This window comes from Syngnathus leptorhynchus, chromosome 19 (assembly GCF_054491065.1).
Source record: "Syngnathus leptorhynchus isolate UIUO chromosome 19, UIUO_Slep, whole genome shotgun sequence".
Lineage (NCBI taxonomy): Eukaryota > Metazoa > Chordata > Actinopteri > Syngnathiformes > Syngnathidae > Syngnathus > Syngnathus leptorhynchus.
Window position 1 is genome coordinate 4,986,405 of NC_141213.1, and position 243,115 is coordinate 5,229,519.

The following is a 243,115-nucleotide window of genomic DNA, read 5'->3' on the forward strand; positions in this document are numbered from 1 at the left end:
TCTAATGCTAAGGGGACCAAACTACGACTGGATCTAATTTTCATTCAATGAGCCTTCATCGTCACCCAAACCGCCACTTGTCAGTTGGAGTGCAGATCCCTGTAAGTGGCGGAAGCAGGACAAATCATTTTCCACGTTGCTTTAATGATCACTTGGCCCATACCCCACCCAAGAAAGCATCTTGCACAACAGCGCAAAAAAACGGAGTGAAAACAAAACAGAGCTGAACAGAAACTTCTCAAATCACACATGTGCATGACTTTGAAGGCCTTAAGCCTCATTCCTGAATATTGGCAGTGCAAAGTGAAAACATATTTTGCATTGCATTTGTTGCATATTACAATGGGTTGAATTCCAAAGCCCTCATTCCTGCATGCATGAAAGTACTTGTCAGACCGGCATGGCAGTAGTGGGTGTGGACTGAACCGGCTCACATAGAGTGGACGGGGCTGTTGGCAGCGACACACTGCTGCTCAGAAAGTAGAGAGGCAAGGTAGGGGAAAAAGTGAATTCCATTCGAACAACATATACGTTTTACGGTCGGGATTACGAAGGAGGAGGAGGACCGAGCGGTGGACTTTCGGCCCCCGGTAGACACTCGGAGCCAAAGAAGAATATGGAGGCCAATGGTGCTGCAGGGAAACACAGTGAGTTGGATGACACACAGATTTACAGCTCAGTTCTTTTTCATGTACTCCAATAGAAAACCCTTCAGGAGGGTTATTAAATATATTATGATTTATTATTGTATATGATTATTATATATAATACTTTTTGGTATTGGTACTATATATAATATTGAAATATTATATTACATAACAACCCAAAGAATAAACCACCAAATACAAAATGATGCCAAAAGTCACGAGTAAAAATTAAATGAGAGATCATTGAAGACATTGGGCGCACAATTTGATTGATCATTCATTGCACGAAACTATGTATTATATTTTGAATATTTTCAACCTCTTCAATCTAGTTTTCGTCATCGGATGTGAATCGTCTGCTCTTAGGTCACTACCGTCATATGACACTTTTGTTTATCATCTTGTACGGAGTTGACACAAGTCTTCCCCAATCATGCTGGCGCGTGTGTAGAGTATATGAACAAAGATGGACAGCGATTATGGGAAGCTTTAAATATATGTGCATGTTTTAATATTGCACAAATAGCGGTAATAAGACACGAACTCGGACCCGCCCAGTGACGGAGCGCTGAAGCGCTCGCTCTTTGCCGCTTTTCTCCCCCGCTATCCGAGAATCGGTTCCTAAATCTCGGCAGTTCTGAAATCTTTTCTTGCACGATGTCTTGCTGCGAACATAAAGCTATAAGGAGTCCGTCGGAGGAGCTGGCTCACCAGCAGCGCGTGAAAAAAGTGGCCCAAGAGAATGGAAAACGGATCGGTGAGTAAGACCCACCTCTGGACCACCACGCTGGGCGGTGGTTGAGTTTTGACCCAGGGATCTTCAAAGGCGTCCTCACCTTTTGCCTGGAGCTATGCATTCCATCTTTGAGCGCACAGAAGACCTCTTTACTGGAGCTTGAAGGCTTCAGAGTGGAATAAATGCAGAAGCAAAAGTCAAGATTTTTAAATGAAGCTTCAGAAGCGAAAAATATGTGATTCATCATCTGGTATTGCCAACAAATCAATTGCTGTTTTTAAATCATTCAATCGTTGTTTAAAAATGGTTGAGTTAAAAAATAATCAGGGGGAAAAAAGGGTTTTAAAAGACTTTATAATGTAAATTATTTGGTATCTTATTTGGGAATAATCAATTCTAAATCTATTCGGTAGTGACAGAAAAAAAAAGAAAAAAAATCCCATGATTCTTATAAGTTATGAATCACACAAATAAGAGGCATGCAGCTCTTTCTTTTGTGGTTAACACAATAATGATGCTTGATTTCCTCCAACATGCACGTTGCAGCTGGGCAAAGTGAGCATATTTGTGATGTCTTAAAGCCCTCTGTCTTTGGAAATGTCAGCAATGCCTGCCTACTACCCTGACGCCTTTTTTCCAAGGAACAGCATTGCCGTCCTGACATGCCCTCGATGAGACAATACTTGCAGCTTCTACCCAAAACCGAACCGTGTTAGATGAAACTCATCTACCCTTCTTAAACTGGATTTACTTGGCAGGTCCAAGTGGTCAATACGAATTGAACACCTCTCTGATGACCAATGACTCAAATGCAACAGTTTTGTCCTGCTGCTCGGTTGTCGATAAGTCACGAGTCATTTTCGGCAGATGCCTCCCACTGCTCATCTCAAATTCCACATTAAAAGCTCATTTTGATGAAAGCAGAACTAAACTGAGGCTTTATTTCTTTTTTTTAAATCCAAGGAATGATTCACTTCTGCATATTACCCGGGTCACGTTGTCGTTGCACAGTGGGAAAGGCAAAAAAATAGCAATAGTGAAACTTAAGTGGAACAAGAGCGGGTTGACTTCCAAGTTGTTGTAATATTAAAAAATAAACACAGAAGAAATTATCTTAGGACGATTTTGAAAAATGATTGGGATAAGAGTGATATCGACACCAGTTATAATTTCATGGGCTTTGAAATATCGGATATAATAGATCTTTTTTTTTCTCCAGGTTTGGAGGGCGACCCAGATCTAAACTTTCTGCTAGTTGGCGGCATGCTGACCAAGATTCGGTCCCGCTCCTGGCAGAAATCCCGCTTCTACCGACTTCAGGAGGACTGCAAGACGGTGTGGCATGAGTCCAACAAGCCCTTCAGACGCAAGCATACGTGTGAGTATTGCTGTCGTTCTACCACTTCAAGCTATTTTTCATAAAGAGGGGAATTCGAACTTTACTAGTGAAAACATGTGTTGTGCTTGTTTTCAATGTGGTTGTGTCTCTCATGGCACAGAGGAAATATTTTCCTGCTGACTTTCCCTCGCATATTTCCCGCCTCCAAATGGAGATTTTCCATCCAAATTGCACAAACGCTCCCCTTCAAGCTTCTCAAGGGTGTGAGCACCGCCCAAGTTTTTGGGTCGGTGACAGCGCCCTCACCAATCACCACCACCACCACCTTGCCATTGTTGCCCCCCCCCCCCTCCCCTCTTGAAGTCTGACCTTTCCCATTGCCTCCGCATGGATTCTCCATAGAACAAAGACTTTCATTAAACCACATACGTCAACTTCAAGTCCTGTATTGTCATTTTTTTTTTTTGTGGATTTCACTGAAACAAAGCAAATAAAAGCTAATTGAACATTTCTAGTGGTTGACATGAGTTGAGACGTTTCATTTGAATCCCATTATGAGACCCCTGCTTTAGACACAAAAAAAAATCTGGAACAAAATGTCTTTTATCCCCGCTAATGTCCACTCTTGTTGTCTACATTTGAGCAGTTCAAATGAGGCCATCAGATTGGGCAAGTAATCCAATCTCCCACTGGAATGTGCAAGAATTTTAATGCTTGGCTTGACCACAATTTGATGCCTCGAGGGGCTGCTGTATAAGATTATCCGTTGGGGCATATTTTTTCTTTCATGTTTACAGAATTCACATGAGTGAATGTAATCACAGTTATTACATAAACTCTTGTGGAATATGCTCATTAGGAAAAATGCAAATCAACATGGTCAGGCCATTTTCTGTCACTCAAGGGCCACATTGCATTTAAAAAAATGGGCAAAAAAATAAAAATGTTAAAAAGTAAAATAATAATTTTTCACTTTATTTTTAATAATTCATTTGGCTATAAATAATTATTTACCATCAATAAATGCAATTGAAAAATAAATTAAAATTATTTACTCTTTCGTGTATACTGTGCATGCTACCACCGTCAATATATTCAGCTTTTTCCACATAAACTCGGGGAACAAGAATATGCCTTTTCTTTTTAAAAGTGCCAACAATGAGAACACACACTGCTTCCTGTTGATAGACTAGACAACCAGTTTCTGGCACACCGCAGTGGACTCGCTGCAGACCCTGTTCGGTTTCAGGAAGGAAGTCAACTCCACAGTTCAGTTAGACATGAGGCTTATCTTTATTTCTAGCCTTGGCAGCTTAGCATGCATCATATTGAATATTGACGTTTCTTTAAGGTAGCTTCAATACCTGCAGCCGCTTATGTTTAGATGTTAGCCGTGTGGTCATTATGAAAGCATATTTTAGATTTTTTTTCCATAAGTTTTCAGTTTTGTTTTGCAAGCAGCAAATCTTGAATAAATGTATGTTCCGGCATCAACAGTTTACGTATTTGCAGCTAAGAATACTATTTTTCATGTTTGAAAAAAATGTCTTTCTCCACACAGTCTCAGTCGATGACATCACTTCTGTACGCAACGGCCGCCAATCCGAGGGGCTGAACAAGCACATCGACCCCAGTGAGGATGAACGCTGCTTTTCCATCGTCTTCAAGGGCCGCAAGAAAGTCCTGGATCTGATGGCTACCGATAAAGAAGAGGCCAGTCATTGGGTGAAAAGCTTCGAGAAGGTCATGAACAACATGCGCAACCTCAGCCGGCAACAGAAGACCGAGCAGTATCCTTGACAAAAAAACCCTAAGGTGTTAAAGTTTGAGATTCCAAGTTGAAATGAAATCCTTGCATCCCATCGCTAGCTGGATCATCGACTGCATGCGCAAGGCGGACAAGAACGAGGACAACAAAATGAACCTGAAAGAGCTGAAGCGCTTCTTGCGACACGTCAACATTGAAGTGGACGACACGTACGCCGAAGCACTTTTTAAGGTGGTACCACTTCAGAATTTGAAGTCAGGCAGAGAGCACCTTTGCAAATTCACATTATCTTGTAGAAATGTGACGAGTCCAACTCGGGCTACCTGGAAGACTTCGAGATCAAGAGGTTTTACGAACTGCTGACCCAGCGCGAGGAGGTAGACGTCATCTACGAGCACTACGCTCAAACAGATGGTCGGATGAGCGCTCGGGACCTGCTCAACTTCCTACTGAACGAGCAGAGGGAGAACGCGAGCGCGTCGGATGCTCTGCGAGTGATCGAAAAATACGAGGTGGATGAAACGGGTAGGTTCGCATCGGGAAAATTCCAGTCAAACATTTTCCTTATTTCCGTTATCCCTTCAGCCAAACAGAATAATCTCATGACCAAAGACGGCTTCCAGATGTTCCTCCAACACGGAGACAGCGACATCTTCAACCCGGCCTACAAGAACGTCTACCAGGACATGACGCAGCCTCTCAACCATTACTACATATCTTCCTCGCATAACACGTATCTCACCCATGATCAGCTCAAAGGACCCAGCAGCACTGAAGCCTACATTAGGTACAAAAAAAACAACATATGGACAAAATATATATTGATGTACTGAGCGATTATTTACTAAAGTACTTTTGTTATTTCAGAGCTCTGATGAAGAGTTGCCGCTGTGTGGAACTGGACATTTGGGACGGCCCCAACGGCGAGCCCGTCATCTACCACGGATACACGCTCACCTCTAAAATCCTCTTCAGGGACGTAATCAAAGTCATCAAAGACTATGCCTTTAAGGTACCAGCCTTCCCTTCATACACAAATGATATTTACAGTGCCTTGCGAGCATGCTAACGTAGCTTTCGGTTCTCCACCCAGACGTCGGACTATCCCGTCATTCTGTCCTTGGAGAACCATTGCAGTGTTGACCAGCAGAAACTCATGGCCCACTACATCGTCTCCATCCTGGGAGACGCCTTGGTCAGCAAGCCCCTCGGAAAGGTTATCCCCACCACCTTCCCCTCACCAGAGGTTAGCAGAAGTGGTCTTTTGGCCTTTTGAAACACTTTATTCGAATAAATAATCTTACCAGGACTTTTTATTTAGCCCTAATTTGTTTCATGTATCCTACTTTGTTTTTATAGGCTACATTTTGACCATTTGCCTTCCACAGGAGCTCAAGGGCAAGTTCTTGATCAAGGGAAAGTGCCTAAACAAATTGGACGCCATGTTCAACAACAACAACACAATCTCAGAGGGCACGGTGTCCGAGGAGGATGAGGCGGCGGAGCAAGAGAACGGACAAAAAGCACCTCAAAAGGTTTGTCAAGTCGTTGTAAGTCATCACAGAAAATGTATGCTGTCAGAAAAAAAAATATTTTAAGAGGAAAAAGTGAGAATTTCACAAAGATTTTTTTTAGATGTTTCAAAATTGGTGATTTTCTGAGAAACACTTTGTAATATTAGAAGGGCGGGGGGAACATTTGGATTATATATGTGTAAAAATATGCCATTTTATTTCATGATGATTTAATTTTTGACACATTTTGTATGGTCACAACTTTTCCCTCAGAAATCAAAGCTCAAACTGGCCAAGGAGCTGTCAGATGTGGTCGTCTACTGCAAGAGCGTCCATTTCAATGGTTTTGAACATGCCAGGGACAAGTTGGACTTTAACGAAATGTCCTCCTTCAAGGAAAGCAAAGCCTTCAATTTAGCTGAGAACTTGCGTAAGTTCACAGTCAACTGAAATGCATATCGAGAAAACGTCCATCCAAAAGTCCAAAGATGTGCCGCTTATCAGAAATGATGATAAGGCAGTTTACTAAAGCTAATCTGTGCCAATTGTGCTTTTGTAAGATTCGTAGAAAGATTTTCTAGAATTTACTGAAAGGCAAAAAAAATCATCATTTTAAAAGTTATTGTACAAAAAATATTTCTTCAAAAGTTTTATGAGTAATCATTTGTTAAAGTGGGTATGCAAACCACTGAAATGTGTACTTTCATAATGTGTGGCCTTTTCGACCTCTTACCATTCCTGTTATGTGTGTTTGTGTTTGTGCCAAACACACAAAACAGGAATGGTAACGAAACAAAATGTCCTTTCAGCCACTGCCTTCATACACCACAACATTGACAAGCTGAGTCGGACCTATCCGGGTGGCTCCAGAACTGACTCATCCAACTACAACCCGGTGCCCCTGTGGAATGCTGGTTGCCAAATCGGTGCGTCTTGCCCCTTCTCACATCCACCCCATTGTGACAAAAGTAACATCACCTTTGTCTCGGCAGTGGCGCTCAACTTCCAGACACCCAGCAAGGAGATGCAGATCAATCAGGGTCGCTTCCTGCCCAACGGCATGTGCGGCTACATCCTCAAGCCGGAATTCCAAAGAGACCCCTCCTCTCAGTTCGACCCTACCGAGGTTTCCTACGGACCCTGGCTGAAGAAGAAAACCCTGCATGTCATGGTGAGCCAGCCTGTAAACACACAAAAATCATAGTTTTTTTTTTTGCATAAAAATCTGCACCTTTTTTGTAATATTAAAAAAGTAACAATGTATTTCATATTTGGAGGATAAGATTTAATATGACTTTTTTTTGCATCATATTAAAAAAGTAACACAATATTTTTAATATTAGGTGGCGATAGTTTTTTTCAATGAAAGTTTCATTTTCCATGGTAACGGTTGTAATATGGGATACCTTGCAGGTGATCTCGGCCCAGCAGTTACCCAAACTCAACGTGGACAAACAGAAATCCATCGTGGACCCCCTGGTGAGGCTAGAGATCTACGGTGTTTTTGCTGACAACGCCATCAAGGAGACGCACTACATTGAAAATAATGGTGAGCTGATATACACACACAAAAACACACAAAAGCGTCCCCTATGTTCCATGCTACGTTCATTTCATTGTGTAGGATTTAATCCCGTGTGGAACCAGCGCTTCCAGTTCGACATCCACGTCCCCGAGCTGGCCATCTTGCGAGTGGTTGTGGAGGACTACGACGCTACGTCGGCTAACGACTTCATTGGCCAGTACTGCCTGCCTCTTACCTGCGTGCAGAATGGTAACGAGCATATATTCTTTATATGTTATTTTATTTGCATAGAAAATGTTTTTTCTTTGATTTGGACTAAAAAAAATGACCAAAAATATAGTATTTGACAAAAGTAAGTATAACCTTCACGTTTTTGAAAATGTTTCATCTTTTCATGTAACAAAATGACATTTTGCTTGCAATGTAATTTAGACATGGTACAGTTAATTCACGATAAATCTTGCTTCGGCTTATTTATTATTTGTTTTCCCCCCAGGTTATAGGCACGTTCCGCTTCTTAACAAGAATGGCGACCTGATCTCGTCGGCCGGCCTCTTTGTGCACATCATGTTCCTGGATGCCAATTAACGCAGGGGAAAATGACATTTTCTGCTCCTACCAGTTATTGTATTTTTTTTTTTCTTTTTTAATGAAACAATGTCTGCATAATAACTAAGCCAATAAGCCAAAGTGAACGAGTATGGAGAGTATTTGAATGTATTCGTCCCACTGGTGGTAATAAGCTCAGGTTGGAAGGAAGAATATTGAAGATGATAGTATTTAATTTATGTCGATGGTATTTTCTGACAAGCAACACTAAGGCTTTTTATGGAATTTCGTATGTTTTTGTCAAAACAGATGATCTAACTGTCCATTTGGAAACTGCATGAACAAACATATTGTGAGTTGTTTTTTGTCATCTAACACACAAAGCCGAATTTTTTAGGGCTATTATGTTGAATTATTATTATTGTTACCGTTATTAAAACCTGAATTGCAAATTATCCCACTGATAATCCAACAACTGCATATGTCTCTATTCTTTTACACTACTTGTCGAATAAAACCATCAGCAAGATGTTGTCCTTTTACATGAATGAAACAACTGTGTGAATGTGGGATGGAAAAAAAGAAAAGAAATGCAAAATAGTTGAATGATAAAGTTTATAAATTCAGTCAAGTATTGATAATTTTTAAAAGTGTGGGAGGTTTACTGTAAAAACATTTTGATGAAGCAATTTTAAATAAAATAAAAAAAAAAGAAATTACATATGACTGAAAGGACCCAACTTTGCCTTCTGCAAAATGATAAAAACTCCTAATAAAGGTCATTTTCAGCATCAGAGAAACACGTTTAGTTGCGTTAAAAAAGCCCCGCCTTCTTTTTCAGCTCCTTCTGCCGCCACTCTGCCAGGCGCTGGAATTCTAAGCGGCCCATGCCGAGCAGTTGCTCAAAATCGGCGTCAGACAGGAAGTTCTGAGATCGAGAACATTAGATTAGAACCCACTTGCACTGCCATCTAGTCCGCAACCGATATTTGACCTCTGACCTCTTTGTAGCAGGGGTCCACGCCCGGAGGGAGCTCCGACGCCGACTTATTGATGAGGAGCTCGGGGGCCACGTCCTTCCCGGGGCCTGTAGGGAATGGGCGGGATGAAGTCGGGCTGGTGATTACGGGGGATGAATCCCCAAAATGGCTCTTGTAGATTGGAGGACTCATGGGGCCTCCAGGTGCCTGGTAATTGCCTCCGCCTGAATTTAAAGTGGTGTTGTTTAGGTCCTGCGTGGTATGAGAAAGCCAAGAGAATGAATGGAGCACTTCATTTTTAGCTCACGTGACACATTACCGCCACTTACATAATTGAGCTCTAACAACGATGCGTTGCTATTCAGCTCTTTCTTTATCTCCTCATAGGACTTCCCCACCTGTTGACAAATGTGAAGAAAGAGAAAATAGGTCAACACAAAAGTACCAAATCATTTTTTTTAAGATGATTGACTCCATGATCTTCTTTACTCACGCTCCACCTATGGGGGTCCCACGCATTAAACCAGCCGGTGAATGTGGGGGGCTCAAAGCCCTGTTTGACACAGACCACAGGCGTGTCCTTGTCACGGCCCGCCGGGTGGGTACGTAGGTACTCGTGGGCAGAGTTCCATGTCTCCTTGGCCTCGTACTCATTAGCGGAGTTCCCCACCCACAAGAAAATCTGAGGAGATTCATATTTTTCAAATAATGCATCAAAGCCAAGTCTGAAGAGCTACACTGCTGGAAGAGCATAAGGGGACGTTTTGACACAGAAAAGAAAAATGGCCAGTTACCTCTTCCCAGGTGTCCAGAAGCATGACATCCCCCTCATCCAGGTCACATTGTGCAAAGTCATCCACCTCGGTCATCCGAAACTGACCCGTCTGATTTGAGCACTCAAACAAACGAGGGCTGTGAAGAGGCTCCTCCCTCTGGAGACTGAAGAAAAAAAAAATACATGTATATGATTGAAAAAACAAAATGCAAAATCTATGTTTACCTCTTGTCACTGGCGTAAGGTGCCTTCCCTCCAAGGGCTACCCAGAATTCAGCAGGCTCCTGACCCTCCATCACCACCTGTTTGTCCTGTTTGGAGACCACGTCAGAAATGGCTCTGGCCATCATCCTCTCATCCCCGCTGCAACCCTGGAGACAGAAAGAGCCAAGTATACATTCAAATTCTTTCCTGTGAATGAGAAGAACCAAATGGCTGTCACACTAACTGACCTTTCCGGACCACAAGTAGCACGAGTGGTCACTCTTGAGCAGGAAAACGTCATTGGTGTTGAGGGATGACGCCCTGGCCAGAACTTCAGTAGCCTTGGTGTTCAACTCATTGGTCCCTCGAACCTGGAAGAGCCTGGCTCCGCTCGCAGGGTTGACCACGCCGGGTCGACCGGTACCACCCTACATGACAGCGTTTATTTATTTCCAGCACACAACGGCATTTATTTACTCAACTGCAGTTGGAGTTAATTGCTTTTACATTTTCTTTTTTTTCTTTTTTATTTACTGAAAATAATGAAGCGGTCTGGAAGATGAATGAATGGACAGTATAAAAACATATCTGTATGTAAAATAATTTATAGATACCTAGAAAAAAACAAAAACAAACACTAGTTCCATAGCAATAAGGCCCACCTCAAAGATGATAAGTTTGCCTTTGAAAATGGCCATGAAATGACGGGGCTCCTTTCCCATGACCACCCGAACCTGCACGGGGGCTCCATTGTACGTTTGATCCACTCGCACGGCCTGATAGGCACAAGCCGTCACCTCGTCTTTGGTGGCGTATCGCCCCTGGCGGGTCAGAAAGAATTTCATTAAAATCAACATAAGCAAGAATGTGTTTATAAAAAAAAAAAAAAAGAAAAAAAAACCCAAACCTGCCACATGTAGAGAATGTGCTGCTCCCGGTTTGATATGCGATACGTGTAGAGCACCAGGTAGCAGTCTCCGCCGTAAAACTGTCCATATGTCCTCGGATTGACTTCGGCCAGTTCCAAATCTTCAATGCGCCACACCTGACAATTGATATTCAAAATAATTGGATGTTACTTCATTAGTTATAATAACAACACTCCACCTTGACATCTCCAGAGCCGTCGTCCACCATCCGCTGCTTTGCTGCCACCTCGGGATGCGCGTGGAGCTCCATCACGTCAAACTTCACCTGGTCAACCTTTGCTGGGGGAGACATTGAATGGGGTAAGCATCTATTTTGGTGGTATAACCCCCCCCAAAAAAATACTTGACCAACACTAAAATGCAGTAGTGTAGTAGGCATAAGTGTTCATACCTATCTTGCCCACATTGTGCGTGGTGCCCAAGCCTTGTGTTTGATTCTTGTCCATCCACTCCTTGAACAGGTGCTTGAACATGGCTGACTCGCCGCCCTCGCTCATGACCTCCACACTGGTGCTTGCAGGGTAATTCTTGGCCTTGATATAACCCTGATATATCCAGAATGGAATAGATGCTTTATGATTATTATTTTTTTGATTGATTAACATTTGGATGGACATTTGACTCACCACTGCCCGGTTCAGAGCACCACGCTTCTCCTCTTTGGAGGCGTGTTTTCCTTTCCAGACCATCACACTGGAGCCCGCATTGTCTAATATGTAGCAATCCTGACCGAGAGATAGAAGCAAATAAAAAGATCAGCAATCAGATTCGCAGATTCATAGATGCTGCACGAGGAGCGTTTACAGAAGACTGCAGGAGGTTTTGGGTGAGAGGCTGCGTGGCCACTTCTTGAACCACCAGATTCCCGCTGACGTCGTAAACACTGAGGAGACACACACGCACAAATTGATTCATTCAATCCATGGTGCCAAAACGTGAATTACAATTTGTGAAGACTTTTGCCACCTCTGATCAATAGTTTGTATGAGCAGCATGTTCTTACTGGTAGAGCCTGACGTTGGCGTTGACCGGCCGGCGCGAGTCGTCGTCGGGGATGGCGGCCTTGAGCGTAGCGGTCCTTGGACCCAATACAGCCGTCATGTTTTTCATCAGCTCGGGAGAGTCGCGCTCATCTCCGCCCTCCACCACGCCGATCGCAGCCCGACCGCCTCGTTCCCGGTCCCGGATATCCTGAGCCAGCAAGGTGGCCTGGGAGGAAAAAAAAAAAAAAAAACATGTTAGTATAAAATGGACAAAGTTATCGGCAACAAATATTCTGGACAATTAATTGCAAAAAATATTCAATCACAGCCTTTAAAAAATATATATATATATTTAATCCATATTCAATTAATTTGGTATTTTTTTAATAATATTTGAGTAAATACCTTGAGCTTCTCTCCCCTGTTGCTCTTTTCTCCATTCCACTGTATTATGAGATTGCCCATGTCCAGAAGAAAGATATCCCCTGTGTTAAAGCTGCTCCACGCCACATCCACCTGTACACATGCACACACTCATACTATACATTTCTATCAAATATTAATATTAAAAGTATTTGCTTTTTGTGTCAAACTAAACTTGAATCTGATATTAAACTTTGATAACCTCGGTGGCTGTGATGTTCTTCCGCCCTTTGACGTGCAGCAAACGCAGGACATTGTAGGCGTTGGTATCCACGTGGTCAAAACCGGAGGCCACGCCCCCCTTTTGGTATCTGCGAGAGAACAAGAGCATCAAGCGAAGTTCAAGTCCCATAAAACTAAACACACATGAGGCACTGTGCAACATTGAGCCACTTATGCTTGGGTCACAAAAAGTGACGTGTTGAGTTCAAATCATATACACGCATATTTCTTTTAACTGTGAGGTTTCAAACAGAAATATATTTCAAATACACATTGCAATACTCACATAATGCCGTTTTTGAAGTAGCCCCTGAAACGTGGCGACTCATGGCCCTGCACCTCCCTGTGCTGCACGGGCGCACCCCCCAGGTGCTCATCCAGCTGGGTGACAAAGACAGCCGCCGCTCCCTGCTCGTCCTGCGACGAGGTGTTCCCGATCCAATAGTGAATGTCGGCCGAGCCCAAGTTCTGACTCATCTGTGGGACCAAACACGGGATTGATTGATCAATTGTGACTTTTGGTGTGCTGAGATTTAAATGTCACCAAGATGTATTGACATTTTCTTCTGCTGTGTTCTTTGGGATTTGTTCAAGATTTTTTGTTTTTGTTTGTTTGTTTATGAGGGTGATGAACAGAAATATAGAGGTGTGGCAATTCAAGAATACTCACGTGCAAAACAATGTAACAATCGCCCTCGAAAAAGTTGCCGAAGCTTTGGGCCGACAGCGGCACCATCTGCAGCTTCTGTTGGACATTGAAAAAGAAGAATAAAATGGAATGTTGAACCATTGTAGAGTCCACAAAAAAAAAAAAAAAAGAAGGCTGATGTTTGCTTTATTGGATGACTCACGTTAATGGTCCATATCTGCAGGCCTGCTTTTCTGTGGACACTCCTAAACGCATCTTTATTGGCATCATTCATCATAACGTGTACTGTGGACTGAAGCACACACACAGGAACGACTATTTGAAATCAGTTAGTATCCAATATGCTGGATTTATGCAAGATGCCATATGTTCCCATATGAGCAAAACACAAGAGTTTAAATATGAAATTTGAACGATGGAAATTGGTCATATTTACTTTGCTTGAAACATCAACATTGTCATTATGGCCTAGCGTGGACAGATGGCGGAGATGAAAACTAGCGATAGCATCCTGACAGACAGATGCCCTCGTGATTGTCACCGATGACCGCTCGGCCCGCTCGTGATGCCAACGTCGATAAGCAAACGAGCTCAATGCAAAGTCGGAATGCAAATACGGCAACAAGAAAACAGCCAGCGCCTTAATGCATCATGAAAGTAGGAGTGAGATGAGCTGGTGTCAAACATCCATTCATTAGGATCATAGTGTAACATTGTCTTATCTTATCATAAAGACAAAAAAAAAATTATAGTAATGGCGTCGAGTAAAATTAAATGATAAGAAGCAAAGCTGACAGGATTATTGCATTATTACTATACCGGTATGTACTTTTCCATTTTTTCCCCAGTATTAAAATTAACATATAACTTGAAAATAAAAAATTAAACTGAGATGTCATTGCAAAAGTGCACACACCTCCTTACAGGTTATAGCTCACATTAATGGCAGAAGTTTTGAAAAGATATCGCTTGGTGTCAAATCTGGCATGTTAAAGGGTGTGTAGACTTTTTATAGTCCTCGTATCTATAATATTGTTCACACACATATACTTTGAACTTGCTAAGTAGCAGACACACCCTTCCTCGGATATGCCTGTTTGATATAAATGATTGATTATAGGACTTCATTTCAATGTACACTCATTATATACATGTATTTTTCAATAAGTACTTTTTCATTTCCTAGAATAAAAATGTATGTATATAGTATATCTGCAAATGTATTGTTTGTCTATGTTTAAAAAAATAGGCCTAATATTTAATTAGGAATAAAAAAATGATCATATATTTACAATATTGATAATATTTTTTGAATGTATTTGCTTTACTTCCTGTTCAAAGTATAAAGTACATACTGCACATACTGTATACAGCGCTCCACTTGACGTTCCCTGCGGAATATAATAAGTTCATAATAGTCATGTAAACAACGTAGCACAGCTGTTCATTAAGTGATGTTTACCTTGACCTTTAATGCATACAAAAGAAGAGCAGCTGAGAGTATAAAGTGATCTCATCTAAAAAAAAAAAGAAATCCATAATCGTGCAACAAGAAGGACTGGTTTCGTTTCAATTAACCCACACAAACCTGTCCATCTTTGCCGATAGAATCATAAATCAACAAAAATGTAATCACGATATGAATGTAAATTCAATATTGTGACTTTAAAAAAAAAAAAAAACATACTGTATATTGTTTGCATAACCTACCTTGTCTTGGGAGCAGTGCAGGTTGGAAAAAACAATCAGTGGGTGAACCTCGGGTGCTGTGTGTGAGCCAATATGTGTGTATGTGTGTGTGAGTGTGCGTGCTTGCGTGCGCATGTATTTCCTTCCACGCCCTCTCTCTGAACACACCTGCAATTTCCTGTGCTGTCATTCTTGCACGGTAAGGTGTTGCAAATGCATAATTGTATTTTGTATGAAATTGTATGACAAAACCTTTTTTCCTAATTTGCTGTTTTTAACCTCTCATATTTTTGGTCAACACTTTTTTCAAAAAGTTTAGCAAAAAAAAAATTGCTACAACATCAAATGATTAGGATTTTCAAAGCTCTTTGCCAGGAGGTATCAAATTGAATTCGGAGTGATCAGTAAAGTGACAACAACAAATTCAAGACATCAGTTTGCTTTTCACATGAGACTTTTCAACTCGACCAACTCACATGACATCAACGGCTGTTTGTTTTGTGCATATCTCATAGTTTTTAACAATGAATCCAAAAAAAAAAGTGTTACATACCTTCGTAGTTGATTTGTCCTTGCTGGATGCCGTCCTCGTCATCATCATTGTCACAACCACTTCATGTCTGAGGCACAAAAGAAAAGCCTGTACAAAAAGACTTGCGGACTCACAAAAAGAAAACACACACAATCGGCTCACTAGAGCCAAAGCTAAAAGTTCACCTGGCATATCACATGAGGAGCCTAAGCTCCTTTAAGTTGCACATTAACCACTTGACATCCCTTTTTCCAGTTTATTCAACGGCGGTCGGCATCTTCAATGTCACCTGAAACAAACTGGTTTGGGTTCCTCAAATTCCTACATTGTGGTGTTCAAGTTCTAGCTGCAAATTACCAGCCAGCTAACGGGTACAAAATATTGCTGGAATAAAGTCACAATTATGTAAAAGTTCAACTGAAATATTTGGCAGAAATAAAATTGTAATTTAAGATGAATAAAATTGTAATATGATGAGCATTGTTAGTGTCATAATTAGTTTTCAAAAGTCTTCTGCAGCAACACACGAGGACACAAAGTGAGTGTGTGCAAACTTGCAGCTTTAATCATGTTGTACAGTACCATTTCCATTTTTTCCCCCATTATATTAATAAGCACCCGATCCCTTTGCTGAATCCCCCAACAAATAGAACTTCACATTATCTAGGCTAATTCATATATTTTTCTCAACACTGAATCATCATGTGACTCAAAAGAGTAATGCGTCATTCATTTAATCCAACAAAATCACATTTTCTTGTTAAATAGTGTGGCAATAATTCAGATTAACGCTTAGCTTAGCTGTTGGGTTGTTTTTTTTGTTTTTTTGTTTTTTTTAGGGTGCGGGACTGGGAGAGGGCTTATTGGAGTAACAAAGTGCACCCCCTACCCAACATGAGGAAACCAGCACAGTAATGAAGGCACTTCATTCTGAAAGAGAAAACAAAGTAACATCTTGCAGGAGAGAAAAAAACCAAACAAAAAAAAGTCACCCACTCTGGAACGAAACATTGTTTTTTTTTCTGGTAACTAAAATATGACTTTGATAGAAAAAGTACTTGTTTTAAGTATGTCTTCTTCTTATAAACATGGAGTATGTACATCAAGTCTCTTGAGGGGGTTTGGTTTGGGGGGGGCACCCTGCTACCTCTCCCTCAGGCTCTGTAAGAGGCTGTAAACGTCGTCCTCCTTGCTGAGGCCTTCGAAGATGGGCAGCAGCTCCAAGAGCTCCCTGTCGGCCATGTCGTCGAACCACGACTGCACCGGCACCTGAGGGACCACCCAAAAAAATAAAGTTAGTTGACTGAGCCGACCAAATCTTGATCAACTTTTGTTACTCACGGCGTTCTCAGGATGGAAGATGTAGGAGGCAGGCGAGTTGTCGACAATGATGACTTTGCCGAGCTCTCGGCCCAGCCGGCTGAGGTCTTTGACGTAGTTTCCTCTGTGGAACACACAGGATTCCCTGAAGAGACGAGCGCGGAACACTCCCCAGCGGTCCAGGAGGTCTGCCACGGGGTCCGCGTACTGCAAAGCGTGACATGGCGCAGTCAGACCACACGACATTATGGGCCATTTTCAAGCCATTTGGCACAATATGAAATAATCACACCCGCTCGCTTACTGTAGGGATTTCAAACTGGACGACTGACTGTTGTATACATTTGTCCACTAGACGGCGGTATTTCCCCCCCATTCAAATCATACAGTATTTTTTTACATCTTACTAATATTGATTGAATAGCATGTATATAAAAAGAAATTTCAGCATTGACTCCATCTCAGGGAATGCAAATTATTTAATCATCTTACATTTTATGGAATTTCTAAAAGTGTCAATTTGACCTGTGATAAAACACTAGGGCTCAAATCCCACCAAAATATCATCACGATCATAAATATTAATGTGATATTTGAAAATCCACTGCAGGATTGAGCAACTTTGGAGGGGAAATTAGAAAATTTGAAAAAAATATATGAAAATATAACATTTTTATAGCCGCTTTCGTGTTCTTTAGTGAGGCTATTTCAAGGACTTGTTGTGTTGACCTTAGCTAAACTGGCGGTGAAAAGGACACATTCAAACAGCTCCCCCATCCTTTGCAGGAACTCGTCCACGTGAGGCCTTTTCAGCACATACACCTGAAACGCAATATTAGTTTACACCAGAAATGAGAAAATCCACAGCTTTCATAATATTCCATATCTCCGCTGCCTTGGTCCTCCGCAGGTGTCCGGGGAATAGCTGCTGCTCCCGAGTGCAAGTAATCAAGAAGAGGCCGAGTTTGACGCAAAAAGCCTATCCTGGATTACTTGAACCAGGTCGCAGCTACATGTCAATGGCTGCTCCATAAGCAATAATAATAATAAATAAATACATACATACATACATACATAATAAATCAATACTACAAATAGTATAAAATTATGTAAGATATTAATTGAATAAATTTCAAATAGTAAGAAAAAATAAGTACCAAATGAAATAAGTTTAAATCAAAAAATTAATTACTATAAAAAAAACGCGACTTATAGTCCGAAAATTACAGTATTACAATGATAATAAATTGGAAATAATTATGTGAATGGCCAAAAATACAGAAAATGTATGATTCTTTAAAAGTAAGTGTCATTAAAAATAGATAGCACTTTGAATATATGACTTTGCTGTCATTTCTCCATACGTGGACTTCTACCTTGTGTATTGATGCAAAAAAACAACAACTAAATGTTTGCCCAAACTCGTATTTGTGGTGCATGTGAGCGCATACCTGATGAACAGTTCCATCAATCTCCACCGGAACGATGAAGTCTGCATTGCTAATAGGCTGCGAGGCAAACACAAGAAGACGCAGCGTTATCCAATCAATCACATAATGAGTGTCGGGGGCACACAGAGGTGAAAAACACCAGAGAGACTGCTGCAGAAGTGGAGGAGACGCAGCGCGGGAACGTAGGGAGAAGATAAAAAGAAGGGGAAGAAAATTGTCCAAAATAAAAAGGAACTGTAACAAAAAACTGAAAAAAAACCAATAAAACAACAAACAAATAAATAACACTTAATATTAACAATAATAATAATGGCAAAAATAAAAAAAACTGTAAAATTAACGACCCAATAAATAAAAAAAGTTCAAATAATTCATTAAGATCTATAACTATTTTTTCAAAATTACTCAAATGATTGGTGAGCATTTACATAAATGATAAAACCGCATGCCTTCATAATTTATTCATAATCTAATTTATATTATCACTCACATTAAATTTGAAGCACATCCAGTGTTGTACGCAGCTGCATTCTTAATACATAACACCAACCAAGTACTGTATAACGCTCTATATACATTATGTAACATGTCTATTTCTGTCCGCCGTACCACACATGTGGCTTTTGTCCAGCTTTCTAATTTGCATGCCGTCAAATGGCTCCAACCTACGAACCTTCCCAACGAGACCGTTCTACAGAAAGTTTCACTTTGATTTATAACATGGCCTGAAAGCATTTCTTGTTGATTTATGAAGCACAAGCATTTATTTGAGCACAGTTGAGTAAACAAGAAGCTGCAGCGTGAATCACTTGTTTCGTTTCGTTTTGTTTGGATGATTTTTGACATATCCGTACAGCAAAACAGCCTGCTGGACGTTCCCATGTGTGTTTGCGTGCGACCTCGTGCTGCTCGCATGTGACTCTTGAGTAATGGGTGGACCCGATGCACTGTGTGGACATATTTCTTTGTCGTCCGCCATTGAGACGCTGCGCAGCGGAGCATACGAATCAAATTATGAAAACGAGTTTCGTGTATTTGCCTTTTGCAACAACAATTATTTAAAAAAAAAAAAAAAAAAAGGGATCTATTACAAGTAGTTGTACGGCACCGTTCGTACCTTGAAGGAGCTGTGAACGAGCGTCTCGTCCAGGTCGATCACCACGCAGTTCCTGCCATAGTCTGCTATACTGACCTCGGGCAAGAGGAACTTGGCTGGAGGCTGCCGAGACAACACACACACACTTTTGAATGAATTCTGCACGCCCTTTCATCCGAGGAAATGATGCTTACACGCCGACAAACCACACAGAGAAATAAGTTAATTCAAAGGCAAATAGAAAAGAAAATCTGATCAGTAATTCATGAATACAATGATTTAAAGTCAAAAGATGTACTACACAGTCAAAAACAGTCAGATTTGTATTGAGGTCATTTTTCTGCCACTTTACATTTGTTGGATGTTAGTGGTGAGAACCGAACATTTTTCTTTTCTCTAGTGACATCATATGTTCCGACCAAATATTGTATGAAGCCGTATATTTATCGGACTCGAGCATTTGACAGAATCACAGTGTCTACTTCAAGTGACCTCATATTGACTCTTTGACTGTGCTGCCTTCGGGGACCGTGCCGGAAAGAAGAAGGGGGGGGGGGGGAGAAAAAAAAAAAAAAAAGGGGGAGCACTCGGGTTTGTTGCCAAAAAGGTCGCAGACTGACAGACAAGCGTGATGCGACAGATGGTACAGCCACAGGGGGCACGCGTGCACACGCGAGCGAGAGCACGCACGTTTTGCAATTCATGAATCTCTGAAGTCTTTTTTTTTTTCGGAGAGAATCACTTGCAGTTTCATAATAATGGCATTGGATTCCATGCCTTAAATGTGATTGTCGCACGCAGGTCGAAAAGAATTAAAGCGTTATCAAATTCCACGGGTCTTTTTAATGCAGCGTAGTGGCAATTGATTGTACTGTATGAGATAGATGATTTCATTTCATCAAGTGTTCAAAGGAGATCCATTTGTTGTTGCAATGCGAAACCATCCAGGAGTTGGGCTCAAGGGAAAATCAATATATATTATCATATAAAAACTATAATGCCACTGAGTTAGAGACCGAACCTCCACGAAGGCCAAACCATTGTGTCGAACAGTGGATTAGTACGTTTGAAAATTGTTATTCTTGCAAGCTGCTCCTACTTACTGCTGTGAAATTGGAATGTCCCTATTGCCAGATGAATCATCATTCTATTCTATTATTTCCTCATACCACGCCTATCTATAAAGTTTAATGGCAACCAATCAAAGAAAGATTGTCTGGTCTCCTTTCAGTAGATTGATCAAAATGGATGGGTGTGAACATGCAGCTTGAAGCAAGATGGGATAGAAAAACAATAATAATAATGATAATAATAATAAGAATAGGATAGTACATACACTGGGGATGGGGTCAGCCTGGACCTGGTCACACTGGAGGAGGTAAAGAAGGGAGGAAGGAGAGGAGAGGAGAGCAGTGAGCAAAGAAAAAACAAAAACGCTGCAAGAACATCAATATTGTAATCAACAAATGCACAGAAAGGGAGAGCGAGAGAGAGTGGGGTGCTTGTCAATAAAAAAGAGCCAGAGCTCCTGCAAATGACAAATAAAGCTGGACTAGACTCCGACAAACATGCGGGAGGGGGCACAAACTCCACAGCAAGGTTCGAAGCCCGCGCATTCCTCGCCTGGACGCGAGACATGTTTCGTGTAAACACCAAGAGGGATGGTCGGGTTATTTTTCACTGCGTTTGGAGCTTTTTAGGGGGCTTTTTGTACTCTTCGCCAGCTGCCCTCAACTTCACACGTCCATGCTACACTGGTCAAAATGAGAGTCAAGGAGGGGGTCGAGCAAGGAGGGTCCAATCTGTTACAAATAAAAATAAAAAAATAAAAAAGATATTGTGGAACAATCAAAGTCAAACATAATCTGGTCGCTTGAGTGAAGTGGGGGAAAAAATAAATAAATAATAAAGTACTCTCTATTGGACAGCGTCGAATGCTACATGCCCAGTGAGCGAGCTTGTTCCTGCTCGCCGAGGATAGTAAACAACTTTTAGGTTCAGCGAGTTTGAAGCAGCTGGAAACATTTGCGGCGGCAAGACTTGAAAAAGAAAAAGAAAAAAGAAAAAAAACATCAACAAGCTCCTGGCAACAGTAAGCGTAGAGCATGTAGAGAGACAAATGGTTCTCACCTTGGGAGGAGCGCCGTTCTCCTCGGGAGGCGGCGGCAGGGCATGCGTCTTGTTGTTGACGGCCGGCGCTTCCACCTGGTAGTCATTGTAGTTGCGAAAGCAGCAGAAGAAGGGGCTGAAAATGCTCCGACTGCGGTGCTTCTTGAGGCTGCTGTTGGACTGGGACACTGGAAGAGTAATAGGGTTGGGGTGATAGAGGTGAGGCGTGAAAAACAACATCCATCCATGCCACTTGACAACGAGAGCTGGGATCAAAACTAGGCCAATAGGACACACACACACAACAACAACAACAAAAACAAGAGTGTAAATCATTCGAGTGGCCAAGTCAATCTTCAGACTTGAACCCTATAGAGCACCTCACTTTACGTTGTTCCTTGGCATCAACAGTGCCTAAGCGATACATTTGCCTAAATGAAGATTCGCTTTAGTTCTGTGGCAAAAACAATGCCAAATGATGGTGCCAAAGGACGACTTTTGTCTTAACGAAGCTCCTCAATTTACAAGTCCTTATGCACCGAAAAGCCACACGATGGAATTAAGCTTCCTCGTGATTTACATGCTCATCAAACCATGTGACACATGCGGTCCAGCCATGCATGCTCAAGCCGCCTTCGGATTGACGCCTCAACCATCCCCGGCTCGCTCTGACTGCCTCCGACAGGACGTGGGCAGTCCGTTGTCTTTGTTCTCGGCATCTTTGAAGTCTACTGCTCAATTCGGATCCTTCCCACGAAGAGACTAAATATAGAGCGGGCTACGTTATCGGAATCACCGAAGCATAAAATTAACATAACCCATGTTAATGATGCCTCAATCACAGTGTCAGTCAACATTTTAACTAAGTATTGCCCGCTAAAAATCTAGGTGTGTTAAATAATATTATTAATATTTGTAACATTACGCCCAAAAATTGGTTAATTTTATTCAGTGTTCAATATAAAAGAGTATTAAAATCAAAGATATTCAATAGTATTTGACTAAAAGTTAGTTAGCTGTAATTTATTATAAATAATAGAAAAATCAATACACACCTGATTTCTCATTCCACACTTAATCTTCAAATCACTGCATTTTTTTTTCATCATACCAGCTATGGGCACTGCTATGTTTTGGTTTTGTAGTCTTTATTTTGTTTAAAAAGAAAAACACAATCCTATCCAAAATATATCAACCAAGAAAGCAATTGCGCTGTGATTGGCCACTTTCCAGGGGTGTAGTTTAGCACGCCAAGACATTTGAATTCAGCTTCCCCCTCAGAAGGCCTCAAGTTATTCTTCCATCTACATTTTTGCAACTTGTATATTTCCCGCCAGGAAAAGTTGGTGAAGGAGGGTTCCAAGAAAGGGCTTTGGGTGGTTAGTTCCACCCTCTCATCGTTTAAACATCCCTTCCTTTGCGCACAAACAACATAACTGAGCAAAACATTCCGACAAAAACATTATCTGCATAAATATCAATCTCAATACCTCATTGGAAGAGGTGCACAATACAGTATTGCCCCTGTGAAGACACTTGATCCAACATAACACACACACACACTCCTTCCAAGCGCCCTGTTACCTAATGTCGACGACAGTGGGGGGGAAGCTCCACAGCGACCAATGGCAGCCCCCGGCCAATGGGCGCCACGTGATCGGAGTAAACCTCCGACAAGACCGAGGGGGGGGGGGGAAAGCAGGAAATTCTCAGCATTCCTGACAGGAAGAGATAATCACCCCTGTGACCCAAAGCCTGGAATGACGCCAGGCTTCCAAGAGGGAGAGGAGAATATGATCCAGGGTTATGTCTGGCTCAGACGGCCTTGTTTACAGTCGCTTTAAAAAGCACAAGACGTGACTTGTTTATGTTTGGAACAGTAAATCCAGTTAATTATAGAGTAGATCAAATTTTACGTCTTTCTATTTCTCTGTCATGTATTGCGAACAACAATATAAGTATAATATATTTTCTCTGTCTATATATTTTGCCCTACAATCTTCAGTTATTCCCCCAATTGATCAAAACAATTTTTCCGCTTGGCAGTCGTGGTTGAGCGATCATGCAGGTAAAGAGGTCAGTTGCCTGGCCCGTAATTGTGAGAGCCGTCACTTTAATAATTCAAATGGAAAAACAGGGTCGCTTTAAAATGCCACGGCTGTGTGCATGGTATACTGATCAAATAATAGACTTACCAAGATAGAATACAAGCGGAGCCGCTGGGATTCCAATGCTATATTTGCTGCAAAACAGCCACATGGCCTCAGGCAGTTGGCAGTATCATCATTTTAATCCTGTACTTTAGATTTTCAGACCTGGACATACACCAGTGTGGGGAATCCCTGATTTTTTCTTTTATTTAATTTTATATTTAGACATTGATAGCTTTTTTGTGCCTTTTTTTTTTTTAAAGGAAGCGGGAAATTGGTGAGGTTTTCTACAAATGTTTTGTAATTGGCATAAAGACACTAATGTGAGGGGTGATGAAATTTGAAATGATAAAAGTCACCCAAAAAAACTATGATAAGCAAACATCTTAGTTCAGACAAATAAAACAATGAAGTCGTAAAACGAGACAGAAAAAAAGAAGTCTCTTGCACTGTGTGAAGTGATTCATTTTTTGCACGGATCTCCGACTAAAATCTTGAAATCATCCGCACACAAGCTGAGTTGTAACACCCGAGCTCCCGATGCTAATTGCATAACCAGATTGGCTTCATGAGCAGTATTTACACCGAAGAGCATCTGTGCATCATCACAATACGCTAACACACACAAACACACACACGATACACACTTGGGTCAAGTCAAGTGATGCCAGATGAGCTGAGGACGCAGTTCAAGCAGTGCATGAAGTAGCAGACCTTGAAGTACTTGTACCTCAAAGCATCTTTCCCCATTGACAAGAATGGAAATGCAATTAATCTGTTCCATCTTTCCAAAACAAACATTTGTAGTGAATTTTAACACACACAACAACTCACTTGATAATACAGAACACAACACAATAAAATACAATAAATTTGAATTTTTGCCACACTTTTTGCTCTAATTTACTGGGCATTGTGGTGAGACATATATGATATATTTATGTGTGTTTTCTGTTGCAGGTTTGCGACAGCAGGGGAGGGGGCTGACAGCTGCAAGTGTGTTTGTGTGTGTGTGGTGGGATTAAAACACTGAGCGCTCAGCGAAGAAATAATGAGCGCGATGAGACTGTGCCGCTACAGTTACGCAACCAGACTGTGAAGTTCCTCCCCACCCACGGAGCTGACATCCACTTTGGTGTTTTCCTAACCGACGGCAAGATGGATGGCTGTGCGGTGTGTGTGAGGTTAACTTATTTTTACACAAGCTAGATGAATCGATTAATTATTGATGCATCATGATTATTTCAATTATAGTTTTATGTGCAACATTGTGTTACATCTTCAAATGAAAGGTGAGATGATCTTGTTGAATCAGGTAGTACAATCTCTTCAAAGATCCGAGAAGGATATTTTGAAATGGTTTGTTTCGCAACATCAAACTTACCCATCTGACACACTCCGGAGAGCAAATACATAAAAAGAGATCAAGGAAACCACCTTGGAACCCTCGCCTCCCTCCTTCTGCACAACTTCCAGGAAAATACATACTTCTCTTCATTCAGGCAGAGTCTCCTTTGAAGCAAAATTCCATTAATATTTAAAATACAAAGAAGACTGTTCTTATTGAGAAAAAAAAAGTTGTTTTAAGTGTAACTCATACCAAATCAACATCAGAACAACTATTGTTTTAAAGACTTAAAGGGAACATTTTATTCCTTGGATAAAACCACTTGGATCTGTGTCCATCAAGTGTGACATCAAACAAGGAAATCTTTTGTTCTCTTATTCGTCAATATGTCTGTGAATGAGCCGCTCTGCACTTTAACCTCTTAGTTATATAAGAGTAGGGCTGAACAAATAATCAAAACATAATGTGAGGCAGCAATATCGAGAATAAAAAAACAAAAAACACCAACTCTGCTTTATTTAGTGTGCTCAGAAGAAACCGATCACAATCAAGTTAAGTTAAGCACACGTTTGCTACTATTTAAAGTGCATCTGGTTAATGCAATTTGATGGACTCATTTCAGCGGGACAAAAGTATACCATCGTCAAAGAAACTGCAACTGAAAAACATTGCATTGTAGAACTCGATTTCATGTAAAAAGACATAAATAGAAACAATCCCCAGCGGCGGAGAGCGATCCCGCACATTCGCTTAACAAGCTCATCAGTCACGGAGCTTACAAGACACACACGATTGGCTTCTTCACAATCAGCTAGTTGGTACGATACTGGGAAAAATGTTTGGGTTTTTTTTTTTTTTTTTTTTTAGCACGCTTCCCGTTGGGATTCTGATCATCTTCTTCTCTGGAATAGACTCATAAATCTGGACTAAGGGGCGCCGCCATTCCGCTCGCTGCATCGGGATATTGACGTTAGTGTGGGCGGTTTGGGATTGACACGCAGCCGCCTTCCATACTAAATACTAACCTCTCTAACGTTCTCATTTTTTAGCCTCCTTTCAGTGGGGCCTAGAAGAAATTCCTCGCTACCGTGACATCTCATTATTTACACCTGGCATTTTTAGGGGTAACCTACACATAAAAAAAGAGAATTTCATGAATAACAGCTTGCTTCCCATCAGACCCGACCCACCCTGTGCATTGAACACAGCCTCTTAAAGGCTGAAGGTTCATTCGTAGCCTTGAGATGCCCTCTGAGATGACTTTGCATCGAGTGGAGGGGGGAAGCTCCACTGCTGGGTGGAAAGCACACATAATGAAAAACACTTGACTATTTGGATCTCCAAGCAAAAAAAAAAAAAAAAAAAGGCACCCAAACAACAACAAAGTATCCAATTTCAGGTTGCGAAGTGAAACTGAAAATTGAAATCTCTCAAATCGGCTTTTTAGTTGTACTAGGTTTTCTCCTCGTGACAAATTCCTTAAAATGAAGACTTGTGCTCTTCATGACCTGATTATCAAGGTATGTCATCTATATGTCCGCCGATAGGTTTGAGAAGCTAAAAGACTAATCTGATTGGAGTAATTGGCTGATCCACTCAGAACTATCACAGCAAAAGCCTCTCGACGAAGCCTTTTGAAGCGAGGGTCCGCTTATTACAGGCCGTTGCATCATTCCGAGCAAGACGCCAAAGAAAAAGTTGGGAAGAGAATTAAACATCTGCTCGGGGGCTGTGATATAGTGGATATAAAAACTCTACTCAATGCTTTTGAAATGCTTGCGATTAAAAACGGACACAAAGATGAACAGCACATTAGTGCAAAACCTTCAGGCTTCTGCTAGAAAGCGGAAAAATGTCAAGAAAAGCTGACTAGAACAGCCACCTCGAGAAAAAAAATCTTATCAATTGAGTAGATAGAATAGAATATGTTCTGAAAGGATTATATAAGACTCATTAAGATCACAAACAGCTGTCAATCAAACAGGAGTGTGTCGACTTTTAATATCCACCACATCTCATTCTGTGCTTGTGTCTATCACCAAAGGTAACCTCGGCTTGGCTTTGGGATGTTATATTCTATAGAGTGTAACTAAGCACATTATCATTCCCAGGCTTGCTTCAATTCACGTCATCCATAATGCATGAAGATACAATCTCCACCTGACCAAACGTCGAATAAAATTCGCCTCTAATGACTTACTACAAACGTCTCGAGTCAGAATGAAACTGATAGGACTCTGGAAATAGTCTATTGTGAAATATTCAGTATGTGTATGAGTGTGATTCACATCGTGTGTATGTCATCTTAGATCGTGAACTTAATTTGAGGACGGGATGAAGATAATATGCTCTTTCTACAACAGGATTTTGCGTTCTAATACTTAAAGCACTATATTATTCTAAATAAGTTTTGAATCCATTAGAAAAAGGTTTTTTTAATCACCAAATGAGGACATTTTTAAGTGACACCCAGATGTATACTTTTTTTTTTCATATGCAAGATGTAAAAAAACATCATCCAAACATTTATCTTGGATCGCAAACCAGTACTAAAATTCAATGGGTTCTTCCTCTACCCCTTAAATAAATATTTCTTGCACACATACTAACAATGACAGGCTTAGGGGGGGTAAAGGTCATGTTGATGCAGATGGTAAAATTCTGTATTAAGTTTATTTAATGATGCCAAGTGAGAATTCGCTGAGTCATGAGATAGATTCACGTGGAGCTCAGCGGAGGGTGACTGCTGTACGTTGACCTTTCCTCCCACACAGGATGGGGTATGAAATGTGGCCTGGATCCAGAAGACCCCCATTGGATGCTCATTGGGACAAAAGAACTCACCATACAATTTCCTTGCGATAATTGGTTAGCAATAACGATGAATTTATATATGATAAACACAATTGCTCTGAGAAAAAAAGTCATGTCAATTGCAGAAGAACTCACTATTGACATCATTTCAATATTTTGACACTGCAATAAAGAAAAATACACGACACGATATACCAATTAGATCTATCTAATGTAACTAGAGAGGGAAACAAAAAAAAAAAGTGTTAAAATCAAGAGATATCAACCCTGGCTTTGCATTTACGCCAAAACAAAACGCATCCGCCGTGAAACGTCTGGTTTAGCGCTCAGTCAGACTGATCTGCTCAGATTAGCGACAAAGTAAATGAAAACTGAAAATCTCCCCCCAAAAAAACTCACTGGAGGATTTGCCACTGACACATGGTGAACATCAGTGCAAAAATAGCAAATCGTCCTTTCCCTTCAATCATCTGCAGGTTGGGCCTCAAAATGGGTCCATTAAGTTTGTTATTCAGTCATCCTTCATTTAATAGTAATAAATAAAATGATGTATTTTGTACTAAAATTTGTGCGTTGACCTGTACTAGACCATTGTTGTTGGTCTCGTAGTCATAAATTCTACCTTGCAGTTGTCAAATTCTGGATTCAAAGTTGGTTGCAAGCTTTTTGTGTAAAATTTGCCTCTCCTCTAAATGTTTATGAATAGTCTACCTTCCGGCTACATTCCAAAAACATGACATCTCATCAAGACTCTAAATTGCACATAAGTGTGAATGGGCTGTTGAGTCCAAAGTCAGCTTGGACAAAGCTTCAGAAGTACATGATAAGTTTAAAAAAACAAAACAAAAACATTAAACATTGTTTTTCCACTGCTGTACTATAAACAGCGCAAAGAAACGCTATTAATAATTTTGCATGCTGCACACAAGAATAGTAATAATCCAATAAAAACTAGAATAAGCACAAAGGAAGAACTATTTCAGGGTTCTAAGCAACATTTGCATATTTACTCGTTTTACTCGAGGTAAACCCAGCAATGTTTTGTCAATAAGCGACATAAACAACGACAGAAAGGACCCGCCCCCTGTTGCAAAGGAAGCAGCTATGTGCAATCACACACGAAAACATGTCAAAATCGTTTCCATCAAGAACATTTTCATTAAATAGTAACAAGACATTTAATGCCAACAACGGAGGTGAAGCATCCGAGTATTTGTTATTGCAGTATTCGGTGTCCTCTGCACCCTGCAATTTTTTTTAATTTTTTTTTTTTTACACACGGTGAACGGAGAAAAAAAAATAACCATGGAAGCGTGCCTTAATAAACCAAGAAATGCACATCTCTTACCTTTGTCTTGACTCGCGCAAATGCTTTCCTCCTCTTTGGGATTTGCAACCTGTGTTATAATGGACGTGTTGTCCATGGAAAAAGCGAGATGTGGTGCGCCTTCGTAGGGCTGCACCGTGTTATTCCTCGGCGAACATGACTGTCAAAGCCAGTCGACTACACTTCCCAGGAGACTTTGCAAACCGGCCGCTGCATCATGAACCCGTTCATGCGTGTGGGGGCCACCGCAACATTGGAGCAGGATGGAGGTGGGGAGGGGGGGCTATATTTGAAGAAAAAATAACTCCGTCCCTGTGCGCTTCCCCCGTGCTTCTTCCGCGCACTGTATTTGTGTTACCGCATCCACAGCTAAGCGGCGCTATACGTGCTCCTGACACTGTAAAGACACGCCTCCGAGGGACCCCCTTCCCTCCCCATACTATGACAGGGATGGGCAACCTGCGGCTCGTGGACCATCCGATGCATAATTTCAGGATACCTCTTTATGTAAAACCTCAAAGGAATTGGTAGAAAAACTCCCCCCAAAATAATAAATGAATAAATTAACTCAGTAAATAAAAAAACGAAAATATCTATATTACTAATATATCACTGCACATGAGGCATTAAATGCATCTTAAAGTGTCCATCCTCCTATATAGATGAACAAACATTATTCATGCAGGTTCATTTGTGGAGGAGAATAAGTCCAAAGTGCTTCCCTGGTTCTTTGCCAGCAGGGACAACGTCCAAGTTCACCTTCCCTGTCTGTCACTTTAATGCCGCACAGGCCCACCCAGCCCTAACTGACCTCACCTGAACTTTTAATGGAGGATTCATGTGTAACATGGTGCAACTTTTAAATATGACAGGGCAATTGACTCCAGGACAATGAAGGTTCCATCTATCCATCATGTTGAAAGTATAGGAACTACTTGTCTGCTAGCTAATAACATTCCAACACACATAAGGCACTCAGTGACTTCTTTCACTTTTGTTGGATGAATTTATTTCATGATGTCTTCTACCTTTATAAGATAAGATTGAATGCTTCACTTCTGAGTCATTCCTTTAACAGCCAGTTGGACTCTCCTCTTTATGAGCTAACTGAGTGGCCCTGCCTGGAGCCACATACATTGATAAATTATTAAAATACACGGTTGTCATATTTGCTTTGATAAACCACAGATGATCAGGCTTGTTATCTTCAAGCACATGTGGCGTGCTTGCAGACGCCTTGAATGTTTAGCTGAGTACAAAACTTCTCCAGCAGCCTTCTAACAAAAGTAAATGTAAAAACACAATGATATAAAAGATTAGCTGGGTAATAAAAATATCCACGCACGCACGCACGCACGCACGCACGCACGCACGCACGCACGCACGCACGCACGCACGCACGCACTTTTCCCCCGATTTATAACAATTTTCTTCAAAATGCATTTGCTTTTTTAAACAAACAGTTTTTTCGTTTTTTAGTTAAGTCAACCACGCATTCTGATTCACAAATTGATCAGAATTACGTTGTAAATCAATTACCTCCAGTCGCTGCACCTTAAACATGTAGTTTTAGTGACATCTAGTGGATAGTACTCGAACAACACCCAAGTAATTCCGACGCAGCAACTAGCCAAATAAAGACAATGTTTTCAAAAACGTAAATTGTCTAGAGTCACGAGTGCCAATTTCAGCCCTTTTTCCCCCAATTCTATTAAAGCAAGTTAATTTGTGACGAATCTGCAGATGCGTGATTTAGCTAGATATTTCCTTTAAACTGAGACGAAAGTGCGAGCAATGTACGCAAAGAACGTTTACTTCACAGCAGAACGATTTCATCATTCTTGTCTTCTCGCATTACTGGTTGTCCATGCTGGTTCTTCTCCGCAGGGCTGCTGCATCGGCGCTGCTGAGGACCACCCCCGACATTCCCTCCCTCTGCTCGGTGCTACAGGTCCGGTGTGTTTGGTTTGATCGGCTCCAAAACCGGCCCTTTTCCACGTCAGCGCCCCTTTTAACTAAGAACAAGAAGAAGAGCCTGTGGGAGCAGCGGCTGGAAGGACGAACAACAATGGACTGCGACATGGAGCAAATCCTTGCCCCCTTGAGGCTTGCAGTCAAGGAACAGGTAACATATTCGCTTATGCGTAGTGTAAAATATTTTCATGGCGACGCTGCGTTTAGTTTCAGACCAGTATAGTTCATCCCAGGCAATGAATGGGGCTTTGCCAACTAGCTCGATGCTAACACTCACAAGCAGTCATGTCTGCGCCCATTTGCCACGTTTCAATCGCAGCCATAGCTGAGGTTTTTTAAACTGGGTGTGGCCCAAGGAATGGGGAAGTTAATGCATTTTTTAAATTATTTCAAAATAGTGTTTCCGTGAAGTAGGCTTTTTTTTTTTTTTGCATAAACATTTTGCTGCATCAAAACATGTCACAGTGTCTTTTTTGATTCAAGTCTGTCAAGTCAATTTGGATTTCATTAAAGGTCAACTAATGAGTTTTATTTATATGTATAAGTGAGGATGAAGATAGCCCATTCAGAGCTTTAAAAGCAAATGATATTTTTACCTGCATCTTAAAGACAGGAGTCAGGGCTGCAACTTGATTGACAGCTATAGCAACTTTAAAAGGAGAAACTTGTCATTGTCATCACATTTCGCATTTAATTGGTTGAACATTTTCGATCTGTGTGCGCCCCACTTAAAAGAGGCCACCTGTCTGTTTTTACAGGGAGATCTGGTGCGGCAAATGAAGCAGGATGGCGCTCCTGATGTGGACGTTACCAAAGCGGTGGCTGAACTCAAAGCAAGAAAACGGAATTTAGAGGCCAAGGTACGACAAATTGAACACTCTCTGCAATCTTGAAGAGGATTAATAGCTTAAACTTGTGACCGCAGGAGCTGGCGTTGCAACCCAAAGATGACATTGTGGACAGAACAAAGATGGAGGACACTCTGAAGAGGCGTTTCTTCTACGACCAGGCCTTCGCCATCTATGGCGGTAAGCTAAAGCTTGCATGTTGTTGTTTTTTTTAAACTGCATTGACCACGTGGTGATTCTCAGGTGTGAGCGGCCTGTACGACTTTGGGCCGGTGGGCTGCGCCTTGAAGAACAACATCCTGCAGGCGTGGAGGCAGCACTTCATTCAAGAGGAGCAGATCCTGGAGATCGACTGCACCATGCTCACCCCCGAGCCTGTCCTTAAGTGAGCCAAAATGACACGCTTGTGTTTTTTGGCCGCCTGGTGGTTCCTAGAGTCAGCTATGAAATGCTTGACTTCGGGTTATTTTTGACAAGCGCACATTGACTCTGCGATTTCATGCATGGGAGCTGACATTATCGCAGACTTCCATAGCCCGGTTGCAGATACAATCTTTCAAAGTGACTGTGTATAACATATCGTAGCACCTGGAGAGGCATTGAGCATTTTTGTTTGTGTCAACAGGACATCAGGACACGTCGACAAGTTTGCTGACTACATGGTGAAAGATGTCAAGAATGGAGAGTGCTTCAGGGCGGATCATCTCCTCAAAGGTAATCCTAACAGTTGGACTTTGATTTATGATATATAGTGAAAAAAAACATTCTTCAGATCTAAATGGTCATTTATAAATGTGTGCTTAGCATGTTAGCATTCAATGATTGTTTTCTTCTGTAGCTCACCTCCAGAAGATGATGGCTGACAAGAAATGTACTGCTGAGAAGAAGGCCGAGATGGAGGATGTCATCACGCAGGTCCGACCGGAACCTTACCGAAAGGGATCTACTTTGGATGACACGATTAACGTTATATTCCACAGATGGACAACTACACCCAGCAAGAACTGACCGACCTTTTCGTCAAGTACAACGTCAAGTCCCCCACCACAGGAAATGACCTCACAGCTCCCATCTCCTTCAACCTCATGTTCCAGACCTCCATCGGACCAGGAGGGAACATGCCAGGGTACAAAAAAAAAAGAAAACAACAACGATCAGCGTTAATGCCGACTAATGGTTGTCTTGATTTGTAGCTATCTGAGGCCTGAAACCGCTCAGGGAATCTTCCTCAATTTCAAGCGACTGTTGGAGTTCAACCAGGGTAAGCTCCCTTTCGCTGCCGCTCAGATTGGAAACGCCTTCAGGAATGAAATCTCGCCTCGCTCCGGACTCATTCGCGTCAGGTGAGGGGGGTACAGCAAAAAATTGTTCCTCCGGTACACGTATTCATGTGAACAAGTCATCATTGTACCTTCAGAGAGTTCACCATGGCCGAGATCGAGCACTTTGTGGACCCCAGTGAGAAAGTCCACCCCAAGTTCTCAAACGTAGCCGACCTGGATATCCTGTTGTACTCCTCCAAGGCTCAAACCAGCGGCCAGTCTGCACACATCATGAGACTCGGCGATGCTGTGGAGCAGGTAGGATAGATTGACGTGTTTACAATTGGATGGCACTTATCTCCCTCTTTCTTGTCTTGAAGGGTGTGATCAATAACTCCGTCCTGGGGTATTTCATCGGTAGGATCTACCTCTATCTCACTAAAGTCGGAATAGCCAAAGATAAGCTTCGCTTCCGCCAGCACATGGACAACGAGATGGCCCACTACGCGTGCGACTGCTGGGATGCCGAAACCAAAACCTCCTACGTGCGTTTCTGTGCAACGTTTTTAACTTGGTCTTACAGAATTCCGCTAAATGTGACCTTTTGTCCCTCGCAGGGTTGGATCGAGATCGTGGGGTGCGCCGACCGCTCCTGCTTTGACCTGAAGTGTCACGCCCAAGCCACTAAGGTGCCCCTGGTGGCTGAAAAGCCACTTAAAGAACCCATATCCTTCAAAAACACCTTTGCGAGTGTTTTACCGGGCCACGCACTTTCGAAAAACGCGTCCTTAATGTCGGCCGCACAAAGTTGTAAACGTCGTACAGTTCGAGCCAAACAAAGGAGTCATCGGCAAGGCGTACAAGAAGGACGCCAAGATCGTTATGGACCACCTGGCCACGTGCGAGGAATGCTCCATTGCCGAAAAGGAGCAGCTCCTCAACGAGAACGGGTAAGTGGCGAAAGCTCAAGAAAAACTCGTCGAGTTTTGAACGCCGAGAGTCTGTTTTGAATCCCGCAGAGAGTTCACCGTCGAGGTGGGGGGAAAGACGTTCCAACTGACCAAAGACATGGTGGCTGTCAAGCGATTTCAGAAGACGCTACATGGTGAGAGCTGAGGTCAAGCGCCACTTGTGGGAGTGGCCGCGCTTAATTTTTTGGGTTCCCCCCCCCCCCCTGCAGTGGAAGAAGTAGTTCCCAACGTCATTGAGCCATCGTTTGGTATCGGCAGGATCATGTACACCATCTTTGAGCACACCTTCCACGTCCGGGCGGGCGACGAGCAAAGGACGGTAAGTGGAATGAATGACGTACAAATAATTTAACTTCTTGCATGTGCACATTTGAACTCGTACAACCTCTTGTGTCCCCAGTTCTTCAGCTTCCCAGCAACCGTTGCTCCATACAAGTGCTCTGTTTTGCCACTCAGTCAAAACCAAGAATTTGTGCCTTTTGTTAAAGAACTCTGTAAGTATTGCTTTTAAAAGTGTGGGTTTGACCTATTTTGTGTCTTTCAATTTAGTTTCCAATCGACTTAAAAATGTAACTTGCCTTAAGCTGCATCTCTTCTCTCCTTTCAGCCGAGGCCATGACCAGAAACGGCGTGTCCCATAAGGTGGATGACTCTGCGGGGTCCATCGGGAGGCGCTACGCCCGGACAGACGAAATTGGCGTGGCGTTTGGCATCACCATCGACTTTGACACCGTCAACAAGACGCCACACACCGCCACCTTGAGGGACAGAGACTCAATGAGGCAGATCCGAGCCGAGGTACAGTACAATCCCCATATGTAGTTATGCACTTTTTAAAAACTATATGACAATTGTTTTTTTTAGGTGAGCGAGCTTCCCGTGATCATACGGGATTTGGCTAACGGTACTCTGACCTGGGCAGAAGTGGAGATCAAGTATCCCATCTTTGAAGGACAGGAGACCAGCAAGAGGGACGCGATGGAGGAATGAAGTCCTTCTTTCTCACTTCCGCCGACAGGGAATAAAATATATGACACAGACTTTTGTTGCATTCGCATCACCAGAAGAACATCACGATGAGCAAGTCCACAAGGAGGAGCTGCATTTCAACCATGTATGACAACCACTCTTGTGTTTTCAAAAGGGAGAAAGTGGCATCAGCTTGCGTCTTTGACAGAAGGAAAGACTGCTGTTGTTCTGCTTTTCAGGCTGACCGGATTGAGATATTTAAATCTCTTAATAAAAAACAGCCAGCACTTACTGGACATCTGCATACCATTTTGCAACGTTTTCTCATTTGCGATCTATAAGGCAGACATAAGATACAAGATTAAAATATACATATAAACTCTTTTGTGCAAGGGGTAATGCAAGATAAATGTTGTGGTGCTGCAGTGATAAATGAGCAGCGCCTAAAACGGGTGGATAAATGACAGATTTGTATGCAGTAGATTGAATTGTAATGGCTGCAAAAAAAAAGCAATACAAAAGCAGTATTGGAGGGGAATTTGAGACATGTATAAAAATTAAGCAAGGAAAACTATACCAGATGTAATCTAGTCCCATTTGTGCAACAGTCATATTTTGCATAATTTGAAAAAAATAGCAGGGGTGGGACCTTCAGTAGGTCACTCGGGCACATTCCTCCAAAAAACTGGCTTGCTAGAGTTTGGATGATGCAACTCTAAGCCTTGGTTTCAGACATCACTCGCAGTTTGAGAAGCAGAGGCAAGCACTACAGGCTCCTCCTTGGTGGGCTGAGCCAGGCCGGGCTGGAGAGGCATAAGGGAGCGCGGAGGAAAAAAACAACCAGCACAGCTGGCTGCGGGTAGCGGGGAGACAAATACTCACAAGAGGCTTTTTCTGCACGCTATTACGTGGCAACATGGAAGAAACTTTGGCACCTTTGCGGGAGGCTGTGCGCGAGCAGGTGAATTCTTTTGGACGGATGGAAACCAACTTGCGCTTTTCTGATTCTGAGCTAAGGGGCGTGGATATTATCACTTTTCATTTCATGTTGATTTTTTTTTTTATGAACAAAATCTAAAATAAAGGCCAGTGAATAGGCTTTACAGTAGTTTGCATGGATGTATTTTACATGAGGTTATTTAAAATAAAAAAAGTTCAATTTCCTCTTTCAAACCCACAACTTTCCACCTATGTGTGGTAAAGGTGACTCTCAAAAGAATACAACTTAATTATTAATTGTATATTGTTAAAACACCTCAGCGTTGTTTTTGAATAAAAAAAAAAAATTCTGTCTCCTTTTACTGAAATATAGTCATAATAATAATAATAACATTCTGGGTTCTTTTCAGGGCAATTTGGTGGCCCAGCTTAAGGAACAAGGAGCCCCCGAGCTGGAGGTGAACCAAGCTGTCACAGAGCTGAAAGCCCGGAAGAGAACTTTGGAAATGAAGGTACAATGTCTACTTCTTTGTTCCATTGTATTTGGCTTTCACTTTTGCTTAGCAAAGGGGCTGGCTGCCTTGTCACAGTAAGAATGAAACTCCACTCACCTTATCTCACCACTCCCAGGAGCTTTCTCTACAACCCAAAGATGACGTTGTTGACAGGGTAAAGATGGACGACACCTTAAAGAGGAGATTTTTCTACGATCAGTCTTTTGCCATATATGGAGGTAGGATAAAGCGATATTAGCGTAAAAGCTTGTAAGAGGGAAGTAAAAAAAAAAATTGTTCAGGTGTGGCCGGCCTGTACGACTTTGGGCCGGTGGGCTGTGCCTTGAAGAACAACATCCTGCAGGTTTGGAGGCAGCACTTCATCCAGGAGGAGCAGATCCTGGAGATCGACTGCACCATGCTTACCCCCAAACCTGTCCTCAAGTGAGCCCACTCCCCCTTTAAAAAAAACAACTGAATATTAATAAATTAATGTTCTCAATCAGGACGTCGGGCCACGTGGATAAGTTTGCTGATTACATGGTGAAGGACTCCAGGACGGGAGAATGCTTTCGTGCTGATCATCTCCTTAAAGGTGATCACGGCATTTTTTTTTTTTTTTTAATCCACATTTTTGCAAAGGAGCACCTGACGTGTTTTTACTTGCTTTACCGGGTCACACATCTGTAGGGTAGGAGGGGCTGGAATTTACGTTTGTAAGCTGTATCTCGTCTTTCTGGTGCGCTAGGATTGTTTTCAAGATGCCTGTTAGCGAGAGTACTCATGTTCTATTCAAGCAGGTTTGACCTAGAACATTTATCATTTGTAGAACTTGATCAAAAACTGTCTCTGGTATGCACAGCCCATTTAAAGAAAGTCATGTCCAACGAGACGTGTACCCCTGAGAAACTGGCGGAGATGGAGGACGTGATCACCCAGGTGGGTTCGTGCGTGGGATGCCGAGATGATGTCATATCCTGTCACGTGCCAATCATGTCCTGTTCTTAACGATGTGCGCTAGATGGACAACTACACACAGCAGGAGTTGGGCAATCTGTTTGTCAAGTACAACGTCAAGTCACCTTCCACAGGCAATGACCTCACCTCTCCTATCTCCTTCAACCTCATGTTCCAGACCTCCATCGGGCCAGGAGGCAACACTCCCGGGTACTACTGCTGCTCCAAACAGATTTAATCATGCTTAAAAAAAAAAAAAAGGAAGTTGTTTGCTATAGATTAATCTGCATTTTTTTTTTGTCTTGGCAGCTATCTGAGGCCAGAAACAGCTCAGGGGATGTTCCTCAACTTCAAGCGACTGCTGGAGTTCAACCAGGGAAAGCTTCCCTTTGGTGCCGCTCAGATCGGAAACTCCTTCAGAAACGAGATCTCGCCTCGCTCCGGACTCATCCGCGTCAGGTTAGAAAACCGAGTGCACTCCATTTGCCTCACTTGTTTCATTTCATGGTTGGATTAAATTGAGTAAAAATGTACCTTTACAATGTAGAGAATTCACCATGGCTGAGATCGAGCACTTTGTAGACCCCAACGAGAAGGTCCACCCCAAATTCTCAAACGTAGCCGACCTGGATATCCTGTTGTACTCCTCCAAGGCTCAAACCAGCGGCCAGTCGGCACAGGTCATGAGGCTCGGAGATGCTGTGGAGCAGGTAGGAAAAGTATAAATGTTAAAAAATAACTATTTTGATATTCATCTTTTGTTGGTGAGTCCAGGAGTTCTCTATATTAGGTTTTGGTTATGCCAACTTTTTTATTCAGCATCATTTTTCATCATTCAGGGCATCATCAACAACTCTGTGCTGGGCTACTTCATTGGCAGGATTTATTTGTACCTTCTCAAAGTAGGTCTTAGCAAAGACAAAGTGCGCTTCCGTCAGCACATGGAGAACGAGATGGCTCACTATGCCTGCGACTGCTGGGACGCCGAGTCCAAAACTTCCTACGTAAGTCGATATTCTTCCCTCTCTGGTTTCAACCGTGATGGCTGATTTTTTTTGTTTTTCATCTTTCTTCAGGGTTGGATCGAGATCGTCGGGTGCGCCGATCGCTCGTGCTATGACCTGTCGTGTCACTCGCGAGCCACCAAGGTGCCCCTCGTGGCGGAGAAGCCTCTCAAAGAACCCATATCCTGACTGCTCATCCAAATGAATCAAGTTTTGACCCAATTGAGACAAAATAAGGTGCTAGTGATGAAAGTAGAACGACATGACCGCTGTGGGAAGTTCTTGCAGTTGTTATTCCTTAATGAGTCAACACAAGGTGGTCAACGTAGTGAAGTTCGAGCCCAACAGAGGCGCCATCGGAGCAGCGTACAAAAAAGACGCCAAGCTGATCTTTGAGTATCTGGACGCGTGCGACGAATGCTTTATTGATGACCAGGAGAAGCATCTCAACCAAAGCGGGTAATTGGTCGTTTTTTAGTAGAAATAAGCTGTGAAAATGGAGTTGCACAAGTGTGCACACCCTAGCGGAATGTTCATAATTAACCTTCCCCTTGATTCTTTTTTTCAGTTATCTTCAACCTGGCATTTAAACAAGGGTGTGTATACTTATTCTAACCTCTGTTTTATACGCGTCATCTGTCTTATGCAGAGAGTTCAGCCTGTCAACAGAGGGCAAAACGTTCAAGCTTTCCAAAGACATGGTCGCCATCAAGAGATTCCAGAAAACATTACATGGTAAATGAATAAAAATGACAAGTATGGTTTCACATTGCATCGCTACACTCCCAATCCAATTCAAACAATTGCTCGCAGTTGAGGAGATCGTCCCCAACGTCATCGAGCCGTCCTTCGGCATCGGCAGAATCATGTACTCCATCTTTGAGCATTGCTTCCATACGCGGCAAGGAGACGAACAGAGGACGGTAAGGACCACAAGCTTTTTCTGTTGTTCCTCGTTCCAATTGTCCAGACTGATTGATGGTTTTAATTCAATATCATTGATTTGTTTTGTAGTATTTCAGTTTCCCTGCCCCTGTGTCCCCGTACAAATGCTGCATCCTTCCTCTGAGCCAAAACCAGGAATTTACACCTTTTGTCCAACAACTATGTAAGTTCACTGCATTCACACTCAATGAAATATTCAATTAAAAAAGACATTCTTACATATTAAAAGGTTAATGTGCACATTACTGACACCTAGTGGTAGTAAAGGTACCATTTAAATATACTCACCTCACTCAATCGTTTGATTTTTGTTCCTCATCAGCTGAGGCGTTGACCCGGAAAGGGGTGTCTCACAAGGTGGACGATTCGTCCGGATCCATCGGGAGACGCTACGCTCGCTCCGATGAGATCGGCGTTGCGTTCGGCGTCACCGTAGACTTCGACACCGTCAACAAGACGCCACACACCGCCACCCTGAGGGACCGTGACTCCATGAGACAAATCCGCGTCGAGGTACATCAATGTGACTTAAAATAGATGTATGACATTTCAAAGTGTCTCATACACACCTTGAATTTGTCGATTTTCACTCTTCGTAGCTCGTTTCATTGTATGATGCCGTTGTATTAATAATGAACCCAATGGCGGTGCAGGTGGACGCTTTGCCGGGGATGATTTGGTCGCTGGCCAACGGCGTGTCCACTTGGCCTCAGCTGGAGGTCAAGTACCCTCTCTTTGAAGGACAGGAGACCAGCAAGAAGGAGTAACCAGCATTATTCAGGGAAAATCCTTATTGAGGAGCCATAACATATTTTTTAAAGGACTAGAAGACAAATATAAGGATGTGTACTGTAGACTTATTGTCCCTTGTGGCACATTACTCATTCTACAAGACTTGACAATTCCCAAATGGAAATGCAACAATAGCACTTGCTGTTGCCAAGAACTGACACAAAACAATCTTTTTTTTACACCTCCCATTCAGCTTTGTTCTAATAAATGACTCGAGGTTCTTTTACCCACTGTGTCCTGTATTGGAGTTGTGTATCTATTTTCACTGTATTGTGTTGTTGTTGTGTGGCACCCATGTGCAGAATGCTGAGCATGGACATGGCTCAACATTGCAACAGGCTTACTGTCCCAAAACAGCTGTGGCCATTAGGAACATGGAAAATAGCATAGCCTCCATTTTATTTCATTGTTTATTTGTGTGTGTATGTGTGTGTGAAAAAAAAACCATTCACATTTAAATATATACATATATTATTCACATCTATAGTTCTCAGTATTGTGAGTATATTACAAATTACAGTTCAGTTGTATTTAACTTTTTTGAAAATGCATTAGCAATAAGGACGGTTTTATTTGAAACATTTGTTCAGATACAATTATTAATTGACCTATGTTCCGACCGTGCATTATTTGGCAGCCAAAATTGTCCCCCAGGGGCAATTAGGCCCACCTACCCCTCGAGTCCCGCCCCTCTTTGTCAGCAAAAGTAGAAATACAGCAAGTCACCTTTTCAACTGCTGGCAGCTCCCCTCTCAGGGAGTCCGCGGGACCCCCCCAAAATTCTGGTCACGTTTCAGCTCATTTGAATATTTTTGAATAATTGGGACGTTTTGTTGAAGCAACTTCTGCTGAGTTCAAGGTCAGTACGACAACAGGTGTTTATGGAGGACAAAGTACAGTGCATGAGCGTGTTGCTATTTAGAGGCATGCATGTGACTCAAACACTATTTTGTTCTCTTCGAAGAGATTTTTGAAAGACTTTAATTGTCTTAAAAGTCAAGCATCTCAATGGAGAGCTTTTAGTTAGTATGCTTTAAAAAGAAGCCAGCAGCTGTATTTTGTTGATGTCTAATGGGTGCAAATATTCCCTTGATTGGCATCTCAAATAAAAACCAAATCATTTGAGTTATTTTTTTGAATGCAACAACTGAGCCAGAAAGGAAAAGACTAAATGGCGAGGGTGAGGTTACAAAATAAATGTCAAGTCATAAGGCACAGCAGCTGCACTCAAGTGCAGAAGCAGTACAGCTTTATTTTTCAACTAAAATGATTTGGCAAATAAACAAACACAAATAAATTTCTGTCTGCAGTAAATGTGCTTGAGTGTCTCTTCTAATTGATTCTAAATTGTCATAAACAAATTGTTAGTCCTCAAAAACTCAGTGGTCTGACAAATTAATATGAAATCAAACAAAACCACTAAAAGTATGAAATTGCCAACTTTGGTTCAACAAAATCATAAAAAAATAATAATAATAATGGTAGTTTTCCAAAATATACACATAGGGACAATTAAGGTGTGTCCGCTAATGAGCATCTCAGGTGTCTTCCAACTTGAAATCAATCAGTCGACCTATTTAAAAGGTTGACACAGGGTCACTGTGCTGTTTTGGTGACACTCAACATTGACCCAAGGAAGTGAACGTGATTAGAAAGAAAACTATAGATATAAACGAAATTAGAACAAAATAAATGACGACATTACAAAGATAAGTCCATAAGTCCATGTCACTATGGACAAAGGTTTTGGGACACCACACTTTCCATATGATGCATCAGGAATTGTTGCATAAGAAGGGCGTGTCTCAATACTTTTGGGAACAAGAAGTGGTTCTTACCATTAACATCTAAGGTTTGGCCTCACTTAAACGTACAGGTAAAACCAGTTTTGGATCTTTATGTGTTTAGGAACAGTTTGACGGAGCTTCCGTGTGTATGTTTGAGTGTGTGTCGCCATGGCGATCAAAGCAGCACTTCCCAAATATGAGCTGTACTTCTACAACACCATTTTGGCTTTGGCCCTAATTTGGTCTACCTGCTGGGTCTTTGATGCATCTGCATGTGAGTACAACAACACACAATGTCCATTTTTTCGCACAATATGAATATTTGTTTTGATATTTCATGAATTTATTTTATTTTAGCAAACACAAACAGAAAAACATTTCGGTCCAGCGTGAAACCGGGATGGCACTACTTTGGCCGCAAAATGGTAAGCCGTGACTTTAAAGTCCCTCATGAAACATAATCCATACATTTGGTTTTCCGTGGCTTTACAGGACACGGCGGATTCCGAATGGGCCATGTGGATTTGGACCTTCCGGGCTCACATAGTCTTTGCGCTGGCTGGACATGTACTGTTCGCCAAGCTTTGCTCCATGCTGGCCCCTCAGGTGCTTCCTCCAAAGATGGCAAACAGTGTTTAGCATTGGATGACACTCTTATTGTTGTTCTACAGTACAGGTCCCTGGTGTACATGGGGTACGGGATTCTGGCGGTGTGGACCAGTATGGGTTGGACCTATGTCACCCTCATCCTGTCCCACTGCATTCTGCTCTACAGCATCTCACTGGTTAAGATACGCTGGCTGTGCTTCGTCACGGGCTTTTGTACGCTAGCCACGTTTAAGTGTCAGCCCTTCCTATCCTGGCAGGTATGTTCCGGAGTTCATCTGAGGTCACAAGGAAACAGTACAAGCCTTGGAACTTGCCCAAAAAGGCTGCTTTAAACTAAAATGGTCAAGTTTCTGTTCGATTTTGTGTTGGGGGTGTTAAATACATTTCGATATCCACCAATGATATTCCAGGCAGGCTTCGTGACGGGCGACTTCGACCTACGCCACATTCTCTTCTACGGTGGCTGCGGCCTCACAATCATGCGCTGCATCAGTTTCGCCCTGGAGAACTGCGAGCGCAAGGACGGTAACTACAGCATCCTAGAACTGCTCAAGTACAACTTCTACCTGCCTTTCTTCTACTTTGGGCCCATCATGACCTTTGACAAGTTCTACGTGCAGGTTGGTTTCTAACGCGAGTCTATTTAGACTCAACCTTGTTGATGTATCACACCTTCTCATAAAACACAAGCACGGCTATTTATGACTTCGCATGGCTCACCAACTACATACATGCACAAAATAGTGTTTACGCTCACGGGCCACAACATTAGGCACACCTCCCCAAGTAAATGGAAAATTAAAATCGTACAAGAATGAAGGGGGTACATTGAGGATGGTCAGAAGCTATTTTCCCAAAAAAAGACCACAAAAGTAATTTTGTGAGGATATTTACCACCCCTACAGGCCAATAAGTCAGACCTGAGCAGGAAGGAGCGGGAGATGTGGAACATCAACGTGCAGGCCGTGACCCACCTGGCCATCATCCTGGTCGTGGACGTCCTCTTCCACTTCCTGTACGTTCTCACCATCCCGAACGACTTGAAGCTGCTAAGGCATCTCTCCGACTGGGCCCTGGGTCGGTCACTACTGAAAACAAAGAAATAATACAAAGAATAAGAATCCAATATTGAATGAGATTCGGACTGTTTTTTGCAGTTGGCGTGGCCTACTTAAACCTGCTCTACGATTGGGTGAAAGCCGCCATCATGTTTGGGGTCATCAACACTGTGTCCAGGCTGGACCACCTGGACCCACCCAAGCCACCCAAATGTATCACCAACCTTTACGTCTTTGCTGAAACGTAAGTTGCAGGACTTATTCTCCTTCATACCAAATGCTTATCATTGATCACTTTTCATTTGCTTTCTCAGACATTTTGATCGAGGGATCAACGATTGGTTGTGCAAGTGAGTAGTTCCACGACGGCCCCCACGGGAATTACCAAACGCTTTACAGAATGGATGGTTCTGATCCTGTTGTTTTCCTATCAAAAGGTACGTATACGATTATCTGGGCGGTAAGCACGACGACGTGTTGGCGGAGCTGCTGGCCACGTTGTGCACCTACGCCGTCACCGTCCTGTGGCTGGGACCGTGCAAGGTGGTCTTGGTCTGGGCCTTCTTCAACTGCTTTGGCCTAAACTGCGAGCTGTGGGCTGCCAAGTTCTTCTCCATGGAGCCCTTTGCATCTTTCGAGGTTCGGACGTCTATTTTAAAGGGACGAATCATTACAGTTTGGACTCGAGTTGACTTGGGTCAATGTATTGTCTTGAGGAAGACTTTGTGACTTGACTTGGGACTTATAGATAGAAAATGTTTCTTTGCTTACTTTCAAGAATGCAATGTCAGAAGCAATGTCCCGTCGGATCCGAGCCGTCGTCTGTGTCTTCAACTTTTGGAGTATCGTGCTGTACAACACCCTGATTCTCAACAGTTTGGACTTTGCCACATTGGTTGCCAAGCGTCTGCTGCTCAAAGGTGAGTTCTTCAGATGGATTTACAATTTATTGTTCAATTAAGATGTTGTCACGTGTCACTAATGCGGTAACTCACCCCATCTTATGTCTGGCCAGGTTTTCCAATAACCACCATGGTCGTCATGTTTGTGACCTACTGCCTGATTCAAGTCATTAAGGAGCGGGAGAGGAGACAAGCCCTCATCGACGACCCCGATCCGCTTCCTCCCGCGACGCTGGACGGAGCGGCGACCGCCCTTCCGGCTGACCCTGCAACTCCCGCACCAGATGCTGCTCAACCTGTCGCTGATCCCAGCAAGCAAAAAGCAGAGTAGATGATTGATGCATACAGTCATGTATACAGTCTTGAGTTTCGTCATGTCTTGAAAGACTTGAGTGAAATTTTCTGAAATGTCATGAAAACAAATTAAACACAAGGTAAAAGTTTTTTGTTTCAGTAATATAGTCATATTATGAAATAAAATTTGTCTCATCGGAAAATAAAGTTGTACTTGGGAGGAAAAATGATATCACAAGATTAAGAGTTATTTAACATAAACTAGATTTTTTTTTTCATTGTCATGCCATGTCATGGAACTACCAAATAGATTTGGATGACTCAAGGGGAGGCCAGTCTACTTCGTAGAGTCTATTTCAAGGCAATGAAGCCATGTGTCAGCTGGCTGAGATCGGGGAGTGAGGCGGGATATAACTTAGGGGGGCGCTTGGGTGAGTTTTAGGGGGGGTGAGTGCATGTCATGTTCCAGAATGAATCTCATTGCTGGCTATAAATACACTGCCAGTTGGAGCTTGGTTGAATGGTACGGACAGCTGAGCGAGTAGAAGGCCTTTCAGTTGGCGAGCGACTCTTTCCCAGCAAGGAATAACCCGTTGGATTCAAAGACTTCTAAGGATCTTCAGGCTCGCCATCCCCCCGGCCAGGAACGATGGCTCTACCGGTGAACCCTATGGACGAGCCCCGGGTGTACCAGCAGACACTTCTACAGGATGGCCTATACGACTTACTGGAGAATGACAAGCTGGTGGACTGCATTCTGAAAATCAAGGACAAGGAGTTCCCATGCCACCGCTTGGTCCTGTGTGCCTGCAGTTCGTACTTCCGTGCTCTCTTTCTGTCTGACATAGATGAGAGCAAAAAACGCGAGGTGGTTCTGGAGGATGTTGAGCCGGGGGTCATGGGGCTGATCCTCAAGTACTTGTACACCTCCAGGATCAATGTGACCGAGCAGAATGTTCAGGACATCTTCGCCGTAGCCAACCTGTATCAGATCCCGTCAATTTTCACGGTCTGCGTTTCGTTCCTTCAGAAGCGTCTGAGTCTCAGCAACTGCCTGGCAGTCTTTAGACTCGGCTTAATGCTGGACTGCCCCAGGTTGGCAGTCTCGGCGCGGAACTTTGCCTGCGAGCGCTTCCGGCTCATCTCCAGAGATGAGGACTTCCTCCAGCTGCAGCCCAGTGAGCTGGCCGCCATTTTGGCCAATGACAACCTGGACGTGGACTCCGAGGAAGTCGTGTTTGAGGCTTTGATGAACTGGGTGGCCCGAGACTTGGGGGAACGGGAGAAGGATCTGCCCGGATTGCTAGACTGCGTTCGTTTGCGTCTGCTAGGTGAGGATTACTTGAAGGACAAAGTGGAGAAGAACAAACTCATCTTGAAAAATCCAGAGTTGCAAAAGAAGCTTCAATTAGTCAGAGATGCTCAGGCGGGGAAAATGCCTGAAATGAAATCCATTACCAAGAAGAAGAAGGAAGATGGAGCAGGAAATGAGGAGGATGAGGAACAAGGGGAGAATCTTCTTCCGAGTATCCTGAATGACAACATGCGCTTCGGGATGTTTGTTCGTGAACTGATCCTGATGGTCGGCGACTCTGGGTCGGTGGCCTACGACCCGATGGGGAACGACTGCTTCATGGCGTCAGTCTCCACCCAGGTTCCCAAGAACCACGTCAGCCTGGTGACCAAGGAGAACCAGATTTTTGTGGCTGGTGGGTTGTTCATTGACGAGCAGAACAAGGAGGATCCGCTCTGCTCTTACTTCTTACAGGTGAGATCACACATTTATGACCTTTATGTACGCAAAATATATGACCAATCTCATTTGATTAAAAACTCAGTATGACCCGGTCAACACCGACTGGTTGGGCATGCCGCCGCTCCCGTCCCCCCGTTTCCTGTTCGGATTCGGGGAGGCCGAAAACTCCATCTTCGTCATGGGAGGGAAGGAAGTGAAGGACCAGGAGCGCACATTGGACTCGGTTATGGTCTACGACAGGCAGTGAGCGCTTCATCCTCAGGAAATTGGAGACTCTGATTTGACCCAAGAGAATTCATTTGGTCGTTTGTTTGTAGATCTTTCAAATGGGGCGAGTCTGACCCAATTCCATATGGGGTGTACGGACATGCGACTGTTTCGTCCAACGATAAGGTTTATGTGATTGGAGGAAAAGGGGACGACAAGTGAGTATTTTTCCTCAGAAAAATAACTTTGTCCCTGAAAAACAAGTATTAAAAAATAGATTCTTTTGAAAAAGGAACTGCTTGAGCAAGATGTACGTATACGATGCGAGGAGGTTTGAATGGAAGGAGCTGGCTCCCATGAAGGTGGCACGCTCGTTATTTGGGGCAACCGTTCACCAGAACAAAATCCACGTGGCGGCCGGAGTTACAGATACGGGTCTGACCGATTCTGTGGAGGTTTACGACATCGCCACCAACAAGTGAGTTCCTCATTTACAAAAACAAAGGTCCGAAGGTACGAAAAGCTTCTTGTGACCATTTCACAGATGGTCCGACTTTGAGCCCTTCCCCCAAGAACGTAGTTCCCTGAATTTGGTTTCTCTGGGAGGTTCACTCTTTGCTGTGGGAGGTTTCGCAATGATGCCGTTGGAAGACAGCGAGGACATTATTCCTAAAGAAATGAACGACATTTGGAGGTGGGTTCTACTTCACTTGAATGTGCAAATAAGTATTACCATAGTGAAAATGTAATCACATTAGGTTGTTTTGTTAATTTTGACTAAAAGCACATTTAACCACGTTAGCCTGAAACATTTTAATCCAATCAGTTTTTCCTCTTATTCAGGTATAACGAGACAGGGAGCAAGTGGACTGGGATCCTGAGAGAGATTCAATACGCCACAGGCGCCACTATTTTGGGGGTCCGACTCAACACACTGCGGCTCACCAAGATGTAATATAAAAAAGAAATAAAAATGCCAAAGGCATCTAATGATCTCGCATATTCTACAAATGGCCTAATCAAAGTATCATCACCGAAATGGAAAAATGTAATTGTCTGAAATGTTTTGCATACAGTGTCCATTTATCATTGTACAGTTTTTAGTTTTTCCCTTACTCAAACCTGGAGCTCACGTTGTCCCCCGCAAGATGTTTTTATTATGTTTTTTTTATTATGTTTTAACCTGCAATCATATTTGTTTTTTTGCATATCTGCTTCAAATAAAGTATTAACCAGTCAATCACAGCTTTATCTTGCATAAATACATATATGTATTTTAGTCAAATTAAACTGCACGGTGGAAAAGCTTTTGAATTGATGAATGTCAATCGAATAAATTTTTAGTATTTGAACAGGGGTGTGTAGACCTTTTCTTCAGAGGCTCCTTCAAAAACAACAAATCACACGGTTCAATTTTCAATCATATCTTGATACACTTTAATGTTGAAATGGTGTGACGCCGCCTGGCTTTTGTTTTAGAAACAGTACACACACGCGGGAGTCAATAATACCATAAACGTACAGAATATACAGTCTATTGTTATTAGCACCTCTAGACACTGTTCTCCTCTTTTAGTCGTTTTTTATATTGGGTTTCTGTACACCACTTGACTATGACATACTCTAGTGTAGTGTGTACAGCAGAGGTGGGGAGCCATTAAGTCCATATTCAATGTATAGCGGAGAAAAAAAATGAATTAACCTTTAGAGGTTTTTGATACAGGTGGATTTTTTTGTTGTTGTCATATTTGCATTGTGGGCTGTAGGGTCCCCACCCCTTGCGCTACAAGATAGAAAGTCAGCAAATAACAGTGCACATGGTGGTCGAGGGATATACTCATTGTGTGCTTAAAGGAGACGTAACATGAAAAAAAGTGACGGCCAATACATCGAGTGGAACATTGCATTTCGAATTTAGTTTTGCAGGGACGGAACTCCATCATAAAGATAGCACCCCTGTACAGTCATTCATTGGCTTGCTGATTAAATGCTGGCTTCACAAATGAAAGTACAATCCACTTTTTTTTTTTTGAAGGCTTGTTTTCTGGACATTTATTTATTTATTTATTTATTTTTTAGGAAAAAGTAACTGCTGGCTTGGTTGCAATGACCTTGGTCCTCTTTAGCCTTTGGGCATTTGACAATGGAAAATTAGAGACCTTAATAAAAATTGTATGGGAAAAATAAAATAAAATCATAATATGTCTCCTTTAAGCTTTGCGAAAGTTAACATGAATATTAAGATCATTTAAAGTGCTCAGTAAGCCCTCGTGTGCAAAATAAGCAAGGGCTGGTAGAAAATCTCCTTTGAGACAGCCTTCATTTAAGAACAAGGGCAAGTCCCTCTTAAACCTTTTGGCTGAAGAAGAATGGCGCTTCATCGAAAGACATAAAAGCATACCTGTCAGGAATCCAGTTTGAGTCCTCCACAAGGCTGTGCAAAAAAAGTTCCTTCTCCTTTTTTACTGCCACTTAGCGTGATAACATCATATTAACATCTGACACCTAAAAAAAATAGATATGGTCGTATATACTGTACTGTAGATGATGTCAGGACAGGTTACACTTGCTTTAAAAGCAGCCGTATATACATTAAAGTCTCTATGTCATGGAATACAATCAAGACATTTTACGATGATGAAGCTAAATTTGGTATATTGAAAAAAAAACCCCCAGAAAATTCAAAACAAAAGAAAAAAACTTTCTGTTTAATCTTCATTTACCGTATTTCCTTTTGTATGGCCACACAAAGTACCAAGTGTTTATTAAGGGGTTAGGTGATGATTAGGGAATGGGCCTTTGAATTTTTTTATTTAAAAAAACTACTTTTAATGCATAACAATGCACAACATTTTTTTTATGCTTGATTATAATGTAAAATATTCTTAAAAATATTATTATGATTACAAAAATCTATTCAATTTTGTTTTTACCAAGTACTGTATGTTAAAAAAGGGATTCCACAGAGAAATAATCTTCGCTGGGGCTAAAAAGGGCAATTAACTGAGATGATGCATCAATTTGAGTGAAGGCCACAATTAAAGGAAATATGGTATGACAGCATAAAACATGTTAATACTTGAGTCAATATTAGTCATTTAGACACTTTCTGGTCTTCAGTTTAAAAAAAAAAAAAAAAAAAAAAAAAGATCATTTTGTTTATATTATCTAGGGAGGAATATAAACATTTTGAACCATGTCCAAATCAAACAAAATTCACCAAATTGGACAATAAAGTGCTTGCTATTATCATTCATTCATCTCTAAATTTCATACATCATACATATAACACCAAGAGGGGTCGGACCTTGTTTTATGTCACTTAAAAAAAAAAACTAACCTAAAAATAAAGTGAGTTATATTGCTAATGTATTTTAAGAGATGATACGACATCATGATATCAATATTTTGTCCTACATATGCAGGTATAATTAGGACGGATTCAGTAGCTGTCAACTTTGATTTGGAGGAATGATATCACAGTGGACCCTTGAGTACAAAAGCAGCAAATCATGAAAGAAAGAAAAAAAAATCAAATAGTGTATTGTTCCTATTAGATCATTTGTAATTAATCAATACAAAATTATATGGAAAAAAAAATACAAAAGCGACAAAATTAAGGACAGGAATAATAATAATAATGTCAATGCTTGATGAACAGGATTAAAATATGGACCTGCCCGTATATGGGTCTACTTTGCCCGCCCTGTTTTCATCCATCGACAAAATCGAGTCATCGCAAGTATTCTTCCTTTACCACGCTAAATTGCGCGCTTACACGCACGGACAGTTGTAAGAATGGAAAAAGTTAGAAGAGTACAATTCAGTTACATTGTTAAATGTAAAGTGTGAGGCAGATTACAAACACTATGATGTGATGTAAGCAAAGAAGCTTTCATTTGGTTCATGTGTGTAGACACGCGCACACAATTCTCCCAAAACATTTGGAGATATTGAACTTTCTGTGGCAAATGTGTAAAAAAAATAAAAAATAAAATCAAATAAAAAAACATTTGCAAATTTACTGTCCACTGTGTGCATTTTAATTCATACTGAAATTTCACACAGAAGTCCAATATCCCAAACTTTATGTCGGCTTTTGATTCTTATTCCTGCGTTGCATCAGAAAACCACTTGCTGCCGCTACATGTGGGCGGAGTTGGAAAAATCCAACTTTTCTTGCGAGAGATGCTACAATCGCTGCGTTTTGTGCAAGGCTCCGGGAAGAGAAGCGTCGCTGGTCCCCAAATCAAACCAGCTCTCCAAATGTCGTTGTAAAAAAACAACTTGGACTACTTACTTAGTTTTGCCAAGTGGCAGTGTTACTGAAGCAAAAAAAAATAAAAAATTAAAAAGTGACCTTTCAATACTTCAGACGTTCGAGTTCATCCTACCGCCAGAGAAGAGGGCAGATGGTGGAAGAGGGGGTAGTTGCGTGGGAGGAGATAGCGCCCCCTTGGGATGAACCAAGGGAGGCTGCCCGGCGCCGCTCGCCGTCTGCTCCGGGCCGGAGGAGCCGTCAAGCGGCTGACTGACTCGGAAGCACTTCTCCCGGTGCGCCTTGAGCATGTTGGAAAAGCGAAAACGTTGGCCGCATACCTCGCACGGGTAAGGCTTCTCGCCCGTGTGCGTGCGACGGTGGCGCTTCATATTGGGCCGGCTGGTGAAGCTCTTCCCGCAAATCTCGCAGATGTACGGCTTCTCTCCTATTGACGTTGAGACATTTAAAAAAAGTCAAATGAGATCGGAGGGATTTATGCGGCTTCACCGGACTCACCGGTGTGGGTTTTCATGTGTTCATCAAAGTACTGCTTCATGTTAAAGTCCTTCCCACACCACTGGCACATGAACTGCTTATGTCCGATGTGGATGCTCATGTGCGAGCGCAGCTGGTATTTATACTGGAAGCGGTCGCTGCAGTTCTGCAGTGAAAACAAAGCCCGCATTATTATTATTTGAAAGAAATATATCAAGAGAAAATACTTGGTTGCCAAACAAAGTGTATGGTAAAGGAGCTCAAACCTCACACTTGAAGGGCTTCTCTCCAGAATGCTGCAACGAGTGCACCTTCAGGGACATGCTGCGCTTGAACGACTTCCCGCATGTCTCGCAGGTGAACGGCATGTCCTTCGTATGAGCTACGCACAAATAAATACAAATATTTCCCACGCAATACAACTATGGAATATTTGTCGAATTAATACTACCACTGAGTATGACTTTGCGTGTGCGTGGCTTGACCACTCACCGACCATGTGCTTGCGGACGTGCGCCATGGTGTAGAATTTCTTGTCGCAGATCTCGCAAGAGAACTTCTTCTCGGCGTAGCCGTGGACCACCTTGTTATGCTCGTGCAACGACCACAATTTCTTGAAGGCCTTTCCGCAAGCCGCGCACTACCCAGAATAGAGGGAGAGCTTTAAGAGTTGGATTCAAATTTTGGATCCCAGGTTTCAAATACTACCTGGATACTCTTCTCGCAGTCGGTCTGTTGATGCAGCAGCATCTCGTTTTCTAGCAGGAATCTCTTGCCGCAGCTGACGCAGGCGTGTGCGCGGCTGTGCGTGGCGCTGGTGTGTTTCTCCAAGTACCAGCGGTTGTTGAAGACACGTGGACATTTCTTACAGGAGAACTGCTGCCTCTCCTCCAGTTTGGCCTTGGGGCCGGCGCTTTCCGTGTCATGCCGGTGAGCCAGTGTCACTGCCACGGCCAGCTCCCTGCGGGAACCACCTGACTCAGCTTCCACGGCTGGTACGTCAAGGACGTTCTCCTGTTCATCCTCATCTTCTTCAGTAGTCTGCCCCAACTTGTCTGTTTCTTTCTTCAGGTCATCCTCAGAGTTCCTCCCATTGCAATCGCAGAACACTTTGACCTCGTTGTCGCCTTCAGTGCCCTTGGAAACATTGAGTGTCTGGTTGTTGAGATTGACTTCCACGATGATTTGATCTTTGTTGAAGCTTGCGTGAGGATCCGATATCTCGGAGTCCTCGTCGCCACCGCGCTCTTGTTTGACGTCCCGATAAAGCTGCCCGAACGCGGTACCGTATTCGTCCTGGTCGTCCATGTCGGCGCTCCGCAGCGACCGGCTGCCGATGAGCTGGCGGCAGGAGGCGGCGATGTCGCTCATCTGCAGCAAGGTGGCGGCGTTGAGCACGTCGCCGACCGTCCGGCTGCTCACCAAAAGCTTGGACGTGTAGATGAAGTTGAGAACTTGCTGCAGGCCCTGAGACGTCAGCGCGTCCAGCGATAGGTCCACGCGCCGTAGTTGCTTGCTTCGGGCGAATAGCGAGTGGAAGAAGGGGCTGTAGGCGGCCAGAACGCCCTTGTGGGCCGGGAAGGTGCTGTGGTGGCGCACCAGCACGATGTCCACGTCGCACAGGTCGGGCTGGAAGAGGCGCTGCTCGTTCAGCCGGTCCATCAAGCAGGTGAAGTGAAGTGCCACATCCTCCACCAGAGAAAACTCAGCAGAGGGAAAATCGGTGGTCTTCTCCACTATGAGCTGGAGAAGGGCACTTATTAGTGAAGAAGTTGAAGAAATTGAGGGAAGAGCAACTTCCAAAAAAAATAATTGTCTATGAAGCTAAGATGAATTTCCTATTTAGGCAAAGTAGGTGTTGGAGATACACAACATGGAATTCTTGTTTAGTTTTACAGTAAACTGAAATTGGGAGTGGAGATAAACAGTTTGATGCCAAGCATTTGCTTGTTATGAAGTTTGCTGGCATCATCTCGTGCTAGTCGCTCATATTTTTGCTCGTAAACTAATACAAAAACAGATACAGTGTACGGAGAGGAAAAAAAAAAAAAATCTTAAATCGGGCTACTCAGTCTCTTCACTTGACCTTCGAGACAATCTTAGGCGTGTTCCTTTCATAAATCGTCGATGGGATAGTCGCTAATTGTTCCCGCAGAGCATGTTTTGTCTCGTGAATAATTTGGGTTTCCTCTGGGACGCCGTGGTCGTGACGAGCAATGGAGACATCTAATGGAGCCAAGGGGGCCGTGGTGAATACTAATCAGCCACTCCTCGCAGACATTTGGTTTTTCCTGTGTGTGTTTTTAATAAACATCCTCATATACTGTATCCTTTGCTCACGTCCCATCGGATGGAAACCTTAGCCGCCCACCTTGCAAGGATTTGCACAAAGCGCTGACTGTTGCACCTTCTGATTGTGCAGCGTCGACATACAGAGCTGTAAACAGACACGACTTGGGGGAAAAAATAGATCGGCATGACCGTTCATCATGAGGGTCATCACCCACCTACTACCGAGACCAAATGGAAAAAACTCGAGTTCAACTTTAAGTCATCATTTTACAAGGCAAAAATTGAAACAAGAATTTAAACTCAAAATATCACAAGACTGAAATACGATGAAAGAAGTTATTTAGGAGGGAAATGTCAAGGGATGTGGTAAAGCCACGTTTAATTTTGCTTGTACATGACTGTGACAATGCGGCTTAAATTCTCTCTTCAAGATCAATGGAAATATTTTTTTTGTCATTGTTCAGCCGGGAACACACATTTGCATTTAAGGGGACTAACCTTGAAAAAGTGGTCTCTTTGAAAAATTCAATTAGAGGGGTGTTAGATTTATTCATAGTTTGAAGCTGCTAAATTGGAAAGTCGGGAGTAGAGCTGAGATGGGGTTATCTCTCATAACGCTCGCTCCCTCGCTGGCTCTCTACAGACATTGCTCAAGGGCACAGCGCCGGCCGGGGCCTTCATCAGATCAAATGAAAGTTACACCACGAGCCATAATCATTATTATCGTCGTCATCTTCACCCCGGACTGAAATGCAATGAAACCGCATCTGTCTACGTGTCGTAAAATAGTTACTTTTAAAATCATATCATCGGTAACTTACTTTTTAAAGTTGAGTCATCAATAAAGTAAAAAGGTTCAAGGTTACCGTGGCAACATTTAGATGTGTATTTTGTTCAGAAAGCAATTTTTCAAGCATACTTGAAACAATCAAAAGATGAATCAACTCAAGAGCTGCCACTAATGGCTAAAATGTCAGCACTTAAACACTCGTGAAACAGGAAAAAGACAAGTGGGAGACACTAACGAGTCACCGTGTCCTCTCTCTGCCCCAATTAAATTTACTACTGTGTGAAAAAGCCTGCATCTCCTCAGAGTGTCAAGCATGTGTAAATCTTTCACAAGTTGCACAATGCACGTTACTCGGCCGCAACTACCACTCTGCATACCTCGCATCACGGGAGATTTAAAAGCGAGGCGTTGACTCCCGTACAATGAAAAGAATGTCTGATGAGACCAGAGAGAGACCCAACAAGGTAACAGAAATCAAAAAACTTAAACCAACAAGATGCAATTCAATTACAAATACAAGTTGAGTGATTTGAAAAGTAAAAAGAGATCAAATGAATTTGAACTGGTCATCTTAAGGAAATACTGTCATCAAATGTCTTTTTGTACTTGGAGAGTAAAAATGGGTCGAGGACCCCCACTATGAAGGACAGGTCAGACAACAGGAAGTGACTGACAATGCAAAGGAAGAGGAGCTCGCACTGGTGTCACTTCTCATCTCGCTCACAACGGCTAGTAGGACCCAAACGTACCGTCACCCAATGATTCGTGATACGCTGGAGAATGCAGCTCAAACAATCTTTAAGAAATCTAAAACCACTATGGAAACTGCAGTTGGGCATAAGTTACCCAATCATTCAAAAAGGAGCTGACCTTGAAGCGTTGGGCAGGAGCCGGCAAGCTCAAAGGCATCCCTAAAAGATGAAAACAGATGACGAGGATGGAACCAAATGTGGCCGAGCTGGGCTTTTAACAAGGCCCGCAGTGCTCTTTACGGCTGCATCATAAAAACATGCTAATAAAAGTCAATGTTGCCTACTCGCCGCCAAGGTCACGACGGTCGGACGCACGACAACGTCGGGATTTCAAAGCGATGGTCGTGACAAGGCGCTTTATTAGACAATAAGGTCGTAATGGACAAGAAAAATCGGAGAAAGTGGAATAACTCATAATTTATAATTTATAATTCAGTAGGGATTTGGAGAAAAAAAAACTATTGACTTGATAATTTTGCATATTTTTAGATTGTTTGGGGGTTAGATCGATTTATTTTGATTTATTTTTTTTACTGTAAATAGTCCAATTAAGAACCATAATAAGAAAAGTTATTATGAAGATAATTTGTCAAGTTCTGTTCAGAGTTTAATATCTCAACTGGTGCCACGCTTATCGAAGTTTGATCCAAGGACAATAAGATTATCTTCTTTATGATTCATCTATTTCTCGAAAAACAAAACATTGTTGTTCAGATCAATTATACAAAAAGGGGAGGATACAAGATAGATGAGATTCCAGGTGAAATTGGCAGCAGAAGCACAAAGCAAACGATGGCTGGCTTTCATTTTATTCCCCGCTGCCTCTTGGTTTATTTTCTCACCGCAACGTTAAAATTAATAAAGACAATATGATCTCATCTAATCCCACACATCTCATCACCTGATCCAGCAGTTTTGGGAGCATCCAAATCCCTTCCCTGACACACCTGCCTGGCTTCAAGCAGCAGATGTGAATACCTTTCCATCTAAATGTAAATTCCCACACAGGTGAAGAGACAATCTACAAGTGATAAGCGTTTAGCCGAGCATGAAATTGGGATGCACAAACGCAAAGATTTGATCTTAGATTGCCCCTGGACCACATTTGGGGAAAGGTTTTCAGAACGAAGAGTCTGAGTGTGTTTGTTGCCCGGTCAGAATTCACACCGCCATGAGTGCCAGGACGTTTGCGTCTGGGCCAACGAGCTGAGAAAGGAAGCGCTGACTCAGGAAGGCCGGCCAAGGGAGAGGGCAATGGCGCTGGCATCTCGTACACACCGAGATACACTCTACTATGCCTCGGACCAAATCAAAAACTTTTGCGGAAAGCGCTAATTGATTGCTAACAGAACCATTTCTACACGGAACATATTATTCCCCAATTGTCCATATTCTGATCATTACAACAAAAATACTTCTAACAATATTATGCAATATCAGTTGTTTAAATAGAATTTTTCTTTTAATTGCAACTGGTTGTCATATTTTCTTTTTTTTTAGGTTAGTGCAGCTGTACCTAATAAAGTGACATGGGATGTGTGCTTTAACAAAAAAAAAAAAAAAAAAAAAAAAAAAAAGCTCTGTGATGCTGAGTGGCAAGCAGGTGCAGACATGGCCAGAGGCCATCAGCAGGGAGGATTCTGTGATAACTTCATTATACCTTTCATAGCTGGATACAAAGAGACGAGAGGCTAACACTAGACTGCAAAGAGCTTCTTATCATCGGAATCTCTGCTGTGTGTGTGTGTGTGTGTGTGTGTGTGTGTGTGTGTGTGTGTGTGTGTGGGGCTGTTGATGAGAAGGTCAGAGAGGACAAAAGACTAGAAGAGGTAGAGAGAGAGAGAGAGAGAGAGAGAGAGAGAGAGAGAGAGAGAGAGAGAGAGAGAGAGAGAGAGAGAGAGAGAGAGAGAGAGAGAGAGAGAGAGAGAGAGAGAGAAAGAGAGCGACAGAGCGAGAGAGGAGAGCATCAGCTTTCTATAGCTGCAACCAATCGATGGAGAGAAATAAAAAATAATGAAGGACTGTTTGGGAATGCGCTTATTCTCTTCCCTGCTCAAGTGTTTGATGAGAATTTTGCTGACCAATCAAGTCGGACCAATTAAGCTACCGTTACATTTAGGAAAGGGAGAGGTAGGAAATTGGAATGACTTTGCCCCACTGTTTACAATTGGCCACCAGTTTTAGACGGGATCACACTAGCATTGAGAAACATTTGAGAAACATGCAAAGACTGCAGAATTTTGTGATCTCCAAGACTCTGACGTCTTGATTTGGTCGTGATGCAATACGTTCATTGAATTACTGTCATTTGGGGACATGAACAAATATAGCTGGGTGTCATCTGGATAAATTCGATAGCTAACATTGGTGTTCTTAAACATTTAATTTATACAGAAAGGGGTCCAAGGAGTGACCCTTGAGGGATCCCAAAGGTCATGGCCATTTGATGAAATTCCAAAATTTTACAGCAAACTTAATTTGTTCACATCAGCCATGGCGTCCCAGTGGCTCAGACTCTGCTATTTGCCACAATGTCTACTGTTCTTAATCTCTGGGGCATAAATTAGCAGCACGGTTTCCACGACGAATGGACTCCCGACTGCCGAGCAGAATTTGTTGCTGGGCTTTGGAATGGCTGCACTTTTCACGAGACAGACAATTCCCCTCGCTTGGCACCAGGAGATAACGAAAGACTACACGAGTCAAAGGCGCTCAGGAATGCCTGTGAATAAGCAGTTACATAAAAACTTAAGAGGATGGAGACAAGAGGTGACAATGCGAAGTGAAACAAAACAACCCCAGCGATCCCCACAATTTCGAACATTCAAACCATTGAGCTATACGTGATAGAGTTGTCAGACTTTGGTAAAGTTAGTCACGGTCAATCTGAGACATTCATAAAGAGAAGAATGACTAGAATAATATGAATGTCATTTTTGGAAATTGACAGAATACCACACAATTATTTTTTGCTAACCTCAGCCTTGTTGCTCAATCATTCTCAAAGTGGTATCTTAGCTCATAAAGCAAACACAATGCAGAAAAACATCAAAATTAGAACACACCAGGGCTCACCCCAAGTGACCTGACCCAGATATTAACCCAAGCCTCCAGATGTGAATGCACTGGCTAGGATTACTGTACTCCAGCAGATCCACCACATGCTTTCCTAATGAGGCATCCCCAAATGACCCCGGACCAAAGAAAGTCATGCACTGTTGAGGAACTGGACTTGCACTTTCAGTGTGGCACAAACACTTTTTTTTTTTTTTTGTGTGCAAAATGCAGCCATTGCGTTCCTCTAACTTGTTCCACAAACTTCCACGCCCAAAAAAACAAAATAACTCCTATTTTCATGAGCAAATTGAAAAGAAACAGAATGTGACGCTGTTATGTGTGAGTGGAGAAAGCCTACCATTTTGATCCTGCAGCGCCCAGAGGCTCCAAGGAGTCCCCCAATAACTCCTCTTGCGCCAGTTTCCACTCCTCCATGAACCCAGCCTGCAAAAAGCGTCGATCTGTCACATTTTGGAGCGGTTATTTTTTTTTGTATGTGCAGCCCGTGGACCTCCTCCGTGCTCCCCTGTAGCAAGCGAGCAGACAGAGCAAAAAAAAAAATAATACAGAGGCTGCTTCTCTTTTTTTTTGTAGGAGGAATTGTTTTTTTGATTGGAGCTTGGGGATCATATGGGAGCTTTTTCTTTTTTTGGGCTTTTAAAGGGACACGGCGCCGTTTTAAATGCGTTGGACGTGGTGAGATGCGGCGGCGCGCCTTTACGCGTACACGCGACATGATTTGCTTTTCTTTGGGGAGGGGACATATTTACGAGAAATAACATAATTGTCCTAAGGCGCAAAAAGCCAAAGGTGCGAGGAAGTTATGACGTCACGCAGTTTATTTAATTTAACCCATTAAAAAAAGTCTTATATTCGCTCCGGGGAATAATTAAATGCACAAATTTCCCCATTCAATATACAATTGGCCAATATTGTTAAATGTATTAAAATATTTCGTACCTTTTCTGCAATATTTACACCAACTGAGGTGCAATATAGTTAATTTTCTGCCATGATAGTTTTTGAAACTGTATTGCATTACCTACCTTCAACCACTAGAGACCAGCATTGGACAGTTTAGAAACTCAGGAGCGATATTGTTATTTATTGAACATCACCACTGATCATAACCCCCTAAAATATGATCCATACTTTCAACACAGTTACAAAACTCATCACACAGTCATCCGAACAACAACATTGATTAAAACTGCCAACCAACCCGAACGCATGAAAGCTGGAACTTTAAAGTAAAAACGTCACTAACAAACACATTTCTGATCAAAATTTTTCCCTTTAAGTATGATTACCATACAAATTGTCTTCTTCATTAGTTTTATGTACATTACATTCTTTTTGATCTATTGAATTAATTTCCAAGCATTGTAGCACAGTCATGGAGCTCTGTGCAAACTGGCGTGATCCCTCTCGGAGTAACTGGCCTGTAACAGAAAGTGGTGGGTCGTTGACAATGATTGGTCTCAGCTATAACGGCTGCTCCGACTGCGACTTCGTCGCCCGGACCAACTGCGACTGGATGATCGTGAGGATCTGTGAAAAGAAAAACAGGCATTAGCTACTCTGGTACATTATTAATCATTTGCATGAGGATAGTTTTTTTTTTTTCCTCTGGTAAAAAACAAAATAAATATGTATTTGTATATCTTTCCGAGTTGTAATTAGCTCGAGTTTCATTTCTTCGAGGAACTAATCCTTTTACCGTGATCTGCGGTCTGAACTGCGATAGCTGTCGCTTCTGCGGCGCCCTCGCCTCCGGCTCACACTTCGACTCCGGCTGGAATAGCTCTCGTAAGAGGCGGACCTTTGATGGGGGGAAGAAAAAAAAGTTCATTTTGATATCGTAAGTACAAAGGCATCTCGGTTTTACGACAGTATCATTTCTACAGCGGCGATATGTAGCATTTTAGTCACTAAACAAGACATGAAACACATTTCTAGTCCTACAATATGAATATATGAAATTGGGGGGGGGCTACCTGGATCTCCCGCGGTATTTATAGGAGCGACTTCTGGTATGACTTCTACTGTATGTTCGGCTGACATAAGGACAGAGGAAGGCAGGTTTGAGACAGACATCCAAAAATCTTAATTGACAAATCTCAGTTGATGAAATTCGGGTGTACCTGTGGCTCCTGGAGCTTCTGTATGTGCTGCTACGAGACCGGTCGCGCCCGTGTCTTCCTCGACTTCTGCTACGACTTCTGAAAGTGGAAAAACAGGCTTTGTTAAGATTCATTGTAAATCATACATTAGCACGATGTTAATTCTAACCTGGAAGAGTAGCTGGAGCTGCGTGATCGACTCCTGGACCTGCTGTAGGAGTGCGACCAGTCTCTGGTGCGGGATCGCTGACTGGAAGCCGAGCGCGACCTCCGGTTAGCTGAGCGCGATTTTCTCGGGGAATTCTCTCTGCTTACTCCAGCCGAGGGGGGGCTTTCCTCGCCGGAGCTCTCCTGGTTCCTCGGCCTTTGGTTGAGCCGCACCGTCTTGCGGACCTCGTCGAAGAGCGACCCTGGTCGGACCCTGTTCTTGCTCTTGATCTCCATTCGCACTCCATGAACATTGGCCATCTGGCTCTGCTGGGCGTGCATATTTTTGGTCATGAGCTGCGCTGTGTTCACATTCTGTAGAGAAGCCATTCCTTTCAAGGGCCTCCATTTGAAATTAATGACAGTGCTGGTCGGCTTGGCCGTATCTGTGGTGGTCAAAGAGGACTGTTCCGGGCTTTCAAGCTGAGGCAGGGCACTTTTACTTTCCTTGGCGGGCAAATTGGAGGTGGTTTTTAGGGTTTTTTCAGGGCTCACCGCTTCAACTGTGGTTTCAGCGTCATGTTCGGGAGTACAGATGTCCATATCATCCAGAGAGTTGAGTTCTTTGACACCGGATGCGTTAGCACTGTTCCTGTTCGAGGGCTGATAATGAGGCTCTGACGGTTTGGTGTTTTTATTATGATGTTCTTTTACCTTCAGCGGAACCTTGTTTTCCTCTTTATTAAGATTATTAATTGAAGATGATGAAGTTTGGTCTTTGTCTTTCTTTCCAACTGCAGCAATTGGGCTATGTTTGTCCCTCTTTGAGTCATCTTCATTGTCCTCCTCATCGAACTCTAAGGGCGGCTGCCAATGAAAAGTCTCCTTCAGCTTCTGACGTTTCTTTTTGGCTCGCTTGCTCTTGTCCTTCATGTGATGAGCTCCGCTTTTGCCCTCTCGACTCTTGTGTTTGCGCTTCCGTTTGGACTTCCTCTTGCTCTTGTGCTTCTCTGGCTTGGCAGCCTTCTCCGGGCTGGCCCGCGCCGGGCTGGAAGCATGGGCAGCTGCGGCTTCTGCAGAGTTCGAGGCCATTTTGTCGGCTTCGCGTTCTGATTCAGAACTGGCCTCGCCTTCCTCTTTCTCCGATAGCGCCAGTGCCCTGGTGGCTATGTTTTCTGGGTCACTGTCCGAATTCCAGCCAGTAAGGCCGGAGCTCTTCTTGTCAGGGTTGTGGCCAGATGGTTTGCGATCCTTTGCCAGGAAATCACTGTTGCTTTGGCTCGCTTTATCGCTATCACTGTCCCATCCAGATCTGTTATTAAAGCTATCCACTTGCAATGACGCGTTCTTCTTTGTCATTTCATCCTGGGTTCCCAAATGCTCTTTACTTCCTGTTGAGACGGCTTTATCAGGACTCGTCTCGACAGCTGCTTTCTTCTCTGACGAGACGTCTTGAGCACCTGATAGGTACTTGTCCATATTCTTGATCCTCATCAGAGATCGGTAATACTTTTTCCAATGTTTGTCAAGGGATTTCTTCTTCTTGTGCCTCAAGCGTGCAGAGTCTGATTCGCTGCTGTGACGGGATCTGGAGCCGCACTTGCTGACGCTCCGGCTTCTTGAGCGGCTGTAGGACTTGCTCCTAGAGGATCTGCTGGGCGAGCACTGTGTGACGTTCTTGTCCTTCTGTGACTCACTCGGCTCACATTTCTCCGGAACCGAGCTTGGAGCATTCTCTGAAGTAGCTTGTCCAATGGAAGAAATGTTTAACAAAGGTATTTGGACCTTGCTGTCCTGGGTATGGATGTAGGATGGCTTCCAGGGCTTCTGACCTGGCTTCCAGCGGGAGGGAGGTGGGCTATCGCTGAGTGGGATCACAGCGACATTTTCTGGAGCTGGGACAGTTGGCATTCTGGATGCAGGTGTGACTTTGCTGTCGGATAGCTTCCCAGTTTTATGGATGGTGGTGCCTGCTTTTGACTTGCTGGATTTCTGCTTTCTTGGAGATCTGGATAAACTCCTCTTTCTGCTTGGCGTGAACGACCTGGACCTGTGTCTGGATCGAGAATAGGACCGGGATCTAGAACGAGACCGGGAGCGACTTCGAGAGCGGGATGGGCTTCTGGATCGTGAATAAGAACTGGATATGGAATAAGACCTCGCCGGAGATCTGGATCGACTGGATATGCGCGATCGGGAGTAAGATCGGGACATAGACGACCGCCCTCTCGTGTGACGCTGACCTGAACAAGAACGAGATCTAGAGCGAGACGTTCTGACATTGGACCTTCTTGAAGAGGGGGACCTTTCTCCCGCTGATGCTAAAGGCTCTTGATGTCTGCTTTTGGAGCTCCTCTTCTTCCCGTGCTTACGTTTTTTAGATTTTTTCTTATGTTTGGTTCTTTTCTTTTTTTTAGGTAGCTGTGGCGGGCTGGACCTCTCTGAACTTCGGCCTGACGAACGCTCGGAGGACCTTGACCATGCGGACTCACTTCTGTTGTCCCATCTGCATAAGGATCAGCTATTTCAGTTCGGTGGGTTTCAAACATGATGTTTCATATTTCTATGATGTAACCTTACTGGTCTCCTTTGCTCCATCGTTCAACACTCGGCGGCTGATACGCTTTAGTCCGCATCATCTCCTCTTTCCAGTGGGGTGGAGTTTCACTGCTGCCTCTCTCGCCCACCGATGCAGATCGAGATTTAGACCGAGTGGGCGTGTGGTACCTCTGCGCACAAATCGACAAGGTCTAACACAAAGTAGGAACAAGATGGCTCCAAACAGTTCAAAAATTAAAACACAGACACACAATACCCCAAATTTGGCTTATTGTGCCTTTTGCTTAGAGTTTTTGCAGGGTGGAACTGATAATAACACATTAGTTCAATAGAAACTGAAGCGTTTTTATGATAATCGCATGAATCAACATACAATTGTTCCTCTGCCTCTGATCTTCCGTCCAGATTTTGAGATTGCTGGTTTCTGATCAGCTTCAAGAGTAGATTCTTGCTTCTCAACTCTGGGAAATCCAAAAATCAAACCTTTTATATCCATGCATGCCAGACATAAGCAATTTGGAGATGAGAATTGAATCCAACGGTAACTGACGTCTCCACTTTGTTCTCCTGGGCTGACATGTCCTGCCGCAGCAAGAAACGGTTCTCGGGAACAGGTGGGATCTCCTCTGGTCGGACGACGGGCTTTTCTCTCTTCCCGCCGTGCTCCTTCTCGCCTTCCATATCAGCATCTCCTATCTCTTCTTCAACGAGCTTGTCAGAGCTACAAAGGAATTGTTTGAATGCAAACTCCAAGCAAGCAAGCAAGCAGTTATTCAATTCATGTGATGGTAATGCACTTAGAAGGTATCACCTTTGTTTGGAAAATTCAAAGTCAACACTTTTCTCTTCACTGAGAAGTTTCCTCCGCTTTTTGGGGTGTTTATTCTTTCTGTGTCTCTTATGTTTACGACGTCTGGATTTTTCAGAGTCGCTCTCGGACTCCCCGAAAGAGGAGCTTGGGGATGACGAGTCAGAGGAGTTGAGTGAAGAGTCAGCAGAATGGGATGCCCTGATCCTTTTGCCTTCCAGAACTAAAAGACAAATCATGCAGATATCCTTGCATTAGTATTAAAATCAATCAATCAATCATAAAAAAAAAAAAATTCCTGATTCAGAATGTCTGACTTACCGTCATTTGCTGACTTGATGATCAGCTGTCCACAGTCCACCACCCTCACATCAGCATACGGCCGGCTTGCTGAATCGGTCTTCAGCCCCTCGATCTTCTTAATAACCTCAAAGCCGGAGATGACGAGGCCGAAGACGACGTGGACTCTTAAGTGTGCAAAAAAGGGGCAGACGTTTCATGTGTCTGTCGCTTAAAAAAAAAAGAGGTTTTGAAAAAACAACAACATACCCATCAAGATGAGGCGCCATCTTGGTTGTGCTGCTGGTGCAAAAGCCAAGCAAGACGCGTCAATCGACGGCGAGATGAGGACCGAACAAAAGAGAAAAAGGAGAACATGATTGAGAACCAAAAGGGAACGTCAACAGAGCCGGTGTTATTTTATGATGGGAAAAGATACAAAGACCATTTGCGCAAGGAGAGATTTGATTGCAAATGTACCGTGAATTTAGGCTGTTAATTTTCTTTTGTGTTTCTTTTTAACGGCAAATTCGGTTTTCAACAATTTTTCCCAGAGAACTCTGGACATTTTTTTTTTTTTTTTTTTATATTGCCTGTGGAGATTTCCCTGTAATAGGTCACCTCAAGCCATTTGTGACTACTGTTCACATCCAAAGTAAACACTCTGCAAAATGTTTAGATTTACAACTACATGGTAAAACTCAGGAGAGAGAAGAGAAGAGAGAAGCACAGCCTTGGAGACACATTACCTTGGAAGAGCAGGATGCTAGAGTTTCTGTAAATTTTACACAAAAAAAACGGCAAGAGAAGAAATGTAACACATTTGTGGGTAAAAAAAGGTTTGAATCGATGTTTCTCTGTACTATCATTTCTAAACTACACACAGAAAAGGATGGGGGTTCGATGCCCAAGCAGGTTAAGGGACAAGACAGCAAAAGTGGTACTTAAAAGCAATGATAACAATGTGATATTAAATCCGTAATCAGAATGGGTGACTTGGGGGGGGGGGGTTGATGGTCACAGAATGACGCTCACATAAAGAACTGTGAACCGTTGGTGTCTTTCCCACGATTGGCCATGGACAGCAGGAAGGCCCGGTCGTGTTTGAGAGTGAGATTCTCATCTGTGAGATAGAGAAAAACAAGAAGGGGGCGAGTGGGACGTTGTGTGAGGAGCGCAACACGGCAACGTGAGCTGATATGAATATTGAGGCAAAGACAAAAAAATTTGAAAAGAAATTGTGTCATCCGTCAAACCTTGTGATGGCCTCGCCCACGAGAAAGTAGTTTCAAGGGCTGCTGCTGCTTCGCATTATTGAGATCGATATTTACTTGCAAATGGAATCAAATTGATTCGTTATGGGGAGGAATAAGTGTTTGCGTGGTGGCAGCCTTGTAAAGGCCACTGCACCTTTTAACAACGTAACATAAAAAGAAATGTGTGCGGGCAGAGGCGGGAAGGCAAAAGCTCCCCTGTCAAACCCACTTGCGGTACAAATATGCTTTGGTGGTGCTGGTGGTGGAGGGGACAGTGTGGGCATGTGTACATGGGCTTACCTTCTCATTTTTGCAAAAGACCCCTCTACAAATAAAAGAATAACGTTGGAGAATTTTAGCCAAGGGATTCAAAAAAGAGAACGCCTACTCTCCATGCTGGGTCAAGAATATCCCCATTAAGCGTGACTATAGCCCAAATTGCACATATGCGGCGGCATTAAGGCCAGCAGAGAAATTGAAGTACACTACCGGTCAGAAGTCGACGGCCATACGCAACTAAGTAAACAAATACAGTGCAGCTCAGCCTTTGGAGAGCAGACCTCGCACCATTGCACAACAAATGCCAGTGGTATTTCTACAGGATAATGGTTCTTGCTTTTGACCGGTAGTGTACACAAAATATTCCGCCCCAGAAAAATGCACAATTCCAACTAGGGAATTCTGACATCTGAATGACCGACTATTTGCATGCAACAATTTGTTCATGCTTAAATTGCTTTGGTTTGAATTCAACATTTAAGAGTCAAAATAGATCGGGGAATTTGATCATTTTATAGCCAATTACCTTCAAAGTAGCCACCATAAATGGACTCTCCTCCTCTTCCGGTTCCTGTGAAGAAGTGACATATTCCAGATTGAAATTTGCGACGCAAGTACATCGTTGTGGATTCCAACAAATGTACATTTTATGACGTATCGTCCAGGTGAACGCAATGTGTCAAGAAAAATGAGAAAACACTTCGCATCACTTAGCTATAAGTCAATTGCTTGCTTGAGCTAAACAAGAAAGTGTCATCACCTTCAGTGAAGTCGCCACCCTGGATCATAAAATTCTTTACAACTCTGTGAAATGTGGAGCCTTTGTAGCACAGCTTTTTCCCTGTTATTTTGCCGGCTCCCTTTTCACCTGCGAGGGAAAACAAAGAAGCTCTGTCAATGAAAAGCTCACACAGAAGAACTACTTAATGAAGGGAAAGAATGAATTTGAGACAACCATCCTTCCACCCCAAAGGTATTTCATTTGAACAGAGGGCTAATTGTTTGAGATGAAGTCTTGGGTTACTCATCTTTTGCTTTAACTAAAGACAAGTTGTTTTCTTTAATTCTCATTGTCTGATGATATGGGCCATATCTTAAGATGTTTCTATGGGACGTTTGTATGAGAAAAAAGTTATCAACTCACCAGTACACAAACAGAGAAAATTTTTGCTGGTCTTGGGACAAATGTCAGAAAAGAGTTGAAAGACGATTCGTCCAACTGTGACACAAAAGAATAACAGGTAGGGAGAATATTCTGAGAAGTTTTATAGTACATTAGTCACCATCTTCATTAATTATAGCACAGTAACAACAACCGTGGGTGGAGAATAGAATTTTGTAAGAATTTTAATTGGTCACTAAAAAAAAGTGACACTGTTGGAGCCAGAGGTAATTAAAAAAAAACGTTTTTAGCCTTAGGTGAATAAACTGGTCTTGTTAGTACATTCATGCAGATGGTAGAGAGAAATTAAAGCCGGGCGTAGTGATAAAGGGCTTGCATGCCACGTTGTAAAGACGAATCCGGAAAATGATCAAACTTTGGAAGAAAAAGACTTGTCAGTGCCTTCTGTTATGAAGACATCCAGAGTCATCAAATTTCGGGACCCCTAAAATACATAAACATCAATAACATGCATTCCAAGAACGCTCTTACCAGGCTCCCGATTGAGCTCCACATCAAAGTAACACTGAGGGCGATCTTTCACCCCCATTGTGATCAAAGACCTGGTGACCTAAAACATAGAAGCACAGAAAATATAAAAACACTTCTATTCAGATTTGCCCGTGTTAGTGGATGGGGATCAGCTTGAAAAATGTGACAGATGAGAGTGAGGGAGAAGGTGGAGGCAGATGGGTGGAGGAAAGGTGATGATGCAGGGACAGAGGGCCGGATTAACACTTAATCCCAACCAATGTGCCTTTTATTGTCAAATTTCATGTAATTGGTCCACTTGCACCGCCAACGACATTGCACTCTATTAAATCACATTCTGTTTTCCTCACCACAAATTCCTTCTAATAATAGATAACAAATAAGCCTGCATTTTAGAAAGAACATACAGAGCCATGAAGGCTACATTAGAGATTATTACGACAAATCAACAAGTGATGCTCTTTAATTTAATGTCACCTGATAATCCACAATCACGATAATATGATTGTAAAATAAATGATCAACACGGTTAATTCCAGTCGGTTAGGTCAAAACGGTAACAAATCAAAATCTTGCACATGCTAACGCTATCGACAGTGCAAGGCGACTGCTAAGCGAGTCAAGGCTAACTAACCTAACGTGTGTTTTCGTGTCTACTAAAAGAGCATGGAAGGTCAAATTACACATATATAAGATCATAAATACATAGTAGCGCACAAACCTGTGTAGCACTAGCGAGTTCAATAATCAACTCAAGTCACTGCAGGAAGGAGCTTATGCTAACTCTTAGCGGATGTCTTAAGCAAAATGCCTTCTGTGTTTGGTCCCTCTCGGATTGCCGTACTGCGTAGGTCTATTTGTTGTGCTAGCTTTTGCTTGTTTAGCTAGCCTGTTAGCTGCTAATATCATGTACTAACAAGCTTATCGGAATTTCTCTTTCGACTTGTGAGAATCCAAAAATTAATATTACACACGTAACTCGCGACATTGCAGTGCTACTTTAAACAGGCGTCGTAATCAGCTAAATCAGCTACAGAATGCAAGGTGCAGAATGAAATCTTTTATTATCATGAGGTAAGGTGCAACTTTGCCCCAGTTACTTAAGTAACTTGCATACATTATATTTCGTAAAAGAAATCATTATGAATCCCAATTCATCAATGAAGTCTCAACCCAATTATGTGTTGGATAGTTTGTGAATTCTGCTTGAGTTATAATATTATTTTTACCTGTCAACTGAAGAAATTGTACTGTGCGGTGCTTATGAGTGAGCTGGGCCTCTTATTAAGTATATTGACAGTCAAAAGGAAAAAAAATAAATAAATAAATACAAATTCTTTCCCAAATTTTATTAAAATATCAAATGCATCTACTACATGTAACAATGCTCGTAGTGATATTTGGAATATTTTGAATGCATTTTTTTTTTTTTTCAAGACTTGGGGATTTGTGAAGTCAATTGTGTTTTCCTCTTAAAATGCAATGACTTTAAATATGAGCAATAGTGCAATTCCAGTCTTATTTATGATTAAGGTCATGATTATTTAAGACAACCTTCATTCTTGTCAGTGTTGTCTTTTCTTTCCCCACTTATGCAGACAGAAACGCACTGATGGATCATGTCTCTGATCCTGTTTGCCTTCGTGGTGAGGGTGAGAGATGGACTCCCTCTGTCCGCCTCCACCGACTTTGAGCACAACCGAGAGCTGCAGGAGAGGAAGCAGCAGCTCAGGACTATCAGCAAGACATTAGCTCTCCTCCCAGAAAGAGCCGCAGTCAAGGGCCAAGAGCTCAATATATAGTAAGTCCACACCAAGCTATCTCGCTGCAACAGAGAAACAGCGCTCTCTTGTGGTAATATTGGGAAACATGCGCACCTTTTTCTGGGGCTCTTGGCTCCCGTTCAGCATGGTGTCTTCAGAAGGCGTATCCTACATGAGCGTGTGCCACTGCAGCATTCCCATCGCGATGGCCTTCTGCTTCCTGGAAGACCTGCGCTGGGAATTCACAGCCTGCTACAATCACAGTGTTGTGTCACTGGCAGACAGACCCTATCCATTTTTGGAATTTGGTAAGTGTGGAAGAGAAATTGCCGTCATTTTTGATTCTTGAGACCTTCAGAGATGATCATCCTCCCCGTGTCCTCCGCAGACTGCACAATTCAGAAACTGAAGCAACAGTACAACTACAAGGGCGGCCCGGCCCTCCAGGTCACTTTAGCAGAGGTCCAGGAAGACCTGAGGCTCCACCCACCACAGGTTCTCAACCTGGAAGACGTTGAGCTTACCAATGGCTCTGCCAATGGCCACGTGGAGCAATCGGCCACTTCTAGTATGATTCCCCATCGCTGCTATACATCTTAATGCTGGGCTATTTTATGTGATATGATTTCGTATTTTTTCAGGCCAGAGTGTCAAACTGGAACCAGTGACAGCTCCGGGAATCCTTTCACTGGTCCTCAACATCATGTGTGCGTCATTGAACATCATCCGAGGCGTGCACCTTATAGAATACACATTCCAGGTACTAGCCAATTCCTGATTGCAATTTCTATAAAGGGATAAAGTACCAATATGTGAGCGCTTCTCTTCGCGCAGGACGACTACGACGGCGTGTGGAACGTCGTAGCATTCCTCGTGGCATTCCTCTGCTGCCTGCTTCAGGTAAATACACTTTAGTCACATTAATATGCCACGTCATCCCTGAAACGCCTTCCCCCCCCTCCCCACAGTGCCACCTGTACGTTTTCTACTCTCGCCTAAAAGCAGCAAAGTCCCTCAGCCTACTGAGCGCCATCGTTCTATGCAATGTCGTCTTGCGCGAGCTAAGGAACACCTGGCAGATCGCTTTCCACGTCGCCGTGGCCTCGCTATCCACCGTGCTCATCCTCCGACGTAAAGTCCAAGACAGGAACCACGACTGCGGGGTGTGACGCATCAGTCTATTTTGTATTGCACTGTTTTTTTTTTTTATATCAGGTGCCAGGGTCTATTTTTTTTGTAACCTTCCAGGGCGCGCTTTTGAGTGAGTTTATGGGCTTTGTGTCGGGGACACCTATAAATACTTACACCTAGATATCAGCCCCCCAAAGGTGGAAGGAATCCTAAGCTACAAGTATTAAGAAAATAAAAGCAGTGATTTGAAGGATTGAATCTTATTTGAATTTGTCTTAATGTTTTTTTTTTTTTTTTTTTAAATATGCTGCATATCAGAGTCCAGCTTCCATACTATAGTCTTAGTATGAACAATGTTTCTCTACATTAGGGTTTTATAATATATACTAGAAACATAGTTTTCATGCTATTGCAATCTTTGCTCAAACATTTTAAACTAAAGGCACATTTATTGGACCTCGTTTGTCTTTAACAGAGCAGTGGCAGCTATTTTTTTTTTGGGGGGGATAAAAATGCAGTCGTTTTTAGTACAAGCGTTACTTGACTGTAAATTGCAACATGTCCGTCCGCATTGTTGACAAAATAAAATATATGATGTCATCAATGTTTTAAGAATGATTGTAAAACATTTAAATGTGTTGCAGTTTTCTCCCAAATGTATTTTTTCCATTAGGAAGTAATTTACTATTAATCATAATAATTGCCAAATATATTTGTTATTTCAGGCTTTTATTTTATTTATTTGCTGTGGCTTAAGTGACATCTCATCAATAAATCAGATTGTTTCTATTTTCCTCAGTTATTACGTTTTCATTGAAAATCTCACCTCCATGTTGAAACAATAGGAAATGCTATAAACAGATTCTTTTGTTCAGACAATAAACATTTTAGATGTTACCTGCTGCCATTGGTCCACTTTTGGTGGTCTTTGGAGAAGGGAATCCCCGGTGTGCGATAGGATATACCCCCCCCCCCCCCCTTGTCTCTGCTGATGGTCCCGCTTGCTCGTTTCCTTATTTCGGGCTCTGAAGAAGACTGGAGAATCTGTTTATAGTTATACAAAGACATGATGAATCTCAACGAAATAATAGGAAAATGCTGATACATACCTTCTGGATTTTGGTCATTTTTCCTCTCACCCTCCAACAAAGGTCTGCTAGTTTAATACGAACATATCCATCCATCCATCTTGAACGCCGCTTACTTAATTTTAATTCAAAATGAATAAATCATAAATGATTAAGAAAGCTTAAAGTCAAAGGCTTGATACAAAAGGTTAATATTGTGAAACCGTTTTAATTAAAGTACATCATTACAATCTTGTCACAACAAAATACACTCACAAAACATTTAAAGCTTAAGACATTGGTTTAAAATATACATGGATACTAAAATGTTTCTAAAATCTTCACAAGTCACAATTTTGCATGGAGATTTTCCAGTTGTATTATCAGCTCTTGGGCGCTGAATCTTCTCAGGGGTTCTGCAGCCCAACATCTGCTTAGCAAAGTCTTGCAGAGCCTCCCATGCTCCGACTGGAACACAGCTTGCTCCTCAACCTTTGGTCGAAGGTTGTGAGCAACCACTGCGTAGAGGACATGCTGTCTGTCTCCCGTGTAGGGTTGCTCTCGTGTCATCAGCTGCCACATAGTGATGCCAAAGGAGAATATATCCGATTTTGCTGAGATGCCTTCACCCTTGAGTAATTCCGGTGCTGTATGCGTGTACGTGCCACCAGTGTGAATCAATGCATCTGAAGCTTGACGTTTCGTATCCATTTGAACTGAACATCCAAAGTCTGCAATCTTGCACACGCCCTCACGAGACACCAACACGTTGGCCGGTTTTATGTCCAGGTGAACGATCAGATGAGAGTGAAGGAACTGTAAACCACGCGTGATATCCAAAGAGTGAAGCAGCCACTTGTCCGACTCCAACGTCTCCTCCACACAGCCGTAAATAATCTGCTGGAGATTCCTGCTTCCGACATATTCCATTATGATCGTTCCGATGCTGCTTTCGTCTCCGAAATCGGTCGGCATGCACGTTGTGGCCGCGATGACCCGCACGATGTTAGGATGACGAAGGTGCGCGGCGTTCAGTTCCGCCCAAAAACTCTGGCGAGAAGCCAGTTTGTTTTTAGAGCATTTCTTCACTTTTTTTAAAGCTACGGTCGCTCCGAGGTATTTTGCCTTGTAGACAGAGCCGAAGCCCCCGGAGCCGATAGCCTGGACACAATGCAGCTCCTTCCAGTAGATGACAGAGGACCACAGGCGGCTGGTAACTTTGCCTTGGTGTCGCTGGACCGGGACCTGTAAAGTGGAGCCGAACGAAGCTTTGGCTAAAGGGCTGCTACAAGTCCCAATGTCCACAGAGGGGAAAATGTCTTTGGGGAGCACGCGAGTGGGGGGGACTGGAGAAGGCATGATTGAAGAGAACAAGCCCCGGGTTCACGTTGTTTTGACTCCTTCACAAAAAACGGCTTCTATCAGTCACCCTTGTCTTGCATTTTGACACCTCCTTTACAATTAAAGAATCACCGCTTTCAATTTAAGTTCATCAGAACTTCTGCGAAATGAAAAGTTCACATTACGCACTATCGGGGTATGGTGCTGATTTACTAATGGCGCATGTTTGTGACGTCATTTATAGGTCACCGTCTACATTTATAAACATTTTCTGTTTTAGTCAATTCTTTTTTCCTGATTAACTGTTCCATTTGTATTGGTGGCTTTGGGGATGGATCTAATTTATTATGTACACATTTCTGCTGTAAAATCACTAAAGTTTAAAAAAAAGTCTCTGGCTATAGACTTGTCTCTTCATAAACATACAGCTATTACGTATGGATTATGTTAGTAAGTCAACGTCACCGCCATGTTGGGTGTGACAAAACAAAAACCCACACAGAATATAAAATGTTCTTATGTTTATTCAACTTTCAATACATCGCATGGAAACACTGGAGTTGACAATGTCACCCCTTTTTAATAGCAGCAAGGTATGTAAATAAAAATCAGGTTATTATGCAAAACAATAAATAAACTGCCTCTTTGGATTATGTCAGTGTTTTAAAAAACCCAAACATCTATTTTACAAGGACTACAAACATATCTAAATATATACTTTTGATGTATACACACATACATGTACACAATTATGCAAATATAGGTGGGTTCATATGCATTACATGACTGTAGCTATATGCATACTGAGTACAGTATGTGTGTATATTTGCACATACATACCTACATATATACACATGTGTACATTGCGTATATACGCAGTACACAAATGCACGTACTTATACACCTAATTAGACATATATACTACACACAGGTTTATATACATACACGTACATATATATGAATGCATATACAGTATATATCAACATATATACTGCATCAATATACATTGTATATATGTACAGTATATAAATACATTGCCTATATGTATAAAAATATAACAGTAGTTTGTAAAATAGATTCAATAGTCAGAATTATCATATTTTACCCAATCAATTCCATCGCTTCTATGACCCTATTATACAATACAAAAAAAATACTAACATGGCTGGAATGCATTCATTGAATAGATTTCATCTCCTTTTGAATGTTGTCACATATATCGCCCCCCCCCCCAAAAAAAAACAAAACCTTCACTTTTGCAATTGCTCTCCCAATGACAAGACTTCCCAATATTAAAAAAAACAACAACAACACATTCAGAGTAAATACGCGGGGATGATTGCGAGATACAATTTGTAAAAACAAAGACTAACGCGTCACAGTAGAGTAAAACTATATGGAGATATATCGTACAACTAGTCGTGCACATGCCAGCTGCTCTGCTAAAATGACTACTTTTAAAACAAACAATACATTCTAAAACTATAAAAGAGGTCTGTAGCACCTTAAGGAGCTTTAGAAGTATGTTAGCAGCTTGATCCAATAGAAAAATATATTGCAATATTGCAGTGTTTTTTCCATACACATTCAAAATGTTTTGCTGGTACCACCGAAGCGTTCAAAGAAGTTTGGAATGAAAGGTTGAGGGTATTTTTCCACACTTGACTGCGCTAGCATGTGGTCGAAGGATTTTATCCACATGTACTTTGTTGTATTTTTATCTTTTTTTTTTCAAGTGTGCTTTTTTTCCCCACCCTCAGCAATTAAATCTTTCATCCCTGCCACTTCCAAATGCTGTTTGGTAATCTTCTCCTATAGCAGCTTTTAGGCAGAAAAAAAAAAAAAAACTATACACAACTTTTGTCACACTGCGATCCAACCTTGGCAGAAAAATAAATCTATTTAAGGTTTAATTTTCGACCCCTCAACATACACACACACACACACACACACACACACACACACACACACACACACACACACACACACACACACACACACACACACACACACACACACACACACACACACACACACACACACACACACACATACTATGTGCAAGTAAAGCAAAAATTATACTTTGAAAGAGGGAAAAAAAAACACTGTCACAATGTACCTGTAAAAGTAAAATATCTTATGCTCTATTTACATGTTATTGTTCTAAATGTGATATTTACATTCATGACAAAAGTTCTGAAGAAACTGAAGTGGAGAAAATGAATTTTGGGGGGGAAATAAGCAGCTTGGTAACATTTCTTTCAAAACCACAAAGCTTATTACTATAAGCAAACGTTTGCAAATGCTTTAAAACAAACCAAATTCAACTCGGCATTCGAAAACGTGCATCTTACCAAATCCAAGAATTGAGGAAGGAAATGGATACAAACAAAGCAACTTCAAAGTAAATCACTGAAGCATTAAAAACGAGATGCTTGTGAGGTACGGCAAATGATAACACTGTTAATTGTGAGTCAAGCATTTCATGTAGAAATGTTATATGCTGGTAGTACAAGAAGAAATCTTTTTTTTTTTTGCAGTCCAAAGAATAAAATCAAAACATTACGTACATCATTGCCATCTGCATTCACAAATTCCTTTTGTCATCTTTTAAAATATATCATATTTCACTTTTTTTTTATTTTAAATGTATCTTGAGATTTCTTCAAAAATGGCCTAAGTTACTTTGAGTAAAAAAATAGTAATGTAATGTAATGTGTGGAACGAGAGGTCTTGGTGGTTACAAAAATATATTACACATTGTGACAGTGCTAAATTTAGTATGCACAATGATGCGAAAACAAAAACCTACATTTCCAATATAAAAAAATATTTTATAATATACACATTCTGTGGGTGCTTGTTCTAACTACTTTGCAACGATTCCATGTACAATGAGTGCAAAACCTTTTAGCTTTAATTGTATTTACTATATGATGGCGTCATTCAACTATGAAGTCAATTTTTTTCCACATACTTTTTTTTTTTAATCAAAAGTACATGTTTACAAAGTGCGGGTGATATACTGGACATATTATATCCAGATGGAAGCCAGTTGCATTTACAGTTACAATTCCGAGGCCTCCATCATGATAGCTGTATGACAGATATGTAAATTTAATTGTGTCCATTTTGTTTACAAATGACAACAAAGGCAGATCTGGTGAGTGTTGAAAACACGTTTTGAAAGCAAAACTGCTTCATAATTTTAAATTCAAAGAGATCACTTTATTATGTTAATATTTTAATGTTTATTCAGTTTCTAGAGATGAATTTTTAAAAAAGATTATCCCATTAATGAGCTACTACAAATTCAGACTTTTCTTTGTCTTGTTTTAAGTGCTTTTGGTCAGCTGTGAGCATTTAAAGTTTTTATTAAGATTTTACTTCATAAGTCTTTTTGAAATTGAATTTTGAAACACCACAGAAAAGAATGCTGTTAACTGCCACATTAAAATAAAATGCATAAGTGGAATTTTGACACTGACACTGAATTGGCAAAGTATGAAAAAAAATCTATTACAAAGGAAATTCAAATGTATAACTGTAATACTAAAACCAATACTCAGTAGTTCCTATTACCTCGTCCTTAATAATATGAAATTCATTATGTTATTCTTTACTAGTACAATTATTTTCTCTCTAGTTCGGCAGACATAGGCCTCCGCATGAAAGTCACCCTTGATTTTACTTGTATGATAATAATATCAGAATTAGACACACTGGACTGATACGGATGGAAGCAGATCTCAGAAATGGATTATAGTTATCAAGTAAAATGGTCAGCAGCTGCTTTTAGTAAATGATGTGTTAAGTACTAGCAAAAGGGGTGATGATGTCAATGTGACAGTCAGGTCATTTTGAAATTAAATATAAAAGCTAGGAAGCAAGCAAGCAAGCAAGCAAGCAAAAAAAAAAAAAAAGATGCATACAGAATGCCTAATTTTTATACAACCAAAGAAAGTTAGCGAGAGATTAATAAAGACATAGCAATTACTCATGTATATATTTTTGAAAAATATCCACATCCCAAAAGGGCAAGTTCCTAGTTTCAGTGTACTGTTGTTGGTTGTGTTTGTTTTCGGTTTGAAAATTCATGCAATCAGACTGAATTTCATGCCAGAGTGGCCCCGCAAAATTTGATGGCAAAAACGTTTTGGATAATTCTCCAACTGATTGCATACAAAACCAGCAGTGTTTTTCCTCTCAGGGACACATTTTTGTAAATACATTGTAAATATTTTCCTTCGCATCTACAATCAATATTGCAGTTAAACTGCGCTCTCCCACAATATTGCAAACCTTTTTTTTTTGCAATTTCTTTGATGCTTTTACATGCTCAATCCTTTTGTGTCAGTTTTACAGTTAATTCCCTTCTGGGAGTGATGAATAAACATCTTCAAGCAAGCACACTTTGCCACCAATTTTGAGAACATTGAACGTGTCATCAAAGTGATGTCAAATGAATACGGTCTCTGAACAGTGCAGATTGTCACCTATCTTGGTCGGTCAATATGTGTGTGTGTGCGTGTGTGTGTGTGTCAAGCACAAACCTTCCGGGATCACTGAAAAGCTTGATGAAAGCGGGGCAACGTGGTGGGTGTGCTCAGGTTGCAAATAAAAGAAGCTTGGCTCTGAAGCGGACTCTGTGCAGCCTCCGGGACTTGGGAAGGCTCGGGGGGCAGGTGGAGATGTACGTTCTCTTCGTTCAGTGTATGCTGCCCCTCGCTGCCCCCTGTATGATTGTAGAGGGGCCCGTGTAGCGGTAAAAAATTGAAAAGCTGCGAGAAGTCCATCAGGGAGGACGAGGAGGATGCGAGTGAGTCGCTTGCCAAAGCAGCTGTCGCCATCGATGTGGCAATTTTGGACAAGGACCTTTCCTCACTTGATTCTTCCAGCATATCCACATGATCTCCCGTCTCAAGTTTGCAGATAGGGAGTTGCGGATCTTGCGCCGCAGAGGATGAGGAGGGAAAGCCGCTCTGTAGCTCCAATAGATAGCTCTCCAGTTCTCCCTTTAGATTCTGCTCCCGTTCCTGTGAGGAGACAGCGTATGAGGTAATGTTGGAGCCCAATGGGTATTTTAAAGAGCGCAGGTGCGCGGGGTTGGGGAGAGGCTCCGAGTCCAGGATGGGGCCGGTGTAGAAGTTGTGCTGAAGCGGCATTGTTGTCAGCGTGTCTGGGAGTTCTCCCTTAATTCCCCCTGGCACCAAGTCATAGACAACAGGCTCCAGCAAATCCGCGGGCTCGGTTTTCACCCTCAGCAGCTCCTGAGGGTGACTCTTCTTAACGTGCCGTGTCAGGTGGTCCTTCCTACCAAAGCGCTGGGCACAGTATTGACAAAGGAAATCCTTACGTCCCGTGTGGACCACCATGTGGCGCCGGACATCTTTACGGGTATAAAAGCGCCGCTCGCAATGCTCGCAGTGATGCTTTTTCTCTTTGGTCCCACCGGAAGACTTGCCGGCGTGACTTTTGAGGTGTTCCAGAAGCACTCCGGTACTAGGGAACGGCTGCAGGCACACTTGGCAGGTGAGATCTCCGTTATTGGCAGCGTGAAGGGCAACGTGGCGCTTGAAGCCCAACTTGGTGTTGTAGCTCTTACCGCACTCCTGACATGCAAATGCCTCCTTATATGGGTCATGGATGTGGAGATGATTCTTTAGGTGGTCCTTGCGGTGAAACATTTTTTCACAGTATGAACACTTGTGGGTCTTTTCTGGTGAGTGAGTTGCCATATGCCTTTGGGAAAGAGACACCATCTATGAGCTCTCGGTACTGATAACATAAATTGGCTAATTTGATTTCATTCCCGACACCAAACATCGAGTCAGCAATAATTAATCACCTCCCGGACGTACCTGTTATGACACAATGTTACAACACAAAGAGTAACTGCTGCTTTTGCGTACCTCAGCAACTTGTATTTCGAGACAAAAGCCTTGGTGCAGCCAGGCTGGGAGCAGCAGTAGGGTCTCTCACCGGTGTGAGAGTAAGAGTGCACCTTCAACTTCTCCAAACTGTTGAAAGCTTTCTGGCAGTCTTGGCAAGGGAAATTCCTTTTTTGCTTTCCCTCTGCTCTTTTGCGCCTCCCCATGGGTGGTGCAAGCTTTGCTTGCTCCACACCTTGGTCAAGGTGGCCCTGGGTTCCTGTGGCCATGGCACCTTAAGGCAGACCACTTACATGGATAGAGGTGCACTTCCCAAATTGTGCTGATGCAAGTACCTTATCCAGTTTTTCAACATCGTCCGGGGGCGCGAGCCTGAGGTAGATAGAGAATAAATGGCATCATGTCAAACTGTTGCCATCACAAAAAAAGTTGGACAGACTTAAATGTAACAAGATGACCTTATTTTTTATTTATTATTAATTATATGGTGGAAGACTACTTTGGGGGACTTTTTATATACATGTAATTCAGCATAAACAAGGATAAATCGCAGTTTATGGCGTTTTATTTTCCATGTTAACATTAACCAAGCAGACATTTGTTCAGGGAAATTATATGGTTTAGTTGAAAATTTGGGGTGTTTATTAGTTTTGGTTTTACAGCAAACAAACTAACAGTAATAAATAAACAGCTGGAAGCAAACAAACTTTTCCTCTAATTTGAAGAATTTTGCAAGTTATTGTCATCTTTTTGCTTCCTTAAAGTGATGCTATACAGCAATCTCCCATTTCTTGACATTGACAGAGGCACCAAACAGGTACTAATACTTAAAAAAGACAGTTTTGAAGTTTAAACTGTGTTTTAAGCTTGTAAATTGTAAAATTCATGTTTTTATACTGGCTCTCGTCACTGTGCTGTTAAAATGAATATGATAAAAGCAAATACTGTGCAGTACAGACCAGTGATTTTAAAAGTGCCACTAGTGATGGTACGCAAAAGAATAATTACCATCATAATTCAGTTGTATTTCACTTTGGCCTAAATCTGCATTCATTTTTTTTTTTATGAACTGGATCTATTTTTTAATATGTTCATTTTTTTTTATTTATGCACTGCTGGTAAACCTGAAAACGTTTAGCACTCCTGCTCAAATCATTTTGAATAACAAGTGCAGTATCATTGTCAAATCAACAACAAATAAGCTTTCTCAGAGCAAGCTGCAAAACATGATCACAAAAAATATTGAATGCAATGATATACGGGTGAACACGTGCTCAGCGTTGCTTGGAAATGTTGAGCCAGCTCGCATGCCAAGTTGTTTTCACTGTCATTTGCAAAAAAAAAAAAAAAAAAAAAAGGAAAGAAAACAAAAGAAGGGAACAAAATCGCTACAAGTTGACTTTTGCTGGATGCTGTCAGTGACAAACAGGGACACATGCTGCACGTACAAGTCAGCAAAGCCCTTTCTAGTTAGTTTGCCAACCTATCTACTAGCGCTACTTGAATTTCTTATCGAACAGAGTCTTATCTTGACTGGCTTTGAACCAACGTCAGTTACCCGAACTGGCTGTAAATATTGTGATTGCGGTAGAAAATGACATCAAGCCGATGAAGATGTTTGTAAAGAGCGGAGAACAGATGGTTTGCATCGATGATGATCGATTGACAAGCTCAACTGACTCCGTAGCGTGAACACTATTCACCGCAGCCACCAGGAAACACCAGAAAATAAGACTTTATTGTTTTTGTCATGAACCAATGTTTCATTATTATTATTATCCATTAACATTGATTCCGTCAGTAGGCTGCGATCAACTTTTATCAACTCCTTAACTACTGCACTCTTATTTTTATTTTTTTAATAGTCATTAGAGTTCATAGAGGTGCGCGGTAACGCTGTGTTGGACATAATTTGTTAAAAAGGTGTTTATACAGAAGCCATGCCGGGTTCTTCTCTGTGGTCACAAAGTGGGCAGAGATTAACACAAACTTTTTTTCCGAGCTCACCCGTCTCTCATAATTTGAATAACCCCGATATTTTAATTCAAGAAATGAGTAACGGTATGCTTAATTTACATGAAACTTACCCTAGTCGCTTCAACATCCCTTTTGCTGTGTTTTTCTTGACTTTCAACTATTTTCCGAATTTTTAATAATTTTTTTCTCATATTTTTGCCAGACGCGGCGGGCCTGAAATTTGTTTGCTTTCCTATCTTTCGAGCAGCCATTGTATGTGCGCTGCAATGCAACCGCACTTGGATCTAAGTCACGCCCATTTAAGGTTGCACTATGTTGAATAAGTCGCTGACACTTTCACTTTGCTCTCACTTGAAGACGTCTTTTGGCAAAACATATTTGTAACACTTCTAATATCAGACGGCAGGCCTTTCAAACGCGTTTCCATTAAAGCTAATATGTTAGGAGAATGTACACGCCTGCCAAGAAACTCATAGGGTCGTTAGGTTGCCAGTCTGTAAGGACGACATTTAGGGGATCCTATTGGCTGACACTGCTGCCAGTTTTACATTCAAGAGCTCCTATTGGTAGACTCTGCTATCAATCACCCGTTACTGTTTTGTTATTGCTGCTGCACACAGTCGCTCAGTTGGCATGAAAATAATAACACTAACTATGGATATTGGGATCTAATTTATGAAATATATGCTTTATTATAGTCACCCCTTGAAGACACATCCCCAGATTCTTCACGGGTAAGTTGAAGGCATTGCATTTCTTCCTGACATTTTGTGTTATCCAAGAACTACACGAGGAAGTAGAGGTCAAAGCTTTGCAATACGTATTCAAATAAAATCTATTTCATGCACATTCAATGACTACATTTCTGCTACTTCATTCACATTAGACACATGCATTTCCTATTTTAAACATTTTGCACTTTATAACGACGTATTGTTTGTGTGTAAATGTTATTGCGCACTGTACTTTAGCTTTCTCAATTATCTGTACTTCGTTTTATTCTGATGACTTTTTACTCCATATTTTTTAAAAATATAATGAGTCAAAAGTGCCCATTGGAATGAATGGAAATCGTGCTGGAGGTGTAACAACGTTTTTTTTTTTGTGTCTACACAGATACAAATGGCCAAAAATGCCAGAAAATTCAGGAATGAAGACATAAATCCTTGCATTGACGTAAGTCCTTATTATCCTTAGCAATATGGATCTTGTTTTGTTGTACCGTTTTGACAATGTTTGATCAATTTCTTTTGTATTTTATTTTATTTTTTCCATAGGAAGGCGATGCTTCGCAGAAGTGCTTGGATTCTTCTAACTATAATAAGGATATGTGCACCGTCTACTTCCAGAGATACAAGAACTGCAGGAAATATTGGGTATATAAGTATGCATTTACCTTTAAATTTGTGGGGTCTGAATATGCAGGAAATTACGGCACCATACATAAAATGTGGGAATAACGAGATATATACAGTGTACAGTACTGGGGGTATTGTATTTACCTTTTTTTGTCATCGCAATGTTTTTGCTCATTATTTTCTTTCTTCCTCCTCAGCACAACATAATGTTGCACAGGAGGAGTGAGGGTGTAAAGCCTGACATGCCCACTGCTACAGAAAGGCAGGAGATTCTCTCTGGCATTGGAGGGAAGCCATATTGAGGAGCCATGAAGTTTATACAGAGACACCAGAGGTTTTTCGTACCTTCTGCTGTTGCTGAAACACTGCACGCTTCGTCGATTCTGAGACGTTTTGTGAAGACAAAAACCATGAGAGCAATTTTTGAAAACAATGTCATGTCATTGTAATTAGTTTTATCGAAGCATTTTTCTTTTTGTAAAAATGAATGTACATCCAGTAAACATTCTCGATCAAAGTTGCGTGTTGTTGTGTTGTAGAATAAAAGAAAATGCTTGAAGCTTGAGGTCAAACAAATCAATACTGGGAACTGCACAAAATTCACTTACAGTACTACAAAGTATTTGTTCAGTGTCTTTATTGACCAGTAAGGACTTTGTCAGTTAGTTGTGCAAATTTCATCTGAAGCCAAATCTACTTCAAAATTGCTCACTGGGTAGGCTCTGAATAGATAGAAAATTGCTCATTAGATTCTAGTCTATTTGAATGTTTTCCCCCAATACCAATTAATAAAAAATATAGGCAGATTTATCTAGATAGTGCCAGATTGTGGCAAAGCGTGCTGGAGCTCTTCAATTCACTTCTAATTGTGTCACTGGCACCAACATACCACAAGGTAGCGCCAAAAGTGAGCTTTTCAGCAAATTGTGTATAGGCTCCTATTAACATATACAGAGATTTACTGTATATGAATTAAGACAAAAACTACCAAGGGGAAAAATAAAAAAAAATGTTTAATAATATCTATAAAATAATGTCCTCCTTATGAAGAAATTACTTTTGTTGCTTCCCTATTCTCACCTATAATTTGCAGTTTATTGACAGTTTTCAGACCACAACATAATGAGGATGCATTACAAACATTTTATTGTACACCGGTGGTTTTCTTCAATGAACTGGTCCGTAATGCCCTCCTTGACTTTACAGCTCTGTATTTATAGCCAGGCCATCTTAGTGTCTGTCCTTATTATCGCAGAGATCACAGTGTACATGCCTTTTCAGGGTGGATTAAGCCACTGTAGGAGGATCACAGAATTACCATGGCGGGACACCATTTCTTTTTTTCTCTCTGTGTTAAAGAGCCTCTATACTGCTGATGGAGAAAGAAAATGATTATTCATTTACAATTTTGAGATTTTACCAAATGGGACCAATGGAGGAACAAAGAATGCCGCAAGCTTGTAGTATGGATCGAGACCGACATTCATCCTGAACTTTAGTTGTTATGTGTCGGCATCCAGTGTGAGATACACCATGGGAGCAGTGCTAAGCTGGTTTTCTACTCACTTTGTCATTTTGGTGCTGGATACAGCCTGCACATTGATACACAGAAAAGTAAGTATACTCTGAATATTTTAGGATGGTGCTCAGATTGTGGGGTAGTATCACTCTTGTCTTTTTTCTCTTCTTCAGCCTAAACAGTCCCTTGAAGACCCCACTCAATTATCTAGAGGAATAGAAGATTGTGGCTTAGGTGAGAATGCCTTCAAACTGAGCCAGAAGACGATAGAAGGAAGTTATGAATACCATAACAAATCAAGAGAGATCCACCCAGTTTTGGATTCAGAGTTGGAGGATTCTCTCGGTGCCCTGGTGGGACTTGAAGACCTCAAGGTTCAGCCTGCACTTTCTGACACCTTTTGCTTAGTTCAGAGTAAAACCAGAAGAATAAAATCACTATCGCTTCAGCGTAACCACAGAAAGGTGTTTGCCATGTGTATAGCAAAAAACCACATGGCTGGAAGGGAAAAGTCAGGCAATTGTATACCTTTAAGGTTCAGCACCAGAGACATGCGTTCAAGGGATAACCATGGTTATCCTACAGCGGAGAATCCCAAATTACCAAAAGACCAACAGCAGTCAAGCACTAATCAAGTCAGTGAAAGAATGGAGCAGAATTGTTTGCAGATACAAAATGCAAACAAACCTGGAACCTTTAATTCAAAGGTAATTATCATGTTTGACACTTACAAAGACTGAGTGCTATATTATTGATCATGCACAATTTTTTTTCGTATTCTGACAGATTAAAACCAGAGTTACCACTGGACCCAATAAGGCATTTGGACGGTTGTCTCTCAAGGATCACTGTTTCTCACAGAGCACTCCGGTCGGTCTGGATTGTCTGGGCTGGAGAAAACACATTTCAAACTATTGTAAGTAACTGTACATAAAAGAACCCCAATAATAATAATAATAATAATAATAAAAAATAAAAAATAAATAAATAAATAAATATATATATATATATATATATATATATATATATATATATATACATATAAACATACACACACACACACACACGCACGCACGCACACACTCGTACATGCACACACACATGCGTGCGCGCCTGTCTGCACCAGCCGCCATTGGCGCTGATGTTTTTATGTCTGCACATGCAATTGCCAGCCATTGACATAATCGAGCCTCAGAAACCCCCTGTGAATACCCCGGTGATGTCATGCTATACTGTAGAATGAGAGAACGAGAGAGGGGAGCGAGTGTAGCAGAAGCGAGAGAGAGAGAGAGAGAGAGAGCGAGGGAGACAGAGAGAGAGAGAGAGGGGGCAGTGTGCAAATAGGGTGGAGAGGGACACACTAACAGGGGCGGAGAGCGGAATGAAAGCAAGGATGGCTTGCTGTAACTCATGTTATGTGCATGGGAGTAGAAATAATCAAGCCGACAGCTGAAGCTTACCTCAGCGAGTGCAAGCCTAGTCTTTCGTCTTGGAGCGGTCTCCATGGTGGCCGAATAAACGTTTTTTTTCAGCCGCTGTGCTTCTTTTTTTTTCCCATTGCTCACTACAATTCCCTCCCTTGTTGTTTGTGTCCGCATCAAAATGCGGACCCATCAAACGTCAGAAGGGAGTGCACCCCTGCCCAAGGACAGTTGTGGTAGCAGCGGCAGCTCAGGGGAGTCGCCTGGGTCCGAATGTCATGGAGCATCACTGACAAGCGGAATTATGGACAGCATGGTGGACTCTGGTCTTGGGGTTGGTGGATGTATCAGGGGATTTGAAGGTAGCCTGAGCGGCACTCTGAGGGGTGTCCTGTCTCGGTACTGGAGCTTGGAGAGTCTCCACTCCACCACAGGTAAATGCATCTTTCTCTTTCAATTGCATATCAAAATTTGAAACTTCAATTTAGGTTCATCTCGCTTACCCAACATACGCATTGGAATGTCGGAATGACTGGCATGTAGCAACAGGTTGACGTGAAGTTTGTGTCTTCTTGGTGTTCCTGTTGGGTCACACATTTGCAGTTAGGAATTTCAAAATGAATCTCATGTAGAATAGCATAGAGTAGTAGAGGTCAGAGGTCAATTTACCTGTGTACACTCATAGATTGATGTTGTCCGATGAGTCAACGTTTGTACAAACAGATAGTGAACTCGTGTTTATCGTTCCAGACTCACCTGTAATTAGAAAAAAGAATCAAGGATATATATAACATAAAAAAAAAAAAAAAATAGTCCCAATAGTTGACCTCCTTTGCCCACATTTAGATGCAGGAAAGAACAGTTGGACTTTTTCAGACATCTGTTCTGAAGGTTTTATGCTAGCATTGATTGTGATTTGATTCCTAATTATTTCCACTTTATTTCAGGCCTTATTGCAGGTAAATAAAAACAGCCCCAAAGCTGAATATTTAAGAAAAAGAAAAGAATTATAAGGAGTGTTGATGGTAAGGAGTAGGCTCATTGCAAAAACACTTTGCATTCGTCAAAGCAACTTCTGTGTGTAAAAAAAAAAAAAGACTAAGTGATGTAAGGGTAGCATGTCTAAAAGCATCAATCAGAAAAAAAGAAGAAGGCACGGGGCTCTCTAGGATATAGGTCATTGTAAAAAAGCCATTCATCCTGGATGACTTCATGCTCTACCTCGACTAAATTTACTGACAGAGAGCTCAAATTTGAAAAAATATATTTCCTTTCAGCATTGGACATTCATACCGCGAGCCAAAAGACGAAGCAATTTGTACGTTCTCTAAAATTGCATACTTCTAAGTTTGTTTTGGGGAACTCCATTGTAAAATTGCTTCTACTTTTTTAACAGTACTTTACAAACTCTCCAGCTACCCGTTTTGCTTCTGCAAAATCAAGATGAATGAATAGAACGGTCATGACAAACAAATAATACAAAAATAAATCATTGTAAGAAAATAATCGAAATAAAAAAATACTATTATGACTTATGTACTTTATACATGAAAGAATATAGAGCACCGAAATACTTTTGGAGTCAATGCACAATGATTTTTGCAATTGTTCCATGTGTACTGCAAAGAAATGTTTCCATTTCATACAGATCATTTTAGTGTGTGAGTCTAGAGTGTTTCCCGCCGGCGTTTGGACGTTTTTTCTTCCGCATCGCTTGCTTGCCTCGACTTGCACAAGTCGAGCCGTGTGTGGAAAAAAAAAAAAAGTGATTGCTCTTAAAAACCAGGAAGCATTTGAACTTGTTAGGGCAGCAGGTCATACTATGTTTTGATATTCAAATTTATTGACTTACTTAAAGCTAATGAAGATACAAGAAATGTTCATTTTTTTCATTAGTCCCACAATGTCCACACATTTTCAGGCATTTGTTGGAGATAAGGTGTGACAGCAGGAGTATTTTTAGTTCCTTTGATCAGTAAGCCAAGCACAGGCGTTTCATATTATGCCGTGATAAAACACAATAATAGCTGTGCAAAAATTAGGTCTGCTTTCTTATCTGAATTATCAAGGCCTCCATCCATATCAGAATATATATTGCACCTGTTCTCTGCAGGCCAAGAGGTTTGGACACAGCCATATTATTATTTTTTTTTTGCTTTTGTCTCATCTACCCCATTTTACTCTGCAGCATCTCTGCCTGATGGCGCCTCCCACAAATCGAGGTCTGGAGAAGAGTTAGGCAGTGAGGAAGACTTGTTATATGAAGAATTCTGCAGTTCTGCTCACTGTTTTGGACACCCGGGTGGAGGTGGGGGAGAGCAGCTGGCTGTCAATGAGGTAATTTTTTTTAAATCCTTTTAAAATTCATCATATTTCATACCATATAATCATTCAGATCAAGTACACTTGTCAATAGAATGTGAAAAGTGAAAGAACAGATGTCCAAAATTTAAATGAACATTCCTCATATTGCCTTTAAATTCAGCGAGGCGGGACTGCATGTGCCTCAAGAAATATGTGCTGTCAATGTTTGTTGTGAATTTTGTGACACCTAGGACTTTTTTGGGGTATATGACCTTGCCAAACTGAGCACACAGAAGGATAGACACTATTGGTCACTTTATCAATGTCCTGAGTGGAAATTCAAGAAGGTTCCAGAAAGAAACGCATTGAGTATCAAGCTATTTTTTTTTATTTATTTTTTATAAAACTGTATAATCTCATTTTGCTGCAGTTAGCTACACCGCAATAACATTCCCATGCAGCTCTGTAGAGGTTGATTGACATTTTTGGGTAATCAAATATATTGATTGATGACATTGATATTTTTTTCAGCAATTTGGTGGCACAGAATGGGTTCATGTAAAGATGTTGGGATTGTCTGGCACAACATAATTAAAAAAAGGTAGTTAGGATTTTCTTTTTACAATCATTCATCTCTGTGGTGTCAATTTTCTACGCCATTTTTCACATGACATCGACTTTAAATGTAAAATGCGCCCATGCACAAATGATTTCCTTTGGGATTCAGTTCATCGTTTAGCTCTCGTCTCCACTATCCTCCATTTATATGCCTCTCTGCCCAACAACCCACCCCCACTCCCACCTTTCCTCTTCAGGGGTTGCTAAGGCGCAGCCTCAGCCATTCTGGTAACCAATGTACGCTTGCGAGCGCTCTATCCTGATTGGCTGCTGGCTCTGCAAGGGTGTGCACAGCAAAAGAAAGGACGGGAAGGCGAAAAAAGGAAAAAGGGCCATCCTGGAGGGCTCAGACAGTGCTTCTCCCGCCAGACCACAGAGCATCCTTTTTTTTTTTTTTTTTTTTTCTCGACAAGGCATTAACTGGGTGGGGACAGCGTGATTTTGGATTCTTTTTGTGTCAATGGAATGGGACCAGGAAGACGACCCAAAAACAAGAAGATACACCCATGATGGACATTAAGAGGAGGTATGAGAATAAAACGTCAAAATGCAGCATCCCGTTCTGCCCGATGTCTTGATATTTTGAGGAACACAAGGAAAAGCGCTGCAAGAAGAGAGAAAAAAGGAGGGGCTGTCGATACGTAGCATTACCACAAATAGCTTCACAACACGCCAAGCCTCCACGAGCAGGCCGGGGCTCCAGTGAACGTCGTCAAAGTGGCAGGAGGAGAAGAAGAGGAGCCATCGGCCAGAACCGAGAGGGAAAGGAGAGACGTGTCGCGGACCGACGACAAAGACACACAAGAAGAGGGGCTTGAGGACCCGGTGTGGTGTGGCGGGTCGGTGCTGAGGGGAAGCAGACGGAGGAGGCGTGGAGCCCCGAAGCTGGAGGAGGCGGACACCACAGAACTGATGGCTCGGGGCAGCGGTTCTGGAAGGTGGAGCAGGCAGAAGATGGGATTTGTCAACACAGTGCTGCGCTGCAACCTCCCGCCAGAGACGCAAAAAGTGGTGGTTTTCTTCATCATGATGCTGCTCATCATCATCAACGTGGTGCTCATGTTCCTGTTGGCTTTCCAGTAGAACAAGAACCACACCTCACGCATTTCACAAAACCAAATCGAGAATGTGTCCGTGATAAAGGACGGCTGCCTTTTTGAGAAGCTCAGCTTCCGGGGAAGATGGGTGTCCAAAATGGTGAAACACGGCAGAAGAAAATGACAATTGGTTATTTTGAGGTGGGATGAACCCACACATGGTGTGTTTTGGCCGACCTTGCCTATACTGTTCATGTAACGTTCTTTTCACTGGCAAATGCTCAACATCACTGATATTTGTTTTGATCCATGCTGCTAAAAACAGAAAAAAATGTTTTGTTAACAGTCTCATAATAATCAGCTTAAAGAAACACTACGCAGAGCCGAGGAGGAATTGTATTAAAATCGGAGTACTGAGTGCACTGTTAAAACTCCCAAATTCATCTGGTTTTTTTTATTTTTATGAACCTATTCACTGTTATTTGCTGAAAAACTCACCGATTTGCTGTTTTTGTACCCATGCCAAAGCAATTACAAAGCAAAGTATTACATTGGCACCATCTTGTGGCATCGTGGTGCCAAGGAACTATGTTGTAGCAAGTTGAGGGGTTCCATTTAGACAAAAGTAGTGCTTTGCTTGCATCTTATGGCATCTTTGTGCCATTCAACTACAGTGGTGCCTTGAGATAAGAGTTTAATTCGTTCCGTGACCACCCTTGCATTACAAATTGTCTTCGCCCATTGGAATGGATGGTAACTACTACTATTAATGCTACTAAGATTAATATATAATTGTAATTAATTATATTAATTATTTTCACAAGAGAAATTGCAGCATTGTCCTGGAAAAAAAAACTACGCATAACATGCAAGGAATACTAATATGAGAACTGTGTTTTTGCGCCATCTCGTGGTTGGCATCTGAAGTGCTCTAGTATTTCAGATTTTTACTATTACTAGCTTGAGATAAAGACTGGCCAAGCAAAGAATAATTTTTCAGAAAAAACCCAATGCGCTCACATCTCAAAGCATCACTGAATTCTGAATTCATTTGAGTTTCTTTCAGAAATAAAAGTGCTTTGCTGCCATCTTGTGATCTAACATGTTCATGTTTACTCACTTTCAACCAATTTCTCTGCCTATTTCTGTCCATTTGCCTTTCTTTTATGAGACAAAGCATAACGGTAACATATAAGGTGTGCTCAAAAGGTTCCAGGACAAAGTTTTGCCCTTCAATGTGGGTCAGATGATCAACCAGCATGCATGTCAACAAATGAGATCCTACGGCGCTTGCTATATTCAGAGGCAACAGTTGCAGCGGGACAACTCATAGCTGCTTCACCATGACAAGGCGCCTGTTAATGTTTTGAGCATCTGACACTTCCTGGCTGAGAAAACATCATCATACTGGAGCAGCCGTGGATGGCCGTGAAGACAGAATAGCGCAAGACCACCCAAGAATCCTTTCAGGAGTGCATGAAAGTGTGGGAGAGAAGGTTGCAAAAAAAAAGAAATGATCTTTTGTGATATAAGTCCTGGAATTTGTTTGACACACCTCAAAAGCCAACCTCGATGTCTTATTTACCAAGCAAAACCTGCAAGAAATTTTTCTAAGACACGGCAAATAGGCACTCTTAACACGAAAGAACCGCTGCAAAGCATTTAAAATGTTTCTCGGAAATATGCTGTTGTTTACTAACTTGTCTCGGGCTCAACAACTCGATGTGCTTATTTTTCTTTCAAGATGTGAGATACATCATTGTGCTTGTGTGAATGACAAAGCGGAATCTTAAATTCATTTCAAACTTGTTTTGATGTATTTCAACAATAATAAAAGTTTGAAGCTATTTGTCTTGTCATTCTTTTTTTTTTTACCAAGTCACATTAAAAATTCAGGCTACTTTTAATTTTTAGAGTTATTTTATGATTCCAATATACCGATTTTAAATGAAACAATTCAGCTTTAATTGACGGGGTTTTATTTGCTAAATCGGTCGGACGATTAATCGATCTTGCGATGCTTCCCCGCAGCTTATCAGCGATGGCAATGTGGTGTACGCCGAGGCACTCTGGGATCACGTCACCATGGATGACCAAGAACTCGGCTTTAAAGCCGGTGATGTCATCGAAGTCGTGGACGCCACCAACAAAGAGTGGTGGTGGGGTCGTATCGTAGACAACGAGGGATGGTTCCCGGCCTGCTTTGTCCGGGTGAGCCAAAAAAAAAAAAACCCACATACATACTAAATTGTAAACTGAACATTTAGCATTCACATCCATGTTTGAATATGTTCTTCTCCCCTTCCTTTGGTAGTTGCGTGTAAACCAGGATGAGCCCACCGAGGATTTCAAAGCTCACCTATCGGTGGACGAGTCCACCGGAAGCAAAGAATGGCTTGAACTAGGAATGTTCTTGGGGCCTGGATTGCCCGGCAAAGAGCAGATGAGGGCAAATGTTATCAAAGAGATCATGAGCACAGAACGAGATTACATCAAGCACCTTAAAGACATTTGTGAGGTCAGTTCAGAAAAATCATCCTCCGAGCTAAGCTGAGTTTTACAATTTTTTATTTCCCCCTGCAGGGTTATATCAAACAGTGCCGCAAGAGGACTGACATGTTCTCAGAAGAGCAGCTTCATACCATCTTTGGCAACGTGGAAGACATCTACAAGTTCCAGAGGAAGTTCCTAAAGATGCTTGAGAAGAAGTACAACAAGGAGCAACCACACCTCAGTGAGATTGGCTGCTGCTTCCTCGAACACGTAAGCACACACGTTGAGAAATGAAATGATCTCAACTCCTCAGCCAAATCCAACTCTTCATCCTCCCATCTTGCACGCAGCAAGTACATTTTCAGATCTACTCCGAGTACTGCAACAATCATCCCAACGCCTGCATCCAGCTCTCCTTGCTTATGAAGGCGAGCAAGTACGTGTTCTTCTTTGAGGCCTGTCGACTTCTCCAGAAGATGATTGACATTTCTCTGGATGGATTCTTGCTCACGCCGGTTCAGAAGATCTGCAAGTATCCGTTGCAGCTAGCCGAGCTGCTCAAATATACCAACCCGCAGCACAGGTGACTGCAAACATGATCTGTGCCATTAAGATGCTTATATACCGCCTAGGTCAGATAGAAAACGTAGTCAAGCTCACCAAAAGACAACAACACAAACTGCTTACTCTTGTTTTCGTAATTAGGGAGTATAAAGATGTGGAGGCTGCTCTAAATGCAATGAAGAATGTAGCCAGGCTCATCAACGAGAGGAAACGACGTCTGGAGAATATTGAAAAAATCGCCCGATGGCAGAGTTCCATAGAGGGCTGGGAGGTATTTGGTTTTATTCCCCGTAGACTGAACATTCGGATAAAGTAGCATGGCACTTTTTTTTTTTTCTTTCTTTGCAGGGTGCAGATGTGTTAAGCAGGAGCTCTGATCTCATCTTCTCTGGAGAGTTGACCAAACTGTCTCTGCCACATGCCAGGAGTCAACAGAGAATGTTTTTCCTGTTTGACCATCAGCTAGTGTATTGCAAAAAGGTCAGTTGTTGAAACTAAATTTGGGGCTGTTGACCCAACAGTTAAGAACCACCATATTTTTATCATTACAGGATCTCTTGCGTCGGGACATGCTATATTATAAAGGTCGTCTGGATATGGACCACATGGAGGTGATAGATGTTGAGGATGGCAAGGAGAATCACTTTAACATCAGCGTAAAAAACACCCTGAAGCTGCGATCACTGTCTGGTGATGAAGTCCACCTCCTGTGCGCCAAGAAGCCTGAACAAAAACAAAGGTGGCTTCGAGCGCTCGCTGAAGAGAGGAGGCGGGTCCAGACCGACCGGGAAACAGGTCTGATGTTATCTTTGAAGAAAAAATATGTACATATTGCCTAACCGACTATTTTCCTTTCTTCTTTAAAAGGTTTTACGCTCACTGATGACCAGAAAAAACAGGCCATTCTAAATGCCTGCAAAAGCTGTCTATCCGGGAAACCCAAAGGTATCCATTTCAATTTTGTAATTCACTCGACTGAGAAATCGGCTTAATTAATTGAATACATGCCCTCAAATTGTCAATCTTGTTTCCTCAGTGGTGAGCAGACCCTACTACGACTTAGTTCTGAAACAGAAACACCCGTCCCTACCCACGGCCTTACCGCAACAGCACGTCTTCATTTCCGAGGAACCTAAGCGCAAAGGTTCGACTTTCTGGCACAATATCAGCAGATTGACACCATTTAAGAAATAATACGTAGACGGTATAGGAAATTATTTATTATGAAGGAAATTGGGAAAACTTTACTGATAGAAATCAAGGTGGTACTCATAAGTACTGGAACTGGAACTTCTAACTGTGCCGCTCCTTGCCGACTTGTCAACAAATCTGTTCTTTCCGCTCAATATTTCCTCGATGAAATGTGTTTTTGAGTCATGCCAATTGTTCACAGTGCCAGATTTTTCGTTAGACCTCATGAGTTGAAAACAGTTACAGGTGTACTCAGTAATAGACATGCAAATCTAATGTGACCTTCCAACTTGCAAACCATTTTCCTTTGTGCTACTAAGACAAGCTGTGCACAATAGTTTTTTTTTTTTTTTTGTGATCCGTATCCACCAGTAACCTACCAAACTACGTATCAACGATGTGGTTCTCTACGTATGTGATACATCGTTGTACACCATATTGTACATGTTGTGAAGTGACTGAACTGAAAAGTTGTACAAAGGCTGAGATTAAATTAATTAAAATTATGTTACACAATTCCTCAAGTCTGATTATTGACTCCTTCATATCTCATTTTTGAGAAGCCAATAACGCTAATTCCAAAATCCTTCTGTTTCCCCTCTATCATCACTTTCAACTGTTATGGTCTGATGTTTGAATTGCTTCATCACCAGGTAACAGAGGACTGTTGTCATGGCAACAGGAGGTCCGTTATGTTTATAGCCAGACGGTGGCAGAAGAGTTGCACAATGGCTTGATTTTTATTTTAGTGCAGAATTTACTGAACTTGAAAAGAAATTTATTTTTTAAATTTACATGAATAATGTTAATGTGAACACAGCTTACAGCTTTACTGGATCCGTCTGACTATTCATCTCATTTATTCATTTTACACAAATAATAAATGTTAATGCACGAGTGGTGGGGAAAGTAAAGTTCACTTCTCATAACTAGTGCTCAACCTTCAGGTTGCTTCTTTGTCAAAATGCAGCCCACTTTGCATCATGATGGTGAGGAATTTGCATTTGTGATGTGGCGATTTGTGCTTCCACATTTGTATTGCTGCTGTGGAATTTGAATTTCCAATGTGCTCTCTGCCACTGTGGATTGAGAATATAGTTTGGAGCGAAATCAAAAGCATCTAGAAGACAATTTATCAGAACTGCCATGGGTAATATGATCCCAGTGGGATTCCAAAAGGATTAGATTTGGTTTCACTGTTCAATCATATGAGTGGGATGGGAATAAACGTACCCGGGTGTGGGCAGGATCATAAATGTCATGCATTCTTATGCAGTACTGTAAAAATAAACAGCTTGATTGTCAACCAATCGTTGTGTTGGAATGCTGACAACGCAGTTATGCCTTGCTTTCTTATTTCTCAGCCTTGAATGATTTGTTTTGGCAAACATTTCAAAAGGACACAAGCTCTTTCACGTGAAACTCGGATCAAGTGAAACCACATGATTTTTACATTATTTTATTGTTGTCACAAATGTCTCACTTGCATGGGCAATCATGAAAATGTCCAAGCATTGCCCAGTAAAATCCTTAACAGGAAACATTAACGGAATGTGAAAACATTAGCAAGCAATTTGTGAGATGTATAGTGAACCGACATGTGAAACAACACAGGAAGTTGACACTGAGGCCAAGAAACACCAAGCTGGCTGCTTTTTGTTGAAGCTGTTGGAAAATACAATAAAAGCAACGACCACAAAAAATATATGGGATTCCATATCTTGAATACCACTGATTCAAAGTAGGGAAGAAGTTAAAGGGACATATTATTAAAATTTACAAATAATTGGGAGTTAATGTCCCCCCACCCATCAAGTGTGGACTCCAACAACCAAGTACCGTAATATCTGGACTATAAGCCGTATCCAAATATAAGATGCAACAGTTAAAATTCGGGGAAAATCCTGTTTTGTTCATAAATAAACCGCAACAAACTATAAACCGGAGATATTTTAATCTTTAATTTCCATATGTAATATGCAAAAATCATACAAAATCATAAAAATTCCATTAGATAAGCCACAATGGACTATAAGACACAGGGTTCAAAGCTTGTGAAAAAAGTAGCGGCTTATAGTCCAGAAATGATGTCTTAGTAGTTACCAGTTTTTAAAAATGTGTCTGAAATTTGGCATAACTGTATGGCTAATGTACAAAATACCCACCCAGACGTTTTCTGACGGTCTTCACAGCGAGCCAGTTGACACTTTTTAAAACACGATACAAATCCAATATCTAAACTGCACCGTTGATGCTGAGTGGCTGTTTGACTTTCTGTTGGCGTGTCTGTTTCACGTGCCACAAATGACCATACTAAAAAAAAAAAACTGTCTCATTTAAGTGCTCTCAGTTTTGATTTTCTCCTATTGATTAATTTACTGTATAGCTATAAATATATACACATATATTATATTCTTTGAGGTTTAAAAAAATACATAAATAAATAAACAACATCATGGCACATTAGAGCAAAGCCTTTGTCACAATGTTTTTGCTTATTTTAAGAATTTATGCCACCCAGCTCACTGGGTGGGCAGTCATATATAGCAAAGTGGCATAATCAGCCTATATGATAGCAACATCAAAATATGTCAATAAATATATATCACATTTAAGATAGCAACAGTGGTTTAACAAAGACTGAATTCAACAATACATTTGTCTTACATTCACACACGTTGCAAAGTTAATCGTCTGTTTGCAGAATTACTCCATGAAAAACGATTTTGTTGCACAGTAAGGGACAAAATACAGAGCCTGTTTCTTGCTGAACTGTAAAATATTCTTTTGTGAAGCAATGTTACTCCTCGTAAGTCATTTTATTCTTCTATGTAAAGTATCCCGACTCCACTTGACACAACTTGATTCCAGTCACGTGCCCAAACTACAATAAACTCGATTCAATTGTGGACTGGCTTTTATATAAATATATGAATAAATAATACGTTTATAATGAAAAACACATCAAAATAAAACTCACCATTAAGTATCTGCTCCGTATGATACGTGACAGGGACGAGCATCTTGACCTGAATTAATTGATCGTCGATAAAAAAAATAAATGTTTTTTTTTTGTCCGCGGCCCGGTGGTTGGGGACCTCGGGTATAAAGCACTTGACAAGGCCAGACATAAACAACAAATAATAAGATAAGCAGCAACTGGGTGAGACGGACAACAACCAAACAAGGACTGAAAGGAAACAAACTGATGAGAAAACATGGAGCACCTGAAGAAGGTACGAAGGGTTGGAAGGAGCTGATTGGTTAACACAAGGGCTCAGGTGAGCAAGCACAGGTGGCAAAGTAATTTCACAAGACCGACATTGACCTCATGACACCTATGTCGTCCATCTTTGCCTCAAAAACCGAAACCTTTTTTTGCACCAAAGGCTCTGGATTTTGTTCCTTCTCCACAAAGTAATGATTTCATCTTCAGATTAGATCAGATGAATGATCCAGTGGAAAACAATACAGTTGTTAAACAATATACAAATGCAAAAAAAAGTATTGCGTGCTTGCTTTGAAGTTTTTACACTCTATGGACAAAAATATTAGAACAACTGAGGCTTTATGAGCATTCATGAGCACTTGAGCATTCATACGCAAGGAACATAAACTGCCTAAACTGTCCCGATACTTTTGTCCACGTGTTTTAAGAAGAATTCTTTTATAATAGAAATTGCTCAAATGAAATTGCTATAGCTTCCTATTTTTCTGGACTCTTAGTCATCCAAGAAAATTGCACATCCTTATATTGTATGATTGTTAAAGCGCAGCGACATACATTTGAACTATTTTGCATTTTCTTAGCCCAAAGCAATATTGAAACATATCACAAAATTCAGATGAATATTGGCAACACGGCATCTTAAACACTTAGAATACACGATTTATGTCTTCATATTTCCTCGTTAGTCATTTTTAGTAAACTCGCCTGCCTCCCAGCGAAGAGCCATGGCACTCTTGCGTCTTCCTGCGACGTAGCCCTCTGGAAACTGACAAAGACAAATCATCATTTATGATGACCAACATTGACAAATCTGTTTTTACTTTTTTGCAATCTCAATAATGTTGAGGAATAAATCATCAATGTAACTTACTCTATGATCGCAGGATAAAGTTGAACGATCCATTTTGGGTGTTTTCATTGGCGATGATGGCGACGACTTGCACTTCATTGGCAGACAAGCTAAAAAAAAATGTCATTGAATTAAGCAGAAAAAAAAACCTTGATCATATATGGACAAATAGTTTACCTGAATTATCCAGTGACAATGTACCCAAATTGTTTGACAGCATCCTTTTATCACCGAACCTGCCTTTCCCGTAAAGACTTGCCCTCTCTTTCCTCAGCTCTTCCTCTCTTTGCTTCATCAATTGTATCTCTTCATCCACCAGTGACATTGTGCTTCGTGACCTGAGCTTGAAAAAGGGGTTGCTCATGAACATTTTCTCTTGGGGCTCACAGGCTTTGTTGAGTGAAAAGTCTGAAGCGCTTCGAATAATCAGATTGGACGTCTCTAAAATGATCAGATTTGAACCGCTATCCTCGGAGCACCATTCGCCGTGTCTGGGACTGGAATTGAAATCACTACTCGGATCAAGAATGATAACGTTGGTTTCATTTTTTAGCGGTTCCTTTGTGGGAGAGGACGTGATGATGAATGACGGGGTCAGCGGAGTGCTAATGGATCTTGGCATTCCTTGGGATGGGCTGCTAAAGTGAGTATTCGCAGACTTGCCCAGACAGGACAGAGCTCTCTCCTTTCGGAATTTCTCCTCTCTTTCCATCGATATACGAATCTCCCTTTCAACTGGGGTTTCAAAATCATCATTAGGAGATCTGTAACTGGAATCGTCTAAGCCGGAATCTTCTGAACACGGGCTGAATTGAGTGTGTGTATAATCTCCAAGTAAAGTCAAGTTTTCCAGATCCTGAGATTTCCTGTTAGTTCTTTCGATGTTTCGGACCGGCGTGTACATGCAACTGTGGCTGCAATGGAAATTGGGCTGTCGGGCTGAAGGTATGACAACCTTGTTTTTGGTTTGTTCTTCCATTGCCCGCCACTGCTTACGAGCCAACTGGAAGTCAACGTGCTCCGTGCTAACGTTCTCACTCGTTGTCTCTTGTATCACGCAGAAGTCTTTGGGTATCTTCCTGTTTGGATCTGACAAGTTCGGGGAGATTTGTTCCTGAGTGTTGTGATTATTACTATCATCTTTGCCATTTTCATTTTCATCTTCGGAGATTTTGGACAGACCTTGGAGACTCAGAGAGATACATTTCACATCTTGTGGGGGTGTAGGACAAGACGAGGTGTCTGGCTGTTCTAGCACTTCTACGACCTCCGGGATGTCGAGTTGGACTTCGTCATAGTGGTCGTTGTCTTGGTCTTGATCGTCAATCACTTCGACTTTCTGCACAAAGAGCTCCTGTGCGCTTAACTGAAGGCTGTCCAGATAGGAGTCGTCGTCTTCTTTATTTATAGAAGAAGAAAATATCGTTCTCCATTTTTCATCTGTGTCACTATCCGAGGAAGCGGCGGCAATTTCCACTCGTAAGCATTCATCCACTTCATCGGGGTCAAGATAACGACCGGATTCGTTTGATATATCCGACATAGCATCTTCTGGAATGTTCTGCTCGAGTAATATTTCTTCAGGAATCGGTGATTCCAAAAGGTTTTCAGGGACCTCCGTGTCCCCCTCGTCATCGACCACCAAACTGTGATAGGCATAATTACAAGGTTCATCTTCCTCATCCAGGAATTGTTGTAGATCCGTAGATTGCTCCAGGTATGCGTCTTGTTCTACCTCTAATGTTTCTTCTATTTCAAGAGGCCTCAATGGATCGAAACCTGTCTGTATTACACAGTGCTCTTTTAATTCCTCCTCTTGTTCAGTTGTTTCCTGTATCTTACAATGAGCTTCATTTTCATAAACACTTTCAGCACTGGAGAGTGTATCAGACACAGAGGAAGTGATGGACTCATTTCTTTTGAGCTCCTCATGTTCTTCCTCCAATGGTATGACTTCCTTTTCCTCTTGGACCGGTATGTCATCGCAATCAACCGTTTCTGGGCAGTCGGGCAAGACACTGGTAGTGCTGGTTAGAAGATCGGTTGAGATGTAGCTAGAAATTGATTCATTGTTGGAATCCGACGGGTCTGTATTAATACTGATTTGCTCATGATCAATACTGAAATCAGTTGCAGTGACTTCCTCACTGTTGTCCATCTCCACTTCTGGTAGCTCAGTGGTTTCCATAGTAACAACGTCAACGTTGTGATTCTCTGAATTGCTGCAACCTTCGTCTAGTTCTTGCCCATGGGATGCCTCTGTCTCGGAATTTGCTTTCTGTATAAATCAAGAAAGAGAAGACGTGAGTTGTGGGGTTCCAAAAAGAAAACCTTTCTGCACAACCTTGGAGATAATTATGATTTTGTAGACATGAATTTTTCTAGGAAGGCTTTGTGGCAAGCAAAGAAAGACTTCTGGTGTAAAAGGAGGGGGTGGCGGCGGAGGTGTTTGTTTGTGCGCCTGGGTTCATGTGTGGGGGTGTGTGATGAGGAAAGAGGGGAGATGTTGCTGCATCTTTATTTCCTTTAAGTGGGTTATCCACAGAAAGACAAAATGGATCACAAGTATGAAGGCAGCAGAATTTGATGCATTACATTTCTTGTTACGTAAGACACAAGGACTGCGTCTGCCTCCCTCCCACACATTGTCGGAGGGTCACAGCGGATGTATCCCGGAGCACTCATTATTCATTATAGATGCACTTTGCCTCACACTAACTCCTGGCTAGTGCACCCCAACATAGCAACATCCCAAGGTAATTGCAGTTGCATTGTTTTTTGATTAGAAATACGAATGACTTGACAAAATGGTCTTAGAAGATTTTTTTAAGGCAATGCTCATTAAAAAGAAAACCTGTCTGTTTTATTTTTCTAAAGTTATAAATCATAAATTAATAAAAAATGAAAAAAATAAATCAATCAATAGGAAAATATCGACCAAAACATACCATGATTAAACGTTATGTATTATTGGATTATCTGTAAACAAGCAACACAAACACAAATTCCTCCCTCCTGTTATAATCCACAGTGTTGATTTTATTTCAATGGAACTTGTTTTCACATGTAGTTTTGTAACAATGCCTCCAAACGACGTAACTCCTTTGACGAGTACACTAACAAGACAGCAGAACAAGTGTGAAAGTCTGGCATCATTTGTAATCGTCTTATTTTTTTCCCCCCTGCCATTTTCATCCAACTGGTCGATCCCGTTCACAGATGAAGGAAGCTTGGAATGAATTCAAGTGACACATTTCCATACACTCACACAACAAAACAACCTGCAAGGACACATACGTGTAACGGACTGAGTAGCCATGGTAACCATTAGAAGTGACACTCACTTCACTTCTCATCCGCCACCTCCTCCTCCACCACCCACTCGCTAACTCATCAGTGGACTGTAGCTGAGGAGTAATACTGTGGTCAGGCTGCCACCATAATTCACTGCTTTTAAATGAGAAACTGAAGAGCTGTTGTCATTTCCTTGTCAACAAAACAGCCAAACAAAACACCTACATGTTATTTTTCCAAGTCATGCAAAGTCCCTCACCGATGAATGATGCCGCAGATGGCAACAAACCAAATCACGGGGGACAGTTGCATTCTGCAAATCACACAAAATATCACCCGGAACATTTAGGAAACTCACCCCAGAGCAGACCAATGAGGAAAAGAAAGATAAAACTGATTTCTATCGCTCTACATCACCAGCCGTTTTGAAGGTTCAGCATTCTGGTTTCTGGTTAGTGAAATTGAGGAAGACCTAATGTGAAGCGCAAAAACCCCACTGAGCCACTTCTCTGAGAAGTATCTTCTACCACAGCTTGATAGAAATTGTACTTGCATAATGTGTGTGAAGTAAGCAAGCTGCACAGCTTTAAAGAGAGGACTAAGTATCAACACCGCTGAGACAACTCAATTAGAAAAACTCTGTTTCCATTTTCTGGCTTGGAGCTGTTGCTAGGATTGTTGCTGCAATTGACAAAGGGAAAATTATACTTAGGTCACATACATTTTGTTGTCCTATTTTTCAATTCTACCAAATTTTGCATAACATATGATTCTCCACTTTTAATGGTCATGGTAACATTAATTTAATATACACCCGAGTAGAAATTTTAATACAATGTGGTTTATTCCCTTATGCAGCAATAATATATTTTCTATCAGGAGCCACTTGATTAATGTGTAGCTCATACTAAAATTTATTCAAATTAAAAGAGAGCTGGAAAAATGCCCCTTCATGAAATACATGAAAAGAAAAATATAAAAATCAAATAGTGTTGGTTGAGTCAGGTAACACAATGTATTCCCCCAAATCAAGAAAAACAGCAAACTCATGAATAATCAATGTAAAAAAAAATCCTGATCTGATCATTAATTTCCTGTATTTTTTTTTCCCACCTCAAAGCGAATGCAGTCACTGCAGAAATCACTCTAAGATTCCCCTCACACATGCAGCCTGCGACAGCACACCGTCAGGTCTATCTGCAAACCTCAATGCCGGCAGTCCTGCTACATATTTCACACCGGATGGATATTCTTACAAAATCAAAACTTTTTTTTTTTCATTTGTGTGTGCGTTGATGGACCTACCTGAGACAGAGTGGCAGGCTCATGCACAAGACTGCTCTGTTTCCAAGAGCAGCATCATACTAAGAGTTCTGCCTGGCTTCTGCAGCCACTGATTGGATGGCTAGTGAAATGGGTGTAAGAAAGGCGACCAATACTCGGCTTCCATTGATGAACACAAGGAAAAGCCGATTCCATTTTGTGCTCACACATGCACACAAACGCACAACTCCTCCTCAGAGGAACCACCTGCCTCATTTGCACCACTTAAGAAACCATGATTTAATGACATTGGTGCTACAAAAGCTAATCAGCGGAAAAATTAGACTGCGGGGTATTATTGAAATTCTGAAGCATTTTACATCTATAAATATACAGTGAACTTTATAAGACGTTAGAAAATGGTTTTTGAGGCAAGCATTACCCATGATTCCTAAAAGTCAAGTGAATCATTATTTAAGTGTATTAAAAAAAAAACTGCAGAATGGTAGTCAAATATATTTTTTATTGAATAATAAATATGTACAATAAAATAAATAACAAATAACTACATGACCACAAATCTGCTAGTCAGGGCTCCATCAACAACAGCTAATAAAAAGCTGGTTATTTCTATTCCTGAAAGTAATCATACAGACATGAACCCAAAGTCCCAGCTCTTTCAGCTCTTTCAGCTTTTTGTATTGCAAGAAATTGCACTTATATAACTCTACCCTTGATACGAGAATTACAATTGAAATTCCACCTCCATCTCTCCCCCACCCTTTCATGTTTCTCATTATGCAACAAAAACACACAAAAAAAAACAACGAGAAAGCAACCAGGGACAAGGGCTTTGCAGAAGGAATAGATTTTCCGTTCAGTAGTAATACAGTTTCATGGCCCTTCAACCTGAAAGTTGAGAAATCTTTTTTTTTTTTAATTAGCAGAATGGTAAAACTGCATTTAATACTGGACTATTTGTTCGTTATTGTTATCATTTGATTGCTCACACGCTCATAAATTTTAAACTTGCTCTTTGTTTCTTGACTTGTGGATGAATGTCGGCCTGTGCAGACCTAAATGATTCCGGTTTGTCTTGTCATCTCCACTCATACATTTGTAGATTTTTGCCATTTGAGGTTGGAATACTTTGCTTTTGTATCCTTCGGGGTGGTATGAAAGAATCTCCCCGTTGTTTTTGGTTCCAATATAATTGACTTCTTCCTCATCGTCACTACATCCCACCGTCACCAATTCCGCTTGGAAATCCGTATCGTCCTCATCCAAAGCGTTTTCGTAGCCCATAAAAATCATGGTGATGGGTGTTAAGTCCAGCTCTCCTGTTTGGGTGTTGAAAACATTTGTCGAGGCAAAACTCTCCGGTTTTGTTCTGCCTGAACTCTCTAGCAAAGAATCAACTTTGCATTGATGGCCAGGCACCAAAGACCTACTTATATCTGTGCTAACAAGCTGTAAAGACGTTGGCTTCTCTTCCAACCTGACTTTGACTGTGACAACAGGTTCCTGTTTAGGACTGTTCACAGTTTCTTTGTTTTCAGGACCTTGTGCAGTTTTCGCACAAATCCGTGGACTCAAAGTTTCAGATCGGCTTTGAATGCGCTTGTTAGACACCGTCATTTGTTCTTCATTTAAGAATTGTGCAGGGGTATTTCGTTCTACTTGTTCTTGAGTAAGCTGGGTGGATGATATGGCTGGCTGTGAAGGCATTTGGCTTTTCGGTAGCACTTGTCCTTTATTCGGAGGCTTCGATCTGGTGTAAGCAACTGAATAGACGGGTTGATGATAAAGCAGATCACGAGGTATATTCTCATCTGTGGCCTGTCGTAGAAGCTCTTCTACCTGTTTGGATGTCATTTCATCATCTACGGAAAGTTTGCCTCCATCGGGGTTTAAAGCATATATAGATTTGCGTCCATCATCGTACACCTTTAAACCTCTCTCCTGGATGTTTTCGGGGCTAATGGTTGCTGTGGAGACCACTTGACTTGTTCCTGTTCTCTTATCAAGTTCCACACTGATCTCCATTGCAAATGTTGCTGAAAAGCACAAAATGAGGGTCTTAGATGTTTTGTTTGAACGACCAATACACTGGTGGCCTTGAGATACATGATTTAGAATGAATTGAAATTGTCAATCTCAAGGCACCACTCTATATATTCAAGAAATTTAGATTTTAATAGTACAGCTCACAAAGACGCCTATTTTTGAATCAATGAAATGATCCATAAGTGTGACTGTGTGGCTTAATGTGATGGACCGGACTGGCGATCACTTCAGCTTGCTAAGGTCATGACATTAATAGTTATATGAGAAATCTCTTGTGCATGTTTCATGTCTGTGACCGTATTTGATCCTTTACCACTTTTTTGACTCAGACTTTTTGCTGATGTCCTCGGGGAAAGTAATGGAATTTCTGGGGGCCGTAACGAAGAATGGTGGGTCGTATCTGAGAAAAAAATCAAATTAGCAACTGAAAAGAATAAATGATTAAAGAGAAGGCATTTATTGAATATATGGTAAAAATCAGGAATGTCAGAGGTGATTGAGTTGGTTTAGTTAATTTGTTTATTTATTTATTTATTTATTTTTGTTGCAAGTACCATTGCGTCTGGATTTATTTGAACGATTATAAAGATATTTTAAAGAATAAAACATTGACTTAGGTTTAAGGTTTACACACGCGCAGATGCAAAAATCCCCCAGCAGTCAAATGATGAAATGAATGTTCAGGCAATATTAAAACACCAGATGCAATAAATCCAAATCATGCTGTTAGTCATTTTAGACATTATGAATTACTCAAGAACAATTATCCAACAATTAGTGAGAAGCTCATTGGACATAGATGATATAAACTGTATAGATATACAATATTACATATTTTGCAATCATTTTGGGTAAATCCTCACACTCGCTATGTTATCTACAAACAAACTAATCGGAACACACAAACACACAATTAACCTCGGTGTCTTATTTACCTGTGTGGAAGTCGGCACTTAACTCCTACATTTGAAGACAGAGTACTTGAATATCAAAATAATGAGGAAAGTAAGCAGTCCCACATCACAAGAGAAACAATAGTCAATGAAAAATATTTTTTGTGCAAAGCAAGATTGAAGTTGTGTGTCAGTTATTGCACTCTGTTGGAATCCAGACATACAACAAGCAAAAAGTAAATCATGCATACATATATTAAACTATGCTCACTACACACCCACTGTGTAAGTAAATGATTTAAGTAGATCAGAAAGAGAACTAGGTCAAAAAGTGCATACAAACAAAATAGTTGTTAACGCTCTGTATTAGCCATGGCGTCCCGCAGGGGTCCATGATTGAACCACACTCTTATGCAGATGACACAACTCTCTTTATCAAGTAAATTTCAGGCGTGCCATAAAGAGATCTAGATGAGACACAAGTAATTGCTTCTGAAGTCAGGTAAAATTCTACTTATATTCCTTGGCTCGTTAGACTTTAGAGGTAAGGTAATTTGCATTTCACAAGCTAGAAGTGTCAAGGAAAGCATTTTCTCACTTGCGCAACATCAATAATTCAGATTGCTTGCAGCTATTTGATACAGAAAAAAAACAAGAGCATGATTTTGTGATATTTTGTGTCATTCATAAAGTAAAAAAACAGGCAAACTTTGTAATCCTTAAAGAGCACAACTACTCTTTTCAGCTTTAGGTGACATACATACGTCTCCCTTGAGATTTGTTTTGGGGCTAATCAATGATGGTATTTTTTTTCTCACTGTAATTTACTACTTTGGAATACAATGTTTTCTGTCACAGTGCTCCGATAATGAGTGTCCGATATGATGAATCATTTGATTATCATGGTTGTTATGATTGTTATTGCCAAAAGAAAAATGTAGTTCACAACATTTTGTTATCAGCAGCAAAACAAGCCAACAAGAAAGCAATCAATTGTTCTTCCAGCCTACCTTGATAATGTCCTCGGGTGTCCTCTCCACTTCTTTTAATCGCTTTAGAACAAATTTCTCATTGGCAGAAATGTTGAGCTCCTCTGTTTCTAAGGCCTCAATCTCTTTTTCTATCCTAATGAGCAAAACAATCATGGTTTTAGTAACATCCCACAAGACAAATATTTCATGTCAATTCTGTTTTCCTCTTTCACTGTCTCTTACCAAACTCCCTATTTTTGTCTGTAGATGCACCGAAAGCAAATTCAAAAGAGTGTGACGTGTCATTGACAAAGGTTTCTTAAAGTTCTGTTATGTAAAGAAAAGGCCATATGCAGTATTTTCTGGATTGAAAAACCAAGCTTGTCTGATCTGGGCCACATCTCACGGGGCTGGGTGGGTGGTGGTTGTGGGGTAAAGGCTCGGCGAGGAAGAAACTGCTTATTAGTCTTTTTGGTCTCGATTGAAATTTCTGGGCTTGGGGGGTAGAACAGGGAATGTTCAGGATGTTCATGCCCCCCCCCCCTGATAAGCACACATTTTGTACTCTTCATCTGGTAACAGCCACATAAAATCTGAAATAATTATTATTTTTTTTCCCCATCAGACCACATGATTCTAGTACTTAAAGTCCTGAGTCTGCTTGTCTTCAGCAATCTGTTCTTTGGCTTTCGTTTTTAGAGGCTTCCTTCTGGGAAAACAGCCATGATGTAGTGTACATGATTTTATTTTTTTTTCCCTACATATTTTTGTTTGCTGATTAAATCCCACTGCAGAGAGCAGATCTTGCTAAGCAGCAGGCTGCTTTATCACCTTTTCTTTTTTTTGTGGCATCCCAGACCTTTGCTAGCTTGCTCACTTCAGCACACATGGGGGGGATTTGGGTCGTATCTGGCTGTAAAGGTTTTTATCACAGCCTGATCATCTGTGCAATTGGCAGTGTATCTCATCAGTGTCGTAGTCTTTTTTTCCGGATCTTCTGGTGCATTCATAAAAAACAAGCACCATACTACTTCCAGATGGCAGAAAGGTAAGTGACTGTCTAAATGAACTGAACTCAAGCAATGAGAAAAATTTGTGATGTGTTTGGGAATAAAGTATATAAAGGAGCAATGCTGTTACTTTTCAATGTTGCTTTGCAGCTCATCGCTCTGTTGCTGTTCATCCTGAACCTGAAGCCTCATTGCCTCCTGCTCCTCCTCAGATTGTTGACTTAAACCATCCATCAGCCATTGCTCCCTCACAGACTTTTTCTGTTAATATAATGAAGAAACACAATTACAAATCATAGAAATAGAAGGAGAATATTCAAAATAAACCTTGTTTAAAATTTGTCACCTTTATGTATTGGAGTTTGAGTTTTTCTTCCTCGATCTCTCTTCTTTTCTTGGCAATATTTTCCTGTATCTTCCTTTTGTCCTGTTGAGGAAAGTGTAACCAAATGTTTACACCTGTTGTGTTCCCGTCAGGTCAAAGTCTTCAACCTTGAGGTGACAGTTGAAAACTGACCGCCATAAATAACCCCAAAAATGATCTGTGTGAGCTTACAACTTTCAATTTGACCTTCTAAACTGTTAATGCTATTAAAATAAGGCATGTTTGTTTCAATGATGCAAAGGATGTTGGTTGGGTTTTTGTAGCCTGAAATTAGCTCCTGGATTCAGGATCGGCGTGGCGCTACGTGCCAGGGAAAGGAGATCTCTTTAATTTCATCTCCTAGTATTTATAGACCTGTCTGACATTGACTGTGTTAAAGATACCGTTGTCTGTAACCACTGACGACTAAACCAGGAAAATCCTCTCATAGTCTTTGAGCAAGACGTAGAGTTTTACTTAACAATCCATTATTTAGGAATATTAGTATTTTTGGGATCATTTCACAATTATTGCGAAATGAATGTATTTTGATATATGTGACAATTGTCAGTATTGACAAAAACATTTGATATTAAAGTTTCGTACAAGTACAAATATAATTCTGAGGCTAAATAAATACTGTACATATATTCCCTTTCCTTCTTCTTCCCTACCAGGAAAATGTTCTGCATGTTCATGACACCACCTTTCCAAAGGTACACCTACATGTTTATTTTTAGTCCTTATTTTCTGGCTGCGTCATGAATCCTCGCATATAGTTGATACACTGCTGTGCACTTCACGAGGATAAGTACCGAGCAAAACAAATACTATATTTGTAGTCTTTACCGTAATTGCCTGAAGACGTTCCTTTAGCAGGTCTGTTTCTTCCATGATGGGCTTCAAGACAATGATTTATCTGAAAGAGAATTTTAAATTATGAGTGAATTATTTGAACAGTTTTGCTGTCATTTGGACACAAATCTGTCTATCTGTCCTTCGATCCATCCATCCATCCATCCACTCAACCGATGGACCAACACTTTTGGAGTATTTTAATGTTGTCGTTTTACTATCTACTGTTCATCAATATCTTAAGCCAAGCGGCTGAAAAATGAAAGAGAATTGTATTTGTTGTTGCACGTAAAGGTCATGCCGCCGTTTGCTTGTCCACCTGTTGGCACCACGGCAGTTTGATCCAACGGGGCTAAAAATACTAAGGCTGCTTGGCTAGCAGTGAGACGACACAGTGAGACAATGTCAGCAGCTTACAACATATTGCTCATAAAAAACATAAATCGCCTATCCAACACATTGACTTTGGAATTTGCTAATTGTTTGTTCTGTAAATGTGATGGAAACCAATTAAGTACACCGATTCATTACATGTAATCTGTGAAGAAAGTTTGAGTAAAGCTTAGGTATTTTTATCTCTGGTTGAACTGTCCCTGATCTTAGGCAGTCTCCGATACGTGTGACGTGACCCCAATACCTCCCTGTCTGCCTTTCCATTCAGACAAGGTCCTCCTTATTTGTAATCCCCGCCGTCCTTTCCTTAATCTGATCTGTGATGGATTAACTGCTCACACATTAGCTCAACAGCACAGGTCTTGACCAACATGTTTTTCCCCCCGAGTTCTCTGTAGGACAGTCAAAACATGTATATTTGATATCAGTGCATGTATGAAAGTGTAGAAAATTGATTTATTTCTCATGCATGTTGCATACATGCTACTATGGATCCCAAATGTGTGTTTATAGGCAGACATAACTTTCTCTTTTGCATTTGGGAGAATTTACAATTACAAAGGTTGATCAGGTCAAGAGACAATTAAGGTAACAATGATTTCATTGAATTTAAAAAAAAGAGCATTTTGCTTATCTACAATCAAATAATATTGCTTTACTTCCCTCATGAGACTAATGACATTTCCATCCACATTTATAGACCAATCATCCATTTTAGCCATCCATCCATTTTCTGTTCCGTACAAGCACAAAATAGTCATTCATGTGTCTGTCAAAGGATTTTGCAGCACTAAAACTAGTATTTTCTTCATTTAATTTGTATTTTGATTGAATTTTTTTTTTTTTATTCCAGATTATTGTTGCTATAGGGACACATCAGTTGCTGTCTGTATGTGAATGTGTGGGTGTATGTGTGGGTGTATGTGTGTGTCTGTGTGCACGCGTGCTTGTGTATGTTCACAGGGTGATTACAATTAGTTAGTTGGAGTTAAAACTGAGATGCCACAAACCATGATTGAAGTCAATGAAAATATTCGGGACTGAATACCCTCAGGCTTCAATTCACAGGCTCTCAAGTCATAAACATTTGCTCTATATTATCACTCTGACTGAAATGTAATTTTGGAGTTGGAAAAAATTGTGAGGTCTACTCACCTACTACTTTGTGTGTCCTTCAGCAGAAGATCACAGTTCAAGTCAATCTTACAGCGTATCCAACATCATTACAGTGTCTGCAATTGTGTAGGCTGAGAGAAGCATGCAGCTCGGAAGGCAACCCCACCTCTCTCTCTCTCGCTCTCCCTCGCTCGCTCTCTTGCTCTCTCGCTCTCTCTTTCTCCTGAAATATATACAGCACATGAGCCGCCTGAAGCTAACCAAGAAGTTAGTTATATTCAGACTTTAATATTCTGACTGGGACTTTTACTTCATTATATATATATATATATATATATATATATAAAAAAAAAAAGAAGCTTTCTGTGTGCTGTTTTAGAAGCACTGTCCCACTTTGCAGCATAACGGATGGGCTTTTGTTACCATAGCAACATGACCCACTCAAATTTGTACAAGATTACCAACCAGAGCACGGAGGAGGAACTGACTCAAACTGTACGTCTTCAGAATGACATCTGATATTTTGGAAAACATGTAGCATCTCAAGTAAATTTAGTTGATTAAATTGAGATTTGTATAATTCAATTTACTAACTGGGATATAAAGAAAAATATCAGATTAACATTTTGAACAAATTATTAAATATTTAGAAGCTGATCGAGTGTAATTGAGATAAAGCAAGTCAAATCCTTCCTAAACAAGTAAATGTTCCATTCGCTGCATTAATGTGACACAGTAAAACCTGTTAGTCACTTGTCATATGATTCAGATGAGGTGTCGTATCCTTTAAATACCACAGACTCAATTTTTGTGCCGCACTTCTCGTCTCAAGTTGTCAGTGTTATAATATGAATTATATTATGAATGATCATGCATTAAAATTTTATGTGGTGCTGCAAAGCTGGAGCTGTGTGTATATAAATGTTTCACCTAATATTTTGTATATGAGCATGATCTGGACAACTGAAAATTAAATTTGAGCCAAATAAGAAGATCCAGCACACTGACTGTTTTATTAGCAAACTTTAATCATTTAGACAATGCACAATTCATCAACTACCCTGATCAGCGTGCTCAGTTGAGTAAATTGGATTGCTTAAATACATACTTTTCTAAATTCACTACATTTGGTGTTATAAAAACAGACAATATATATTTATTATTAGAACCATTGATAGCAAACATATAAAAGTACTATTGATGAAATATTTTTCTCCTTTTTAAACTCAGCTCAGATGATGATATATATTTTTTTCATGGTGCATAGAATTCATACAGCTCATCACAGTCTCAAAAACAAACATTTATTACACAACCAGTGGCAACACAAGACAATTCATGCAGAGAGCATTAATTCACAGTTTTCCCCCATTCTTCTCTTCTTCATGACAGACATTTTATTCATATTCACCAAAACCAAAATCCAGAGAGGGGTAGTAATGGGACTCATGACACCGAAGTGCATTTTCCTTCTATTCAATAAAAAATGACAGATCAGGCAATGAAGGTGCTTTCAGACGCTGACAGCACCAATGGAAAAAGGGTTTTAGGATTGCATTTAATATTTTAGTCAATTTATGTTGGTCAGTATGATGGTACTTGGAGAGTATTTGTTTTGTTTTTTCTTTGGAGGTACACATTGCGAAAACAAGATATAACCACTAGTTTAGATCATCCATCATTTGCCATCATATATGTGATTTTTTTCAAAGGCTCTGTTATATATAATTTTGCAAGATGTTTAAAAAAAAAACAGTTCAGCTGACTTTCAGTTTCTGAAAAAAAAAATCACACCATTCTCTACATTATCATACAAACCTTAACCTGCTTTGGTTTTGTTTTTTTAATCTGTCTCACACTGCTATAGAAATATTTTGTTTGTTTTCTCACTAGCATGTCCTCTCCCAACAAACACAGACAACTCAATTGTAAATTGTAAAACAATTACAAATAAAGCTGGCTCAACCTTATGGTGCATACTACATAGTGTATATTAGTGACACAAGATTCATCTGGCTTGCATCGAGAACCAAATGTTGAGAAATTGAGAAAAACATTCATATTGATGTTAGACACAATTTGTCTTGTTTTGGAAAAAAAAACCAAAAGTAAAGCAAGACAGATTAATTTATAATTAATTCAGAGTCATATGCCTGGTGCACATCAAGACAGAGATAAAGTAAATTGAGATTGTATAAAAGTTTGCACGTCTTGCATTTTGAACACGCTCAAATCGTTATTCGTGTAGCTAAGATATGCATCCGTTTCCATCCAACGAAATTGTAGAAAATACGGTGCCAGTTAAACAGTACGAAAACCTGCTACGACCGAGGACAGTCCTTGTCAGATGGCGCTACAAAAACAGAGAGCACACATACATAACTGAATGTTATTCCCAACAAACCATGCAGATTAGATAATCAAATGATTTGCTATCTTAAAACATTTTCTATTTTCAGAAAAGATGAATAATCCTGGGGTTGGATATAATTTCACTGAACAATTTACTGGAATGTAATAAGTTTGATTTTCTTCCATTACTGTCCAGCTCAGCAACACTTTGTAAGCCACTTTTGTCCTGTACTTTGGTCAGTGCCCGAAACAATAAAACCCGTCCTTAATACGCTCCAAATCAAATACGGGTATCTAAAGGACAATAATACAGCTACACTAACACATCCACAGTAAATATAAATATTATTCAAGATTACAACTCAGAATATCATTTATTATAACGATTTGTTAGTCGGGCTGCAAGTGTACCTTTTTTTTCAATTTGTATTTCTCATTTTAGGATGGGTAAAATAAAACGGTAAAGCCAAAATAACACAACACAAAGATTTTTGAGTGATGGCATCTACAGCAGTATTGGGTAGTCATACAGAACGATATTTAGTATTGCATTTGTAAATGTAGGCTACAGAAAATAAATATACACTGTACATAATTTCTTTTTCATTTTAGGGAGGGGGGGAAGGCACCCAGAAACATTTTCCTGCGAGCTGAAAACAAACCAGTCATAAAAATTGAAATTATGCTTAGAAGTAATGGTTATTCCTGTTTTTACTCTTAATATTGTCCACAAACAATGCCCGTAAAAACCAAACGACTCTCCGATGGAAGTGTATGGCTAATACCAGAAAATATTCAAATGTTATGTGATAAGGTTAAATATATATATATATATATATATATATATATATATTATTTTTTTCCTGAAAAACAACCTCATCTACTTATACTAACGCATTGGATATAATGATATGGTCCTACAGCATAGAGTACAAGGGAGAGTAAACACTTTCAGTGCAAGTGACAGCTTATTTGACTTCAAAGCTACAGAAGGAATACTAAGCACACTTATGGTTCAAAATCAATTTTTTCTTTTGCGTGCTTATCCACAAAAAGAGCCAAAATATAAAACCGATTTTGTTATGTTATCGTTGTTTTTGTTTGCTTGATTTTACTTTGTACATAGACTTTCATTACAATGTATAATATCTTCTGGTATAGCACCCTTCATCAAAAACAACAACCTTGTCAGAACGTAAACTGCTCTCACAAACATCAACGTCATTTCTTTGCAGTATTCAAATTCTGAAAAGCATGTTTTTTTTTTTTTTTATACTGTCTTTTTTTGATTCATAAAACGTACAGAGCTGTTTAAAAAAAAATCCATCAACACCACTGGTAAATCACAGATAATAAAATAAGTGTCCTTGGTGGCTACAAAGTACACAGTGATTATTTCTGTCAACACTTAAAAGGTTGTGCTTTCGTTAATGTTTACAAAAATCTCATGCTACGTAAATAATTTTTTGGATGGTATATATATTGATTGGTAATATTGTGTAAGAATGCAATTTGCTCGTCCTGTTCATTTTCACGCTAAAAATTGAAACGGAACCATACAAAGAATGTGACATTGCTTTCGTTTTTTTTATTGGTTAGCGAAAGGAGCAAGGATGTCGATCGGAAGACTGTTGACTGGAGTTGTGAGTGCAACACAATAATAAGCAAAAATGTCCTTTGTTCATACCTTCACGAGCTACTAGGCTACAATATACACGTAAATAGCATGTGTTGCTTCAATGATGTCATGCTAAATCCATGTATGTTAAACCAAAGGCAGGTTTAAACAGTCAGCCATTGAACTGTTGACTAGCTCCAGTTAAGTCGCCATGAATGCCATATAAGCTCCAGTCTAATTATTTTTGTCATTTATCAGGTGGAGCGGCTCAATGGCGATTGTCACAACAGCACCGCACCAAGTCTCAGAGACTTGAATGAAACTTGCTGACTGTGTTTGGCAACTGCACCAAGGGAGGAAAAGAATGACTTTGATTAAACAGGAACAGAGGGTGAAAGCATCCTTCAAATCATGCTTCATGATCGATCACATATGGGCCTGAATCCATCAGTCACTCTGTGCATTATTCCTTATTAGGTATGGATGCTCCCTTGTAGAAAACATTCCGGGTGATATCCGGACTGTTTCCTCTCTCTGGAATCAGGATGACATTGTGGCCTTTTCGCCGTAGTGTGGATTCTCGACTAGAGGCGACCGAGGGTATTTCTGATGCCGTGTCTCCAGATCCGGCACCGCTAACATCTCCCGGAGTGACTCTAATCGTAGACAGGCTCTGATTATGGAGCTTCTGCTCTGGTTGGCTTGTATGAACGGTAACGGTGGGCGGGGTCACAGAGGCGGTATTCACGTGATAAGTATGCTTCCTGTCAATCGAGCCTTCTCGTACAGAGTCTGAGCTTTCGGAGTCTCTGTTCAGATCGTTGAGATCGAAGGATTGCCTCAAACTCCCGCTTCCTGTGCTCCCGTGCCCTACGACAGCTCCGTTGCCGTGATCCAGAGATCGCCACCGCCACGATCCGCTTCCATCATTGGAAGGAGCTTGGATGACCGGTTTGTTGTTTTCAGGGTGTGCTTCTATTCGGACGATCGCTCCGGTGCTGCCTGAGACACTTCCTGCGGTACTACCCAGCGAACTGGGTCCTGTGGTGCTACCCGGATCCTTGTCAGTATTAAGAGCTCTGTAGTGAGCCAAGCCCTGGGAACCCGCGACAGTGCTGCTCTCATCCAAGCTTTTGGAATGGGTCTGAAGGAGCCCTTGCTGCTTCGACATAGCGATCACTTGCATGATTCGAGGCTGGGCTTTCTTCCCTTCGTCGTTAGTCCTGCAAACGGCCGTCTTCTCAGCAGCCCTTTGCCAGTTGCCCTGAACTGTGCCATCTACAGAAGAAAGACTATCACTTCCTTCTCCTCCTGTTTTTGGGGAGGTATTGTGGTAATTTTCATGTGATTCTTCCGGAATGTGGACCAGTTGCGAAGACCCAGGTCGCGGTTGCATCAACATTCTGGTTCCTCCCGTTATACCACTGCAGTTACTTGGCAAAGTGGTACTCGCTCCTGTGGCCAGTTTGGACAAATATGCGTGAGCTTCAAAACTTGCCTCCAGACCCATTGCCGACGGTTCGGAGCTGGATCGGACCTCCATGCTGCCGTGGTGGTGAGGATGCTGAGAGGGCTGAACGGGTAAGTCTGCTGAAGGGGGGAAACAATCCGGCACTTGGAGAGTGCATTTATGGTTGTTTTTACTTTTCCACTGTGACAAAAGCTGCTTTGAACGGCTGGAATCCATGGAGGCGTGGTGAAGGGTAGCAGCGTGACGTCTGGCCGCTTCCTCGTACGCCGCTATGGCCTGCGGTGTGTGGACGCGAGGGAGAGTATGGCTAAAGGTCACCACGGTCTCTTTGCTGCGTGGGCTGTGGGACGAGAGCCCATCCGCATCTCTGCCTGAACACTTCAAGCTATCGTCACCCTTCTGTTGCGGAAGACCCCGATGTAGAAGGCCTTCGGATTGGGAGGCGGGAAGGCCGGGCTCCACCGATGCGCTGGCTTTCATTTGCAGGTGGTGAAGGACTGCCTCTTGGCTAATGTGTGGTAAGGAGCAGGTGGGGCAGTGGGGCTGGGAAGGGAGGCTACTGTTTGTCTCTTCACTAGGGAGGAAATTTCCAACTGCATACAAACCCTGGCAACACATCAAAACATTTCACGTAGGAGTACCGCACTATATTATACTAGGCATTGAGTAGCTGCTCACAACCATTTACAGCATATCAAAAGCTGGATTGGCTAAAAGTAAAAGTTTGAAAAGGATGAAGTAAAGTCTATTATTCTACGTTTTAATCTCTTTCCAGAGAACACGTGCAGCACACACTTATTAAGCTCTAAAAATTGTATTTGAAAAAATAGATAATAGGACTTTTGTCTGGCAGAACTATTTCTACAGTTCCAATGCTACCAATGTGATCATGTTATAATGCATCCCTTGATGTGGATGTCTGGAAAAAGGTTAATCAAAAAACAAAGCTAGTGGTGACCTAAGACTTTTTTTTATTTTTTATTTTTATAAATGTGCTAAAACATAGGAAGACTCACCAGATAGACAGCAATGGCTCCACCAAGCAGAAATCCCAGATAGACATCAATGGCATGGTTCTTGTACTGAATAATCCGAGTCAGACCACAAATAATAGCACAGATGATGAAGGAGAAGACCAGCAAGGGCTTGAGCAATTTGGACGAGTCTGTCAGTGTGCTGTTGAAGTACATCTGTTGACACAATCACTAATGTTCATTCTGCACTGTGATTAAGTTAAACATTCAAAGCAGCCAATGGGGGGAGAATTTTATATTTGCATGTGCACCAACTCACCGAAACATAGACAGCTGCAAAAGATGCCAGAGTAGCGTGCTGGGATGGGAATGATTTTCTGCAAAAGATACAAAGATAATTCAATGCAAATCATTTTTTAAATGATTTGAAATATTCATGATTTCAAGCTGACCTGCCCTGGTTTATTGCGACAGTATCCACCCCGGAGCAGATATCGTCCATGATGTAAGGGTTCTGCTCACAGCTGATGTTTAGAGTGGTGTAGTTGGGTTTACAAACTGTGAGGAAGTAAGGAGCTGGGTAGCCCGTCATCAGCTGGAGGATGTCCGTGATGAGGGCGGTCGCACAAAGACCAAATGCGTGAACACCTGCGGAAAATCACAAAACAAGTGTCAACCTGAAAAGTAAAAACAGAAACTAACAGCGTATGAGGAACCGTACCGATAAAACGAATTGCTCGCCGAATGAAAGAGTTGAAGTTGCAGCCAGCTGCGTTGATGTTCGCCTCTGCTCCAGATCGGCTTTTTCTTCGAGAGAGACAACAAAATAGAATGGCCTCCCCGATCATGATCTGTTAACACAAGACCACACTTTGGATATAGAAGTTCGAAAACAACAAATGGGATCATGCTTCAAGACATTATATCGAAGCAAGTAAAAATTTGACTGGTCTTATACCGTGATGGCAGGTCCTGCAAAAGCCAGGCTAAGTAGCATCAACAGGGGGATGACCTCATGATTAGGGTCGATGTAAGGTAGGCTCAGACTGCGGTCATGACAGTTAAAGCCAGACTTCACTGGCTTGAACAAATCTGTCCACTCCAGGAAGTACAAGCTGACCATAGACGACACCAGGATAGGCAGCTAGAGAAGAAACACAACAGAGGCAGAAAATTGAATGTCCAGACAAAAATGTCAAGAGGATAAATATAAGGTTACCCAAGTGCTAAGTGCTACAAATGTTCCCCATAACGCTATGCTTCAATGACAAAAGTAATTTGATTTGATAATAAGGCTAGAGGCATGGAAATTAGATTTAGATTCCATTGATTGAAGTCGCCATGTGGAATTTAATTCCATTTTATGTACAGGCTGAATTACCGCTACCTTGCGGCACTTTTCGTCGATGGCCTTTTCCATGCTCAGAATGTTCATTCACTGTTTTGATGCTAATTTGTTTGAAGAGCTCCATTCCCCAGGTCCTGGTGTGTGGGTGTATTTATGTGGACCTGAATGTTTGCTAAACCCAGCATGACTTCTTTTCTTTCAGTCTTTCTTCAGTTTGCATCTTCTGGGGTAGTTGATAAAGTTTCCCATGAACAGAAGACATCATGAAGAAATCATATCCACCGATTAATTGACAAAATAATCGACGGATTAATCGATGATTCAAATAATAGTATAATTCAAATAATATTAAAATTTCTACATCATCCTAGTTGTGTATCTAAAGCTACAATCTCATATCGATCACACATGTCTCCATAAAGTGTATCGTCACACTGCAAAAAAGTCTTTGAAATAAATGTTCATTTAAACCCATGAAATGTTTCGACTGGCAATTATGTGGATAGCAATTGACGTTGTGTATGAGAAGAGCAAACGAGCAGGCCAACGCGTTTGTGTCAGGCTTTCAGTGATTGCAAGGGGAGATCAGAGAAAAGACACTGGCATTTGAATAATAGATGTGTAAAAATGGAAATGGGGCTCCATTGGGCCTTGACTAGAAGTCAGTTTGGCAGGGACACAGGCAGGGATAGATATGTACCTCTCAAAACTTTGTTCCGTATTGATCAATTTATATTCCTTTCAAAACATGAAATGATTAAAAAAAAAAAAAAATCAATGTTTCTAATTCAATTTAAGTTCATATGTGATTACAGCAGGATGCTGAAGTTGTAGAGGACGAGCAAATATTTTTGTTTAAAGATTTAATAGAGTGATTCGAATGAATTAGAATTCAAGGGATCAAACGACAGAGTTCCGAGAGAATGATGCGAATGAGAATGAGGAAACAGTTGCTCATCTGTAAGGACTTCAACTTAGGAGACAGAGAAAGCTTTCATGGAAAGACGCTAGTTTATATACTGAGTACTTTTGATGTGCTCATGAGCAATTCCTTACGCTACAATAACTCATTAAATAAGAACATGAAAGCTTCAAATCAGTTTGAACCACTCCTATATTTACTCTTCTGTTATTGCCTAATTTAGCATGTACTGTATTGATGGTTCAACTATTATGTAACCTAAATTCAGTTTCTATCTCCCATACTAACCTCCTTAACGGACTTACATTGTTGTTTTTTTTCAGCTAGTGAATCCTAAATTTGGTTGATCTCACTTTAACAATAATTTCGAAGTCCCAGGACTCCCCCGTTGCAAATGGGTTTCCTCGAGGCTCTGTTTTCCTTTTTTTTAATCATCCTCCCACTCAGGCAAATCCTCAGAAAATGTGTTGGAGAAATTATGCTTCAGTGTTACACAAATACAATCCATAAAACGGAGCTTCTGAACACGGTTTCTATTTATATATCATATACACTTCATGTTATATATGCAAACATTATATAAATATATATGAAAGGGGGATTGAGTGAATCGTCTATGATCGCCTAAACTCTCTGTCAACTAGTGACCGACTTAAGAATTAGCTGGAGTGGGTATAATTTTATGTGCAAGTGTTATAATTCGCCAAGCAGAACTTTCAGCACTGACCTCATTTTGATAAGGCTACTGCTTCTTGCAAAACAATACAAGGCAAGGATACTTTAGCAAATGCCTACTAAATCCTCAAATCTAAGAGTTCTTATTCTAAACGTCTTTGTCAACCAAATTGAGAAGATAAGGAAAAAGCCCCCTTGTGTGAAATCTAACCAAAAGGAGTCATGCAACATCTATCGTACAGCATTAGAAGCAAATCTATAATATATGACAGCAGTTAGATTGTCGAGCCACGGGCCACTGGTGAATTAGAGCATGCATAAATTGTCAAGCTGGAGAAGAGAGGCAGTCACCACAAGCTACAGTACATGAAATCTTTTTGAACTATATCCCATTGGTTGTTTTACCATCAAATTTGAAGTGGAAGCAATTTAATTGAAGTATTCATTGTGACTTTCTGCTTTTGTCCTCCGGAGCTGGGTGTGTGAAACTTTTCATTGGGAGGTGGAGGGGGGGGGGACATTACACTTATGTTTGCACTCAAAGTGACTCATGACTGAAACCACGTGTGTATATTACATATCAATAAATAATAAAAGGAACATATTTGACTGAGCAATCATCTTTTTTAAAAGGATTTTTATAACAAATGTTTACTGTTGATATTTAAACATCACACAATGTAAATATGAAGGGGAAAAATATTTTGACTTTAAATGCATTTTGTAAGAATGATGAAAAAGTAAATTTTCATATTGGCTCATATCATTTCCAAGTGCATACAAATGATACCCTCCCCCCAGCATCCTCTACCTGGCCTTGACTTTGACACTTGTGCCCTCGACTCATGTTAAACCCACTAGTGATGGTCTGTTTCTATTTCTGACTGAAATGTCATTTCCTGCAAATGCCGATGAGTCCCTAATGAATATGTGTTAACAGTTTGCCTTTTTTTTTAATGCATCTGCAGCTGCAACATAAACTTAATCTTATATTTTACCACACAATGGATGTGTTATTTTTTTATGTTAGGTCTAGAAACAGCAGGTCATTTAATTTTGACGTTACTGTGTGTAAAATCTTGACGATTTTTATTTGACCTACATAAACCAAATGATGGCACATGCTTTTGAATGTATCCATAATCCAGCAGGCAATGAACAAATGAATTGACCCACCTCAACAAAATAGAAACAGGGGAGCAGGCTGACACTGTCCTTGGTTTGAATTCCCTTTTCTCTTGCAGACATGGCCAGACCTCCAGACATCGACACGGATCCGAGATGAGGCACGGATGGCTCTGCTTGGCGATCAGGAGCGCTCCATGCCCTTATTTCTACATGCAAGCTCTGAACGTATCTTCCATATGCTGCAAAATGCCAAATCAGTCTGCAAATCTTTCTTTCTCTTTGCTTTTTTTTCTCTTTCAGATATTTTCTTTTTTGAATGAATATGATCTAGCTAGAGGCTCAGTTCCAAGCATGTTCTACGCTGGAAAGCAAGCAGAGCACGGACGCGGTGACAGGAGGATCATCAGAACGCGCATGCGCACTGAATCCAATTTTACAGCATGTTTCACTTCGCGATGGGAAGGTTGAAAATTTAATACGTGTCTTACTAATTTACTTAATAACCTCCATTAGGGAAAAATAGTTGAGTCAGCACTCCTTTCAATTGCGTCATAATGCATGACCCAGGATCTTACATTCTCTTGTCCACATTTGAGTGCTGCACAGACAAAAAGTTCTTTCAACAAAAAAAAAAAGGTTTTCACTAATAAAGTCCTGAAAAAACATTATTGCGTGGTTTTGATTAACTTTTTAGCTACGAGTTAATAATGTTTTTGCTGTAATTGCTAAGAACATAAGATATGATGCTTTTTGCAAAACTTCTCAAAGAGATCATATGAGGGCATCACAGAACATGAGACACCTGTTGAAGGTTCCATGTGTGGGGATTATTATTTTTTGGGGGGGAAATGCCAAGTTACTTTTTGAAAAAGAGAGCTGGCTTGCCAAGTGCGGTGTGCTGTGTTTCCCCCAGATGGCACTAATGCCAAGTGGATGGAGCAAACGGGGGATTCTGACTATATACATGATTTAAAAAAAAAAAAAAAAAAAGGTTTCCAATATAACAGAATAAACATGTCAGTAACCTTATGCCAGATCATCAAGCCAGAGAATGGGTGGTCTTTCCCTCATCCTTACTTTTAATTGTATTTTGTTAGGAATTGCACATAAATAAATAAAATTGTGGAGACATATCAAACCGCGTGGAGTGCACCAAGGCTAAAAAAAGTAGTGATTTTGAAAAGTGAATCTTATTTTGAATCATCTTCATTCTTAAAGTGCCCTCGCTCAATGCTGAGCCAAAAATGAGAATCTTGTGTCATGGGATGCTTATTTGAACACAAATGATGCAGCCACAAGGCAACATTCAGCGTTCGGGTTGTTGCCACGGTGACTGTGAAGTGAAATAAAGTGCTTGCTATAGTGGAGTGTTCATGCATGTTAACAAGAAAAGGGTTACAAGTCATCACTGTTGTTAGGTTAGGGTGAAAATCTCATCTTTTGCACTCAGATGTAATTGATCACAATTTATTATGTCCGTTTTTTTCCGCAATTGTGGCCACTAGTAATAGAAATACTAGAAAGTGATTAATATATTATCCAGTGTAAATAGTACATTTATGGAATGCTTTTCTGAATGCTTATAGTTGTTCTACATTAAAAAAATAAAATAATGATTTGCCTGTTTTTCTGGGTTGGTCACGAGACAATGCAAACCTGAGGGCAGGTTGGACGCTAATTCCTGTCGACAGCAGAGGGCGCTAGAATATTAAAATGTTCTTATATGGATCAAGATGGGTGGAATAATCTGTTGATAATTGTTATTCCAGCAAAGCAATATTTCTCAGAATACAAGGCTGTCCATAGTTTGAGGTATTTGCAGCCTCTTAATACTACTAGTGTTTTTTCAATATTGGAAGAAAAACATTATTTTGAGGTCGTGGCATGAGACAATAGCACATACACAATAAATGAGTTCTTCAAAATCACCAAGTGCAGTGTTAAAAGACTTAGACTTATGTGAAATTACCTATGGCCTTGACTAACATCTCTAAATCTAATTCATCATTTCACTTCAATTTCCATTTGGACAGTGACATGAATTAACTAAATACATTACATTGAACTGAGCTTCTATGGGACATCCCAGACCTCATATTTCTATTCAAGAGCACTGCATGAAGTGCTTTGACATCAGCGAGACATGAGAATAAATATTTCACTGAGCATGCATGTACAGTAGATAAGCAGGGACTACTTAAAAAATAGAGTCCAACCCTCTTCTGCAGTGCTTTTAGTTTGTATGCACATGTGAAAGCAATTTGACAGAACAGTTCTATTTGAGTCCATTCATACTTTAGGCAGAAAAAAAAAAAATCCTAATCATGTAATTTTGTTCTGTGGGTAAAAAAATTGGATGTAATTTCAGTGGACTGAGAAATTATTGATATGCTTTTGAATATGATGTGTGTGGTTGTTAGCTTGGGTGATTTTGCATGTTGTATTCCTTGTATCTGGGTCATACTGCTGCCTTTGGCATAGTAATGGTTCAAAACACAGTGTCGGCATTTCTTCTCTCTCTCTCACAAATGCTTTAGTTCCTCACTGTTTCCTCTGAGTAAATTACGAGTCCTTATTTGTCTCTTTTGGTAATTGGATATTACATATGAGACAAACCAGGTGGAAACTGTTTTTTTTTTTTTTCCCGGATATTATTCAAGGTACTATTTAAGTATTTGTGGTTAATCAAAATAAATCTTATCTTACATCCATCAGATAGGTTTGGATGATATCGCCCTTTTGAATTCCCCCCCCCCCCGCATTGGACCAGTAACTCAAAGCATTGAAACAATAAATTGTCGCTGACCAATGGTGTCAGTGACCATATTGCTCGAGCCACTCTAGCTTCAGAGAAGAATAAATCCTACTTCAGCGTTTCCAAAGCTAAAACATAAATGTCAGCGCATAGATCCTTCTATCTTTCCTTTCTGTCTCTTTCTCTCATGTAAAGGAGGTGATCTGTGGCCAATGTGGAAAGCATCCTCCTTTGGACATGCATTAGTCACTTTCAAAATGCTTTACACGCTCATAAACACCCATTCGCTCTCCCTCCCTTCCTTCCTTTCTTCTTTTCCAACCCCCTGTCTTTTTCTCCCCCTCACACATTGGTTGTAGCTGCAGGAGAGACAGAGCAAATTAGGGTTGGGGAGCCATCACGAGAGGGAGGCTCGTCACGAAAAGCTGAGCAGCCATGAACTGCTGCCAGAATGGAGGAGGGGGATGCTGGGTTAGAAGAGCGAGGGAAATAGAATTCTTTGCAAATTAAATGTATGTCATTTTCAATTTGCATCATGTTGTACTTTCAGTTGGTGATCATGGCTGGGACTGTCATGCTGGCGTATTACTTTGAATACACTGATACGTTCAGTGTGCACGTGCAGGGATTCTTTTGCTACGATACGACCTACACTAAACCCTACCTTGGACCGGAGGATCACAGCGCCATCCCGCCCATCCTGCTGTATGCCGTAGTAGCGGTGTTGCCAACGTTACTGGTGAGTCTGCTTCATCAAAATGAAGTTAGATGGAGAAAATGGATCTTGAATGAACTGTACCTAAGTAGAAACAGCAATCCCCTTAAATTGAGTTTGAACCCCGAGAGAGAACAAAACGATCATGAACAATGTGAGTGAGTGATTAGTATGTTTACGGTGATGTCATTTTTGTTTTTGGCATCAACGCTGCATTCTCGCTTTCGTGCTCGAGTCTGTTGAAACTGCGATAGGAGTGACAGAATACTATTAACTATAGATAATAATAATAAGAATCCTTTTTTGAATAAAGCACTTCTAATATGGCAAAAAATAGTGTTACAAAACTAGTTAAAAAATAAAAAACCAAACAAATAAATAAATGAATGAAATGGGTGGAACCTCCAAGGTCAAGGATGCAAAAAAAAAAATCTCCACTGTGACTATCTTTGTGTGTCTGCTCAACATCAACCTCAAGTGTATACCGTATTATTTTCCCAATTGTTGTCTCACAATTTTGTATGATCTTTGGAAAAGCACGGAAGAAAAAAAAAAAAAAACTATAATGAAATGTAACATTATGGATTTAACCCATTTTCCTTGGGCGAGAGAGATACTCTGGTGAGCTGAACCTACTAAAACATGGGAGTTGTCGCATCTGGTGCCAAACGTGGAGCTCAGCAAAAACACCCTGAGCATAGCGTCTTGACAGCAGTTTATTTACACACTTCATAAGCAATCCAAATATGCACAGTTCAGCTCTTCTGTCAGGTCAGCAGCGTCCAATATGTCTTCTGAGCATCTCTCTTTCCAATTTGTACCGCTCCCCCGAGCAACATGGTGCTGCCAATTTAAAGAGAACTACTGATGATAAACGGGTGTAATTTACTCAGTGGCTGAAACCACTTGCCGCCACCACAAACATGAACTAGAAAGTCTTTTTTATTTTACTGCTTTAGACAGAATGTACAAATGTTATTCCAAGTAAACCCAATGCGAACTTTTTGTTGCGAGCTGCCACCATTAAAATGTGTAAATGTTGTCTTGTCTGATTTTCTTCTCCAACAGATCACAATAACAGAGACGGTGCTATTTCTGGTCCAATATACATCAAAAGAGTTTGACAATTCAGAGAAGACTGTTGCCACAGGAGACTGCTGCTATCTCAACCCGCTTGTCCGCAGGACATTTCGTTTCCTTGGTACAGTACAATATTTACGAAGTGGTATTTAGTTTTGGGTTAAATTTCATAACGGACCAATCATGCACTATGACCTTTAAAGCTGAAAGTAATTTGACCTCAAATATTTTGAATGCATGTCGAAATAACTTTTGGGCGGTGCCAGCAATTTTTTCCATTCTCCTTTTGGACTAATTAATGAACTTGAAAACTTTTGCCGATGTATAATCATTGCACCGTAGAAAAATAAGATTCAAGTCAATAATTAACACTTCACTGTGCATACATGGTCACATACTGTTATTCCTTTTTTTTTTATACAGCAGATGCATTAACTGAATATTTGATGGTGAGTCCCCAGCACAGTGTGTCTTTTGTAATAAACCTCAAATCCGCCTTAGAAAAAGCGCTTTGATGCTTTCTTCGCCACTGTTTGATCATTGGTAACAGTTAGTACATATTTTTAGTGCAATGCAAAGAAAACGCATCGCTCCTGCAGCTTTATTAAATTGAATTATGTTCATGCCCTAATAAGCAATTTTAGAGGTTAAGGATGGCTAGCTAGAAAGCAGCAGTCATCCGTAAAACACAAAGCGCCTACATCGCCACGTTTGTGGCGGGGGGTAGGGGGGTGGGGGAAGTAGGACGGAATTGGAACGATGAGCCTCTGCCGCAAGTGAGTCACACAAGGCTTGACAAAATGCATTTATTGCTTTTTAGAAATGGACCTGTCAACATCTGGAGCCTCACAATGCTGCTATGACAAAGAAAATTGCTATACGTTTAAAACAATATGCACAGACTAAGGGGAATTATTATTAGAATCACAATTTAATCAAATAATCTTTCTGTGTTTTTCTGTCCTAGGAGTTTACACCTTTGGGCTCTTCACTGTTGACATCTTTGTCAACGCAGGCCAAGTAGTGACGGGAAACCTGGCCCCTTATTTCATGACCATCTGTAAACCAAACTACACAGCGCTGGGTTGCCATCAGGCCCTCCGTTATATCAACCATCAGGAGGCCTGCACAGGAAACCAGAATGATATTCTGCATGCCCGAAAAACATTCCCTTCCAAGGAGGCTGCTCTCAGCATATATGCTGCACTCTACTTGGCTGTGAGTTCTTCATTTGATTTTCTTATACATTCAATGGAAACAATTTTCCCAATTGATTTAACCGTGAGACAATCGATCGGACAATTACACAATTCCGTTGTGTTTCTTTTGCTTGATATTATTTGGGTCGCCTTCAGTTACGTGACAAGGTGCAACAGCGGTTTGCGACCGAAAAAAAAAAAAAAACTCAGAGAACGCGATGAAGGGTGACAGCAGAAGCTTAAAAAAGAAGCAAGGAGTCAGTAAATTTTACAGGAGAAGCGTCAGCTTTTAGTTGTTTTCCTTGCTTTTTGAGTCTGTGCGTGCATCCAGTAATTGTAAGCACAGATGTCAGATATGGGTCACATTAAAGTCAATGTCATACAACAAACAATTCAGACTATGAAAACATGCTTATTGAGAAAATCCCCCAAGACCAGAAAATAGCATAACAAATAAATAATCTTGATTTGTTTTCGATCTTCCTTTCAGATGTACGTGACGTGCACAGTTCAGGTAAAAGGCACTCGTCTTGCCAAACCGGTTTTGTCCCTCGCCCTTATGTGTCTGGCCTTCCTCACGGGATTAAATCGCATCGCGGAATACCGTAACCACTGGTCAGATGTCATCGCTGGCTTCTTGATTGGCACTGCCATCGCCACGTTCTTAGTGAGTTCCAAAACAATACAATCAAATCTAACTACAAAAGTGGATGGAAAGGATTTTTTGTTTTTGTTTTTGTTCTCTGCTTAGGTGGTGTGCGTGGTTCATTTTTTCAAAGGGAAGTTGCTACTGAATGATGACACGCCGATAGATTTGCAAGCGCACACGACAATTCTGGGCATGGGCCAAGTTGAGAGTCCTCTGGAGAAGTACATCGCCTCACAGGTCAGTGCAATGTTTGTTGACAATATTCTGCAAATTGTGGTTCTTTTAATTGCAACTGATATCATCTTATATGATTTTTTTTTTTTTTTTTACGTAGACGATTCTCAAAAAATTAGGATAACGTGAGGTAAAGATAAGTGACAACTATGCACGTCTCTCCTGGGACAAGCTCTGATGTAACAAAAGAGGGCAGCAGCATATTGGAGTCGAAGAGTAACATTTTGCCTGCCAATGATACAAACAAACTGTCTGGGAGCTGATCCAGTAGTCCATTAAATTCAAATGTCTACAGCAAAAAAAAAAAATTAAAAAATCCAAATCCATCTGTGAAAATTTCAGTTGCCTGAAGATGCACAAAAAAAAAAAAAAAAATCTCTTCACAAACTCGGCTATGGCTAAGCTTGGCAGAAAACAACCAGCCTAAAAATAGCACAGCAAGGAAGCCTTGGAGCTAAACCGGCCAAACTGAAAAAAAAAAGACAGGTATGAAAGAATTTAGAAAAGAAGCTGGGCAGTATTTTTGCATTATCATGTGTTACATAATAGCTCATCACTTCTGAACGTATATGTGTTTTTCTTTTCCTTTGCCGTAGAATCACATCACATTTGCTGAGGTCACATGACATGGAGTCAGCGGTGTAGCAGATGCATAGGAAGAGCCCCACGTTTCGCAATCCAATTAGCCCCAGTGCAACTGTCTACCCCAACCTCCTCGCTGTGTCTGGTTTCTGTACATATTTTTTTGAATTCTATGAAGCTTTCATCTCAAGAAAACAAATGAACAGAAGCGGTAAGGTCTTCATCTATGCATTAATTATTCTGTTTGTCTATACCAGATCCTCACCTCCCAAATGCAGGTGGCTAAAAGAATAAAAAGTATTCTTGACAGGATAGTGTATTTTTAATGGGTCCTAATGGATCATCAATATTTGAAGCTTTTTACTTTCCTTCAATGGCAATGTCGCCAATATCAGGTTCGTTAATGGTGTCAAGAAAAACAAAATGGGCTCAGGTTGAAGTAGAAATATATAAAATTAATTAAGGCACAGGCAGCATAGCGAGAGCTACACAAATCCTTATTCTAGGAGGAGATTAGAAGTAAAATCATTCGCAAGAAAATTTGCAAAAGATAATCTAAGGCACTTTGCACTATCAGGTGGGCACTTACAATCATATTCATTTTCAACTATGACAAATAATTGACTTTTACTGTATAATGTCACAATCCAAGTAAGGTGGCCACAGTGGTGGCAAGATAAAATCTCAGGAAACTAATACCAAAAATATTGCTTTATAATAAATGAGAATAAAACTTCCAAGAAAACCCAACATGATCAAATGTGTTTCCAAAGACTTTTCTTATCATTTGGAGGAAAAAAAAATAAAAAATCTATGGTGTATGTTGCACGTGCTATCACAGTATATTCAAAAGAAAACCGAATTGTATTTGATTGATGATATATCTATAAATATTCTTTAGGTCACATGTTTACTCAATGTACTTTTAATTTTCTGACCAAGCACTGTTTTGAGTGTTCCCGTCAATATATCCTTTTGTCTCTAAATGTCGGTGTTCATGTGAGTTCAATATTTTATGGATGGTGATATTCATTGTTCATTCTGCATTACAAATAGAAATTTTAAGTCTTCTAATATTGTGCGGTTTATATTTTTCACAACCCATGGAAAGTTGTTTGATTTTTGCGTTGGTGTTGTTCCTCTTCCATGTTTTAAAATATGGCTTTCATTAATAAAAACAAATACTTCAATCAATCAAATGTATTTTTTAATCAAGTATGTTTACAATACACTGTGTTTAATGTACACAGTATCATTACTAATCAAATGATCTAAAACACAGAGATTAAATTTGATGTTAGTTTCTCAAATGAAAGAAAATAGCAGCTTTTATGAACAAATTAGTGTTAGTTGCATTGCGTCAACATCCTTGATGATGAATGAAACTAATTTTGTAAATGTACATTCGACTTCTATGGGTTCTATATGCAAATATAAACATATTAATACAGAATATTACAATCTTTGAACAAACCTAGCAAGGTGATGTTTAAGTCATGCAAAAGAACATTTCAATACGAAATGAGGGATGCGTGCTGATTTATAATGAGATATTTTTGGGTTGTTGTCAGTTTACATATGTCAGCCATTGTGGGTATAAAAGGGGACATACATACATTGAGGATTTTTTTTTCAAGGGAATATTCGAGACAAATTTGGCTTCATTAATTTAGAGTATCTTCATCTTGATGCTCAATGGGATCCCTTCTTTGAGATAAGAGGAATGATTCCCACACTGCAAGGCACTGCAAGACAAGTTTTCTTTTATCTATTTTTGTAAAGCACTTTGGGTACCAGTTGGCTATATCAATATTTTTGGGGGGATAATAGCTAACTAATGGGATTTGACACTCACCTTTTCATAGCATTCCACATTCTTCTCAGCGGTTGAGATGAAAGCAGATTTGAGGTCAGCTCTCATATTGTTCTGCCAGTTGACCCAATCGCCCTTCAATGCATTGTTAGCCGTTTCCATTCGATCTGCCAGAACCTCAACTTCTTTCTCCAGATGACCCTAAAAACATGCCAGAGCAAATATTACGCCTTTGTATCATCGGAATTACCTGTGGCCTGTTTTATAATATTCTATTAACTCAAACAAGGTACTAAATGAATTGTGATTCTAAATTAGAGTGACAGCACCCTCTCCTGGCCTTAGGGGGTCATAACATGGTCAGTTCAAAACACAAATAGGTGAAAATCCACAATAAACAATTTATACCACTCCCAATCAATTTAAAAGCATTTAAAATTATGATCTTAAAATATATTCAGTACAGGTTTCAGTAGACTCAATTAGTGGAACTCAGATTTATACCCAACCTTCCCTCTCGGCACGCTCGATGATGAAAGACAAAGACATTCTTCAGTTTACAGGGAGAAGGAAGGAAAGTGACACACTTACAACATCTTGGTCTGCTTTTTTGGATGCAAGGGCTTCGTTTTTTGTCTCAAAGTATGCCTGGATATTGTCCCGCCGTTTCATCACATTCTATTACAATTAAACATAAATCCAAATTGGGTGATTTGCAGCACTTGAATTTACGATGAACTTGTTTGGTTCCAACTCACCTTTATCACCTCGGTGCAGAGCACGTACTCATGAAAGGTCGGGACCATCACATCGGAAAGATGGTGGATCTGCTTTTCTGTTTCTTTGCTACATTGGTCCATACAGTTGGCCACAAGTTGCAGTGGGTCATGCAGGTCCTCTTCCACCTCAGCCCATTGGCTGTAGAGAGGCCCGTACTGTTTTAGCTCATCCAAATACTCTAAAGACAGACATGTTGAAATTGAACACAAAGTATTCAAAGTAATATTTCAATTGCAGTTCTGGAATACCTCGCTGCTCCTTGATGATCCTCTGAGTGACCTTGTCAACAGACGAGATCTTGTAGCCAAAGTTTTCCACGTATTCATGCATAAGTGTGAACTCCTCCGGACGGCTCTTGATGCCCCACACCGAGCTGGCCACCGATCGGACCGTGTCGCCCATTCGACTCAAGAAGCCCGGACCCTGTTTCTTGTGAGTCGACAGATCCTGCAGAAGTTTCAAAAGAAACTCAAACAGTGTGTGTGTGCAAGTCATGTTTTGAGCACGTCATACCTGGGCCGTTAGGAAGAGTTTAAAGTGCTGATTAAAAGACAGAATGGGATGCCCGGCGATTTTAGTGAGAAAGCCATGAAGTGCTTTCTTCCTTGTCTCTATGAAGTCATCATTGAAGCGTTCCACCATGCCTTTCATCACAAACTTTTCCGGAAGAGGCTAAACGGAAGAGCACACTTTTAAATGTTAGACTGTTGATTGTCTATAATATCCACATAGGATTGATTTTGACTTGATGGATTTTATTAGTTTGACATACAAAAACAATGAGGGTTGGATGGGTTTCCTCCAGTTTGCTTCGTAGCCAAACGAAATCCTGGTAGCGGCGGAGCACTTCATACTCACAAGAGTCAAACTCACTCCTCGTTGTCTGGAGAGAGAAAATTACAAATTTACACTTACAGTTCATAATGCAGCTTAAATCATTTCCAATATATATATATATATTTTTTTTTAAAGTCGATATTTCTGCCTCCTACTTTACCTTGGTCATGACTCTGTACATGATGAAGGTCTCAATAGCTGTCACATGACTCTCCGGACTGTCAACTGTTACAAACAAGTCTTTAGTGTTGTCACTCTGCTCTTCATCTTCATCGAGTTGGTACTGGTTGACCATGGAGCTGGGTGAGTTGGGCGTTGGATCCTCGTCTGTCAGTAAGATTTTCTGAAGCAAACACAACACGTATTGCCAATTCACAATAGTTTGGGAAATTGGCTTTTCAAAACGTCACTGTAATCAAAGTGGATTTGTGGAAATTCAGCAACCTAAATTTGTATGAACAGAACAATTATATTTTTCTTTCTATGCAATAGTTTTGTGGAAAAAGTTCCATCTGCCCTGTCTTTGGAATAAAAACATTTTCCCCTCCCAGACAACGCAAATGCTTCAAGCGTGAACAAATAAGTGAAAAACGAAGTCTTTGGGCGGCGTAGAGCTGCTGATTGAAGTACAAAGGTCAACTTGTTTGCTGATTCCAGACTTGTATTGTTGCCCCTTTTCAAAGCACAAGGGGAGCATTTCTGCAACCAAAATATCAAAAGTCTTCTGCAAAATCGTCACGCGATAGTGTTTTGACTGGAACCTCATCCACGTCACAAGCGTTGCAAGTTTGCAACTGTTCAAAAAGTGGGAGTCAGGAAGTTTGACTGTACCTTACTGAAAACCTCCAGATCTTCATCTTCTTCCAAATCCAACATGTCTTTTGACAAAACCACAGAGTTGGTCTGATTATTCATCTTGCAACTTTTAACATGAATGAGTGCGAGCCAAGAACTTCCTCAACTTCTATGCAAACACAAACCACGGAATAGTCATTCTTTCGAAATAAAAGCGCATATTTTCAAAATAAGTGCATGCACAGTGCAGTATCGGCTCTCTGCTTCCTCCTGGCGCGTCAAACTGGTTTCGGCTGCTTGCACAAAAAGTTGTGGCGTTCCCCTTAAATTCTTGGTTTGTCTTTCTCGTGCACGCCCCCGTCCGTCTAATTAGACCCACCCAGTCGTAGGCGCGGCAAACTGCACCTACCAAGATGCACCAAAAGATGTCGCTGTTGCACAAGTTCAGCACGACAACGTCACGGACGCAACTTTCCAAAGCGCCTTTTTCTTTTATTTCTTTATTTAATGGGAGGTAGCCTGCTTCATTTTGAATCGGAAAAATACAACATAATAGCTATTTATTGATAATATATCATCCGATGAGTCAAATGATGGAAACTTGTGGCCATTATCATGTTTGCATCCTCAGGAGAGTAACAAATTCCAAATATTTGTTGGCCTTTCAATTAGAAGCTGTTTTCTACAAATCCATTTGATTCAGTAGAGGAAAACTAAAGCACAGAATTAAATTGATCCAGACAAAGCCTGGGTATGATCAAGCCGAGGCTTATCAACTAATTTATGTCAAAATGGAAAGAAAAATATTTCAGACAAAATTCGTATAAGTATGCAAAGATTATGTTAAATGTGCACTATTGGGTCGATTCAATGTGTGTGTGTCTCCCTCCCAAGCCTTTCGGATTAGAGTCTCCTGTAATGGTTTTACAAAGGTCAGGGTTTTCACTGGTTGGGATGTAGCATCAGCCTGTATTTAAAGGTCACCATACCACACCATCATATTATCTTCTTGTCATTTTATAACAGTTTGTCTGTGTTTTTTCAAAGGTTTAGCTTCTCCGAGGCTGCATATTCTTTTGCTGTGAAAGCAAAGAGGTGGTGCCGGGACAAGGGAGAGGCTGAAGTTGTTACAGCTATGTCTGTACGTGAACAAAACAAATCAACACTTTGTAGACCTTTGGCCAGGAGGGATGAGCAACTTTAGAATTACAAAAATCGGCACACATCAGGAACCATGACCGCAGCGTCGACCCCCACAATGCAACAGCATCCTCTCTGACCAGTCAAATATTGCAAACTACTTATTACACATTACCTCACAGAGCAGACAGCACCTGCCTAAAGCAATATTCATAATAAAAATGATCAATAAAAACATGATGAGTTTCATCAAATGGAGCATCGACAAATTGAGCATTTACATTTAAACAGAAATGACAAATTGTGAATATTGTGGAGAAAAGGAACAAATAAATCATGCAGTCAATGTTTGATGTTGAATTGCGGTCGTGATAAATCCTATTGTCACGTCACACGCGCGCACACGCACGCCAAGATTCTTATTTAGGTAGCGCTGTGGATTTGCATTGCCCTTTGTGGAGCTGACATTCACCAATTGGACTTAATTAGTAGTGCTGAGCCTATCGCTGACCTTTTGTTATGCAAGCTGTCAATAAAAATCTTTCTGTTGACTTAAATGGAGGATGCTATTTGTTTAAGTAATCACAGATGCCTCATTCAGGATTGTATATTCATACTACTGTATTTCCTCATAGTAGCCATGTTGCGAGAAATTAAGAGTCAGGACATGCCTTCAGCGTAGTACCATCTTGTGCCACAACATGCCTCAGGGCACTGTGGTGTACTGGAAGCATTGCGGTTTGATTACCAGCCAGAAGAAGAGGCAGAGAAGGTCCCAAACTTAACAGGTGCCAAAAAACACTTTTAATAGTGAGTTTTGATCTGTTTAAGTCTATAAAATATAAGTGTTAGGAAAGGATAGAACTTTTCTTTTTTGACTCTCTTCCTGATTTTTTTCTTCACAAAGTTCAACTTTTCTTAGCCACCTAAAGGAAGAAAAAAACAAGTGTTCGACCTACAAAGCTGCGGCCTGTAAAACCGCCATCCAGCATCCAACAAACAATTTGAAGGCTGCCATCAGGTGGCAGTGCATAACCATGAAACAGTTCTTCTTTCCTTATTGTTTCACAAATAATCAGGAAGACATTTTTGCAAAGAAAAAAAGAAAAAAAAAAGTTCTCCCAAAGCTTGCTGCAAAAATTACATCATTACCATTTCATATGAGTTTCCCTCAGTCGATCACAATGACCCAGAAGACTGAGACTCTATACAGACACACATTTTCTCCATAATAAATGTAATTTTCAATTTTTGTTGTAAGTGAAAATGACAATTATGATATTAGGCTAACAAATTGTAGGCCTAGATCTAAGATTCACATTCTAGGCATATTCTAGGCGTATATAGTGTGTAAGTGCCGTATTTCCTTTTCGAAAAGCTAATGTGCAAGAAAAGAGCGTGAAAGCTTGTTTGATGTGTGTGCACATTCAGATCTTACAGTGCTTTGACATAAAAAAATAGAAAGAGTAACAACATCACCGTCCATTTCCAATTGATCTGCTCCTGTATATGTGATTGTAAGTGATGTTGGTGCCCACAGGGAATCATAGGTGGGATTGAGAAGCCTTTTCAGCAACCTCATTTGTTACTTATTTAGCTTTTATTTGGATTCTTAATTAGTTCTTTCTCCCTTGAGACTTCTTCACACATTGTCAGAAATATCTTATCTATTTATTGATGTGTGTGTATAATTCAGTCTCTTCTTGCTCAGCCAACAGGTTATTTTAATTCCCATCAATACCTGAATCAATTTTCAAATATGGGTACCTGCGAACAGAAGATATGGATATGCAAATATTTTGCACTTCTCCAGTTAACTTGGGTGACAATAGAAACAAACAAAAAAAAAAAAAAAAAACACCCTTACTGCATTTGTTTGCATCATCCCCCACCCATTCCCCATTCTGTGTTTTCCTCAATTCACTTGGGGATAACTATCTTCCTATTTATCTTCTTTGTCATCATGATCATCACGGCCATTATTTTCCTTTGTTTGTTATTTTAAGTATATATTTTTTTTCTCCCACTAATGCACATGTTGACTGAGGAAACAAATCACATGATTCACTAATTAATTCACCGTAAGAGCGTGTGACTATATTCCAGTGAGAAAGAATAGAATCAAAATGTACATTTATTGTGTGCGTGTGTGTGAGTGAAAGAGGGAGAGTCTATTGAACAACTGTTGGTACTGCAATCTCTCCTCATTCACCCTCTCTCTCTCTCTCTCTCTCTCTCTCTCTCCCTCTCTCTTTATAGATCTCCTGTCCGCTTTCCTTTTCTCTCATACGTCCTCGCATCGTGTCTTATCAGTCTTTCTCCTCCTCTTTTGCATCCGTCCTCCCTCCCGCCCCTTGTCCATCTCTACCTCCGTATCCCTTTCTCTCCGCTCCATCACTCTCTTATGCCTCATCACACCGCATGCTCTCCATTTCTCTCTCTCTCTTTCTCCCTCTCAACACGTCTGCCCTCATTGGCCCCGCCGGCTCCTCACTTCATTTGCCACGGCCAGAAACAACAAGCTTCCTTTCCGTGAACGGAGCCCGAGAAGAGTGGTAGGAGAAGTGCAGCGAGAGGAGGACAGCTTTTGTTTGCCATCACTCCTCGGCAGCATCAGTACCAATTCGTCCGGCGCCGCATCCTCTGTTTCCTACTGGGATCAACCTCCTCCTTCTTTTCAGGGAGCTCTTCCTACAACTGGGAGGGGGAGGGAGATCACCACCTCCCAGTTTGCCACGGACCCTCAGGAAGGCATCGGGCTGAAAGAGCGCAGGAAGGGGAGGGAATTTTAGAGGTGCGCCAGGAGAGGCAACACCCTGGGTTACAGAAAAAAAGAAGAAAAGCGGGTAAGAGGCCAACAACTGACTGCACCTGTGTTTCTCCTTTGCCGGAGAATTTCGAAAGAACATTTTACACCTTCGCCTAATTTCATCCGACTTTACGATATTAGCGCGTGTGTGTAGATTTGATAGAAATATTAAATGACTTTCAAAGACATTATTTTAGCTCAATCGTATTTTTATTTGAAGGATATTTTTTATTCCTCTGCATCATTCGTGTTTTTTTTTTTGTTTTTTTTAATGCCAAAAGGAAGAGGTGGGTGCCCCATACATTAAAACGTGAGAGAAATCGGAACGCCAATAAATCACTAACATACCCACACACACGCACACAAAAAGCTGAGACATGCCACTCCCATTGAACTTGTTTCTGTGATTTATTCCCCCCCCCCACACACACACTATTTGATAACCTGTGGTACTTCCCTTGTCTAATTATTTTGTGGAAAGGTGCAACGATTATTCCTGGTGTTTGATTTTAGCCATTAGCTGTCAGCATTTTCTGATGAATCTTTGGGTGCTTCTACTGAATAATCAATACGACTCTGATTTTGTATGCGCTTATGTGTTTGTTTGGGAGAGAAAAGAGAGAGAAGTGATTTCTCGCTTCTCTACGCTGGCGCCCTTTTTTTTTTTTTTTCTGCAGATGGTCTGGGTTGGGCCACACTAGCTGAGTATGTGTTTGTATGGCTGCGGGTGGTAAATCTTATCTCTGCAGTCTGTGGGTGGGTGGGTGGCTGGTTTGGGGGTTTCGGACTGTTTTTGGCTCGGGGTATGCATGTGTAATTTGTAATATTTAGGTGTGAGTGTGTGTATATTTGTGGCCATGATTTTCGGGTGAGGAAGAGATGGAAATTAGAAAGTGGAGGGAGACAAAGAGAAAGAGGAGAAAATACTTCTTTGGGTTTTATAGTCATTGAAAAAAAATTCCAATACATTTTTTTTTTTTTTTTTTACCTTTTTTTGATCCTCCCTTTAACACTTCTCAGCTGTTGATCTTATCTAAAGGTCCAGCATGGACATTTCTGCAAAGCTTGAATCTTGACCAATTTGATATTGAAATTATTAAAATGCAGGAGGAAAAAAAATCCATTATGTTTACAAGGAAATGATTAAATAACTCTTGATCACCTGGAACATGCTTTTAAATTGAGGTAAATTGTTTTTGAAAAAAAATGTTCATTCATTTTCTTTATGTAAATCTCTATGTAAATAATAATAATGAGAATAATCATACAAAAGGGAGTGTGAGGTCACCACATTAATAAATATTACATTTCAGAATAAAAAAACCCTCTTTTTAAAAATGTTACAAATATTATGCTTGATTTCTTACTCAGTAAAACAGCACGTTTGTCGGAATCTATTTATCTCCCATTTATTCACTGCATGTGCTGCACCCACCCTACAATGCATGTGTTAATTTCATTGCATTGGGGGGTGGGTTGCTATTGGTAATGGATCGCATGGGACCACCATCACACCAAAGCAGCTCCTGGAATGACCTCCCTAACCTCACGTCTCCCCCGCCCCCCTACATGTGAAACCCCCCCTTCACCCCTCCGTTCCCAATCCCTTCCCTGACCCACAGCCCCAGTTCTCATTATGACAGGGCCAAGCAACAGTGGCAACGACAGAAGCAGAGAAAGCCAAGCGTCACCAACGGAAGCTGATCTGGCTGTGGTTCAGGTAAGAGCCTTGCTGTGGGAATTTTAGCATCTTTATTTTTAACTTCATATTCTTGTCCATTATGCTGTCAGCTCCGGCTTTTGTTTCCAGAAATGAGACAATCAGGAAATCTAACCTATCAGCTTTTATGCTCCATTTTTTTCTTTCTGTTCTTGCGCTACACGCTGGTTTATGGGTCAATCCAAAATTGGAGGACAATTCAGGCATCAATATTTTGGGAAAATTTGCATTTTTATGTCTTCTAGACAATAAATAACAAATAAACCATCCTATAACTTTGTTTGACCAATTCAAGCATCAATGCTGGACTTTGCAGTTACAGATACTAATAAAAAAATTACATAAAAACGGAGTAAATTAAATTAAAGATTTGCATTTTCGTTGAATACTAATGCTAACGTGGCTGTTTTTGCTCAAGTATTTTAGCTCTGTTAGCTTTATAATAATGATTCAAAAGAAAAGTAAATATGATAGCAGGGTTCAATGTTTATGTTGCTAAAGAGTGCAAGTAGCTTTGCAGTCATGCTAACCAGCAAAGTCCCATTGCTACAATAAAGAATAACTTAGATATTGTCTTTGTTAAAGTTGAACATGACATTATGTCTTAAATGTAAAAAATAGACAGGCGCAATTAGTTTAATGACATTGCTGCTTTCAATCCAAATAATATTTAGGAATCACCTACAATTAAATTTGGTCATGTTTCTGTATTTGGGGAGGACAGAAAATGTCTTCCAATTCTGGAATGACCCTCATATTGAAACTGCCACCATTGTCAATTTTCTCCTTTGCAGAGGAGCCATTGATGGAACTTTGCCTCACACTGCAGTGAGGCGTCTTCAATCAATGCAACTAGCACCTTTCTCAATCTGTGTATGTGTCTGTTTGCCACGGGAGCATGAAGAAGGGCTGCTGATGGCCATGGTGGTGGGGATGATGATGCAATGGCAGTGGAACTGCTCACATGGTTTCTGGTTAGCCTCCTGTGTATATTGAAAGACTCTCTTCGGTGACGGGTATTCTTGGGTGGATAATACGGATCACGTTGTTATTGCTTAAGAATACGCGTAGTCGAGGAGAGTCCTCTCTTCGCCCAACACCTGACACCCACCAAACTCACTCACTTCACCTCACCGCACCTCACCCCAACACCCTACCCATCTTGGGAAGGATTATTAGTTTGGGTGGCTCTTCTTTGAACTTGAAATCATTGCAATTTTTTCCCGCTTTCCCTGCCTTCATGCATCTGTCTTTGTGGCGATGTCCTGTTTTCTTTTGTGTCTTACTGTTTGTCTGCTGTGCTGCTTTACGGTTGTTTGCTGAAAGAAATAGCTTGACCTAAGCATAAGGTCAAGGTGTACCACAGTAAGGAGAAGCGGTGATTTGATTTCATTTGACATGGATATGACATTCGAGTCAGCCTTTGTCTTGCCTAAAATGAACAACCACTCGGTTCCATCTATCAAATTGTTTTATAAATTTGACCCAAAACACAAGTATGCTGTTCAACAACTAACGCAATTGCCATAAATATAAAATGAGTGAAAAATAAACGCTGTTTATCTGTTCTCCAACAATGTGGGCGTGTCCAATGAAAGAAAATGGGATGCTATTCCGTCTAGCACGCCTACACATCCTGACATCTTTGAGAAGTGAATATATATCTGCTTAAAGCCTCTCTAGTCAGTGGATGGAATATATCTCACCAGAGATAGAGGCACCAGCTCTCTAACAAGCAAGGGCCTAATAATAATTAAGCAGCTCACAATTACAACAAAGTGGAATGAAGCAAACAAAGATGCTCAGACTTATATTTATATCTATATACAGTGGTGGATGGGTCCATAAATGTGTCACAGCTGTACCCAGAAATTCGGCAACATGTTTGTCACCTCCATATGAATAAAGCCCAATTAATTCCAATGGGTGTTCTGATTAGCAGGTTAACTATATGCACGTGGTGTAGCCGTGTAACAGCACAGCCTCATCCCACTCAATTCAGCGCACGTTTATTGTTGTAGCGAGGCAAGCTAAGCTGCAATTTAGTTTCCCCGTGTCACCGCCCGTTTATTCTCCTTTTTATGCAAATGCTTGCTCAAATGCCCTTTATCTCCGTGAGGTCTATGACACTTGCATTATGGTTGTTTCTGCTGAGCCACGCAAAGGAACACGCGCACACTGGCTGGCCGGAAAAACAAAAATCTACCATGACTGTTTGACAGCTCAATTTATGCATTGCAGGGCGAGCCATTATACAATTACTTCTTGCTCAAATGGTCTAGAACCAGCAGCGGGACAGTTTGCGACCTACCGACGCACCATGAATATGGATCCCCCCCCACCCCACCCTTCTTTATGTCTGATAGCACATTCTGAATCTTAACACCCATGTGAAATCCATTTAAACACATAATAGGATCAAGTTGAGTCAGACAGTCATGTCCTCATACATGTCACGTCCCATGATGATACGCTGGAGATCGTGCTGGGCGAGAAGAAATTATTTTTGCACGCCTCTTTTGTACAAGACTAAAATCTGATTTGCATTTTTCAAGCAGTCTTATTGATACGGTGCTGTAATGTAGAACCCGACCAAGTTTACGCATGAGCAATCATTTTTAACTATATTTTTTGAAATGCTATGTGAATTATTGTTTATGATTAGAAGATATTGTAAATATATAAAATAGCACAAAGTACTTTTTGAACTAAACAGTGGCTTGCTCAAATGTAGAAGAATGTCAATCATCATGAAATCATAAAATCGCTCAAGAAGATCAACACCAAAACATTAGAAAATGACGTTTCAATAAATTAGATTAGATGTGTGATTATGTCCTCGTGTTTGTGTTCATGGCTTGGTGTGTCTGCTGCTTGGCCTTTTTTGGCTAATCTCCGTTGCATCATTTACGTGTTTTACTCACATTCCTTCATCTGCTGTAAACTTGAAGTTTAATGAATCATTCAAGACTTGGAAGTCAATTTAGGGACTAACATTTTTAGAGAAAAAAAAAACATTATGTTATGTTTTTTCCCACGTTTTCACATATAAGAAAAAACAATCATATAATTCCATTTATTCAGCTCAAATAGAAATCTGCATCATAAATATTGGAGACCAAATTCTTTGTCGTTAAAGTTTATGCATACATACTCGTTTTAATTTTAGTATTACTGGTACTGAAATTATAGAAACCGCTAAAAAATGTCAGGTTTTGCTCAAGAATAAATGCTAGTTGTAACAACCTTAGTAATACATAAACACATAACATTTGATAATTATTAATCATTTCTGAGTCATATAGCTCACATTTTTCTGTATGATGAGAAACCAGCTTAATACCATAATTACCTTTAAAAATATATCAGTGAATAAAAAAAAACTAATAGACACAAGAAATACTTGCAAAATCATAGTGGGAGAAATAATTTAAAACCTCATCTTTAACGTTTTTGCTCTGTAAGCTTGTCATCAATCAATAGGAAGCTATTTGATATTTCATCTTGTACTTTTGGTATTTTCAATCATATTTAAAAGTCACTTTTACTTTGACAGCATCTGATAAATTTGCCTCAGTTGTGCTTAAATTGCCATAAAAAGTGCCTTTCTATCATTTCAAAATCCTCCAAGTCTGGAATGGAATATTGTTTGTGATGAGTCTATTTGTCCCCTTATTTAAACTCAATACAAATACAGAATATCTCCCAGTCTAATCATGTATCCTCGTAAAGGTCTTTATGAATGAGCGTTGGTGCTAATAAAATCACAAACCTTGTTGAATGGCTCATCAGTTATAGTTTGTTTTGTAGTCCTGTGCCCAGTCTCAATTAAATGTCTGTCTCTGTTTGTTTGCTGTATATAATGCCAAATGAATTGCCCAAGATGATCAATCAATTCAGCATTGTTTGCTCTTATTGATTATATCAACAGTGGTTTCCGCCGTGAATCATGTGCTTGTGCCCGCTCTGCACTAAATGGGGATGCTATTAAAGCTAAGCAGGAATGAGCACTGAATGTGCACTTCACTCATTTCGTCCTATTTTCTCATTCATATTGTACTTTGTTTTTTGAAAAACAATAAAGGTCTTGAGAGAGAGAGAAAAAGTGTATTTGAATAAGGTTGTTTATTTAAAATGTGATTTCAAATCTTTCCTAAATGACCTTTTCACTCACAATGTGCAATTAATTTTCAATGTACGAAATTAAAATTGGACTTGGCAAATTGATAGAAAAAGAGAAATTAAGAAAGGTGATATAAGGGCAGGGATATACTCCTGTAATCGTCACTAGTTCCAACATTGGAGCCTCCAGATGGCCGGCCATTCATCATGTGAAACATTTTGGAGTTAATGTCATTGTACTGCGGAGGGCAGCGTGGCTCAGGTGCTCGAGTGCCCCCCAGTTGCTCCGGCATCATGATTCTGGGAATGAAGCAACAATGTGAAATTGCTTTAGGTCAAACGGTGCTTTGGAAATTCAGCCGAGCAAGTCCTTCGATGCCTGTCATACTGCCAAAAATGGGAGGGGGGGGGGGGGGGATCATTCGTGCCAACATTGACCTGTATTTACATCTTGAGGGGAAAATGGAGATTTCTAAATGGTCAGTGTCATTTGAAGCAGACACTTTAAATATTTTTATTTATCAACAATTCTATGGTAATTATCTAATGTCCTCTCAGCTCAATTAAGAGTATTGTGGCAGCTTTTAACAATTTTACTTAAAACATTTGATGAATGCAACAGACCTTGCCAGTTCAAATAAATTGAATTCACATTTAAGTAGCATTTTTCCCAAATGAACAAATTCATTTGAATTAAATCCATATAGACCTGCTGATTTTGGATTTAAAAAAAGGAATACGTTCACATCATCAATAATTTCGTAACAAATAGTTTCATTGTAAATTTTTGTACAAACAAATTAAAATAAAAAAATTGATTTTTGGGATATTTACGACAATAACTATCAAATGTTGTTCTAACAATTAATGCCGTATATTTTTAACCAGCAAGAATAATTATCGTATATATATAGTTAAATAAGATGACCTATCGATAAAATTTAGTTTTATCATGATTTCAACATAAAAAATATCTTAAAAAATTCTAAATGACAATTAATCAAATCAAAAGCAATATGATAATGCTGCTGAAAATAAATATAATCATCCTTACTACTTTTAAAATGTCTTTTTCCTTCTGAAAATTAACAACTTAGATTTTAATGACCATTTTGATAGAATTTGTTGCTTTTATTTGTATTTGGATGAACAGCTTCTTACGTAACAAGCGACCGCCTGCCTGCTTTGGTTTTTGACATATGACAGCTAAGGCATGTAATGGCTGGAAAAGTTGTTTCCATGTAAGACGCCCTTCAATATTGCAGAGGGAAACTGCTCCCAGCAGGTGGTAAGTCTTCACACGTAATTTCCTGAATTTGTTTTGCTGTGACTGCTTTGGCTAGCAATACATTTACCCACTATGTTCAAATGAAAGTATGATTTTTTGTTTGTTTGATCACAGTAAATTCTACACCCAAAAACACCAAAACTCAATTGAAAAAAAAAAAACCCATCCAAATTCTGACAATTGTTGAACAAGTCATGAAAAGTGGACAGCCCATAGCTGAAATAATGAGACACATTTTTCACAATAAAAGCGTGCTTCCAAGTGCCCATACTCTGACCACCGTCTGCTAATTCACTTAAGTGCTTTAAGTGGCAGTAATGTGCATTTCAAACTGTAGTCCACTCAACTAAAAAGGCACTCAGCAGGCCTCCGCCAAGGCAAACATATATTCAGAGGATAGCAAAGGATTTTTGCTGAACAATAAATGCAAATGAATAAAAAAAATCATATACGTAAAATAAAAATGTCATATATATAATGACATAATATAGGGTATGTGATATTAATACAAAGGAACTTGCCAATATGCAATTGTAAATATAAAATGTCCTTCTCTCCATTAAAAGATTATTTTTGTACGCATCTCAATAAATTCAAACGATTCGATTTGCTACTGGAATCAAAACCGATTTGCAAATTCATTTTATTTTTTACTCTAGCTTTTCTTTGTCTAATTTTTTTTTACATGACAAAACACTGACATTTACACAGGCGTGATAGATAACGTGTGTGTTGTGTTGGCCGCCAAGATATAGCCCCCACCCCTCAAAACAACTCCTCACGCATCCAGCAGAGTCTTTTTGTGTGGCGAATAAATAGACTCTATTGTAGTTGTACAGAGAAGATTACAAGATGTACACTACTCGCCGCTTCAAAAGGGGCAGACTGGGAACGAACCATACTTCTATCATTAGGTTATCATTAGGAGTATTTTGGTGTCTTTATCAAACCTTTTTTGGGGGGGAACATTTGGCTTTTATAAAAATGTCTGTACCATGTTTGTACCTTGTTTCCAGTATAATCGATTTTGTGTATGTATAAGTCAATATTTTGGATATTGTGAGTCTCCTTTGTTTTGGAAATAAATTCTTTGTCAACTTATCAGACTACAGCCTATTTCTTCCTATTCAATTTATATTCAGTTCCGAAGAAACTGTCAATTTTTACATCGACTCTCGAGTCTTGCTCAAGGTGTTGGATGCAGACGACAAGAGATGACGGTGTGACGGACTCATAATGACGATGAAATTTACAGACGGTCCCAAGGTAAAATGGTAAAGTAAATTAATTGTGACGGAGTGACAATGACATCTAAAGACGCAAATGGCCTCATAGGCGGTTCTGTCAAAGTATCACACTCAAAGGACTGGACCGGTCAAAAGGTTCAACGGATGGAAGCGCACATATTTCTTCAAATAATGAATAAGCAAGTCGTAGCCCAAAAGAATCACCTTAAGAGGGTGAATTCTAATTCTTTGAGTACAATCTGAGACATTCCTGGCCAGGTTTTGTATTTTTCTCTCCCGCAAGGGAATGCACTTCATCTATGCAGTCAAATACAGGTGGAAGAGTAGTGAGAATATCAAAGTGGATTGTTTACCGTTAGTACTATGACGATGTTTCCAAACAAGTAGTTGTTGAACTTTCAAAAGCATTCCAAATTCCGATTTAGACGTAGGCCGAATAGTAACGGGAAATGATTTTGCTTGTATAATGGTATTTTATCTTCAAGGTAAGGTACACACGTTTACTTAATACATGTGTGGTTATTTATTTTTTTTTGTATTATGTATGTTTATTTTTTTACACTTTATTTAAAACAAGGGTTATCAAATCTTAGCTGCATACAAGGCCAGAGACTTTGAGGAGGGTGAAGTGTTCCATCAGGCCTCTTTGCTTTTTTTTTTACCCTTTGCACATTTCCCTGCAGAATGGCTCCAATTGCAGCTTTTGCACTTATTTATTTTTAATCAGTTTTTAAAATTGCCATTGTTTGTGTCACCAGCCTTTTCCCTCATGGAATAGCAGTAAGTATCTTAATGGATGACTTTCATTTTTACCTCAGACATTTATTAAGTCATAGCCTACGGAACACAATATGGTCACCATATTCAATATCTTCATTAAACAATTTAGTATGCATTTGTTCAATTGGTTGGTGAGCTAATCTTGTTAAACTGTCTTCTCGAGGTCTAATTTAATGGAAAATGATACAGCAATAAAAGTGAAAGATTTAGTATTTCGTTATTGAAGGCTGTATTAAAAATATCAGAGATGTTGGAAATAGTATAAAAAAATAAAAAATACAGTGGCTCTGCTGTGAAGGATTGGAAAAATGTGATACTAGTGGAGTTTTACAAATGCAGTATTAATCAAAACACCACGTTTAGGCTCGAAGTGGCATATCCAACGTGTTGTAAAGATATTCCTTGACTTCCTTTTAAACTGCAGAAACACGCTCATTTATTTATCCCTCAATGATTCTGAATATTAAAGAAGAATTAATGCAGGAGTGATCATCAAACCTTGTGTGTATCTTCATTTGTGAAGTGGTGACAATAGCGCCATGACCTTTACTAGCTGAACATTGGGCACTTAAGAATGGGGGATGGTGAGTGAGGACCTTGAATGACTCCTGGCTGCTGCTGCTCTTGGTAATAGCTTTTCAAATCTCCTAATAATAGTGATCTTTAGTGCAATTAAATCACTCATTTCCCCCTCTTATGGCCTTCAACCCCATCACATTGCATGTCTTGTTTTATTTATTCATTGCAGGGATGTCTGGAAATAAAAAAAATAAAAAAGGAATGCTGTGGAGGAAAGGGATATTTGATGTCAGCCTATACAAAAATGGCCAGTGAAAGCAAAAGGCCTATGTAAAGTTAAAAACAAAACAAAACACCATATATCTTATTCAGTACGGCAATATGAGAGTAACCCAAAGTGACATCAATCAGCATTGAGTCACAACACTGACTCATAATTTGTTTTATGTTTTGCAAACTTAATACTACGATGTTTCAATCTCATTCCGCCTCTGGCCCACACAAATCAACGGAGGGGAAAAAGCCATATTAAGCAAATTGTTTGTGAAAGATATTCACTTTCTTCTATCTTATGAATACATATTCGATAGAAGCTGGCTATATGACAAAATAATGATCAATTTCCATATCATTACCAGACAAAGGTTCTGGAAGCAGTATAGCAGAAAACATTTGCTAATGTTTGTTGATTAAATCAAGTGTGTGGCACGTTGTATTGAGGAAAAACTCATTTTGAAAGCACAGACCTGTGTACGAGTCATAAAAATCTGATGACATCCCCAAAATCTGTTAAATATCATCGGTGAGGAAGCTAACACCCTTACAAATTTGTGCACACAAGCACATTTACACCGGCAATGTGTTGAATTATGGCAATTGCCTCGGAAGAAAATGACACTCAGCAGCCACACACACTTTTATTGATGTTTAATGTTTTACTCACAAAAAGCATATTTTGAAAGTGTTGAAGTGAGATAATAATGACATCCCCTCACTTTACAATTGCAAAAATGCTTTGTAGAAATGTGCACTGTAGGAAACTATTGATCCAAAAAGTTAGAACTTTTTCTTTCTTACATTGGTATTTTTGCTGATTATATTTTGAACGCATTCATGATTTCTATTGATTATAATCCCAAAATGGGAAAATTCAATTTACACTTTATTCTGTTGCTTGAGTGTAGCAAACAGTACTGTGCCTCTTGAGCTAGGGGACAGTCGTGTGATATTCCCAGCCAGAGGTGCCAAAAGAAATCACACTCTGTACTTATCGTAAGTAGAAGTGCAGATGAGATTTTTTTATTTTTTTTTAAAGTTTCGATTCAACTCAGGATAGCTGGATAGACAGATAGATTTGCATTGTGAGAGGGCAAAGTATGTTGCTCTATAGCTTTTAATATTCTGTGCAAATTGAATGATGAAAACGAGTGATATGTGACAATACTGCATACCACAGACTCAGCCCTGTTATGAGTTTTTAATGATATCCTGCTGGCTAATGACTCTGGAGACTGTATTTTTGTTGTTGTTGTTGGACCTGACGCAGTGTTTTATACGGTGGACTACTATTCTGTTGGCTCGTTTACAGCGCCAGGTGGGTAGTAGTGGTTGTATTCCAGTAGTGTTTTCATCCTATATGGCAGACTGCCGTATGGTGTTCCACAGGGCTCAATTTCGGGGCTCCTGCTGTTTTTATTTGCTGCTCTCAGGTTGTGTCTTACGAAATGGCTTCTATTCATGGTGGAGCCACAATCCTTTTTCTGCTCATTTGTATTTTGTCCACACCTATTATAAAAGCCTGGATTTGTATGTATGACAGCACTTTAATTGCCGGAGTTAACAAGGTGAGCTCCCTCGGCCACCTTTGCACAACACAAATCATAGTCGAGCTATTCCAATCCAATCCTCTTTAAAGCCCTCCCCCACAGTGTGACAGCAAAAATCAATGCAATAACAGCTGTGCGTTCCATCCACTCTTAAGTGGTAAATGCTTAAATGATGATCTAATGCTTAGAAAATGACTTGATTATGGTGAGTTGACCTGTCTCCAAAGGTATAATGATGACAGAAAATGGAGCGATGAATCAATATGTAGATTGCTTGAAATAATAGTGATAGTATTGGTTTGAAAAAAAAACAAACAACTGTTGACTTTAGGGAAAAGAACCTTTTGGCAGGTCATTGAGCTAACTCCCACGTTTACCTGTCGGCCTGGTTGATAGAAGCACCTGTGGCTAAAGGCAAACTTTGGAACAGTTTCTATTTCCTAGACCTGGATTTGACACCTCTGGTTATTGACTCTATGTAAATGTAGCCAGTGAGAGCTTGCTGCAGTTTCTCTTGTGGTATAGGTCATGGGGATTGCAAGTGTTCCCAAAGTGTCTCAACTCATCCTTCGTGGTCATTACGCAGGGTCATTGTGTTCTGCCACAGCTTAGCCAATAAGCTTTGATAAAGTCTGTCATTCCAGGTGTCAAAGATAATAAATGGTGTCAGGGGATGATTTACTTGTGGATGTGAGTGCTGAAAAAAAACTGGGGAGTGATTCTTTGAACCAAGAAAAAAAGCTAATGCTAGAGCGATCACCCTTGTAGTTTTTGGGGGAAAAAAATGAGAATGATGGACCAAAGGAGCAGTGGGGTGACAAATGATGAACAGCTAAAAACATGCCTGAAAGAAATGATTTGCCACATTGCCCTGCAGTAGATTGGTATCACAGAGGTAGCCCCACGTTCAAGGGAAGGTATTTTATGTGAAGACAGCTTCTTAGCACTTGGCTGCTTGTTTTTGAACTTCTCCATGAGGCAGTGTTTGATCATCTGCCAATTTGTGTATTTGATTGCCATGCCGAATGGTAATGAAGTGTGCCTCTGTGTGTTTGTGTGTCCTTTACAATGTCGAGATAATCATGGCACTACTTCCTGCCAAAATGCTTGTGATCTTTACATAGACACCTGGTGACAACTAATTAAATCAAAATGTCATACGCGCCTCATGTAATGTGGAGGCTTGTGAGCGTTTGATTCAGTACGCTGGATGGACACCGACAATGAGCTTTACCCCCCCCCACCCCCACCACCACCACCTCGCGAACATGTCACGAGAGTAGTTCAGTAAAAATAGGACATTTTTTTGTTACCAGGGAAACACCAGTAATCTGAAGGAATCCTCTCCCACGAACAATCAGCTTCAAAGGTACGGCTACTTCACTCATCAGAATATTCCACAGCCTGTTTGCCCAGAACATAGTACGATAAGTAAGTCGTAAGTTTCAGGTACTAAATGATCGAAATACCCAGGAACGGAATGTCTTGATGCTTCGCACAGGGCAGTTGGACAATGTGAGGGGCATGAGGAGATTTGCCTGTGCATTCTGACACCATGTTAAACACCTCCTCTTCACCAGACAACCGACACAGTATGTCTGTTGCCTGACGTCTTTGCAAAGATAACCAACTGAAGAAGTTATTTCATCTGCAAATATATCATTCAGATGAGAGGGATATTTTTCCATTTGGTTGAATTCCTTGGCTGATTGGATCTGGACCTAAGGCAGACAATGACTGATCATACTTAAAATCTTTGGAGCAATGTGGCAGTCAGGAGGGTGAGTATGCCTGAAGATTCCAGTGGCGCATAGCTGGCTACAAATGATTAGCTAGGGGGGGTCAGTGAGCAGACTGCGACACTATTGGTCATTTGTCAAATCATTGGGGAGACGAAAGGCCAACTGACCCCGAGGACAAAAACAGGAGGTGGAATATCACGGTGTGTTATGTCAGAAAAAGATTCCCTCCGAACAGACTTCAACTCAGCACTTCAAGCCCAGCGACACCCTCAGACAAAAAGTATCTAACCCCAAGGGCAAAAACTCAAGAAGGAAACTCAGCAATGTTGTTTCTGCACTACAGTACTATCTACAACCTAGCCATACGACCCAATAAAGTATTCGTATTATCACACACTATCGAGGTGTTGGCACGTTCTTCCTCCTCCAACCTGAATGTTAAAGGTCACTCCATTGATCAAGCGTGTAATTAGACCAGGTAAGAATGAAATCCCCTGTATTATCATCTTTGAATGTGTGCTCATGCACTTTTTTGCAGATCATTCAAAGGAGGTGGGCGCGGGAGTGAGATGCATGAGAGTGAAGAAATGACTATTTTTCTCTTATTGGAATTAATAAGCTTTTTTGAAGGTAGTGAAATAGAGAATGAGACAGAGAATGCCTTATGACAATCAACTTCAACATATTTTTATTCATGATATAGTTTGAAGTCACACTAGTTTTACTCTCACTCAGAACTACATTACTAATTCACAAAAGAGGTTGGTATGTTGCTCAAGCATGAACTATTCACATTCACAATGAGCACATGACCTCATGCACGGATGGAGAATCCAGGTTTATGGAATGGATTAAACATGTGTCAAGAATCCAGAGGTGGCTGAAATGTAGGCCATAGGGGATTGGTGGAGATCATTCTCACTTTCGGGTATAACAAACATCATCCAAGCAGAGAGGAAGGCTCCCCAGAGGGTTGTTAATATGCAGTGAGAAACAACACGGCCGATAGTCTTTCTACAAACCATTTGTTAACAAACACAACTGTTTCTTTCATGCCACAATCAGGCAAAACAAAATAATATCATTGGCACCAGTTAAAAAAGAAAAATACAACACCTAGAACAATTTATGGATCAAATGACTGCAACTACAGTGAGTTTTTTTTGCAAGTACCAGAGGCTGTTTCCATGCAGCCATACGCCGTACTAAAGTTCATCCTGTTTATCTTGTGTTGTTTGCTGCTGATTATTCCTCACTCCTCCACTACTGCCAGCAGAAGAGGTTAATTGTCCTGATGCTGCTGTTTTGATGATTATGGCCCAGCCAAATCACTGGTTTCCTGGGAAGAATTAATTCAGCAGAAAGGACAGTGTCAGCTGTGGTTCATATAATCGATACAAGAGAAGCTCACTTGAAGGCCAAATAGTAATGAGACAATGAGACTGCTCGAATAGCAAATGCTCATTTTTCAAATGTTTCCTTCTGGAGGCAGCTCCAGTACACGAACGAGCCAATGGCCTGTTCTCATGATGACATCAACACTGTTGCTGGAGTAGTTGGAGTTGAAGGTAAGAACAAGTAAAGATCAGCGACAGCATTGGGAATAATAAGGAAAAGGGTGAAAAAAATCAAACCATGATTTCGGTTACAGGCAACAACACTGTATTTTGAAAATTGCCCGTTTTTTATTCAGATCAGGCTTTTAACATGTAAATGTAGCCAACTAGCAGTGTCTTATGAGAGCTGACCTTAATTAAGCCAGGGTCATCCTCACACATTCTAAAAATCTGAATTCCAAGTTACAACAAATTCACAACAACTGTTAGTGACTTGCTGCTAGAAGTGTGGCCACCCAAAGGGAAGCTCAATACATATACTGACCACTTCAATAGAACTCATGCTGTATGGGCAGACTAATGGCCCAGATGTCCTCTAATCTCTATTCAATAATGATTTATGGAACACCATGAATAGATTTGTCATAATCCTTCTGGATGATTTTGCATTTCCTTTGCTTTGTAAAACCAAACCTTGACAAATTGATTTTCTGTATTGTTCATAACTGAATTTGAAAACACGTGATGAATAGATCATTTGTCAGCCCTCAAATCGCCTTTCCATCACGCCCGTAAAACGTCTTTATCACATCTGTCTATCAAATTTTTTTTAAGGCTGTCTTTTTGGTCAGTCATTATGAGAACTTCATTGTTGGGCAATTTTGCAGCAAACAGCAGAGTGGATGGAAGCAAAACTTACCTTTGAGTTTGTTATGACAATGATATTTTTTTTGCTCTGCATAGGCAGGAGGGAGGAGAGCATATTGCAAATCATAAGACCATTGTAAGCAAAACCCTGTGAAGAAAGATGTTGCTCACTTTTTACAAGATACGCACCAACGCTTTTGGATCATTAGTGGCAGCAGTTAAAGCAAACAACTGATCCGGAAAGTTTCTTTCTCACTGTAACGGAGGACATACATATGTCAATATTATTTTTAAATCAAGTAGATACTCAAATCAAGATCTTCTAAATCTTTCTAAATTCTAGGGTGTATAACTAGGGAGTCCATTTTCAGGCCAGCTTGTATTTGTCCATTTATTTGTACCAATTCTTGATGGACTTTATTTAACACGGTGCCCTTGGGCTCTTGTTTTGACTTTATTCAATTCATTTTGATAGCAGGAGGTCAGGGAATGCAGCCAGTCTGAGTTATGACTCAGCAAACACAAAAAGGTAATGGGTATTTTTTTTTTTCCAGATTTGACATTCCTATCTTGCTTTTCCAACTGTCACCATTTAGATGAATGCTAAGAATGACACAAAAATGTATCTCATCAATATTCTGCATGATGTTCTATGTGCACACTACCATTAATATCTGGATACAAAAAAAGATGCAAAGACCAGCGGCTGGTAGACTGCACTATCAGGAGAAGTGTTAATTCGCCTACCAGCTGGTGTTTCACAAATGGGCACTAATGGCACGATGAGCCGAACAACCCGTTTGGTCTGGCTTTTGGGACACATTTAAGCAATGTTGGCAGTTTCAAAGCTCCCTGAGCTCATTGTGACAAACTCATTGCGAGAGGGATATACTGTTTGTTTCATGTTAAACCTTTGCTTTTATTTGTTCTACTCTTTGTTTTTTTTTCTTTCCCCTGCGCAATTACCATAACATTTTGTAAGAACTTCTCGCGGTCTTGAATTGAATTAAATTGTTTTGCACTTAAAATACGGATGACTTCAATATTATACTGGAGCATGAATGAATACATGGAGATATAGACAAAGGTAAATGACCTTTAATTCTCCTTTTAGTCCAAATGAATACTAGATCTAGAATGGGGAGTCTCTGCTGGGAGTGTTGCAGATGAAAGCCGAATGATTTCTCAATGAGATGGAGGCCGCCTGCATAAGTCATCCTTTGTATTTTGTCTTTGTGCCTTTTGATGATTGTCAGTCAGCTCCAAGTGGTAATTTGTGAGCATGTCCTTGACAAATGCTGCTTTTGTTTTTCATATCAACAAAGCAAAAATGTGTCCAAGTACGTTTTAGTGAGTCATTGGAAGACGGGCAAATCCTCGCTGCTTTCACTTCAAATCTCCCCTACTGGAAATGAGAGGCATAAATCACTGTGCATGCCTGGCACCAACATGCCCGCTGTGTCACATCAGCTTAAATTTTTTACAACATGGAAGGAGAGCAGCAGGCTCGTTGACACTTTCCAGCCTGGGAGACACTGTTTGTCAACCACTTATATCCATTTTTAATGAGCTCTCAGCAATGATAGAGTGTAATTTCACCTCCAGGACCCGGTGATACTATTTACCGTTAACGAGAAACACCAAAGCAACCGCCAAATTCTTCCTGTTTGGATGAGAGCTACACTTTTTATGAGATGCACAAAGAATTAGATCGATTGCGCCATTGATTGACTGACTCCTGGTACGCTACGCATTTTCCTTTCCAAAACCTGTTTGCAGATCTCCTCCCATGAGGTTGATAAGGATGCTGAATTCAAAACAGTAGCGCTCCCAGTTATCTGGACAACCTGAGGGTTTCTCCCAGATCTATCTTCATAATGCATTATTGGGTCTTTTTGTAGCAGCTTTGTGTTTTCTTTCTTCCTTCACAAATCTAATCAATGGTGTTATTTCCCTGTGTGATTGGTGTTTTTTTTTTTAGTCTCTTCTGCTTTAGGGTGTTGTGGAGTGTTATGAGCACCTTGTTATGGTGCCAAGTGTCCCTTCCTTTACACCTACACTTTGCTGGAGTTGGTACATTGACCAGTTGTTTGACGTCAGATGGAGAAATCAAAGGTTACATAGGTTTGACATCAAAGGATGAATACATATATCAATCAGTTCCTGTCAGTACCGTTAAATATGGAAAATAAGGCTCTGTGTCTCGTGTCCATCAGCAATTTTTTTTTGTCACTCGGGACCATCTGCGGTTTTGTATTCAGCTGTCACAGCAATACCAATTATAACCTTCTTCTAACCAGTCTGAAAACTAAGGTGATTAAAAGCAGCTGTTTGCTTGACGACCGCCCCACCAACCTACCCCCCCTGCCCGCCCGCCCGCCCGCCCGCCAGTGTTGGCAGTTAAGCCCTGTAAACATTACTTTCCACTAATTGACTTTGTTTATAAGGGATATTAAGTCAGAGAACGTGTAGGTGTAAGTAACCTTCACAAACTACAGATGAGAGAAGAAAGACAGATGCATGCTGCTCACTATTGTGTGAAGCATTAACACTGATGTGGAATGAGGCAATCTGTGGAAACAGTGGGGAAACTCAAGAGCCAATACACACACGCATACAAAGAACACCTACATCATTTTTGTTAAGTTACTTTTTGAGGTCTTTCCAATTTGCACGGTTTTACTCTTTTTGGGGGTTTGGACATTTTATTCTGGTGTTATTATGAAGACAATTTTTTTGTTACACCTGAAATTTGCCTTCTACTCTACTGTTCAAAATCAATTTCCCCCCCAAATGTCAAATTAAAAAACATATTTGGTGATTTAAGTGGTTGAGAAAATTCAACCGGCTACAGATTCAAATATTGAGTATCTCAAGTGGGCCTTACATAGAGCAAACAACAGTCTAAGTCATTCAAAATGAATCTTGAATTCTAACAAAGTGCCAACTTCAAAATCAATATAAATAAGTTAATGATGTGAGAGAAGTATGGCTGTGCAATTTGGGCAAAGAATAAATGTAGCTGACAAACACACACAGACAAAAAAATAAAATAATGAATAACCGGGACTAGGACAAACTGCCATGGATCAGTGGAGCAGATGAGGATAACAAACAGTCAATCAAGCTCGTGCCATGCTGTATAAAACCAATAAGTCATGGCGCCTTGGCAGGCGTGAGAAAACAGGCCTACTGAATGCTCTGCTTCTCGTTTTCTTTCCTCAACTACTTGGATGGGTGAATGTGCATTTCACACTCAATGCTCCACCGATTATCGACACCTAAATCTAAAGAGCAGTCACTAATTTACATAACCACCACCACACCAAATTTCTTCACCCGTGACCCGGAAGCCAGGCTGGGTGAAGATCCATCATTTTCAAACGATGTTCAGACTACCAAGAAGCTTTTTCTCGCCATTCTTGAGCATTTGCCACCGGTTGGATTTGCCAATGTATTGGCTGCACGCGCCATATGTAAGCTCCACAAACTAAACACCAGGTAATAAATTTCTTATTCACAACATTGGCTCATGCCATTTTTTTTTCCTTATCAAATTTGTACTGGCATCAATTCTAATTGGTACCCACAAGTAAAAACTTTTGTCTTGGCAGACTTGTTATTCCCAATGTGTTGTTGTCGTTAAAGCTTGGCACAATGTTCCATTCACACAGCCAAGTGGTAGCCTGAAGGCTAAATGTTTTGGCTATCGTATCCTGCATAAAACAAACTGTGTCTAGTCTAAATGTTTATCATGTTTCAAAGAGATGATTTTTGACTGGTTGCTAATCCAAGTTGTCAAATAAATGATATTAAAAATACCCATGCTAGACTCTAAGAGGATGGAAGAAAAGATGTCTTGAAAGAAGCTTCTGATTATGTGTCCACTAACCATTACAAGACAGTCTTAAACCACGCATGTTATTGTGTTTCTTCCTCAGAGACTGCAGCAGCTGTCATCGGAATATGTTTGGGAGATAACACCAGTGGATTTAGTGGTGGTGCAAGGACGTGAAGTGCCAATTAATTTGGATGAAAATGCTTCTCTCAGCCTAATGCAAACCACAGCGATACAAGTGTGAGAAAACAACAACAACAAAATTGTACAGATGATATTATATTGTTCGGAAGTTGGCGTGACAGTAACTCAGACCTCTCTAGTATTATTTTTAAATCTTTTTTTCTTTGTAGCGACAAAAGTGGGTTTTTTTTTTTCACCTTCTTGTTCGTAGACGTGATAACCAGTCACTGGCTGTTCCAAGCCCAGATAAAAAAAATAATAAAAAAAATAGAGTTGCATCAAGAAGGGCATCTGCCGTACAAACTGTGCCCAACAAATCATGCGAGTGACCTACTGCGGTGGCCCCTGATTGGAAAAGCCGCAGCAACAACCACCAGCGCAGATAAAACTATTTCCTTTATTTTGATTATTTAACTGGTGACAAACTCTATTCAAATGTCAGGGCAAAGCAAAAAAAAATACTGTTCAAATGCATTTCCTATCAAGCAACGGCAAGTTTTTGGTGAAGAAGGTTGTCAGCATCTGTTGTACACAACTACCAAATGACTTGCCATCTATCTCGCCATAAATCTATTATGTAACTCAATTACTTTTAAAGTCAAGTCATCCGTTAAGTGAGCAAGTTATTTTTTTCAAGCTAACTGTGGCATCACTGAATACAACACAAACGTAAGTCGCTGAGTATCGAAACAACACAAAGTGTTGCTTTGTGCAGAGACATAAAATCAATAATGAAGACAACAGAGTTCACCCTCAGGCTAAAGCCCTCGATAACATGTCCCGTTCTCGTGGGGCCATTTGGGAAAATTAATTGGCCTGCCCAGGTTGAGATCATTTACGCTGCCAATACAGGGAACAAGATTACACCTGTGTGGGCAGCAATAGTAAAGTCAGTAGTTCATTGTAACTTTATACAAACTGGATCGACCGTACATTGCAACCTGATTTCCCTCAGCACACGGCATGAAACGTGGGATTAGTCGATCCAAAGGCCATGTGGGTTATTTTGGGATGAATTTGTGAACATGTGACTTTTCAATACACCATTCCAAACACCTTTTGGTGCCTTTTGCACATATTGAGTTCCTCTAAGAAGGAGTGGCAAAATAAAGTTGATAAATTCAGGCTATACATTTGTAAGTTATCTAGACTTTTCAATTGGTATGATGTTGATCACAACCCTGTGATTGCTTTTATAATGATGTAACTGGTGCATAATGAGGAGGGAGATGCCATGCTGTGAACAACATAGTGACAAGCTTGATACTTTTCTTTCCTTGTATTTAATTGAAACAGGGTTAGGGTCTGTTAAAAACCCATGCACATAACACTGCTTGTCCAAAAAAGGGATATAAATGATGTCATTTTGGAATTAGAAATGGTTTTCCATATACCGCCAGAATAAATAGAAGTCCACTTCAAATTTCAGTTTCCCTTTTTGCAATAGTTTTGTAAATTTGTCCAATTTCATTATCTCAAAGAGTCTTCTTTGCATTTTCATTTGTCTTCAGTTTTCTAATTTTGTCCATACCATTGCGCTTGACCTCACGATCATCGCCTACTCCTCTATACGTCTTCCTACTGACTGTCAAACTTTAGCAACAACAACATCTGTGCAAACCCTAATTAACTGCTAATGCAATTAGACAATTTAAATGGCAATTAGACTAATTAGTGGTGCATTGTTTTTGTTTTTTTGCACCTGAGGACTGTAATCATTTGGTATACAAACAAGTGTTCAAATGACCTATGGTTGGTCTTCTAAATGGTGAAATTCAAAATAGTTTAAATATTTGTTCATATTAGGGTCAGTTCAAACCATAGTTCAAATGTTCCCGAGCAAAGAATTAAGATACGTAGGAGCTCTATCTAGCTGGATAATGATGACTGCATTTGTTAAACTTTCATCAGATCAGGACTGTATTTGTCACTTTAATAATAGATTGGGATTCAAACACTTCTGAATAAATGCACACACTGTTGAATTTATGCACGGAGCATTTGGTAAAGCACCACCGCAACAATAACTGGACTTCAACAATTCTCTATTCATAATCTACAAAAACAAACATTTGTATGCCTGAAGAGAGAAGAGGTGGCAGACAGACTGCTTAAAAAAAGTGCTATTGTTTTGTTTTTTTGTTGAAAATAATATGTGATGTTTTATTATGTCCAAAAGGAGTTAAATGAAAGACCACAGTGGCGAATAAACGGCGAAACACTTCTGCTCGCCGGTTGATTTATTTGATCAAATACACCCTTCGATGTTAATTCCAAGCTCATCCGTGTATGACATCTTTAGCTAACATACAAAACAGAGCTTGTAAGCTTTCTTTGTGCATTTTGATTGGCTGAAAGCAGTACAGTTCAAATCCACCACATGCGGGTTGGATTGCTGCTTTGATATTACTGCAAAAAAAATAAAAAAAATAAAGAATGGACAATCTGAGGGAAGCTAAATACAGGCTGCCAGTATCAAATGAGCCCCAAAGCTCAATAGTGACAACGTGTATGACAACACATAATAAAGACAAATAACTTTTCATTGTCATGTCCATGCAAAATGAAAACACATACACAATTATTGACACACAGGAGCAGGGAATACAGCCTGGGGCACTTCATTTAAATTCCATTCTGAACCACTTGACCACCTGGCCCAGTGGAATTCACGTTACCATATAAAGTATTTTCTTTGAAGATCAATGTTGGAATAAAAAGCAGATAGCATCTCGACCATGTGTGTGTGCTTACTGGTTATTCTGTGAGCTGTTCACTTCCATCCAATCTCCAACCACTTATCCTATTTTGCTTTTGGTTTCCTCCCTCTGCAAGTGAGCCGTTGAATGCATTTGATCCATCTGACAAAATCTTCATCCAAGCCTAATATAGACAGAGAATCACATTACATTCACATCAATGGGCAATTTGGAGTCTCTAATTAATTGACCGTGCAAATTGTAGGAAAAACCCATGAGCAAACGACATGCAAAGTACTGAGCCAGGATTCAAACCAATAAAATGTTTTGCTATCAGGCTGGTGTGCTAACCACATGCACGACCCGCAAAGTTTTTTTTTTTTTACGAGTTGTAGGCAGTTTATTTGTTGTTTTATTGTTACTTTCGCCGCTGATTGAACGCTCACCAGTCCAGGAGCAATATTTTGACTTTATTTGTGATTTATTCAATAACTAGATATTGCAACCTGCACATGATCTCACTGTTGATCCAACCAAAATAATATGACGACTTCATTAAGTTCAGCTTTGTGAAAGGGTTTGGTGATTTTTTTGGGGGAAGGGAAAAGAAAATGAGCAAAACCTGCACTTTCGACTTGTTGTGAACAAGCATTCATTTGCAGATTTATGCCATACTTTCATTTCCACTTTCAATTTTATTTTGAGTTTGTGTATCTGATGAATTTGAAACTTGATGTGAAATTACAATGTGTATAAACGGATTATGTACTTTTTGCTTAATCCTACACAAACACACGTGATGGAAAATATGACCCGTGTTGCAGAGGTAATTAACGTTATGTAAAGTTGAAACGCCAAAGTCAACATGAACCTATACAGCATATTTTCTGGAATTTTAAATAGTCTCTTCCAGTATCCAAGTGGCTTTGTTTAATTTGTCTTAATTTACAATGTAGCAATGTACAAGTAGCTTTAAATTGAACTAAAAATCCTCAATCAAATTAAGCAAGGTAAATACTTTTAATTCTTTTTTTACCATCCTCTTCATCATGCTGTTAAAAGTTTAGACAATGTTAAATTAAGGTTTTATATTCATCTTTATAATTTGCTGTGCTGCATTATTACTTTTATTGGTTCAGGATTCTTGACACCACTCGTGGAATATTATTAGAGAAAATGAGTACGGCTAGATGGAAGGACATGTTTTGTTTCATAAATAAACATGCAACTCTACAGAAATAGCAAAACATAATGTGTGGTTGTTTTTTTTTTTTTCTACATCCGTGCTTTAATGAAACTTCAGCTTGTGATAACTTTGACCTGCAGATGTTGTCAGGAAATTAACAGATTTGCTAATTAGTACTTTCATAGAGCTGAAAATAATTTCTCTTAACGCTGTACTGCATTTAACTCAAGTATGACGTCCATCAAAAAAAACTAAAATTATCCTCTAATTTTGAATAACTTTTTGTGAATCGTGTAAATAAAAAAAAATGGAGTTCACTTTGGTTCATCAGGCTGTAGGCGTGAAGATGTGTTGCGAGAAACTGAGCGAGAGTTCAGATTACAATGGGTTAGGTTAAAGTTACATTTATTCAAGTTCCGGTTGGGTGGGTATCCAAGTGATGTGTGATGAAACGTGTACCAGAAAATAGCCTCAAGAAATTGCACATATTTCAACACAAGCACTGGACACAACTTCCAATTCCATGCAAAGGAAGAAAAATGAAAATCAGCCATCCAGAGAACACATCAATATCGAATGTTTTGTTTCCGTTTTACAAACAATAACTAACTCTGCATTTGCATCCACCGTGCCTCAAGGTTACAGTCACTGTGATCGGTCGATTGATCAACCGATCAATCTCTACTTCGTCAAGATTCAACAATACTTGACTACATTCCACAAATGTGTCACTCAACTGTACATACAGTCCAATAAGCAGCCAAGGCTACATTTTGCAGAAGAAGCTGACGTTGCAAGCCGTAAAGATGGCCGCAAATGAATAGGAACATCGGACATAATTTTGTCTGCCTTATTTGGCACTAATGAGCTTTTTACTGGACAAAAGTCCATTTCGAGCGTCACTACACCACATATACGCTTCTAAAAGTGCCCTGTGTTTCCGTACAATAAAAAAAAATTAAAGCTCAGCAGCTACTGTTTACCAAGTCAGTGGTTAATTAAAGTCTGAATATATCTGAAGCCATGGTGTCATTTCATTTTGATAACTCACAAGGTCACTTTACAATTGGAGAATTGTATGAGGAGGCGACGATTTCAACGCTATTATTCCAAAGTTAGTCACCAGGGATAACACTGCATGAATACTTTGGATTCATTACCAACTCAGACAAGGAGACGTTTTCCTGAAGATGACAAGATATAATGAAGTAAGAAAGAACCGGAGAAAAATCGAATGTGTTTTAACATACTAGGCCAATAAACATGAACTCAGATGTAACCTACATTCGATGAGTTAAATTGTGAAACAAACCCCCCCCCCTAAAAATGGCTATGATTAGATATCCATACAACAAAGCACTTAACAGTGCCACCTCTTGTGATTTTAATTTTTTCTGCTCTGAATATGCGAATAGAGACACGAGAGCCAAATGATATTCCTCAAGGCTTTCTGTTCTGTTGTCAGAAATGTTTGTGTGTGAAAGAGACAAAGAGGGAGACGGACAAAAGTATGACAATCATCCATCTATCTTCTCACACCATCTCTTAGAAAGAATCTGGACACCTTTTGGAAGTAACTCATTTTAGTTACCACTTGGTCACAATCCACAGTTCTAGTAGAGGTGTTACGGGTTTTTGGATACAAAATGATTGCCCACAACTCAAACTCCAAAACAAAACTGACTTTGTTCATTTCTGTGGTTTTGCAATATAGCAAAGCTACCATATATGATTTACACACATAGTTCCAGTATTGCTCTTATACCTGTGTGTACATAGACGCTTTCTCAAATGGGAGTTTGTGTGACTGCAAGTTTGTAGGTATAAAAAGGCTTAAAGCCTTCCGACCATTAGACTTTATATTCACGATTTCCAGATGGTGTCCAGTTATCTCCATGGATACATATCATTAGTGGAAGTCGTTAGGTTCCTGTTAGCCGAGGTCTCTTGGTGGAGATAACAAGATTCTGCCTGACATGAGACCCTGAATGGTCTTATATATACGGCTGGTCATCTGAAAGCTTGCTCAAAAAACACACGTACGGGATTTACAGCATATTAAATTTAAATGTCACCTCTTTTCCAAAATTGCTTCCAGAATATAAAATAGTATATACAGATAGAGACAGTAAATGTTCCAACAGAATGAAACTTTTTTTTTTTCTTGACGTTTTCCAGCAAATGCAAGTAATAAAGCACATTGTCAATTTTTGAGAGAATTAAAGAATTTTAATAGTGCCTTATCGTCCCAAAGAAATATATGGTATAAAAATCTCAACTACAGAGAGGTTTTAATTCCCGCATAACTTGTTCATAATGTCGATTATGTAAAAACAACAGAAAATGAAAAAGTTGCGATATTGATTTGGCCAGTATCACATTTAATATTCCTCTAATGAACTTGTTTTGTTGACGGAGTGCGTTTTGGCTCATCATCTTGCTGCATGATGAAGCAACTCCCACTCACTCACAGACTAAAATATTTCGAATGCATTCTGAGTTTCTTTTGCTGTTGTCATCATTTTGTTCATTAATGAAGATTTATGAGCCTATCCCAAAAGACGCTATGCCGTGACATTACCTCCACTGAGTTTCACGGATGAGCATGCAGACAATCTTTGAGATCACAAGAAGATCCTTTCCTTCTTAAAGTTTTAGCCTTTCAATCACTTTAATAAATGTAAATCTTCATCTCATCAGTTCATTCTCCTTGGCGTCCGAGGCTCATCTTTGTACTTTTTGGCAAATTTGCACAAGCCTTGGCACAAGTTTGGGGTCACTTCGAAATGTCCTTACTTTTCAACAGCATATATACAATTTTAAAAACGAATAGAAAAAAAAAGTGTATTTCTAACTTCAGATCCAAGCATGAAATGAACTTTGTTGCCAGGGAGATTATGTTAGATTTGTGTCCAATAGACATGGTAAATTACGTGTCTTACGATGTGACGAGGAAATACAAGCTCACAAAAGAGTGAAGAGCAGTTTTATCAATTCATAGAGAATGGAATGAAAGATGAACTGAAACATTATTTGTGACAGCGAGCTCAGCAAGCTGCAGTGTCAAAAAGGGAACAAGGGCCATTTTACATTATTGAGAGCAATTTGTTCAGTGACCACTAACTCAAATGTCCCAGCCTTTTTAAATTGTACTCACCGTCTTGAACCGATGCTAGAAGACAACTAAAAAGTAGTGGGCATCTTTGCACATGGACCACAGTCTCAGTACAATAGTTTCCTCCAAACCCAGTTTGCAAACTTCAAACCTGGAGCACAGTTTTTTTTTTTTTAGACAGCAGTGGCTTCCCCTACAGATTTTAAAGCACGAGTGAGCAGATATTGGGACTTGTCATAGGTCAGTACTCCTTTGCCACATAGCAAATGTGCAATTTTATAAAACATATGATCCAGATCGTTCCAGATTCAAAGGCATAACTGGAGGTGTGGACCCATTGCATTCGTTGTGGCCCAATACTTCCAGGGACAAAGACAATAATCAGACCCGTGTCCAGTTAGGATTGCTTGGCTTCAATGATAGTCTGCTCCCTCGACCAATTTTTCTTTGTGTGTGAAAAGTAATTTGATTTTAGAATAGAACTTTGATGGAAGTGAAATGCTCAATGTTACAGATTTTAAAATAAACTCCTTGTGTGTTTCTGACATTATTTAAAATCATATGCTGATATTAAGAAGCACTATTATAACTCCCTTATATTATGAGGTAGAGAGGGGTGTGTTGCTCTGGAAAGAAGGGGGGGGGACCAAATAAGGAGAATAATCGTTAATCCTTTTGGGTCTCCCAGTGAATGTACCTGTCTGTGTAAAGTTTTTATTGTTTTAATATTGCTTGGATTACAGCAGATTTGTCCTGGTCTTGTGAAATTATAAATATTGATTTTTGCAAAGAGAGTGGGTATTATGCCCATAAAGGGAATTCTGTGTTGTTGTTTTTTTCTTTCCAATCCTGATATACATCCTGACATAAAAAGTATTTAGCTGTCATGTGGAAAATGACGATCAGTGTTGATAATAAATGATCTATTCAGCTTTCTGAAAAGACAGACTGCTTGTGTTTAGGAGACCTGGTTTTCTATATTTTGCTGCGGTGAAAAATATAAAGAAAATTCTGGCTTTTCTGACTTTATCATCAGTCTATTCTCAGTCCTAAGTAATAATCCAAACTTAATAAGAGAACTTGATTACATTAAATTGAAATTAGTTTATCTGTGCAGCACCTTGGAAGCATAAATACTACAGCTGTTGATGTTGTGTTTCTACCAGTCTCATAAAGAGGATGCCTTTGTGTCTTGTTTAAGAAGTTATAGTTTTCATCCTCATTTCTTTTACTGACTTCATTTTAATTGCGCACTGTAGAAAAAGCCCTGTTGTTTGTGAACACTTCGAAAAGATGCACTCATTAATTGTGTTGAAGTAAATCAGCTCAGGTTATCCAGACCCCCTCGTTATTTATACATTTATTTTTACTTGGCTGTGTACGTCAGGAGCTGCGATGAATCAGAAGCCCCATAATTGAAACAGTCGAATGTGAGCTCACATGTTTTGTGAAATGTTTGCCCAGTCACCAAATTGCGTATGGTGTGGCCATGTGGCACTGAGACTAATTTGGCTGGAATAATAAATTGCATTAATTGACATTTGGATTCAAAACATGAATGAGATGGCAAGTGGTGAAATAGTCATCGAAAGGAAGCTGGATCAGTTACCAAACTATGGAGAAACCACAAATATCCCCTACAATGAGGTGTGAAAATTCTAGCTGTCTCTTATGCTTACCATCGCTTGAGGACTTGCATCCTGCAAGAATTGAGGCCAAATCTTCGAGGACTCATCCCACCTTTCTTGACTGATTCCCTCTGATAGGCTTGAACACTGTACATAAAAAAAAAAAACAGGAGAAATTTCATCAACAGGTGACTAATAAAAATTGTGACTGATGACAGATTCTAGTTGTAGTCTAATTTCTTTATTCCCACCACTTTGTTTACTGGCCTCACGAATGAATCTACCAAATATATACAAAAACGTCATCATTTCTCTGTCCCCAAGAAAACAATTCCATGGAAATCTATGCTATAAAAATATGAGTTTTTAAGGAAAGCTGGTTCCCATTCTTGTGCTTAATAGAACAGACAAATCCGCTCATTCTTCCAAAGGAAAGTGAAGAAAGCGCAAGAGACAAGGCTGTTCAGTCATGCGAGGTAAACATTGCACATTAAAATGCAAGAAAGGGAAGAGGATTAACAGGGAAACATTAGACCACCAAGCCTCGCTAACACTATCACCAGTCAACCATGCCCGAAGGTGTTCACATTTGTTGGCTGGGACAAGGCTGCTAACAAGTCCTAGAACTTTTTGGAAGCAACATGGATGCCACACACTTCAGATAACAGACCTAATTGATGCAATATGGTGATGTTTGGATTGATAGGGTGGGAATTAATCGTGATCGTGCTAAATTGAATCTGTGACTGCTCACTCCTCAGAATTATCGTATCGTAAAAACAACACTTCACTCTGTTGACGATTTGAACAAAGTTGAGGGTGACTGATTTAATTTAACACTGTTGATTTGCTCGTGTACATCGATGTATCCTAATTTCAAATGATGTGCAACCACAAGCATTAACATGCCTGCGTGAGTCTGGTTATGGTTATATTTGTTTGACTGCACCTGCTTTGCACTAATCACTAAATTTCTCCATAGCCATGTGCCCAGCTCACTTAGAAATGGAAGCACTTGTGCGTGACATTCTTTCTCTGAGCACTCTGCAGTCAAATCAGAAAGGAATCGATCAGCCAAGTGTGGTTCGACATTTATAGTCAACGCTTGATGTTAAAGGAGTAACCAACCATGACTTTGGTTTACTGATCCGGGTTTCATCTTGCTTGGGAATAACATCACCGTATTGGAGATATTAAACATTTCCCTCTAACAATTTCAAAACACTTATTTTTAATTAAATGAGGAATAAAGTAGACCATTCCAATGTGGGCCTGAACTGGATTTTGAATGTGATGGTGGAGGACCCTGGTTGTAAAGTTTTGGACAAACGGGAGCCTGTCCAGCTTTTTACCGGAGGTAGCTCCCAACAGAACGCCATTAGAATAGTAAAGATTGGTTGAGATAAAGGCAGGGATCATTCTTTCTGCAAATGGATCAGGGAGCGAAAGTCAGAGTTGCATTTCAGATGAGAGAAGGTTGACTTGGTGACTGATTTGATATAGAACTGCAACGAGAATGGAGTCTATGATCTCTCCCAGGTTGCAGGCCTCAGGGGATGGTGAGATGGTGAACCCGTGGATAGAGAGAAGCCGATCTCCACCTTCCCGAGCAATGCCTTAGGGGCCGACAACCATAAGCTCTGTTTTATTGCTGTTGAGTATGAGGGGGCTGTATGTCATCCAGGTTTCTATATCATATAGGGAGTTGAGGAGAAACGGTGGGGGGGGATGGGCAAAGGGTTGAGTGCGAATGTGCAATTGTGTGCCTTGCATTGCCTTATGAAAACGTACATCCTATTTATTCAGTCTTTTCTTCCGAAATAGAAGAACACATGGAACAGGTCTACATCATACTCCCCTGCTTCCGACACGGACAAACAAACCAAATGTTTTGCAATGACCAAGTCAAAGTATGGATTTCAATTCAATCGAGATGCTGTGGCATGATTGGGCTTCTGGCAGTTAACGTCAACTCGTTTATCGACAGCTATTTCGACAGGGGACAGAATTACCTGGCAGTGTCGGCAGAAATTGCTAATCTGTTAGCCCGGAGCTCTTAATAAAGCGCACACCCTGTTGGCTGCATTGTTTGTTCTCTTCTTTTACCCTGTAGTTGATCAAATTTGTTGTGCTGTTTATTGCCGTTCAAGCGCCCCCACACCAAGCTACTAACAGTTAAACAGTAGGGCTCTGTGCCATTTCAGCGTCTTATGTTCATTTGTCTACCAAATCATTTCCCTTGGCTAACAGCTATTTTGTCTCACACAATGTACTTAAGCAAGCAAATGAAAAAAAAAAAAACAACCTTTTAAATACTTTAGGATTTTACTTCCTTCAATTGTGACCCATTGCCCCTTCAGATGATCTGTCTTTCAAAATCCACATATTCATGCAAAGAGTTGTAGCTAATCCAATATCGACTATTCACACACTAATTCAAAAGCAAGTGGAGATTTTCTACACTTCCAGAGTAACAGCGGCTGTCAGTTGTACCTGGTGGTCTTACCCTCACTGTATATTCAGGGGTCTTTCTTTCATTGTACTTGTTATCTGCCTGGCTCATTTGAAGCAGCAGTGTCAATAATTTATAGACATGGTTGATTTTTCTCAAAATAAGTAAGCCATTGTTCACTCTCGGAGTAGCCCTACCACACATCTGATGCATTCCTAATGCTATTCATGAGTTTTCTGTGACAGCAGTGTCAGTATGGGTCATACACACGGTGTTGATGCAGTCATAGTATGTGTCTTTTCCAAAGTTGGCTTGCTAACCAGGCTCTCGCTATGTCTTTGGAGCATTTCTAAAGATGCTTGCTCATCAGGAAATATCTAAAAGTGTAACGGGAGTAATACAAAAGAAGAGAAACTATTGATACAAGTTGGGTCAATGGGTTTCTTTCACTAGACTTTTGGGTAGGGTTCAATCCAAACAACAATGAAACTGTCCAGAGAGGGATTTATCATTAATTTCAGATTAATTTTGAGAGTTCCAGATGTGGGTGGTGGGGCTGTGAAAGTGAAAGCTATGTCTCCAATGAGAACAGACATGTTTTGTCACTTTCTCGAGTTCCACTGGGAGGCACCCCAAGGCGTTCCAAGACTGGCTATGAGACATCGCCCCCGGCATTGTGCCCTATGGCCCCGAGGTCTTTTCTTGCTTGGACATGCCCAAAGCACCTCATTGTCGCAGCGACTGACAATCTTGTTCTTTTTGCTACCATTCAAGAGACTTACGGTTAAAAGTGAGGGTGGGCACTTCGATTGATTGTTAGATTTTTAGCTTTGCCTTTTGGCTCAGCACTCTCGTCTAAATAAATAAATACTTTCAAATTGCTTTGGTGTCAAGTCCCCAAGGAACACCCTTGAGCGCTGACTGAATGATTTTGAGTCAAACATTCGGCTTTTTGAGACCCAAATGGGACTTGTGCAGTAACTCATTCGTGAATGCAGTTGCTGTAACGATCTGTTCATCGATCGCACGATTCATCATCTCAGGAAACAATTAATGGAAATTACAATGTGTATGTTTTCGTTGTCGGGCGGAATCCTCAAATCTCCCGAACCATGACACGTCCGGAAATAAGACATACACCATACTACGATTTCTTTCTTTTACATACACATTGAAGTATAGTGAATACAAATCGAACTTGTGGCCTGGTGGAGCATGTGTAGTGGTGGGAAAGCAATGCAATCAAATGGACCAGACAAGAAGAGCCGGCAAAGTCTGGTTGATTAGAATATATCAGTGCATTGAAGTCTTGAATGGCTGACTCTTCCATTTGCATTTTGATGCATCTGCCGGAGGGAGCCACTCAGGACTCATATTGCAGCCCATCTCCTGCAAACAACGGCAAAACACACACATGTGCCCACACTGTGCACACAACGCCCCCATATGCAAAAGCTACATGTGAAATATCGTGCAAGACATCGGGTCGCACAAAGGCCAGCTTAATGGAGATGATGAGGGTTTTATTGTTTTGGTGTAATAATATAAATGAGTTAACTACTTGTTAAATTATATTCTTGTGTTATTTATTTGGGAAACATTCGAAGTCATAAGAAAAATATTTTTGCATTATTTAGTGTGGTATTAAAGTTATAATGAATGTGAAAGGGGTGTCAAATTTTCAATGAGGTCTGAATTCTTTCAGAATCCACAACAACACCCCGAAGAGGAGAAAAAGCACAAATGTGTCACATTTGTATTCTTGCATTGTGATTATATTTAACTTGCATCACAAGAGGACATCATGGATGAATTGTTTGACAAGATGCTGTATAAATAAATATCAACAAAAAAAAAAAATTCAATATAAAAATGAAAGCTCGCCCTAGGTATGAACATGTTTTGCCTTTTAACATTGCTTGTGCAACTACAGTGTAATTGGCCTGCTGGCAAATCATTTTCTATCAATAAACAAATACCTGTTTCCAAGGATTAGCGTTGCATGCAAGTCATGATTATTTTGCTACACAAAGATTTTTTATGAGAAACAAAGGTCACGGAGACAAGAGGAAACAGAAATGCATAATCTGTATTCATTCATGTATTCATTTCCAACAAACGGGATAATGATTTTAAACAGAGTTTCATGAAAATACAATGCTTCTCGGAGTTTACAAAAAAATATCACTAATTATTTTAAGAGTATTTATGTGTTTGTCTGCAGCTGAATTCATTGTATTGTGTCTGCGATGCATGTAGCGCAACTGTACAAAAGATTTCCATGTTATTCGTAATGAGGGGACATGTAGAGACAGACTGCTATGTTTTGATAAACATCGAAACATCTAATTAATTATATTTTGGATTCTGTTCCAGAATAAATATCTATTTAACTCAGCGTGGGGGCTCTGACACTTGGAAAATGTGGTGTAGAAATACAAAACAGCTTTGCAGTTCTACAACGGAAAACAATTTGTTGTGACGATCAAAGAATCAGGGAAAAGCATTTTCTTGCCATGTGCATGAAAAGCATGATAGTGTACAGCTAATAGCTGTTTGCCACCATCAAATTGGATGTTGCTCCAGCAAATCTTTGAGTCGGATGCAGTACTGTGCAAAGGTCTAGTGTTGTTTTGATGACCTTTTCAAAAAATATTCATCACAAAATGGTAAAACAGTGACTAGTAAGACAGTAATAGGATGTGGAAATTGAGAACTTTGTGGATGTACCAATGAAGAACATGCCACATTATGTCTGAAAATGGTACAAATACAGATTTATATTATCACCGTTCAAGTCATTATGGCATAAACATCCGCCCCCCCAGAAAAATAATGACACCGCCCGCGTGTTTGTCATTTATCAGGAGCGAGTCTACTAATTGACAAACAGATGGATTAAAAAAAAAATGCAACCTGCAAGTTGAAAGCTATTTATATAAACGTTTGTTTCAACGGATGCTTCGGTTGTTTAAAGACAAACCTGAAGCTCAACAAACTGTCCGTGATGGAAAAACTTCATCCCAGATGCCGATTTCGCAACGCCGCTTGAATGTCAATTGGCGAGCCATGGCTAAGGGAATGATATGATTAAAAAAAAAAAACTGCAAAGCCTAAGCTGTCAAATGCTGATGGTGTCACGTCTGGCTGAGTGACACCTGAACCGAAATAGAAAGAAGGAAGTGAAAAGTGACTACGTGAACGGCGCACATACTGCAGAGGTGGGGTTTTTAATTTTGAGAGAATCAGGTTCTTGTTGCTCCTTGTATTCTCAGACATTATCATGAAGGCATCTATTTTTTTCCCTCAGCTTTACATCATTTGAACTGTAAGTCGGCCTTGATTGAGTATATATTACCGGGTTTTACTTATCAGTCTTCCGAGAAGCCCGTTGAATAAATGACCTAAATGGACTGTGCAGCCTCAAAACCCTTCTCACATTTGCAATTTTCAACATTTGGAGACTTGTCTGGCCTTCCTGTTTCAAAACTCATCTTGCAGCAGGATTCACGACATTATTAGATTTCTCTGGGGTAGAGTTTGATTTGGACAGTAGCTGTTAGATCATAAATATTGGCACCCACAGTAGCATATTGTAATTCTGATAGACTGCACCGAGTCTTTGATATCCGAAATATGAGGGAAGAAGTTCCAGTTATTAGCCTTTGCCAGGGAGCACTGCTACTGATTATTCACTGGATTTTTCTGGACACTCACTCCAGTGTGAACAAAAATAAACTCTTGGAATCAGACCAAACAAGGCCTTATATCTGCTTCTGAAAAATGTGTATTCAGTTATCTGCTCTTGTAGATTCTGGAACTGAGATACATTCATTGATCTGAACAGAAGCGGCAAACCGGCGTATGCTTTGAGGCAGAAGGAAGAATGAATACTCCTCACGCCTCCTATCAGATAAACATTGAGAGATGAGGATACATGAAAAGCATGCCCCCAAAAACAATCAATTTGGGGAATTCCCTGGTTAAAATTGCAAAGTCTTCACATTGACTGGTAGCTTGGGGATATTGCGGGTTGTGCTATTGTGCCGTGTTTAATATTTTAGAGTATTGGATTGACTGGATAGATTCTATCACAGAGTTCATCCCTGGCCTACTCTGGTCCAAAATCACATCCAGACCTTCACTTTATTTTGTATAACTGTTGTCTGTGGTGTGCCTTGATGAAATTGGGCAATATGCCATCTGGATTCCGTCCCCTAATTAATTGATGAGGAAGTGTAAAGAATCAGTTAAGTGTTAGGATTCATCGTTGTTTGTCCTTGTGTTGTGTTTTTTTTCTCCCCCTTTTAAAACAGAAGTTAAAAAAGGAAAGAAACAGGTTCAACACGGCCAATTCTCAAAAACATCTTTTTGTAGCAGTGAATCCCTCCACGCTGAGCTCAAACTGTGGATTGAAGCCAAATGTAAATGGGAGAGAAAGGCATGAGTAGAGAGGAAAAGAGAATGTAAAGTCTTTCAACCATACAAATTAGAGGTTTTTATCGGATCAAAGTCACCGCAGTTTACACAGCGGCATGCATGAACGGTGAGCCTCCCCATTGTGTTCTTGTCTGGGCTCACAGCAGTAATATGTTAATGCCAAATGAGTCGAAGGATAGAAGGGTGAACTAAAGGGAAAAAAATTAAGCAAGGCTAGGAGGGAGGGCCATTAGAAGAGTGATAAATAGGAATAATTCCCTTCTCTGAAATTCTGCACCGATCAAATTGAGGATCCGTTCATACGTTTTAACACGTTTGAGAGATGGCAGGAGAAGTGAGTGATGACAGAAGGTCAATCTACTACCTCGCTTAGTTTTTGGCATTGAGTCAGGTCTATCTTGGGCATGGGAGTTTGGGCGGAGAATTGGTGATGGACTGGCTCAACAGTTGAAAGAAAAAAACTGACTGAACTTACTAGATCATGGCTTCAGTGAGATGATGCGAGGGATCTCGTCCAAAATAATTCTTGTCATCTGAATATGTCATAGTTACTGCTATGCGGGGAGCTTTCTATAACTACAATGACAGTAATGCTAACAAATAATGCAAAATGACATCATCAGTGGACAGAGAGAGAGAGAGAGAGAGAGAGAGAGAGAGAGAGAGAGAGAGAGAGAGAGAGAGAGAGAGAGAGAGAGAGAGAGAGAGAGAGAGAGAGAGAGAGAGAGAGAGAGAGAGAGAGAGAGAGAGAGAGAGAGAGAGAGAGAGAGAGAGAGAGAGAGAGAGAGAGAGAGACAAATGTTGCGGTATCTACATCTGATAAGCAATTGCACCTCGGCCCCCTCCTCTCCAAAAACGACAACACTCACTGGTCTTTTATGTATTGGCCCGGCAGGTGTGAATGTCAATATGTAAGTGCGAGCATGTGTATCAGTTGCAAGAGTGAAGTTGAGTCTATTCTTGGCAGGTCAGTATGTCATGCAGCTCAGATCGGCACTGACAGCTCACCTGCGGTGCAAAGGGCAACGCTGGCCTGCAGGCAGATGGATGGGGGGGGAGAATGGGGACGGCGATGACACCAACCCAGCGTGACTTGCTCGCACACATTCACAGCAGGGGATAACAAAATCACATTACTTACTGCTTCACCGAGGTTGGAGGTGAACAACAAGTGGTGAGACTCACAGTCAAAATGTATTGCTTCTGATGGAAAAATAATGGAAGGTTAGGAAACTACGGGAGAGATTTTTTTTTCTTCATAGGGGACATTTAAGATGACGTGAAATATGATTAACTCATCGCTTTTGGTTTCCAAACATCTGATGCTTTGTGCCTTCACATAATTAAACGAGCCGCACCGTCAACGCAAATGACTTGTGACGGAGTTGTGGGCGTGAGATCGGTACGTTGCTCAAGGGCATCCCAACAGTCGTCGGGAAGCAGACATTTGTTTTCATTCATCCAATTTCAAAGCCCAAATTGCTTAAAGCGGCGGCGGTTAGGATGAGTTTTGATGACTTTTAACCACTGGAGGAAAGAATGAGAGGTGAGGACCTAAGCGTCTTTCAAGCAGAATGTGTAGTTCATTCCATCAACTCTCTCATTCACAAGGTAGTTGCCATAACAACGTGTGGAAGGAAGGCTACATTAGACGTGCACTCTGGATGAAAAATTCCATTTCCTGCGCCAAAATGCTTGAAAGCTGTTTTATGAAGAATAAAAACCAAAACACAGGAACCACCTGAGTGACACACCTGCGAACTACATTTCCGTGACAGTAAGTATGTGGGGGGACCACAATTTTACACATTTTCGAACTAGATGTATGACGAAAAAAATCAAACATGAAAAAAAATGGCATAAATGCCAATATATGTAACTTATTATCATACATTTCTCAATGCATGTACATACATAAAAGATCCACTATTCAACAACAAAGGGTTTGAAGCGAGCAAAAAATAACCACATTGTGTTTTTTTGTTCCAGCGCAAAAGTTTCTCTTCCATAAAAATTAGGGCCACGTATGATTGACACTCATTGAAATACATCAAAACCCCAAATCTCCAACCTACAGCTAAAGGTTTGTCGAGACGAAGAGGAGGGGGGGGGGCGGGCAGTGAGTTTGAGAGCGAAAGTTGGTCTCCGAGTCTCTGGAGTCCAGTAAAAGTCCATCTAATGAAACAGCCCATGGAGGTACCCCAGACAGCCTTGACAATAACTGTACATCTAAGGACTGCGCTCCTGGTTAATAAGTGGAAAGATAAGACATTCCGCAACCTCACATTCACTCAAAGCAATCCTTTTAAGCCCCTCCAACATTAGTATATTATTTAGTGTTGCACAGGGAAAGAAAATACCCATTATCATTTTTATTCTTGAAGATTATTGTAAGACAAGATCTAATGTGAGAGAATTAGGTGTAGTGCTAAGAGTAATATCAGCGATTGATCCTCGCTTTTGGCAAGAGAGCAGCTGAACTTTTGGACTTAAATTAAGATGTCGAAATATAACTGTAGCATTTAACAGCAGTGGTAACGTGCAATTGGAGGAAATGAAAAGTGAGGATTTGCCAACAGTTACAAAGACTACAAATCATGCAAAAGTCTCGAATCTGGATTTACAGCCTCTGCCCATCACATCGTCCACGTTTCATTATGCCTGGATACCCCACCCCCCCATCCCCCGACTTGCAATGCACTGACAGGGCTGTAGCAGATTGTCTGACAGGTAACAAAGTGTTGCCTTACTGTATTATTCATGAAGCCAGATGAACAAGTGGGTGATTAGCTCCCCCTGTGATACTGCTTCCCCTGATTTACAGTTTGGGGATGCAAGTGAAACAAATACAACAGAAACATAACAAACTGGCTACAAGATTATAAGACATCAAATAAAAATGATGCACTTCAGTATTAGCAATAACCAAATGGACAATGGGCATATTTTTCAGAGCGCTTTATATCCATTTTGTTTCTTCAGAGTTAAGTGACATAGCTGCAATGTTGTTAAATCAATTCAGTGGTTCGGTCTAAATACGTCGGAAGAAAAATCCATTACGATTGTACATTTCGAACGACTTTATATCCTGAAATTCTCTTTTAAACAGAACAACAGGAGGCATTGTATCAATGCATGATAGATTAAGAGTTTATCTAGAAGCACATTCATCAAATCTGAAGAAAAAAAAGAAAATTACTGGTCCTGGTGGAATCTCGAAAAAGTGTCATTTAAATGTGACGATTAATTGAACTGAAGAACTGCCAAGTTTGCAGTAGCTGGAGCTTTTAGGACAAATAGTTTTGCAGGACATTGAGCTATGACAGCTCTCTCTTAATGAGAACCTTTCTAACCCTTAATTACTCCGTGGACTCTCTCCCATGGTCTTCTCTCTCTGAGGATTTCTTTCCACAGTTTCATCACTCCACCCCCTTATGGGCTCTGTGGTTTACGATGATGGAGCTCTGTGGGTAATGTACATTTTAACGCTCTGTAATGGGATGGGATGGAGGGATGGCAAAGGGAGGAAGGGAGGGGGAGAAGGTAAAGCGAAAACAAGAAAATCTGTGGGTGGATTAGAAAGGCCCTCCTCTCTTAATGTCTCATCTTTAAATTAATGAGGAGGCTGAGCCCACCATGATAAATTTAGCTTTTCATGTTTAATTATGTTGTGATTGAGGTGGTTCCGTGAGGATAAATCACACAATTATTATGCTTCTCAGTCCCTTGCCTTTTCCCCCCCCTTCTCTCATGGAAATGCTGCTCAGCCATCATGCTGCATGTGTATAAGGGGAAATACTGTTTATTATTGGCAAAATCAAATGAAACCAAAAAAATGGTAATATTTGGAAGACAGGGAGCGAGTGGGGAAAAACAAAACAGGAAGAGAGGTAACAATATGCTGCGGCTTAATTCATTTGGCCAGGAGCAATTTAGCGGCACAGCATGTGAACAAATGTGCAAGGAAATGTGATGTCCGACAAAGCAATTTCGCCACCGAATCAGCCTGCGTGCTTTCTGCAGCTCAAAATAACATTTCAAGGAAGACAAAAGAATCCAGATATGTACAGGACAAAGACTGGACTACGGTTGCTCGCGAAGGAGTCCACTGAATTAAACGCAATCGAGTGTAAGTAAATCGAGATTTGAGAGTGAAAGTCATAGCAGTGCATGGAGTTTTAATAAGCAGCTGGTCAATAGGGGGCGCCAGGGTGCCACCCCTCCAGTGCGGTCACTGAATACGACAAAAATTCAATCATGAGAAGGAAAAACGACAATAATTTCAAATATATGTACGGTATATCTATTTTTACAAATGCTCGTCTCGTTTTACAACGCACTTCAAAGATGATTCCTGATTCCCGCCCCCCCCATACAAGTCAGCCAACGGCGCTTTTGACCATCTCCTGATACAGAGTTGTAGACTTTGGAAAAAGGTGGGCGGAACTAAATAACTCAGTCACTGAGTTAAACAAACAAAAAAACATCTTTTGAAAGGAGAACCTACCGAACAGATTCTCCGACCAGGTTCTCAAACAATATTTAATACGCTAATCTTCCGTCATATGGGAGGCACAAGACTAATCCTATAATAATACGTATGTATGAGGGTTAGCCTTGAGTGTGAAAGCTAGGAGCGACATGTGTGAGACAAGAAAATCCTGACCGGCACAGGGAGAACATGCAAAATTCACACGGGAGATCCGATCCGGCGACCTTTTGACTGCAGACCTGCTAAGCAGTAGGACACGTTATGAAAACGAATGGGCGAAATGCACTAAAAAGGATCATTCCTCATCCAGTTGCAGTCTGTCTGTTTTGATCACAGGCCAGCAGATTGTTAATGATTCATGTGAGCCCCTGTGCCGTTAAATAAATGTCCCCTGTAATCTATCACGGCTCCGACAATGAGGAAGACGGGGCCGCGTGCATTTTATCAGCCCGGTAATTGTTCATGTTGACACACATTGTCTTTAAGAGGATGGGATGGTGAGAGGCAAGCTGGCTTATTAATGGTTTGTAATAAAGACAGACATTCATCAGGCATTATATGCTACTGTCAGGAAAGTCTGGCTTCACAACGCACAACAGACATCCTATGTGCACATGTTGACAAATCTACATTTATAAACGGTGCTGGACAGGATTGCAAATCAGAACCGATTGCATTTTGCATCGGAACAAAGTTTGTTCCAAAGATCTTTTTAGAAACAGCTATTAAAAGTCCCATCTTTATTTAGCTTGTCATAGTCCGACGTAAATCAGACGACAGGTCAATCGAGGAAAAGTTAGCATACGTGAATATTCGCTAAACATACGGAAACATTTCAAGTTCACCCATCCGCACGATCAAAACCGAAATACCCAAGAACAGCTGCTATCACGGTTCAACACATCAGTTCATCGCCGATCGTCTCCATAATCAAAAACGCGACGTGTTTTACCATGAACTCTCCTTCTCAGTCGTTCCATCTGATCTTACGCAGTAATGTCAATCATATAGTGATTAGGTGAAGTGTAGCGTACCATTTATCTGGATGTGATCGACCGTGCTTGTGCATCGAGTGATCACAGTTGGGGCTTACCTCGGTGCCAGAGTGCACAAGGCTTTTTTTGTTAAATCAAATGTCAAGTTTGACTGTTTCTGCATCATTAGATATGAAGAGTAGTTCTGATTTCCTGATAAACACAGAAAGGTCAAGCGTGACCTCTTTCTTTCGTTCTCTCTCAGGCTATGTTCAACATCACACTGTGAGGACAAAATGGCAACAGCCAAAGGGCCAAAGCGATTCACTTTGCAACCAGCTCAGCGGGTACCTGTTACCCGAATGTCTCCTACAAGTCCTTCTGCTTTTAAGTTGCCATTTCAGGTTTCTACAAGGTTGTAACTCATCGACTTTTCATGGTTCAGTGATGTAGAGATGATTTTTTTTACCTTGAACTTCCCTCTGAAGCTTTACATAGAGTCATAACAACTGCAGCAGAATCGGGCTGTTAAAAATACGACGTACTTAAAACGAGTATATTCATATTCTCTCTCTCTGTTTCTCTGTCTTTTTTTTCTTCTTCTCTCTACACACGTATGATATTTCACCGCTTAGCAAACGTCATAAAGACGGGTGCAAAAGGTGGACGAAAAGATCAAGAGTGCAAAAAAAATGTGCAAATATTTACCGCCCCATTCAGTGCAAAATAGGAATGGCTAATTGGAGTGACATTTAACATGGCCAATTGTTTCTGGCAGGGTTGTGCAGCACTTGCGTTGGCTTCGCTGCTGTTTGGCAGCTCATCATTAAATATCAACATGGCATCAAGCTTTGTGCTGCAGCAATGAACCCTGGGCCAGACAAATGCTCATCATCAGCGCTTCCATAAGCGCTGGGAGTGGGTGGTGTAGCTTTGGATTCCCCCGTCTCCCAAACGAGGTATGTGGGACTAATAGACAGCAGCCGTCTATGTATATATTTTGACGCTATGGGTAACAAGAGTTATAAATACTGTAGGTTCGTGCAGTCCATGATAAAAGCTCTGACTTGTCTCATCAGGCATAACAAATACGCCATCCACCAACATATTGGCAATATTTATCCAAGATAAGAAAAGGACCTTTAAATGACATGATCTCTATCTTTCTTCCTTTTAAATTTCTCACCACACACTTGAGTTAATGACTCTGACACACAAAGGAGAGGGAGGTATAAATCCAGTTTGCTCTCCATTTAAATGAATTTCTCCACACAGGGTTAAGAGTGATCAAACATTGCAGTGCACATGAGAACGAGGCTTAACATGAGGGGCCTTGCAATTGCAGTCTGCACATTAATGCGGACTGATCTAAGACTTTCTCTGGAGTGAAATAACGAAGTTGAAAGAAAGTTAATTAGGCTTTGTGGATCTTTCTAGTTGTTAACATCAACACAAGACCGTTGTGTAAAAAAGTGGCGGATCAACATCGACGCAAAGTTGTCAAATTGTACAATGGAGTGTAATAATGCAGTTCATAATAACTTTTTCATTTATAGCTAGAAAAACTTATCAAGAGGAGCGTCTGAATTAAAAATGATACAAAATAGCATCTCAAAATGAAATTTAGAGCTTGATCATTATGTAACAAAGCAAATACGGCAAATATGTTTCAACCTGCTGTCCTCTACAGTCTGTTGATTCAGAAAAATGATTCAAAATGCAAGCTAGGAAGGACCCACATTATCTGATGGTCAGAAAAGTCTGCCGTTCTGTTTCATCCCTCTTGAACGCCGGAGGGGTTGCTTCAAGCACTGGATGAGAAGTAACAACAGGGTTACGAGGAATCCAGGTGCCATTATAGCGACCCGGCTCAATAAATACACTTGAAATAGTTCTCTTGCATGACCGCTTTGAAATATCCAACTGCATTAGCTAATTTAAAATGTACACATACAGAATATAGTGATGACTGTTACCTTTCAAAATGTTTTTTCTTTACATAAAAAGCCATTGAGTTTGATTTTGAATAAAATACTTCCACTCATGTAGAAGTAACGTTCAAACGGTGCGAGAGCTTCAAAGTAAATTCAAGGAATTTTAGCCACGCTTTAAAAACATCCGCCATCCTTTTCCCTTACACGCACACACACACCAAAGCAATTCTTTTGAAGCCAAGCCTAAGTAATCATGACGATAGATTAGCATAATATAAAAAGCGATGACATTCCGTGGCTCCTCGTCAATTCAAAAACATGGCCTCCTATAATTACAAGGTAAGAGGATTCCAAAGAATTTTTTTTTTTTTTTTCGAGTATGCGTCTGCGTGGACGCCCTTCACATAGGGGTAGGAATAAAATGTGAAATAGCAAAGTTATCTTTGTCAGAAAATGCGAAGGGCTTGTTTGATGGCCACAGCTTGCTTAAAAACCAAAAGGAACTTTTTCTGGTGAAGGATTTCATTCGTACTATATGTGCTGATCAAGTACGACTTCAATGTGTGAAGTAAATGTCCAGACATTTTTTTTTTCCTGTCTGCTTGGATCTTAAGACCGAATCTCATGACATCCTTTAAAAATGACCTCCCCGTCGCTGCTGACTCAGGCCACCTCGAGACGGTCACTCTTTAAGACCTTTCGACACTCCTGTCCTATCCTCCCCAGGGGCTCGTCTGAGCACCTCCAGCTCACCAGTGCGGCTCTTTTCCGGTTCCACTCATATCTGTCAACGTCCATTGCTCCAGATCCACATAAGCTATGATCAAATACAAGGCTCTTTACTTTGATCAACAATGCCTTGAGTAAAGTATTCAGATTATTGTCACAGATTTCGAGTTAAAACGACATGCTTCCCCAACGCCAGCAATGTTGGCTGAGGATATGTAGCAGGCCCTGTTAGTTTAAATCCTAATCAATTCCTCTCTGATGGCCTCAGAAAAGTACCAAATTGAGTTTATGCTTGGGTAATACAATCAGCCTCTGGGTGGGGAGAGGATGACTGTGCCATCAAGTCCTCTTTAATTTCATTTCACCAGGCAGATGGGTAGGCCAGCACAGTGGGGTTGGTGCTGCAGGGGGGCTCAATGCCACCAGGCATGACTGGATGAGCCAAATACCAAGGCTGTCAAAGCTTTCACAAAGGAAAGCAACGGGAGACAACACTAGGCATGAGGGCCGGTAGGAGACACCAATAAGGTGATACTGGACAGACAGACAGACTGAAGAAAGAGAAACCACAGACTTCCTTTCATCAAAGTCTGTAGGATTTAAAAATAAGAAATATCTTTTTACGATGGATGGAGACTCAGGGTGTGTCGACTTTTAAGACCCGCTTATTCAATGCATTCGGTGCTAAACATAAACAGGCTAGCAAAAAAGCCGCTGGCAAAAAGAAAAAGTTCTGCAAGACAGTCCCGAGTTGCTTTTAATAAATTAATGCCAGTTGGAAACGGAAAGTGATTCATTTTTCATTTTTCTGTCAAAGAAGTTCATGATGTCAGTACAACTGAGATTCGGGAGAGTAGAAATCAAAAGTATGTTGAATTCTGTGTTGATACAGTGAAGGCACAGTTCAGCAAAGAGAACTAGTTTTTGGCATTGGAGAGGACAAAAAACATCTTTCCACCCTGGACAAGTTTCCACTTTTTTTTTTTGCATAGAAAAAAAAAATCATGGCAATTGATCATGGTCTTTTTTTTCCTTCTCTGAACACAACAAGGACTGAAACACAGGATGCAATCTGCTCTACTGTGCAGTATTCCGCTGTCCCTGCTGTTATTTATACCATAACCCGCTGCTATTTTTTACATTGAACATTATTCTACTCTCCATAATCTTATTTATTCCTGAATCTCCTGCTATTTGCACTGAACATGTTATGACAATTCTATTATTTACTATATCACAGTTTTTTAGGATATTATTTATTTTCTTTATCAATTCATTTGATGTTATTCATATTTTGCTCGAGACAGCACTCCCATGAATATCAGTATGAGTTGATCCTTGGGAATTTGAAATGGCAAGGAGTGGCAGTGCATCATTTAGAACGGTAATTTTTCCATGCTTTGCTCCTTAAGTGAAGAAAACAAAAGACAATTACTGAGCTTAAGAAATGTCTCCATTCTGGAAATTCTATAGCACATGGAACAATATTCTATTGGGATTTCTTATTCACTCTCCCTGATGTGGATTTGCTAAAAATCAAACAACAAAACAAAAAAACGCACACACTGGCGAACTGTCGATATGATTTTACCGGTCTGCCTTGATTTTATTGGTTTTCCGCATTATAATTAGTTTGGCATTCCTGTTTTAGATGCAAAGGTATTCTTGGGTTCTACTGTATTCCATTCCACCTGTGACTTATTGGCTTCCCCCTACTCATGTATTTACTCCTCATTTCCTGCGCTAGTATGTCTTTCTGCACGTGTGTGCGTGCCTGTCGCACAGCAGAAAGCAGGCCTAGCGGCGTGCAGCTAGCCAATGGAGTGTGAGGTGATTGCATTCAATGCTGTGGAGTCAATGACCCCTAAGCTGGAGGGACACCCTGCAGAAGAAAACTCCACAAGTACCAAAGCCCTGCTGGAGGCTGCGTTAGTTTTACTCCACTTGTCTTGCCTTCCTGCCGTCATCTTCGGCATGTTTTAGAAAACGTTACGGCAATATTTAGTGGTCTTAGTGGAAATATGAAAGGTGGATAAATGGATGCAAATCACTCTGCAATAGGTATACGCAAGAGGAAACATCACATGAAATAAAACTTTAAATAAACTAAAAAGAATCCATTTAATATGGATTTAATCATGTCAGTTTTTCAAAGTTTCAAATTGTTCTTTGCATGAATCCTTTGTGGGTGTATGCTTGTCATTAAAAGTTCGAGTCGTGTCATGCTGTAGGAAACTATTTTTTTCTTTAGATTTCAGAAGAAAAACACAGACAAGTTCAAACAAAAGAAAGTATTCCATTCTGTTTTTTTTCTTCATGAGAAAAATATATATATCACGTCTTAAAACATCCCCTCACTGACATTTTCTCTTATTACAGAGGGAAAATTGGATTTTTTTTTTTTGACATTATTTTGATCATTGACTAATTAGAGTGTAGCTGCCAGCTTTTAATAGGATTGACCTTTCTTATATTTTAAGCAACGACTTGCCTGACACTCCGTTACTCGTGTTTTCATTGGATCAGCCGTACATTGACGGTCTCACGTTATTGGCTGACAGTACATGTCAAATATTCGGAATTTAAAATGAAGATAAGTTAGAATAACATTTTTAATCGCTCTTTTCCTTCTCTTTTGACAACGTATATGAAAATATAAACAATATATAAACAAATATGGACCAAATATTTTTCAACTGATTTCAACTCGAATTGGTAAAACGTTTCTTTTATATCATGTATACAAATATCTCGAAAAAAGAAATGCGTCGTATGAAAGGACGTATGTTCTAACATGTTGAAATGAAATGACACGAAGACTTGAAGCATGCTCCAGTAACAGTTCCCAAAGCCTGTGGTGGTCACATATTATATTTAGAAATGACTGGAGACGATAATGAGTAAATGTTTGGTTTTCTTCCAACATAGCAGAGGGAGTGAGCCAGAACACCCCCCCCCCCCCCCCTCCCCAACACACACACACACACACACACACACACACACACACACACACACACACACACACACACACACACACACACACACACACAGAATTCTGTTTAAGTCACCCCAATTAGCCAACAAACCCAGACGGTCTCTCTCGGGAACATGCTCCCAGCAGGAGGGCCAGATTAAATGAATCAGGCTGTGTGGCAACAGTTGTGTTGCTTTAAAATACAGCCATTTCTTCTTTTCAAAGTCTCTGATTTAAAAAAAAAAGCGACTGATACATATTCAAAGACTGTTTCCCGCACCTCTGTGACTCAATAATTGTAATCTTAACTGGAAGGTTTAGAACTTCCCATCCTACAGACCTCTCGTGTCACCATCTTATGGAGCGCACTCTTTAATGAGTTTTCTCTCGCCAAGCAAAGAAACATGTCGGTGTGCTCTTCACTCCAAGGGAGTCTTTAGACATCTAAAATAAAATGACATTCTGGGGATTCAAGAGTCGGCATTGTGTCAAATCTTCAGATCGGAACATGTAATTTTATTTTATTTCAAAGAACAGAGAAAAGTTCAGGTTGTGCCGTTTTTTTTTTTTTTTTAATGAAGTAGATTTTTCCTACTGTTTATAGAAAGAAAAAAAGGCTCAGCCTCCTCTTGTACTGTTAATTTGATTTTCTGTGGTTTAGGAGGAACGGACAAAGAGAAAAGAACAAATATAAACTAAAGGGAGGGGATATCACAAGACAAAATAAAATCACTAAATTGTCAAAAGCTTTCATAGGACTGTTATTTTTTTTTTAATTTATAAATTCTTTTATTATTCAACTTAACACAGATATTTTGAAAGCATTTGTTCTCTGACATGATTATTTTATGTTTTCACACAGTACATTCTGGAGGCCTGTCCCACTCTGCTTTTAAACGGGCTCCTTAAATTTGGAATTCAGACAAACTACTTTTGAAAAATTCAGTGGTCACTCTGACAGTGTCACACGAGACCCAGAGATGTTTCATAGTTGTTTAAAATTTGATATCTAAATTTTTACACATGCTGTTAAGTCTTGAAGTGAGGTGAATTCTTCAGGCATTTATTTCTGTGTTACCAAATAACTTTAATATACACATGTAATTAAGAACTCTCGAGATGTTGCTTAAAATATGAATTTATAGTTATTAAATGTTAATTGTAAATCCTGGACAAACGGAAATTGAAAATCAAGGCGCGTCAGGCATGCAGTGTAACCTTTCAGACAACAGACTTTCCTTTGAATAATCTCTGGCTCTAATATTCCCTTTGCTGCTTAATTAGTACACTGTATTCTTCATTTAATTCCTCACACAATCCCATGGAGAATACTAGACCACTCTGAGCTATAACAGAAGCACCCAAGCATGTGCCCAAAATAAACTTATTAACTAGTGGCAATTAGGCAAACATTTTGTATTGGAAATTATTTCCGAGGAGACCTTGTTAAGCCGACGCCATACGAGCATGGTAACAGAAGGATTTTTGGTTGACGGCTCGGATGAGGAACAAGATATTAATATTACAGAGGAGTAATTAGATCATTACTATTGATGATATTTGTACGTTTCATATACAGTTGATAGAGGATTTTATATTTCAAACCTCAAGATCAATTTGAGGTTCTCTTTATCTGGGGATGTTTTCTATGTGTGTTCTGTTTATCCAGGTCAAAATGAAATGTTTTGGCAGGTTGCTTTTATTTACTGACTGACCAAGTGTTTCCCCATGTGTGAGTTTATTCTCTGAGTGCAATTAGAGTCTCATCAAATCTAAACGGTCTGCATTCACATGGCATCTTCGTCACCTTAATTGCCTGACAGCAATGCCTCATTCTCATCCGTGCTTTCACGCAGACCTTCACTTATTACAATAGTAATTATTCATTGAAAAAAATCATCTAGCAAAGATCTCTAAAATAAGCAGTTGCAAAAAAAAAACAAGACATATCATAGCCACAAATGCCGCTAGGTGTGTTTAGTGGGCATTAAGGAGTTACTAGTTGGTTACTAGTGTTACTAGTGCAGTTCAGCTAGCTACTATTTGGCCAAGCACGCCACTGGTAGCGGAAGAAAAACTTGTAAGTGTACTACTAGTGCTTAAATTTAAATAAATGCTCAAACGGCTTTTCATAAAGGTTACTGATATCAAGTACTACTTAAAAGAAAAAAAACTTTGGTCCATGAAATCGGTATTGTCATACATTTAAGGAGTTCATTTTTTGGGTGTATTTTGGTCCGCAACCTGGAATCATACCTTGGGGGCGCAAATGAGATTAGAAAATAATCCTTTCCAGAATTTATGAACATTTCCACAAATGATGCATATGAATCCAAATAATTCACCACTGACATACATTGACGTGTTCATTAACGTAATTGGCCATTCATGTTCGATGGGAGGTCTGTCAGAAACCGGTGGGCTACTTTGGATTATGGTCTGATCCCCCTCCCCCCTTTTGTGTAGAAAGAATATCACACACAGCCTCCGGCAGTCCTTTTCTCTGCGGCATTGGCATATATTAAAGGTATACCTCAGTAAACAGTCCTGTACCATTTTTAACATTTCATATTTTCCACACTATAGCTGCTAGTCCATTTATTGAAACATTCACATTTTCTTACCGGCGTTGATTGAAAGTCATTTAAAAACTGAGGTGCAATTAGGCTTGCTGATGCAAGGTGGATTATTTCTCTTTTGTTTGCAACTAGGTGCGAGTAGCTTTCTGTTACACTTGAGCACTGCTCATACATTATTGAAAGTACAGGTCTCGCAATATATTTTGACGTTTAGTGTGAAGAAAAAAACAAAACAAAACATGTCTACATTGCCCTCAGCTCTCGCAACCCATTGTTTGTTTCAAGGCTGGAACAGCACAAAATTATGGAAGAGAAAATGGCTTATTTAGATGGTGACAAGTTGTTGTTTTGCTTCTTTATGCCACCACAATGGATTTGAAATGTAACAACTACTATCATTAAGAACTTTCAAATGAAAATATGGCATTTCATATTTGAAATACATCAGTGTCCAACTATTTTTGGACCATAACTATGATTAATAAATATAACTCCTGTTGTCAAGTGTGAGTGGACAACAAAGCTTTTACAGACCTGCTGCTTCTATGCAAATCCTTTTGTTGTCTGCTTAAATAAACGCCCCCCTACAACTAGCAAAGTCGGTTGATGGAAGAAAATATGAAAATGTGATAATATCAGCAATGTCTGTACACCAGATGGGTTTTTTTTCTGTTGCCCTCAGTGGCACCCCTCTACATCAAGGTACATATCCTGACTCAAAGAAACAGGAAATTAATCTTGTTTTATTTTCCTGATAGCTCCTTGCAGGAGAAGCAGGAGATTAGATTACCTTGGTGAACTCACCTCACTCACTGATGTAAACCCCTGCAGTCTACTGTCCCTCTGAGGCCACTGTCGCTGCCGCAGATCCTTCCTGCCAATAATCACCCCATTAAAATGAAACATTTTGCCCAGACCGTGTACTCTACATAATCGTCAATTAGCCACTGGCGTCAAGATGGCACCTCTGCTAACCTCCAAGAGTCTGATGCTTCCTCATTATTCGGCATGTGACTCACTCATGATCATAGCCCATCTCGGGGCAATAATGGTGTTTGAAACGTTGGCTTCATGTTCCTGAGGTCCCCATCATGCAAATAAATGAACTGCATGGAGCATTTCTGGCTGTTAATAGTATGAGTAACAAGATTTTTTTTTTTTTATTGCCAATTTGGTTGAGATTTTTAATGATACAGAGAGTTCTTAGAAAGGCTTGCTTGGAAAATAAGGGCATAAACATGCAAGATCCATTCATATTCCTGTTCAGGGTCAAGGCTGAGCTGAAGCCTTTTTCATCTGGCTTAAGGCAAAAGGCACACGATACTCAATTGCAGGGCATAAACAGTATGTAGAGAGATTAGAATTCACACTGTCACTACTGAGTGGGACCTGAACCCAAAGCATCTGCATTCAAGTCAAACTAGAGTGTACCACAGAGCCAGGGGGTGACTTCACAAGTAACATAAATAAAAAGATAGAAAAGCCAGAAGCATTCTGTCAGGGCCTGCCCAGGGCAAGGTAAGCATCCAAGTACTCAATAACTCAAGAAGTACAGTATTTCCACTGGCTGGGTCTTGTCAACCAAGAGCGTGCGTGCAATTCACAAGAAATTAGGGATTTGTAATTATCTTAAAAAATGGACACAAGCTTTATCCTGTCTCCCTCATCTTATATTAAGTAAAGCCAGTGATTTTCAATCAACTAGCAAAAAACACACCAGGCTACTACCTGTTTGGTTGCTTAGGAACCAGCGCCAACGATGGAAACACTGGTCACTGTAAACTCGCACACAATTCCGCCACTTTTGTAACAAAGCACGATATCATCCTTTCAAACTGATATGTGATGACATTTACATGCTCTTGATCAATAACAACAACTTTCGGATCTCATCTACCAATGCGATGAAAAATCCCAGCAGGGTTCAAGCATGGGCTGTAATGTGAGATGTGTTGAGATATTCCACACAAGACATTCGATAAGTAGCAAGCAAGACATAAGAAACGAGGGGCAAAGGTAAAGGTGGGGGGGAAAAAAAACGACATTGGTGCCTATTGACAGAGCCTGGAGGACGCCTGCCTCACTATAATTGATAGCAAAAGGGAAGAACAAATATGAGAAACACCCATGGGGGGGTGTTCACAAAGGAAGGCAATAACATGAATGTTGGCTCTTCTCAGTTCTCTACCTGAAGGCTAAACTATTGGTGTAATTGAATGAAATAAAATCTGGGGAGAGGAAAAGAAATGAAAGGGGAGAGGAACGAATACTGGTGAGGATCTTAATAGTCTCTTTTATAGCATTATCTTAGACACCTCATTTTCCCAAATAAAGCTCTTACATAAATTATTCAAGCAGGTTGCAGGAAGGGGAGTCATTTGCATATAGATACAAGTCACTTTAATATTGTAAATTACCTTTTTATACGGCAATCTAGAAGATTTGGTTTTAATATCTCTATAAATGTCATGGTGTTTGTGTAAAGGGGGCGTTGCCAGTGCGGATATCACAAAATGTTCCCAATTTCATCGCCTTGGGTTTAATTAAGAGATTATGTACGTACGCACACTTCTCCGAGGTCTCGACTTGACTTGCAGAGCACCTTTTAGCACTTTGCAGTGTTATATAAAAAGCAACCTTTGACTTGAGTTTTGTTTCTAATGTTCCAAATGAAATGACAAGAAAGACTGATTTGAAGTGAGCCACACTGATTTGTCATGTAGAAGCATCCTTTTTTGGATGTTCTTATTTCCTACAGGGAAAAGCAATCAGATTCTTGCGATGAGAAATGTTCAAGAGTAAGAGTGTGTCAACAGGTTTCAAAAAAAAAAAAATGCAAGAAATGGTCTATTTGTTAAAGTGTTCAAGTATGCCGACCCCAGACAGCTGCTCGTCCTTATCAGAAATTCTAAAGGCGGATCGTCTCGTGTTCAGATGTGTCACTATCGTGTGTCGAGGGAGTGGGAGAGGTGAAAAACACGGTGAAAATAATGTACCCGGCAAGATAATGGTTGTACACCTCAGTGATCAATGCCGGTCATAAAAAGCAAAGTGACGTACAGCGACGATAAATTTCCCCAACTCCTCAGTGAAGTAAGACACATAAAAACAGGCGACTGTGAATTTTTACAGCCTTTGCCAAATCTCTCTTTTCACCTTGGGGCCAAAAATTGCAAATAAAATAAAGATTGTAAAGTTGTATAAAGTGTGGGCTTTGGAAGATGGAAAAAAAAAAAAAAGAAGAAAATATTAACCGGCCATTTTTGTTTCATAAATGAGTTAAATTATGGTGTCATCAAGTAAAAATTCAGGCAAAAGAAATATTCTGAAGCGATAGGATTTCAATTGCAGCAGATTGTAGGGGAAATAACCATGATATTTGCCCATCGGGTTCGATAAAAAAACGATTTTAAGAAAGAGTATAAAAGCCGAATCAGCATTCAATGAAAGGACATTGAGACGGGAGAAGTCAACCGAGGTCAAAGACATGCTTGGTTTTTAATATTATTTCATTATTATCAGACATTTCCACGATAGTATCAACAGTGGTTGTACATATTGGCGTAATTAGAACGTAAACATTCGATCAGAGCTCTTGAAGAGAATGATTGAAGGTAGCTACTCAAAAGATTTTGCTTCGGAATTGCATAGCCCTTTTTGTGATTGCATGGTTGCAATTTGACATCCAGCGCAATCCATAAATTTGTCTGGAGAAGATTCATTTTCATTTCAAATAATAACCCTGATGCTTTTTGGAAATATTTCTATGAACTGTATGTCAGAAAAAATGGATGGAGGTCAGATTTGAGAAAAATGAGTTTTGGGTAAACAGCTTTTTTGAAAGAATATAAAATTATCAACCCATTTTCTGAGTTTTCAGAGATTTTGTGGTTTCACGAACGCAAGTTCAATTTGGGCCTCCAAATTGCCCAGATCTCTATATAATTGAGAATCTGTGTGGTGTGCTCAACATCCACGCTCCATGCAATTTAAAGAACTTAAGAGGATCAGCTGCTAACATCTCCCAGTCAGTCATTTGGCAGCATAAAGCTTCTCCGTTGTATGCAGGTAAAGATGGTTCAATAGAAAGAGGAAAAATGGTCAGAGAACAAAATGTGCAAAAACACACAACCAGTTGCACTTTTCCGCCAATAGAATAAAACATTGTCAGCTGGGACAAATTCAATTTTTAATGCGTACTTTCTAAGGTCCCTGGGTTATACTGATTAAAATTAATGGGCCGGAAAGTCAAACATGCCCTATGATGTGCTTTAAAATGGATGGTATTTGAGTGCATATTGCCCTTTATTTATATCAATGCGAGAAGAACAACCATCATGCTTGAAGCCATCATATTTTATGTAATTTGAGTTAACACGCCCTAAGTAAGACAGATCACTCCACAGCCAAAATACATTATAACTGTCTTCTGAAATAAAAAGGCATGCTTCAGTTTGCACTTAAATGCAGACACAACAAGGGGAATGGAAAGTGGGATGATTATATTAAAACGCATATTGGCCTGGACATTTTTTTTTTTAGCTGGTTCTTTATTTATATGATCTCAGGTCTATTTGGCTCTAGAATGCCCTTGGTAAAAAAATGACAAAGCTAAAATCACCTAAGATGGTGATAGCAAAGCAAAATATCGGACGATTCTGAAGAGTGCTAATATAAATCTCGCTCAACGGCTTCTCGGTAGTAATCAGGATGAAGATTAGGATCTTTATAAAAACACTAGTTTTGCAATTGATTTGGTCTGCAGCGCTTCCTCAACTGATTCCAAAGCCCAAGTTGAGCTCCTACCCGATCCATTCATTAACATTTATCAGAGATCTTAAATGACCCAAGACGGAGCGATCAATACGGTCAATTGAAAGTGAAATTACACACAATGTGTGACTGCATTGAATCATGTTAACATTTGATAAATGCAAGAGATCACTTTGAAAAAGGCCATTTGAGCAACCATCCGCAATAATAACACCCGAGTGTTTCCCTATCTACGACTCGTACAAATTTCCTTTGAAAAAATAATTCAGTAACAGCATAGCTGCCCTTTGAACCTGGAGGATGCAACTTCATTTCTTATAAAAGCTGTAATTTCACACCCTTGTGCTTTGCTGTGTTAGTGCCAGTAGTGTAGAAGAAGAAATTCGATGGTGCAGTGCTGTGCATCCAAATGTGTGTTCCGTGTTGTCCTTATGTACTTCGTGTAAAAAAAAAAAAAGATGGACCAGGCTTTAAATCTAATGCTAATTTCTCCGATTCTAAACCGTTTCAGTTCATAACTGGTGCTATTAATTGAAAGTGATAGTTGAAATGGAATGGAAGGCCACAATAGCTGTGATCCTGTTTTCCATCATTGTGCTGGTATCCCCAGCAGGTTGAGACACCATCTAGCACATTTGCTATTTAAACTCTAATCTCTCGCTTACTACTTGAGCTGTCACTCTATCGTGCTGAGTCCCAGTGATCTTATGTTGAGTCGGCTGACCAGAAGTATAGCGATAAGGTGGTCGATTTCTTTGGCGGTAGTAATCCATTGGTGAACACCAGCGGTGAGGGACTCTGGAGACAGATGATGGATACCAGCAGGCCGAGAGGAATGTGGTATCGTCAATTACTAAGGCAAAAAGTGGTGTCGGATGAGCGAGGTGAGAACCACGTTTTATAAGAAATTGTGGAGAGAAAAACAGGGGATGGTCGATTCCACTGACCCAATGAGGAAGCAATAACTTGACACTACTTGACTTCCAGGTGGCCACGACGGGTATAGAATTGATATGAAGCTCTGAGATGTCTGTTTAGGAGCGCTCTTCTCAAGATTTCACAGACAAGCTGCGGGCTTTGAGGTCATGGGGTGTGTAGACTTTGATATCCACTGGAAAGCTATTTTAGGGTACATACACAATTATGGTACGTTGATTCGGCTACGCATATTTAAAGCCTGGGGCTGTTATACGGCGCAGTCAAGGACTAGTGATGTGATTTCATGCATTAAAGTAGAAAACTGGCTCATTAGGCATCTTGGCATTTATCAATAAGAAATTAAATAAGGCATCAAATGAGGATGCTTCCACTTCGCACAGGTTGTTGTGGACAGAAAACTGACCATAATCCAAAGAGGGAGGTTTGTTGCTATGGTAACCACATGCATGCAGTTAATAATGTTGTAATTGTGCATAGCACGATGTTAAGAACACGCCTGCTTCATAATTGAACTGAGCTGTCATCATTTCGGCTTCTGATATGAAACACCTTCGGGCATCCCTGCATTTTAAATGGCAGCGGTGAAGCATCCTATTATGAATGTATTTTTTTGACACGGCGCCTGTAAAGTGTTGTTAAACATCGGTTTTCATTTTGAATACATTTCTGACCACAAAATTGAGCAATGACATGGCCAAATTCAATTCGTCAGTGTTAGCTTTTAAACACAAGGTCTATTCATATAAAAAATGAACCATGACATCCTAATTCTATTTTCAATTTATTCATGAATTCATTTTGAATAACATTTATCGTGTTCAGGGTCATTGGAAAGCAGGTGTCTATCCCTAGCTGACCTCGGGTGGGAGGATGGATAAAAGATGGATTAATTGACAGTCAATCACAGGGCACGAACATACAAGGGAATGGACAACCATTAGCCACTATGGCCAATTTGAAGTCATTTTTGGAGAGTGGGAGGACATCAGTGTACAGCCAGCACTTCCTTAATGACTACTGGCAGAGGTTGCAATTTTTTTTTATTTTTAATAAGTCCATCAGCTAACTAGATTGTCAATTTACAGGTTACAACGTTAAGAAAAATGATCCTAGAAATTAATGGTATCAGAAACATCCTCATCACTGCCAGCCCCGTTAAAATGAATCTTTGACTTCTCTAGCTATCAACTGCAGTTTTTCCGAAATGGAAGTTGGTTTCATTTCTACGAATGATTACTTTTAAGTGAAAAGAGAGACAGAGATGAAAGAAGGCCTATTTGAGAAATGTTTTATTTCGCATGCTACAGAAGAAATGCAGAAAAGATGACTCAAATCGGCACTCAAATTCTTGGAAAACAACTTTTCAATTGGAAAACACATTTGAATTAAGAAAGACAAATTGGGACAACAATCTGAAAGTAAGCAATAAGTTTTAGGTCATTTTTATGTTCATTTTGTATTCATTTCAGATAAGTTTTAGTTACTGTCATTTTGGGAATAATCAGGAGAAATTTAGGAATGCTTGAAACCGAGGACAGTTTTCTGCAAATGTAAACTTTTTTTTTTTTTTAATCACAGGAATACTTAAGGCACGGAAACTTTGGTCCAACTGAGTAAAAGTCTCAAGTAACCTGTTTTGTAACCATACAGTTTCAAACCAAATGTTATTCACAATGATATCATACTGCTATGGAAAAGACAGCAAATGTTTAAAAAACAGCCATAAAATATGCAAGCCACATTGTCACCAAAAGCCATTACTGAAAATACATAAGCAGGGGGAAGAGTAGGAATGCTATTCAAGTCAAAAATAAGGACAAATTTAAGGAGAAGAAAACACTACTTTGTTGGCTGGGGACTGCCGTTAAAGTAAATATCAGAAATGGAAAACTCCACAATCCAAAGTGAAAAATCTAAACAACCTGACCGGTGGCAATGCTCGAAAGAGAACCCAATCCAGTTTTCAGTATTACCATGAGTATAAAAAGCATATGGGGGGGATCCTTAATAAATGTGTAGGCTCTGGATAGCTGATATCAAATAAGGCACGTGTATATTTTTCGTCTACATTAAGAAATAAATGCTGCTCTACATCAAAGTATCATACGGAATAACAATCAACGTCAATATTTTCCAGAGAGGTATTGGAAATAGCTCCAACATTTCTACATTTTGGAGCAAATTACGTTTCCCTCAACCAAAAGTAGCTTCTGACAATTGAGTGAATGAATCGTTTTTTTTTGTTTTTTTTTTTATTTGGGGTCAAAGTGTTAAATGGTGGACTTTGAGAAGGAAACTCTTAGGTGTTGGTTACATCCCATGTTGTAGTTGTGAAGGTCAATCAAAGCTTGGACAGATTCTTCTACTGTCGACATCTGGATCAATGCCATTTTGCGATCCCTGGGAAAATATCAAACTAGTGTAAACAGAAGCCTCCTTACCCGTCACTTCTCGAAGGTGTCGGAAATGAATACGTACTGGAAAAACTTAAATGCTTTCACAACGCCTCCGGCGTTTGAGAAGAGCAGTCGTAGGTCATCCTCTGTGACATCTTGCCTGAAAATAAAGAGAAGACATGACACCAGATCCACATTTGTCCAAATTTTAAATAAACCACACATCTAAACGAAACAAATAAACAACTTATGGGCTCTATGATCATCTAAAAATGATTCTAGGTGTAGCCAGGAACATGAGAAATAGAAATGTTCCCAAAAGGATCAATGACACTTACGGGATGTTGGAGAGATGGAGAGTGGCAGATGGTGGAAAAATGTTTTGAAAGTTCTTGGATCCAGGTTTCTTGAAGCGATGAAGGGAAGAGTTGGCATAGTCCTTGGTCAGGCCCTGGTCGTCCAGGCCGTCGCGAGGCAGTGCTACCGTTTGGTGTTTGGATAGCGTCGCCCTGATAATTTTCCCATACATCTTTTGGCCATTCAAGTGGCTCATGGCTTTAAACAGGTAGAGGAAAACAATTCAAATCAAACTAGGATTTCCCCTTGAGATCCATGAAGGATCCTCCTTATCGATCCACCTCTCCACCGTAGCTCAAAATAAATGAAAAATACAAAAATCCACTGGTTGGAGAATTCAGTAATTGCATTTGGTTTTCATAAATGTCTTTTTTTTTTCCCCCCCGGTACAACAACCGGTGCTGCATCGTGTTAGTACCACAACACACAGACTTTGAATATCAAAATCTTCTCTCACATAATCAATTTATAGACAAGTTTCCAGAACAAGAATGTGACACATGGCGTCTTTGATTCAACCGGTTTTCTCCTCTCCTATGAAAATGTTTAATTGGGTGGATTGACTTGAAACTTCTCCCAGTTTCAGCTCAATGTGCTTGCTCAACAAATTTTATACAGTACCTTTTGAGGGTTATACTGATTCATTTTTAATACAATCTTGCAATTTTGAAAAAAATGATTTCAATTTTTACAACTACTCACCTAACTGAGCCTGGTTGGCATCTGACATCTGAATGAGAGCGCTGTCTTTCTTATTGTAAAGAATTTTCACCCTCTGGACATCACCGTAGACTCCTACACGAGAGCCAGGACAAGTGGAGGTGGACACAAAGCAGGTCATTAGAAAAGCAAAATAAAACCAGCAGTAGAGAAGAGGATATCTTAGATGAGAATCAAAGGAGAGAGAAGAGAGGAGCACACAGATGGAAGATTTCAGAGAGAGGTGTGCGGTAAGAATATTTAAAAAGAGAAACAACAGCCTCTTAAATACACAGGTTATTAGGTTACTGTTGGTCATATGGCAAGAAATAAAAACATGCAAAAAAAAAAATATATATATATATATATTGCTTAACCATGCATTATTTGCCATCGTGAAATTGTGATTATAAACATGAACCCAAACCAATTAACTGAAAAATTGTTTTGAGGGTACTTAACAAGCTACCTGGCGCAAATACATACTAAAAAAAAACACTTCATATTGATATTAAAAATGACTAACAATTGTAATGAGAAATATAAAGAGGATGAAAATAGGAAAAAACAAAAGAGTAGATAGCAGAAAAGAGAGGAGAGCAAGAGCCAACGATAACATACCGAAGAGGGTAAACAGACTTTGGGGCGTAACCATCTTTAGAGGGAGAGAAGAGCAACAAGCAGCGTGAGACAGGTAGAGAGGTAGAAGAGTCGGAGCGGAGCGGAGGTAGAGATGGACAGATCGATCCAGAACGAAGGTAGGTAGAAGGAATGGTGTTTTTTGTTCTCCCCCCGGAGAGTGATGGAGATGGTGGTCATGGAGGAGGAGAGAAAAGTCGTGAAGAGGTTTTGAGGGGTGAGATGGTGAAGGGAGGGAGGGGGGGGTTGATTTCAAGGGTTATACGGCCCCCCATCAACACGTGAAGCAAGTTAGAGGGGTTACATGGACAAGGGAAAAAGGATGGCGGGGGAACAGTTGGGAAAGGGAAGGTGGTGGATGCAAATTGGGGGGGGGAAATAAAAAAAAGTGAGGGAGGGACAAAAAATATAGAGGTCAGTACACTGGAATGCAGGTAGTTTGGTCAGCGATCATGGCTTGGATCGATGTTTTTAGCAATAATTGGAACATGGATTTCCATGTATAAATGTATTTCACCCTGGAAAAAGCAAAAGGGTAAAAAATACATTCATGTAAAAAAAAAAAAAAAGAATAATAATCAAGAGAGCCATGACCATGGGATAAAAACATGCAGCAATCTGTAAAGATACAATTGCACAGTGAGGGAGAACATTAGTGCAAAAACAGTAGAAGGGCCAACATGTGCTTTGCGAGCATGCAATTGAAATTGTGTGAGAGTTGATGTGAAGGCCATGTGAGCAAGACGGTGGCATTAAATTTAGCCCGTGAGGCTCAAGTAACACTGAAGCTCAGTATCATAACGTCAGCATGATACTGTTAAGAGACTTAGAATGACACAAGCATTCATACGCGGGGATGACAAGCTGATGGCCGTGAGATCGGCCCTTTTTTTTTTTTTTTTTTTTTTTTTTTAATAATTAATACGACAGAACATAAAGGGTAAGGTAAAAGACGGAAAGCCTTTCAGTGAGGGAGATAATTGAGTGCAGGTTCACTGGACCGTTTTCTTAATATGTCTGCAAAGCCTTGACATCTTATCTCTTTAATACGTTCATCGGCTAACGAACTGTCTGCACTCGGTGAGTAGTAAATAAATGTGAATGTATTGCTGCCTCTGGCAAACTCAACCCGACTCTTCTCGTTGGGAGTTTGAAAACAACTGCAACAATTACAGTTTGCCCTCACCCCACTGATTCCATTTCTCCAATATAGTCACAACAAACAATCCTTTATCCTAGGTAGCTGTCCAAGATCAAAAATAATTCATAATTGTAATATGTGAAATAGAATTCGCTGAAAGCAAATGTGGCTGGAAATGGCAACACTCATAGTTACGATTAACCGATAAACTGCATGATGAGGTGATGGGTAAAAAGGTAGCGGTGTTAATATGTGGATGGTTCCTCCAGCAGGTGTGTGTGTTACTGACCTCTTCATTCAGATTGCTGACCAAGAGAACCCCACTGGAGCCTGTCTGTCCAGCTAGCGCAACCCTTCCTGCAGCAGCAGCAGCCACCGCTGCTGCACTGAGTGGGTTCAGGGCTCCTGACAGAAAATTGGGGGAAAAAAAATAAATTCATAATCAAGATGGCACCGAGCGTATGGAGGACCAAAACTGCTCAAATGTAAAAATAAATAAAAATAAAGTTAAAATATTAAATGTATTGCATTTGTATATTTTTGTATTTATTTTCAATTCATTAAAACATGTTTTTTTTGTGCAATTTTGGTCCTTCATATAATTATTTTAAAAAAATTAAAAAATAGAATAGATGTCTCAGACATAAAAGGGAGGAATAAAGAGAAAAGTTATATCTACCTGGAATCTTACCAAGGAGGGAGTTGTCTTTGCTGAGAGCTGCAGCTACAGCAGGGTCCATGGTGGGTTGGCCATCTCCAGCTGGCAGCTCTGGTCGTGTGTAATCACGACTCTTATCATTGTTATATTTGACATTTAAGTTGACAAGCTTGGAGAAGTCAATCCGCAGTGTGCAGCAAGCATTGTAGATATTCTGACCGTCAAGTGCCTTAACAGGGCAAAGCATACAAAATGTTTGTATTTTGACAACAGGAAGCTGAAGGTCTCATTTCTTACCAGCTTAGCCTGCTGGGCATTGACAGGTTCGCTGAACTGCAGAAGGGCTTGGAACTGGTTGTTCTTAGTAAATGTGATTATCTTCATGACGGTACCAAATTTGGAAAATATCTGAGAATAAAATAACCGCACATTTTAAATGACAACAAATAGATATTGCGAGTCTGAGGAATAATCTAGAATAGGTAGGAAGCTCCTAAATACCTGTTGTAGTACATCCAATGTTACAGGGTAGAACATATTGTCGATGATGATTCGTAGAACTGGACTAGAGGCGGTGGAAAGTATTTCCTGGACATCTGAGGCAGGGGATGCACCAGACTGAACTGCCGAAACCGCCTGCAGCACCGCCTGGGTCCGCTGCAAAATGAGGTCGAACAATTCCTATGTAGCATTTGAGCCTTCCAAAATGGATCATTCGGACACCACAAACCTGATTGCCGGCATCGGTTTTGAGCTCCTTGTGATTTGAGTATTGAATAAAGACGGGGACGTTGCGGATGTGAGGACTGACGGTAGTGTAGTAGTTAACCATGGTGATGGCAGCATCTTCAGTGCCCATTTCCAAAAAAGCCTGGAAGGGACGAGTATGAAATAAAAAAAGAAAGAACAATATATATTTATTTTTTAAATCAGAAGACCAATGTGTGATTTTTACCATTTCTTTCACTCACTTGGTTCTTTCCCTTAAGGGTAAGGATATTGGTGACTTTTCCAAAAGGTAAGCCAAGAGCAATGATTTCAGTCTCCGAGGCTTCGTTGGGCAACTTCCTGATGTGAAGCACACGAGACGGTGGTGCTTCCTCCACCCTCAGCTTTTTACTGTCACTGCCACTGGAACTCCCATCTAAAAAAAAAATAAAGAAATAAATAAATACAAATATAAAATTCTGTGGGTCGATCTATTCTAATAGTCTGATCTAACGCACATCATTCGCTGGTGTGACGGAACAAAATGGGGGAAAAACTCACCACTCATACTGCTCATGCCTTTGTTGGGACTGTTGTACATACTCAGCTCATCTGATCCTCTCTGCAAAAAATGTTTTTAGCACAGATTGATTAAAGATGTGTAGGTGGAGGAGACTCAAAAGAGGAGGAGGCTGCAAACTACACCATAGCTTTGAACGCCTACATGTTTCTATTAAAAAAAAAAGAACTTTTCTCCTTTGTCCAAAAACTTCTTTTGATTCTTCTTTGTGCTTTCTGCTGCAGTGACCAAGCGCACACTAATAAAACAAATATGTCTGACTTGCATAGGAAACAAATCTCTCCCAATAAATTGACTTTTATCCTCAACTGCTGATATCCTTTCCACTTTGTTGTATTTTGCCTTCAATATGTGGATTAGATTCAAGGACTTTTTATTATCACCAGAATGTTTTTTTGTTTTTTTCTGAGCAAGTACAGAAGTTGGCTGTCTAAAAAGAAACACTTTTAGTCATCTTCAAGGACTTTAATGCACTCATTGGATTGCAATCATGACGACTTAAGAAAGATAAAAAGAAAAGCAGAAATGAAGTTGGAAAGCAAGATAGAGGTCCCAAGGCAAAAACCACAGCTGACAAAAAAAAAAAATTCTCTCTTCTCACACTTGCCAAGGATCATTGTGAAAATCCGCAAGACATTTGGAGAAATATTCTTTTTGAAAGGTGTAAGACAAAAATAAAATATTAATAACTGGGCATTTGATAAAAAGAACATCTGGCCGTTCTGGTGATAGAGTGATAGTTTGGGGTTTCTATACTCAATCATGTGTGATTCAAAACCCAAACCAGCTAAACCGTCAGAAAATATGACGAGATTTATTTGTTCCGTCTGTGCCCACTCTTGACGAATGTGCCCGACTTGCACGTCACATCACGGCGCCAGAATGATCCCTTTGTTATTGATGTGAGTGATGTGCGAATTGATTTGTGTGTGATAAGCCCGAGACAAACTCTGCACCACTGCTGTTTTTTGTTTTGTTTTTTTATATGCTGCCAAACATTGGCTGGCAAAGGTTTATGAATTGCTTGTATTTTGTTTTAATAAAAATTAATGAAAGTAGATGCGTATCCTGTAAATGAGAAAATGTTCTCAATTGGCTTACCTGGTAAAACATTGAATTAAAAAATAAATAAATTGTATCTCGCAAAAGGTGTCACAGGGGTTAGATATTTTGAAGAAGAAAAAAATGCAAAAGATTAAAATGCAAACTTACCTTCACTCCAACTGCAACATCGCTGATACTGAAAGATAAATAATTGCGTATTAGGTCAAAAGAATGTGAAAAGTGTTGTTTATTCAGTGTATTGTGGAATGCAAAGATATAAAATAGTACATAAATATAAATTAGAATTAAAAAAAATGTCAAGGGTGTACTTAAGTGGGTGACATGTGGAATAATAGTTTGTGCAACTGCTGTCACATCTTGTGGTGATGTGTTTACAAACAAACACGTGAGAATTGTGTTATTGTCCCAGTATTTATGGATCTAACCATTTGGCTTTGTTTTGTTTAGGGATGGGATACATGGGCGTGTTTTGCGATCATTATTGGCGTTGATCATTTATTTATTCACAAGATGGTTTGTTGCAAATCGTGCAGCACTTACTCATTAAGTAACTCACATGCAACTGAAACTTGAGTAACTTCAAAGGTTTTAATAAAAATAACAGCTACACCATAATAATATTTTCAATATAAGAGTATATTTCATATTTACACCTTGTAAAATCAAAAGATGTTTTTCATGACTGTTTCCGTGCAGTGAAGTGTGTTTATTAATAAGTTTCCACTTGACAACATTTCACAAGATTAATCATAGTTCCAGGCTATTAAGGCACGCATGCATGCTTCAATGATATGAGATAATGAAATCAAAGAGTTTGATCAAAGTGAGTAGGCAAGCCACTCAGCCACTGCGAAGTGTGCTAACGTTGCAGGCGAAACACAAAGGGTGACCGATAGAACGTCCCTTTCATTCAAATAGAAGCTGGCTCGTGGTTACTCAATTATTCCACTGCATTCAATGTCCTTGCGGTGTGCAAGCATAATTGAAATAAATATAGAAAACAAAGCTTATAATGAGAGGCACGTTCCCAGTATGGCAGGTTGCGCGTGGCTATGGAAACCAGTTAACGCTGCAATTACAAACTAAACCTAATGCAATAGGCATTTGCACAATCAATGCATTCAGTTCGAAAATAACAAAACAATTACCCGTCCATTTCTGAATATATAGTGTCTCTGCGTTCGGTCCTGAAGTACCTCCAGCTTACATCAACGGTGCAAAAACATACACACACGAGAAAATGGAGGCGGTGTTTAGTTCACCTTATGACGAAGTTAAGCGGAAATTGACGACAATGCACGAAGATTTTGAGTGCACAACTAAAATAATAATGCTAATAAAATCATATTAAAAGTACAGTGGTGATTCTAATGTTATTTTTAGCAAATTATCTAAATATGACTGGTCAATTCAGTGTACAGTATACACTTTTTGGTCTCTGCCTTAATACGTCGGCGCGTCCGCCATATTGAATGTGTCAGTTCTGCCTATGCAAGAAAGCCAAGTCCCCAAAATACCAGATAAAAAAATCATTAGCTTTGTTGTTTGGCTCCTTTAACATTTTAATCAAAAGAGTCTGAAAAATAATCAATTTGGCAATGCTACCGAGAGCATGAAGTGGAACCTTCAAGTTCCCGGGAGGGAAAAAAAACTGTACATTGTGTATTGTCATTAATTGTATTCCCTAATTGGCACACGGTGATTGCCTGGCAACAAGTTCAGGGTCTATCCAGCATCTCATTCAATGAAAGCTGGGATAGGCTCCAGCACGCCTGGAATTCTAGTGAGGATAAGTGGTTGCGAAAATGGATGGATGGATATTCCACTTGTCATTCATGCCATTAGGTTAGAAGTATGGCTTGGTTTTGTTGGCAGGGCAGTAAGGAAAGCCTGTTTACTGGGAAAAGAAGACAGGGGGGGGGAAAAAACGAACAGTTTACGCATGATGATTAATCTTGACAGACAGACGTCATGCTCCTGGGCTCCTGACAACGTCACGCCCTGAGTGAAATTAACACCCAACTGCTTATCTAAAAGGACCTGGGATTTAATTAAAAATGACATTTCCCTGAAGACTTCAGCTTCTGAGGCTGCCATGTTGAAATTAGCTGATGAGGGGCCCTCTGAGCTAGGGAAATAAGAAAACTGTCAAACACTCTGTCAAACGGCAAATCACTACCGTTTATCAGTCCTGCTCGCTGTTCAGGAAATAACAGTGGGCTGAAATCCCCGTATGGCACAATGACATTAATAACAAGGAAAAGGGGACAAAACAAGCCTATCAAATGTGATATGCAAACAAACAATGCGGTTAGAATAGGAGGGGGAATATGGTTCAATGATAAGCTTCTGAGTCACCACAAACAAACAGTATTTTATCACTGATGAAAAAAGCTTCTGATAACCACTGTACTCGCCATCCAAGGAACCTCGAGGTATTTACAGAAATCCCATCATTCTCACTTGACTGAAGTCATTCTTTTCTGTATAGGATACAAACGGCACTGTGCTTACATTACACACACATACCGAAAAAGCGACGGAATCGTGAAGTAGAGTGGACTCACGAGGCGACAATAAACAAGACAACTAAAGACCATTGTATCTTATATCAGCAAATTGACATGATGTGACATCACTTGGCTTGACACGCAACCAAACAAACTAATAAGCGCTGTACGGGCAGAGGGGAGCAAAATACACTCTGACTAATTAATGGAAAAGACAGCAGGGGATGACAAGACAAGGGAAAGAACTAAATTCTGACACAGGAGGGGAAGGAGGGAGGCTAATGATAGACAATGACATGCATGCACAGGAATCTTTAGTTCAAAAATGTCTCGAAACGATTCTTAAAATACGATGCAATTGCTTTGATCATCGATTTGTTGTCGATTAATCGATGCCACTAAACCCTCTTCCGAAGAAAGCAAGGGGGCTCTACACATGGAGGCATGCACGCACACACACATTCATGCACTCAGAGCTCATTTATAAACATTAAAAGTGTTTCCAAGTGCTTTCTTGCAGGTGCTTCCAAATGCCAATTGAGAAATCATCGCTGCAACCACTAATTGGAGGTTTGAATTCTGCAGCTTGCAGTGCCATACATTAATGAAATGTGAAGGCTAAAACTCAAAGGTGCCAAAAAAATAAATAAATCCAACGGCATTGGACAAGTCTTGGGAAATGGAAAACAATTCTTCATTGCCTATTTACAAAAACCGCTTGAACGTAATTCAATTTAAAAAGAAATGTTATGAAGTCAGCCTGCTATTGTTCTCCAATCAAGTATTTGAAGGGAATAAATAGAATCAGCCTCTTCAATTGCAAAGCATTTAAGCCTACACAATTTAATTGACATTACATCCAAGGCTAATGTTTTTTTTTTTTCTTTTTGTTTCTCCGCCAGGTGTTGTAGGGACACTTGATCCAAATTTGAAGTACACCTACACCACAATAAAATGAAGGATCCTCACGGCACAGTGCCATCAAACATGTCTGCTTTTCCCTTTTGCAATTGCCATGAAATGCACTCAGCAAAGCAAAGTTGGACTGAAAAACACTTAACACCTGCAGCTCATTACAACAGTCAACGTGCCCATTCACTGCAGAGTTTTGCCTTGAAAGTTTGGCTCCACAAAAGCTACATGGCCGTTAAGTAAGCAACCGAGTGCCGTGTTTATTGAATTTTGGTCATCTCAAATCAGTTTCAAGACAATTAAGACACTCAAAAGTGAGACGAGTCACTTCAAATATCTTAACATAATTTGAGCTTTGAGGGGAAAAAAAACATATACATCTTCAAACCCCCCTCAAAAAATATATATATGAAGATTCATCACTCTTCCTTAATGATGAAATTACAATGACTTAGATGCAATTGGCAACTGGCAGCCAGTCTCAAAGTAGCATGTGGTTTACTAACAAAATAAATGAACATGGCTTGAAAGCCTCACACTTTTGCTGAAAGGCATCTGCTTTCAGGCTTTTTCACAGCAACGAGCTACGCAAGCCAGGCTTCCACTTAAGGACACACAACACGGTATCCTTAGCCAGCGACATTTGCCAGGCAACGTGACAGTGAGTGCAAAAGGAAGCTTTTGGAAAGGGACACTTTTGCACTCACTTTTTGCTTCAAATTGTTCCCCTGCTTTATAAATAGAGAAGTCAAAGGAAGGAACGTTATCTTCAATCATTTGAAGCAAGTGTAGAGAAGAATGTGAGCAAGTCTCTTCATTTATGAGAATCTCACGTTTCTTGAAACTGAGTGAAAAGGACATTACGGTTGCCCGGCTCCGGTCGCAACCAATCACGGCTCAGCGTGAGAACACTGGTGAGCCGTGATTGGTTGTGCAACTCGTTAGCAAGAGGCAAAATGGCCGCCGCCCCCCCGAGATGGATAAAAACTGGTGGATTTTGCCTTTTTAATTCATAGTCCACAAACCCAAAAACAGAACACTGTGTTTGAAACAATCGGGCTGCACGGAATATCTTGGAAAATATTGTGAATTTTTGGAGGTTGACGTCCCCTTTGAGTAAATGAATAAAAGTCCAAATTAACAAATTCCACCATTACCAAACACACTCTTTAATCTACTATTCAGTTTGGAGTAAATGAGCAAGTGACGTTTCACCTTTTACTGACGACGAGAGAACGATAGAAAGAGTGGGAAGCAGAGCAGGGATTGAAGAAGCAATCACAAGAGAGAAATGTCATATTTGCATATCTCAAATATACATCACAGGATACCCGGAAAGGGGTCTGTGAACACAGTTTTGCATATTGAGAGAAATTTCCGTTGCTTTTCAGGGAGCACTGTTTGTGTGCAATTTAAAAAGGAAGATAAAGGTTATATTGTACTGCGGGGAAATATAAGTCTCCTCCTATTCCTAACTACAACTCGAAGTTAAGGATGGAATCCAACAAAGGCTGTTTTCCCCAATAAAAAAAAAACAACAAAAAAACAAGTTTACAAATTCAGCGCATGCTGTATGCTGTTTGAGGAGAGGATGAAGACTGTACTGTGTGTCCAGAAACATGAGCTTATTGAGCTTTTTGGCTTTAAAGCATGATGTCATTTGAGCCAAATTGGCTTAGTGTGCGTTAGTACTCTCTGGCACCTCGGCGACTAACTTCCCATCAAAGTGGAAGCGCCTTGATCCAAAAGCTTTGGCTCCAGTGATCTCTTCCTTCTTTCAGCCAATCTGCTCAGATGAGATGACTCCAATATCTCAATTAGAGCTTTCCAAGGCAGACCTCGTTCGGAAGCCATGTAATTTCTCTCACTGCCAAGCAGTCACACTCTTCTCCAAACAATAGGACCAATTTGTTTTGATATGATTAGAATAGATTAGCCTTCACCAAAGCTGTTGTTTGTGATTAATGGGGCCGTACAACCTAATCAGCTAGCAGATAGAAAAGCTTCAACCGTTGACGCGCTAGTGTTTATTACTCGAGTAAACTAAAGCTATTAGACCGTGCCGAGATACTCTTAGCGGTTCTAGAAAGTGTCATCGATTGTTGTGAATAAGATGAATATTTGAGTGAAATGACACATGCACTAATTAAATTATTCACACAGGCTTTCTATCTGCTGTCAGGTAGGACAAAAATATATGCTGCTTAACGGGCAGAATTATTCACAGGCATGCCTTGGACCGGTCACAATTAACTGCCTTGTCTGTTAAGATTCGTCAACTGGAATCCAAGCGTTTACTGCGAGAAGCACATATGTTTGGTCATTTTTCAACAGATATGTAGATGTAGGAGATGAGCTATTTGATGAGTCTGTGTCATTCAAAGCTTATCAGTTTTGTATTTGTTGTTTTTGTGAGGACACAAAAGCAAGAAAAAAAATCGGAAAGAAAATTATTTTCTCTGCTTTTTGGTTAGAATCAGGTGTTTTGGGTGATACCAAACCATGTTGTACAGCTGCCAAATAGAATATGCTAGATTATTTTTTCTGGTGAAAGAAGAGAGCATCTTCTTCTTTTGGTAAGTTTTTTTTTTTGCTTATTCCGTCGCAGAACAGTCTTTTGAAATAGCAGTCAAAATGCTCTAAAGCGGCCGGCAATTTGGAGGATAAAAATGGCTGGCAGTGAATGACTTTCACTTGGCACTATGACACTACATAAGTTATTTCCAGGGGGCAACGAACGTGTCATTTATCTGATGCGCCCGACCATTTTCCTCAGTTAAGCAGGTTACGCGACTGACAGCTTCTGTGTCCTATTAAAAAATGTCCTTCTGTGAAGTGTTAGTTCAGTGCCCAGGGAAGGTGCTTCAGACCTTAAAGTGGTCTTTTAACTGTGATGAATCTATTTGTGAAATGATCTTTTGTTTTAAATTCCAATTCTTGATTTCTCTTTCTTGGTGGATTCAGTAAAATCCTTTTGTGATGATTGTTGTGCTCCTATGGTTCCAAAATGGATTGTGGTTGAGTTCCACTATATGACCTATTCTAATACATCTTGTATTTTATCATTCAAAAAAAAAAAAGAGCTGTTTATATTACATTGATAAATTGCCAAGATTTCTCAAACAATATTGTATCTGCACTGCAGACGCTGACCTTTTTTATTGTCATACAAATATGGGCTCATACAGTTGAATCAACAAACTCTTCTTCAGCAGAGTGGCCTTTTGGATGAGGCTCGGTGCCCTTCTTTTTTTTTTTTTACAGTTTGATAAAATGTCAGTACTCAATGTATGCTGTTTATCTAACCATCTAATTTCCGTCACAAAGACAGCTGCAGTGAAAGGCTTCGGGTTACTAGCCTCACTACCTTTTTCTTTTCTTTTTTTTTTGTTGAAATCCAAAATGGTTATGGAGAGGTTGGCCTTTTCAGAGCTTTGAACAATGTTCTGTGAACACTCTATTTCTCACTTTGTGACTTTTAGGAGCTTATGATGGATGCTTGCCTCCTACCACCCTTCCCGCATTAAACTGTGAATGGTATCACTCAAAGTGGCCCTGTAATGCACAAATAACCGGCAGGCATTGTACAATAAATGCATAGATGTGGCAACCTTTGGTTGAACTCTAAATAGAGCCTTCTGTTTCCCTTTTGTCCAATGTGATCAGTCATATAAAAATACCATGACTCTGCCCCTTATATCTTTCTAATGCACTTCATACGTATAAAGATGGCTATTTATGCAAATCCGATAATGTCCTGTCAGCTATCATAAAAACCTTTCACATGGTATTGCCCATAGTGTTTGGATCAATTTATAAAATGTGTCATTCCATTTGAATATTCCAATAATCCATCAAGATACACTACATATGATTTAGGAAATTCACATACTATATCCTTTGAGGACAAATTTAAGGTAGCAAAAGTAAGACCAGCGTTGCAGTATAGCGACTCCAATGATGGCTAGTGCCAAATCCAAGTAAAGACTGGCAGTACTCGCAGAACTGATGATTCTGTTCTGGAAGCAGAATTAAGGATGCAGCGTAGGAGGCTGCTGGGATTAATTACACAAGCATGGGCCAGACTGTAGTCCTTTTCATCCTTTACAAATTCCATCAGAATGAAGGAATTGTGCCATCTGGAGGAGTCGGTAGTTTCCTGACCATATAGGCTGGGTTTTGGAGAAAAGTTACACCAACCAATTCTTAATTACAAAAGGTGATGCAATTTGGGATTTAGCTCTGTTCCAAGAAGACCATTGTCGTAATGTGAGAGACGGGGAAAAGCCAAGATCCACACAGAGAGCTCTGGGATGAGCAACTGTTAGTAGACCTTCAATCCAAAAGGTTGACCTGCTGGAACTGATCATGGGGGGAAAAAAAACAAGATCCTGACTGTTCTTCAGAGCCCTCGGCGGTTGCAGCAGGAGGAAAAGAGCCATAGGTGAACTAAAAGAAACGGGACAAACTGCTTCACGATAGCTGTGGCTCCAAAAAAAGGTGAGCCCTGGAGTCATGTGAGATTAGCCTCACTTGGTCACCTGCAGGAGTATATATTATATTGAAAGATCTGACACATAAAGACATCTGAAACTCGATTGAGTTGTGGCTGCCAGAGTTGTTTAAAACGCACTTCTCGACAAAAACATGGATCAAACTTAGTTTGTGTTCTGCTTTTGCATGGACTATGGGATAAGATAAGAAAAAACGTATTTAAATGCAGCAGGAGCAAGAGAGATTTTATTATTTTTTTTACCTGGAAAGTAAGGAAACCAAATGTGCTGCAGGCAACCACCTGTACCCAGCGGCATTAGCCATGTCTCACTCTCTTTTCTATTCCTCTCCTTCTCCCCCAAGCCTTTCAAGAGATCAATGAGTGCAAATTAGATGGACAACAGCAATTTCCTTCTATCTAGCCCAAGCAACATGTATCAGTCACCCAGCAGGAAGCACACATACCCAGTTTGTCACATTGCATCCACAGAGCAGCCTACTGTCCAATAATAACCCGCAGCAATAATAGCCGGTTTCTACTCTCCAATGAAGATAGATAAAGCACTTGCATTGGATTTATGTCTGGTACTTTCAAATGATTAAATGTCTTTCATGAGCAATCTGGACTTAATTAAATTGTCAAGGGTCTTGGTTGGGGTAAAACGCCGCGTTCCTAGCATCTGACCGAAGATTTGCTGATAGAAAGTAGACGAGTTTTTAGACCAGGTAAGAACAGGTCAAAGTTGTGGCGCAGACGGTGTAATGTGATTTCGGTGAATTTAGTGTGCTGCTACTTCAACTGGATGATCATCTGTGTTCAATCCCACAATGGCGCAAATAGACAGGAAAATAGACAGATTTCTTTTGGTACAACCCAGGAGCAACCAGTTCTACGTCTCAGCTAACATAACATAACAACAGTCACGGTCTCTGTAACCTTTTTGCAACAACGAGCAGCTATTAAAACAGTTCTAAGAAATCTACTCTGAAAGGCTTCCGCAGGAGTTCTTGTCCTGAAACCACCTGCTCCTGGGTGATCAGGAAACATACGTCATTATAATAGGTTCGGAGTCAAACGAGTTCACAATAATACATGCCTTCTCACAAAAGGCTTCGGAAAACATCATCATTTCTTTTTGCCATTCAGAAAGGATTGAACCCTCCAAATAGCAGACTGCATGCCAGACACTTGGGTGTTGAGACATTGTAGCTCTCCAATTACCATTTGTGCCATCAAAAGACCCAATACAGTGTTAACTTTCATCAACTATTGATGCAGGCCATTTGCTTGCAGCTGCAGTGGGGGACTCATTCTTTGCCATGCACCTCCATCGCAATGAGAATGGAGTCATATTGATAGAGAACACAATGGATGGAAATGTGTACAACAGTCAATCTAGTTTTTCTGAAAGGTTTAATGATCAGACTTGGCAATTTGATCCAAGATGTGTTTGCCTGCTTTCTACTTGGGGTATAAACGGCACATGTTTTGATTCTCGTAGTTTTGGTGGAGAACATTTTGGGTGGTAGAGATGCACAAATTGGTTTGTACATGAAATATATTAGGAAAGAGACAGAAATGCCTCACACTAGAAACACAACACAGAGGATGCCATGGCATGGACAAAACAGGAAGTTCAGGGAATGTTGACTCTGTAGTATGTAAATATCCCCAAATTACGTTCAATCAAAATCACGCTGTGAGCTCCACAGTGCACAACTCACTAAGATGCTATCCAAGCTCAAACTGTTTCCCAGGGGATGGCCTTCACATCAACATGGGAAATACCGACTGGTCATTTGGGTACATTTGCAACGCTCACATCCGTCCAACAGCATTCCACGGAAATAATCGGGTAATGAAGTCTTCAAAGATGAAGACAAATGTGGACACTTTGTCAGAGACAAGTAGGGATTTGTCTGTCGTTGTGGATGTCAGTTTACAATTCACCTACTGCATTTTAATATAAACACAAAGTAAAATTATGCAGCACATTTGGCAACGTATCCTGCATAATTGAAAAGAAGCCATGGCCTCTGAAGCATTCATTCTAACAGAAGATAAATGAGATTTCCATACGGTAAGAGACTGGAAGAAGTGTCCCAAAACAATGTGTGGTGTGACAGCAGGGGATCTTGTCTCTTACACGGGATATTAAGCTCTTATTCAGCCTCGTTGGTCCAGGAGGGTAATGCGAGTCACAAAGGAAAAATGGCACTCAGACCTTTATATCACTATCTTCGCCCCACCTCATCTTTTTCCACCCACACAATCTCCCAAAAGCTCCCTTGTAGAACAGAGGGAGCAATATTTTGTGACAGCATCTTTCAGACTATTAGGCATCCAGGGGCACCTCTGGGAGTCATTTGTTCCCAACTCCCCTTCCTCTTCCTAGCTCCTTCTCAGTGTCTCTCTCCTGACATCACAGCTGTTACCTCTTGGAAATGAGCTCTGACTCGCTCGGATATATGAACACAGTTGAAAAAAAAAAAAAGCCAATGAGAGCACGTGATAGAGTAGAAAGCAGGCGACCATGTGCAATTTCTCATTACAGATCCCAGTCGTTTTTTTTAATCATAGTATTTTCATCAAATGTGATTGTCCTTAGAAAAATAAATACAATATTTATTTATTTATTTATTTATTTATTTATTTATTTATTTGAGAGCACAATATTTTGCACTTGGATCCAAATGAACTATATGGATATTTTGGGAGATAATTGTGGCGCATTTGATTGTTTTTCTTTAGTTTCGACCTCACGAGAAATACCGAGCCCGATACTGTTTGTCGGAAATAGCGGCAGAGGACTATAGCTCACGGAATAATGCGATTTCTGTGTGAAATCCAATTATCTTGCACCTGGGGGACTGGAGAAATACAAAGTGTTGCTTTGTTGACAAAGGTTAAGGCTTAAGGTATCACACTTAGATTTGAACTTGAACTCATCTGAAGAGTGGAGCATTATAGTGATTTGGTGCCACTGTTGGAATTGAATGAATCGAGAAAAATACAGATATTTTAATTTATCAACACCTCATCCAGGAAGACATTACAAATACTATAACTAATTTAGTAATACCATCAAACATGGATGGATCAGACAGTGTCATTGATCTCCAATCAACTCATCACACCTTCAGGGAAAGAAACATCAAACTAATTAAGGATGTTCTTTACTTCCTCCGACACGTTCCTCTCTGGTTTACTTTTTTATGATTAAATTATACAGACATGCCAGGCAGCCTCTTCTCTTGGTGGCTTTGTGCAAAAGGTTGCTTAATTTATTCAAGTGACATGTTGAACTCAAAAGCTTTGAATTTATTTGTTATTCCACGCAATGATGGCTGCTCAGCTGGAGCTCATTTTAATACGACACAAAAAAGTCTCACAGCTAAGTGATGTGGTTTTCTATTGTTCAGTCCTTCAGATTGTATTTTCACTTAAATTCACCCAGAGACAAAATAACTCAGAGCTTGCCATAAATACAATCAAGGACCATTCAGAGGCAATCGCTAAAGATGAATCATTTGCAATTACGATTTCTTAATTTCAATCTAGTCGTCTGATCATGTCAGTGATTCTTGCTTTCAGCCACGGTTTTAATTTCAGGGCCCAAATGCTGCTTGGTATTCAATACACAGAGGTGGGTTGAAAACACAGCAACAAAAGCTCCTCTGGGTTTTTAACTCATTTTTGCATGTTTTATTCACCAATTGTGCCACTTCCCGGTGGCAGCCAATAAACGTTTTTAGAAGTAAATATAGTTGACATGATTCATGCTTCTTTTGAATCATTCTATTATTGTTTCATAAGAATAAATTGGAGTCATGAAATATATACTCAGCATTAAAAGCTCACTTTTGGTATCCTTTCATATTCTTTATTTTTGTCAAGGTAGTGCTGAGTCGGCCATATTGTTGAGCAATCCAGAGAGAGACGTAGAGTTTATAACAAATGGCCAGATGTGATTAAGCTGACTCAGCGCTGCACTCATTCCATAATTGCAGGAGGATAAAAGAGGGATTTTGCACTTGAAGAAGAATTCTTCAACTTCCAAAACCAAAAAGGAACAAAAAGTCTGTCCGTAGTACCGTTCTGCAAAAATTGCATCTTCCACCTGATGTTGCTAAACTTGTGCATTGACAGAGCGCTATGCTTCGGGCTGGCATCAATCAGCTTGCTCCCCTGTGGCCTGGTAAGATTGATCCATCACGCTGCTCTATTTCAGCCTTCTAGCCTTTACATGACACTTCAGTTCTGACATATCTACTTAAAAAATATATATTTTGTTCTTGCTCTAATAGCTTTTGTCTAATTATTATCCTGAACTGAACACACCAAACTGAAATATCAACCGTACACACATCGGTACCAGCATACCGATGTCACCCCTTTAGAGCGCCTCAGTGTTGCCCACGAGTGCTCGTCGATCACGATGAGAAAACACGCATTGTCTCTTGTGCTCCATTTTGCGCCCGTGAACGTTATACACGCTTCAAGCCTCCATTGAGATACGCTGACTCCTGTGTGCTGTTCATTTAGAAAGGATCCACTCTCACCATCTGCTCTGTCTTTGTAGAACAACAGATCTTTTCACGGTTTAATCTCGATTCCACACAACCTCATCACGATAATAAAGGAACCAAAAGACCAAAGCGCCGGTCCTATGTGAGCTGTTTTATACGCAACAGTTCTCCCCACAATGAGGTTAAGAATTGACTGTCATGGTCACTGGTGAGCAGCTTTAGCCAAGTCGTGTTGTCACGGTGAGGTTGCTCGGCAACCATCTGATGCAGCAGGTAATAACTGTTCTTGGTGATGTTTACTTGTTCTTCAGTAACCAGATTATATTTGACCTTCTCATGTAAGACCATGTTTGAATTATCAGCGGCAACGGTAGATTTGAATTTGTCACAGGCGAATGCCAATCATGTATCAATAGGTCCTGCAAAACGTTTGTGCAAGAAAACCTGTGTACATTACTGCAGTAATATTCACATCAGGAGCTACTTCAGTCCCGTGAGTTTACATCCGAAGCAGCCCCACATCTGGCACCATTATTTACTTGATAAAAGCTATGACGGCTGTGTGTGGGCGTGCATAGTATGTAGATGATTAATGAGTGTGTAGATATTTCCCAAACGTCTGTGTGTTTATTTGCCGAAGCATTAGCGTGTGCATCTGTATTGTTAAAGTGGCTTTTTTTATTTATATTTTTTAGTCCTAGGCTGACAGGTTCCTATGGTGTTAACCTTTGTATCTTCATATACATTACGTAACACATTTAGTAGACCAGAGGGCATCACCAGGTCCACAATCAGGCCATTTGGTACCAGACACACACAAAACAGCATTACTAAAAGAAAAAATACAATATATTGGGTGAGTGAATGTATACTGTGTGCAATGTGTGTTTTTTTTTGGGGGGGGGGTTTTTTTGCTTTGGTCTTCCTCTCCTCCACATTTCTTTTTAGCTGCCTCCGCCCCTCCTCCCCCCATGGACATCTGTCTGCAGCTTGTTATCCGTTAGCGTGAGGTGGCGTGTGACAGTGTGATAATCCATGCCGATGTGTGCCGCTGACCCTGTGATGTGAGTAAGACCTTGGCTGCCACTGTCTCTGTGTGTGTGGAAGAAAGAGAGACCTGGATTTTTTGCAAAACTTTGTGCAGTAAGTCATTGTTATTGACTCCCTTTCTCCCCAAGTCTGGTTTGAAGTTGTTCATATGAAAAATTGGATAATTAACACAAGTCACAGATTAATTTGGATTTTTGGATGATATATTTCCATACCAGCCTAAAAAGCCTGACTTATGCTTCCTATTGTTGCATAAGTAACCTTGAGAGAAAACTCACAATTCAAAAATACGAAACCTTCAAACATTTTTATCACCCAATGTATTATTTTGAATTATGATGAATATGTGACAAGACATATTGCCTTGTTATGTTGAGCATATACCCATATTCCAATATGATTTTTATCATTTTAAACAAGCTTTACTGGGGTTCCTTGGCTTTTTTTTTCTTTCCTATCTGTATCACACAGAGTACAGAGCATAAAATTATACTTTATTGCTCAACTTTATTTGCGCTAATGGGTATAACCTACGAACACACGCAGGGAAATCTAAGCGGAATTGTGATGGTTATCGTCATGGAAACTGGCCAGTATAAAGCCAGCTCTCACTCTCACACACACACACACACACACACATTTCCGAGTCGACATTTCCATATTGTCATGCACACGTGAGCGTGCACACATGCATGCTGAAGTAGGCGCGGTTGTAGGTTCAGACAATTAAATTTGCAGAAACGCCAGCTGTTGCTACAGTCAGAGCTCCCTCTGCTGCAGTTTGGAGTAACTACTTCTGCAACAGGACCACATCTAGATGAAGTGTGGAATTGGCAATTTATTGATCGTTTTTATTCATTATATACATTTTTGGTTGGTTATCAATTTATGCAGGGGTTTTGTATCTTTGTCGATTTTTTGAGTGCTAAAACTATTAATCTGAGCACTCTCTACTTCTATTAAGCAGCTACTCTAATAACATAATGATGATGCTCCCCCGTTTCTAATATGAAATGTAACTATCAGAGTATGGGGGGAAAAAAGATGAGAATGGAGAATAGTTGTAAATTAAGTATAAAAGGGTTATGAAATGGGGGTGAGGACAACATGGAAGGTGTAATGAATCCTGCGACTGAAATGGATTATGTTGGATCAAGGCTTGACTCACATTTGGGACTTTGGGACCAAAAGTGTGGAGACATTCTTTTTTTCTTTTTTTTCCACAATGAGTGTCAAGCAGTGTAGGTGAAAAATATTTGTGCAGCTTGGTCACTTTGTCAATGTTGTCCAAATCTTAGCTCCGCCAGTGCTTAAGCACATCAAACTTAAGTCGCATCTGTGTTTCTTATTACCACTTTTGTGACCCCTATTATTCAGCATTCACAAACAGATCAACTCATCATTGAGTTTACTAATTAAAAGCCATGCTTGAGAAGATTGGTGGAATAAATACCTCTCATCATCTTATTATTACTATTTAATTGTGTAACTAAACTCTCTCATCTGCACAATCTTTTTATCCAATTATGACAGACACTGAAACAAGTTTTGAACAAATGTAAATTAAATTGTCTTAAAAGTACTGATAGAAAGTAGGAGTCACTTATACAGAAAGAGAGGAAATGGAACTATTATAGAACAAGGGTGGGGAGGCATTTGAAAGATCAGTCAGATTAATAGCAGTGTGAAGGTGGGATAGATAGCTTTTTGACCTGGTGGGCTGCTGAAATTCACAGAGGACTCCTTTATGGTCCACAAGAGAAAATGAGACGACTCTCCCACACCTATCCATCAAAGCCATTTAGTGGTTCATTGTGGCCAGTAATTTGTCCTGTGTGCGTGTGTGCTCTCAGGTGAACATTAGACAATTACAGCCCCCTGTCTTAATGGGTGCCACTGAGCTTTATCAGAGTGGGTGTCAGGATGTGAGGTGAAAGGTGATGACTCACTATCAAGGTGGGAGCAGGCAGTTCCGCTCAATTAGGAGAGACACCTTTCTGGTAGCATTTGTGAACCAAGATGTTTTGTTTTTGACGAAAAAAATATGGGCCGGACTTGTTTACAGATAGAAAATGAGATGAGTAGCCCCACCCTGGCAATTGTCTGACACACAATCGTCCTGTCCTTCTAAAGCTAATAATGCAATCAACCTAATCTATCCTTAATGCAATCAAATCTATTAAAATCTAATCTTATCCCATTCTCTTAATTGGATCTGATGGATCGTGTTACACTTTCTATCAGTTGCCATGGTGATGGGTGGTAGATTCTTTCAGGCTTTGTCAAGCTGAGGGAGAAAATGTTTATATCATTGCCTATAAAGGCAACAGGCTCGAGAAGATGTGTCAAAAATTGTCCAAATTGGGATGATTGAACAATTTTTAAAAAATCATTTTAATATCAAGTATCTGCACTTTTGTTTTCAGAATGTAAGCCATGCATAAAACAAGGGATTCCTGTACCAGTGACCCTAATGATGAGAAGCAATAAGAACATGGATGAATTTTTCAGTACCCTGGTCCACGGTGGTCGACATACAATGTAATATTGTTCCCTTAATGACCTGAAACAGTTTGGTTAAGATTAAATGTACCCAAGTTCACCCTACGCCCTTGCATTTCTCTCAGTGTATCTCTTTTCATCCTGATTGTGAAACAAAATCCTGAGCCTTGTAAATAATTCACATTTCAATATGATGTATTTAATTTTACTCAGTAAGGGATATGAAAATGTAATAACATTTGCATAATTGAGCATTAATTATACATTCAATGGTTTTTAATGAGTTAAGGAGACTTTCGGAGGCAGCGCATCCTGTCTTCATTGTAAGGTGAGGTCAAGCTAATAGATCAGCTAAAATTGGAGAGTGGTTCCTATATGAATCGAAACTGCCAGAGTAATGAAAGCTAATGAGTCCATGAGAACCATAGTCAGCAGCTAGGACTTTCTGCTAATGCAATAATATATTTTCATTAGCCTGAAAAACATTATTTAAAATGCACACATTATGGGAAAGTGACTTTATAATCGTATACAATTATTTAGATGTATAGTCTCTGGAGTGTGTTCCCATCGGTTATAATAAAGTCAGACTTTTCAGCTTTAGAATGTTTTGGGATATTTCACTGTCATGTAACGATAGCCCGAATTGGGTATTGACTGTACAATTGAGTATAGTCCACATGACTTATATACGATTAATAGTAAACAAGGTGGGGCCCAAAATAGACCCTTGTGGGATCTCACAATTGCCAGTTGGGGAAAGGTATAGCTTCTAATCACAATCACAAAATAAAATAAATAAATAAAAGTTATTTTTTTTAAGGACAAGATAAATTATACCAACAAAAGACATCTTCTATTACTTAGAGATATAAAAACCCCTTTCTTACGATTTAGATATGACTTTACCCTGTGCTTAGAAATAGATCGTACAAATCGACAGCTCACCGGGGAATGCTGGAATATTAGGGCACGATGTGTGTCCTGTGAAAAAATAGAATAAACAGCAGCAAAATGGTCTTGATACAAGTTGATTCTTTTGTATACTTGTGAGCATTGCATGCAAAGATGTACAGGAGTCAACTGGCCCTGTCTCGTGGGTTGGATAAGTGGCTTCAAGGCATGGTAAACTTAGATCAATTTTGCTGTCAAAGACTACATTCATAAATCACAAATAACTTTCCTCAGGTATGCATGTTGTCTAGCCACCACAATGAAGTAAGGAGAAGAGCGAGGCTTTCAAAAAATCCGCGGGGGTTAGGTAATACCGTCAGGGTGAAGCGTAGGCCATGATAAGACGTATGAACCAATATGTCCTCAAGCACAATTGCGCTTAAATTATTCAGCAACACATTAGCTACATTTCCCTGGGACTGCATTGTAAAATAGAGTTGGCAGCAAAAGAATCACAATTATAACGACATCGTTGCTTCCTCTCCTTTGTTTGATTCCATTTTTTTTTCTACCACCAGAAATTCCTTCGCTCTACTTCTCCATAATTTACAGGGGAAGTGTAATTTGGACGTTTGAGGATGAAGTACTGCATCCTTGAGGGAAAATATTAGTCTTTATGGGTATATAGAATAAAATTCATAATACTCACTAATATATTATTCTGACTGAACAGAGTCAAACAACTTTTTCAAACCACTATTTCGCCTTAAAATTTAGACATATTTTGAAAAGCTGCTTTACAATATATGAGTGCAGAGCTGGGGAATAACTACTTTTTCCTATTTAGTGTAGCATACAAAAAATAACAAGGCATACAAATAAACTATGAAAAAAACAGTTGGTTTTTTTAAACAACACTATTGCTGGCATTTTCCTTCACTTGTTGAAGAAACAGACTAACAGTTTGTGTTTTTACTTGTCAACGGTGTAATAGCTATTGTGTTGCAGTGCCACAAGTTGGAGATTGTTGCTTATATCTTAAGAATATAATAATAGCGAGGAGTTAAAATGTCTCTGACACAGTTGTGGCTGAATACAGACGTAATCTGTGGAATCTTTGTACAATATGTCCCAGGGTCATATCCAGCGGACAACTCCTTGACTATTTTCACGTCAACTATAGATGAGATTCCTCGATTGGCAAGATATCAGTTAAAAATGGCAGAAGGTATTGCCTTAGAGATATAGTATCTGGATTAAGAGGCCAAATATGGTTTATGACGCAATTGGATTTGAAAGCATTGTTGATTAGCAGTACCGCAACTAGAAATGATTTTGTGCGAGCAGATAAAAACAAAGTTGGGTAGGAAGAAACACTAAAAACTTAATTCTTAAATTTATCAAGGAATTTTGTGAGGGAACTTTCCAGTTGAAGGTTAAAATAGGTTGGCTGGGTGATGCAACAGAAAAAAAGTCAAATCAATAATAGAAATAATTGTTTTCAAGAAATGGTTTGTATATTTTTGTCTCGCAGATAAAGATCACATTTCATAACCGTTTTATACAGACATTCTTAAAGGTTCACATGCTTTTTGCTACTGTATAAAAAAAATGTGTGAACACTTTTTTTACTGTCCCTTAAACACAATAAAATGACAGCACTTGAATTTATTCCCTCTCGTAACATAAAAGCTTCAAGTCACCATCACTCTAACAAAATAATGATTTCCTAAGACTCAGTGCCTTGTGCAAATCAATCTGAGCCAATATAGCAAGCATTTCTTTTAGAACATGTATATGGCAAGCATTGGAGTTTGATTGATGAAATCAAAAGACCATATTATGTCTGTATATTGTTCCTTTCAGGGGGAAAAAAAAACCCCAGACCTTTCTCCTTTATTGGCGCCATAACCTTTAGCTATTGTGTTGGTTTTTACAACAGTACAGATTTACAACATATACAGGAGGTAGATACTGTTCCCCCTCACATCTGATATAAATGAAATATCTTCAATTGTAGCACAAAGCAAGCAAAAAGCAATTAGAAGCACATAATTGGTTTGAGTGCTATGTCATAATTATAGCATTTTGAAGCAACAATCTTGATTGTGTTCATATTGATGCTTGTATGTATTCAGTATATTTCTTTTAATGGTAAATGGCGATTTAAAGCTGCTGTTTTGTCCAAATGATTTCATTTATAAATATTAGATCGCACTGGCCAGTATAATAAATGTCCCAAAATCCTCCATAATTAATCTTCATGAAAGGTCCCCTGCAGACATCGGTGGCTGACCACTAGACATTATCACAAATGAAAACATAGTGAATCACGTGACGTTAGCTGGTCAGTGAAAAAAATAGATGTCGATGTGTATAAAGTAAACGAAACCACAAAATCACAGAATGCTAGGATTCACTGTGCAAAAAAAATATTTTGTAGCTGAATGTATGCACTCTTTTTGCGGTGCCAGGTGCGAGATGAATAACTGAACGGATCCGTAGGCGTTGTGCACGCATGCATTAAAAAAAAAAAAAAAAAAGTCAGATCGCCATAGCCAAATGACAGGCGGGAACTCTGCCATTTTGCTCAGAAGCTGCCATGTTCAGTCAATTTGAGACATTTCCAGAGGCTGAATCCGACGTTTATGCGAGCAAGTCGAAGCAAAAAAAAAATAAGACGATCCACAGTTTGTAAGTATCTAAAAACAATTTCATTTCAACTTTTTTTGTTAACGGCCTCCATAATTACAGATGGTGTAAGTGTAATGAAAGCGCACAACCGAGTTACACTAACTGTGATTGAGTGGAGAGGATTTAAAGGCCACGGGCTAGCAGGTAAGACGTGACCTTTGTGAAGATATACACGTCCAATCAAGTGTTAATCAGAGTCATCAATCAGAATGACTGTCCTTCTTCATCAGATTCATCCTTGTTTTTTTCAGACACATTTTGTGATGTTTCAGAGAAAATAATGATAAGATTAAGACCAAATAATGCAGATGTTCTGCTTAAGACCAAACAATGCAGATGTTCTGCTTAAGAAGGACCACTTTTTTTTTTAGCACATAAAGAATTATGGTCATTGTGACCACTCAACTCTCATTTTTATCTCAAAACGGGGACTTAGAAAGAAGGTCTTAACATTGAAATTTAAGGTTCTCACTGTTGGACCAATAAGACAGAATAATTAAAGGGTAAGCATTGTACCAGGCTCACAGGTTACAACCCACATTTCCCATTTCATCATTACATTTGCCACTTTGTTGAACCAAATCCATTTGGTGTGTTCTTAGTGCAGATGTCAAGAGAAGGTGAAACCTTTTCCAAATAGAATTGATAGATGCTGTGACCCCAACCCCCTTTTGTATTTGGTCAGAGGTGACCAGAAAGCCACCAGAGTCAACAGTCTTCTGATGGAATTTGGCTAGCAAATAGAGTCGTGGGGAATAGTATGTCTCACAATACATATCCTAATAGCATACTGTACTCTTCATATTTTATTGAAGCCATCATTGGAGTTGGGTAAACATATTAGAGTCAGTCTACATTATTAATTCCAATTTCTCTTTCAGTCTGATCACTCTAGGCCCTGAATAACTGGAGGTCAAGTAAACGCCACCATCTTGTCCTTCATTTCAGTTTCGATAGGGTGTGTGGTCAAAGAGATGGGACAAGGTTAAACTGTAAGTTTAAAAATATTTCATCCTTGCATCCAAGTTGTTATATTCCATATTTACGTCACTGTGTCTTCCTTCTCCTTTAGTAGTTACTCCAAGTGTCTTGATACTGCAGATTTGTCTCCCCCCTGCAACGAACAAGGCTTCACTGAACCCTTGGTATGGAAAATGTTCATACCTGTGATTATGAAATTGTCTTGACTGTCCTAACCCAAATCCCCCAGCATTCCGTTCAGCTGTTTCCTCTCTCAGTTTTCTATATGCCAACTCTCTGCGGTGAGTCCCGAATGAATCACTAATAGGTAATTAAGTCCTTCTGCCGCCAACCAGGGACCCTGTCTAACTGCAGTAGGTCTAGTGTCTTGCAGTGATGCCGGATCCGCTATGTCCTGCTTGGAGGGGGGTGGTGTTTGTTCCTCTCAACTGTGATAACACCCCCGCCCCCTTCTAAGCCCAGCAGTTGTACTGCTGTTACGACAAGATAACAAATGATAACATGACTGATGCACCCACCAACACCTGCTGGGAATACCTGCTGTTTGATGGACAGATACCAGAGGCCTTGAAAGCCTTCGCATGTTCCTCTTTTTCATCATCTTAGTCCCTTTCATCATCCTCGGTCCTGGTAAATTAGGGGTGTTCTTACAACGAATTCCAAAGAAACAACAATATGACTTTTTTTTCGTCATTATTAGAGTTGTCACTAATAGACAAAACAATAGCTCGACTGCCATTGACAGCATTAGACGTCAAAGATTCATTTTAACTGGGCTGGGATCTTTGGAAGGGTTTGCCAAGATGAGAATAAGAAGGAAATACATCATGTAGAAACTATTTTTACTGGGTGACAGTACCTCATGCCATAAAGATTGGATAGTCCAGAAAATGGAATATCAGAGTAATTTGGAGAACGGCAGCCTCAAGTTCCAAACCGCTACTAAGCACTGAACCGCTGTTGTTGACTGTCACGGTTCGATTAAGTCCAAAACCAGATCGACCCTGTCGGCAAATAGGTGAGATGAGATCTTTAGGCTAGCAAGCTGGACTCTATCTACACATTGGCTGGGCCAAAGATTCATTAAGTTAATGAACAGACTGGTGTAGAAGGGCAGCCTTGGGAGTCCAACATCCATGGAGAACAAGTCAGGCTTGCTGCCGGCAATATTCGCCAAGCTGCTACTCCAATTGTAAAGGGACCATATGGCCTGTAGTTGCCGCCGCCAGAACACAAACTACGGGAATGTCACCAGAGAACACGGTCGACTGCCTTTTCCAGGTCCATAAACCACATGCGGAACAGCTCGACAAAGGTGTTAATCTATTCCAGACACTAAATTTAAACATGCATATGCCATTGTTGAATATCTGGTAAGTCATAAAAATAAAGGCTTTATCTGTCTTCCTGACTTTTGCCGATAGACGTCTGGAACACTTACTGCTGATGTTCGCCCTCGGGGTTTCGGATTTCAATTCAGGTGCTCAGATTGTTGTGTTGGTTGGTGAAGAGCATTACTGTGGCTCTTGCAGTTTATTGGTTCTCGTTTCACTATCAGTGCAGTCAGTCATCATCCACAGAAATTGCTCAGACTCATTCAGCACTAAATTGCACGCCGCAAAACGCTGGGAGATGACTCAAGACCATTCATCAATATAACTCACTGTAGACTGAGACTACGATGCAAAGTATTGTATTCTGCGTAACATCATTTATATCATAAATAAAGAAAAATAATTAGTGTAGCGACTGGAAGATCAAACTTTATTTCTAGATTACATTTAGATGTTTGTGGTACTATTTTTAAAGATCGCTATGGCTTTTTAAAACGGCTGTCATCATCCTTTGACTTTGGTTAAGGTTAGCTTCGATGTGTTAAGTAGTGCTATGCTGAATTCTCCCAAATAAATAAGATTCCCAGTAAGACTTACTTTTGTATTTCTGTCTTGCTCTTTGTCTCATCACTATGTCCTTCCACCCCCGCAACTGATAATTCTGCCTGAAACTCCAAACACACAAAGGTTATTTATTGCTTGTCGACGATTCATTACTTGCTGGCGCGCTGAATGCTGTGCGTGGGTTTAATAAATTCAGGCTCTTTTCTGCCGCCTACTTCAACATGGCTTCTCACCTCAATGACAAAAGTCTGCCTGCGTTTGGAAAAGGTCTGAATCTTCAAGCCGTGAAAAAGAAAGTCAGAGGTTTTATACAACCAACACACAGATGAGATCTTGTCTTTATCACGAAGGAAACACACAAATGCTCAACCAAAACATTTGATTTCAGTGAAAATTCCTTAGTTTAACACTAATGTGCCATTGACATATATATAACGTGAAATGCCGATACATACGTTATGGACATTAACATTGATGGTACGACAAATAAACAAAAACTCTGACTGGAGCTTGAAGACCAAATTGGAAAATGTGTCAAATTGTGTTCCTGTTGCTGCCTTTGTATTTGCTCAAATCCAATATAAGATTGTGGCTGGTCGAACCAACTAACCATGTCAATGAAGTAAGACTTAATTGTGCGAAGCTGTTGGACCGCTCCAAAGAGATTAGTAAGGGTTTTTCAATCGTCATAACTTCTTGATTATAAGAGGAACGAAAACCCACTGTAAGCTTTTCTTGATGAAACGATGTTTCCACTCTGGTGACGCTCATTGACATTGGCGATCTGGTGGTATGTGCTTTACTTTCTGACTTTCCTATTGATGTGTCTTGTAATGAGATGACAGAAAGAAACCTCCAAGGTATGAACTCTCATCATTGGCTCATCACATGCAACTGCATGTTCGATTATTACCTTCGCCTGTTTCTAATATTTAGACTGTGCTGACTAAAATAATAGACACAGTTGGATTATTATTTTTTGCATGTGTGTGTGTGAGTGAGAAAGGCAGAAAGAGACAGTCAGATGGTGTACAGCCGGTCAACAGTGAGAGATTATGAATCAAAATTAATTCACCCTGTTAGAAGCCAGTTAAGCAGATGGATCAGGGGTGGATTAAGATGTCGTCAGTAAGTATGTGTTGTGAGTGTATATTTTTGGATTAGGTTGTTCCCTGACACGTAGTTTTTCCAGTGAATTTGTATAGTATCAAAATAATTGATAGCTCATGCGCTAAAGCGCTTGTGTATTTACTCAAGAGGTTGGATTAGACCGGCTTTCAACTTTCTAAGTGTGGCATTACAAAATCTGTTTTAAGGAGTGCAGCACATTGCACACATGCTTTTGCTACTACTGGCTGCCTATTTTCTTCAAGTCTTTACAGTATTTTAAAATGTTTCATTTACATGACAAGAATTATGAGGATCGTGGATGACTAAATTGTAATATGAATTGGAAAATGGCCAGCTGTCCGCATATTTAGAGAGAAAGGAATATGTCACTGATGTGAAAACTATTGGAGTGAAATTTAAACAAACACATATTTCAAGGTTGTGTGAGATTCATCGAGCCGATAATTTGGAATTACAGCCTTTTTTGAAGGTGTCTTTTCACCTTTGACGAATGTAAGACAGCTGCTTACCATGTCACTTGCTTGCTTTTTCAGCCAGTAACATCCCAATTAAAGATTAACTTTGATGAATAATTTGATTTCAATCACGTTTGGTGTTGAAAGAGAAGTTACTCCACTCAAAAGCAGGTCGTGGATTTTAAATTATATTGAAGAATGAAGACTGAGTCATATCTGCACCTTTGCACAATGATTGAAGAAAATTAAAATGACAAGAGATTGAGGTTCAAGGAGAGAAGCTAACCATCACAGAAAAAAGGATAAGCGACGGAACCAGTTTGAAGGACATGCTTTGGTTATGAATGACAGCGTGCTTGATAATTATTTCCTGTGTGAATGATGGTTTTTATCCAACAAGCATAAAAAAAAAACCCAAAATATATTTAATGAAAGAATGCAAATCCATTTGTTTTCACCATCTGCACCGCCTGAATCTCTTTCCTCTCTGCACAAAAATCGAGGGGGTGGAGGGAGATTGGTTACCGATGAGCAGATGGCTCTCATACTTCACATGTTCCAGTTAATCTCTGGATCTCACTGCAACTTTTTGTAACCTGCACTTGCTGGCCCGATCATCAAGCTACACCAGAAGCCATATGGCTGGGATGCGCACACAGGTGGCAGCTCTGGCTTACTTCCTCATCAACATCTTTTTTGCACGTTAGACACGCATGCAATCTAAAAGATGGCAGATATGTTTTTACATCTTAATCAAGCTCTAAAATGTCAATATCAAATATTTTTAGAATCAGTCAATTCCTACGTCGATGAATTGGATTGGATAATTAACAGTGCCACAACACAACTGTGAAAAATACTTGTCCGGAGTTATCTAACCTGGAGTTCAATCAATGTGAAACGATTGAAGGTGTTCGTTGAAGCTGCATCGATTCTGCTACTCTCCAAACCCGATGTTTGACACAAGAGCTCTCAGAAGAGTGACCAGACTGAAAGATGGCAGCAAAAGCTAAAAATTAAGTGGCCAGTTGGATTCTTGACCTCAACTCCAATGCTATGCTACGGCATAACCTTGAGAGTAACATTTTCAAGAGACAACCCAAGACTATTATTGGACTGAAAAAGTTGGAAAGATAAAAAAAAAAAAAAAAAGGTTCTACAAACTTTTGTGTAGGTCGCAAATTTTGGCACGGGCGTCACAGTAATATTGTGGTATATGAAGCTCATTTGCAATTACTGGGGCTCTTCTAAAATATTTTGCCGCATATACTGTTCTAATAAAAACCATCTGTATTTTCTTACGGGGTCAGTGGGCTCACCCACAGAATAATAAAAAAAAAAAATGCAGTAGATAACTGCCACTGCAGGTCTGATCGTTTTCCTTTTCCTGAACACCATTATTTGTGACCTATTTTTGAAAAGTCAGCACACTTCAAAGTTGACTCCATTTAAAAAAAAAAAAAAAAAAAAACCTTCCTATTGATGTAACATCCTTTTTACTCTACTTCAAAAGAATTTTAGCTGCAGTGCTGACCCAAGGTCTAATTTGGCTCCGCAATATCCTTCTAGACCCACATCTATCTTTTTACTAATAGATTAATGGGTTCAGCTGCAGGCGGAGGTATAGACAGGGGAAGAAAAAGCTTCTAGAATTGGCTGGACTGCATCATGTCTGTCTTTTGTGACCAAAATCACTCAACTTGAGGAGTAATTGGCTCATCTAAATAAGCAGTGGTTTAAACTCTCCAACTTTTATTGCATACTTCTTTGTACTGCCCTCCCTGAACATGACATGATATTACATTCAAGAATACTTGAGGTGTCAACGTACCCTGCATAGAATTAAGGCGACTTGTACAGGATGCACAAAAGCAGCTCCGGAATATGCCGACTCCAAAATCCAGGAGGTTAGCGTTGGAATCCCACATCAGATACAAAGATGGTGAGCACAGGGACTCCTCAAGGCTGTGTATTAAGCCCTCTCATGTTTATCCTTTTTAACCCATGATTGCTTCTCCCCCAAGAAGTAGAAGCCACATTTTTTTTATTTTCTGGACCTGACACTGACAAACAGCCATTAAAACCATTGATTGCCTGAAATATTACACGAGAAATTTAATAGTCAATTAAACCAGAAAATGAAACCAAACCACAGGTTTGATTAAACAATCCTGTGGCTTACTCAAAATTGTTTTACCAAACAAATAATTGGTTCCCCGACACAATTCATCCCCTACTGTGCTACATTCACTTGTGTTTCCGATGATGGCTTGTCCATTATGATGTCTTAGGGGATACAGCTCTGTTGAATCCATCCAATGCTCGATAGGGACATTACGGTAAGGTAACACATCATTACGTGAGCATTTATACATAATCACCCACTTAAAAAGACCCCATAGGACACGACTGCAGCATATGGGCCATGTGTGTTTTTATGCACGTGTCGATTTGTACGTATTTGGGCTCTAGTGTAAAGTCCATCTGACACGTGCCTTATGGTGATGTTCAGATATAATGATCAGTAGTACTTCTCTTTCGTGATACTCTCATTCTTCCATCTAGCTACAAGAAAAGTATACGCAAACACACATGGACATACGGCAAGTGGCGTAGAACAGATGACCGGATTATTTTCCTGGCCAACTAGAGCTTCATGTTGTTTTTCAATTTCAAAAATATACTTCTGGCAAAGTATACGTACGTATTAGACTGACAATATTTTTCAAGGAAAACTAAAGTGTCAAAGCATGATTGATGGTACAATTTTCAGGCCTATCGGTTGCCAGCCCAGGCACAGGCACGGTTTATTTGTTAGTGGTAAGTTTGCCCCTAGCTGTTAGTTGCCTGCCAGCACTACTGTGGGAATTACACTGGCAGAGTCAGGAACGCATAAAGCAAAGCACAAATGTGACGAGGAGCACAGGACGTCTTTTTTTTTAACGTCTTGGATTTGCCACACATCAAAAGCCTTGGCCCTCTGATTGGTCGGTCTTGTTACAGCCAAAAAGTCTGCACATATTTTTACATTTATTCATCAATATCTCTGCTATGCAACATATAGTTTCTTATTATTTTTACTATTTTTGTCGTGTTATTTCATAAATACTGGAATATTGTGTTTCTGCATGATACATTCTATAATCGCGCAATAACAGTGGTGGTGTTAAGTCTGGTCAATTCAGTTTATTTCATGATCAATTGATTGTTAGATTTGTGCAGCGATATCCATTTGTTGCTTGAAACAATTTTGTGTTTACCGCCTAAGAAATTCACCATTAAAAAAAATATGTAGCCTTAACATTCTAAAAAAATATTTATGGGTGCAGGGAATGAAATAAAACAACATTGAAAGATGAAAAAAGACGGCCATCATCTTTATGAACTCCATCCATTAAAACCACATCAGTCAAGTCAGACGGATAACCTTTTGACATGTAGAGTGATGGCTACATTGCTTGGCAATAAGGTTGTCAGTCAACGTGATTACAGAGACCTCTGTGATGTAGCAAAGGGCCATAGTGGAGCCCGCAGCAGATATTCAGGGTGATAGTGAGTGATGCCCTTACAATATTTCTGTTATTCGCTGCCATTATTGGTGTTGGCTGTAGAGTCACCCTGTTTTATTACCGTCCAACTCTCACTACGCTTCTTCCCGCATTCCTCCCTGTCCTCTGCCAACATTCTCTCTGTCCTAGGACAAGATGCATTCTGAAATACCATGAGACCTTTTTTGTGATATTATTTTTGCTCCCCTCCCCGATTATTTAATGATGATCCTAGTGTGGTATGATTGTAATTTATTTTTGGGGATGTTTGTTGGATGTTTTGATTGATGGAAAAACATACTTAAGTGGACGACATGTCATTTTGCCTCTAGTTACGGGTCATGTGTCGTCAGATTACCAAAGGGAAATGCTGACTGACAATCACTTTTCCATCAAACATATTTATCTACATTTTGGTGGTTATTGAATTTTACCAATAAAGAATTATTTTCGAATGTATACTGCAGACGTACACTGTTGCAATATTGTATTGGGAATCAGATGATAAAACAAATTCATGTCTTTAATAACTTTTCTCTTGTTGGCCTTTCATCATGTCTGGGTCATGATGACAGGATCAAATGCTTTGAACATCAGGTAAACTGGAGAATATAAAACAAAGGTCTTTTGAAATGATCACATTCTATTTCTTTTGACAAGCAAAATAAGGTTAACTATTTTTTTCATCTTTTGATAGGAAGGCAGAAAAGACAAGAAAAATATAATTATTGCAATTTTTGTCTTCCTTTGGATAAAATGGATGTGTAGACTTTCTTTTTTGATGGCAATTAAGCTGACTAACACAAGGTGACGCATTTTGGAGCATGGCCTTTTCTGCAGTTATTTTCATCGCGGAACAAATCTGGACAGATAGTTATTATAGCGGTAAATTATAGGCTAGCAACACACTGTAAGAAACTCTTTTGCAACAAGTCACAGAGATGATGAAGTGTTGTGAAGTTTTTTTTCCGACATTCTTTTTGTGCTATTGCATTGATTAAAGCAACATTTTAGAGGGCAGTCATAATGGGAGTTGGGGAAGATTTCTAATCTTATAAATGTAATGTGTGTGTTCTAAGTGTTTGAACAGTATAATTATGACAGGCAGATGCAAAGTAACCTTAGTTAAAATTGTTCAAATATTTATTTTATGTATTTTGTGCTGTCTCTGTTTGTTTGATTTTTAGCTTTGTAGGCTGATATTTGAATTAGCGTTGAGTGCCTTGTCATTCACATATTGAGACTTTGCTTTTATTCAACCTAAATATCAACAGTTCAATCGCATACCTCGGTTCGTTTAATAATGTTTGGTAAGCAAAGAATTTGAACTGGTCGCAACACACATTCGAAGGCAGAAGAAAATAAAGTAAAGATCCAAATGTGGCTGTGCAAGTAAATCTTGTCTACAGGAGATTGTGTTAGACGCTGAGGTTCAACTAACTGAGGCAACCTTGACTCCCATTCTTCAGGTGGATAATTGGAACACAATACACGATGAAGAGAAGCGGTGCACATAAATGCTTACAGAAAGCCTCTTTGTCTTAGGTTACTGCAGATACGTGAAGGTTTTTTGTTTTTTTTTCTCTCCTCGTGAAACATTTTTCTTTCACCCAAGGAAATCAATTGAAGGTTGCCATAAAATTAGAATCTGACTTTTCTCGGATAAATAACGGTATTGTAAAATATGTTTCGATGTCTGTCGGCTACCGGTTGAGGATTGGAATCTTCTCGAGATTGACGGATGCGGAGGTAAACAATAATGGCTAGTAAAATGGGCAAACCAAATCAAAGATTGTCCAGATTTTTTCCATTTCCCCCACCTCTTGCGATCAAAGTCGTCGTCTCTGAAAGATTATCCTGAACAACCAAGGAAGCTCATAACCACCAGTAAACACTGCTCAATAAACAAAAAGACCAAACAGAAAGATGAGGGAAACCACAGCTTCATACAACAAAAGAGGAAATGGAATATACACAGTTGTACTTGGATTTCACAAGAAATTAATTCCTAGAAAATCAATTACCATTAGCCCTTACCATAATATGTTAACATTATCTTAAGGTTCTTTTGTTTTGTTTGTGTCAATTTGACCTAAATAAATAAATTCCATAAAAGAGCGCTTTCAAATATTGACAGCTTTAAACCGAATACGACTCTATTCCCAATTTGCTGTGTTTGTGTGAGTCGACGCTGTCCAGTCGCTCAGCGGGAACACACAATTACCGCTGCCATTCATAACTGCAATAATCCTTCATCTTCTAGCCGCTAGTTTGTCATCACTTACATTAAGAAATAGAACAGAGTGTACAGTACACAGAAGAACATGTCTTGGTATCATCATATTCTCCTTGTATGCCATTGATTGTGGAAAAAAAAAAAAAAAACAACAACATCGAAACTTTCATTCAGCTCTTGGAGGTTTATCAATGTTTTCATTTTCCCATTTATTTTTCCATGGAATTCAATTTGGAGCTGGAGCTCAGTGGGTGCAGCATCTTCCACTCAAGGGTAGCAGCTATTGATGCAAGCCACGGCATCCTCTGGCCTCAAGCGAGGAGCCCAATTTTCTGTCTATTTACGCCACAGTTATGACCCCATTGATTTCAAATAGCTCTGTTGCTATGGTGGCTCTTCTCCAATGCACCTAGTGACCACCGCTGATCAACAGCATGGGAGCAACAGAAAGCCTCAGTGGGCCAGTTAAAGTGGGCAAACGAAATGTGTCGGGGGCGCTTTTGTCAATTATAGAAGGTATATTTTATTGCTGTCAGCCTTCATAAGAAACATTTGTATTTGCGTTGAATGCTGACAAATAAAACATGTGAATTTGAGAATTTATCATTCCTGCTCAAAATGCATAGTGTCCTTATTTTAGTCGCTGAAAAAACGAACTACTAATTAGCAACTAAGGAGGCAAAAGAAAAAGAAAAGAAGGAAACATCAGTGCCTCTACGGTCTCAGCCTATATTTTAAATATGTACATGCTTCATAAGTGCCAATTGTATCTGCCAATGTGTGCATAGAATGGACAATCCCAAAGTTACTGGTACTTTCTACAACAATTTAGCAGGTGTGCAATGGAGAAGGTGTGTGGGCGATACCGCTATTACGCTCCAACATGGCCATTTTCAGGAAATACGATTTGAAAGTGGTCATGATTATCCCTATTTTTACATTGTAGCATTTTTTGGTGTCGAGAGCAACTGACATGTAAAAGACTGCTCATGAAGGCAACGGAATACAGCCAGGAGGCTGCACCAATATAAATGGATTATTATTTAGTTTTTAACACAGTCATTTTGTGATGATCGTTTTTTTTTTTCGTTTTTTTTTCCCCCACCTGCATATTAAATGGACAATTTTAATAATGACAACATGAAAATATGATCAAGTCCCTCGTGTGAATGCCATGAAATCAAAAGAATGCAAAGAAATGACCTCACACTTGTATTTCAGTACGAAATCAGACTGGAGCATAAAATAAAATAAACCTCCTGTTATACTGTGACTTGGAGGCTTTTCCGCCAATCTTATATGTGGAGAGGTTCAAACCGGGAAGGTCAGTTAATGACTGTAAAGCACTCAGAAACATGCTCTTGCGGGATTTAACAAAACAAAGGATATGTGCTCGGTAGACGGCTAGTTCGACTGAAAACCACTGCAAAACTGTTCACTGGTTTTAATGGAAATCTGGGTCTGTTTAATTGAACATAAAAGAATCCCTGACTTATTCTGTAGTGTGAATGGCAACTTAGTCCAAAATATATGGCGTCTGGAAGGAGCTAATTTTGCGTGATATATTAAAAATATAATCTTTGCTTTGATTGGCTCAGCGTTGTCCTCAAATTGAATATGGAAAAGAGCTTTCGTCTGATAAGGAATTGCTAATATCTCAGCATCTTTGCCGGCCATGTGGGAAATTCACTGAGAAACATAGATGCGACAAATAGAGTATTTTTACATTATAACAATTAATAAATCATAAAAAGATGGAAGAAAATACTACGTTTCGCATCTCAAAATGTTTTGAAACACTTTTCTGCCTTTCAGGCTTGACATTATTGACATTAAAAGATACCTTGAGGTGTGCTAGATGATTATTTACTAAATGAATCCAAATCATACCGTCAATTGTTTTCATTGTATAGAAACCTACACAAGCACAAATACAGTAAGCCCCGAAGTGTATTTATTTGTGTGCAAACAATGTTTGTAATTCCAAGCAAGGCCTTTTTATTTGCTAGTGTCAAGGTTTGGAGAAGTTAACCCTGACCAGCAAACTGTGCTGCATCTCTTTCTTTGTTATTAATTCATTTTGAACAAGTGTCTCCAGTGAGCAGTGGCGGAATCATTTTATAATATGCAAGACTGGCACCACTTTGTTATATATTATATATTATCGTGAATAATAGCAGTGTGCTTAATTGAAACCAAATACTGAGATGTGCTGAACTAGTTTCATGTGCAGTTCAACATAAGTTTACCTAAACCAACGTAATACTGTAACAGTTGTGAACAGCAGCTTATGTCACTTTATTCCATTTTCAGCTCAAACGTGGTTGAAATGTAATGCATAGCTATTAACTAAGCATTCAGATTTGTCTTGTGCCTTGGCTTTTGTTATGTATATGAGCGATATTATGTATGAGGAGTAAATGTATCGAGTGGAGGAGGAATGAGGGGGTCACTATGAATAGGGGGTGGCTTTTTAATAATCTTCTTGTGGGTTTTACAGGGCTTGGGGGGGGTGGGCGATTTCCCTAGAGGATGCTCTTCAGGGACATAATGCACCTCCTCCTTTCTCCCATGTTGCTTTATTATTTCATGGTTTCTCCACTTGATAGTGAGACAACAGGAGGATTAAAGCCCCGCCCGCAGTGACGGGAAAACAGCGAAACCCCGTTTTGGGGTGATTTGGGAATATTACAGCTTTCTCTTGACCATGTTCACACCTTGGTCAATGTTAAGAAAATGTAGACTGCTTGTTAGTGAAGACGTGCAAAAAAATTTGGAGACACGGTGATAGTTATTCTTCGACCTCATTAAGAGTCATTCTTATCCATTCCAAACAGGTCAATTCTATCAATCAATCAATCCGTTCATTTTCCGATCCCAATGATGGGTTGAGACTAATTTATCTTGACTCGGTGGACAGAATGATTAACATGAAGATACAAAAGTACATCTGTTGATTTGCATTTCTTATCATCAACACTATCATGTCACATGAGGTAAACCTTAAAAATGGTTTTCTTCTATCATTAAAATGTTCTCTATCCTAGCACTTTCAAGGTACTTGACAAGTACAAAACAAAACCAGCTGAACTGGTCAAGAATCAGACAAACAAGCTCCCTAATAAACCAACTTAAAGGAGACTGGCGGAGAAGCATCAGACTTGATTTTCTTAATGTGCTTGATGCCCTTTACCTCTTCCATGCTTTTTGTGTCTGTGGAGTCTTCTAATGAAAATACAGCGTCTGAGCCCATTCGGTGTTTTCTCCAAGAATGGTAACTGACAAATACTGTGAAGTTGATCAATACCCCCGCAGAAAAAGCTGTGGACTCTTAATGGGAGTGGAAGTAGAAAGAGCAGGTGTGCTTTTGCAGGCTCAGACAGTAACACTGGCAGAATTAACACCTCAGTACTACCGACATGAAGAGTGGGGGCAGTTTGTCGGGAGGATTGGTCAAATGAAGGAAAATGGTTGGAAAAAAAAAAAATAAAAATAAAAATAAAAAAAAATAAAAAAACCTTGAAGATTGCCAGGTTGTCTTTGTCCCCACTTACGCTTTTATTTCTGACATGCCTTAGGAACACCAGTGTTCCGTCAAGGTCAATTTCCAATTTGATGCTTCTTTTCTTCTGTTAGATGACCTTCCAGAACCTAAATGCTTATGCCATTACTTCACTCTGAGATAGTTTGATTTTGTCACTTGGTTTTGATTTTGTGTTGTGTGTCGAAATAATTGTGTATTCTTATCTATATTCTTCTTATATGCATTCACGGAAGCTTCGCATTCATATTTCCTGCCGCTCTTACACCGGCACAAATAAATATTTGTATTTTTGGAGAAACCCATACAAGGAGAACATACAAAATTGATGCACTGCTCGAATAATATTTGACTAACTATAATCCAACTTGCCGCTATGACCATTCGATCATTTTAATCGTCAACACCAGAGAGGCTCCTGAACAATACCTGCCTGTCAGAACGAAAATCTCTTTATAACATAAAGTCAGTCACTGGTGTATTGGGATCATCTGCCCCTAATATAACAAGAGTGCCATATGTGAAGAAAATATTAACACCTACGTAGCCCAGGGAAAAGCCATTGGGTGTTTTTTCTTCCATTAACTGTATGTTGGGCACTTGACACCAACAAAATGCCCCTCAGAGTGTAAGAAGCCCTCAAGGAAATAGCTTCAGCCGACATTAAATCCTTTTCTCCTGCTAGTCAGAAAAGCCTGAAGCGGGATTAAGAGAAGTCTATCAGTCCTTTTCCATCATAAGTGATAAGGTGTAGAGTGGTGAGGGGAAAAAAAAAAAGGTTTTAAATCCTTCATTCTTTTAATACTGTCGGTACTAAAAAAAATAAAACAATAAAAAATGGAAAAAAAGCTGGTTTGATTTAAGTAGCAGAACTTATTGTGTTGATTAGCTCAGACGTTTCCGCTAGTATGACTTATATATATATATATATATATATATATATATATATATATATATATATATATATATATATATATATATATATATATATATATATATATATATATATATATATATATATATATATATATATATATATATATATATATATATATATATATATATATAAGTCATATACATCACCGTCTGCAAATCAGAACAACATGAAGATCCATAGAAGATATAGAAAGGGAAAAAAAATGGATAGCAACTGCGATGACCAGAAACATTGAAGTCCACCCACTGCAAGGGCCTCTTTGCAGCTGCAATTAAAGCTACGACTTTTGTCTGATTAGAGGAAAAGGAAGAGACAGAATTGATCGACCTTAAGCCACCACCGGTCGTTGCTTCCTAAATGGCAGAAACCTAACACAATATACTTCCAGTCACGCACGCACGCACACACACACACACACACAGATAGCTTTGGAACGAGTCTCCTTTCAAATATAGCAAATACACACTGGCCTTCTTTGTAAGCGCTGTGTGGAAAATGCGTAGATATGCCAGGACAGCAAGGCTGCTTTTGTGTCGGGAAGAAATACGAGAAAAGCACAAGGTCACATTTATTGTATATTCATGAGTCATTTCTACCTGATAAAATAAGCGGAAGCAACAGCCAATATATAAAACAGTGAACATATTTGATGAAAATTGCCCTTTTTGAAAGGTATATTAAAAAAAAAGCTGATCTCAAAGTGGTAGAATTGCAATTAATGTTCATAATGGTAACTTTTATTCTTTTTATCAAATCAGAAATGTGTGAATGTATGCCGACGAATCTCAGAGTTTCAGCCACCGAGCGGTAAAAACGAATATGTCTGTCGTTCGCCACAAAAGCAGAATTATTATCTTGGTGTTTATTCGACACGACATTTGCAAGCATGGGCTTTTTCGAAGGAAACATTTTATGACATATAAAGAGCGAACTAGTAACTCAATCTGAATACATTTTTGTTTGTCGATTTAAGATGAGAGATAGAGATGGAAAATAAAACTTTCTTGTGCGATTCATCAATTAATCAACAAAATAATCCACATATGAATCGATTATTTCGATAGCCCTTTTATATTTGGCATTTTTAAAAAAAGGCCGAATTTTATGAGTGAAAACGACACACACGTTTGATTGCAGATTACATTTATAAAGTCTTTGATACCACACTATGGTCTTAGAACGTGAGCTGATAACAAAGAATGTCAAAGATGACCTATCCACCTCTGTGAGGTTTTCGAGAACGACTCCACCGTGAAAGCACAAAGAATGAAAAATATTCACAAAGCACATGTGTGTGTGTTCCAGTGCTATTTAAAGAAGTCCAATTAAATCCAATGTTCACGTAATCGCTCTCTCTCTCTCACTTTCCACTTTCATTAACTTGTGTTTCTATAGAATGTCAGACAACGACCGCCCACGCCTCTCACGCTCACTGGCCAATTACAACTGCAGCGCGGTGCAGCAACGACCTCTAGTGGTAGGATTTTGCCTCCTGTGGCTGCACGTCACCTTAATTGGATTTTGCTCGGATCAAGGGTCAAACATGTTGGCACTGTGTCAAAAGGCATTTGGGCTCAAGCCATAGCGACTCGCTCGGACGTTGAGGTGTCAAAGAGGACGAGTCCTCTCCGCAAATAGAGACCTTACGAAAAAAGCATTTTTATTTTGAAAGGAATTACATTTTTAGTTTGGAGCTTTTTCATGTAGTACGTCTCTCCTCACTTGCCGTATTGTGATTGTCTCAATTCCGAATCAGTTAAATTTTGTTCAATTTAAAATTTAAAGATGAAATGGAATTAGTAGTCCCGACCAATCCAACCCTAACACGAGGCAAATATTGCAGGTCTACAACAATGCAAGTCTTGCGATTGCCATCTCGTAGCCTCCATTCATTTTCCACCCAGGCTTTCATGTGCCTTTCATCCAAAATGAATAATTCCTTGTCATGAAATATCGTAAAGCACAAAGGTAAGCCTCATTGAAATGTGAAGCGTGCGAGAGAGCAATAAGACAGCGACACGGCTCGGCAACAAAATCATATTAATGAAAGCCTGAGAGAGACGTGAGCGAGCATGACCCTGCGTCGGTCCGCTCTGATTGACCCCACTGGAAGTTGGCTGAGGACCACAAATGCATCCGATTCACAGCATCCTCCACAACAAAGGAGGCAGACAGATGCGCTTGTCGGCGCATTCGAATCAATTCGAGCTATTTCGTCACATTCATAGCAATTCCAAATCTGCATGGTGATGGTATTACAACAAGAGAGGTTATTTAAAACCTAAGAGAATGAACGTTAAATTGTGTTCTTGCCATCAATTATTTTGCCTTAGAGTGTTAGCACAATCAATGTATTTTTGCAAACATTCAGAAACAAAACAAAGGAAACTGCCCATCAGTGCAGTACCACTTTGTGCCACAACATGCGCTGTTGTCTACTCAAAGGTTTGCAGCAGAATTAAGAGCAAGAAAAAGAAGCAGCATGTTACAAATTGCGAATATTTTGACAAATGTAATATTGGAAAAATCTAAATCGATGATCAAAAAAAGTATTGATTAATTGGATTAGTAATGGATTCATCATTGCACCGCTACTTCATAAGTTTTATTATTTCAAATTTATACATTGATCAGATAGAATTAAAAGAAAAATGCATTTGTTTTTTTTGTATTATAAATAATCCATTTCCACCATTACAGTATTGTGGGGGGAAAAAATGTCAGGATTTAACCTTATCCCCATTTCTGACACGTGTTGTTCTATTTTCCTTCCCTGTCACACTTTTCCCCTCTTTTAATATCTTTTCACAAAATCAGATATTCTACCTTTGCCATTTGTGAAATGAATACTTGGAGCAGGGTGAGATGGAGATCACATGATGCAGGGTTTCATTTAGAGTACAAAGTTTTCAGAGAATTAGCATAGGGGGCACAATCAGAGTTTCTTTGTGTTGTTGTGGATTTAAAGGAGGGGGGGGGGATCTAGTGAGCCCCTGGAGAGAATACTAAATAGATCCACTTTGATTAGCATAAGGGGCAAGTGCTTTTGCCATTTCCTCTCATGTCCTGAAGCACTTTGGAGGATGCGCTCAGCAGTGAGTCTTGTCTTTGTTGGTGTGGGGAATCATGGAATATTTGCAGCATGTAAAATCCAAGTGAATGTTGCTATTGTTGCCTGTCCTTTGGAGACACTTTCAAAAGGTAATGCGGCTTGATTGTGCAGTCGTCTGCTCTGACAAGATAAAAGCCAAGCAGGGCTGCATAGAAATAGTGCAATACTGGATGTGTGCCATGTTTGCATTGAAAATCTCTTTTCATGCTCAATATTGCAATAATATATTAAAAATCAATTGTGGTTTTCAACTGAAATGCATGCACTGCAATTTACGTTTAAGGTTTGGTTTATGCCTGGCGCTATTTAATGGGCTAATTAATGAAAGTGTCAACACTTGAACATGAGATTTTACCAATGGACGGGCCAAAGCTCCGTCCAATATAAAAGTCGTGTTTTGCTGCCATCTTGTGGTACCTACAGGCAAATATGTTTCGTGGATGTTACTTTGTGGATTCGGGCTATTATTTAGAAGCAAATCTGGATTTAAAGATTAGAATAAAGAAAAATGACAAAAATATTCAATTTTTTTTTTGCTTTAAACTTTTGTGGCATTGCCGCATTATACCGTTTAAACATGACTTCTTGATTCAATGATTATTTAAATGTACTGACCGGAGAATTAGATGAAATAAAATACAAATGAAAAAGTCTAAGTCTGCTAAATGGTCTCATCACAACAAAGACATCACTACCCACATTGTACTGTCGGGCAATTAAGCACACAAAAGCCCACACATGCAAAAGACTGGAATCTTGGAGCCTTACACAAGAGGCAGGGTTGAGGGTTACCTTCACTGAGCGCATCGTTTCTTTCTTTGGCTCTCCCCCTAATCAAACTCGTAATTAGTGCTCATGTTTCTGCTTGTCGAACAATGACGTGAATGGATGCTAAACAAATTCACAGCTCATCAGCATATACTTCCAGATTAAAGAACAGGCATGTCAACAGGGAGCAAACAGGGTTGCGCAACCGGCGGAGACCCCCGCCCCGCCCACACGTAAAGTGGCCCTTAATTAATTTCCAAAAATATAAACATTCATGATAACTCAGCAGTCTAGATGACAAACATTTTAACATCTTACCCAATCTCAACCGATTCTTAAAATAGTTGTCGATTCATTTGATCACCGATTAGTTGTCGATTAACAATGTTTATTATCGCAATTGTATTTTTCACGGCACTGCTTCAGACTAGCTCAACAGCACAAAGACCCCAAAAGCACCAAAGTACTTATAACTAAAATAATTTCAGCAGGCACTGAAGGTGTTGCGTGCGCTTCTATAGCCCATTGTCCTATCGTATAAAGACCTCCTACCTCGTCCCCTCATTGAAAGCGGTATTAAGTGAGATTAGGCGACTTTGTAAGTCATCAAGGCGCCGTCTTGTGATATTGATCCCTTACACCAGGTGAAATTGGATGATCACTGGAGAAGTAATTATAAAGGGCCTCACCCCTGATCCTCACAATAGTTTATCAACCCGATGGTGGACAGACACTAGTTGGCAGATGGGGAATATCTCTCCATTTGTCAGTGGCCCACGCCATAAAAGTCGTTGGTCATTGCTCCCGGTAGAACGATAAGCAGCTTATGCCAAATTGGAGAAGGAGTGATTACATCCCCGAGGAGATGTGTGATGAAGCGCTCTGCTCTGATTGAGATGTCTACATCTGTGTCAAAGCTTTTCTCCATCATTGCCGAGGACTGGAGGAGATGCTGTGTAGGCTTTGTCACTGTCTGAGGAAAACCATCAAGTGCTACTTGGAGTGTATATTTTCGGTGACGCTAATTAACCCGTAACATACTTTTGATTACAAAATACAAATATCAGAGATAGCCAAGTTATGCGCTCAAATCCATGATTAATTAATGCCCCCAACTGCACTGCAATTGCCTATAGATGGCAGCAAAGCTCTACTTTTGTCCTAATGAAGATTCTTACTGTCACAGGCTATTTATTTTTCTTTTGTTTACACAATCTGCTCGGGGCACTAGGAGAGTCCCCTGCATCACTTCTGCTATCGTTGATGCCTAATTAGTAAAATTCTTGTCACCATTGTGGCTCTGTTTGCTTTGTTTTGTATATATATATATATATATATATATATATATATATATATATGACAGTTGTAGCCTGATTACCACTTGTTTCAAATACCACCTTGATTTTCTGTTAATTAACACTTTGAACTCTGGGTTCCACCAATTCAATTGAGTCCGCAAAACTCAGAGCCCTACTGGGCACAATTGAGTTACTTTTAGGACATGTGGTTGTAATTGACAAATTATTTCAAATTGTCTTTTGTACTCAAGAATTGTAGACTTGATCTTATAGTCACACATTGACATTTTTTTTTTCTTTAGATCCCAGAAATGAAGGAAATAATCTTGACCAAAAGTGTCATGCTAATCCTCAGACCTCTTCAATATTCTATCAGCACTTTTTACACCAGCAGGTGCAGCGTTGTATGATCTTTCTCCTCGGGCAGGAAGTAAAAACAAATTGCCTCGGGGCACGTGAAACGAAGGCATCAATTAAACAAGAACATATTCTCTTGGCATTTATAGCCATGCTTTGATACGACAGTTTAGCCTCGCAGCAAAATATGACCGCAGGTTTTGAAGTGAAACGCAAATCAGGAGATGGAGGTACATGCACAAATGAATCAGGCTATTGAAATAGTTTGTTCACTCCAGCTTTTTGGACATTTCTCTCCGTAAACTTTGACCATTCTGTCAGCTTCTATTACCCTTGGTACTCACGTATGGAGTCAGAACCCTGCCAAGTTTTGCCAATTAAAATCAATTTTGGTCTTGCAAATGAACCCCCAGAAGATGAAACAAACTGCATAACGAGATCAGAATCAAATATTATGCTTACGTTTTCTAACACTATTGTTTGCTCTTTCTTTGGAGACATACTGAGGGCTGATTTAAAACAACAAAAACTTTGCTTTTTCGGAACTGAACCAATGCTTAAAAATCAATCATTATGCAATGCGTACTATAAAAAAAAAATCACCCACCACACCAACAGTAAGACAAACACACACATGCAGTAAAATCAGATTCTCCTTGGACGTAATGCAATGCAACAACCTGAAGAAATGTTACGTCTGCTGCCTTGACTGCGTATTAGATTTCTGCTCTGTCCACTGACGTAAGTAACCTATAGCTGTTCATCAATTCAACATGGCCAGATGTGCCCATTGGCATTTATTCCACAAAAGCCACTTGAGGATAACCTAAAGCAGAAATAATCAGCAAATGTGAAGGTTTGTAAATTGCATAGAGGCCCTTCAGCTCAATGAACTTGCGAGACGTGTTCGGATGGCTGTTTCGCTTTATTTTTTACCCTGTGCAGTCAGCAATGCTGTGAAAATTAAGTCGAAATGAATACATCAGTCCCAAGACCATGTACAGTGAAGCATACATCCTCTATTTTGATAACCAGAAAGAAAATGACCTCGTTACGCTTTCCAAGGGAACTCATCAAAGATTCAAGAGGTCTGTTTCTCCTCTCTGTAGCTCTCGGTCATGGACATTGTCTCGGGATTCAGCACAGAATATTTACATTTATTTTTGTGATAGACATTATTTTGAAATTCAGCCTGAAGCGAGTCTTAGCTTTTCCTGCTTTGTGTCTTGAACCATAAAGTATCATTTTCTTCTTAAATCCCTGAGAGACGATTTTCTGTGGCGTTGGGTTTGCTAATAAAGTATTGTGACATGGCGAGTCATTACCTAATCAATTTTAAAAAATTAAAATAGTTTAAAAGAAATAGCATAAACATATCTGGACTCCTATTGGCTTGTTTTTCATAAGAGCCATACATTTGGGTTTGCTTTTACTTTCAATAAATGAAATGTTGCTGGAACATTCATTCAATAAACCCAGCTTGCTTGCTTGGAAACATAAAAGGTGCCTGCCAGCACCAGTAAGGCTCACAAATGAGCACATTACGTCGTATTTTGATGTGGTCTGCACAAAGAAAAAAGTATAACTCAATAGACAGCGCCACAGGCCACGGCTTCCCATGGCCTCGCAAGCGCTTCTGTTGTGAAGGTGGCAAATGCTATAGAAGTACATAACTGCCTGTGGAGATAGGTGATTTTATTGTCAACAACACAAGTAAGGGCCTGAAACAGCTTCACAGCAGTGGTGGGCTAAGATGGCCCGATGTTTGCGTTATGTAGGGCATGGATTCGATTATGAACCTATAAGATGTGTCTTCTAATAAATAATAATTAAAAAAATATATCCAAGTTACATGTCAGAAATTAAACCCTTCAAATATTCAAAATATTATCTAACCTGGGTTGTAATAAAATTATATTACATTAATTTAAATATCACAGATCATATATAAGGTGTGGGCTAAGATGGCCGGATGTTTGCGTTATGTAGGGCATGGATTCGATTATGAACCTATAAGATGTGTCTTCTAATGAATAATAATTAAAAAAATATATCCAAGTTACATGTCAGAAATTAAACCCTTCCTTCAAATATTCAAAATATTATCTAACCTGGGTTGTAATAAAATTATATTACATTAATTTAAATATCACAGATCATATATAAGGTGTAGGGGCCATTAGAGGTGAAGTATTATTGCATATCGTGGGTCCCTCAACAGCAAATCAAGACAACAAATTTTGGTGTAACACTTCCCCCTTTTGTTCATACTTGAAACTGCATCCATGCAGCTGAAGGCTCAGTTTGTTTCATTTGCCCTGTTTAATAGTCTTGAGCATTCATTCACTCTTGTAAAAAAAAAAAAAATAGAATTTAAAATGTCTCATAATAGTTTGGATATTTTCAATCAATACCTGTCAAAACACAAATGTAAACCTGAGGAAAAGCTGTTAATATTAAGAGTCATTACTTTGTATCCAGTAGGTTGATGGAAATCTTTATTAGTTACAGTAATACAGTATATTCAGATACTATGGAAATCAGTGGTCTCCAAACATTTATATGAGAATTACTTTAACGTTTAACTACTTTGTTTTATTTATTACATAACACTTGGGACAATGTAGTTTTTGTGATATTTCAAGGTAATTTGCACAAAAAAAAGAAAACCTTGAGCAGTAATAACTTAACCTGTTAAAAAAAATAACAACAGTGAACTTCAAAGTAAGTCTTAATCATACAATTAGTTTCTTACAAGCCGTGATTACATCACCAAAAGCTGATTTGTCTTTACACAGCAACACAAAAATTGCAAAGAGCTAAAATGAGCACCTTGAAGTTCATGCAAGAGTTCTTCAGGAGGTCCATCGCCACCAGGCCACTTTCATGCGATCCCATACGGCACCTAAAGAGTCAAAGGCCGGGCGTACATCCAGGATGGAGAACTGGTACGTTTCTTTGTCGATTTCTCCATCATAATAGTCGATGACGTAGCGGACCTCCTTTCCACAGCGGTCAATGATCCAGTCGTGACGGTCAAAGGGCAGCTCGTAGCTACGAAAGCGACGACGAGGCATCGGAGAGGCAAATGAGGTACTCGCTGTGCTACTTTGGAGCGCTTAAGTGGCGTTTCTCAACCAGCCTCACATAATGAAGCCATTGTTTGTATGATTATCAGAGAAGAGCAAAGCAGAAACAAAAAGAAAAGATGCAGCTTGTGTTTCATCTGACTAGATGCTGCAAGTGGATATGTTATTTATGCTGCAGGCTATATAAATATATATATATATATATTATGGACAATTTTTAAATACTGATGATATATTTCAATACATTTTTAAAATGACATGAAATGAATGGCAATTTACATTTCATTTATTAACCACATTTTGGTGTAAAACCCAAGTGAATTCATATTTGATTAAATCAATAAAACACAAATACCCACATTCCATTGAAAAATTGGCTTACCCCATCCAATGACGGAAACGAGCCCTTGGCGAGTACTCTTTGGCTTTCCCTCCAAACCTCTTCAAGGATGGACCACAAGGACATTCACTGCAGGAATATTTTACAGTCGAGCGATTTAAAAACAAATACGGTGGAGGAAATATTCTGGTTCTATCGATGAATTCATGCCTCACCCTGCATGCAGGGCCTCCCACTTCAGGATCTCATGCCAGGCTTGTTCATTGTTCTTGTTGTGGATTTTGATGATGTTGCTCATGTCGGCAGCAGCAAGGTCATCTTCACGCCAGCGCCATCTGCGTGTTCAATAAAACAAAAGAGTTCAACTAGAAAATGATGATTATAGTCGAGAAACACTTCAGCTTCACACACTGACCCCTTCCTCAGCATGGCATTCCAGAACATCTGTTCAGATGGGTACACCCAGTGCTTTTCGCTGCCATGGCGAGGAATCTTAGATTCTTCTCTGTTGAGGGATAAATTGAAGGGTTGGTCTGGAGCAGGCGTTTGGTTAGGAGGAGGCATCTGAGGACATGAGTCATGAAAGAAATGTCGTGAAAATGAGGCACAAATAGAGGAACACTGTATGTTAACTTAAAATCTGTTGTTTTGTTTTTTTTTTCAATAAACTGAAATGCTGAGGGTTGGCATTGCATCTATGTTCTTCATTATGGATATAGAAGATTTCATAGCAGTTTCAACAAATAATAGAACAAAAAAAGTATTTATTGTACCATATTTGCAGGGTCGATGTCATTATTCAAGCCTGCTGCAGCTTTCATGGGACACTCCACAAATTCATAGGCCCGATCCTGGTGATCTGGGCCGGCTTCAGCTTTGTGCATCGGACACTCCGGAGGCGGAGACGCTGCAAAATGATATGACGTGATGTCACAATGCAGACAGTAAGATAGTGTATATGCAACTTGACCTATTAGCCTGTACCCACCTGTAACTGGCTGTGTTTTATGCATGGGACACTCTGACGGGGGAGATGCAACTTTAAAAAAAATAAGAGACAAGTATTAGATAACATTACCACAGTTTCCATGCTAATAAAATATGGATCACCACCTTTAACAGGCTGATTTTCTTTGTGCATAGGACAGCCTTGAGGAGGGGAGGCAATCATTGCCTCTGCCTGAACTGTAGAAGCTGCAGGTGTTGAAGTCAAGGCCCCCATCCTGCCTGAATTGATGTGGAAACAAACAGAGACAATTAAAAAGTGGAAGCGAGAGAGAGAGAGAGAGAGAGAGAGAGAGAGAGAGAGAGAGAGAGAGAGAGAGAGAGAGAGAGAGAGAGAGAGAAATCTATACTTCTGCAAGCTATGAAATCACATTCAAACAAGTAGGTAAATGTTTTCTTATTAATTTGTCTTATGCAGAAGTACAAATACTTGGGGGGGGAATAGAAGTACTAATTTGACTCCTTTACTTGAAAAATCTACTCAAGTAATTACGCAATTGCGTCATAATGACCCTCTTAGTGCATGCAAACAAATAACATACCTCTGTAAAATAACCTCACTGCTAACTAGCATCAGCAGTTTTGCAGCGACACTTAAATTCTGAACCCGCATACTTGCGTTTTATTAAATATTATTAAATTAAAAACTGTGATTATCAAAATATCAAACAGCTGATATTATGTAGACGCTTATTTATACCCAGTCAAGAGTTTCGTAGCATTGCTAATATTTCCTGAAGTTCCAAACAAAA

The 243,115-nt window shown here is 40.1% G+C and overlaps 21 protein-coding genes and 1 non-coding gene across 37 annotated transcripts in view; 10 read left to right on the forward strand and 12 right to left on the reverse strand.

Annotated features, from left to right (window-relative positions):
- Positions 1-427: 427 nt before the first annotated feature.
- plcd1a (phospholipase C, delta 1a) lies at positions 428-8,600 on the forward strand. Of its 3 annotated transcripts, none has more exons than XM_085939479.1 (15): positions 428-647; positions 2,603-2,761; positions 4,284-4,512; positions 4,592-4,721; positions 4,787-5,015; positions 5,076-5,277; positions 5,358-5,502; positions 5,584-5,736; positions 5,879-6,025; positions 6,278-6,434; positions 6,814-6,930; positions 6,997-7,175; positions 7,418-7,553; positions 7,629-7,778; positions 8,026-8,600. In XM_085939479.1, exons 1-15 carry the CDS (start codon positions 617-619, stop codon positions 8,115-8,117), a joined length of 2,256 nt encoding a protein of 751 aa, XP_085795605.1. In that variant the 5' UTR covers positions 428-616; the 3' UTR covers positions 8,118-8,600. The 3 variants fall into 3 exon arrangements, with proteins under 3 accessions (XP_085795605.1, XP_085795606.1, XP_085795603.1); XM_085939480.1 differs by lacking the exon at positions 428-647 and adding an exon at positions 1,053-1,404 and having other exon boundaries at positions 7,652-7,778; XM_085939477.1 differs by lacking the exon at positions 428-647 and adding an exon at positions 1,056-1,404.
- A 105-nt stretch (positions 8,601-8,705) lies between these two features.
- Positions 8,706-15,118, reverse strand: vill (villin-like). Of its 2 annotated transcripts, XM_085938900.1 has the most exons (21): positions 14,954-15,118; positions 14,599-14,634; positions 13,446-13,535; positions 13,265-13,339; positions 12,881-13,071; positions 12,575-12,683; positions 12,355-12,465; positions 11,970-12,175; positions 11,771-11,849; positions 11,593-11,691; positions 11,358-11,511; positions 11,145-11,245; positions 10,945-11,082; positions 10,700-10,858; positions 10,286-10,465; positions 10,059-10,204; positions 9,853-9,997; positions 9,552-9,740; positions 9,388-9,456; positions 9,080-9,310; positions 8,706-9,006 (listed from the first exon to the last, which is right to left on the reverse strand). In XM_085938900.1, the coding sequence occupies exons 1-21, from the start codon at positions 15,065-15,067 to the stop codon at positions 8,893-8,895; spliced, it is 2,736 nt and encodes a 911-aa protein (XP_085795026.1). In that variant the 5' UTR covers positions 15,068-15,118; the 3' UTR covers positions 8,706-8,892. The 2 variants fall into 2 exon arrangements, with proteins under 2 accessions (XP_085795026.1, XP_085795027.1); XM_085938901.1 differs by lacking the exon at positions 14,599-14,634.
- Positions 15,119-16,009: 891 nt separating this feature from the next.
- Positions 16,010-29,315, reverse strand: ctdspla (CTD (carboxy-terminal domain, RNA polymerase II, polypeptide A) small phosphatase-like a). Of its 2 annotated transcripts, XM_085939624.1 has the most exons (8): positions 29,101-29,315; positions 21,462-21,628; positions 20,668-20,700; positions 19,353-19,454; positions 18,236-18,292; positions 17,514-17,606; positions 16,806-16,991; positions 16,010-16,733 (listed from the first exon to the last, which is right to left on the reverse strand). In XM_085939624.1, the coding sequence occupies exons 1-8, from the start codon at positions 29,174-29,176 to the stop codon at positions 16,608-16,610; spliced, it is 840 nt and encodes a 279-aa protein (XP_085795750.1). In that variant the 5' UTR covers positions 29,177-29,315; the 3' UTR covers positions 16,010-16,607. The 2 variants fall into 2 exon arrangements, with proteins under 2 accessions (XP_085795750.1, XP_085795751.1); XM_085939625.1 differs by lacking the exon at positions 20,668-20,700.
- Positions 29,316-30,884: 1,569 nt separating this feature from the next.
- On the forward strand, positions 30,885-35,412 carry LOC147041779 (glycine--tRNA ligase-like). Its single transcript, XM_085939526.1, has 17 exons — positions 30,885-31,204; positions 31,812-31,913; positions 31,979-32,081; positions 32,145-32,286; positions 32,527-32,615; positions 32,740-32,816; positions 32,882-33,027; positions 33,095-33,244; positions 33,319-33,481; positions 33,544-33,708; positions 33,781-33,887; positions 33,967-34,113; positions 34,183-34,268; positions 34,344-34,453; positions 34,535-34,628; positions 34,742-34,932; positions 34,999-35,412. The coding sequence occupies exons 1-17, from the start codon at positions 30,947-30,949 to the stop codon at positions 35,122-35,124; spliced, it is 2,256 nt and encodes a 751-aa protein (XP_085795652.1). The 5' UTR covers positions 30,885-30,946; the 3' UTR covers positions 35,125-35,412.
- Positions 32,321-32,455, forward strand: LOC147041780 (small nucleolar RNA SNORA84). The gene has a single exon (XR_015069214.1). It is a non-coding gene; the product is annotated as a small nucleolar RNA SNORA84 (small nucleolar RNA).
- A 486-nt stretch (positions 35,413-35,898) lies between the features above and the next one.
- Positions 35,899-40,460, forward strand: LOC147041781 (glycine--tRNA ligase-like). Its single transcript, XM_085938956.1, has 17 exons — positions 35,899-36,064; positions 36,453-36,554; positions 36,673-36,775; positions 36,839-36,980; positions 37,043-37,131; positions 37,399-37,475; positions 37,558-37,703; positions 37,803-37,952; positions 38,041-38,203; positions 38,333-38,497; positions 38,570-38,676; positions 38,810-38,956; positions 39,147-39,232; positions 39,311-39,420; positions 39,512-39,605; positions 39,765-39,955; positions 40,096-40,460. Exons 1-17 carry the CDS (start codon positions 36,020-36,022, stop codon positions 40,207-40,209), a joined length of 2,031 nt encoding a protein of 676 aa, XP_085795082.1. The 5' UTR covers positions 35,899-36,019; the 3' UTR covers positions 40,210-40,460.
- Positions 40,461-40,921: 461 nt separating this feature from the next.
- Positions 40,922-45,099, forward strand: hhatlb (hedgehog acyltransferase like, b). Of its 3 annotated transcripts, none has more exons than XM_085939177.1 (12): positions 40,922-41,093; positions 42,143-42,295; positions 42,379-42,446; positions 42,514-42,627; positions 42,693-42,887; positions 43,041-43,250; positions 43,536-43,707; positions 43,788-43,932; positions 44,003-44,038; positions 44,126-44,327; positions 44,467-44,608; positions 44,704-45,099. In XM_085939177.1, exons 2-12 carry the CDS (start codon positions 42,190-42,192, stop codon positions 44,919-44,921), a joined length of 1,608 nt encoding a protein of 535 aa, XP_085795303.1. In that variant the 5' UTR covers positions 40,922-41,093; positions 42,143-42,189; the 3' UTR covers positions 44,922-45,099. The 3 variants fall into 3 exon arrangements, with proteins under 3 accessions (XP_085795303.1, XP_085795305.1, XP_085795304.1); XM_085939179.1 differs by lacking the exon at positions 40,922-41,093 and adding an exon at positions 41,840-42,110 and having other exon boundaries at positions 42,179-42,295; XM_085939178.1 differs by lacking the exon at positions 40,922-41,093 and having other exon boundaries at positions 41,840-42,295.
- A 434-nt stretch (positions 45,100-45,533) lies between these two features.
- Positions 45,534-48,132, forward strand: klhl40b (kelch-like family member 40b). Of its 2 annotated transcripts, none has more exons than XM_085939009.1 (6): positions 45,534-46,652; positions 46,723-46,883; positions 46,958-47,065; positions 47,140-47,325; positions 47,392-47,541; positions 47,691-48,132. In XM_085939009.1, the coding sequence occupies exons 1-6, from the start codon at positions 45,534-45,536 to the stop codon at positions 47,800-47,802; spliced, it is 1,836 nt and encodes a 611-aa protein (XP_085795135.1). In that variant the 3' UTR covers positions 47,803-48,132. The 2 variants fall into 2 exon arrangements, with proteins under 2 accessions (XP_085795135.1, XP_085795136.1); XM_085939010.1 differs by having other exon boundaries at positions 45,543-46,652; positions 47,392-47,505.
- Positions 48,133-48,278: 146 nt separating this feature from the next.
- On the reverse strand, positions 48,279-59,461 carry zbtb47b (zinc finger and BTB domain containing 47b). Its single transcript, XM_085938869.1, has 7 exons — positions 58,853-59,461; positions 52,312-53,346; positions 52,096-52,243; positions 51,870-51,985; positions 51,625-51,769; positions 51,242-51,553; positions 48,279-51,172 (listed from the first exon to the last, which is right to left on the reverse strand). The coding sequence occupies exons 1-7, from the start codon at positions 59,228-59,230 to the stop codon at positions 51,144-51,146; spliced, it is 2,163 nt and encodes a 720-aa protein (XP_085794995.1). The 5' UTR covers positions 59,231-59,461; the 3' UTR covers positions 48,279-51,143.
- Positions 59,462-59,601: 140 nt separating this feature from the next.
- On the reverse strand, positions 59,602-68,440 carry nktr (natural killer cell triggering receptor). 3 transcript variants are annotated; one of them, XM_085938866.1, is made up of 17 exons: positions 68,321-68,440; positions 67,600-67,678; positions 67,090-67,164; positions 66,706-66,813; positions 66,472-66,516; positions 65,446-65,533; positions 64,681-64,710; positions 64,453-64,598; positions 64,135-64,354; positions 63,874-64,044; positions 63,697-63,784; positions 63,345-63,493; positions 60,787-63,270; positions 60,639-60,716; positions 60,492-60,551; positions 60,215-60,316; positions 59,602-60,045 (listed from the first exon to the last, which is right to left on the reverse strand). In XM_085938866.1, the coding sequence occupies exons 2-17, from the start codon at positions 67,655-67,657 to the stop codon at positions 59,976-59,978; spliced, it is 3,972 nt and encodes a 1,323-aa protein (XP_085794992.1). In that variant the 5' UTR covers positions 67,658-67,678; positions 68,321-68,440; the 3' UTR covers positions 59,602-59,975. The 3 variants fall into 3 exon arrangements, with proteins under 3 accessions (XP_085794992.1, XP_085794993.1, XP_085794994.1); XM_085938867.1 differs by lacking the exons at positions 67,090-67,164; positions 67,600-67,678; positions 68,321-68,440 and adding an exon at positions 65,967-65,991 and having other exon boundaries at positions 59,603-60,045; positions 66,706-66,755; XM_085938868.1 differs by lacking the exons at positions 66,472-66,516; positions 66,706-66,813; positions 67,090-67,164; positions 67,600-67,678; positions 68,321-68,440 and adding an exon at positions 65,160-65,185 and having other exon boundaries at positions 59,603-60,045; positions 65,446-65,950.
- A 15-nt stretch (positions 68,441-68,455) lies between these two features.
- On the forward strand, positions 68,456-71,266 carry sec22c (SEC22 homolog C, vesicle trafficking protein). 2 transcript variants are annotated; one of them, XM_085938872.1, is made up of 7 exons: positions 68,456-68,673; positions 69,198-69,400; positions 69,507-69,670; positions 69,751-69,930; positions 70,004-70,122; positions 70,197-70,262; positions 70,331-71,266. In XM_085938872.1, the coding sequence occupies exons 2-7, from the start codon at positions 69,219-69,221 to the stop codon at positions 70,529-70,531; spliced, it is 912 nt and encodes a 303-aa protein (XP_085794998.1). In that variant the 5' UTR covers positions 68,456-68,673; positions 69,198-69,218; the 3' UTR covers positions 70,532-71,266. The 2 variants fall into 2 exon arrangements, with proteins under 2 accessions (XP_085794998.1, XP_085794999.1); XM_085938873.1 differs by having other exon boundaries at positions 69,555-69,670.
- Positions 71,267-71,769: 503 nt separating this feature from the next.
- On the reverse strand, positions 71,770-73,138 carry mos (MOS proto-oncogene, serine/threonine kinase). The gene has a single exon (XM_085939395.1). It carries the CDS (start codon positions 72,917-72,919, stop codon positions 71,909-71,911), a length of 1,011 nt encoding a protein of 336 aa, XP_085795521.1. The 5' UTR covers positions 72,920-73,138; the 3' UTR covers positions 71,770-71,908.
- A 269-nt stretch (positions 73,139-73,407) lies between these two features.
- Positions 73,408-81,103, reverse strand: plag1 (pleiomorphic adenoma gene 1). Its single transcript, XM_085939393.1, has 3 exons — positions 80,880-81,103; positions 78,814-79,164; positions 73,408-78,643 (listed from the first exon to the last, which is right to left on the reverse strand). The coding sequence occupies exons 2-3, from the start codon at positions 79,059-79,061 to the stop codon at positions 77,464-77,466; spliced, it is 1,428 nt and encodes a 475-aa protein (XP_085795519.1). The 5' UTR covers positions 79,062-79,164; positions 80,880-81,103; the 3' UTR covers positions 73,408-77,463.
- A 6-nt stretch (positions 81,104-81,109) lies between these two features.
- Positions 81,110-82,644, forward strand: chchd7 (coiled-coil-helix-coiled-coil-helix domain containing 7). Its single transcript, XM_085939396.1, has 4 exons — positions 81,110-81,503; positions 81,886-81,945; positions 82,047-82,145; positions 82,325-82,644. Exons 2-4 carry the CDS (start codon positions 81,892-81,894, stop codon positions 82,427-82,429), a joined length of 258 nt encoding a protein of 85 aa, XP_085795522.1. The 5' UTR covers positions 81,110-81,503; positions 81,886-81,891; the 3' UTR covers positions 82,430-82,644.
- A 1,016-nt stretch (positions 82,645-83,660) lies between these two features.
- LOC147041790 (rho guanine nucleotide exchange factor 4-like) lies at positions 83,661-93,771 on the forward strand. Of its 2 annotated transcripts, XM_085939712.1 has the most exons (13): positions 83,661-83,741; positions 83,820-84,353; positions 84,433-84,562; positions 87,256-87,404; positions 91,058-91,237; positions 91,341-91,544; positions 91,610-91,789; positions 91,870-92,102; positions 92,225-92,354; positions 92,432-92,563; positions 92,635-92,878; positions 92,951-93,028; positions 93,120-93,771. In XM_085939712.1, exons 1-13 carry the CDS (start codon positions 83,661-83,663, stop codon positions 93,275-93,277), a joined length of 2,433 nt encoding a protein of 810 aa, XP_085795838.1. In that variant the 3' UTR covers positions 93,278-93,771. The 2 variants fall into 2 exon arrangements, with proteins under 2 accessions (XP_085795838.1, XP_085795839.1); XM_085939713.1 differs by lacking the exons at positions 83,661-83,741; positions 83,820-84,353; positions 84,433-84,562 and adding an exon at positions 85,058-85,501.
- LOC147041791 (uncharacterized) lies at positions 84,423-109,704 on the reverse strand. 3 transcript variants are annotated; one of them, XM_085939717.1, is made up of 12 exons: positions 109,619-109,704; positions 108,065-108,134; positions 107,198-107,278; positions 106,982-107,112; positions 105,881-105,995; positions 97,531-99,631; positions 97,375-97,463; positions 96,255-97,269; positions 85,737-85,823; positions 85,571-85,648; positions 85,107-85,490; positions 84,423-84,536 (listed from the first exon to the last, which is right to left on the reverse strand). In XM_085939717.1, the coding sequence occupies exons 2-8, from the start codon at positions 108,107-108,109 to the stop codon at positions 97,186-97,188; spliced, it is 2,646 nt and encodes an 881-aa protein (XP_085795843.1). In that variant the 5' UTR covers positions 108,110-108,134; positions 109,619-109,704; the 3' UTR covers positions 84,423-84,536; positions 85,107-85,490; positions 85,571-85,648; positions 85,737-85,823; positions 96,255-97,185. The 3 variants fall into 3 exon arrangements, with proteins under 3 accessions (XP_085795843.1, XP_085795840.1, XP_085795842.1); XM_085939714.1 differs by lacking the exons at positions 105,881-105,995; positions 106,982-107,112; positions 107,198-107,278; positions 108,065-108,134; positions 109,619-109,704 and adding an exon at positions 101,953-102,054; XM_085939716.1 differs by lacking the exons at positions 84,423-84,536; positions 85,107-85,490; positions 85,571-85,648; ... (4 more) ...; positions 108,065-108,134; positions 109,619-109,704 and adding an exon at positions 101,953-102,054 and having other exon boundaries at positions 94,801-97,269.
- Positions 102,900-104,373, reverse strand: LOC147041792 (palmdelphin-like). Its single transcript, XM_085939718.1, has 2 exons — positions 104,291-104,373; positions 102,900-103,967 (listed from the first exon to the last, which is right to left on the reverse strand). The coding sequence occupies exon 2, from the start codon at positions 103,954-103,956 to the stop codon at positions 102,934-102,936; it is 1,023 nt and encodes a 340-aa protein (XP_085795844.1). The 5' UTR covers positions 103,957-103,967; positions 104,291-104,373; the 3' UTR covers positions 102,900-102,933.
- Positions 109,705-114,012: 4,308 nt separating the features above from the next.
- Positions 114,013-120,205, reverse strand: plppr4b (phospholipid phosphatase related 4b). Its single transcript, XM_085939302.1, has 7 exons — positions 120,116-120,205; positions 116,953-117,138; positions 116,716-116,845; positions 116,447-116,642; positions 116,314-116,371; positions 116,037-116,210; positions 114,013-115,626 (listed from the first exon to the last, which is right to left on the reverse strand). Exons 1-7 carry the CDS (start codon positions 120,203-120,205, stop codon positions 114,013-114,015), a joined length of 2,448 nt encoding a protein of 815 aa, XP_085795428.1.
- A 3,016-nt stretch (positions 120,206-123,221) lies between these two features.
- Positions 123,222-128,474, forward strand: LOC147041794 (phospholipid phosphatase-related protein type 5-like). 2 transcript variants are annotated; one of them, XM_085939474.1, is made up of 7 exons: positions 123,222-123,293; positions 123,373-123,561; positions 124,606-124,738; positions 125,585-125,835; positions 126,307-126,483; positions 126,568-126,702; positions 127,296-128,474. In XM_085939474.1, the coding sequence occupies exons 1-7, from the start codon at positions 123,258-123,260 to the stop codon at positions 127,323-127,325; spliced, it is 951 nt and encodes a 316-aa protein (XP_085795600.1). In that variant the 5' UTR covers positions 123,222-123,257; the 3' UTR covers positions 127,326-128,474. The 2 variants fall into 2 exon arrangements, 1 of the variants encoding a protein (XP_085795600.1); XR_015069187.1 differs by adding an exon at positions 126,800-127,185 and having other exon boundaries at positions 123,247-123,561.
- snx7 (sorting nexin 7) lies at positions 128,467-131,780 on the reverse strand. Its single transcript, XM_085939473.1, has 9 exons — positions 131,543-131,780; positions 130,872-131,054; positions 130,647-130,757; positions 130,388-130,546; positions 130,123-130,321; positions 129,853-130,052; positions 129,686-129,772; positions 129,137-129,295; positions 128,467-129,026 (listed from the first exon to the last, which is right to left on the reverse strand). The coding sequence occupies exons 1-9, from the start codon at positions 131,624-131,626 to the stop codon at positions 128,946-128,948; spliced, it is 1,263 nt and encodes a 420-aa protein (XP_085795599.1). The 5' UTR covers positions 131,627-131,780; the 3' UTR covers positions 128,467-128,945.
- Positions 131,781-190,511: 58,731 nt separating this feature from the next.
- LOC147041796 (polypyrimidine tract-binding protein 2-like) lies at positions 190,512-199,338 on the reverse strand. 2 transcript variants are annotated; one of them, XM_085939492.1, is made up of 14 exons: positions 199,230-199,338; positions 198,229-198,256; positions 196,998-197,058; positions 196,700-196,872; positions 196,459-196,599; positions 196,230-196,385; positions 196,026-196,136; positions 195,762-195,957; positions 195,360-195,475; positions 193,912-193,945; positions 193,294-193,386; positions 192,573-192,789; positions 192,317-192,394; positions 190,512-192,238 (listed from the first exon to the last, which is right to left on the reverse strand). In XM_085939492.1, the coding sequence occupies exons 1-14, from the start codon at positions 199,235-199,237 to the stop codon at positions 192,109-192,111; spliced, it is 1,542 nt and encodes a 513-aa protein (XP_085795618.1). In that variant the 5' UTR covers positions 199,238-199,338; the 3' UTR covers positions 190,512-192,108. The 2 variants fall into 2 exon arrangements, with proteins under 2 accessions (XP_085795618.1, XP_085795617.1); XM_085939491.1 differs by having other exon boundaries at positions 190,513-192,238; positions 195,750-195,957.
- Positions 199,339-240,413: 41,075 nt separating this feature from the next.
- The window catches only part of hccsb (holocytochrome c synthase b), a 2,921-nt gene continuing 219 nt past the window's right edge, over positions 240,414-243,115 (reverse strand). Inside the window, exons 2-8 of the mRNA XM_085939186.1 lie at positions 242,472-242,585; positions 242,347-242,397; positions 242,132-242,265; positions 241,774-241,922; positions 241,574-241,693; positions 241,401-241,487; positions 240,414-240,983 (exon numbers count right to left, since the gene is read on the reverse strand). Of these exons, the coding sequence (XP_085795312.1) occupies positions 240,785-240,983; positions 241,401-241,487; positions 241,574-241,693; positions 241,774-241,922; positions 242,132-242,265; positions 242,347-242,397; positions 242,472-242,580 (849 nt within the window). The 5' untranslated portion in view covers positions 242,581-242,585 and the 3' untranslated portion in view covers positions 240,414-240,784. The remainder of the gene's footprint in view (positions 240,984-241,400; positions 241,488-241,573; positions 241,694-241,773; positions 241,923-242,131; positions 242,266-242,346; positions 242,398-242,471; positions 242,586-243,115) is intronic.

Bases quoted from the DNA above. Each gene is read 5' to 3' on its own strand.
- LOC147041796 (XM_085939491.1), bottom strand. The intron at 197,059-198,228 runs GTAAGTTTGCAT...CATTTTTTGCAG, and splicing joins ATGTTGCAGTTGGAGTGAAG to AGAGGATCAGATGAGCTGAG. The intron at 196,386-196,458 runs GTTTGTGGTGTC...CTCATTTTGCAG, and splicing joins AAACCGATGCCGGCAATCAG to CGGACCCAGGCGGTGCTGCA.
- hhatlb (XM_085939177.1), top strand. From the start codon at position 42,190: ATGGCGATCAAAGCAGCACTTCCCAAATATGAGCTGTACTTCTACAAC. The intron at 42,447-42,513 runs GTAAGCCGTGAC...GTGGCTTTACAG, and splicing joins ACTACTTTGGCCGCAAAATG to GACACGGCGGATTCCGAATG. The intron at 42,628-42,692 runs GTGCTTCCTCCA...GTTGTTCTACAG, and splicing joins GCTCCATGCTGGCCCCTCAG to TACAGGTCCCTGGTGTACAT.
- plcd1a (XM_085939477.1), top strand. From the start codon at position 1,305: ATGTCTTGCTGCGAACATAAAGCTATAAGGAGTCCGTCGGAGGAGCTG. The intron at 5,737-5,878 runs GTTAGCAGAAGT...TGCCTTCCACAG, and splicing joins CCACCTTCCCCTCACCAGAG to GAGCTCAAGGGCAAGTTCTT. The intron at 6,931-6,996 runs GTGCGTCTTGCC...TTGTCTCGGCAG, and splicing joins GAATGCTGGTTGCCAAATCG to TGGCGCTCAACTTCCAGACA.
- LOC147041781 (XM_085938956.1), top strand. From the start codon at position 36,020: ATGGAAGAAACTTTGGCACCTTTGCGGGAGGCTGTGCGCGAGCAG. The intron at 38,677-38,809 runs CATATCCTGACT...AATGAGTCAACA, and splicing joins GAGAAGCCTCTCAAAGAACC to CAAGGTGGTCAACGTAGTGA. The intron at 39,421-39,511 runs GTAAGGACCACA...TTTGTTTTGTAG, and splicing joins AAGGAGACGAACAGAGGACG to TATTTCAGTTTCCCTGCCCC.
- LOC147041779 (XM_085939526.1), top strand. From the start codon at position 30,947: ATGCTGGTTCTTCTCCGCAGGGCTGCTGCATCGGCGCTGCTGAGGACC. The intron at 32,616-32,739 runs GTAATCCTAACA...TTTCTTCTGTAG, and splicing joins GGCGGATCATCTCCTCAAAG to CTCACCTCCAGAAGATGATG. The intron at 34,454-34,534 runs GTAAGTGGAATG...TTGTGTCCCCAG, and splicing joins CGGGCGACGAGCAAAGGACG to TTCTTCAGCTTCCCAGCAAC.
- plag1 (XM_085939393.1), bottom strand. From the start codon at position 79,061: ATGGCCACAGGAACCCAGGGCCACCTTGACCAAGGTGTGGAGCAAGCA. The intron at 78,644-78,813 runs GTACGCAAAAGC...TCTTTCCCAAAG, and splicing joins TCGAAATACAAGTTGCTGAG to GCATATGGCAACTCACTCAC.
- vill (XM_085938900.1), bottom strand. From the start codon at position 15,067: ATGCGCACGCAAGCACGCACACTCACACACACATACACACATATTGGC. The intron at 13,340-13,445 runs GTGAGTCATCCA...AATGTCCAACAG, and splicing joins TGCAGATATGGACCATTAAC to AAGCTGCAGATGGTGCCGCT. The intron at 12,466-12,574 runs GTTATCAAAGTT...GCATGTGTACAG, and splicing joins AGAACATCACAGCCACCGAG to GTGGATGTGGCGTGGAGCAG.
- LOC147041794 (XM_085939474.1), top strand. From the start codon at position 123,258: ATGAACTGCTGCCAGAATGGAGGAGGGGGATGCTGG. The intron at 123,562-124,605 runs GTGAGTCTGCTT...CTTCTCCAACAG, and splicing joins CGGTGTTGCCAACGTTACTG to ATCACAATAACAGAGACGGT. The intron at 124,739-125,584 runs GTACAGTACAAT...TTTCTGTCCTAG, and splicing joins CAGGACATTTCGTTTCCTTG to GAGTTTACACCTTTGGGCTC.
- ctdspla (XM_085939624.1), bottom strand. From the start codon at position 29,176: ATGGACAACACGTCCATTATAACACAGGTTGCAAATCCCAAAGAGGAG. The intron at 18,293-19,352 runs GTACGAACGGTG...TTTGCCTCGCAG, and splicing joins TCGTTCACAGCTCCTTCAAG to CCTATTAGCAATGCAGACTT. The intron at 16,734-16,805 runs GTGAGTAACAAA...GTGGTCCCTCAG, and splicing joins TCTTCCATCCTGAGAACGCC to GTGCCGGTGCAGTCGTGGTT.
- LOC147041790 (XM_085939712.1), top strand. From the start codon at position 83,661: ATGGGAGCAGTGCTAAGCTGGTTTTCTACTCACTTTGTCATTTTGGTG. The intron at 83,742-83,819 runs GTAAGTATACTC...TCTCTTCTTCAG, and splicing joins GCACATTGATACACAGAAAA to CCTAAACAGTCCCTTGAAGA. The intron at 93,029-93,119 runs GTATCCATTTCA...TTGTTTCCTCAG, and splicing joins TCTATCCGGGAAACCCAAAG to TGGTGAGCAGACCCTACTAC.
- LOC147041791 (XM_085939717.1), bottom strand. From the start codon at position 108,109: ATGGAAGAAACAGACCTGCTAAAGGAACGTCTTCAGGCAATTACG. The intron at 107,113-107,197 runs GTGACAAATTTT...TTATATTAACAG, and splicing joins TCAAACTCCAATACATAAAG to AAAAAGTCTGTGAGGGAGCA. The intron at 99,632-105,880 runs GTAGGCTGGAAG...TGATTTATACAG, and splicing joins CACCCGAGGACATTATCAAG to AAAGCAAATTCCGAGACAGA.
- mos (XM_085939395.1), bottom strand. From the start codon at position 72,919: ATGCCTTCTCCAGTCCCCCCCACTCGCGTGCTCCCCAAAGACATTTTC.
- chchd7 (XM_085939396.1), top strand. From the start codon at position 81,892: ATGGCCAAAAATGCCAGAAAATTCAGGAATGAAGACATAAATCCTTGC. The intron at 81,946-82,046 runs GTAAGTCCTTAT...TTTTTTCCATAG, and splicing joins ACATAAATCCTTGCATTGAC to GAAGGCGATGCTTCGCAGAA. The intron at 82,146-82,324 runs GTATATAAGTAT...CTTCCTCCTCAG, and splicing joins AGAACTGCAGGAAATATTGG to CACAACATAATGTTGCACAG.
- klhl40b (XM_085939009.1), top strand. From the start codon at position 45,534: ATGGCTCTACCGGTGAACCCTATGGACGAGCCCCGGGTGTACCAGCAG. The intron at 46,653-46,722 runs GTGAGATCACAC...TTAAAAACTCAG, and splicing joins TCTGCTCTTACTTCTTACAG to TATGACCCGGTCAACACCGA. The intron at 47,326-47,391 runs GTGAGTTCCTCA...ACCATTTCACAG, and splicing joins TACGACATCGCCACCAACAA to ATGGTCCGACTTTGAGCCCT.
- snx7 (XM_085939473.1), bottom strand. From the start codon at position 131,626: ATGAATAATCAGACCAACTCTGTGGTTTTGTCAAAAGACATGTTGGAT. The intron at 131,055-131,542 runs GTACAGTCAAAC...TGTTTGCTTCAG, and splicing joins ATCTGGAGGTTTTCAGTAAG to AAAATCTTACTGACAGACGA. The intron at 129,027-129,136 runs GTGAGTGTCAAA...CTTGTCTTGCAG, and splicing joins ATGTGGAATGCTATGAAAAG to TGCCTTGCAGTGTGGGAATC.
- sec22c (XM_085938872.1), top strand. From the start codon at position 69,219: ATGTCTCTGATCCTGTTTGCCTTCGTGGTGAGGGTGAGAGATGGACTC. The intron at 69,671-69,750 runs GTAAGTGTGGAA...TGTCCTCCGCAG, and splicing joins CTATCCATTTTTGGAATTTG to ACTGCACAATTCAGAAACTG. The intron at 70,263-70,330 runs GTAAATACACTT...CCCTCCCCACAG, and splicing joins TCCTCTGCTGCCTGCTTCAG to TGCCACCTGTACGTTTTCTA.
- zbtb47b (XM_085938869.1), bottom strand. From the start codon at position 59,230: ATGTCGCGTGTACGCGTAAAGGCGCGCCGCCGCATCTCACCACGTCCA. The intron at 52,244-52,311 runs GTAGTATTTGAA...TATTCTGGGTAG, and splicing joins ACTGCGAGAAGAGTATCCAG to TGCGCGGCTTGCGGAAAGGC. The intron at 51,986-52,095 runs GTGAGTGGTCAA...ATTTGTGCGTAG, and splicing joins CGTCCGCAAGCACATGGTCG to CTCATACGAAGGACATGCCG.
- nktr (XM_085938866.1), bottom strand. From the start codon at position 67,657: ATGGGGGTGAAAGATCGCCCTCAGTGTTACTTTGATGTGGAGCTCAAT. The intron at 64,355-64,452 runs GTAAGTCAGACA...TTTGTCTTTTAG, and splicing joins CATCAAGTCAGCAAATGACG to TTCTGGAAGGCAAAAGGATC. The intron at 64,045-64,134 runs GTGATACCTTCT...ATTCCTTTGTAG, and splicing joins TTTGAATTTTCCAAACAAAG to CTCTGACAAGCTCGTTGAAG.
- plppr4b (XM_085939302.1), bottom strand. From the start codon at position 120,205: ATGTCTGGAGGTCTGGCCATGTCTGCAAGAGAAAAGGGAATTCAAACC. The intron at 117,139-120,115 runs GTGGGTCAATTC...TTTCTTCTCTAG, and splicing joins CCTGTTTCTATTTTGTTGAG to CTGCCTATCCTGGTGTCGTC. The intron at 115,627-116,036 runs GTGAGTCTTCCT...ATGTGTTGCCAG, and splicing joins GAGCCATTGCTGTCTATCTG to GGTTTGTATGCAGTTGGAAA.
- LOC147041792 (XM_085939718.1), bottom strand. From the start codon at position 103,956: ATGGAGATCAGTGTGGAACTTGATAAGAGAACAGGAACAAGTCAAGTG.